The 279,292-nt window shown below is 41.2% G+C and overlaps 9 protein-coding genes and 1 long non-coding RNA gene across 14 annotated transcripts; 7 read left to right on the plus strand and 3 right to left on the minus strand.

The window, feature by feature from the left end:
• The first annotated feature begins 15,203 nt into the window (after nucleotides 1-15,203).
• Nucleotides 15,204-15,735, plus strand: LOC132993513 (actin, alpha skeletal muscle). The gene is made up of 2 exons (XM_061063391.1): nucleotides 15,204-15,406; nucleotides 15,490-15,735. The coding sequence occupies exons 1-2, from the start codon at nucleotides 15,227-15,229 to the stop codon at nucleotides 15,631-15,633; spliced, it is 324 nt and encodes a 107-aa protein (XP_060919374.1). The 5' UTR covers nucleotides 15,204-15,226; the 3' UTR covers nucleotides 15,634-15,735.
• A 7,512-nt stretch (nucleotides 15,736-23,247) lies between these two features.
• On the plus strand, nucleotides 23,248-30,530 carry arhgap11a (Rho GTPase activating protein 11A). 3 transcript variants are annotated; one of them, XM_061062415.1, is made up of 12 exons: nucleotides 23,251-23,770; nucleotides 24,479-24,546; nucleotides 24,654-24,750; nucleotides 24,853-25,109; nucleotides 25,290-25,453; nucleotides 25,547-25,687; nucleotides 25,939-26,013; nucleotides 26,426-26,599; nucleotides 26,697-26,826; nucleotides 26,956-27,064; nucleotides 28,298-28,412; nucleotides 28,497-30,530. In XM_061062415.1, the coding sequence occupies exons 1-12, from the start codon at nucleotides 23,642-23,644 to the stop codon at nucleotides 29,930-29,932; spliced, it is 2,895 nt and encodes a 964-aa protein (XP_060918398.1). In that variant the 5' UTR covers nucleotides 23,251-23,641; the 3' UTR covers nucleotides 29,933-30,530. The 3 variants fall into 3 exon arrangements, with proteins under 3 accessions (XP_060918400.1, XP_060918398.1, XP_060918399.1); XM_061062417.1 differs by lacking the exon at nucleotides 26,426-26,599 and having other exon boundaries at nucleotides 23,248-23,770; XM_061062416.1 differs by lacking the exon at nucleotides 25,939-26,013 and having other exon boundaries at nucleotides 23,257-23,770.
• Nucleotides 30,531-32,144: 1,614 nt separating this feature from the next.
• grem1b (gremlin 1b) lies at nucleotides 32,145-34,112 on the plus strand. Its single transcript, XM_061062418.1, has 2 exons — nucleotides 32,145-32,418; nucleotides 32,814-34,112. Exon 2 carries the CDS (start codon nucleotides 32,815-32,817, stop codon nucleotides 33,361-33,363), a length of 549 nt encoding a protein of 182 aa, XP_060918401.1. The 5' UTR covers nucleotides 32,145-32,418; nucleotide 32,814; the 3' UTR covers nucleotides 33,364-34,112.
• Nucleotides 34,113-35,332: 1,220 nt separating this feature from the next.
• On the minus strand, nucleotides 35,333-88,541 carry LOC132992804 (formin-1-like). Of its 2 annotated transcripts, XM_061062306.1 has the most exons (19): nucleotides 88,443-88,541; nucleotides 85,937-87,572; nucleotides 79,197-79,363; nucleotides 74,147-74,267; nucleotides 72,196-72,257; nucleotides 70,103-70,845; nucleotides 67,323-67,464; nucleotides 62,305-62,392; nucleotides 57,990-58,051; nucleotides 57,687-57,775; nucleotides 56,320-56,449; nucleotides 56,082-56,228; nucleotides 55,900-55,959; nucleotides 55,699-55,819; nucleotides 48,764-48,856; nucleotides 43,794-43,845; nucleotides 38,872-39,021; nucleotides 37,306-37,387; nucleotides 35,333-37,219 (listed from the first exon to the last, which is right to left on the minus strand). In XM_061062306.1, the coding sequence occupies exons 2-19, from the start codon at nucleotides 87,462-87,464 to the stop codon at nucleotides 37,175-37,177; spliced, it is 3,882 nt and encodes a 1,293-aa protein (XP_060918289.1). In that variant the 5' UTR covers nucleotides 87,465-87,572; nucleotides 88,443-88,541; the 3' UTR covers nucleotides 35,333-37,174. The 2 variants fall into 2 exon arrangements, with proteins under 2 accessions (XP_060918289.1, XP_060918288.1); XM_061062305.1 differs by lacking the exons at nucleotides 79,197-79,363; nucleotides 85,937-87,572; nucleotides 88,443-88,541 and adding an exon at nucleotides 74,379-76,979.
• Nucleotides 49,922-61,848, plus strand: LOC132992805 (uncharacterized). 2 transcript variants are annotated; one of them, XR_009676383.1, is made up of 5 exons: nucleotides 49,924-50,441; nucleotides 53,259-53,329; nucleotides 55,718-55,858; nucleotides 56,327-56,468; nucleotides 60,522-61,848. It is a non-coding gene; the product is annotated as an uncharacterized LOC132992805 (long non-coding RNA). The 2 variants fall into 2 exon arrangements; XR_009676384.1 differs by lacking the exon at nucleotides 60,522-61,848 and having other exon boundaries at nucleotides 49,922-50,441; nucleotides 56,327-57,276.
• A 1,734-nt stretch (nucleotides 88,542-90,275) lies between the features above and the next one.
• Nucleotides 90,276-200,345, plus strand: LOC132993077 (ryanodine receptor 3-like). Its single transcript, XM_061062727.1, has 107 exons — nucleotides 90,276-91,175; nucleotides 112,536-112,655; nucleotides 117,509-117,613; nucleotides 118,316-118,336; nucleotides 121,607-121,621; nucleotides 122,147-122,221; nucleotides 122,346-122,424; nucleotides 122,952-123,064; nucleotides 124,125-124,224; nucleotides 124,461-124,554; nucleotides 125,408-125,482; nucleotides 125,999-126,155; nucleotides 126,784-126,948; nucleotides 128,127-128,248; nucleotides 129,195-129,375; nucleotides 130,338-130,473; nucleotides 131,681-131,776; nucleotides 132,080-132,198; nucleotides 134,528-134,661; nucleotides 135,274-135,515; nucleotides 135,791-135,983; nucleotides 138,291-138,507; nucleotides 138,603-138,707; nucleotides 138,954-138,956; nucleotides 140,691-140,794; nucleotides 142,228-142,311; nucleotides 142,527-142,686; nucleotides 144,689-144,836; nucleotides 145,117-145,319; nucleotides 145,563-145,737; nucleotides 146,092-146,300; nucleotides 146,395-146,594; nucleotides 146,887-146,953; nucleotides 147,035-147,195; nucleotides 147,862-148,027; nucleotides 148,405-148,491; nucleotides 148,886-149,112; nucleotides 150,408-151,215; nucleotides 151,498-151,698; nucleotides 154,077-154,179; nucleotides 154,749-154,880; nucleotides 161,214-161,487; nucleotides 161,608-161,722; nucleotides 162,355-162,487; nucleotides 163,353-163,456; nucleotides 164,023-164,158; nucleotides 164,388-164,553; nucleotides 164,694-164,802; nucleotides 164,880-165,000; nucleotides 165,553-165,722; nucleotides 167,128-167,348; nucleotides 167,663-167,753; nucleotides 168,429-168,569; nucleotides 169,144-169,307; nucleotides 169,469-169,547; nucleotides 170,065-170,154; nucleotides 170,265-170,408; nucleotides 171,211-171,273; nucleotides 171,434-171,509; nucleotides 171,871-171,994; nucleotides 172,106-172,221; nucleotides 172,311-172,378; nucleotides 172,483-172,604; nucleotides 172,761-172,810; nucleotides 173,688-173,748; nucleotides 174,630-174,868; nucleotides 175,387-175,468; nucleotides 175,559-175,689; nucleotides 175,983-176,306; nucleotides 176,698-176,938; nucleotides 177,071-177,158; nucleotides 177,261-177,353; nucleotides 177,791-177,805; nucleotides 179,721-179,891; nucleotides 180,038-180,097; nucleotides 180,200-180,334; nucleotides 180,916-181,028; nucleotides 182,978-183,074; nucleotides 184,080-184,189; nucleotides 184,351-184,402; nucleotides 184,485-184,541; nucleotides 184,640-184,739; nucleotides 184,821-184,900; nucleotides 184,984-185,060; nucleotides 186,422-186,495; nucleotides 187,235-187,252; nucleotides 187,914-187,994; nucleotides 188,139-188,227; nucleotides 188,323-188,451; nucleotides 188,586-188,690; nucleotides 189,905-189,986; nucleotides 190,119-191,431; nucleotides 191,584-191,642; nucleotides 193,380-193,554; nucleotides 193,672-193,758; nucleotides 193,848-194,042; nucleotides 194,844-194,974; nucleotides 195,072-195,114; nucleotides 195,233-195,360; nucleotides 195,459-195,519; nucleotides 195,656-195,802; nucleotides 197,031-197,165; nucleotides 197,260-197,416; nucleotides 197,532-197,596; nucleotides 198,168-198,268; nucleotides 198,989-199,040; nucleotides 199,273-200,345. The coding sequence occupies exons 1-107, from the start codon at nucleotides 91,128-91,130 to the stop codon at nucleotides 199,366-199,368; spliced, it is 14,676 nt and encodes a 4,891-aa protein (XP_060918710.1). The 5' UTR covers nucleotides 90,276-91,127; the 3' UTR covers nucleotides 199,369-200,345.
• Nucleotides 200,346-231,244: 30,899 nt separating this feature from the next.
• On the plus strand, nucleotides 231,245-239,459 carry chrm5a (cholinergic receptor, muscarinic 5a). Its single transcript, XM_061063561.1, has 2 exons — nucleotides 231,245-231,451; nucleotides 237,756-239,459. Exon 2 carries the CDS (start codon nucleotides 237,826-237,828, stop codon nucleotides 239,404-239,406), a length of 1,581 nt encoding a protein of 526 aa, XP_060919544.1. The 5' UTR covers nucleotides 231,245-231,451; nucleotides 237,756-237,825; the 3' UTR covers nucleotides 239,407-239,459.
• Nucleotides 239,460-239,635: 176 nt separating this feature from the next.
• zgc:194887 (uncharacterized protein LOC571819 homolog) lies at nucleotides 239,636-242,626 on the minus strand. The gene is made up of 3 exons (XM_061063564.1): nucleotides 242,464-242,626; nucleotides 242,180-242,340; nucleotides 239,636-241,494 (listed from the first exon to the last, which is right to left on the minus strand). The coding sequence occupies exons 2-3, from the start codon at nucleotides 242,322-242,324 to the stop codon at nucleotides 240,800-240,802; spliced, it is 840 nt and encodes a 279-aa protein (XP_060919547.1). The 5' UTR covers nucleotides 242,325-242,340; nucleotides 242,464-242,626; the 3' UTR covers nucleotides 239,636-240,799.
• A 338-nt stretch (nucleotides 242,627-242,964) lies between these two features.
• Nucleotides 242,965-245,150, minus strand: LOC132993629 (KATNB1-like protein 1). Its single transcript, XM_061063563.1, has 9 exons — nucleotides 245,019-245,150; nucleotides 244,864-244,901; nucleotides 244,505-244,775; nucleotides 244,275-244,390; nucleotides 244,137-244,187; nucleotides 243,967-244,056; nucleotides 243,771-243,866; nucleotides 243,506-243,599; nucleotides 242,965-243,409 (listed from the first exon to the last, which is right to left on the minus strand). The coding sequence occupies exons 1-9, from the start codon at nucleotides 245,124-245,126 to the stop codon at nucleotides 243,377-243,379; spliced, it is 897 nt and encodes a 298-aa protein (XP_060919546.1). The 5' UTR covers nucleotides 245,127-245,150; the 3' UTR covers nucleotides 242,965-243,376.
• A 1,871-nt stretch (nucleotides 245,151-247,021) lies between these two features.
• On the plus strand, nucleotides 247,022-258,013 carry acp7 (acid phosphatase 7, tartrate resistant (putative)). Its single transcript, XM_061063562.1, has 12 exons — nucleotides 247,022-247,258; nucleotides 247,362-247,544; nucleotides 248,679-248,704; nucleotides 249,524-249,621; nucleotides 254,617-254,679; nucleotides 255,514-255,628; nucleotides 255,808-255,921; nucleotides 256,484-256,550; nucleotides 256,915-256,982; nucleotides 257,064-257,135; nucleotides 257,506-257,643; nucleotides 257,733-258,013. Exons 1-12 carry the CDS (start codon nucleotides 247,072-247,074, stop codon nucleotides 257,796-257,798), a joined length of 1,197 nt encoding a protein of 398 aa, XP_060919545.1. The 5' UTR covers nucleotides 247,022-247,071; the 3' UTR covers nucleotides 257,799-258,013.
• Nucleotides 258,014-279,292: the final 21,279 nt, after the last annotated feature.

Raw genomic sequence — 279,292 nt, forward strand, 5'->3', positions numbered from 1 at the left:
TTGTCATACCAAAGTTTCAGGATCGCCTGATCGCCGAGCCCAAGTATGGGGAAAAGTCAGCCCTTGAGGACTTCAATGTCAAAGCGTGCTTAGGAGACTCCCTCTCAGACAGCTTCGCTGGTGCTCTTAAGGTCCCACGCAACAAATGTGAGAGTGCAGAAAAACTGACCGATCTGGTTGAGAGTGAAGTTTCACAGAAGGTAAACTCTTTCCTGTCTGTGGCTGCCAACTGCCCAGTTTGGCCAGATGATCCTGCCGTTTATGTCAACGGCTCCATGTCCAACATCTCATCTCTTAAACGCATGTTGATTCATGCAACTAACTGTCTGAAGAAGTTCACAAGTAGGCTAAACTTTCAGTTCCTCAGAACATGTATGGGGTCAAAAAGCGCTGAGATTTTCATCAACAGAAGCTGTGAATCAAAAGTATATTCTCTGGCAAGAGAGCGATGTGAATCATCTCAGAGCATAAAATTAAAGATCTCTGTAGCCTCAGCGGTCCAATCTGTGGGTGAGATCCTGCAAAAATGGTCAGATCAGACATCAGACACTGAAGTGGTTGAAAATGCTAAACCATCTCCTGACACCTCACTTGATGCTCATTTTGCAGCGGCTGATATTGTCAATCAAATTATCTGTGATTTGCAGGATCCTACACACAGTGGTGTGAATATGGGATCAATACACGACACGGTGAGAACCTTCTTTTCTCCAAAGGCCACACCTACAGAAGACACCAGTAATAAGAATGAAAAAGTTAGCAAAGTAAAATTCCACAAAGTTGTCTCAAACCAGGTAGAACAAATGATGGGAGAACTTCAGAACTCATTTAAGAAACAGCAAGGAAACTTTGTGGTTAGTCTTCAAAAGGTTGCAGAGTTTGCCAAAAGGTCTGCCAATTGCCTGAGGAATTGTAAACCTAGTGACGGGTTACCAGGATTTATTCCAGAACGCAGTACCGAGCTTAAAGTCCGCGTTCAGACCCAGAACACAGCAATGTTCCTTGTGAGAAAGAATCGTTCTTCACTAGATCAGGTGGACGTTACAGAAGAGGTCGAGAGCTTGTTTGCAAAGATAAACTCGCCACGGATATCTGCAGCACAGGCAAAGAAAATACTGGAAGACATCATGTCCAGTAATGAGATCAAGACATTTTCAAAGGAGCTGACTGATAAGATGTATGATCACATGATTTCCAGCCACACATATCTGCTTCCCCTGCCCCAATTGGGAAAATGTCTCTCTGACTCTGTCATTTCCAAGAAATGGAAGGATGGCGATCATTTCCAAACTTCTCCTGAAGTCCTGTATGCCATGACAGAGGATTTAGTGAGGAAATTCTTGCAGAAGGTCCTAATCTGGTTGCAGAAGGAGCCAACCGCTAATACCAAACACAACGAGACATTGTCCGGCGCCCTAACAGACATCGAAAACCTGATCCCAGCACTGCTGAACCAACCGGAAGAAGAGAGCTACTTGCAGACCAAAGTACCAAGTCAGCTGTCCTCTGGAGACATTGAGTCAGAGTACTCACCCTCGTGCCAGAGTTATTCACTTATCCTGCGTCATATTGATAGTTACCTTTTGACCAAACGCAAAAAATGGGTGGTTTCAGAATCATCGACACCCTTGGAGTCTTCACAGATATCTTTGGGTCGTCTATCGTCGTCCAACAATTATCCGACAAGCTCTGAAAAGTTGACAAGTACAGTCCTTTCAGTGCCATCCGTCACAACAGCTCCTGAATGCATAAGAAAGACCAATAGCCTCACCACTGCTCTGATGGTGAAGCTCCAGTCCAAAGCCCCAAAGAAATCCAGAACGGCCCTTCAGATGGAAAACATCAATACCGTCATCATGCGTCTGTCTGACAAAATATGGGACAAGATCGACTTCTCCGCTATTGGCCAAATCAAGGATAACAAGCAATTCAACAAGTCTTTGTTAAAATACCTAAAAAAAGAGTTTGGCTCTCCAAAAGAAACACTGAAGGCAGCGTTATCAGACGAAACAGCTTTTGACGATGCTGTCCTGAAATATCTGAAAATCCATCTGGAAGCCCTAAATGCCCCAAAGCAGAATGCAGTGTACAGGGTTTTTGCAGCAATAGGAACAGCTATCATGAAACCTTTCACCATGTGCATGAGCGCTGAAATCTAAAATGATCCTCCTTTTTCAACCCCACAGTCCCCTGACCACCAAATCAGGAATCCAAACCTTGCTCCTTGCTGTGTAATTTCTCATCGTTATTTTGACAGTCGATGCCTTCCACTTAGGTGTGGCGGTAAACGCCACATGTAAATTGAATGCAGTCGAAACCAACTCAAAATGATGGCTAGGAGAAAGATCCACAACGTTACCACTGAACTCAGCTGCTCACTGGTGACACTGTGGCTTCACAGCAAAGGTCAGGGTTTATTTCCGCTTTTGACTTTCCATCATCCCCCATTGGGTTTACTCCACGTGCTCTGGTTTCCCCAACCATTTGAATCTGAATAAAAAAAAAATAATAATAATAATAATAATATTACTGCTATTTCTTTCAACTGTAAGGTGTTAACAAATGTAGGCATATAAGTGAAATGTGTAATCTTCAAATCATTTGAACCAAATTGATGTGTCAATAGAGTATGGATGTTTTGTCTGATAGAATTAACCAGATTACATGAAGTTTAACTCTGCACAAGCAGCTCAGTCGGTCTTAAATAGGTATTCTTCAAAATTGCCTAATCTTTAACTCAATACAATTCTCAGTCATATTACAGTATGTGTGTGAAACAAATAGACTACAATGCCATAAAGATTCTGCGTAATACGCGTAAATGTTCATCTTTAGTGTGAGGAAAAGCTTGAGATTTAGTCTCAGATTTTATTTGGAACTCTACACTGAATAAACGTGTTTTTTCTCCTATACTTTGGTATTTTAGAGCAGTTGTTCAAGGGCTCTAGGCCTGTGCTGCAGCCATAAAAAAGATAACAATCAACATCATTAACTTAAAACATAAAACGATGAACAATATTTAGTCATTTCCAGAAATAAATTAAGTATATAAATAACATCAGGTTCTTAAAATACCAGTGCAAACACATAAAGAAAGATTATATTCTATAGCCTATCTGTCTTATTTGCCACTATTTCAAAGTTCTAAACTAGGATAAATGACTGAACCTGTGCACCAAATGGTAAATGTGAAAGCTCCTAATTATCGTGGTTAGTTTGTAGAACAAACAATCAATGCAGCCTCCTTTTTCTTTGTACATTGTTCGCTGCTTGTATCATATTCTATAATATATCCTAGCTCTGTGTTGAACCAAAAATTCTCCAAATAACCAAAGATTGTTTATCTTCCCTGACATGCAGCAGATGAGCTGATAACAGTAAAGATAGGATTAACTCTAAATAAAAAGGTGAATACTGACTTCATGTTGCTTTGTGTAATATGTGTATCCCTTCTTCTTTGAGGTAATGGTTGAGTTGACATGAGTTGTGTGAGTGTACTCAGAGAAACATAGGAAACGGTTGTGATGGAGAACACGATTTTCATTGTTTTTCTAATTAGCTATTCTTTTGACTTTGTTTCCATTCAGTTGGCTGCAGGTCTGCTCTTGTACTGGCTCTCTGGTGAAAAAGCCAGCTGTGTGATGTGGTTATGAGTGTTGGAGTGTTGGAGATCAGGAGTCACAAGCGATAGAGGAAAAACAACAAATTGTTGTGTTGACACTTTAAATACGTTAGGAGTTTTCTGACCCTAAAGAGAGTTTAAACATTATTATGTACTTTTCTCTAGAAGCTTTTTACACCAAAACAAATGTAGAAATCCATTAAAAACGTGTAAAGGGGCCTTTCGGTCTGTTAAGTTATTTAACAGCTGCTTGATTCTACTGCTTTAGGGCTTTTACTTTGATAGTTTATTATATCTTACCAAAGGCATAATAATAATAATCAGCACACTATCTTCAACCATTCCTCCGTACGTCTTGGACATAAGTCTGAGGGTAAAACTGACTCCTGGGTCAATGTCAACATCACATACTTTTATGTCCGCACCTCTGTGAACAATAGTTTGCTGAACCATGAATGAAGATTAAACATGTCTCCACTTAGTGGTTGAACAGAGAAGTAAACAGCAACCTATAAGGAATAAATGAGACCATTGTGTTTTATTGTTTGGGCCCTTCAGGATATATCTTTGTTTTGAAGGAAAACAATAAACTTTTTATAAAAAGGATCAATTAAAAAAGTGATATGCCTGTAAACAGTACAGCTCTTACATGCAACAAAACATTTTTTCAGATGAGGTCACTCTTCATGGCATTTTAAAACTAAAAAAAAACTATTTATAACAAATGATTAAAAGATCAATAAACAGTGCTATTTTGATTAACTGAGTAACAACACATTTGTAAAATATTCAACCTTAAAATGTAAAGACTATGACTGCAACACATTGCAACTGTTTATTTATTGGTCTAAGAGTCCATGAACATTGGCCCCATATTTAGAAAAAAAAATCTTTAAGGCCTGATGAAGGTGCCTGACCTGTGGAAGACCTCCTGCATCGTCTCAATTCCAAAGACAGGTCGTCCCAGCGCTCTCACTGATGTAGTGACGGGCAGCACAGGAGTACCTCAAGGAACTGTTCTGGTGCCTTTTCTCTTCACTCTCTTCACATCAGACTTCAGGTTTAACTCTGGTTCCTGCCACCTCCAAAAGTTTTCCGACGACTCCTCCATTGTTGGGTGCATCACGGATGATGACGAGAAGGGGTATAGAGGACTGTTAGAGAGCTTCGTCACATGGTGCGAAAGCAACCACCTGAAGCTCAACATCAGCAAAACAAAGGAGGTGGTAGTGGACTACCGGAAGAAGAAGAGGCCCCCTGCCCCAGTCATCGTCCAGGGGGAGGAAGTGGAGAGGGTGGACTCATACAAGTACCTTGGGGTCCACATCAACAATAAACTGGACTGGTCTCACAACTCTGACGCCCTCTTCAGGAAGGGACAGAGCAGGATGTTCTTCCTGAGGAGACTCGGATCGTTCAGTGTCTGCAACAGACTCCTGAAGACCTTCTACCAGTCTGTGGTGACCAGTGCCCTCTTCTTTGCTGTAGCGTGCTGGTGGGGTGGCATCAAGACTGGTGAGGCAAACAGGCTGAACAAGCTGGTGAGGAAGGCCCGCTCTGTAGTGGGTCTTGATCTGGACACTTTGGAGACAGTGGGTGAGAGGAGGATGAAGGACAAAATCTTATCCATCCTGGATAACTCCTCTCACCCTCTACATAGTGAGCTGTGGCAGATGGGCAGCTCCTTCAGCCAATGCCTCATCCCCCCCAGGTGCAAAACAAAGCGCTTCAGGTGCTCCTTTGTGCCCACTGCCATAAGACTGTACAACAGCAGACTATGACAACAATAACAGTCCGTCCTTGACACTAAACTTCACCCCCATAAAACACTACCCACATGACCTGCTTCATTATTATCATTGTATTATTATTATTATTATTTAGCATCAATATATGTATACATATATACTGTACATTCTATATATTTTTATTATATTATTATACTAGTCCATATTATATAACATTTCATTATATTACACTATATTGTTCATATTGCACTATATTATATTATATTATACCACATTATATTATATAACTGCACTCTGCATTACTGTGGTACAACACTGCCTCTCTTCTCTGCTGTTTACATTACTTGCTGCTATTTATCATACCAAGTCACTTTAAATACTTGTCACTTTATCTTGTCATTCTCTGCAAATACTGTCTCAATTCTCAATTCCCCCCAGTTAACTTCATCATTCATTTTGTACTGTATATACCCTCTGTTTTTATTTTTATTTTTCTTTATCTGATCTATTCTGTTTGATGTATAGTTTTAAGCTTTCTTGTCTGTGCTGCTGTAACGCCCGAATTTCCCCTCTGGGGATCAATAAAGTACTATCCTATCCTATCCTATCCTAAGACAAACCTAAAGGTTTTTGCTTGTTGCTTAATAGGTATGGAGTCTGCTGGTATTCATGAGACTGCCTTCAACAGCATCATGAAGTGTGACATTGACATCCGTAAGGACTTGTACGCCAACAATGTGCTGTCTGGTGGTACCACCATGTACCCTGGTATTGCTGACCGTATGCAGAAGGAGATCACAGCTCTGGCCCCCAGCACAATGAAGATCAAGGTGAGAGAACTGGAAATGTTAAGAGTCTGCTAGGACAGTGAATTAGCATTCAGTAATAACTTCAATATTTATTTGTTTTCTAGATCATCGCTCCCCCTGAGAGGAAGTACTCCGTCTGGATTGGTGGCTCCATCCTGGCCTCCCTGTCCACCTTCCAGCAGATGTGGATCAGCAAGCAGGAGTATGATGAGGCTGGCCCCTCCATTGTCCACAGGAAATGTTTCTAAACACATAACCAACCTCTTTTTGTCCACAAATTTGTACGTTGTTGTCTTCTGTATATATATGTGTATGTTCTGTTTTAATAAAGATAAGCCCTTATGAGATTATCCTCTGTATTGTTTTTGTGATTTACAGAAAATTAGCAATATTAGTAGGAAGTATAGGGGCTGTAAAATGAGAATACAACTAAGTTACCTGATCAAATAGTCCTTTTAGATGAATACTTCCAGGAAAAAGAGAGCGAGAGAGAAAAAAGATACTTTTTCTTGCCCAGATTACTCGGTTCACAACGTGCAATCAATAGTCCTTATACTCATAAAGAGCAATCACATCAACGTGTTAGCAGCTGTCGTTAACAATGCAATTCTTTGTGCATCCAATAAACAATGACCACTTGCATCAAATGGAGGAATGTATATTTGGGCAATGTCAGATAATTTGTAACTTTATACACTTCAACATATTTACATGTTTCAAAGATTGAAAACTTTCAAATTAAAAGGGCCTTATCTTACTTTCTATCCTTGTGAAGTCTTGACACATGCTACCATTCTTTTAAAATTCAAATACGCAAAATAATGAACAAAATGTGTGTACATACTGTGAAATGTGTGCATGACAGATACAGCATATAGGTGACCAAATAGCCTACATACCTTTATGTTGCCACCTTTGTAATCCATCATTTGTTGAATCATGCATGTAAGTTGTCTCCACCTAGTGGTTGAAGAGAGAAAATGAAGATCCAATTTTATTTGAGAAACTGAACAAGTGCTGCCATTGAGTTAGCATATTTCTGCCTCTGGGCTTGTAGTCTTCCTTGTAAAGTAGAAAATATACAGTGATAAGCCTTAAATGGTGGGCAGGCTTCATAAGGTCTTGTCACTTTGCAGATGAGATCAGCCTATGCACCTCCTTTTTAAAGGCCAAAACAGGGGACACTTATAGTGGCAGTCACCTGTTTGTTTTCTGTGTAACTCATTGTCAATAAACAGTCTTGCTTTGATTTATTGTTTCACAGCATTTCAGTTAAACACCATTGCAACATGGGTCAAAGATTCTGTGAACATTGACCCTTGCCATTTTTTATTATCTTCCAGGCCCAAACAGCCCATCATCCTGGTTAAGAGTGAGCTTATTAAACAAGCTGAATTCTGTTTTGCAAGTCATTGTCAAATGTTTGCAGATGCCATGAAGAAAGGCATACAAATGCAAGAGAATAATATAGAGGCTAGGCATTTTTGAAGTGCTTGCACTGCAGCTATGTCAGAGTTTAGAGTTAAAGGGTTTTGAACTCAGTCATAGCCCAGCAGAATTGACCTGTGAAGTGGAGCACAGAGGAATGATTGCAATGAGACCAGACCTAGCCCTGCACTGTGTGGAGTGGAGACCACCTTCCCCTTTGTTTATGCACAATAAGAGTACTGGAAGGTATACAATCATAGATATCATGTATCAAATGGGTCCAATATTTTCCACTGTCATTGAAAAGATTTCCTCTTCATACTCCAATCAGATATCATCTGGGATGAAGGATGACTGAGGCAAATCATTTCCTTGAAAAATGCCATCAGGTACACCTACACAGACAAAACATTTTCTGTTAAAAGACCGTAAAGACTGAATATGAAGCTTTAAGCACATAGTTGCTTAAAGCTTCATAATTAAGGAATGTACATGGTTTAAAAAAGAGATTAAAATTCAAACCCTTTTTTCTTATTTACGTCAGACCCTGTCTCGATTATTTGCACAAAAGTAAGCTATAGCCTATTATTAGGACATTTTAGGCCTATCCTGACGTGTTTTCTTATTCCTAACATTAAACTTTTCTGCAAAGACATAGACAGGCCTAATATGTGTACTATAGTTGAACAATAGACTTTCATAGCGTTTCCGTCATATTTCTACCGTAGAAATAAAACAAATATGTTTTTTTCGCTGGTCTGAAGTACCAGTAGGCCTATAAAAGTATATAACTCTTGTAGTGTATCTTCCGACCGCCTGCTTCCCTTCATCCGCGGGTTATCGTAAACGGCGCACTACATTACGTGAGGGCATTGCTATCTAGCTCTTTAATCTAATAATTAGAATAAAAAAAAACATGCATTGCAATTATTCTGATGATAGCTAATTTTATAGCGAAAAAATAAACAAACAAAACGTCTTGTGGGGTTTGATCATTCTCTCTGGCCAGGCATAATCTTTGGACAAAAACACCAACAATGATGACTAAAAAAATTAAAAAATAAATAATCAGATTCCCTCGTGTATAACAAAACGTGTGCATGTGCGCATGCGCGAATTTAGAGTTGTTTATTATAGCGACGTGATCTGTGTTCGTGCGTGCGTGCGTACGCGCGTGCGTGCTCACGGTTGGGTGATGGAATGTTTACAAATAATTTTCAAAGGTTTAAATTCCTTTGATGTTAACATGCCACATGACGTCACAGAAATAGAAATTACCTTTCAGATTGACTGGTGAATTGAAAAGCAGTCAGAAGCAGCAGTGAGGATCTACACAGCAGCAAGCAACAGAAAGTTTGATATCCAAGAATCCTTGTGAAGAATTTGTGCAAAATCAACCAATCTAGTATCAAGATGGAAAACACTGTCCTGATCACATCGGAATCTCTTCAGCCCCTGGTTGACAAGTATTTTGAGAAAATTACAGCAGCACAATGGAGCATGTTAGCTGCAGGGACTTGGGATTCATCCACAGAAGCTACACTGGCTGACATGTTAATTGAAATTGTACAGACACTGTCTGCCGATGTCCTGCGGCTTGTCATACCAAAGTTTCAGGATCGCCTGATCGCCGAGCCCAAGTATGGGGAAAAGTCAGCTCTTGAGGACTTCAATGTCAAAGCGTGCTTAGGAGACTCCCTTTCAGACAGCTTCGCTGGTGCTCTTAAGGTCCCACGCAACAAATGTGAGAGTGCAGAAAAACTGACCGATCTGGTTGAGAGTGAAGTTTCACAGAAGGTAAAATCTTTTCTGTCTGTGGCTGCCAACTGCCCAGTTTGGCCAGATGATCCTGCCGTTTATGTCAACGGCTCCATGTCCAACATCTCATCTCTTAAACGCATGTTGATTCATGCAACTAACTGTCTGAAGAAGTTCACAAGTAGGCTAAACTTTCAGTTCCTCGGAACATGTATGGGGTCAAAAAGCGCTGAGATTTTCATCAACAGAAGCTGTGAATCAAAAGTATATTCTCTGGCAAGAGAGCGATGTGAATCATCTCAGAGCATAAAATCAAAGATCTCTGTAGCCTCAGCGGTCCAATCTGTGGGTGAGATCCTGCAAAAATGGTCAGATCAGACATCAGACACTGAAGTGGTTGAAAATGCTAAACCATCTCCTGACACCTCACTTGAGGCTCATTTTGCAGCGGCTGATATTGTCAATCAAATGATCTGTGATTTGCAGGATCCTACACACAGTGGTGTGAATATGGGATCAATACACGACATGGTGAGAACCTTCTTTTCTCCAAAGGCCACACCTACAGAAGACACCAGTAATAAGAATGAAAAAGTTAGCAAAGTAAAATTCCACAAAGTTGTCTCAAACCAGGTAGAACACATGATGGGAGAACTTCAGAAGTCATTTAAGAAACAGCAAGGAAACTTTGTGGTTAGTCTTCAAAAGGTTGCAGAGTTTGCCAAAAGGTCTGCCAATTGCCTGAGGAATTGTAAACCTAGTGACGGGTTACCAGGATTTATTCCAGAACGCAGTACCGAGCTTAAAGTCCGCGTTCAGACCCAGAACACAGCAATGTTCCCTGTGAGAAAGAATCGTTCTTCTCCGCTAGATCAGGTGGACGTTACAGAAGAGGTCGAGAGCTTGTTTGCAAAGATAAACTCGCCACGGATATCTGCAGCACAGGCAAAGAAAACACTGGAAGACATCATGTCCAGTAATGAGATCAAGACATTTTCAAAGGAGCTGACTGATAAGATGTATGATCACATGATTTCCAGCCACACATATCTGCTTCCCCTGCCCCAATTGGGAAAATGTCTCTCTGACTCTGTCATTTCCAAGAAACGGAAGGATGGCGATCATTTCCAAACTTCTCCTGAAGTCCTGTATGCCATGACAGAGGATTTAGTGAGGAAATTCTTGCAGAAGGTCCTAATCTGGTTGCAGAAGGAGCCAACCGCTAATACCAAACACAACGAGACATTGTCCGGCGCCCTAACAGACATCGAAAACCTGATCCCAGCACTGCTGAACCAACCGGAAGAAGAGAGCTACTTGCAGACCAAAGTACCAAGTCAGCTGTCCTCTGGAGACATTGAGTCAGAGTACTCACCCTCGTGCCAGAGTTATTCACTTATCCTGCGTCATATTGATAGTTACCTTTTGACCAAACGCAACAAATGGGTGGTTTCAGAATCATCGACACCCTTGGAGTCTTCACAGATATCTTTGGGTCTTCTATCGTCGTCCAACAATTATCCGACAAGCTCTGAAAAGTCGACAAGTACAGTCCTTTCAGTGCCATCCGTCACAACAACTCCTGAATGCATAAGAAAGACCAATAGCCTCACCACTGCTCTGATGGTGAAGCTCCAGTCCAAAGCCCCAAAGAAATCCAGAACGGCCCTTCAGATGGAAAATATCAATACCGTCATCAAGCGTCTGTCTGACAAAATATGTGACGAGATCGACTTCTCCGCTATCGGCCAAATCAAGGATAACAAGCAATTCAACAAGTCTTTGTTAAAAGACCTAAAAAAAGAGTTCGGCTCTCCAAAAGAAACACTGAAGGCAGCGTTATCAGACGAAACAGCTTTTGACGATGCTGTCCTGAAATATCTGAAAATCCATCTGGAAGCCCTAAATGCCCCAAAGCAGAATGCAGTGTACAGGGTTTTTGCAGCAATAGGAACAGCTATCATGAAACCTTTTACCATGTGCATGAGCGCTGAGGACTCAAATGATCCTCCTTTTTCAACCCCACAGTCCCCTGACCACCAAATCAGGAATCCAAACCTTGCTCCTTGCTGTGTAATTTCTCATCGTTATTTTGACAGTCGATGCCTTCCACTTAGGTGTGGCGGTAAACGCCACATGTAAATTGAATGCAGTCGAAACCAACTCAAAATGATGGCTAGGAGAAAGATCCACAACGTTACCACTGAACTCAGCTGCTCACTGGTGACACTGTGGCTTCACAGCAAAGGTCAGGGTTTATTTCCGCTTTTGACTTTCCATCATCCCCCATTGGGTTTACTCCAGGTGCTCTGGTTTCCCCAACCATTTGAATCTGAATAAAAAAAAAAAATAATAATAATAATAATATTACTGCTATTTCTTTCAACTGTAAGGTGTTAACAAATGTAGGCATATAAGTGAAATGTGTAATCTTCAAATCATTTGAACCAAATTGATGTGTCAATAGAGTATGGATGTTTTGTCTGATAGAATTAACCAGATTACATGAAGTTTAACTCTGCACAAGCAGCTCAGTCGGTCTTAAATAGGTATTCTTCAAAATTGCCTAACCTTTAACTCAATACAATTCTCAGTCATATTACAGTATGTGTGTGAAACAAATAGACTACAATGCCATAAAGATTCTGCGTAATACGCGTAAATGTTCATCTTTAGTGTGAGGAAAAGCTTGAGATTTAGTCTCAGATTTTATTTGGAACTCTACACTGAATAAACGTGTTTTTTCTCCTATACTTTGGTATTTTAGAGCAGTTGTTCAAGGGCTCTAGGCCTGTGCTGCAGCCATAAAAAAGATAACAATCAACATCATTAACTTAAAACATAAAACGATGAACAATATTTAGTCATTTCCAGAAATAAATTAAGTATATAAATAACATCAGGTTCTTAAAATACCAGTGCAAACATATAAAGAAAGATTATATTCTATAGCCTATCTGTCTTATTTGCCACTATTTCAAAGTTCTAAACTAGGATAAATGACTGAACCTGTGCACCAAATGGTAAATGTGAAAGCTCCTAATTATCGTGGTTAGTTTGTAGAACAAACAGTCAATGCAGCCTCCTTTTTCTTTGTACATTGTTCGCTGCTTGTATCATATTCTATAATATATCCTAGCTCTGTGTTGAACCGAAAATTCTCCAAATAACCAAAGATTGTTTATCTTCCCTGACATGCAGCAGATGAGCTGATAACAGTAAAGATAGGATTAACTCTAAATAAAAAGGTGAATACTGACTTCATGTTGCTTTGTGTAATATGTGTATCCCTTCTTCTTTGAGGTAATGGTTGAGTTGACATGAGTTGTGTGAGTGTACTCAGAGAAACATAGGAAACGGTTGTGATGGAGAACACGATTTTCATTGTTTTTCTAATTAGCTATTCTTTTGACTTTGTTTCCATTCAGTTGGCTGCAGGTCTGCTCTTGTACTGGCTCTCTGGTGAAAAAGCCAGCTGTGTGATGTGGTTATGAGTGTTGGAGTGTTGGAGATCAGGAGTCACAAGTGATAGAGGAAAAACAACAAATTGTTGTGTTGACACTTTAAATACGTTAGGAGTTTTCTGACCCTAAAGAGAGTTTAAACATTATTATGTACTTTTCTCTAGAAGCTTTTTACACCAAAACAGATGTAGAAATCCATTAAAAACCTGTAAAGGGGCCTTTCGGTCTGTTAAGTTATTTAACAGCTGCTTGATTCTACTGCTTTAGGGCTTTTACTTTGATAGTTTATTATATCTTACCAAAGGCATAATAATAATAATCAGCACACTATCTTCAACCATTCCTCCGTACGTCTTGGACATAAGTCTGAGGGTAAAACTGACTCCTGGGTCAATGTCAACATCACATACTTTTATGTCCGCACCTCTGTGAACAATAGTTTGCTGAACCATGAATGAAGATTAAACATGTCTCCACTTAGTGGTTGAACAGAGAAGTAAACAGCAACCTATAAGGAATAAATGAGACCATTGTGTTTTATTGTTTGGGCCCTTCAGGATATATCTTTGTTTTGAAGGAAAACAATAAACTTTTTATAAAAAGGATCAATTAAAAAAGTGATATGCCTGTAAACAGTACAGCTCTTACATGCAACAAAACATTTTTTCAGATGAGGTCACTCTTCATGGCATTTTAAAACTAAAAAAAAACTATTTATAACAAATGATTAAAAGATCAATAAACAGTGCTATTTTGATTAACTGAGTAACAACACATTTGTAAAATATTCAACCTTAAAATGTAAAGACTATGACTGCAACACATTGCAACTGTTTATTTATTGGTCTAAGAGTCCATGAACATTGGCCCCATATTTAGAAAAAAAAATCTTTAAGGCCTGATGAAGGTGCCTGACCTGTGGAAGACCTCCTGCATCGTCTCAATTCCAAAGACAGGTCGTCCCAGCGCTCTCACTGATGTAGTGACGGGCAGCACAGGAGTACCTCAAGGAACTGTTCTGGTGCCTTTTCTCTTCACTCTCTTCACATCAGACTTCAGGTTTAACTCTGGTTCCTGCCACCTCCAAAAGTTTTCCGACGACTCCTCCATTGTTGGGTGCATCACGGATGATGACGAGAAGGGGTATAGAGGACTGTTAGAGAGCTTCGTCACATGGTGCGAAAGCAACCACCTGAAGCTCAACATCAGCAAAACAAAGGAGGTGGTAGTGGACTACCGGAAGAAGAAGAGGCCCCCTGCCCCAGTCATCGTCCAGGGGGAGGAAGTGGAGAGGGTGGACTCATACAAGTACCTTGGGGTCCACATCAACAATAAACTGGACTGGTCTCACAACTCTGACGCCCTCTTCAGGAAGGGACAGAGCAGGATGTTCTTCCTGAGGAGACTCGGATCGTTCAGTGTCTGCAACAGACTCCTGAAGACCTTCTACCAGTCTGTGGTGACCAGTGCCCTCTTCTTTGCTGTGGCGTGCTGGTGGGGTGGCATCAAGACTGGTGAGGCAAACAGGCTGAACAAGCTGGTGAGGAAGGCCCGCTCTGTAGTGGGTCTTGATCTGGACACTTTGGAGACAGTGGGTGAGAGGAGGATGAAGGACAAAATCTTATCCATCCTGGATAACTCCTCTCACCCTCTACATAGTGAGCTGTGGCAGATGGGCAGCTCCTTCAGCCAATGCCTCATCCCCCCCAGGTGCAAAACAAAGCGCTTCAGGTGCTCCTTTGTGCCCACTGCCATAAGACTGTACAACAGCAGACTATGACAACAATAACAGTCTGTCCTTGACACTAAACTTCACCCCCATAAAACACTACCCACATGACCTGCTTCATTATTATCATTGTATTATTATTATTATTATTTAGCATCAATATATATATACATATATACTGTACATTCTATATATTTTTATTATATTATTGTACTAGTCCATATTATATAACATTTCATTATATTACACTATATTGTTCATATTGCACTATATTATATTATACCACATTATATTATATAACTGCACTCTGCATTACTGTGGTACAACACTACCTCTCTTCTCTGCTGTTTACATTACTTGCTGCTATTTATCATACCAAGTCACTTTAAATACTTGTCACTTTATCTTGTCATTCTCTGCAAATACTGTCTCAATTCTCAATTCCCCCCAGTTAACTTCATCATTCATTTTGTACTGTATATACCCTCTGTTTTTATTTTTATTTTTCTTTATCTGATCTATTCTGTTTAATGTATAGTTTTGAGCTTTCTTGTCTGTGCTGCTGTAACGCCCGAATTTCCCCTCTGGGGATCAATAAAGTACTATCCTATCCTATCCTATCCTATCCTAAGACAAAACTAAAGGTTTTTGCTTGTTGCTTAATAGGTATGGAGTCTGCTGGTATTCATGAGACTGCCTACAACAGCATCATGAAGTGTGACATTGACATCCGTAAGGACTTGTACGCCAACAATGTGCTGTCTGGTGGTACCACCATGTACCCTGGTATTGCTGACCGTATGCAGAAGGAGATCACAGCTCTGGCCCCCAGCACAATGAAGATCAAGGTGAGAGAATTGGAAATGTTAAGAGTCTGCTAGGACAGTGAATTAGCATTCAGTAATAACTTCAATATTTATTTGTTTTCTAGATCATCGCTCCCCCTGAGAGGAAGTACTCCGTCTGGATTGGTGGCTCCATCCTGGCCTCCCTGTCCACCTTCCAGCAGATGTGGATCAGCAAGCAGGAGTATGATGAGGCTGGCCCCTCCATTGTCCACAGGAAATGTTTCTAAACACATAACCAACCTCTTTTTGTCCACAAATTTGTACGTTGTTGTCTTCTGTATATATATGTGTATGTTCTGTTTTAATAAAGACAAGCCCTTATGAGATTATCCTCTGTATTGTTTTTGTGATTTACAGAAAATTAGCAATATTAGTAGGAAGTATAGGGGCTGTAAAATGAGAATAAAACTAAGTTACCTGATCAAATAGTCCTTTTAGATGAATACTTCCAGGAAAAAGAGAGCGAGAGAGAAAAAAGATACTTTTTCTTGCCCAGATTACTCGGTTCACAACGTGCAATCAATAGTCCTTATACTCATAAAGAGCAATCACATCAACGTGTTAGCATGTAGGCTACCTCCAGCTGTCGTTAACAATGCAATTCTTTGTGCATCCAATAAACAATGACCACTTGCATCAAATGGAGGAATGTATATTTGGGCAATGTCAGATAATTTGTAACTTTATACACTTCAACATATTTACATGTTTCAAAGATTGAAAACTTTCAAATTAAAATGGCCTTATCTTACTTTCTATCCTTGTGAAGTCTTGACACATGCTACCATTCTTTTAAAATTCAAATACGCAAAATAATGAACAAAATGTGTGTACATACTGTGAAATGTGTGCATGACAGATACAGCATATAGGTGACCAAATAGCCTACATACCTTTATGTTGCCACCTTTGTAATCCATCATTTGTTGAATCATGCATGTAAGTTGTCTCCACCTAGTGGTTGAAGAGAGAAAATGAAGATCCAATTTTATTTGAGAAACTGAACAAGTGCTGCCATTGAGTTAGCATATTTCTGCCTCTGGGCTTGTAGTCTTCCTTGTAAAGTAGAAAATATACAGTGATAAGCCTTAAACGGTGGGCAGGCTTCATAAGGTCTTGTCACTTTGCAAATGAGATCAGCCTATGCACCTCCTTTTTAAAGGCCAAAACAGGGGACACTTATAGTGGCAGTCACCTGTTTGTTTTCTGTGTAACTCATTGTCAATAAACAGTCTTGCTTTGATTTATTGTTTCACAGCATTAGCAGTAACACCATTGCAACATGGGTCAAAGATTCTGTGAACATTGACCCTTGCCATTTTTTATTATCTTTCAGGCCCAAACAGCCCATCATCCTGGTTAAGAGTGAGCTTATTAAACAAGCTGAATTCTGTTTTGCAAGTCATTGTCAAATGTTTGCAGATGCCATGAAGAAAGGCATACAAATGCAAGAGAATAATATAGAGGCTAGGCATTTTTGAAGTGCTTGCACTGCAGCTATGTCAGAGTTTAGAGTTAAAGGGTTTTGAACTCAGTCATAGCCCAGCAGAATTGACCTGTGAAGTGGAGCACAGAGGAATGATTGCAATGAGACCAGACCTAGCCCTGCACTGTGTGGAGTGGAGACCACCTTCCCCTTTGTTTATGCACAATAAGAGTACTGGAAGGTATACAATCACAGATATCATGTATCAAATGGGTCCAATATTTTCCACTGTCATTGAAAAGATTTCCTCTTCATACTCCAATCAGATATCATCTGGGATGAAGGATGACTGAGGCAAATCATTTCCTTGAAAAATGCCATCAGGTACACCTACACAGACAAAACATTTTCTGTTAAAAGACCGTAAAGACTCAATATGAAGCTTTAAGCACATAGTTGCTTAAAGCTTCATAATTAAGGAATGCACATGGTTTAAAAAAGAGATTAAAATTCAAACCCTTTTTTCTTATTTACGTCAGACCCTGTCTCGATTATTTGCACAAAAGTAAGCTATAGCCTATTATTAGGACATTTTAGGCCTATCCTGACGTGTTTTCTTATTCCTAACATTAAACTTTTCTGCAAAGACATAGACAGGCCTAATATGTGTACTATAGTTGAACAATAGACTTTCATAGCGTTTCCGTCATATTTCTACCGTAGAAATAAAACAAATATGTTTTTTTCGCTGGTCTGAAGTACCAGTAGGCCTATAAAAGTATATAACTCTTGTAGTGTATCTTCCGACCGCCTGCTTCCCTTCATCCGCGGGTTATCGTAAACGGCGCACTACATTACGTGAGGGCATTGCTATCTAGCTCTTTAATCTAATAATTAGAATAAAAAAAAACATGCATTGCAATTATTCTGATGATAGCTAATTTTATAGCGAAAAAATAAACAAACAAAACGTCTTGTGGGGTTTGATCATTCTCTCTGGCCAGGCATAATCTTTGGACAAAAACACCAACAATGATGACTAAAAAAATTAAAAAATAAATAATCAGATTCCCTCGTGTATAACAAAACGTGTGCATGTGCGCATGCGCGAATTTAGAGTTGTTTATTATAGCGACGTGATCTGTGTTCGTGCGTGCGTGCGTACGCGCGTGCGTGCTCACGGTTGGGTGATGGAATGTTTACAAATCATTTTCAAAGGTTTAAATTCCTTTGATGTTAACATGCCACATGACGTCACAGAAATAGAAATTACCTTTCAGATTGACTGGTGAATTGAAAAGCAGTCAGAAGCAGCAGTGAGGATCTACACAGCAGCAAGCAACAGAAAGTTTGATATCCAAGAATCCTTGTGAAGAATTTGTGCAAAATCAACCAATCTAGTATCAAGATGGAAAACACTGTCCTGATCACATCGGAATCTCTTCAGCCCCTGGTTGACAAGTATTTTGAGAAAATTACAGCAGCACAATGGAGCATGTTAGCTGCAGGGACTTGGGATTCATCCACAGAAGCTACACTGGCTGACATGTTAATTGAAATTGTACAGACACTGTCTGCCGATGTCCTGCGGCTTGTCATACCAAAGTTTCAGGATCGCCTGATCGCCGAGCCCAAGTATGGGGAAAAGTCAGCTCTTGAGGACTTCAATGTCAAAGCGTGCTTAGGAGACTCCCTTTCAGACAGCTTCGCTGGTGCTCTTAAGGTCCCACGCAACAAATGTGAGAGTGCAGAAAAACTGACCGATCTGGTTGAGAGTGAAGTTTCACAGAAGGTAAAATCTTTTCTGTCTGTGGCTGCCAACTGCCCAGTTTGGCCAGATGATCCTGCCGTTTATGTCAACGGCTCCATGTCCAACATCTCATCTCTTAAACGCATGTTGATTCATGCAACTAACTGTCTGAAGAAGTTCACAAGTAGGCTAAACTTTCAGTTCCTCGGAACATGTATGGGGTCAAAAAGCGCTGAGATTTTCATCAACAGAAGCTGTGAATCAAAAGTATATTCTCTGGCAAGAGAGCGATGTGAATCATCTCAGAGCATAAAATCAAAGATCTCTGTAGCCTCAGCGGTCCAATCTGTGGGTGAGATCCTGCAAAAATGGTCAGATCAGACATCAGACACTGAAGTGGTTGAAAATGCTAAACCATCTCCTGACACCTCACTTGAGGCTCATTTTGCAGCGGCTGATATTGTCAATCAAATGATCTGTGATTTGCAGGATCCTACACACAGTGGTGTGAATATGGGATCAATACACGACATGGTGAGAACCTTCTTTTCTCCAAAGGCCACACCTACAGAAGACACCAGTAATAAGAATGAAAAAGTTAGCAAAGTAAAATTCCACAAAGTTGTCTCAAACCAGGTAGAACACATGATGGGAGAACTTCAGAAGTCATTTAAGAAACAGCAAGGAAACTTTGTGGTTAGTCTTCAAAAGGTTGCAGAGTTTGCCAAAAGGTCTGCCAATTGCCTGAGGAATTGTAAACCTAGTGACGGGTTACCAGGATTTATTCCAGAACGCAGTACCGAGCTTAAAGTCCGCGTTCAGACCCAGAACACAGCAATGTTCCCTGTGAGAAAGAATCGTTCTTCTCCGCTAGATCAGGTGGACGTTACAGAAGAGGTCGAGAGCTTGTTTGCAAAGATAAACTCGCCACGGATATCTGCAGCACAGGCAAAGAAAACACTGGAAGACATCATGTCCAGTAATGAGATCAAGACATTTTCAAAGGAGCTGACTGATAAGATGTATGATCACATGATTTCCAGCCACACATATCTGCTTCCCCTGCCCCAATTGGGAAAATGTCTCTCTGACTCTGTCATTTCCAAGAAACGGAAGGATGGCGATCATTTCCAAACTTCTCCTGAAGTCCTGTATGCCATGACAGAGGATTTAGTGAGGAAATTCTTGCAGAAGGTCCTAATCTGGTTGCAGAAGGAGCCAACCGCTAATACCAAACACAACGAGACATTGTCCGGCGCCCTAACAGACATCGAAAACCTGATCCCAGCACTGCTGAACCAACCGGAAGAAGAGAGCTACTTGCAGACCAAAGTACCAAGTCAGCTGTCCTCTGGAGACATTGAGTCAGAGTACTCACCCTCGTGCCAGAGTTATTCACTTATCCTGCGTCATATTGATAGTTACCTTTTGACCAAAAGCAACAAATGGGTGGTTTCAGAATCATCGACACCCTTGGAGTCTTCACAGATATCTTTGGGTCTTCTATCGTCGTCCAACAATTATCCGACAAGCTCTGAAAAGTCGACAAGTACAGTCCTTTCAGTGCCATCCGTCACAACAACTCCTGAATGCATAAGAAAGACCAATAGCCTCACCACTGCTCTGATGGTGAAGCTCCAGTCCAAAGCCCCAAAGAAATCCAGAACGGCCCTTCAGATGGAAAATATCAATACCGTCATCAAGCGTCTGTCTGACAAAATATGTGACGAGATCGACTTCTCCGCTATCGGCCAAATCAAGGATAACAAGCAATTCAACAAGTCTTTGTTAAAAGACCTAAAAAAAGAGTTCGGCTCTCCAAAAGAAACACTGAAGGCAGCGTTATCAGACGAAACAGCTTTTGACGATGCTGTCCTGAAATATCTGAAAATCCATCTGGAAGCCCTAAATGCCCCAAAGCAGAATGCAGTGTACAGGGTTTTTGCAGCAATAGGAACAGCTATCATGAAACCTTTTACCATGTGCATGAGCGCTGAGGACTCAAATGATCCTCCTTTTTCAACCCCACAGTCCCCTGACCACCAAATCAGGAATCCAAACCTTGCTCCTTGCTGTGTAATTTCTCATCGTTATTTTGACAGTCGATGCCTTCCACTTAGGTGTGGCGGTAAACGCCACATGTAAATTGAATGCAGTCGAAACCAACTCAAAATGATGGCTAGGAGAAAGATCCACAACGTTACCACTGAACTCAGCTGCTCACTGGTGACACTGTGGCTTCACAGCAAAGGTCAGGGTTTATTTCCGCTTTTGACTTTCCATCATCCCCCATTGGGTTTACTCCAGGTGCTCTGGTTTCCCCAACCATTTGAATCTGAATAAAAAAAAATAATAATAATAATAATAATATTACTGCTATTTCTTTCAACTGTAAGGTGTTAACAAATGTAGGCATATAAGTGAAATGTGTAATCTTCAAATCATTTGAACCAAATTGATGTGTCAATAGAGTATGGATGTTTTGTCTGATAGAATTAACCAGATTACATGAAGTTTAACTCTGCACAAGCAGCTCAGTCGGTCTTAAATAGGTATTCTTCAAAATTGCCTAACCTTTAACTCAATACAATTCTCAGTCATATTACAGTATGTGTGTGAAACAAATAGACTACAATGCCATAAAGATTCTGCGTAATACGCGTAAATGTTCATCTTTAGTGTGAGGAAAAGCTTGAGATTTAGTCTCAGATTTTATTTGGAACTCTACACTGAATAAACGTGTTTTTTCTCCTATACTTTGGTATTTTAGAGCAGTTGTTCAAGGGCTCTAGGCCTGTGCTGCAGCCATAAAAAAGATAACAATCAACATCATTAACTTAAAACATAAAACGATGAACAATATTTAGTCATTTCCAGAAATAAATTAAGTATATAAATAACATCAGGTTCTTAAAATACCAGTGCAAACATATAAAGAAAGATTATATTCTATAGCCTATCTGTCTTATTTGCCACTATTTCAAAGTTCTAAACTAGGATAAATGACTGAACCTGTGCACCAAATGGTAAATGTGAAAGCTCCTAATTATCGTGGTTAGTTTGTAGAACAAACAGTCAATGCAGCCTCCTTTTTCTTTGTACATTGTTCGCTGCTTGTATCATATTCTATAATATATCCTAGCTCTGTGTTGAACCGAAAATTCTCCAAATAACCAAAGATTGTTTATCTTCCCTGACATGCAGCAGATGAGCTGATAACAGTAAAGATAGGATTAACTCTAAATAAAAAGGTGAATACTGACTTCATGTTGCTTTGTGTAATATGTGTATCCCTTCTTCTTTGAGGTAATGGTTGAGTTGACATGAGTTGTGTGAGTGTACTCAGAGAAACATAGGAAACGGTTGTGATGGAGAACACGATTTTCATTGTTTTTCTAATTAGCTATTCTTTTGACTTTGTTTCCATTCAGTTGGCTGCAGGTCTGCTCTTGTACTGGCTCTCTGGTGAAAAAGCCAGCTGTGTGATGTGGTTATGAGTGTTGGAGTGTTGGAGATCAGGAGTCACAAGTGATAGAGGAAAAACAACAAATTGTTGTGTTGACACTTTAAATACGTTAGGAGTTTTCTGACCCTAAAGAGAGTTTAAACATTATTATGTACTTTTCTCTAGAAGCTTTTTACACCAAAACAGATGTAGAAATCCATTAAAAACCTGTAAAGGGGCCTTTCGGTCTGTTAAGTTATTTAACAGCTGCTTGATTCTACTGCTTTAGGGCTTTTACTTTGATAGTTTATTATATCTTACCAAAGGCATAATAATAATAATCAGCACACTATCTTCAACCATTCCTCCGTACGTCTTGGACATAAGTCTGAGGGTAAAACTGACTCCTGGGTCAATGTCAACATCACATACTTTTATGTACGCACCTCTGTGAACAATAGTTTGCTGAACCATGAATGAAGATTAAACATGTCTCCACTTAGTGGTTGAACAGAGAAGTAAACAGCAACCTATAAGGAATAAATGAGACCATTGTGTTTTATTGTTTGGGCCCTTCAGGATATATCTTTGTTTTGAAGGAAAACAATAAACTTTTTATAAAAAGGATCAATTAAAAAAGTGATATGCCTGTAAACAGTACAGCTCTTACATGCAACAAAACATTTTTTCAGATGAGGTCACTCTTCATGGTATTTTAAAACTAAAAAAAAACTATTTATAACAAATGATTAAAAGATCAATAAACAGTGTTATTTTGATTAACTGAGTAACAACACATTTGTAAAATGTTCAACCTTAAAATGTAAAGATTATGATTGCAACACATTGCAACTGTTTATTTATTGGTCTAAGAGTCCATGAACATTGGCCCCATATTTAGAAAAAAAAATCTACTACTATTCTATTCCTGTTTTTCTAGAGATCTTGTGAGCCCAAAGAGGCAAAATGGGGCAATAAAAAATCCCGACAACGTTATTTTTTACAGTCTATGGTTCAAACTATTAGCTTGCTGTTGTTATTTTTGTAGTACAGTTGTAGTTCTGTACGTGCGTTTTCCATTTGAACGGTGCGTTTGGTTTCCTTTTAGAGCCAACCCGATTGACAGAAACTGTTGTGAGAAGAGACCGCCCCGCCCAGCGAGGCTTCACTGGGAACTAAAACACACACCCTATGAAATCCTATTCGAATGGTATCCAGCCAATCAGAGCGCAGAGCGTCGGGAGCGCCGCTGTTTGAATGCTCTGCGGAAACAGTCACAACTCAACTGAATCGACAAGTTGACCACGGTACAATGCAGTTAGCTACCTGACGAATGAAAAGGAGAATGAAAATCACCGCTGTAGACGAGGCTAGCGGTAAATGAAAGTAGTTTTTTTTTCCGCGTAAAGCATTTCTTTCCATATTTGTATTGTTTCTAAACTAACGTGGCTCGCTCACGCCACTTAGTTAACTGCATTGCATCTACAGCTAACCAGTCCATAGCATCCCACGATGGATACGAGTCGTTAACTTGCAGCTCTTACTGCTGAGGCTCCAGACAGTAGATATAGGACGACTGATTGATCAAAGTTGTTCCAAGAAGAAAAGAACAAAATGAAAGTCATGGAGAAGAATGTGATGCGTCTGGTGGCTGTGCAACATCTCCGCTCAGCGTTTGGGATAAAGACAAAGAACTGGAACAAAAACAAGGCAGCCAGCTGGAGGACGACAGCCAGCACCTCGGTAAGTCAACACATAAACAAAACTTACATTTCAAATCATGTGTTTGTCATTTGTAGTGACTCTGAAACACCGGATTTGACTGTCTGTTATGGCAAACAACGATGCAACATTTTCAGTATCACCCTTGAGTATACTATTGTTAAATGTCCTGAATGAAATTTGCATATTACTGAAAGCTTGCCCCCACTGATGAAACCCATTTGTTAGCAGGCTGTTGTCACTTATGTCAGTCACTGCTGATGCTTTGTTTGGCTGCTCTACGGATTATTCGCACCATAAATGTCTTTACCAGCAACAGAAAGAGAAGTCTGAAGAGACACAAAAGCGCAATGTTTTCTCATACATCTTTTTGGCACATTGTTGCTGCAATATTTTTTTGTTGCTATAAAACATTGTCGGTGCGGCAGCTTAATCTCTATCATATGCTGAAGAGGTATGTTGCAAGAGATCCTGTGACTTCTCACTTCTCAATGGAGCTTTGAACTTGAGTTCTGACTCAAACTGACTTCCGCATTTGTGCTGAGCAAAGTACCACAAACTTAACCCAGACTGTTTAAACATTGAAGTATTTTTCCTAAACTGAAAAACAAAGTTATTTAGATTCAGAAAAATGTGAAAAAATTCTGGATTGCTGATATTATTCAGCCTTTTCTTTGTCGCTGAGTTGATTTCTATTTTTTTTTTTTGTCCTGATGATTGTTTCTCCAGACAAAGGTTTTTGGTGTGTCCCTGGAGAGCTTACCGTACTATAATATGGAATGCGGGCGCGTACCAAGGCAAGTAGACGTGCTTATTTATGTAATACAACTTAAGCTATAGGTGTTTCTTTCCTCCCATCTTTTATTATTTCCTAACAGTTCCTTCTTTTTTTTTTTTTTTTTAGCTTTCTGGTCGATGCATGCATGAAGCTGCAGGCACATGTCGACACAGAGGGCCTGTTCAGAAAGTCGGGCTCTGTCATTCGTTTGAAAGCACTCAGGGTGAGTGATGGTCGATGTTGACCTTGTATTCATTGGGTGACCTTGACCCAGAGAAAGGTCTAACACAGTGGAGCATTGCTTTTGTTTTGTTTTTCTGTCCAGGCTAAACTGGACATGGGTGAGGAGTACCTTTCCTCTGCTCTTCCCTGTGACGTGGCCGGGCTGGTGAAGCAGTTTTTTCGGGAGCTGCCAGAGCCGGTGCTGCCCACAGAGCTGCAGGAGGCCTTTCTGAAGGCCCAGCAGCTCCCCACCGAGGAGGAGAGGACCTCCGCCACCATGCTGCTGTCATGCGTACTGCCTGATAAAAACTTGAGCGTGCTGCGTCACTTTTTTGACTTCCTCAACAATGTGTCCAAGAGGTGCCCACATTTAGTTTACATTACACAGATACATGTTTCAAATTGAACCCCCGTTTTTACTCTTGATCCTTTTCCATCATCCATCTTCTAGTATAGATGATTTTTAAAAGTCTATACTACTAGACTATTTTTTTTCCTTAAAAAATTCCTGCCTCTTCAATTTTCTTGGCTTGCTTGCAGGTGTGCAGAGAATAAGATGGACAGCAGTAACCTGTCTGTAATCTTGGCTCCCAACCTCCTTCACTTCGGAGAAAGTACAGAGAAGATGAACACCAACACCGAGAAACGACTGAAGCTCGAGGCAGCCATCGTGCAGTGCTTCATTGAGAACGCCCACAGCTTTGGTAGGACTTCAGGGCTCCTGCCTGCTGGTAATTTGTATTTCCATACAAACTGTTTCCTTTAAATGATGAGCAAATGTTTTGTGTTTGTCACAGGTGTGTTACCACAGTTCCTCCAAGAGAAAATTCCAGCCATGCTGGGCTGTGAGTCGGGGGTTCAGTCCCCTACCCATGAGGGTCTTGAGGAGCTGGACTTGAACTCAGGGATGAAGAAGAGACGCAGGCGCAGCTTCGGAGGTAAACCTTCATATCATACATTTAATTACGCAGGGATCGCTGCATTGCCAGAAGATTTCTATAATTTCCTAAATTCAACATATTCTAGCAAAACAAAAATAGTGCAACAATACAAAAATGTTAAATGAGCATTAGACCTATAAATCCAATGTAGCCCTTTATGGATCAAACTGTAAATGAATCATATGATGTATAAAAAGTTTTAGTCGGTAAATCTTGTTGATCTTATATTATATTGTCTCATATTACAGATATGGTCAATGGGGCTCTGAATAAGATAAAAACTAATAGAACACCCACACATGCCTCCCAGTCAGACAGTCTTGGTAGGTACTGGGCTCAGATGAGATGAAGTCGAGCATCCTATAGCATGGGGATACTGTAGTAATCCATCTGCTGTGCTTAAATGACAAGCTTCCTGTTCCTCACATAAAAATCAAACTTTATTCTATGACATATTTAATCTTCTGCTTTGTTTCAAATGGAATACATTCATACATGCCCTGATTATGAATAATTGGTCATTTGAATGAAGTCTATTCATGCCTGGTTGAAATGCCTGTACTGGCTGTTTTTCTCTGCCTGTCTCATTTGCATGGGTTTTCTTCAACACATTTCCGTCAGCCTTGCTCTTTATTCTCAGTGCCTTGGCTTGCAATCATCTTTATAATGCTTTTAAATACAGAGAAAAAAGCAAATCCTATTTGGTGATCTGAATTCTTTTGTGATTTTTGCCAGTCTTTTCCTCTGCTACTCCTGTGATCGCAACGCCAACCTCAAAGCGAAAGCTTCCTTCGGAGTCTGGTCACTCTTTTGGATTCTCAAACAAGAAACGTAGATCAATCAAAAAGAACCTTGGGATAGATTTACTTCCCAATACTTTGTTCAGCGGGACTTCTACTCCTGGATCAGGTATTGATGATTGTTTGATCAATGGGTCGTCGATTCATTCCATACACACAAAGCTGTGTGTCTAACTTCTCTTCTTCCCACTTTTTGCGTGTTGTAGCTTACAGCGCCTCTGGGGTCTTGGACACTTCCCACAATGCCCTGTCACCAGCAGGGAGGTCAAGAAGGCAGTCGGCTACTTCTGTCAGGAGGAAGAGTCGACGGCTGAGCAACAGACATGCTGTTCACAGGTACACGCCCTCTTTGTCCTGCAGTTATACTTTAGTAATCATTTGTATACACTGTGCAGCATAATGAGAAACCTGTAAAACAATGGCCTCAGTGCTACATGCTGAATGTTTTTATGTATATCCTTTCAGAGTGGAATCAGGGACGACTGGCTGCTTTTCTCCTAAAGTCGACAAAAAAGAAGCACCGCGCAAATCTCTGCGTCTGCGTTTCAGCCTGGGGAAGAGCAGCAAGGAGGCTGTAAGTGTGGTCGCCCGTTAAGACTTCAATATCCATGTATCTGGTTCACAGATAAACAACGCTGTTTATAATCTCCGGACATATTTAGATATATATATATATATATATTGCAGTTAAATGTATTAAAACTCTAGTAACATATTTGCACATGGGTTGTGTAGTTGTTGCACACTCGCACTTTTTTATTGGGTAACTTTTCTATGTTTGCTTTTAGTAGCTAACACATTTAATCTAACGCATGCACAGCTTTCAAAATGAGTCTTATTGTCTACGTAGCTCCATGACATTTGTAACGCTACAATGAAAAAATGTGTTTATTCAAGTTTGATACAAAGTCACAGGAACTTTCTAGTGTTGGGTTTCAGTGGTTTAAAACCACTTTTTTTTTTTCAACACGTTATAAGAAATACAGTCTTTATATCATGTAAGTCATGTTTGCACGCTGACTCAGAAACCTTCGCGTTGTTATTTTTTGCAGAACCAGTTCGATTTTCTGCATTTTTTTTCACATCCATCCCTGTGTGTTTGGGTGTCAGCCGCTGTTCAGGTTCAATTTCTTCTCAGAAATTGGTGGTGTTTCTTTTTGATGTGTGGTTCCAGAATAGAGAGCCGTGTATGACACTAGATCACTGACATCATTAAATACGCCTGGGAGCTATCGTGGATAATTCTGAGGCTCCTTATCAACAGGAAAAACTCCCCTTGCTCTTGCTTTCAGGAGTGGGCAGACACTGTTTTAAAAAAATGTAGTTAAACAACCACAAAATCAACTTCTCTGCTTGATGAGTACGACACATTTAGTCTCATATTGTGAGTTTCTCGCAAGAAAAATAAACGCAGCGGATGCAGTGTGCAAGGTGTCTGTGCGTAACATATAGAATCTGATCATGCATCAGAAAAAAATGACTGTGAAGAACTCAGGTGTCTTTGTAACCTGTTTGGGGTACGCTGAATGAGCTCTTCTAAAGGGGTATGGTGCTCTATATGTACATTCTTGACTTAATAAAAAGTTGTTGACAAACAAAATGGAAGGATTTGTTTCTTCTGAGTGATTTGGATCGTCCTCTGAAGAACTAACAACAACAATCATGAAATTAACACATTAATGAAACATACTGGGTAACATCTGTGGGGTCCTTTTTTTTTTTAACAAAATAATATCCAAACACTTAATCCTCCTCTAAGCCTTTTATTTTTCCATCTTTCATTTCTCATTTCATGCTGGTGATAAAGGGGTCTGAGTCCATTGGCTGGCGACTTGCCACTCAGGAGAGCACCGCCAGTTTCTGTTTCACCAAAGAGACGGAATTCAGTCCCTCTGTGCTGCCAAGGAAAGCTGAATCCAAAAGTAAGTGGATAAAACACAATATTTTTTAGTGTCATGTAACATAATAATCTGAGTTGTAAGACCAATATCTGACTTATTTTATAGGCTCAAAGTTCATCAGCAAGTCTGAAGACAACCTGCTGACCCCTCAATGTGACTCAGGAGCCCTCGGTACCTCGTGGAGTGGAGAGACCCCTGTGGGTGGAGGGTCCTTCACAGACACCCCCATGAACATGTGCCTTAAGAGCACCTACAAGTCTGAGCCAGCCATTGTTATATCAAAGCCGCCGGTGGTGGCCAGCCTTCCCAAGAAGCTTTGCTGCGCTTCCAGCGCTGAGAGTCTGGAGAGTGAGAGGTCCATCACTGAAGAGCCAACTCAAAGCGGCCCCACCCTGCTGAAAATAAAGAAGTCTGGCAGTGACCTCCTGGCTGTGGCACAGGAGCCCTGCACAATACAACCACAAGACTGCATCGTAGTCCCTCCACCAGAGAGTCCTTCAGTCAACGTGGACACAAAAGGGTATTTGTTTCAAGCTCAGCAGAGCCATCTGGGAAACGATCAGAACATCACCTTCGGTCATTTTGAAATTGCGGCATTATCCCCTTTGCATATAGACAGTGTCATTTTTGAGTCTGGTGCATTCAGTCCAGCTGCTAATGCTGCTAAAGAGTCTCCTTGTGCTGCTCCAATCAGCAGCCACAACAACTCTATGGTGGGAGAAAGTGATGGAGAGTTGGAGCAGGTGAACTGCAGCAGGTTGATCGACGCTCTGGACATCCACAGCCCCGCTCTCTTTAAACTGGGCGTCTCCTCCGGGCTACAGTCCACGCCATACAAGCGGGATCTGGACCTACCAGAAGAGTTTGGTACACCTAAACTTGGTACTACGGTCAGTTGCAGTGCGGTACATGAAGAAAATGAATCTTGCCATGAGATTGGTGCAGAATTCCAAAACCAGCAGGCCCTATCGCCCCGCAGCCTGGAGACTGAAAAGCGTCGTGTGGCAGATCACATCCAGCACTTCAACAAGCTCACTCTCCATTCTCCCAGAGGACCAAAGGGCATTCACACCCGTTCACCGCTCAAGTTCACGCGCACCCCAGTGCGCCAGACTGTCCGCAGGATGAACTCTCTGCTGGGAGAGGGAAGGAGGCCCTCGAGAAAAACAGAGCTCACCATCAACCAGGGCGCTCAGGTGGTGAAGGCAGTGAGCCTGGAGAGTGGCCTCTCCCCTCACCCTCAGCTCAAGCTCCTACAGCGAGAGGCGCAGGTGGGACTGCCCAAAAAGAAACCGCCTCCAGTCCCACCCAAGAAGCCAAGCACCCTGGCCCGTAAAGCTAAGGCTTGCGCTCTGGGCGATGTGACCAACAAGGTCCAAGCCAAGACCAAAGTGGACTCATCTGTCCCCGGTCCACCAGCAGCTCAGAAGCCTCTGGTGCAGCAGCTAGCAGAGAAGGACATGAACCATTACAGAGGATCACCCAGAAACCCTCTGAACCAGGCCTGCCTGCTGCCTGCCACCAAGCCTGTAGATTTATAGCTCCCAATCTTTGATTTCTCTTCAACTGGCAGGTCCATGTCTGCCCGGACTACATGACTTTAAACGTTCCCTCCTACATCATCCACATGTTCAGGGGTTTAATTTATTTGTAGCTACGCTAGATGCTGTTTGTGTTGCGTTAGGACATAATGGGAGATGTTCATATGCCTTATATTTGTTTTACTTTAGTAAAACAAGTTTACAAAAATCAACACTGCAGCCTATAAGATGATGTTAGACTGTAGAGTGCAGGCAGAATGATCTGAAATGTGAATGACAGTGTGACTGGAAATGCTTAGATTAAGACTTAGGCTTTTATTTATGCTTTTTTTCTATCTAATCCTTAGTTTTTTTTTTTTTAAAGGAAACGTTTACTTAAGTTTTTTTTATTGCAGAATATTCTCAAACTGTTTCTTGCCATGATAAGAAAATATGAAAAAAAAATGCACCTTTATTTGGATTTAATGGAAAAGAAAGAAAGCCCAGCAGTATTGGTCACCTAATGTGTCTATTGTAATCCATTCATTTGAAGACAACAACCAGTGAAAGTGCTTTGCTATGCCAGCTGCTTCAGACAAATAAAATCAAATGGCATGTACCTGTACTTGTGTCTTCGGCCAGGTTCCTCTCGTCTGGATATAGTAGTTCTAGTTGGAGCCACAAGGGGGAGCCCTACATTCACTGCTTTGACCACACCTGACTGAAATCCTCAAACAAGTATTTGTTCTGTCAGAGAAAATGAAATTGGAATGACTGTTCAGTCTGATTTCATTCATATCCACATCACATGTTAACGGGTTTGCAGCAGTTATTATTTCAAAAACAAAATTCACAACATGTATAGAGGGAGCTCTATAGACGTTATTTTGCCCAGTGTATTTGAACAGGGAGCAATGAACTGGTACTAGAAAGTTTCAGTGCATTGAGTCAGATAGCCTTAAATTATTGAGGATGACAAAACGAAGTGAAATTCCTTCATGTAAAAAAATCTTCAGAGTAGACATGGAGGGGGTGAAGGTCAGAATCCTTCCTGGAGATTTATTCTCCTCAGTCCATTGCATTGGGAGGCTCTCAGGATTTCATGGTGATAGAGGATGTTTTAGACGTGGGTGAAAGGTGAAAATTCCCCCTTCGCTTTATCTGCTAACTGTAATTCACTGCGGGGACAGCAGCGCGGTGTGTATTTCTATCGGTTTGCTTCTCCTCCACCAGACGCTGCGTAATGACGCAGGAGTGAGCCGAGGCCATGTGCTCAACAGATGAGTTCACAGTGTGACGGTAGGCCACAATTGTTCCTGAATAAACATTAGAATGAAAAAGTTAACTGAAAATCCAGGACCAGACTATTCTCTAATGACCTTAAACAACAACACTGAACAAACGCTGGAGTTTGGTACGTTTTAAAAATGCGTCATCAATCAAATAGTAAGACACATTTTGACGTGCACGGTGTTGATGATGGTCACTCAAACCTAACACGATCTTTTTAGACTGTTTGATTCAGCAAGAACATTCCGGTGTGTCATTGTATGATTTATATTTGGACCTAAATCGATCAACAAAAAGCGATGCTCACTTATTTATTTATTTTGAAACATAAAGAGTTAATTTAAATGAACAAATCACATAACAGATACATGGTTATTTGATAACCTTCCAACGCAAGAGTTGCTCTAAATAATGGCTATAAATATCAGTTATCATCTATAAAAAGCTTTCGTTAAATAGAAGCATGTATTTCTTTTATTAAATCACAGGACTAATAAGACTTCATTTGTCATGATTAAATGCACTTTTACAACCATTTAAAGTTATTCACTGGTTTTCAATTAAAGTTATTAACTGCAGTAAGGACAACTACAGATCACTGCGTTCACATTCTCAATACAGTTTTCATGAAGGGACGAAATATTGTTTCAGTCTACTTTATGTGTTAAGGGGTAACATGTGGGCTGTACTGTGTAACACTCTTATACTTATGTTCATTGTTTGCGTGAGGGTTGTGACCGCCTTTTTCACTATTCTTAGGTATAATTTATAACAAAAATGTCATCTTCCTGCTTCTTTTGAGAAAACTGTTTGACATTTTTCCATGTTCGCAAAAACTTCAGGCCTATCCGCCACCTCCTCCTCTTCCTCCTCCTCCTCTCTGCTCCTCGGTTGTCTGTTTTCTTGAAGTGGGTTCAGGGAAGTGTTGAGGGGGGCGGATAGTTTTGATTTTCTCCAAATCTCGCTTAGCCAATAATGTAGAGGGAACTGTTGTGCACATCTCAGCTGGCAGGCATTTAAAAGGGAGACAGTCCGGCGCTGGAGCAATTTGTATTAAACCCCCTGGCCCCTGTCTATGGAGCGCTTTTTCTCCCACCCATCAGCAGTCCCGCCAGCGTACAGTCGACAGCAGTAGGTGCTGATCACCTCGGAGGGTGCCAAAGAGGACTGACACGATCAGATCGGATCATCGCACTTGAGGCAGTGGTGGTTCGCAGGTGAGTCAATTGTCTTGAGCACAAATGTGTGAGATTTATACTTTTAATTGTCTATAGAAAAAAAAGCATAATTTTGATCTACGGGTTTGAATGTGACTACGCAGATGGTTAAATAAAGATAAGGAAATGCATGCTTTGGCTTTTGCTAAAACGTTGTCGTTCCTATGCGTAATAAACAGTCTCTTCAAGTTTTGGGGGAAAGTCACTTTTATTACAAATCTAATTTAGATGAAGGTGGTTTTTTTTGCTCTATATAATTGTTTTGCACGCATGTCCTCAAAAGTTATTTATATATCTGTGCGTTTTTACGCAGCGTAAAAGCTTTGACAGCTGTGCGTCACCCGTCCACAGTGGAAACGGTATAAATGATGAATTATTCTCTTCCTCTCTCTCAGGATGGCGAGCTCGACGCGTATCCTCTGCGGTATGGTTTTCATCATCGGGTTGCTTTCCTCTCCCGTGGATTCCAAAAGAAACCGAGGTTCACAAGGCGCCATCCCTCATCCTGACAAAAACAACCCAAACGAATCGGAGCAGCAACCGCAGCCTCCACAGGCAGGCTCCGGGTCTCGGCAGAGGCAGGGCTCATCCTCACCGGCCGACGAGGTGTTGGAGTCCAGCCAAGAAGCTTTGCATGTGACGGAGCGCCAGTATTTGAAACGGGACTGGTGCAAGACGCAACCCCTCAAGCAGACCATCCACGAGGAGGGCTGCGTCAGCCGCACCATCATCAACCGCTTCTGTTACGGACAGTGCAACTCGTTCTACATCCCCCGGCACATCCGCAGGGAGGAGGGAGCCTTCCAGTCTTGCTCGTTCTGTAAGCCAAAGCGTTTCACCACCATGACTTTTACATTGAACTGTCCGGACCAGCAGCCTCCCACCAAGAAGAAACGCATCCAGCGCGTCAAACAGTGCCGCTGTATATCCATAGACCTGGACTAGAGACGCACAGAAATGTGATGCGTGTGTTTCAAATCGTGCGTACTTCATGGACCGGATCGTGGTAGAAAAAAGAAAGGCTGTCATACAGCCAAGAGCACGTGCCCGTCTCCATAGGAGGACGCATCTATTAGCGCATCTATAGGCTGTAAGGATTCTCCTCTTGCACAATGTGTAAACAACTAGGGACATAACACTTCTGAATCGATGTTGAACTGCAACGAACATGTTTCTCCCCACCACTTTGCAAAGTTTGAAAACAAGCATCATTGCACGTGAACGCTGACTTGGAATGGGCACGTTTTACGCACGGCTTCCTCACCCCAAGAGGAGTGCATAACCTGTCCTGGGTTATTTCATAAATACTGTTCAGAACGCCTAATGTAACAGGAACTCATTGCTGTCCTTGGTTGTATTTTTGTGTGTATATTTCTTAGTCTAACTGAAGGTTTCCACTGTGTGGAATTTGAAGACGACAGGCGTTATTTGAAAATAGTAAATTTGATTTTATTTCCATATTACAGAAGTCGTTTGAGGTTAATTAATTTCCTCTGATTTCAAAAGTGTTTTCGTAAGATTTGTTTGAGGCTTCTTGTTTGTAGTTAGAATGAAGAATGTACAGTGATGGTTTTTACAGTGTTAAGATTAAATAGATGTAAAATGTACAGCCAACGTTGATGTAACCGGTCTGATTTTCCCTTTCATTAAATTATCCTTAGAGACATAAAATAAACGGATGTTGGAATATTGGACCAATCTCGTGTTACTTTTCACCTGATAAAAAGTAAGGAGTGTAGAAACATGTTCAAGCATCATCTGCTGCTCTCATCTTAGATCTTTGAGGAAAAAACGTGGAGTACGTTTTATGAGTAAAGATCCGCTCACCAGTACCAGTAATCAGTGTAGTGGTGCCTAACAATGGGAATACACTCTTAATTTTTCACCATAATATTTTTTAAGTGGCCCGTCCAGAGGACAAACAGCCTCTGTTATAAACAGTGTCATGTAAGACAACTCCTACAAATGTCATTTGTGTGTAACCTACTAGCCAATTAGAGACGGAGTAGAGAGAGTCATCCCTTCAGCATCAGGGGAACAAACTGCAGCATGCTGCTTAAAATTGTCAATCAATGACTGGTGTAAATCAAAGGAGATTAAGAAGTGTGTATACCCTATTCTGTATACCCATGCACTATACACCACAGTAATACCATTTAAATCGATATTGTAAGAAAAGATCGCACTTTTTGTCGGGGCATTTTCTGCCTAAACGGAAACACTTACTTTAATAAAAACGTCGCAAAAATTTAATATTTTTGTTTATTAGAAAAGACCCAGTTCTCATCTTGATGACATCACGTTTTATCTATGCAGGCTACCCCAATCTGTATGACTCTTTCGGTGTTGAACAAATAAGCTGAACTGGAGGCGACACAGGTGTCACAAGCCAACAGTAAGAACAACACGTATTTTCACGTTTTTTTTTAATCCGAATCACTTGATAATGTATTATTACTCCTGTAGTAAACATAAACGCACCATTTAATGCTATTTGAGTTGGCTTTTTCAAGAATACTTTTCATATGTAAATCATGACGCAACATTCCTACTGTGAAGTAAACATTTTTTAAAACACCAACAGACTAAACCCTTTAATCTATTGCCCTTTGAATTTGACATTCCTCAAATCTCAGCCCTATGAATCTAAGTTCAGATAATATTCTATAATCACATATTCTTCCTGTAAGGATACATTTCTTTCTTCCTGGAACAAGTTTTAAATATCTTCAAATGAGGTTTGATTGAAGAACTCTCACCCTGACTCACGGTTTATTGAAAACCTTCTGTGAATTATGACTCACCACCTCCTTTAAGGTTTTTCACATAAATATCGCATCTGCTTGCTGCAGCCGTGAGCTTATAAAAGCTGCCAAATAAAAGTGTTGACAGATGAAACTGCAGAGACGAGGGCCCAGTTTGTTCAGCATCCAGTTTATTGTTGAAATTTAAAACAATTCCATAACATCACAGAGCACCTACATGAGAGCTACTGAAGGTTACATGAACCGACACACATACAGTAGAGGCTACAGCAGGTCCTCATCACCTCTTTTTTTCCTTACATTTCTCAAACCATCTGAAGTAAAACATAGCAGTTTAAAGTTATGAAATATTTAGATTTGTTTTAATACAAAATAAATGGCACACGTGAAGGACTTTTGAGGGTTAAAAAAAGGAATTCAAGGTGCAGTTTTGTGGAAACTCTGATAATGGAAGTTTTTCTGAGGTATAACAGCTCACATGGCTTCAGGTGATATGCTTCAATGTTCTCAATACACAAAATACAACCCTCATCTCTCCAAAAATAACAGCAAATGAATGCAAATAACTCTTTATCTTTGCGAAAATATATCTTTCATTTGACTTCTCTAACAGGCAGCTTCTCAGTCAATCACAACACATAAAAATACAGCCTCAAAGGGAACAAAGTTGATGTATTTGGCTTAAAATATTTCTCATTTCATAAATAGACTTTTCTTGAGTGTGGTCACACCATTCATATGCATTAGATTTACATAGCTTAATAAATGTTTTAAGAAATAAAACACAAAATCAAAGCATGAAGCAAAACAATCCATTAAACATTACAAGAAACCAAACCCTTGCATAGGAAGAGAGGTGCAAAAAAGTGCAAGACATGAAATTAAAACGCAGTTAGCAATACTAGGGTAGTGTGGCTTCTAGCGAGCTAGCTACGACAAACAGCTTCTGCAAGCAGTAAAGTGCTTAGAAGTGTGCACGACACAGTGTGATGTGCAGCACTCGGTAAAGGATTAACACGTTTCTATAATGCATATTTAATATTGAGGGTGAGTGTGTGCAGGGCCAAAGTCCTGTCGTGTTCTTCTGATGTTTCCTAAGTACATGTTCGTGTGACGGCCGAGGCTCGCTGCCAGGTCCTGCTCCTCTCTGGCCGACACACAGGAGAGAGGTCAGTGTGGTGCACTGCTACACAAAACGGTACAAAAAAACCCCCCTCTACATTCCGATTGTTTCACACATTTAGACACGTCTTCATCTGTGCTGAAGCAGATCATTTATCATACGCTGCGTGGTCCCTGCTGATACTACGACATGACATATTTACAAGACTTTTAATGAGCCATGGTGAATGAAAAGCTTTCCTGCTACAGCAAAGGACACTGGGAACGGATTTCTTTTTTTTACCACTTCCAGAAAAAGTTTTATATGATTTCTTAACTTCTCAACACATTGAATATGTAAGAGCATTGTCATTCTGCTCTCTGATGTTACTTTAACAGTCCAGATAAAAAGGTGCATCTGCTCTTGCAGATCCAGAAAAAAAAAAACCCTTGTGGATGTGTCAGCTGGCACGGCTGGGAATCCCACTGACCCTTTTAGACCTTTCACAAGCCGGCCACTCAGAGGTCACGCTGCGCTGGATGAATGAGATCAACCTTTGGCCTCTCAGACTCTCATCACTGCGGCGGTGTCAGCCATGCATCCTCTCTGCAGGCCCGACGTCTGTCTGTGCAGCAGGCAGGAAAAGCTGGACGAGTGTGGGGAGAGTAGGGTGGGGATGGTTGGAGGTTAGTAGGGCAGCGATATGGCAGTGGGAGTAGGAAGCGTCGAGGTTTTGTAGTAAGTCTGTACAGGGCCAAAAACAGGGAAGGCCCAAAGTTGTTGAGGCAGGTGTTAAATACAGGAGAGATCAGGCCTGAACACTTTCCGGTCTTGTTCTTCAACATTTCTCCCACCACCACTCATCTCTTCTTCTGCTGAGTCATTTCATTCAGCTCGAGGAGACACCGGCCTCCTTCTGCCGCAGCCTCTCTTTCTGTTAGGAAGAACAAGGGAACGTTTATTGATTTCAATGCAGACAATAAAAGAGCATTTTTCTGCCCCGCATACTTCAATTCTTACCAGACTGTTGGCGTTGATTTTCTTGGTTTCGACTGTCTTCTCAGCCGTTATCTTCTTGATGTTTTCTTGAGCTTCCTTCAACCTATGGAGAGAGAGAGAGAGAGAGAGAGAGAGAGAGAGAGAGAGAGAGCGAGAGAGAGAGAAAGACCCTTTAAAACTAAAAGTGCACACAGAGCTCTGGAGCTAAATCATGAAAATAGTACTTGGGCAACTCGTAAAAACAATGTAAAGTCAGAAGCCTCTCATCACTGTGACCTTCTGAAGTTGTTTGTAAGAGCATGACATTTAAGTATCTCCCTGGGGCACCTTGTGTCATGGAGCCATGTAGAGTTTTAAACACACACATATATACACACACATGCACACACACGGATCCTCTGAGGAGTTTGCGGTCAGTGAAACCCCTGTAAGTGAGAGGCAGTAGAGAATGACAGTGGGTTGATGAGATAATGAGGCAGCCTTTAAAAAACACTTGGCTTTTATGAGTGAGCAAACACTATTTAAAATAAAGTTAATTGTACATAAGCACAATCAGCTGGGAGTAATGTGAGGCACGATTACCTAGTAAACAATTAAGAAAGAGCACATGGATCCGAGGAGGAAGGAGGCTTTGTTACACAACATCTGCGGAGCGTAAAGGACGATGAAGGCACCACACTATATTTAAATCTTCGGCTGGACAGTCATGAGCAGCTTCTCTTGTGGCTTCTCTCTCATAGGGTGTTGTCTCCTGCCCTCTAGGCTGCATGTCCAGCATCATTACAGTGTTTATCTGTTCTCCCATAATGCACTGCCTTTATCGGGCCACAGGCCCCTGGTCCGCTGGCTAGTAAAGCCAGGCATCGGCCAGGAGGGTCTACGCTCCTTCAGTGGAATGCCCCCTCCCCAACATGACGCCTCAGGTCAGAGGAAACGTCATAAATTCAGGCCCCAGACCCTTAGACGGAGAGCCTCAGCCTCAGCTACTCCTCCTTTGTCTCCTCTTTGAAGGCCTCCCTCTCTGCTTACCTCCTACACAACATCTGCATATCACTCTTGCAAAATGAGTGCTGATTTGACACAATGTCCAGAGGTTGTTAAAAATCTAAAGTGAAAAAGATTATAGGTCTAACCAAATAGTGAAATGGCTAGACCTTTGTGTTGCAGAGTGTTGGTCCATCTTCAACATCTCTACATCAGTCATGTTTTTATGGCCATCACTTAAAGGGACACGCTAGCAAGTTAACATCGTGCTACCTTAAGTTGGAGGGCAAACCAGAGAAACGGTTGAATTCTGTGCATTGGAGGCAAAAACATCTCGACTCTAAAGTCCTTTATTTAGGTCAAGCTGTGAAAGTACTGGATCATCCCACAATGCAACTCAGCATCACAAATATGTTCCTTTTTTTTTTTAAAGAAGGCTCAAAAGTCTAACCTCAGAGGGTTGACATCATAAAAGGTTTATTTTTCTGACTTAAAGAGGACAACATTTAAACTTGTTGGAGGGTTCAGTAGTTGTCCTCCCGACATGTAAACTAATCTTTGCTTTTCTTTAACATGGAAACCAACAAATGGACTCTAACCCACCTCTCCTTGGAGATGTTCTTGCTCTGTCGTACCCAGGCGTTCTTGAAGTCGTTGCAGAACTCGTACCACAGCATGAAGATGTAAGTCGGGACCACTTCTTTCTCCCCAGACTTTGGCTTAACCCCAAAGTAGCTCACTGTGTCCTGGAAACTGTATTTGGAAACAGAGCAGTGGCACAAACAGTGTTGTCTTATCACACATAAACACTTATAAATGTCAGACATAAACAATAGAGTGCTTCAAGGAACTGTGGTAGAGTTACAAGTGAAAGTTATAAACAGAGAGGTCAAACGGTACGAGGGAGCTCAGGTGTGCATGCACGCAAAAAATTCAGACAGATACAGGGTGCAATCAGTCCGGTACGGGCTGACAAAACACTGAGAAGATGATGGATGTAGAGTGAAACAGAGGAGGGAGAAACAGAGCTGGAGGGAGAGTGTCCACCCTGCTGGGGCACGGGGGAGAGCCAGTAGCGGCGGCTCCATTAGCACATTGACCTCCACAGGCTGCAGGGGAAGACTGCCAGAGGAGATGGAGACAGCCAAGAACAGGCTGCTGCTGCTCCAGACACACACACACACACACACACACACACACACACACACACACACACACACACACACACACATAAAATAAAAAGATAAAAATCTGTTATACGCTGCTGCTAGAGTCTTCACCAAAACCAAGAATATGGATCAAATCAGTCCAGTTCTGAGGTCTTTACACTGGCTCCCAGTCCGTTAGAGAATAGACTTTAAAATCCTGCTGCTGGTTTATAAAGCACTTAAAAGGCCAAAATACATTAGTGACCTCCTGATTAATTAGGAACCATCCAGACCGCTCAGGTCGTCTGGGACAGGTCTGCTCTCTGTCCCCAGAGTCAGAACCAAACACGGAGAAGCAGCGTTCAGTTTCTATGCTCCTTATATCTGGAACAAACTCCCAGAAAACTGCAGGTCTGCTGAAACTCTTAGCTCTTTTAAATCCAGGTTGAAGACTCACCTGTTTACAGCTGCCTTTCATTAAACAGCTTTAATAAGATTTTAAATTTTAACTCTGCACTGTAACCTTAACTCTTTTTATATTTTTACTTCATTTATTTCAATTAATTTCATTTGAATTATTTTATTTTATTTGAACATATGTTCAGATTTAATCATTTCAGTGATTTTTAAATGTTCTATTTTAATGTTTCTTTTCTTTCCTCTGTCATGATGCTTTTGATGTCTCGTGTGAAGCACTTTGAATTGCCTTGTTGTTGAAATGTGCTACATAATTAAACTTGCCTTGCCTATACGTAGGTGAATGAAGTGGATTTTCCTTTATCCTTTAATGGTTGGACTTACTGTGTTGTAGGCCAGCTTGTCCGCCTAGTTCAATTGCATGACTTTCCGTAGCACACACAAGGCATGAAACGCAGACTGCTCCTTCAGATTCCCTTTCTAACGCAAACATGAAAGACATTTTCTAGCCCTGCCTGTCAAGAGGTTGACAAAAGGGCTCTATGATTCAAGAGATGCTCCTTGTCCCATTGACACCTAGATATGCTCTGACCTCCAGATGCTAGGTGGCTTTCGGCGACGCTAATCTAAGACATGTTCGCGGGTAAGGAATCGGAACAATGTGCTGCCCAGACGGCCCCGCTGAAAGCTGAAAACAAAGAGGGCTCCTACGTGAGCCTGCTTCACATTTCCCAGTGATGCGTCATTTCGTTGTAGATCATTCTGTACGCTACAAAAGAAATCAGAGGCTCTTGGATGTTTAGACTGACCAAGCAGACCTTTGCTGCAGCTGGCCTGGTCTGGCATGATGAACAGGGTCTCTTCTCTATCAGCTCCTCTCCTGACCCTGGGTCATCATGTCAAAGAATACACAAATCAATCATCGGTGCTTTTCCTTTTTTTTACCCTCCTGAGCATACGCAACAAAGCAGATACACAAAGATTTACTCAAAACAGATGCAAACACACTCCCACATGTGAGCGTACCTCTACAAAACATAAACACAATCAAGGCAGACCTTTGTTCATTCGCAAGTGCAGAAGAATTCAGCTTGTGCACACATGCAAACAAACACACACTTCTGTAATCCACAGTACGATACCATCGCTGCGAGGGTTTACTCTCAGCACCCACAGCCGGAATTCCTCCCTGACATCTACAAAAATAAGAACCATTACAAAACCATGAGCAGCAGTGAGAATCAGGGAAATATCTGGACAGGCAACTCTGCATTCTTAGTAGTCCAAAGATTACACAAGTGAACGCTGTGCTGTTGGCTGTTGTTCAGAAGAGGCACTAAGTTGTCGCACAATACCCGAGCAGAATAATAAACCAACTGGCATCTCTGAAACCAAAATTGCATGGTGACTGTGGAGGCCAAATGAAATTGAGCATGATGTGGGAGAAGAAAACTTAATGAGCCGGAACTGAGGACAGAACCAGAAAACCTCGTTAGGACCCGAACATGAAGAAGACAAATTGGGACTGCATGTTGAAGAAAAGGCATCAGCAGGGGGCCATAATGTGAGAATGACACTTTCACAGAAAGTACAAAACAACCACAAATGAAGGTGATGGAGATGAATTCATACAGCATGTCTCAAGGTGCGTTTAAGAGTGAGCGAGAGTTTAATCAAACTGTGCACCACATTCTGTCCTCTAGTGTTGTGAAGCCCTTTTCTAGTAATCTGAATACTCGACGCACACCACATTCTGTCAGAGGCTGCTATGTTAACTGTTCATCAGTATTAACTAATCCATTCATACACAATCCCACACTGTTGGCGTAGCAGCAGGCGGGGTTTGGGGTTCAGTGTCTTGCCCAATTGACACTTTAACATGTGACAGCAGGAGCTGGGGATCGAATCCCCGACCTTACGGTTAAGAAAAGAGCGACTCCACCACTGAGCTACAGCCGCGCCTTATCCTGAACAAATGTGTTTAAAAATGAATTAAATGATTGTTGGATGTTTTTGTGATTTCGCCGGCATAGGTTTTATATATTTCAATACTGAAACAAGGCCGAGGGTCTACAGCTATTCTGAGCTAATGCCAGCATGACAACATGCAGACAACTATGATTCTAAACTACTTGGCAGATTACATAGTTACCATCCGAGTTTGCATGTCAACATGCTAGCAGAAGCTTAGCAGAAGCTAATCACACCTAATGTCATTCCTTTGCAGATATAGATCACACATTAAATTCCAGAAAAAAATGATGATATTGACCCTATTATGATGAAGTGAAATAATAGGTCATCAAAGATATTAGAATTAACCTTAAAGGTAGCTTAAATATTCATACAAAAATTCAAAGGTAATCCTTTCATTTGTTGATGTTAAGGGCTAATTGCTATATATATATATATATATATATATGATGCTAATGCCAAAATGATGATCAGAGTATATAAATAAAAAATCTTGTACTTAAATGCGGAGCTAAAACAATTAGTGTACTGTATAAATTGTTCTGTTAAAAAACAATAAAACAGCAACTATGTTTATAATCCTTCATCACACATCTTCGACCTCTTTTGAGACTTTTTGTCCCATAAAATAACTGTTCATTTTAAATTTTGAAGGTCAATAAATTCAATGTGAAATACTTGCTATATTAATAGATAATGAAAATAATCATTAAAGTTGCCGTTGTTATTGCCCCTAGCTCCCTGACTCAAGTCCATGTCCTGATGGGGATTCACGAGACCCGCTGCTAACTGGTTGTCAACTTCAACTCGACTGCGCTGAAACCCACTGACTCCTCATGTGACGGATGTATCAGGTAACACTACAGTCGGATGTGTTGTCTATTTCCTTTATTAATACCTAGTCATAATGTTGCCACCTCTGCTGCTGCTGTTTGTGAGGATCCCTCATCCAGCACAGATGTGAGAGCCCACCCAGGGCCCGGTGAGCCCGCTGACGCCCATATTCATCAACAGCGTGTCACTTTTACGAGGTGACTCTGTGGGAACCTGGGGAAAAAGTGACCCCCCCTCCCCTCCCCTCCTAACTTCTGCTTTACCTAGCGCCAGTCGGCCAGCCCCCTCTTTAGATGAAATTAAAGGAAAACTTCATTAAAGGCAAAGGTGCTGTCAGCTGCTGGGACCTTTTGATCAATATTCCACCTCAAGTTCAACGCCTTCATTACAGTTGTGTCACTCAGGCACAAGAGGCGGCACACACACACACACGCACACTTCACACAGGTCCAGGTCAGCACACACAGATATCACTCTGTAGTGAGGGAGGGTGTGAGGGGCCAGGACTGAGCGGAACAGTTGCAAATGTGCCTTTGAGTTTCCTTTGGCTTAAAAATAGCACCATGAATCAGAAGAGTTTGGAAGCACTCGCTGACTTATAGTTCTGTCCGAAGCGATCGACTTGTTAATTGTTTATATTTTCCATTTCCCTTTCGCTTTCTCTTTTATGTGCTTTCATGGTTCCAGAGTTAGAATATAAAGCAAACAGTTCTTGCTCTCTATCCAAACAAGGCAAAAAAAAAATCATCCATTTGCTTTGTTTTTCTGTCGCAACATCTTTTTCCAATCTGAAATGTGCCAGATATCATTTCGCTCGGACAGCGTGTCTCACACCTATAAATCAGATGCCTCTCAGAAAACTCTTGGGAGTCTTCTGCACAAAACATGGCAGATAAGAATGATAGGAAATGCAGGGGAGGAAGTGCTGGGCGTTCAGGCTTAAAAATAAAGTCTGCTGGATGTTGAGTGTGTTTTGAAATCCTTCTGGTGAACTTTGGTGACTTGTTTATTTGTGTTCAAGACAAATTATGGAAAGTCCTACAATTAGAACATCTGTATAAATACCTGAGATATTGCATATCTTTTCCAAAAAATATATTTCTTTCATGATTTAATACACTTGGGCTTCGGATTGATAAGTTAGTCTCTTACCGTTTCTGTGCCTCATTGAGTCGGTCCTCTTTAGCTGAATGATCCCCTTGAGCTGAAAAAAATAGAGAATGTTGGATTAGCTTGACAGGAATCATCTCTGGACTTTTGGTGACTTCGAAAACAGCTTTCAGATTGAGAGGACTGGTCCAAGGTGAACTGTGGAGTCCTGATGGGGGCGCTCTGCTCATTACACACACTCAAGAGTTGTCGGTAAAGAGAAGAGAAGAAGAAAGGGCCGTGGCTTGAGATGTCATGATAGCGAGTTATCCAAGTGACAGTTAAGCACATTGTAAAGTTTGACATGCCTCTGTGCGTTGACGCATGAGAGTGTGAGCCTGTGACGCCTAGTCTCAGGGTGGGGAGCAGTGGTCTGTTTGTGTGTGTGTGTGTGTGTGTGTGTGTAGAGACATACATGTGCATGTTCTAAGCAGAGCTGAAGCATGGGTGCAGGGTTGAGCATGTAAGCTTGGGAACTGGAGGCTCCTGTGGACTCCTGCCATGTAAAAGTGTCTAAATGCAAGGCAGATGTGTGCGGCTGGCCAGACCGAGGTGCAAGAATTTATCTAGGGCCAGAGAGAGCCTGTGATCTCAGATTTATTGCATTTTTCCAGATTCATCCTTTTTTTTACAATGATGGGGGACCTTTCCTACTTGAAGATTTAAGAGCCTGAAGTCTCCAAAAAATTGTTCAAAGAAAGGTTTGGGGGTCTTCTGGGATAGGGGTGCGCTTAAGCCTCCACACAACCACCCTGCTTACTTTTACTCCTTTTTTTCACATGTATGTGAGCAAGGAGGTAAACCTAATGAAGGGAGGTTGTGGCTATGTCTGGGGTATATGGAGGAGGGGGGACGAGGAGAGGGGCCGTGACCAATGGTGTTAGTCTCAGTGGGGGTCAGGCTGGCGCCTGAGGTACCCCTCTGGTGCGACTGTGCAGAGGTGGCACTGGAGCCGAGAGGCCGAGGGAGAGAGAGAGAGAGAGAGAGAGAGAGAGAGAGGATGTGTGAAGTTCTCTTCCTCAGTCCCCGTGTAAACATGAAACCAGTAGTCGCTAACTAGAAAGTTATGAGATGTGCATGCTGAGAGGGATAATAAATTAGGGCTTTAAAACTCTGACACACTTTTACAAAACGCCGCTTTACCTAGCAGCTAGATAACGAAGAGATTGAACACGCTCTAGGACGGTCTCTAAGTCTCTAAAAAACATCCCCCTCTGTTTCCCAGCACTATGTCTAATTTGTTTGAACACATCTCAAATTTTCATCAAAAACAGGTTCCTTGGTGAGTTATTTGCGGATTCTACTCGATCTACGTAATTTACGGTCAGCTGGACAAGTGGAAGTTTGGTTATTGGGGTGTGACTCACTGACAACAAAGAGCGTGAGGATGTGATGATACATGTGCATATACTAAGAGAGCCAGATGATTAAATAAGGGGGGGATTGTTTTTAATGAGATGTGGCTCGTATTCAACGGGAACATCTGTCCGTCAGGGTATCCCCAGAGGTTTCAAAGAGATAATTAAAAAGAGAAACTTAAAGGAAGTCGATTGGATGTCCTCAACACAGTCGGAGACAAAGGGATGTTTTTGTTTTCTAGCTTCACCTTAGATACTAGGGTCTTTATGTAGAGAGACATATACAAATGTATATGCAGTAAACTCAGTGAGCTTGATCAGATAATGCTATGTAAAACATCACTTCTGCATGTTTAATATGAACAGCTTAAAAAACTGTGGAGCAGTAATAAACGCAGAAACAGCCTTACAAGAAAACTGATCTCTTGGTTTTTGGAGGTATCCCGTTTGATCGAGGGAGAGATCACACAGGCAAGTTTAAGAGGCAGAGTGCAGGGCGTTTGGGTTCACCTGCAGGCCCTGCTGTGAGCCTCCCTGTAGGCCTGCTTACGGGTCGGTGCTACTTAGAAACAGAAAGTCCCAGAACAACGTGTATACCACTGATATACTTTGATCCTCTTGCAAGAGGATGTGATGATGCATTTCTCAATAACCCTTACATTTGGATATCTAATATCATGTGTTGAACACATGAGTCTGTGGTCAGCCTCCGGAACATTTACCTGGGTGAGAAATTCACGCATTTGCTGATGAGTCAGAGTTTAAAAGCCTCAGCTGTCTGCGAAGTGAGATCTGTTGCTTTGTTTTGCCGTCTGAAGTCATGGAATCATCACGAACGATGATTACACACCGCTCCTCCCTGACGCACAGGCAACAGCTCAAGGAATTCTGTTTATTAAAAGAAAGGTTTACAAGTATTCCATTGGAACGTTTATGTTCAAGATGTGCCGTCGGAAACCCAAGTCCATTTTGAAGCCAGTGGCAGCTACAGCGGCTTTTTGCTTTCAAATACTCTGCGTGCAGAAGCCTTTCTTCGGCTTTGCTCAGCATCACAGAGGTAGATAAGTTAGATAAAATAACAAAAACAACGCTGTGGCATGTTTCCAGTTTAAGAATACCAACACAGACTGGGTATGCAATAATAAACAGCTTTTCAGGAATTGTTCCGCAAACATGGAATCCCCACAAATGTTCACTCTGAACCGCAAACATATGGCTACGATTTCCATGTGAGATACCTCAGCTGACTCTTTTATGATGGAGCGAGTCTGTTGTTTAAGCTCTCTGCAAGAAATGCAGGCTGAAGTCCTTTAATGACGTCTAGTTGTTGTGTGATAGGGACATGTTGGATTTGGAAAAACATGACTTGATGCTGATTAACACTTGGTACAAGTCGTGTCACAACACTTGTCACTTGCCTTTGCTGAATTAAGCCATGCAGATAGTTTCAGTTATATGAGCCATACGATTAATCAGCAAGCTGATAATATTGGCCAATATTATCTTATTAAGTGACTATTGGTATCGGCTAATTTTAATCGCAGATATGCTCCGATATTACTTCATTCACCAGTCAAAAAGCATTCCATTTGACTTTCATTTTATTGAACTATCAGTCAAAAAAAGATATTGGCAGATTGATTTTTTCTCTCTTCCTTAATATCGATATCGGCCCCCAATAATCCCACATCGGTCGGGCCCTAGTCTCCAGTTAAGTTTAAAAGTTTCCACAATTTTAAAACTTGCACCTTCTTGCAATGTGCCAGTCAACAAAGTACATAAATCTGAGATTACAACAATATGACTACACCATGTTTCATTAGTTTACTGCCCTTTTTTTCATGCTTTATTTGTGTAGCTACATATTTCTGTAGCATCTTCAAACATGAATGAGGATATTGTCAGTACGTAACATGTTACCGCTGCATTACTAGTGTTGAATTTAAAGAGGGTTGGACATATTAAGACATAAAGGCTTGCTTCTACAAAAAAGAAAAGAGAGTTTATGCAAATGTATCCCCTGAATTTGAGACAAATCTTTGGTCGGAGCTGTCCTTCAGTGTTGTGGTTTGAGGACAGAATCTGTGGTGCTCACAGCTTCGACTACAACTGGCAGTGAATTCCTTGGTCTATGTTTTAGGTTATATCTTCTCTGTCTCTCTCTCTCTCCATATTCATGCCATCATCCCTGGTTTTGACTGTTTCATGAGTAAACTAACCACAAACTAATTTACACTAAAGTAAGTAGACAGATTTGGTTGTGTACAATTGCATCAGTTTTTAGAGTCAGTAGATTTTTTTCAAGTAGCGTGGACTTTGTTTCTAGAAAGAAGGCCTGCTTTTGATTTGTGTCAAACTTAACCTTTGCACAAAACAGTGTGTGCTCTACTTTCATTGAGGCCTCTTTCAGAGCAAAAGAAAACGAGCTGCAATAAAAAAGTAATTGTATAAAATTGCAACTTAATTTAAAGGTGAAAGGATGGTGACACATGACAGGTATATATCTGTAAATGCCTTTGTTCTCATCATATCAGGCAAACAAATCCTTCAACAGATTCTTTACAAAATACAAGAGGTCTAATGCTCGGTAATAATCAGTGAAAACCTTCAGGACTTTCTAAACCAGTCATATGACAGGTTTCTGTGTCACATTCAAGGTTTGTCCTTGCACTATTGAAACGACAGCATTGTGTATGATAAGGCTTTGGTTTAATGTTGATAAAACTTTCATGTATACGTGTACATACAAAGTAACCTCATCGAAGTCCCAGCAGAAAAAGGCATTGATGGTTTGAAGGAAGCGAGATATGGAAGGAGCTGGTGCATGAAGTCTATAATGATCGGAGAAAAGGATGGGATGAAAATGATCAGTGTGTGTCAGAGAAACTCTGCTCCCGTCCCGGTGGTCCCCAGGCCTGATCCACTGAGGCCGGCCAGTCTTTACAAGGCCGCAGCCAGAGATGTCCCGCCAGCTTTATGGAAGGTGAGAGTACATGGATACCATGTAAGAGGCAATGCGATCCTTTCTACAGGCCTGTAGACTCCTGTCCTCATGCTGTCTTATGGTGTACCAAGACGCCCTCTCCCAGCAAGAACAAAAACATGCACACACACACACACACACACTGATAGGCAGATTCTGCACCACCCAGCTGACTGTATGACATGGCAAAAAACATAATTATACCTTCCTCTTTTATTTTAAGGTCCCATGCTGGGCATAAGGGCGAAAACGGGGCATTTCTTTGCTCTGTAAGCCTGGTTTCATGACTATCTCTTTGGCTGTAAACCGTCCGTCCAAAATACTGTTTCATCTTTGAAGACAAGAATTTTCTTGAGGGTCCTTTTAGTGCTTCACATGCTGCACAGACCAGCTGGAGAGTGGGACGGAGGGCAAACATTGGCGGGACCCATGATTTTGTGGATCAGTGGTTTCAGATTAAATAAATTCATGGCTCCTCTTGACTGCCATAAATCAAATGATCTCACGTGGAGATATTTCGGGATTAACAGGAAAATAAAGGCATTTTTTATCATAAACGTTGCAGCATGTTCAATCGCATTTCAGTTTTTGAACATTATGCACATAAAAAGTGGAATCTTAACTTGACTCACCAGTAGAGATAAATCTTTCCATCTTCAGCTTGAATGGCTCCAAGTGTTTCACTGAAGCGTTGGAACACACCTGTTGTAGGTCTTTCTCACAAGCTGGTACAAGACAACAGAGAACAGAGGAGAATGATCAATCGTAATGCAGGATTGTCTCTTGTTGATGGGAAATTAGGTTAAAAAACAAATCAGGAGAATGTAATTTTCAAGTCAAATAACAATATAAAACAATGAAAAACTAATTCATTGCCTGTAACAGTTAAAAACTGAGAAGAAATGTTTGTTAAAATGGGGCAATGGGAATCACAAAATTACAGTCCGTTGCTGTTTTTGCACGGCCCTGCACCCATGTGATGTGCGTATAACTACCTCCTTCTTCTGAGATATGTTTTAAGAAATACCTAAAATATCAAACGTTTTATTTTATTTCCCCTGAAAGCATAAACACTTCGTAGCAAATACTATTTTGTTAGCATTATACTACAGAAGAGTATTTTTTTCAGTCCTAAATATAAAAAATTAGGATAAGGGTCACATTACAGGGTTATACATTTTTCTCATAACAAGGTGTTTTTACGTAGTAATGTGATCACTTACATAGTTATAACATAAAACTTTTCATGTTACAACATAATGACTGATATTGTTTAAACATGCATCTCTTTTTTGGCTGATGAAAATGATGTGTGAGGAAATATAGAAAGATTGTAAAATGCACGGCTCTGAGTCTGTACAGAAAGAAGAATGAGTGTGATGCTCTGGAGGTCGTCTTCTCGTCTCTCATTGGTCGCCTGGACGGGCATGAATGACTCCATACAAGCTACACCATCTCAACAATGTAAGTTTCATGTTATAACATGAAAAGTTCTACGTCATAATGAGATAAATGATTACGTTATAAAGTGGTACGTTTCATGTTATAAGAATATAAGTTATAACAAGAAATGTTTCTGGCATGGCAGCATTAGGCTTCCATATAAAACATACAGTCTACTTTTTCTACGTCACCGTGTTAATTTACACTCATAAAAAACAGGCCTCAGACATGCTCCCTTTGTCAAATAAAAAGACAGCAGTTTGGTTAAAACTAAACTGCAAACAAGGATTAAATAGGAAAACTTTTTCAACTTGAAACTTGATTTAAAAAGTTATAGTTAAATTGAGTTATTAAATCTTTTTCCCCATACACTTCTTCTTTGTATTGATCCCATTTGTGATAAATAACCTTTAGTTTACAAATGAGTAATACATTTGTTTTGTCCTACATGTTGTTACTATTTCTGAAGTCTTAATAATACACATGTGAGTGCAGCAGATGTGTCTTTGCTGTTTGTGGATTTGTTTTCTGCTCGGCGCTAAATGACCCAACTCACACGAGCTCAGAGGAAACCATGGTGATTGATCGTGTTCCAGCCGAACCTTCCCCATTTCCTCTCAACTGTAACCTGGGTTAATATACACACAGACGCCTGCTAGAAGAACTTTGGCACATTGCTCCAACCTGTAAGTCATTAATGGGTGCAATAAATACCTTGACTTGCTTATGACTGCATAGCTAAATAGTTCTGCAACACGACAAGAGCATTAACAGCTCTGGCCGCAGACTCATTCACTGCGAGGCTGCTTTTGGTTCGGAGTTTGACTCTCCTATGTTTGCATGCGGAGCAACGGCACCTGCAACTCGGTAAACTCAAGTCTATTACATCGCTTATTTATTGGCTGTGTTAATAAATCCGACAGGAAACACGTCGTCTGAGCATTCAAATTGAGGTGTAACTACGTGCAGCCTCACTGTCTGGATAACATCACTCTTTTAAAAAATGAGAGTAGAGAGAGCCGGCAGTTATCAAAATAAAAAACAGAGATCAGCAACCAAACATGATGACCGAAATATCCTGTTTGGACAAAACCGCGTTTCCTCGCCAGAAATCCCCCAACTCAAAACGACCCATTAAAAAACAGTGTTCAAAACAGCGAGTCTACAATTTAGAGGCGGCTCTCTCCTAAATGTGGTCCAGACAGCAAAGGCCACAAGGAGGAAGCCCACAACACACAGCAGCTGTAAAGAATAAAAACCAAAAGCTCCAGTTTGAGACATTGTCTTACAGCGATAATACTGGTGTTTTTTTTTTAAAGGGAGGATTCTCCTACAAGTGAAGACAGACACCATGTATCAGGTTAGATGATGACTTTCTGAGTGAATCACCAATGTCTAACATCAACTTAAAATGTATGTTAATGCAGGGAAAGAGGAAGCTGAAGTAATGCTTTAATGGACTTTATTTTTGAACATTTGATTTTCTCAATAACAGATATTTTGAGTTTTCAAAATAAAGTATTTAATTAAAATTGTAGTGTTTAAAGCCTTGCTCAAGATTCTGCCTTGATGGGCTGCATACACACAGAGTTAATAAAAGAAACACTAATTGTGTCCTATTCTGGATACAGAATCTATTTGTTTGTATTTTTTTAAATTTAGATAATGCATGTTATTTTGATTGAATCACCTGTTATTCCTAGCAAAGATTTTGTTAAAATGATGCATGCATACACCCGTGATGTATCTCTGAAAGCCCAAACTGTGATTGTAGATATCACGAGTGATATTATTACCCCAAGTCAAATTGATTTTAGTGAGTAGAGAAACCTTTAACGTTCACGTGTATTTTCTTTTGTGATGTCTCTTTGGCAGAACATTTTTGAAATGATGAGAAATTAAAACCCGAAAACCTTTTTTTATTTATGTAGATTAACATGAATTAACATAACGGCTACTATTGTAGAAAAAGCAGAAATAAATGACAGAACTCATACTTGCAGTGTAGTTACATGTTTGTGTTTTGTAAATGGTAGCAGAAATAGTGACATGCTGAATTGGTGTGATGACTTGTGAGATGATCTGCAATAGAAAAATACACTGAAAAAGTAAGAGGCAGTACTGATTATAAAGATGATGTTGAGAGATGCTTTATATATGTTTTAGGCAACAGGAACCAAATATGCAGATCTAGAGTTTATGCTTAAAAAAAGTTTTATAATGTTTTTTGTTAAAGTTAAAAGTTTAGCAAAAACAATCAAATTAATCAATGAATATTTAAGAAGCGAAATGAGCCAGCAAAGATTTACATATATGAACTAGCAAGCTAGGATCTAGAGAGGATGCTGTAGTGTTATAGAAATATATTGATTGAATCAGTTTTCAGTGGTTGTTACATCTGAAATCAAGTACAAGTATCTATTTTATATATATATATATATATATATATATATATATATATATTATACCGTATCACTTAACTTGTTAAATGTGACAATAGACTACTTTCTGTTTGTGATCATCAGAAGGAAAACTGACAGAACAAAAGCGCATCAAGTGTTTTTTTTCCAGGCACATAATTGCGACCCCCTGAAAACGGCTAATTTCGAGTCCCTACCAACCAGTTGAGAACCGCTGCACTAGAGACTGACAGCTTCATGATAGGAGCCACTGCACCGTTCTTTTAAGTCCTTTTTTTTACAAGGGAACTTTGGATGAAATTACAGCTAGCTGACTTAGTATCTTTGGAACTGGGCCTCTAAAAACCTGAACATGTTTTTCTTTTTTCATAAAGACTATGTCAAACCAACAGGGATAATTGAGGCTTTCCTGAGCAAGATTTGAGCTTCTGAAAACACAACAAAATACGAGCATATATTCTGGGGTTCTGGAGCAACACTTCTAAACATGCATTTACTGTATTTCTCCAGAGAGGAATCATTTTCCAATCCATCATATCTGAATGTGTCACAGTGGACTATCTATTGTGGATTATGAGGTAACATGACAGTGAGCTGCGGGCGGAGGGGAGTAAACGAAGAAGAAAAACAAACAAGAAAGACAGAATTGTTCTCCAGCGTTTGCCCTGTGTGGTTGACTAAATGGGAGACTTTGATGTTAGTGTGTACTTGTGATTTTAACCGCAGTAAGCAAGAGCCCCCACAGCAGCTACCAGGAAATCACAGCACGCCAAGACAATACGCAACTTTTGAGGATTAGCTAAAAAAAAAAAAAAAAAGAAAGAAAAGAAAGCTAAAGCAGTAGATGGGAGAGCCTGAGCAGCACCACAAGATGAGGAAAGTAGCTGTTTGATGAATGTTTCTGTCTCCACGCCTCGCCACCTCCTGTCTCTGTAGCTCTGAATCATTATTAAAGGCAAGATTTAGGAAGCAAACTAGTAGACAGAGAACCACATGAAGATACGACGGTGACTTCATTGTTGTTTCACAGTTGCCAGCAGAACTACATATTCCAACTAGAAATAGTTCAGTTATTAACATCACATCTTGTTATATTCCAGTTTGACAAATATCTGTATGTCAAAAAGAAAAGGCATTCCTGGAAGAACTATTGTTTTCTTTAGTAATCATTTATCAGAGGTTAAACCAGTGCAGTGCTATGGTTCTGGCACATTCTAATAATTTATACCTGGAAAAGTAAATTCTCTCTCTGATCCCCAATTAGGTCCAAACCCAGCAGACTGTCAGACTTCCAGCTCAGGTCTCCGGGAAGTCAAGTCTTCTATCCCCCCTTTGGTGAGGCCAGCCAGGAGACTACTTCAATATGGAAAGGAAAGACGCTCTCTCCCATTTCCACTCCTCATATATCAACCCAAATCCATCAAACTATAGCCTTCTTCTAAATATCTGCTAGAGAATACGGTGCTGTCAGGTTAAAACATCAATAATACGAGTTGGAGTATTAACCCTTCTTCAAATGTGGGTACAGAGCATCAAAATCACATGTTCTGCTTTATGAGAGAGGGCTAATCCTAAGATAAGAAACAGCTAAAGTAGTTGAATAGAAGCTAAATATGTGAAGACTCTTGTTTTGTAAAAGTAACTCTTCATCATGTTAAACATTCAGGAGGATTACTTTCGTCTTGGTTCTACTTCAGCACTCTGACTTCACACATGGCGTTACGAGTGTAACCCCCGTCGTAAAGCAGGGCTCAGGCTAAAGGCCCTGCCTGAATGTGACATTAAATGCCATTTAAAGTCAAGACACTGTCTGATTTGCCACAGTGATGAATGCCAAACCTGGGCCAGGCCTTCAGTGGAACACTAAATTCCTCTGAGCAGCAAATGAGCTCTGACTATTTCTTTTTATTTGATCCTATTTCATTTGGTAGCGTCCGCACCTCTCTGTCAGGTCCAATATTTGGACAGTTAAAATGATCTTTATGTAGGTACTACCACCGGTCTGATCTGGAGGTTCAACCTTAAGTTTGAAAAAGCAGCTCAAAGATCTGGTTATGCAGGTTTTTTTTAAGATACTTTCAGGTTAGGATGCTGGAGTTCAAAGCGAGGATTATTAACAGAATAAAATATACTCTGCTTCACATGAGCCCTACAGTGGGTTTAACTCCTCGTGGCCTCTCCACTCATCTCTCTCACTCTGAGAGGAGCACAGAGAGAGGTCATCACCTTCTCCCCAAACAGGAAGCTCCATCAAAAGAGGATCATGTTTCTGCACAAGCCAGTGAAGGAGAGGGCAGCCAAGAGGACGGGGACTCTCTCCTGAGCATCGTTGACTCTACACACACACATACACACACACACACACACACACACACACACACACACACACACACTCGCAGCAGAGTCAGGGATGACATTATGTGTGCAAACACAATCCTGTGTCAATTTAAATACGATTCATGAAAATTTTCATGAAGAGAAAGTCAAAGGTTGATTTACACATACTGATTTTGTCCCAGGACAAGGTTAAGCTAGGAGAGGTGAGTTTTTGACTGTTAGCACAAAGTCTCCTGACATTTGACCTAAGCCTGGAGGGCAAGACAACGCAGCCGGCACCTCAGGATCAGGTGAGGGCCAAGCAGGCTTCTTGTTCCAGTCAAACAGAGCGTGAAAAGTGCGAGTCATTCTGAGCCTCTCTGTGACACAATTCACATTGTGGATGGAAGAGATCTGTGTTAGCTTTATAATTAAGACCACTTGCTTTCTTTAGGCAGGTTTATAATAGCCAGGTATAAATATTTATTCCTGGCGTCTGCAGAGGATAAAAATGGTGGGAGTCAGAGGTGGAGCTCGCCAAACATCCAGAATCCAACACTCGCTCTGTGATGCTTTTACCCCCGAGGACTTCTGTGCCAGACTGCGCTGCAACGGAGATCAAATACGAGGGCCCTTATGTTGCATTTATTGTCTTCAGGTCTTCCATTTTTCCTAATAAATGAGTGACAGCTTGAGGTGGGTCTGGGTACTTTAGTAGACTCTTTGTATTTTTCCCTCGGGTCAGAGAGTAGAGGGCTTTAACAGCGATCTAAAAAACGTAGGGGAAACTTGCAGAGCATATCTAATTGCTTTCATATGCCATATTATTGGTTGATTTAAATAACCACAGACACAAGGGGGCACAGGGTGCATCGCCTTTAACCTCTGCATGGCCCTGGCCAAGACTGACTGGCTGGCTGGCGTGGTTACTGAGTGGATCGGCGCCCACAACACTTTGAGCACATAACACCAAAATCAGGTTTTCTTCCGGCAATTATCCCCCTGATGCTTCCTCAGTGAGCTGGAGTTGGCTTTTTGGACGCTACCCTAGTTGCTGTAGAGTCCATTAGAGCAATTTAGATGCTTCTTTTGCTCGCTGTTCTGTCACTGGTGTTAAAACAGGAAAGCTTTAGGTGTTAAGATGACAGGGAAGTGAAGATGCAATGTCTGGAAACTGGGAAATGATGCCTCAGGCGTGCCTGGTTCTGGAATACACCCCAAAACCTCTCTCGGCATTTACATTTAAACTGCCCTGGTGAAAGATAGCCATGCACACCATAACAGTGACTGCTTTGCAATGCAACAGAGATGAAGATGTACTGCAGTGTGCAGTAAAAACCCTAATAACCGATATCTAAATGACTATTCTACAAAAGGTAATGTCTTACTGGTCAAATCTTTCTTCAGCTTCCTGATGTCCTTGGCGAGGTCTTCGAACTTCACCTGTGCAGCCTGGAAGAATTCCTGAGGCTCCGGCAGAGGAAACACACTCTTATCTGTGCCAGCATCCTGGAACACATAGACGTATACGAGTGTTGAGTAAGTAATGTGAGTGCTACATTTGGATAATCTGATTGATGGTATCTTACCTTGTCAAAATTACGCAGGTAGTATAGAACAACGTAATCCACCAGATTCATACGATTGTCCTGAGGAGGAAATAAATGACTATAAAGATCAGGCTTTACATTGCTTACTGATATATCAATATGATTTGACTGTATGGGTTTACTTTGCTAATATTTATGTAAAATTTGAAGTTATGCATTACCCTGCTCTTGACATCCTTTAGTTTTGGGAGAATTTCCAGTCCAAAGCCATCGGCCTGACCTCTTGTCCTGTTCCCTCCGTTCATGTAGTTCCCAAAGGCCAGAACAAGACCCATCACATCCCGCAAACTATCACACTCTAACAGCTCCTGAAACACAGATACACACTTGTATTAGTAAGATTTATTTTGGCTTATTAACACTTTTCTGAAGCAGTGCTGGTTGACATGGTACTCTTACTTTGCAGACATGCGTGATGATGTCCACTTTGCGGCCGATGGAGGCGATGATATCGAGGAACACTGACTGAAATATGATGCAGCGTGATCGGCCTGCAAAGTCGGGAATCTGGGAGAGCTCATAAAGAAACCTGGAAACAAAAAAAAAAGGTGGGGGGGGGGGGGGGGTATGTTATGACAGAATTAAACAAAATGTCTTACAGGAAGTACTATTCTGGGGTCTTGGCAGGCTCTGGTCCTCTAAGCAGGCAGGCTGAGTCAGTGTCGCTGTTCACAAGCGCACAGGCAGCTGATAGTCATGAGCGGCGCTGCTCTGCTGGGTTTGAAGGGTCCATGGGGTCAGGTGGAGGGAGAGCAGCGAGCGGCGCACACAGATTGATCAAAGGTAGCTCTGGCCTGATGCGGGAAGACTTATGTAAACAGTGCTGTGTCAGAGGGGAGCAGAGCAGTAACATCCTGTGTGATTAGGCCCTTCTGATGGAAGGAGACACTGAGTAGGGATGACTCTGGCAGCCGTAGTGACAGCTCTGGTCAAACATGGAAACAGGAAGGCCAGGCTGAGCGGCACCACTGGGTCCGAGCCTCGTTAACTGGCCTGGACTACTTAACCCTGACAGGAACTACTGAAACAATGCCCATGAATGCAATTTATGTCCGAGATTGGTGGATTACTTTATGAAAAATAAAGACTTTGAGGGATCAGAGAGACACCTGAATGTGCAAATGTTGGCCATATTCCCTTTTTTTTGTTTTACGGTGTGATTAATTTCACCAATAATTCTAAGAAAAAAAGTAACATTTTTAGGTCATAAATAAAACATAAATGGGTCATAAGTTAAGTCAAAGTAAACAAAAAATTAATTAATCTGGTTTTATTTCACGTTGTTTTACATTTACTGACTGGTTGTGACATCACATAAACCCCTGTCAACCAATTTAATTTAGCTTTATTAATGGTTTGGAAATCAAACAAATACAACTCACCATAACTTTCTGATTATTTTAATTTCATTTCAAACCTTTATTTAAGCCTTCGAAAATCATTGCGGTTTCCCTCATTTGCAATGATGTCCAGATACAAATCAAAACAAACAAAAAGGGCACAAATAAAACAAAAAAGACAGGTCAGGATGATTCTCAGTAGAACCAATCACACACTGTGGTAAAGTGATTTGTGATCATTGTCTTAATATGTCCAAGAGAAACAAGAGTGTCAATCTTGACAGAGTGTTGTAAAATATTCCACATTTTTGGAGCAAAAAAGTTAAAAGCGGATTTTCCAAGTTCAGAGTAAAACTAAGTATATCAGTAATAGGTTTTTCATGATTTTTTAATGTGTATGAGAAAATGTTTTACTATAAAACTCACTGTTCAGGTTTGTCCAGCAGTTTGACGTCTTCTTCTTTGGAGCTTTCATAATGTTTTGTTATCTTGGCCAACTCATCACTGGTGGCCCTCTAGAAAAGACAGAACATGAACAAAAAAAGAAGATAGAAGTTCATTAATGCAACTGAATTTAATCAGACGGTATATGTTCAAGTGAAGGATGCTGCTCAATAACAAAAATGATGTGCATCAACGTACAATAGTTCAACTTATTTGTAGTCATATTTTTCAGACATTAACATTATATCATTTCTGTCTCCTTGAGTGCTTCTTACAACAACTTACATTTTCATACAAAGCCTCAATGGTTTCCAAGTCCACCACGGAGTTGTCCAAAGTGAGAACGGCTGCAATGGTAAAGAAATTCATTAGAAGTATTCAGTTTAATAAATGCACGAGATCTTGGCCAAAGCATTCTGCCTTTAATTTTGTCCAACTTAAAGGAGCACTATGTAACTCTGTCACCTAATGTTTAAAATGGGTACTGCAGTCCAAATTCAAAACATTGGAGAGAGCTGCACTTCAATGTTTCTTTAATGTCTGATGATATATTAAGGTAAAATTTATGATTTATTGTAGTAGATATCTTACAGATTGGACCTATCATATGTCATAGGGTTAGGGTTATATGACCTAACATATGGGGTTATATGTGAGGCAAACCATGATTATGGAACACTATTTATTGTTAAAAACTACGACAAAACCAGGAAAAAAGAGCAATGTTTCCTCGTGTCTCTATGCTTCTACATTCAATATACCCATTTTTGGACATATGGCAATTATAGACCCAGAGAAGGCAGCAGCCTTTCTGGATCTGGTTTACAGTTTCTACGATACATGGTAGAGTTACAACAGGCATTTGTGAATGCAGCAATGAAATGTGTTCACTGACAATGTTTTTTTTGGAAGTGTTTCTGATCCCATGTATCATACCTGTTTTTAATACAGGGCAGTCTGAGAGTCCAAAAATCCTAGGCCCTCAACTAGAATCACTACAGCTGCTAATAATGATTTTTAGAATGATGCACCAATTAAAGATGTAGGTGAATAAAAGTGTAGGGGAAATTGGATTTTCTTGAACTTTTTCGTCTACAAGACTAACAGAGTAAATCTGAAAGTGCAAAGGGAGGGCAGAAGTGTAGAGGACAGCACTGTGACTCCTGTTCTGTGTCTGAGAGGTGTCACAAGTTTATGGCTTCTGTGTAGGAGGAGGGGAAGAGGAAAAGATGGGAGGGAAGGCTCCAGAATGCTCGATAAGCTGACAGTTGTCTGGTTGGTGCAGACAACCACAGAAAGTATGCACACATCATTTATTGTTCTACAATCATTGACTCAATGTGATGAAAATAAAAATAAAAATTTGTCACCAATACCAAGCAGCACACTTTCTGTTTCGATTTCAGCTTCAAGTACCAAAAACTGTCCAGAACTAACAATTGGCAGCAAATACTTCAAGGCCAACTCTACAACTTTTGAAAAACAGTCACCGTGGTCACAAGTGAAAATTATGAAACCACCCAATATTGAACACTTGTAGTGTATTAAAAATATAGTACAAAATTGAAACAGTCACAAACTGACATCCTTTTGTATGTAGTTACACACCTTAAAAAACGTGAGGGTTGCTTTCATTTGGCAACATTACATCACTGAAATCATGTCGCTTCCTGAAATTAAAGTATTCAAGCTATGTTGGGTAACTTTTTCCAAATGCCAGCCGCCTCAGCCACAAGTTGCAATTTCAAGATGACTGTTAATGATAAAATGTAACTTTACAGTAGCAGAAGGGGGAAAAAGTAACTTAAGCAATATTACACACAATGCTAAACCTTGTAACTTGCAATAGCTCTACATAGCCGCCTTACACGTTAACATTAAATCAAAACTTGAAAGGTCCCAGATATGACCCCAGGTGATATTTATGTGATTACAATAAATGCTATACTGTAGTGTAACAGAGGAAGAAGTAAAAGGCACTGAAAAATCCAGTCTAAGTAAGCATTAGCTTCCTAACATAAACAATTTCAATATAACTGGTTAACGTTGCAAAAGTTGCACTTACTTACTAGCACAAGAGCTAAGCTAAAAACTAAAAGCACACATAAAGAAAAAATATCTAAGAAAGTTCAAAAGTAGACACTAGCAAACATAAAAACAGCCCTCTAGTATACAGATTTTAAAGGGGAATTTGGCAACATGCCAACGAGAAAAGTCTCAAACCACCTTCCATAGCGTTTGAAAAACTACAAATTCTAGCAAAGGTTTGCTAAGTCTGGCTATTAACACATTAGCTACCTAGCATACAAACATGAAAGCGCAACTTTTGCTGAATGACAGCCTGATGGCCATAAATGACAACTATGCGATAAATGCAATCAGTAAAATGTAGTTCAGCTGTTCGACAAGCAGAAAAAAGTCACAAACCAACTTCAATGATGTTAAACATACTGTTAAATCTATTTCAAGTTGCTTAATTTAGATAAAATGACATTACTTCATAGCAAAACCTTATATCGAAATTCGGCATATTTGGCAAAGGAACAACTATCGTCATAATCTGTTCAATTCATACTTATTTATTTGGATCAATTCATGTATGTTAGGCCGCTTTTAACACTGAGGCATTCTTTTTTTATTTTTAGAATTGCTTCAGGTAGAATAAAATGTTTAGAGAAATGTGGCATAGCGGTACCAGTACCATGTGTCATGAATTGTTGGCAAAGGTAAAATTAACAGTCTAAAAAACACAGCCCAAGTCTTCAATCACTAACTGCTCCTAGCTAACAAGTTAATACTTTGCACTCTGTTTCCCAGCTGTTCCTGTTGCAGAGAAGCTGTCAATGTGGTCCTGATGTCTGGATCAGAGAGATCGCTGGAGGTCCATTTCCTACATCTTATTAGAGTGGATTATTCAGTCCCTCAGCCATGCAGCCGTCAATCACACACCAAAGGGGGGCCTGCTCCAGTGTGCACAAGAGCACTCTGATCCGAGGGGAGCCGGATATCTCTCCACACCAACAGATCAAAGCAGGCCTGTCAACCGCCTCACACCCTCTCCTTACACTTTTCACTCATCGGCTTTAGTGTGGAAGGGCATGTGTGGTGTGTGAACAAGCTCATATGTGTGTGTTTGTAGTTGGTGTGTGGGGGAGAGCCTCCCTTTGCCCTTGAACCATGGTGGCCCTTGAGGTCCCCCAGTCACTCCTTCGGGTGCATTTTACCCCCCCTCTGCCTTAAGTAGAGTGCTACCTTCTCTGCTCCCCTCCTTCCCTCCCTAGTAGCTCTAATTACATTACATGTCCCATGTCCTTTTAATTTGGCAACAAAGGGGAGGCAAGCAGGCGAGGCCAAGGACCAGAGCCCTTAGAAGTGCTTATTAAGGTGCTGTCCTTCATTGTCAGATTCAAATTGTTAATTTCACTTCCCATTAAGGCACGAGGAGGCAACCTCACACTGAGAGTAAGCTGGCCTTTTTAACCAAACCTGCTCTACAAGCTCACACTGGAACGGAGAGAAAATGAATTAAAAGGGAAAAAAATAAAAACTGGTGCTTTGTGCTGTGGCTTGTGCATGAGGCGGTTTTATGTGGCAGTGCAGTGTCTGCTAACTGTGGAAGGTGGTTTTGTACATGCTCAGATCATTAGTGGGGTGTCAGTCCCATTAGGCTTGTGGAAACCGTCACTGGCTACAATAAACAGATCTGCTGGCCGCATGCTCAGACTAGCAGGCGGCAGGAACTCTCCGCCACAGTCCCAGCACAGGACCAATTCCTGGCCTATCTACTCTGTCCCCAACACACACATTACGTGTTTACATACACAATGTGGCTGGATTTTCCACAGAAGCAAGCAAGCATGTAATCAATTTATGTGGCTCTTCAAATAAAGGAGATTGCAATTTATTGTATTTTTAGCGGTGCAAAAAGGATTTTTGGGCAAGGGCAGCAGTAGCTCAGTCTGTTGGGACTTGGAAGGAAGTATGGAAATCGCTCTAGTGCAGTTCCCGAGCACTGCCAATGTGCTCTTAAGCAAGGCACCAAACCCTCAACTGCTCGGGGGTGCACTCTTTTGTGTGCACCCCCCTCACTCTGACATCTCTTCATAAGTTCATGTCCATAGGATAATGTTTGTGCATTAGTGTAGGTTTAAAGGTAAAAACTGATTTTCAGCCCAGGGATGAATAAAGTATCTTCTTCTTTCTTCATGTGACAGAAAAAACTGAAAGGCTGCTTTCATCCCAGTGTTGAACTCTCATTATCAGACAATTCAAGATATTTTCTTTCCCACCACAGTAATGGAAAATAATCCACTTTTCCACTTGAGACACAAATGAAAAAAATAGTGTGTCTTGTTACAAATTATAAGCTGTCAAGAAGAAGGACATTATTCTCAGCTGCAGGGCTCATTATCTCATCTTCTGAAAAGAACTCCATCTGCATTTCGTCAGAAGTCATTCACAAATTCTTGCCAAATGGGAGTGTACATTCGGTCTGTAATATGAATATGAGCTCCTTCCTTGACAGAGATTTAAATAATATCACAGCTTTCAAAAACATAAGATAACATATCGTCAATGAAAAAACTTTTTTTTTTTTTACCGTGCTGAATGTCCTTCAACTCAAGATGCAGGCTGGATATCAGGATGCCGACAGCTTGGGAACGCTTCCCATCCAGCAGCTTGATTAACTGAATAACACAGAAAACAAATACGTTCTTATATCAGAAGATGAATATTTAGTAGGATTAGTGGGAGCTACATAATGTGTATTTAATTAAGGGTTATTGCCCTATCTTAAATTAATTTATACTAATATATATTATTGTGTTAATCTGAGTATGACACCTTATTAGACTATTAGAACTTCATCAACACATTGACCAAATTTGGGGAATTTTTGGTTCAAATATTGACTTAAATTATTCTTAATCATTTCGCAAACATAGACACGTTCTGTATGTTTGATCTACAGAAACCCCACGTGTACATACATCCATACATTTTATTTACTCAAGCAACAAATCATTTCTTGTTGTTTTGTCAAGGTCTCGACTTACTGATCTTGTATTACCAGAGTTGCAAAAGCACAAAACAAACAGAATTAGTCCTAACTTACATCTTTAGTGTGGGTAACAGCAGCATGACATGTCAGGTTTCTTGCCTATCACAGTGTCCAGATAACTGTTTTTGTTTTATTGAAAGATAATGAGATATTTTGATGCATTATAAAGGAAAGATCAGCTTTGTTATCTCTGAATAACTAGAAAAATAAGTCGAGATCTTGAGAAAACAACTGAAATCAACTCATTATGAGGGGAAAACCAGCATTGTTATCTTTAAATAACAAGATAAATGAGATCTTGAGAAAACAGTTTTACATTTTATCACCGAAAAATAAAGACCATAAAATGTACGGGTTCATGTCTGTTAAAGGCTTTCATTATGCTCCACAATATACCTTGACTTTTCATACTTTGAGTTATTATCAATTCTGTTTTTTAATCAATGACACTAAACGAGTTAAGGAAAATGGTGAATAAAAAATACATTTCTGTGATGAGATGATGAGAGGCCAGGTAAAACTTCCTGCTGTGTAGGAGATGAACCGCCTGGAGCCCCTGTTACTCTATGTAGCAGTCTATGTAGCAGAGATTGACCCAGTTCATCAACACAAGTTGTCACAACCCCTCAACATAATCCAAAAAGATAGAGAAACACACTTTGTCTAATTCATTTCTATAAGGGAGCAAAGTCAAGTTAGAGAGGGTACACCTCTGGTTTACTAAGCACACGTGTGTGATATAATCAAAAATATCAAGTCGTAGTGAAAGTACAAAGGCAAAAGTGGCACCATAAAAGGACAGTCTAGAAGAGCAAGGCAAAGAGAAGCAGGGCTTTTTTTATAACAAACTATAAATTCACAGGATTTTTATTTGTACCTACACATGGTCACAATTACTTATGACTGAATTAGCCATAAAGCCAGAGAGAGTTTTGGCAAGGTAAAGCCCCGCTCTAAAAGTTAATGTGTCAGGCTTCTTCATTAGGTATTATGGCGTTGTCGGCTACTCGGCTGTCCAGTGGGAGCTGGAGAGCAGAAGCCTTAGAAGTGGGTATTGCATTACAGGGCGTTAGTGGGTGCCATGCTGCTTCCAGCTCTATTACCTGGATCGCTGGGGATCTCCCTCTCTAAGGAGTTGTGTAGCAGGCTTTCCCCAACACCTCTAATTAACCATTTTGGACGGGCCACTCTAAAAGCAGCCCAGGAACCCTTTCCCTGCTTACAATTAGCTTAAATAGTTACATTAATGAGAGAAGACAACTGATGCTGGAGGCTGGGTAGCAAACAGCTTGGGTTAGATGCTGATGCTGAGACAGTTGGGCATCAATAGCTACAACTCCCTCTAGTGGACAAAATGAAATTACATGTACAGCAAGGCGTTTGGAATGCTTAGAAGAGGGAGGAGGAGAAAAAGAGTGAAGTGAGCCGCCAAAGAAAAATAAACAGAATGATGGAGGGAGGCAATGTGAGCTGAAGCAGGTGGTTGATGTTCGGCGAGTAGGGCAAGGCAACTTCAGGTTTTGATAGTTTACACCATCAGCCGGCAGGGCAGCCAGCCTGCTCTACATCCACTGTCTGTCTTACTATCTGTCTGGAATCCCCCAGCCAGATTTGAAAAAAGAAAAAAAACTGAATCAAGACTTTTCATCATTAATCACCCACTTTACACCCATCAACCCCAGTCTCACCCAGCCGTGTTATTCTTACACCCACTCTCCGACGTCAGAGCTAGAGCGCCAAATATGTCTTTAATAAACGCTTTGTGATTGCTCACGAGTTATTCCCATAAACCGATAAAAGCAGCTGTTTGTTTAAGGAGATCTGCAATTCACATTTGATTTATGTGGAAAGAGGAAATTGCCATTTTTGTGTTTACCGATGTGCATATTTATACTTTCGGCTGCATTGATTTCTTCATCCTCAGCCGTCTCTTCCTCGCCTCTAATCTGTCAATAAAGAATGCACGGACATGCACACTGTCTCCAATCGCTCCTGCTCACTCCTATGGGTGCTCCGTCATCATTGCTTCCTCCATCCAGCGGATTGGAGTGGAGCCACATGCCTGCAATTACCCCCCTGGTACAGTCCAGTCGGGTCTGCTCTCTTCAATGTCATCTTCTCTTCTTTGATATGCTAATCCACACAGCGAAAAGGCTCCAGAGTAAACAAGAGCTTTGATTTTTCTATGGTACACATGATAGAGATTAGCCCACTCATGTAGGCATTGTTGCATCCCCAGAGTTTCAACTTTTGGCGTGTGTAGTAGTTGGAAAGTGGCTCATATGCATAATGTACACACACATTCCTTTCCCTCAGACTCATCTCCTCTCCCCACACAGAGAAGCCACCACCACCACCCCCACTTGCTCCCCCGGGCTGTGGTGTTAGCATGATCTGGCAACACTTTTTGAGCAAGTGCATAATGACTTAGGAGGACATGCCGTCATCACACACATGCATTCAGGACACACAGACGCACATACACAAAACACGCGGCAAAGTAAACAGACGAATGAAACCCACTTCTGTCACACAGACGCATAAACAGATTGAATGGCATCTTTATTGCAGAACCCTGCTCTGTCAGAGACAAGAGACAGGTTGTCTGCAATCTGCACGAGAGTCCACTTGTCTTGTGAGTCACAAGGTGGTACAGGGACCACTGAGGGGTCAGATTCTGCAGATTGAGTGGCCATGTAGAGGCCACAGGAATAGATTGATCAAACGTCTTAGAATAACATTAGGATTGCTTAAAAAAAAAAAAAAGGTGAATTGACGTTAAATCTGTAAGGACTTTCATGGGTTGTGGACTGGAAGGTTGCAGATTCAAGTTGCGGTTCGGACCACGCTTGGAATTTGGGACTGGTTGCTGGAGAGGTGCCAGTTTTGCTTCCAAAGTGGCCTTGAGCAAGCACCAAACCCTGGACTGTTCGCCATTTAATCACAGGGCTGACATATAGAGACAGACGACTGGGCACACTCACGTTTACACCTACGGGCAATTAAAGAGTCACCAATTAACCTAACGAACCGGAGTACCTGGAGAGAACCCACGCATACACAGAACATGCAAACTCCACACAGAGAGGCCCTGTCCGACGGGGATTTGAACCTAGAACCTCCCAGCTGTGAGGCAACAGTGCTAATCACTGCCCCACCGATCCCCTACACATCCTCTCCACTCCACACCTGCACCACCCCCCCCATAGATAGTACACCTTCATGATCCCTTCCTACCTAATAAGTCTCGTCTAGTTTTCCTCCCAGCTCTGATCCCTTCCTCAAAACCTCTCAAAGAAATCTGTTTCTTGTATTTGTCGTTTTGCTTTTATTATTCCCAGCCTTTTCACCAGCTGAACTTCTTGGAAGCGATCATCATCTAGTGATTCAGATGATTCCTCTCCTAAATGTTTCCTCCCCTCTTTAACTCGCAGTATAAACTTCCAAGAAAAAAAAAAGGATTAGGTAAACATAATTATTATATTTTGACAACCTTTCTAGGCAGTGGGACTTCCAAAGGAGCAGAAAACAATCATACTTTTGGTTTTCACTAAGAGATGGATTGTGAATGCTCTTCCTGCCTCTAAACACAGACTTTCTTATTGTTACGAGTACAGTTTTACGTGAAGTGCTGGAGACTACATGTCTTTATATAGTTTTCAATGCTTGAAAAACACCTAAATTGACGCAATAGCTTTTTTTCCCTCCTCTGGTATGAAGTTGTTTCAGCATTTTTTCCATCAGTATATCTTCCATGCTGACGTAAGCAAAGACAGGAGACAGTTGGAAGGATTAGTGTCTGGATGTGGCCGTCTGAGTTGGATCAAATATTGGACGCTTTGCTGCTTTCAAGTGACCAGACTGAATAGAGAGATCTAAGGATGGAGCTCTCTCTCACACACAGGCACACACATACGCACACACATTGTGGGCCTCTGGAGTAGAGTGGAGCCTTAACCAATTGATCAGAATAGGGGAGCTGTATGGATTTAGAAGGGACAGTCTCAGGCAGCGGCCGATGTTTAACTGCTCGGACGCCAGAGTGAGCACCACGAGGCAGCCAGGATGCTGACGCGGCACTGGCTGAGGCAGAGGTGCAGAATTGCAGCACTTGACAAGACACCAAGACACCAACAAGTGTGTCTTTGGGGGTAGATCAATCTGGCAAAGAAGACCATCTTTGTTGATCTTCCCTTTAAAATTTAACTTTGAGGCTTGCACAAATAAATAAATAAAAGCATTATTTAGAATCCACACCTTCGTCACAATCCTGGCTTGCATTAAAGGGAGTGAACTGATGAACTTATAGCCTGTGTTAAGCCCACAATGCAAGACATAGCCACTGTTATCTGCAGAGAAGATCTAATGAGATTTGCAATTTACACCTTCACATTTCACCTTTTGTTCTTTGATTCACACTTGAGGATCCCAGGAGACAAGCATGCTTTTTTAAAGAGTGTGATAAAAAAATAAAAATCTGAATACAGGGCCCTGAGGTGCCTCAGATACCCAATTAATGACAAAGTGAGAGAAAAAAAGACCTAAGGTGACTTTACCTTTTTGGTTTTGGCCTTTTTCTCGTAGGTGTCTGAAAGGGGCTTCTTCTTGGGCTGTTGTGTTGCTTTGGAGAAAAGTTCCTCAAACTCATTAGTGCTGACAATGTTTGGCTCCTCCAGAGAACCCCACAGTGTGTTGTTGCTGGAAAAAAAAGAAGAGAATATATTATTTGCTAATTGATTCATGCAGTTCTAACGTGAATTAAAATGTGGGGTTGTATGCTGCTTAATACTTGATCTAAGAATCATTAACAATGGCGCACAAAGTAGAGTAAGTAATCATGGGGTCTATTTGTGGAAGCTGATTTGATCGCTATTCAACCCACTTTTATCACCGTCTTGCAAAAGCTTGGCAGGAACGGCTGGATTCCCAACTTTGAAAAGTTTATGAGCCAAGTGATAAAAATAACAAAACTTAAGGACAAGCTTGTTCCTCCAATAAAGAAACATTTCCAACATACGAACCAGAATATGGGAGGCGATGTTGTGTTTTAGAAGTTGCTGAGTAACATGGAAAAATACAAACAGAGGCAGATTTTTAGAACAAGATGTGTCTAAAGTCAAGAGGATGATCAGGAGCTCAAACACTTTCCTGTTCACTAAAACCTAAAACATCTGTCTCTGCTTTTCTTCCCTTATTCCGCTAATCAAATGGACATTAACAACATATTCAACAGGCTTACTGGCAGAAATAACTTACTATACAGAACGATAACATCTGTAATACACTGCATGCGTCTGCTTACTGGCTTCCTCCATCTTTCACACATCTCAGCTGTTTTCTCAGGTCAGAGTTTACTGATTTGACACCTCATCTTTGAGCTCATTAAACTGGCAGGTCAATCACAAATCAAGGCCAACTTACAAAGGGCCCCCAAAAACTGGATGCAAAACACTAAAACAAAAGCTCCCTGGCATATAGAAGCAAACACATACAAAATCATTCATAAAAAGCTGAGTTGGGGTCAATAAGTACGGTAACATTTGTCTCCTCTGCAGTGGTGAGACGATTTTCTGGAGCAGTAAAGACGCTTTCTGTTGAAGACATAATGATACCGTCTCTAAAAAAGCCTTTCATTTGAACTTTTTTATCCCCCAAAGACTAAGGGGAAAAAGTCCAATGATGAGCCTCTGACTCCTCGAAACACAACTGTGCAGGAATTCAGCTTGGAAAAGAAAATTACACTCAAACCCCAAGACACATTTCCATGCAAGACAAGTTTGTAATTGAGCAGATCATGGCAATAATTGAATCAGAATCCTCCTTAAAGCTCTGCTCCCTGCCTCTTCAGGAAAAAAAATTGTCGCACATGCTGCCAACTGTGCTTGGTGTTTTAGATTGTGTTGAGACACCTGGCATCATTTCAAACCTTACACCGTTCCCCCCCCCCCTCATAACTCCGAACCTCATGTCATTAACAGCGATCACACAGCTGATCCAGCCACAGTTAAACATCTGACCCATTTAATGCCCTTTAACTTGGCCCTTTACCGTTTAATTTATCCCTTAATAAATTGCTTTAAAAGTGCCGTCAGTCCTGCAGCACTGGCCAGGACCAGCGAGTGCAAACTACAACTTCAGCTCCCCCCTCTAATCCAGCCATGGAAATACAAGGCCATAAAAATAGAAGCCTGCTACTAAGAGGCAACAACCGCAGCCACTGGAAATGGGCCGGATAATCCACTTACAATTACAGAGGATCTGGTTCAGCAGCAATATCTATATGTCATAGTTTTCCCAGCTACACTAAGAACCCATTAGAACAGGCCAATGAAGCTTTAAACTTCTTCAGCAGTGGGATAACAGATTCCACTCTTGCAACTTTATATATTGAATCTTTGAGTATTGCCCTGTGACACCTGTGATGTGCAAGGAAATTGATCAATATTGCAAAGAGGATGCAATACTGGTTGGGCATATTTTAAACAGCAAATATGTTTGTGACATATCATCTTGACTGTATCGAAAATAATGCTGAATTGCTATACATTTTTCTGCAGTAACTTCCGATTGGGAAGAATTTAGAAGATGTCTGAGGCTGAATGACATAGTCATGTCCTTGGTACTTAATTACAATTGAATGATAATAACCTGAGTGATAGTTAACACATTGATTTAGAAAACAAATCTAGGTACAAATCCCTTGATTTTTTTTTTATTGCACAAATGCAAACTGAGCAAATAAAATCTACTAGTCAGCACCCTCTAGTGGATAGATACAGCTGTATACATGTATCTTTAAATAAGATTTTGTATATATATATATATATATTTATTAATTAATATGTTTCAGTCTAGCTATAGTCCTTAAAGTAGTTCACTTTAATAATAAATAAATGGTGACTCTGGGTACACTAGTCATGAGCTTTCTGAAGTCTTGGTTGAAATTAGGTCAGGGTGAAGAAATACAGATGTGAGAAACCACTGTGATTTGTATGTGTGATTAATAATTAGTGCATCATAAAATAAAATACACGTTTATTTCAACTTGGGTCTTATTTTTTTCGTTTTGACCATGATCTTGTCAAGTGGTTGAACAAGTCAACAGTTTCACCAGAATATCTAAATGTTGTCCCTCAATGCAAAGGAAAAATGTGTGCACAAAATTAAAGAAAGTCCAATGTGAACCAGCAAAACAGCCTTGGACAGTTACTGGTCAGGTCTGGAGTCTGTATGAATCTTCAGACTGCAGATCTGTGATTATAAAATTATTGAGACTGACTGAAACGATGAACAAAACGGTGGAAATAAGACCCAGGTTGTAATTTAGAGCACATACTTATTGTCCTGTATTTGTATCCTGTTCCAGTACAGAGGCTTCATGGGACACGCCGGCTCAATGGCAGTTTTCCGCGGGGCCGCCTCAACCTTCTGGCCGAAACCAAAGAACCCCATAGGGGGAGGCGGTGGCGCTCCAAAGCCTGGTGGAGGAGGAGGAGGAGGAGGAGGGGGACCTGCACCAGGTAGGCCAGGAGGGGGAGGTGGAGGAGGTGGGGGTGGCGGACCACCTCCAGGCAGTGGAGGTGGTGGTGGTGGGGGTGGTGCTCCCATGCTGCCTGGCAGAGGGGGAGGGGGAGGTGGTGGTGGAGGTCCTGAGAGGCCCGGCAGGGGAGGAGCAGGAGGTGGTGGTGGAGGTCCAGAGAAGCCAGGTGGGGGAGGAGGAGGCGGAGGAGGTGGTGGTGGTGCGGCAGGCCCTGGGGCAGTTTCAGATTTTTTATTTAGTCCGACAGAATCCAGGTTGAGTTTTTTCGGGATGTTCTGGCCGGGGCTTTGACCGAGCCCACCAGGGTCACCCTCAGGACTCTTGATGAAGGTCTCCCTGTCCGTCTGGATCCCCACGGTGCGGCAGGTCTTTGGAATGGGCTCGTTTACAGCGGACACAGCAGCATCAGAGACTCCACCTCGGTCCTGGCTCGCCATTAATGACCTTTCTTGCTGCATCTTGGCGATAATTCCCTCCAGTTGGGTCATTGAGATGGCATTCTCACCACGCAGCTCAAAGATCTTGAGCTCAAAGTCGGACTGAAAGAAAAAGGTGGTAGATAATGTATTTCCTCGAATGAAGATGGATTAATGTGTGTAATTAATTATTATCTTGTTTCCATCATACCCTTAAATTTTTCCAGAATCTGAGGTTCATTTCAGACAAGTACAGTAACAATATTCAAGGCTCAGTTTTCCTTTGACATTTCAAACGATCCAAACAAAGTGAAGTATTGATTTGAGACATAAAGAACAATGTTTTGTAATCAGTCTTACACATGTTCCTGGTTAGCTTGTGTCAGTGCACAAATAGAATAAGGCACGTTCCCACCCTTTCTTGTGGGCCGACTGCGGTACATGTTTCTCCGTGTCAGCATCAGTCCGTTAAAGGGCAACGTCAAATTAAAGGCTTAAAGCAGACTGGCTGAGAAACCAATTCTGAGGTCAGACTTCAAGGAAACAGTCCATAAAGCAATTTATCTGTGGTGCAAATCATAAAACATGACCGGAGCAATGCTCCATTGGTTATCATGGGTAAAAAAAGAGAAGTTAAATCCAAGTCTCTGCTTGTGATGAATGAAACGCTGACAGCTTTAATAGATTTTTGGGTAAGTCATCATGTAGGAGATAACAGACACATCCATCACAAAACTGTGTGCCTGTGGCAAGAACTATACATTTGGGAGTAATAAAACTGTGCAAAATCCATAGTTCAAGTTGGAATGTAAAACTACTTCTTCAGCTTTGTAAAGTTTTAACAGGCGCCTGAATCTAAAATAGGAGTTTTTCTATGTTTTTGTTTGTTTTTATTATAAATAATCATGTTTATAGAAAAGCCATTTTGTACTGTAGTGATTGATGTCAGATAAAAGTATTCAAGTAATTTCCATTTCTGTTTACTTCCTGAGTGCGCAGAGCTAGGTGTGCCTCATCTGAGTAGTGTAGTCCGTCTGTTTATTAAGCAGATGATTTACTTCTAGTTTGGTCTGGTTTAAGCTTTCTTTCCATTATAGAAATGTCTTTATTAAAAAGCACTGTTTCAGAATAGACATGAATAAGTGGAAGGTAAAGGAGGAAATATGAAAATGATTTTATTAATAACTTGATTGGCAGGTAAACAAACGCTGCACATTCAATAGACAGTGTTTTGAGAATACCAGGTAACTTTGAAACCTTGCATTTCCCTCCCAGTGCTTTAAGTAAATGTTGATAAAGGGTTACTGTTTCTCATTGTGGTCTTGCTGCATTTGAACATTTCATGCTGACTTAGTGCCATCTTGTGTTCAGGAGAGTAAACTGCCATGACACAAAAAGATATTCCTCAATTACCTGACCTAATTTATTTGTGTGTTTAATGATAACCTCTGTTTACAGCTTTTGAGGACTTACGTGCATCCTCTCCAGATCCTCCTTGCACTCCCTCTTTAGCTGCAAGAGGGCAGCCTGGTGTTCTGAAAGACGATAGAACAAGGAAACACATTGTGATTTATTAAACAAACACTGGAGTGAACACACAATAATCAGCTCATTGCTGTGTCCTATTATTGATCGATGAAGAGAGAGAGTTATGTTTTCTTGAGATATAGGCTATAAAGGTTAGCACATTAAATCACTACTAAACTAGTTTGAAAGAGAAGAGAAACCCCAACAAGATGTCTGGCTGTTTGTGGTAAACTCTTGGGTGGGTCGCGTTCACTCTGAAGGGAACATATTTACAACTCAGCCAACCAGTTTGACATCATACTGGCTGCTGAAATGACAGCCAAAACATTTCCTCAAATCAAAACACAAATCAAATTGCCGTTTAGTTTTCACTGATACTATGAAGGCAGAGAAGTTAAAACACGGCCACCATGTGATTTATGTGAGAACATGTACAATGCAGACTGTTAACACAAGCTACACGACTACATTTCCAGTAGTGATTATTTTTTACTATAGGATGTTAATCTCTCCTATCCAGAATAACATCTTTTCCATTTGGAGCTGCACAATGTTTTTTACCTGCTGTCAAACCTTCATTTTAACTTATCTGAGGATTTGACTGTGGAGCTCATTTTAACATTTACTTCTAACTACAATTAAGACTAAAATCAAGACCCTGAAGATGATCCAGTTTCGACTGATGCACTACCATCAATAATTAAAGTTTCCTAGTTTATATCAGTCACTATTTAAATCATCATTACTATGTATGTCATTGACAACATTACATTATTGCTAGATTTGACTAATATTAATAGCTTTCTATGTCTCCCTTAGTTCTTACTTCCTCAGCTCACACAGTCACAGCACATGGCTGTTCAACACAGCCTCTGCTTGAAGTTTTTCCTTGACACTGTTGCCTAAAGTGGCCAAGTGCTCATGGTGGATTAATGTTGGGTCTTTTCAAATAATAAAACAAAAAGTACTACCTACTTGCTCTTTTTGTAAAATGTCCTCAGATAATGTTTGTTATTATTTGGCACTACATAAATAAACATTGATTAATTCATTCATTGCAATAAAAGGTATTCTACATAAGCAATAATATATCTCAGTCAAAGCTTAGATTTATGCACATCTCAAAAATCAATCACAGTAATTGAAACTAATAAAGTGAGCACTGAGAGGTCTGTATTTTTTCGGGCTAATCTTGGGCCATAGTAGTGTGAATACATGACTGCATGTAAACATGTGTTGGTTTATCCATGTGGCTCACAGTCTGGACCTTTGCTCTGGTTCTTTGATTCTAAGCACTACTTTCTCAGACAAGAGCACAAATCGCTGAGATAATCCGCACATGGTCGCTTTAATCTATTCTCTAACAGCTGTTTCACTTCTCTGTCCCTTCCCTGCACTGAGAACATAAAAGGAAAGCTTTTTACTTTCTAATGTAACACTCAAGTGACCGCTTGTGTGTGCTTTTGACCTCTCTTTGTCTCATTACACTTTTCGAATACAAGGTGGGCGAACATGGCATGCTGCCCACAGTGTTTTGATTTCATAAAGTGTTTTTTTTCCTGAGCTAACACCCACACATGCTAACCTGTGGCGAAACAACACAGTGACTGGATCAAATGGATTTAAAGGATGTCTTACACATTACTGCTGATACTTAACTAGCTCTGCAGGATCTGTCTAGAAGTCTCTAGATTATTTCTGGGTTTTGGTTTTCAAAAAATGAGATCTATTCGATGATATCAATCCAATGAGACGACAACAGTAGCTTTTATCCTCAAACAGATCAGAGTGAGGTGCGTCCGTTTAGGTTTGACTCGTGTTTTCTCTTTCAGCATACTTAATCTTAGATCTTAACACAGACAACAGTGACCTAAGCAACATGCTTGAGATTTCTTACCTGCCTCCGTGTATTTGAGTCCCACCTTCTCTTCCTCATCTTTGGCCTTGGGTGGGGGCCAAACGGCCTGCAGACGTCCAGGAGTCCGGTCCTCACTGTCTGTAGGCGACACAACCTCCGTCTGTGGGGGAGAAAACACATGCAAAAAAATGTTTATTTCAGAACACAGTATCATAATAATAAAGTCAAAAGGCAGACTTAAAGTGTGGTGTGAACATGTAAAGTTTCATACATTAGCTTCTGTAGGAGGTCTGACTTCCTTGGTAGGAGATTTGGAGGTTCTTTCAAAAATAGACCTCAGACTTTCCTTATCACTCTTGATTTTCTTTTTCACTGCCTCAAGATCCACCTCCTCTGCTTTCTCCTTTTTGACAGCTTTGGGACCAAACATGTTCCTGAAGGTTTCATATGCCAGGTCTGAGGTTTTCTTTACATCTGGTGGGGAAGTGGGAGTTTGTGGGCTCTGACATTTCTCTCCCTCAACATCTTCTACCTTCTCGGGCACCTTTTTGCTGGGTTCAGGATCAGCATCCTGCCTGTTATTTGACTTTTTAGTGTCAGTGTGGTTGTTTCCTGAGCGCAGGTGACTGAGCTGCGCCATCACTGTGCTTTTAGTGTTCAAAACAGGTTTTGGGTCAGTGGTTTTTTTGGCCAGGGTGGCACTTTTTTGCTCCGGGAAGAGCTTGGTTTTATTTACAGTGTTCTTCAGGCTAAGAAGGGCTAGATCGGCATCCTTCTCGCTCTGCTTGATCTCGGACATCGTCTCCCTTTCTTCTCCTACTGCTCCTTTCTTCAGCACCCGCAACCCACTGAAGAGAGCTGGCATCTGGAAGGCAGGGGATGAAGAAAGAACCGCTTCCCTGGAGGGGGATGAGGTGGAGGAGGAGAAGGAGGAGGAGGAAGGGGACACAGATGAAGATGGAGATGGCTTGTGCGTTTCTGGAGTCTTTGGATCCGTTTTGCGTGGAGAGGAAGGACTGGCACTTTTCTTGATGTCACCTGGAGAATCATCAGATGCGGAAGAGAGTTTCTCTGTGGGTTTTTTAATTTCAGCCGAGTCAGACTGCTCCTTTGGGGTGAGGGGAGATTTGACTGAAAGTTCAGGAGTCTTAGGGCTTGAGGGAACAGAGGAGGACACTTGGCTGGAGTTAGATTCCTTAGTTTCCTTCTTAGCCTCACACATTTTCTCTTGCTCCCTCTCCTTTTGTTCAATATCTACATCTCCCTTCTCTTTTGAAGATGAGGCTGGGGCTGCATTATTTGTGGGAACGATGGAAAGAACAGGCAGTGAACAATCTATGCTAGCATGCTCCTCACTCTTATCTGTACCTTTATTGTCTCCAGTATTCTCTCCAGCTGCAGATGTTTCTACACCAACAGGGGTGGTGCTCTCATTCTTCTCCTCAGTTTCTTGTTTAGCGTTGTCTTTGGTACTCTTCTTCTCTTCAGTATCCTGGCTGGAGTTTTTTGTGGTGCTCTCCTTTGTCTCTTCACTTTTCAGTTTGGAACCTGAAGACACTTCCCTGGAGTAACTTTTATTGAAGAACGTGTTTGCATATAAAATATCCTCAACGCGTGATCTTTCCTTAAGTTTGTGTGTTCTAAACACGGGGATATGGTACTCTTCGCTCTCTTCATCTTTTTCTCCACCACCATGGTCTGATGTATCATTGTCCTCTGACAGACTAGTCCTGCGGTGTGCCCCCTCCTCATCCTCTGTGTCACTGTACGTTTCCACCCTTGTGACCTGGACCAGATCTAGGTCAGCCGAGGCTCCAGCTACTGGTTTAACTCCGACACAAGACTCCTTACTGGTTTCTGCTGAATCTGCGCACTCCCCTGCCTCACAGGAAGCACCCGCTTTATCCTGAGGCTCACTTTTAGTAGTTTGATCGTCTTCTGGAAGACGGTCCTTCTCATCTGGCAGGTCCTTAAATGCCACCAGGACAGCTGGGTCTGTGTCTTCAGATTTTGTGATACCGAAGAAACTGCCAAAGACATCCAAAAGACTAGTGGGCTGCTTCACCGGGGCCTCTGAGTTACTGTTTGTGCAGTCCATTTTGCTGTTACAAATGTGACACCAACTAAGAGGAAGATGAGGAAAACTAAAACAGGTAGCAGCTCTAGAAAACTGTCCAGTGAAAAAAATCACGCAACGATTCGCCCCCCACCTCCAGGCTGCTTGTATTCCACCTCTACTGCCGGCAGAGAACAAAAGGCCTTTTGTAAGGAAAAATCTCCCAAGCTCCTCTTACCTTCTCCAGGAGGGCACCAAATATAACAACACTATCCTGTATTCCTGTTTAGTCTCACACTCAAAGTTTGGATTTGGAGGACTTTCATAGTATCACACAGAGACACAGACTGTACAGTATGTTGTCAGTAGTGCAGTTAAGTCTCTTGCTTTCTAAGAGAGCAATATTCCCATGACGCTGCGAGTGAGCTGCTCAGTGGCTGGAAGCATGTCCCGCTGTAATCTCCCTGGGAGAGCAGAGTTCACCTGCCTCACAGAAGAATTTCCAACAGTTCCCACAAGTTGAGCATTTATAGCGATGAAGTTTCAAGTTATCCTGTGCTGGTTTCACAGAGTGGAGTCCATAGGTAAGCAGATCTTCTAGATTATGTCTGTCTTCCTTCACTTGTATCTCAGGTTGAAGAAAATTCCTTTGGCTCATGTAGTGTCGGGAAAAAAAACCCTCAGGTTGGAAAATAAATGTGTCTCACTGGTCTACCCGGTCTGGGGACGCCTCCCTTCAGGTCCCTCCCTTCCTGGGAGGAGGCCTGCAGAGCAAGGCACCGCAGGTGTCTGATTACCTTTGCTCACTTCTGGAAAATAGCCGCTGAGGTAACAGTGCAAACACACAGAGTCAGTCTATGGTCAGGTGGAGAGCTGCAGTGGCCCATTAGCCCAGCTAAAGAAGTACAGGGCTTAAGACATGGTGATTAGTCCGCCTGTACATAGTCACTCTGGCTAACATGCTAACAATAGATTAGCAGCTCATGATTACTCAGACAAAACAGGGCTTCAGTTACACAACAATTTTAGCTTTTGAAACTCTTACCTCATGTAGTATCTTTATGTGGTAGGTGCTGGCATTTTTTATGAAAAAATTGAGGTGAGGTTTTGAGGACACTTTTCTTTTAGAGTTTAAGTTTTTCTTATGTTTCCAAGCTAAACTTACCAAGCTAACACCATGGACTGTATATCAGTCAAAAGGCTAACACAAACAATGTGGAAAGAGTTAGCATGAGAAAGATATTAGAGAAACAAAAGGGATAGCTTCTTTGTTGTTAGAAGTTACAACTACCATTTTTTATGAAAAGTTTAAAAACAGCTCCCAGCTAACAAACTAAACAAGCTAACACAAGAAATGTAATCCATGTAAATAAAGAACTAATCTGTCAAAAATATAAAAAAAAACAAGATGAACAGGAAAAGTGAATTACTTCTCTGGTGTTACAACTTTTCTTTTAAAAAGAGTATCCTTAATTTAACCTGCTCTTACCTTTGATTTTGTTAAAAGTAATAGTTGTAAAAAACACAGCAGTCTTCAGAGTGTGGTTGCCCTTAGCAACCTCAGGGCACACATTCCTGACTGGAGCACCAAAAGGACACGCTTCTACTTAAATTAAAGTGTGCTTTTATAAGGTTTTTAAGTCCCGTTTCATGTCTTATCTAAGGTATAGTATATGTTGGAAATGTTGTTTTGTCTGTGATAAATACATAACAAATATTTCATAAGGAAATCGTCCTAATAGAAAATCACATGATGCTACATGAAGTACAATTGGGATACAATTGAAGACCAAAAAAAAAAAAAACTATTAAAAAAAAGAAGGTATTTCCCAGGATAGGTGATTATTTTAGCCCTGTTCCACAAATAGGAATGGGGCTTGTGTGGATGAGGAATTAAGTTATGTAATAGGAGTGGCTTTTCATGTAGGGACAGTCCCCCTCAGGGTTTATACTACAAAGAGGGAACCACTGATGGAGAAAGAGTGACGTGAGCGTAAATCTGACAAATATGAGATTACAATTCTGTAGTGTTTATACAATCTACAACATAAAAACAAGTGATTATATTTCTATTCTAGTCATCATCCAAAAGCTACCTTGGTATATTGAGCTGTTACAGCAAACTTAGAGAACACTATGATCATTATAGCTGTGTCTTTTTCTAATAAGAAAATGGATAATGATTAATATGGAGCCATGCTACACCCAAGTATGTGAGACGGCTGTCATGTTTACAACAAACAAGAGTGTCTTATTCTGTCTAGCATGGCCTTGGTACTGGTATGTTAGCTTATAATACTTAGAGTCAGGGCAGCTACTGTGTCTTCGAGAACAATGCATTGCTTGCATTGATAAACAACCCGCCTTAAACCACACCTAAGTAATTTGCTTCATCTGGCACAGGAATGAACGCCTCTGTCAGACAGCGTGATGGAATCCTGACTGATTTAGAAACAGTTTTTTAAACAGCTTTCTGTTGGATGATTTAAAAATACACAATGTCAGTTCTTTAACTGTTGTGCTTTTTTTTAGCATTAAATAAAAAACGTATAGACAACTGGAAACAAACATTGCATTGTTTGCTGCTGGCTTGTTACTATGAGGAAGGAAAACATACAATGGGATTATATTGGTCACATGCGCTGCAGGAAAACAACATTATCACAATAACAAAGCAAATCGCTAATCACTCATAATAACCTACAAATTTGAAACAAGGTTAAAAAAATGTTCTCACTATGCAACAAAAGAAAAGAGAGGGAGAGATTTCATTGTGTTTGCTCGGAATGAAAGAGGGTTGAGTGGAATGATCTCAGTCAGTTTTGGCTTAACACCCCACCCTGCAGATAATAATCCATGACCTGTTAATCTGTTTTCTAAGAATGCATGATCAGGTGGTTTAACGGTCAAGTGAAGAAAAATGTGAGAGGGAGAAAAAAAAAGGAGAGATAGACTGCTCTTAGTGTGACAACATGCATTAGAGCTCATTTGAAACTTCAAGTGTTTGTGCTTTTCATAGTTAAGGCTCCTCACCGTGCCCTCCAGCTTTGGTATGTAGGGTGTGTCCCCAATGATGTCATCCTCAGGTGGTGTGATGCGCAGGAAATCCAGGTGATCTGGGCGAGGAATGTGTGAGATGGGCTCCTGAGAATCGTCGCCATCCAGCATCCAAATGTCATCCGGACGCAGGAGGGAATCTTCTACAGAAACATAAACACACACACACACACACACACAACCACAGGGTAATTATTCAAAGCTCTATGTTGAGCAAAGGAATCATTGATGGAAAAAATAACAGTATAAAAAGGTGTGACAAGGAGAAATCAGTTAGATACAATGAGGTTAATTGTTTTTTCTGTTTTATCTGCACAATTAAATAAAGAATGATGAGGTAGAAAGCAGACATCAGAATCTTTTAACATCAAACAGACAGAAAGGGAGAGACCCTTGTTTGCTGCAGGCCTCAGGACGCAGCTATTTTTAACTGCACTTAACCATCCCAGCTCCCATCATCAACACCAGCAGAGAGCCACACTGATCCAGTGAAGAAAGCAACTGCAGAGAACTGGCCTAAAAAGCAAATACCACTAGCTATTATTGATTTGCATTCAAGAAATGTGCACTATGGTGTGTTGCTCAACAATAACACTACACTACACTGAGGGAGGTTTGCAGACTGGTGTGTATTTAGCCATCAATCAAAATACAGTACTTTACCTTTTATATATCTCTTCCCAAGGCACTCACACAAAGCATGCTCAGTGAGCTGTAAGAATGAAAACTGCTTAGAATATATCACTAATACACAAGTATTACAAAGAAACCCTCCCCCTCTGTGCTGGTCTTGAAGCACTAAGCAAGGGAGGTTTTATCCTGTGCTTTTCAGAGCGTCAGGCCTTTAATATTTACTGCTCAGTGACACACTGCAGACACAGCCTTCCTCATGTGCACGGTGGTGAACAAATCACATGGTATTAACTTCACGAATAAGGAAAGAGGTTCTGCTGCCAACAAAAGAGAAAGGGGAATTTGAAATTCCTGTCACATGCACAAAAACATGATATATCATGCTGTATCAAGAGATCCAGCCATGAAGAAAGGGAGAGAAAAACCTACAAAAGAGATAAAAGGGAGAGATGTGAAAGACTAGGGGGGGGGGGGGGGAGAAAAGGAAGTAGCGAAAGAGGAGACAACATAGTGGGACTGGGGGGGTTGAATCTTGAAGCTTGTGACCTCATTTTCCTCCAGCTGTAAGTCAAGACCTTGACTTGTTTTAGGTGTATTATCAGCTGGTAACACAAGAAAACAAATCATGTTCAATAATCTGCTAAAGTATCCCATAACCTTCCTGTTGTCAATATATTATCAGAGAGCGAGCAGTTTAACCGTAATGCTTCCGAAAAGCCACTTCTGAGGACTTGGAAGTCCCCTTGTACAGCCTCAGCCAAATGCTTTAAATTCAGTTATGAAAACACACACACACACACACACACACAAATTAACTGGGAGAGCATCAGTCACATTCAGACATTAGGAGACAGCAGTATTGCCTGCAGTCCCTCCAGTTATCTCTGGCTTGGACAGCAGAAAAAAATAAAAGAGATTAGATTAATAACTTTTCATTATCATAATGTTTCACTGCATGGCTCTGCAGCGAGAACTGCTGACTGGTAGCTGGGCAACTTCCAATTGCAAAGTAAAGCCAAGTTCAGGAAGAGAGAAAGAAATCATGCTTGTGCACTTTTGCCAACGCTAACAGGACTGACAGTTAACTATTGACTTTATTATGCCCAATTTGACCCACACTGCCCCCATTTGGAAAGGCAAGAAAATGCACCTCTGTCTACACACACCAGTGAATCTCTCTGTTCTGCTGTATACTCTTAATAAGACAAAGTTAAGTTACAGAAACACTGCAATGTTACGACAGTAAACACATATGGAGGAGCAAGTTTTGAATGCATTATGAAAATGGCACTAGACACACACAGTGAGCTTAACGTCTCTAGCCCTGGGGAGAACTTTGTGTTTAATACATTTAATCTTCTTCCCTGCTACTCTAAAAGCCCCGACTAAATCACAGTGACCTTCCATAATGGAGGGGACACCAGCTGCTGATGGGATTGTATTTAATGCAATGCTAATTTAATAACGGCAACCTAAGACAACAGCAGTCCATCATACAAAAATATTATTCTCCAGTGTTTTCATAGTATGGACTGTTGTGTTATGGAGGCTGCAGACATCCACAGTGCATACAGGTGTTTCCTTAGAGAGCAAACCAGCAGGTGTTGAGTGACATGCAGTAATCTGACAGTGAAAAATCACAGAGTGCGAGTGAGCAGCTGTCAGTCGGCACACGTTTCTCTGTGCTAACGTTAGCATTACTGTTTCAACAGTGGAGTATCTGTGTTCTGGGCAGCTCAGGAACCAACTAATGTCCTATTATCCTGGCGGGTGGGGGTTGTGACTGGAGATGGATTAATCCACCTGTCACTTTGTCTGCTGCTCATCAATCATCCAGTGGCCAGAGAAGGCAGTGGAGGCAATGCAAACACAACTCTGAAAGTCATTCTCCAAACCCATACAAACTAAGGTGGACTTATAAGTATGTTTTGCATTTCTTCCATTTATTATCATTTGTTTATTCTTCTTTGCATAAAATATTTTATCTTGTTAATTGAAACAAATTCAGACGTTTGTTTGCGATGCGTTTGTTGCAAACGCTCACATGCAAAATTGTAATTAATTGTGCAGCCCTATTTTGTCGATATTATTAAAGCTATTTTAGAATTAAATATGTTCTGGAAAACATTGAAATAACTTAACTTATGGGTGTGTACTAGTTCTGTGTTCAATGAAATGCTTCCTGTTGGTCCTTCCCCCCCATGACACACAGGAAGTACAATCTCGTGTGGTTACTGTTTCTTCAAATTCAGCGTTATTGGACATTGAAAACGCCAATCAATAGCTAAGATAATTTTCCTACTTCCAACTTTTATAAGAAACACATAGCCTAATTATATGCTAAATGAAATTAGAGTCTGTTGGATGCTTATTGGGAACCTTAAAGGCAGCAGCTACCAAACCAGATCATTTCCTGTATATAATAAAAGAATCAATGCAGGCCAGACGGTGCAGACATATCAGTTAGCAATACAGAGCTTTTATAAATAATCTCTTTTCTAACTCCCCCCCATGCTAAAACCTCCCCCTTATTCCCACAGTCCCTCAAATAGCTTTGCACAGTATGCCATATTTTAGCCGTTACAAATCTATGACCCCATCATTCAAAGTATAAAAACTGGGCCATGTGGCGTTTTTAATATTTCTGGCATCCTCCAACCCCCTCCATCACTTGAGCCAGGATGGAGGATCATAGACTTTTACATAAATCTAAAAAAAAAAAAACAGGAATAATAAATTACCCAGTCACTTAAGCCCTTGTCAATGCTGTTTCTCCACCCTGGCTTGTTGGCTGCATGGCTGTCAGGCTGGCTGATGGACCTACTGGTTTAGCTGTCAGTGGGACAGCTCATGTAAGAGGCAGCTACAAGTGGAAGCTCAGGGAAGAGTGCTGCGGTGCTTTGAGGGACACAGCTGTAATGTAGCTTGACATGAAGCCCACAGATTCATCATTAGTCATTTGAAATGCGGTTCTGGAGGCTGATGGGTTTATACGGAGCTAAGAGAAGAGGGCTTTCTTTGAGAATGGCAGATGATTGACTGGCAGAGAGGAAATTTGGTTAAGTTTAGTCCACGTTTGCATGTTGCATGTTTTAAATGGTTAAACATTGAGGAGAGGCCTCTAACTAGAAGCCGCTCATACTAAAAAAGAATGACTTGGAACATAGCTAACATTCTCCACAGTGTTCGCATTGCAGTCATTTATTAAAGAAAACAAGTAACTTGTTATACAAGACGGACCTTTGTGCTCCGTTTCTCTGTATGCAGAGTGAAGCTAAGAGCAAGACAGTGAGACAGACTGAAGCGCTCTTCGTCTGCTTTTGGCAAACTTCTCTTCATTATCTGAATAGAGCTGGCCCTTGTCCTCACCCTGCTCAACAATGTTGCATAGCAGGGCACTTTGTGTTGAATGACAGCTAGTAGGGAGAGCTGGGTGAAGCGGTCTTTCTCAGCACTGATCAATTTCATATGACCTCAGTGAAACCTATTGGGTAATCGTATTATGGTACCGCCTGCCATATGTCCGTCAATAAAATAAGCAAGCGACTGAGAGAAACGGGATAAATGGAGGGAAAGACACTCAAGGATTTTTGAAAAGGTTTTATATTTTTATACTGCTGCAGATTAAACGATAAAATGTGGAAATGGACACATTTTAGTGATAGTTATTAACCAATACTGCTGGTCACTTTACCTCTACGGAGCTTCTTGATGCTAATTTTAATTTTTTTTAGCTCTTAATTACAAAAATGTTTGCTTCAATTTCACTGTTCTTAAAAAAAAAAGAGCTGAAGAGCCAAATATTTCCTAGAGCAGGTACACAACTAAAAGGATATTAAATATATACGTACATTTACCAGGTGTAAAGGGTTGACTCTGAACAAATGCTAATGTTTCTGTGTCCCTTCTACATGTGTAATTAGGCAACTGTTAGCTAACACGTTTCCTGTTTCTGCTTGAATATGTAGTTATATGTCATTGTCTTTGTAGCTGGTTTTTGCTAGCCAAAAAATGATGTACAGTACACAAGTTTAAAGTTTCCTGTGTAGTTTCAAAATTGTGTTTGGTTTGCTGATAGATATCAAGATAGCGTAAGACATAGATGCTAAAATCTAACATGAAGAGACACCGGCAGGTAATTAGCGTCACATACACACTCCAGCGAGGTTACACAGACTGCGATGAAAGAGCATTAGCACATGAAGCAAAAAAGATAATTTGTTACTTTAAAAAGACCAACCCTTTCTGCATAATAATCATGCTCATTAATAAGCACTAAGCTTCAGTAAGATTAAAAAAAAAAAACATGAATCACAATTACTACAGCATTCGCAAAGCATGAAGGACAGAGCTTCACAATGACCCACTTAGCCCTTTCGGCTGGACCCTGTGATGTTCATTTATCTGCGTTAGCATCTGAAGTGTACTCAATTATCAAGCAACACAAGGGCGATGTAGAAGCAGATCAGATTCAGCCAAATCGATAAAAGGCTTTTTTTTTAGATTAAAGGTTTAAGCCTTCGCTGTGAAGGTTGCGCAGCATGAAACATCTGGTTTGAATGATGTAAGCAACAATTTCAGTCTTACTTCTACGGTCAGGGCTTTGTCCAGGGGGATTATGGATCATAATATCACACTATTACATCCATCAAGGGCTTGTTATATTTCCTCAGGCCTATACTTAAAAAATACATATAAATATATTATTCAATAAAAGAGATGCGATCTTGTGTGTGTGTCAGTGTTACTGACTGCATCCTTGTGTGTGAGGACAATGTCAGTTTCATTTCAATGAGAAATGTTCAAAATCGTCTCTCAACGTGAGTGAGGCCGAGCCATACATCCCCCTGATCACTGTTAGCTTAGCTCCACACAGCGCAGCTCTCCTTCTCTCTGTAGCTGATGCTGAGCTCAGCATTGCCAACTGAATTGAATGAGCTGGTAGTTCTCTGGGATGTTACAAATTACAGACTCTGTAGCATACCAACAAAATGCACTTTAGCTCTTACCGTGGGGGTAAAACTGTCCAAACTGACATTTAAAAAAAAAGGTCCAAGATTATCCAGAGTAGGTTAGCAAATGAGAAAATCAATGTTTTCTGTTACAGATTGAAGTAAAGATTTGGTTGCTGACAGGGATGATTAACAACCTTACAAAGTAAGCTAATGCAATAATGTTGAGGCCTCCTAAAATTAATTAAACCACTAACACAAACTTGGATTCTGCAGTTTTCAGTGATTCTAGTAAATGGGTAAACATTTCTAGCCAGGAGTAAATCTTCTATTACTGATTAAAGAGCAAAAGGTCACGTTTGGCTACAGTTTGCGTTGTACGCGTGTCAAACCATTTATTCTATCAGCATCAGCAAGAGATAGAGATTAAGCAAAAGAGGAAAAGATTTCTGCAAAAAAAAAAAAAAAAAAAATGGAAAGTCTAATCCTTTTTCTGCAACCCTTGTCCCTGCTTGGTCACTGATCCTTTTGTCGGTTTCCTGTGAACTGGACTGGATGTGGGTTTTTAAAGGGAGGGGCAGCAGATCCCTGAGGTCCAAATTGGCAATGCTTCAGTTAACAGGGTGCTCACGAGAACCCTGATCAGGTCGAACTCCGTGTCAGCTCTGAGCCTTTGATCTGGGACACTCCAGATAATCTCTGCTTTCCCAGCAGCACCGAGAGAGTTAAAACAAATCATCAGTGAAACTATTCTCTGGACCCTGCTTGCCCCCTTGTGCAACTCTGTTGGGTAGTTTTTAATTTGAGGTTGCACGTGTTCACCAGTTCCAGTAGTCCAAGAAAAGGACTTAATAGAGAGACATTTTATTTTTTGGCCCCACTAGTTTATAAAACCCTTCGAGGAAAATGTTTGACAGTTACATGCCCGCCAGAAAATAGCTTGAACATTTCAAAAGCAACCCGAGGCAGTAAGTCACACACAGAAACAGTCTCTCAGGCAACCCTTTTCAGCTCTGTATTTGAGCATCAGCACTGCCAGATGAAGCGCACATTATGACAAGCGTTTCACACTACGAAGATGATAAAAGCTCCGGTGTTCAAAGGGGAGCGTCGTAAGATCTAATAGCTCACCTGTTGTTGTGGAGTTGCTGGAGGAGTTCCACTTGGAGACGCTGGGCCGCCTGCTGAGGTTCAGATCCAGACGGGTGATGGTGCGCTTGTTGCCATTCTTGTCGATGACCTCGGTGAAGAGTTTAGGGTCGTCTGTGTTACTTGAGCTGTCTTGTTCTTGGTCCACATCCGAGAGCAGTACGATGCGATGGTTGAGCTGTGGGCTCGCCTGTTTGGAGGACAGAGGGGACAGGACCGGGGACATGCTGTGGAGGCTGTTGGAGGCAGGGAAAGAGGTGTTGAAGACCCCGGCGAGAGATGGTGAAGTGAGGCTCTTGGGGTGGGATTTGGCTTGGGGGTATGGCTCGTTTGTGTGGGATAGGGGCAATTGTAGCCCCTCAGAAAGTTTTCGGCCCGTCTTATTTTGTCCTTTCCACTTTGCATGTTCCTGCTGGCAGCTACTAGGCCCTGGCTTTAGCATGGACGGCCCTACTATGTCAGGGCTTTTGTGGCTAACATGTTGCACTTTCCCATCGACATCCTGCACTTTGGCCACCACCCTGAGCCCTGCGTTACACTTGTTCATTGCCTTCAGAGGCGGCGCATTCTCACATAATGTTTCATCTAAAGAATCAAAAGTCTTAATTGGCCGAAGGTTGCTGCCGCTTTCCCGTCGGGTCAGACCCTCCGTCAGGTTGCAAAAGGACCACTCGTAACCCAGCTCGCCATCGTACTCTGAGAAGTCAGTGCAGAAATCCATGTCAGGATCAAAACCCCGGTTGTCCTCCATGAAGTCCCAACCCTCGTGACCGATCTGGAAGGGTTCCTCCATGGGCAGGATGGGGTTACTGACTGCGCTGACATAAGAGCCGGTGACTAAGCTGTCAGAGACGTGAACTGAGTAAGGGGCACCAGGGGTCTCCTTCACGACTGACGCTGAAGATTTAGACACACCAGTTTGAGCTGGAATCTCATTTGATGAAGTCTTACTTGATACTTTCTTCTTCATCTTGCTGTGCAGAAAATCCTCAGCGCTGTCATGCTTTTTACCTCCCAACTTCTTCAGCTTTTTGCTCTTAGGCGCAGCTTTCTTCTGCTCTGGAGGCCCAGCGCGAGGATAGTTGGTGCTGCTGAGGACCTGACCTCCAAGGTGGACCTCCTGACCCTCCATGTAATCCTGGAGTTTCCCATCCTGGTTACCCATCCTGACTTTATTGGCACAAACCCTGCACAGTGATAAGAAATCTGCAAGCAACTGATGGTGCTCAGCCGCCAGCCAGCAGAGCTCCGCGACTGCTTCCTTTGTTGCCTGCTGGGAGTTGAGGAGTTTGCCCGAGGAGTCGGAAGACTGGCCTCTTTGTTCGGACACGGCAAGATCCTCCTTTCTCCAGTCATGGTCATTAGCGAACCTTTCTGAATGAGGGGCGCGGCTCTTATACTTCTTTCCCGGAGACCGCCTCTTGGGGAAATACAGGCTGATGTGGCTTAGCTCACGGATGGGTGCATATAGGAGCAACACAGTGTGTGTGCCCTCCATGATGGGTGCCATGTTAATCACTGAAGCACTCTGAGAAAGTGGACGGTACCCAGATTGAGTGACTGGACTTGGACTGCAGAGGAGGATCTCTGGCTATTCATCACCTGGCCTTTCCCGACGCTGTCAGGGAGAAAGTAGAACACATTGTAAATATGATGAATTGTCCATAACATGCTAGCCCTACTAGTGACTTTTTGGCACTTTGAAGACAGTTTACAGTTGTACTAGTAACACATGAGATTAATTATAATCTTACAATTTTAAACATACAAAATATAGTCCCTCAAATCATTGCAGGCTAATTTCAAAGCTAGTACTGATGCTTAATTCTAACTGCTCCTTCCCTTGCAAAGGCCACTCCATATTTCACAGCCAAACCTTATAGTAATACAAAACTCAATAAATTCAACACTGCATGGATTTAACTTATTATTCTACTTTCTAACCATCCAAACCATACATTTGAATCGTCCTCCTCTTCGACATTGCTGTATAACCAGATGAAACATTTCACAAACGTAATTCATCGACATTTCTAAGCTGCCGCATAAAACCTGAGTGTGTCAAATAAGGTGACGACACATGCAGAGCCCAAATGCAGTCGATGCCATCTGATACATATAAGCAGAGCAGGGCACATACTTCATGTCTTTCAGTGGTTTCCCCTGACATTTCTGAACTGTTTACATCATAACATAATCCTGCTATGGGTTGGTGTCACCTTGCATCGAGACACGAATGAAATTATCACAAAGCGTGTGAACGGCAGCATAAAACAAACACTATGCTGTGCTTTCTGCAGCACACTTACAACTTAAATTAGTAAACATTTAGCTTGGTTTCTGGGACATTTAAATGACGTGACTCCAAAACTCCGCAGTAGCCTCACTATTAGATTCAGTAAATCGAAGCTGAGTTTGTTTCAGTCAAACACACCTGCAGCAGGCGAAAAGCCAAGCAGCAGTTCCTGAAAGATAAACAGTCACTTACCCGATTTAGTGGCATGGATAATATTTCTTCACATCTCTCCTCTGCAACCAGCCAGTGTTCACCGCGGCTTCGTCGGGGTTTTGCCGCCATGAATGACGGGAATTTGGACCAATAAAGATGCTCAGCGCTGGCTCGCCGCGCTTTGATTGGTTCCCGATCATTCATCCACATCCCACAATTTGAGTCAGTGCAGCTGCAGCTTTCAGGTAGACCATGTGATCCTTTGGCAGTGTGACTGACTTCGCTGAAGAAGAGTAACACACTGCGGCTTCAGTGGAGATAATTTGATGTTGTAGCAGTGACCAGCAGTAAACAGGCTAACACAAGCATACCGTCAAAAGCAGAAAATGTTTTGTATTTGAAAGCACCTGCTCTTAGAAGTCCGAGGAGGAGCCATATCTTACGAACCGGAGACACCTAGTGGCTTACATTTGCATCACACTCACACTTGTATTAAACTACAACTAATTTAGAGAAAAAAAAACTTCCTAAGAGATTATATACTCTAACAAAGGGCGTTTTATTTTCAGTGACTTGCAGAATATTTGATATTTTAGTGATATTTTATTAAATGTATAAGAAAATAAGGGAAATCGTATTAGAATAAAAATGTACAGATACAATATAAATATAAATATATTTTGTACCAAAATGTCGTTGCCAGTGTACCCATAAAACAACCCATACAGCCTAACCATCATCAAACTTCACTACATAAAACGGGCCATTGTATGAATGTTTATTTTATTTTTTTCATTTTTTTATTTTTACAGTTTAAAGTTACAGGGACAATGCACATTCATAACATTCCTGTAATGTACCAGTTTAGCCATCAGGACTATTTTGAACTGCAGCCCCTGGGCAGGTGAGTGACAGAACAAGACACACAAGGTACATTAAAACAGAGCCACAATACTGCACACTTATCAGGGCACGTATAGGACACTTTAAAGCAGGGACAGCAAAAGTCTACATTAAAAAAAATAGACTGAAACGGAGAAACATATTGTACATCCAGAAGCACATAAGTCACAAGCAGGACAACAAGTTACTTTCACATGACGTCACCCACGTCTATTACCACAAGGATATAACTATTTAAAATATAACCCATCTGATTGTGTTAATGAATTGAAAGAAATATTTTAGTTGAATTTATCAATGGCTACTGAAATATGCATGATATCATTAGGCTGCTTGTTTCAACAGGCTGCTAATAGGGCAATAAAGAACGAAGGGGGGTGGGTCATTTGTCATCATTAATGAAAGAAGACCGAGGGACTAAATTGAGAAGAAGTGGGCGGGAGGGAAAAGGAGAAGAGCAGGATGACGTGTTATAAAAAGGCTAATTGAAAGAAGGAAACATGTACTGTGAAGAGGACAGCTCACGTCGTCGACGCTAGAGGGCGCCATAGCATCATTATTATGTAGCATATGTCTTTATTTTAATTCAGTCGCTGGGATGAGTGGGCTTCATTATGACGGGGCTGAGTCAACTGTGATTCAACGTTGGATAACCAGGGACCAGACTGATCACTGTCACTATATTCAGTCCTCAGGAAAAAAAAGTGAAGTGATTTGATATTAGTCATCTACTTTTTATAGAGTTTCATATGACATGAAATTATTAATGAATGACCATTCATCCAATCATGTTATAAATAGTGACATGTTTGCCTACACGTCATTTTTTCAGGCGGTTTCATATAGAATGAGGATTTCGTATAGAGATCAAGTTAAGTCAGCAAACACAGAGATATTTCGCATGACATAAACGTTAAGTTAAATCACTACAAATGCTTTGTGAAGACGGTGTTTAGACGATGTTTTAGACTTACTGTAGGCTGATTTTAGGGGTTTCGCTCTCTGTACATCAACAGTGTGAGTAGCCTAACTAATTCACTATAGGCCTATAAACGTATTGATAATAATGTAAAGCTATCTCTTCATTTGTTTAAATGTTAGTAATGTCATTAGTAATGTTAGTATATGCAGCAGGCTATTTCAAGTCATCACACACACACACACACACACACACACACACACACACACACACACACACACACACACACACACACACACGCACTAGCCTACATAGTGGGGTGCTGGCCATGGTGCTGAATTGCTGCTGAAACAGTGAATAGGCTATCTATCCTACATAAGCTTGTCCCTGGCTACAGATTGACTCTGACGGTTACTTTCACAAATTAGCATGTTCACTGAACAGTGGTAGATATTGGTGAATTGAGAAGGGATGCAGCAACAACAACAAAAAGAAAATAAAAAAACAGAGAGACATACACGTTTTGTAGTGCCTTTTTTTTTTTTTTTTTGGCCATCTGCATTTATCACACTTGCGTTTAAATATTCGCGCTTTCTCGGTTGTATTCAATAGGTCTGCCTGTGACGTCGAAGATAAAGATCCCGCTGCTGTATCTTGGCTATACGACGTGGCTTCTCCCCGTTTCCCCACCGCCTCACCGTCCCCAGTCGCTTTCAGCACACCGATGCTGACACACACTCCTCCTCCGGGCGGCGAGCAGGGCATGAGCACAGGGGCTTGAGTGACACATGCTGCGGTAGTCTACCCCGCTGAATGGCCGTGGATTAGCCATATATGCTAATATCGATAGGAGAGAGGAGCCAGCGGAGGCTTGCCGAGTCTGAACAGGCTCCTTTGCAGCCATGGCTGAAGGTGGAGAAGGAGAGGATGAAATCCAGTTCCTCAGGACTGTGAGTACATTTCCTGCCGCTTGTAGTTGAAGCGCTGCTCTGGTGGCTGTGGAGACATGTGAAGCTTTCTTTTCCACGGTATACCTTGTATGTGGGATTACGACGGTCGCTTATGACTTGGTTTGATTCAAACAGGTCATTTCATTCCGTAGCCTTTGATAACCCTCTGCATTCCTGCAGATCTTTCAGGCGGTGATAGTGCTCTATTGTTTTGCGCATGGCTCACTGACAGCTATTGTCTCTTCTGCAGTCTCTGTCTCCAGAAGTTGACAGCACTTTATCCATTGCAATGACAAACTTACACAAGCCCCTTACGGCACCTTTGTGTTCATAATTGTCGGTTTCAGTTTCGACAGAGCTTAAGAGTCAAAACACTGTGATTTAACGTGCTCAATAAGTCACAGAATGAAAAGTCAGGCATCATAGCAAATCTCTTTTAGGAGAAAGAACGAGATGTGAGTCGTTATGCAGCATATTGTTTAATATATTCAAACGTGGTAGCCTGGCAGTGAAGGCTGCCAGTCCAGACAGTCACCCCAGGGTGCCTGTGCAGCAGCAAAGGTCTCTGCAAATGAACTGAGAACCACATTTTGTAGTAAATACAATATCGCTGCAACCAAACAGAATTAGTAATAAGTCGTACTTGTTGAACAAAAGCCAATATACGGCAAACACACTGTAATGTATTAAAGGGACTGTAATTTAGGATTAAACTTGATGTACAATCTTTTCTATTCTTGGCTCCAGTACTGCACTACAGTGGAAATGATTAAAATGTAATTCTTAAGCTGAAAAACAATGTCTGGGATTGGAAATGTCTCAAAGTTGTTGCACAGAGAGAAACACTTTCCACTTTTGACAAAGATGCATGATGACATGATCTGTTCATATATGGATAAGTGCATTGAGAGGCATGGCATGTCTGAAAAGGCACATTGCATCGAGGGTGGATGAAAGAGCAGCAGAGTGTTGGAGGTCCTTCAGACAGACCCCGAGACAGTAGGTGTTGGGTTGCACATTTCACTGGCACAGCTGCGTGTGGTTTCTCTTTATTAAGCTGCTCACAGATGCACAACCTGGCGATTACTTTGAGGTAAACGGAGTAGGGATGTTTTCTAGTAAACCACAGTAGTTTTGATATTTTTCCCCTTAAATGTCGATATCATTTGGTTGGTGCTAGTTGAGGACTTTTAAACCTAAATAATGTACAAATGAACTTGTCTTTGTGATCTAGTATTCATTTACAGCTTTCATAGAAACAGTGTTAACATGTCAATAGTGAGCCAAGCATTCAAATGCAGCTTTGTTACTCTAACTTAAGTTGTCAGAGGGGCATGAACAACACACAGCAAGTGAAGGGTTCTCGACTAAGCCTGTTTTTTTTTTTTTTCCATAATACAGAAAGGCTTACCTTTCCCCAGTCTTTTTCACAATGTCCCCTCCTCTCACTCAGAAATAGCTAATGTCTCCTCCCCATTTCCAGCCAACCTTTTAACCACAGCACAACCAGTAGAGGTCACGGCATCAGCATCCCCGCCACTCCAGAAAAGAGCTGACATTTCAGCACGGCTTGTCTATTCTTTTTCTTCTGGGCTCGAACTTAAATGCCAGCAATTCCCAATCAGGGTCTTTAGAGACAAGCTCACAAGAGTTGTGGATTTTGTTGTATTTGCCTGCTTGTCTGTTCTGGTCTCTTTTTGTTGGTCAGATTTTCCCCTCCCCAGATGTAACACAGCGAGTAGAAATGAATGACATTGACGAATAGGAAACTGCTGTTGCTTTAAAGAGGGCTTAGCAGCTTGTTGCATCCCTTCACACAGGGAAGCAGCTGATAGGGTGGATGGTGTTTGGATGGCGGCGCAGTGAGCGAGCTGGCTGTTTATGAAGGTAAAAGTGTGTGTGTGCGTGAGTGTGTGTGTGTGTGTGTGTGTGTGTGTGTGTGTGTGTGTGTGTGTGTGTTGAATGCAAATGCGGAGCTGTAGCTGTGTGGTGCAGTCAGGCTGCACCAGACGTGCCACAGCAGAGCACAGTGCAGAAATTATTCATCAGGCCAAGCGAGGCACAGCTGAACCATTCAGTGAAGAGGAGCAGCAGAACAGATACACACAAGTATGAACATGCACACACATATAGGCCTACATTTACTTACACGACTAAAGTCACTTCTGCAGAAACAAAAGCTCCGTTGGACACACATATGCTTCTTTGAACACACTCATGCATACACGGCTGCTCTGAACCTGTGACGTTGGGATAAGAAAAAACTGATAGTTGACATTCTGCTAGCTTAGATTAATGCTACACTCTTAAAAGGCATTGTAATGTTTGTTTGCTATGGTCACATGATAATTTAGCTGCAATAATTTCTTCTTTGTTGCTGCTCTAAAGCAGAAGCTGTTGACTTCCTGGTGGTATATATAGCTCTTATTTTTGCTTGTCTACTGGATAAGAAAGAAGCTAATAAGTGTAGTATCTCAAGGATGTGTTCAGTGGCACACTCTGATGGTACATTTTGGGTGATGTGACATTTCCAGTGTCGGTACCAGAATCTGCACGACTCCACATCAAAGTTGCTTTCTGAAAGAGCAGTAGTTGGGAAAACAGTCTGCTAGGATATGTAGCGGCAATGTTTCTTACAGATGCCCAAAAGTAGCCTGTTATTAAAGCCAGGGAGCTTGATAAAGCAGTTCACAAGCTGCCTTTTCTCTAACAACGCAAAGTAATTTCCCTGGAGTGAGAGTAGAAATTACCCCTGCCGGACTGCTGCCTATAAACCTCAACTCAGTGGGAGGAAAAAGGAAGGGAGGAGAGCGAGGATAGCTCAGCCGCGGGTAATTTGATGGTACAGGGAGGGGAACGGTGCTGATGGTGAGTCGGGAGACTCAAAGAAAAGCCTCCCTAAAACTGCAGTTTAATATCAGAGGGGGCAAAGTGTCAGTGCAGAGAGTTTAATAAGACTGCATATTCTGCAGGAACTTCATTCAGCCTGTTTGGAAATCGGATCTGTCCTTAGATGTTCAAGCATCGCTCGCTTCATTATAAGAGGTATACTGAATAGAATATCAGCTTATGGTGACCTAGCTCAAGCTGCTCATCATGTAAAACTGTGCTTTGTGTCATCAGAGCAGAATGAGAGAATGTAGACAAGATAGAGGAATAATACACTTTAGTTGTTGTTATCCCTGTTCAGTTTGTTTTATACTTTATACTTGAGGAACACCTATTGGTTGAAACATGCTACAGAGCAGCATGTTATGTGAGCATCCATGTGCACAGCTTCTCTGCTGCGAAGTTCCCTGCCAGGCGCGTATCAAATTCTGGTGATCTAATATCAGTTCGAGTGGGTGTAGCGACTTTGAAAAGGCCAGACTGGGTCTTTGATTAATGCACAGTGGCAGGCGGCTTGTTTATGTGAAAGGCGCCGGACACACTTTACATCCAGGCGAGAAGTGCTGGTTCAACAACACAAAAGAAAACGCATAGAGTCGAACCAGCTGATGAAGAAAAAAATAACCATAAGGAGTAAAATGACTACCATAAAGCACTGAAGTGTGCTGTGTGCTGGTGTCATCAGTGCCAGAGCTCGCTGCCTCCTCACCCACTCGTCCTCTTTGAACACGCTGCTGGGTTGTTCCTTTGTTGCTCTGCGTTTCTCCTGACTTCTGTTGTCACAATCAGCTCTCCTCTTCCGGATTTTCACTTTTATCTCCCTCTTTTATCTTTCTTCAGATGCATGTTATTCAATTGTGCAAATATGTGTATATGTTTGCTGTACTGTATGTTTTCTGGAGGCTGTGAGTAGGGCCCGACCGATATTGGATTTTTGGGGCCGATACCGATATTGTGAAGGAAAATAAATCTGATACCGATATATCTTTCTTTGATCTGTTTTCGATCTGTAGAGAGATGTATAGACATTTATTCCGTTAAATGCTCAAATGTGGATCAAATACCTGTGAAAAAAGATTGAAAATTAAGACAAGATGGTCACTGAACTGGAGAGTAACTGCACATGTAACCATGGTACATCAACGCTTGATACTCTGGAGAGTGATAATGCTTGATGAAATCCATGTAGCACACTCTGCTGGTGACAGAGAACTGCTAGTGTATAACAATGATGCTCAAATGAAATGCTATTTGACTGGTAAATAAATCTAGAAATATTGGTGCATACCTGCAATAAAATTGGCCGTTACCGATAGTCACTGGATAAGATGATGTCGGTCGATATTATCGGCTGGATGATTATTCGGTCGGGCTCTAACTTTGAGGGTGCAACTAACTGCTTCTCCACAATCGCCCAGAGTCAGCCAAAGGTGTCCAGTGTTCAGTCTGGGATATATTGTCCTGACTATGAAACTCTATGGAAGCATCTTGAAGGAGAGTTTTCCAGGTTACTGCTGACCTTTCCATGCACATTCCAACAGAATAATTATTCTTTTTCTTCCTTATGTCTAACTTGTTTACTTTTATGTAAGCGTTACAAGTACGCCAAACTCACTTCATACCCCCCCTCCTCAGAACTCTGTCACTTGCCCTGTGTATAATTATCTGAGATTACCATGAAATTATTCCCACTGATGGGAGTTCACTCCAGCACTTCATCACATTCCTCTTGACACTAAGGAGGGGAGCTTTAATGTCATTATGATGAGGTTCTGCTGTCATTTCATGGTTGGATTCAAAAAGGAATGGCTCAGTTTCTTAAGCAACCAAACGTCATTTGTTGAGAATAACGGTTTAGATTCACCCTGAAATGACAAATAATTTCATTAAACAGGGAAACTTCTTCTTTTCCCTCACACTGTTACTTGGAACATTGCTTCGTCTAGTGTTTTTTGGCATTCCTTTTTTACCAGCTGTTACTGAGATTTAGAAAAATAAAGCTGCGACTGGTCGCTTGACTTTCCTCATATCTGTTTGATTTATTTAATTTAGAATTTCTTCCTTGGCTGAGTTTGAAAACGATTTGATTTGGAATCTTTTCCTGGACGGGGTGTATTTAAACTCCTCAAACTGCAAAGTTAAATCATGTCTAAAGCACAGTATTGATCTTGGCTCTACCTCCACACCGCACACACACACATATATACTTCCACAATATAAACGGCTGCACTATTGATTCCCTCATATCTTTTATTATTAGCTTAATCTCATTCATACTTCCCAATATTGCACTTGCACAAAAGTAAGTCTGAACGAGCTTCAATGTGCAGTGATGTTCTTAAGCAGGAGGCTGTTTCTCTGTGTAGCATGATGAAGATGGACAGATGAGATAGGCCTGTGAGTTAGAGGGAATTAAAACCCGGCCGGCCGGCCCACGGACAACCCAGTGCAAAGCTGCTGTAATGAGCTATTGATCGCGCCACCAAATGAAGAAATTTCCTCAGTAATGTCAGTGGCATGCAGTAAGCGGGTCTGATTGATCTGTAGTTTCAAAGCATGAATATTTAATCAGGCAGGGTAGGATGCTTCCACCTAAAGAAGACGATGTTGTTGTTTTCTTTTTGATTTTCAACATGTTTGACTTTTATGTTTTGAACTATAGAAACAACGGGTAGCAAGTATATGAAAGGAATGACCAATGAGGCGTCTTTTCTCTTGTGCTTACTGACAGTTTGAAGTGGACATAGAGTATGCTAAGAAGGATGTACTCAGAGTTTTGGTGAATATTGTAAGTTTCGGCTGCAACAAGTTTTTTTTTCTGTTGACAAATGTCTTTAATATTCCAGAAATCCCAAAATGTTATTGCACATAGTGGTTAGTCCGCGTCCCATGGGTTCGAATCCAGCCTGTGACTCCTTTCCCGCGTGTCATTCCCCACTCTCTCTATGATTTCTGACTCCAATGTCCTATCTCTAAAAATAAAGGCATGAAAGGCCCTGAAAAAACCTTAAAAAAAAGACATACTTACCTTAACAACATCCCTAATATCTCAATCAACTTACTAATGTAAAAACCAATCAGCGAATCGTCACCAACATATACTGAACAAATACACCTTAACTAAAAGAGAGACGCTGGTGGAGGCGCTGGTTCAAATCGGATCCGTGACTCCTTTCCGTCCGTCGTGTCACTCCCCACTCTCTATCCCTCTCTCTTATTTATTTAACCAGGTAATTAACCCTTTGAGATCAAGATCTCTTTTACAAGTGTCACCTGGCCAAGAGGGCAGCAGCACGCATTATAATAAACATTATATGATTAGGAAACAGTTTACAAACAATAAGTTAAGAGAAAACAACAATTACAATGTGCAAATTGGTTTGCAGATAAGGTGCAGAGTAATGATGACAGATTACAATTCAAAAACTCTCTCCCGGTTTTAAGACTCTATAGTTATACTGACTCAAAATAAAGCCCACAAATAAATCTTTAAAATAATGAGAGAGAGAGAGACATCGAAGATAAGCTGATCTCAATTATCTCTGGGTACATTTGTTGACAATGGGTCTATAAGAAAATCCTTAACAAACGCACAAAACAACAAATTATTCACCTTTTCTATATATGGTAAAATAAAAATGTCCACTCAATAACTATGGATATGGGCAACTATATAAAGGCCGGATAAAATTCAAGACACTTTTATTAAGAGGACAGTATTATTGAAGAGAATAAAATCATCAGTGTATATGCAGAGTACACTGTCTTACTGTATTTGACACATCTACTGTATCAAAGTATCAGTGAGTTTAACTTACATTTTTTCCTGTGTTTAATAAATAACTACCAAAACCAAAAAAAAAAATTCACTGCAGGGAACTGATGAATTGTTCATGTCTAAATTAAATTAGTGATTTCACTTCTCAAAACCCTATGCATCACTTCTCCACAAATGTTCACACTTCTTTCCAACACAAACGTTTAAGAATTACATTTTTGCATTTTCTCAAAAACATTCAATCTTGACTATTATATCTGTTTAACTGCTTCCTGTATTTATTCTTTTATTCAATTCAAATCAAACCTGCCTCCTTGATCCCCTCATTGTTATCTTTGTTTGTATTAAGTCTGTTGTTATTCACAGCAGGGACCACATAGCCACGTAGCCAGAACAATCTTTTGTTGGTACGTTTCACTTTTACTCAGAGACTAAATGATTTTTCTTTCTTATATTAACAAAGAGCGCATATGTTATTGACTTCTTTCTGTAGCTTCTTTTGTGCTATGACCAGCTCCTGATATCCACGGCTGGCTGCATTGGACCTACAACAATGCAGGGCAATTAATCCTGCAAACTCCACTGACTGCCAACAGAAAACATGCAAACATGAGATTCCTACTACATCTGTTCCTACCTTTTGCTTCTCTTTTTAACTTATTTTCTCAGTCTGTTGGCATTTTATCAGATATATGCAAGTTGTTAGCTTGAATTCACAGTAACCTACTTGACTTTTGTCTCCGCCTGTTAGCCGTAGGTGTCCTGCAGAACATTGGCACTGCGTCTGTGTGGGTTAAAAGCTTTGGTGCTTTTTTTTTTTTTCATCACCATTGACATCTTACAATCTTGTTTAACTATAACCCACAAAATAGTTAGACACCATATGGCTCAGTGAACACTTGCAACAAAGACACTGCAGGGCTCCAATATTCCAGAAATGTATTTCACCAGGGTCGATGGTTGAACAGTAAGTGAACACTTTAAGTTGCCAAATAGTTTTTTTCTCACCAGCAGCCACCGTTAGCCTTGATAGAACTCTCTGCCTCTCTTTCATATCGCTTCTTGGCTGTAAATGTCGACTGAATAACCCAAGACTGTATTTGTTGAATCTTTTTGTGGTTATTCATTAGTCACAGCAGGTTGTAGAACAAGCAGTAGCCTACATTTCATTATGTTTTATTCACTTAGTTTTATCACTAAAATGATCCTATTTAATTCCAAAATAACGCAGAGTCCCACTTTTTTTTAATGCTTTTAGTGTTTTTTTTTGTATAGCCTAGCTTAAGTAACCCCTGCTAGCTCTAGTTACTTATTCAGCAGACAAAGGAAAAGTGACAATATGTGTTTTGTTATAAACTCCTGAAGAATAAAAATTAGAGCATCTCCCTAAATGTTTGAGAGATACTAGTTTTTCTACAATCAGGAATGTGGTTGCCCTATAGCAGAAGTTGATAAAATAGAGAAAACAAAGCTACTTGAAAGACTTCTGAGTTTTCTTAATTGATCAGATAAAATACCACAGGCTTGTTTCTTAGTGAGACCATCAGTGTTTTCAGGCTTTCTCAGTTTTATCTTCTTTTTTTTTTCAGTTATTTGAAGATAAGTTGTGAAAGTGTCAGTAAGGCTGCACTGGATTAATTACCTCACTTTCCTTGATGTCACCGCTAGCTAGCACATTACCCAAAACAAACCAGAGATTCACAGTCTCTTTTCTAATTAGCCACTTGTGTGGCACCAAATTCATCCAGCGAGGGACGTTTGGCTCATTTTGAGTCTAATCTGAATCTGTAGCCTTGGCTTTAGAGTGAGCAGGGTTTAGTGAAGATGAATTTAAATAACGTATTTGATGTAAATGATCCTCTTTTAGTGGAAGTTACATCATTTGACACATGTAAGCAGCAAGGGTGGCTGTTAGGCAAAGAATAGGTATTATATCTAGTTCATGTCTAAAACTTTCAGAAACCATTTTCTCTATACATGTGCATCTGTTACCACAGAAACCAATTGATTCCAGCATATTACCATGGATAACAACCATTAAAAGCCTCACTACTTCACTGTTTGTGAATCATTCTCCTCCTACATGAAGCAGCTCTGGCATCTGCCGTAATTATGTCCAATGTTCTGTCTCCCCGCTGTGAACCTAATAAGCCATTTAGAGGAGTGTTCACTGTTGCAGTCGTCTGCTGTTGTGCTTCACTTTATAGGAGAAAGTTGAGTGCCCCTCCTCCGAGTTTACAGAGTTTAAAATAAAACCTTGACAGTCATCTGAAGCTGCAATGCCGGATCATTATGCCGCGGCCAAGGGTTCTCCCAGTGCAACCAGTGCATGTTTGTGAAGAATCAAATGGACTTTACTGAAGGTGTGTAATGGTGTAATTTGCAGGATGCTACAACAATTGCTGTGCTCGGATGAATCTACGATGTTACCCCCCCCCCAGGCTGACGCCATAGTCTCGGCCTCTGATATGGTGGCGTTTCCCACCTCATAAAAGATTCATACCCCTTTAACAATCTCTGCGTCGCACCACACCAGCACAGACGAGGCGATATCCCCCTTTTTATTGAGCCTTGTTGCTGCAGAGTCAACGATGTGTGATATAAAAAAGTATACTATCCTGCCTTGCCAGCAAGCAGGTTTAGAGATCCATGGAGGCTGTAAGGATCCTCCGAACAGCAAACACATTTCTCTCATAAGGGCTCGACATATTTGCACTTTTATTTCCTTTTTTTCTTCTTTAATCTGGGATTCTGCAGTGTTTCTGAGGAGAGGCAGAGTCTGTAGGTAGGTCTATAGCGCTGCAGGTGAGGGAACGCTGAGATACAGAGGAGCATTTTTTTTTTTAATACCCTTACTAGGCCGACTACCTCTGCAGCATTGCTGACTTAGTTTTCCTCAGGCCCGCGCACATTACCTCCTAACTTTATCGGAGAAGTGTTTCTTTGGCAGTATAGCTGACAAGCTGACACTTCAGAAGTCCCCCACCAAGCTGTTAATGGCCTCCTCCTGTAATGTATGACAAATAAGGGAGCTGCAAGTTGATATATGGAGCAGGAAAAAATTGCTCTACTAGCGGCTGTCTAATGACTAACAACCTGGAGGAGTTGAGGTGTCTGTTTTAAGCACCCTACAGCTGTATTCATACAGCTTTGCATGACATGTTGCTGGCAGTGACATGTATTTCCCTAAATTTGGAAATTTTCACTAAAACAGATTATTGCAGCATCCTTTTTACTTCCATCTGACTTTCTTTCCGAGTGTCAGCTGTGCTTTGGCATTGGCACCAAAACCCCTCAACTGGGCGTCATCACCAGTCCCTGAACAAATAGAGTTTGTCATGGGGGAGTGTCTCAGCTGCAGTTCAATCTTCCACTTCTTCTGTTACCGCAGGGTGTCGCCCAGTGAAGCTTTACTCATGAGCATGTGGATGAGCACTCCGCAGAATTTTAGTTAGGTCAGGTCATGAAGGACAAAGGATATTTTTATCTTTGAGAAGCTGACACTGTGATCACGTAAGGAAGAGATACCGTAATATGAACACTTCTGAGTCGGGTTGATAAAATAGTTTGACATTATATGACTCTGCCCAGAGTAAGATAAGGAGGTCACAACTGCTCTCATAAATAAAAACACAGAAGAAGCTCGCAAAATAATGCTTCACATGTATCTTAGCATAAGGAATTAGCTTCTTAGCAGGAAACAGTTACTCTTTAAAACAGTAAAAAGAGCCTCTTCCAAAAAGCTCTAAAGCTCACTATTTAGAATGTAACATCTTCCCTTCTTTAAATAGAATAAATCCTTCGCAACATCTGTTTCATAGGACAGATGGAAAAGGCAAGTAATATGTCCATCAAAAACTTCAAGGTAAACTCCCTCACACTGTCTGAGTTTTTGATGAACATCTTTCCTTCTGACACTTCATAAATGTGCACATTGCTAGTCTCCCTTTTTCTCTCAGCCATCCTGAAGACTACATCGTTTCACTCGACAAGTTCAGTCACCTGCTGGTGTTGTAGACCATGACGTCTCCAAGACCTGCAAGACCTGTGCCTTGGGGCTGGCGTCCTTGGACACCCACAACTAGTGTTTCTGTTGCCTCGGCTGACACCACCAGGCCATCAAAGACTCCTGCCCTGCCTGTGTCGCGACACCAACACTGGTTCACAGAGGGCCCGGCTTCCTCTCCACTGACCTGGTTCTATAGAAGAAGGCTGTATTCACTGTTCATTGACAAGCCACCAAGAAGCATTGTTGGAGCCCGGGGCTGATAGACCCGCTTGTCCAGTACCAGTTGTCTCGCGATCGTATCCATCCTTTCAACCCAAGGTCTGGTGGTTGGGGCTTGGTAATCCATTGGTAATCCATTTCATTTCATCAAGTTCAGAGTCTGACTCTGTACTTGATGAACCAGCTGAGTTCGTTGAGGGACAAGTTTGTTTATGCCCCAAAAAACGGTCCGAGCCTGGGAACCTTGGTTGTCAGTACCCAGGTTTTTGGGCATAGGGGTGTATTAATTTAGCTAGCCAATCATGGGCCCAGCTGGGAGTACATTCATCCCTAACAGCTTTCCCTTCTCATGTTAACTCAAAGCCTGGGCGTAACACACTGGACGAACTTCACTTCTATGGGTCTGTGTTTAGCCCTCTGACTGCATGCCCAGCTGCCCTCCTCTTTCAGACACATTGCAGAAATCCAAAAAGGAGACGGGGAATGTTTGCATGGGGGTTTTATAGGGACCTCGGGTGCATGGTAAATACCACATGATTGAGTGGAGAGTGAAAAATCAGGTACTGAGGCAGTGCCTGTATGGGCAAACAAATAGCTAAGCTCTTCGGAGGGCTAAGAACCGTCCAGTGTCTGTAGTATTCTTAAAACAAGGCTAGCAATCATCTCATCGAATTCTTAACATAAATGCAAATAAGTGTTTTTTTTCCCAAAAACTTTTAATTCAAATTATTGACGTGTGGACTGTACTTTGATATGAAGCATATTACATGATGCTGGCCCTTGAGAAACACTCATACGCTTGATATAGTAGGTCACATACACAGTACTTCCACTTTCTTGACCTGAAAGCAAAGTGCATTTCCATTTCCTCACCACTTCCGTCTTTTTCCAGCACCACAGTATTAAAACGGTGAGTCAGAATTCATGCTTGGCCTCCTGGACGCAGGCTGGTTACAAATGCACCTGTTAGCGCCGCTCTCCTTTTGGATCTCCAGGAAAGCTCGTCTTCCTCTAAAAATACAACACATGCTGCAATAAATGAAAAGTCTCAACTCCCTCAGCGGAGGAGTCTTCTGTGAGGAGAGGAAGCAGAGGGAAGGAGAGGTGTTATAGCCTGTGAATGTTCTTGCCCTGGCTATAGTGCTGTCCCATTTTGCCCCCAAGCATCTTCCGTGCCGTCATGTAGTCAGGGGAAAATGCACTCCAATTTCTTCCACACTCTTTGTATTGCATCATCACAAAACAGCCAAGACATTACCGAGCTGTTTCATTGCCAGCTTTTTCCTTATTTATTTATTTTTTTTTCAGTACAGCATTGACAGAAAGCAAGGAAGTGATGAAAATGCTTACTTAGCCTTTCACACTAAAACCACCGCTTGGGAGGAGATGCAGTGCTGCAAGGTGCAATGAAACACTTTACAGCCTCTCTCCTCCCGTACTGAAGCATGCAGACAGACGTTACACCTCCAGACATGGGAGGGGGTTTGATGTCACTTAGTAACACTTGGTTTATGAACTTTCCCCTTATATGACCCATGGCAGCCCTCATTCTTGATGGACCATAACTGTGACTTTTTCCTCATATCAGCGCTGTGATATACTCTTACATTTCAAAACTTACAGCAGCAACAAACATTCCGAACCGTTTAAGGTGTATTAATTTCCCTCAACAGGCTATTTGCTTCGCAGTGATGGCCGTACCTGTCCAATCTCTGAGATGGATTACCTCGGTCCATATGGCCGCTGCTGTTTCCAGCTGTATATGGAGACTGTATGGTGATTGGGTAATTAGATTGCCTGCAGTGATTAGACGGTCTAGGTCTGAAGCGAAATATGTGCCAGATGAGGGTGCCACACACACACACGCACACACACACACACACACACACACACACACACACAGAACCTGAGAGGATCAAAAATGGATGGGGGGACTATTGAACCACCACGGATTAGATTATCTTCAGATGCCGTTGTTGTATTTTCTTGTTTGTTTATGCTTAGAAAGACCACTGAGCATTAACAGAGCTTAAAGCCAATTTCATAAGCTGAAATAGAAAGATAAGATACAAGTTAAGCTGACGTGTTATTCCGTATATGTCTTATTTCTGGATGCAAAAATCTGCACACTAAAAATTGCTGTAGATCTTTGTGAATTTAAAAGGACCGGTTCAGAAGCTTCTTGCTGATGTAGTCCTGTAATATCTCACGAGACGCTGCAGAGAGATTTATTCATATTAACTGCACTGACTGGAGCTGATATGGCAAATTCGAAGTTTAAAATTAATTGAAATATGTGTCACGATTCTCCAAACAACATACTGCATCGCAGCCAGTGCAGTCCACAATACGGCTGCTTTCATTATGTGCCAGGGCTGGCCACAGACACTGTTCAATAACAAGCTGTAAAGCTGTCATCCTCAGCACCCTTGGGAAAGCCTTTAAAGAGGCTGAAATTTAAGCGTATGTCAAATATCATTTATGGTGTCACTCTGACCCAGGGATTTTAATGATGTGAGTGAGTGTGTGTGTGTGTGTGTGTGTGTGTGTGTGTGTGTGTGTGTGTGTGTGTGTGTGTGTGAGAGAGAGGTCTTCATACTCTCTGTAGCTCCATTTGCCTTTCTTTCTGTCCCTCTCTCTGTCTGTATCACTCTGTCTGTGCTCCGAGGGGGCAGCACGTTCAGCACTGTGCCCCGAGACGCGCATTAGCACTCCCATTTACGCAGCAACACTGAGTCATGAGAGACAAGCCCGGCTCCTCTAATCCAACTAGTTTTTTTTTGTTTTTTTTTTGTTTGTTCCTCTTCCGTCTTTGCCCGGTGTCACAGCACAATGTGAGAGAGGGCTAAAGCTACCAGTCTCTGAATCACTGGAACAGCAAGCTAGCAGAAAGCATGTGTAATCTCCACCAGTATATTCTGAAGCAAGCATCTCTCACGCTTCAATGATTTCTCTGCTACTGGAGAAGAGAGTAAAGATGGAAAATGGACGCACGTGTCACAGAATTATTGTCACGCAAATAGTTTCATTCCAACCATAAAGTGACTGGATTTGAGCCTTGTTGTCAGACACAGTATAACAGATAATCCATTTATCAATCATATAAAAACAAGATAAGGTAATACCATTACAATTTAAGAATTGTCATTGCTGGTAAAGACATTAAAAGTGTAAATAAGCTGCTAACATCTGAAGAGCCCTTCTCCAGCTGCTACAACAATTAATAATGTTAGCTGTACCTCCATTATCATTATTATGAATATTAAAGTGACTCTTAGAGCTTCTCTACCTCTATAATAAACATAATCAGTCCTTCCTGTTTCATCTTCATTACGGTTGCTAACGTTAATATTAGACTGATCAGTCTATCATCACTTAGTTGTTACTGCTAACATGACACATACTCTTACCACTATTACTGACATTGTAAATGGACTTATAGCGCTTTTCTAGTCTTCTGACTACTCAAAGTGCTTTTTACAATGCATGTCACACCTATCCATTCTCACCCATTCACACACTGATGGCAGAGGCTGCTTTGTAAAGTGACCACAAGAAGGAACTAATCCCATTCATACAGTTGGATCAGACTGCCGTCCTCTCAAATAACTGCCTGAAGGGTTTTCTAATAGTCCTGGGAAACTCCTTGTCTTGTACCTGTACCTGCGCTGTGTGAGTGTGCGTCCTGGAGAAAGTTTCGGTGGGAGGGAGAAAGCTTTTAGGGGGTGCAAACACTGCATTTTGTTCTGCGTTGCCCGACCAGCTGTATCAATCTGTTCAGAACAAAGTGTGTGTGTGTGAGCCAGCCTGTGTACAGTGCTGACTGGCAGCAGCAGGCCCCTGGTGATGATGGAGACTCATTACACAGAACACTGTAGAAAGGTGTCACACAGGGACAAAGGCAAGTGGAGGCAAGTACTCTGTGGGGGGAAATCGGCTTTGTTTGTGGCTCTTTTCCATTGACACTCTGCATACTTCTTTCATTTCCGTTTTCCTCTCCTCGAAACTCTTCCCCTCTTCTCCTGCCTGTGTTGCTATACCCTTCAACTTTCTCCCAGAGGGCCTTTCGGTGCCACCCTCGGATCAATTCTGCTGTTGAATCACCTGTTTTTTTGGCACGGGATCAAGCTGAAGAAGACCGAGCAAATCTGACCTCAAAGAGCAATGCAGAGAACAGAGAGCTGCAGCAGCTGCAGGAGCCCAGTCTGGATTTTATCGCCACAAGTCTTTGCTCTGATCGGGTACACTTAGCAATGGCAATTTCATCTTAACGGGAGGTGTAATTGCCTTTTCTCTTATGAGCTCCCTAAGGTTTTTACCCACCCTTTGTACATACACAGACAATTGGTAGTTTGAGTCAATGCTCTTTTTGTAATTAGATACAAGCTTTATCACATTCTAAAGAGATGATATGTTTTATTTTTTCATGGATGCATCACTTAATTTGCCAGAATCTTGAGGGAAATTATATTATTAATTATTGATGGAACTATTTGTCACATTATTCCTAATCCCAATTTGTTTGTGCTTGTCTCTGTCGCATTGATGCCTTAATCTTAATGTATGGTAAATATCTCACATGAAAGATGAGCCATGATTAAGTCGCGGGCATAGACCTCTCGGTGCAACATGGTGCAAGCTGTGGAAATTCAAGCCTTTTGGGAGGCTTGGGCGCAACGCATGAAATACTGAAGCAATTCACTTGCCAGCCCACCCCAACTGGCAGGGCTCACAAACATTATGTTTCTCCTGCACAGAGGTACTTCACTCTCTCTGCTCCTGCTTCTTTTTTTGTGTGTCTGTAAGACATTTTGTGACTCAAGCTTTACAGTAGTTATTGTAGAGCCTCAAGGATGAACTTATGAACACATTGACAAAGCACTGCAGCTCTGCAAAGTGAGCGATAAGGTGGAAGAGTCTCTTTTCCACGAGGGGACGGCACCCACTGCACTGCACTACACTTCACTACCTGCTGAAATGATGTAAACATCTGTTTACAGCTTTTCAACTCGGGCTTAGATACTCCAGGCTCCTGAAAGCTTTTTGGATCAGGTCGCTTCTATTTTATTCCAGTACTTAAGAGTGAGCTCGCAGCAGAATATCATAAAGTTAGACTGTGTTAAATCTGGGAATTCTCATCTTTGTTGTCTGGGAGCATAGAATCAAAAATAATATGCAGAAATGTACTCACACTAGAGGAGAGGAAAGCAGGTGCTCTTTTAATTGCAAATCTAAAAGGGCCATTATGCTTTTTATATTTGTTCACAAGCCATTACGACCCATTACCTGACTCTTAACTGTGTAATCTCTCCTTACTATCATCAATAATAATTCATTGTGTTGTCTGTGGTTAAGTGCAGCACATGTCTGCGATACTACAAGGTCAGAGCTGAAGGTCAGTGCTGGCAGGTCCCGGCTGTTTAAACATGTCATTCATATGAGCCATAAGGTAGTCCAGAGCAGTGATTGGCTCCCTGCAGCCAGAAGAGGACCTTTCGGTACGCCTACCTGTCACTATGCAAAAAAATTCAACCACTGTCATTATTCCCCTGTGCATCAGGAGCAGCCTGATTGGCTGACCCAAGAAAATAAGCTGTGATGTCAGCATGGCCCGCTCATTGATATGCCTCAGTGTTACTCCCACAAGTCTCGCAGGAGTTTCATGCTATTGTTGTGCACACAGAGGCACGTATACACACACATAAATACACAGTGGAGATGACAAATGCATGGATTTACACAGAACAAAGCAGTGAGGGAGCATGAGAGAGGGAGTATTATGATGAAGTGGAATTCAATCCCAAGGTGCCCTTGGAGACTCAGCTCACTTCCCGCAATACTTAGGAACAGTTGAATGAATTATTGGTGTCTTTGAATCTATAGAGAACTAAAGCAGTGATGTCATAGTCACACTAGCTGATGGGTTAGGTTTAGGGTTTCTGATTCCTCAGAGGATGTCTACAGAAAGTGTTTTATTATCTACTGTTTTACCAGATGGTATAATTCTATTAAAGGTTAAAATGTCTTAATTGTTGTAAAGATGGCAATTAAAAAAAAAAACAGAACACATGTTCAGTTTTCCCAGAGGATGAATTGCAGTCACATATGATCCACTGAATTTTCCTCTGGTGCCATTTGGGTTCCATCTAATTTTCCATTTTGATGAAAAAATGTAATAACATCAGCTGCTCAGTTTTAAGCACAAGGTTATAAGAAACATTCTTATCATGCTTACAAGCTAAACTTACATGGATGTGAAAAATAAGATTACATATGCTAAACATTAGCATGTTAGCAAGACCTTTTAATGTTATGAATGAGAGCATGGACAGCGTGCCCAATGCAACCTTACTGCGCTGCCAGCACAGATTACTTCTGTTTTGAGCATTGTCTTTATAAGGTGGCATGTATTAAAAGCAACATTTGCTAAATTAAACAACGATTAGTGCTCTCCTCTGTGTTAACTTTCAAACTTTTAATTGTAGGACTAAAAAGTTCTCTGCACAGCACTTTAATTTTTCTCGACCTTTCAAATCTCGCCTTAGGCATCTTTGCAAAGAGTCAGCCAAAAGTCACAGAATTCCCTAAAGTCTGATGTTTTCTTCAGGTTTCGTAAACTGAGCCTCCCTAAATAGAGCAGAGCATTCCTCTTTCCCTCCAGTCTGGCCGACATGGCTTAGTGCTTTGCTTTATGAATGATTGATACCAGAGAGTGCCTCCTCCTCCTCCTCTGTAGCAGTCACATGCGATAGGGGATGAGTGAGTAAGAGAGGTAGGGAATAGAGAGCGAGATTCAACGTCACATTCTTACCTCAGCACAGGGGTAAGGCAAGGTAAGACAGAGGTAGACAGAGACAGAGACATGGGAGTTAGCCTGTCTGATTAAAGTCACGACCACGTGCGAGACTGTGTGTGTGTGTGTGTGTGTGTGTGTGTGTGTGTGTGTGTGTGTGTGTGTGTGTGCAACCCACCTGTGAGTCAATGTGAGCATCTTGGCACCCAGACAGACATGAATGCGCTATATGGATCGATGCTGTCCTTATATGGCCTAAAGTCAACCCTCTGCCCGCTCACTAAACAGGGAGACTGATTTCATGTTCCAGCACGGCCAAGTGTTGATTCAAGAGCTATTCATTTCAATCTGCATCTGAGTTGAATAACCTTTTCATATCGATCCAAGACTGTTAGCATTATCCAAAGTCTTTCCTATAACAGTTCCATGAATGGTACAATTCATTCCAGCAGTCAGTACTGTCTCAATTAGTAAATTCCTACTTTACAAACAGTCCAAATTAATGACATATTGTTGATGGAGCGTATTTATTATTGATAATATACATAAGGGGTTAGCGACTTAAACATTTAACCAAGCATGTTTTTGTTATAGTCCCAATTATATGACTACGTCTTTAACAGGACTTTATGATGAATGAATGTTACTGATATTCAAACAAAGTGCATGCTTAAAGCTAACAAGCTAGTTGCTTATGCTAAATCTTAGCCTAGCTTAGCTGAAGTGTCATGTCTTCATGTTGACGATTCTCTCTCAGGCAACTGTGTTTTATTTTTTTCTGTAAAAATGATCTTTCTCCTGAACTTGTTTAAGGTTGTAACTAGCTATTCGCTGGTTGGTTTGTACTTTTTATCTTTCTATTTTAGGTCTTTGTTCGCTGAAATCTAGGTGGAATCTGCATGTCTATAGATTTGAGGTGGTATGTCCAGTCGATGGCTAGCACCCCCAAGTATAACTTCAGTTTATGAAAAGCAAACAGCTTCCACATAATCAAATTCAGTCTACTTTTTTAGATTTTGTCAAAATGTTTTTTTCCAATCTATTTCCCCGTAACTAAACTAAACAATATCCTGAATTCTGTACCCATGACGTCATAATTCAAACGATGGCTGAGACAAAGAGATTTTCATTATTACACCCTGTGGGTGTCATGTCATCAAGACCATTGTGTGTGTGTCAGATTTTCAGGTTGGACTTGTCAGGATTTAATCATCATGCACTTCCAATTTACTGTTAACATATCGACCAACGCTGACGCATTTATATTTGTTTTATTATTATTTTATTTTATTTTATTATTAAAGCTTATTTCCAAATACTGTGGCAGAGTTTTTTATTTTTTACTAGAGTACTAAATACAACTCAGAAGTTGTCCACAATGCTATACAAAAGATGGGAACAATGGTATTTGAATTAAGTTGCCCCTTATTCTGAAAAGTACAACATATAACCTCAAACAATCATCACTGCAATGCATTAATAAAACACAATGTACGTCCTTACCTAAACATTGCCTGACAGTTGTACATGAATAAATAATCCAAGGGAAACTAACCGGTTTGAAACTGTTCCTGAACTATTTGATCTTTTAGTAAGTCTTATTGGCACTGTCATGATGTTCAGGTCAATACACTCCTTATACATTGTAATTATTTTCATATGACACAAACATCTTTTGTGATATGAGCCCTGTATCTTCATAAACACAACATCACAATGTACTCAGCTTCTGAATCTCGCCCTGGACTACATCTGAAGCACACGTGAGCAACAACTGGAAAATGAAAATGTGTCATGCCTGTGTTTGTGCGCCCTGAGGCCTGTCATATTGACTTTCACGCAGTGCTTCTAAACACAGGAATGTAACTAAAAGCTTTATACTTACAGCATATGCACTCAGAGACACACAGAGACTACACATCTTAATTCCCCTCTCTCTCTCTCTCTCTCTCTCCCTCTCTCTATCTTGTGCATGATGCTGCACTGTAATGGAGTGCTTAACTGTTACTACTACTACACTGCTGCACTCTGCTCTCAGCACATTCCCCCCCGTACATTAAATAATGCAGCTGGCCATTGTGCAGGAGCCCCCTGCATTCCGTAGCAGCCCATATCAGCAGATTTCCGATGCTCTGCTATCACAGAGAGTAACTATGACCAATTCAGCATTTACAGGGCCAACACTATAAACACAATCATCCCATTTACACAACAGCAGCATCAGATGTTTGTTTTCAGCCGGTTTGCTCCCAGAACAACGCTTATTGGGGAAATTGCTCTCTGTCACACCAGCTTTTACTGATGAATACAAAGTCTACAATGGAAACTATACAAAAACAAACAGAAATCAGGTCTAATTTGAAATTGTTCTGTAATTAAGGAAATATTATAACCACCTTTACAGTAGGCATTTATGCTGATGCAAGCAATGCTAATACACTGTCTTCACATGATGGACTTGTCAGAGACCTGAATCTGAGTTCTTCAATACATTTGTCCAGAAATATGACAAAAATATAGACAAATGTACTCAAAAATATGCACACTTAATTCTTACATACTGTAATTACCAATGCAGCATCAAAGCCATGCTGTGCCTCCTTCACATATATGAGTGCATCAAATCTTCTTTAAATGTGTAACGCTTCAATCAACGGACTCATTTGTGCTGAGCAAACAGTCTAATGGAGATTGGTTTGATTCAAAGGCATCAGCCGTTTGATCATCACATTTAGAGCGATAAACTCCCAATTAGATGAGCAGAGAGAAAAAAACTGGTCAAATTAAAGTTATTAAGATCAACTGTTTGGGGTATTTGTAAATGATGTCATGTTTATAGTTGAGTGTGCATGTTACTGGAATATTACACAAGACAGCTTTTTTTTTTAAAAGATTTATTTTTGGGCTTTTTGTGCCTTTAATTGATAGATAGAACAGTGGATAGAGTTGGAAATCAGGGAGAGAGAGAGTGGAATGACATGCGGGAAAGAGGCCACAGGTGGGAAGTGAGCCCGGGCCGCCCGCTTGAGACGACAGCCTCCATACATGGGGCGCGCGCACTAACCACTGTGCCACCAGCGCCCCCACAAGACAGCTTTTTGAGCCTCTGATTAAAATTTCATGTGATCAACTATGTCTTGCCTAGGGGGAAGTCAGACAGTCAAATGACTTTCATTTCTTCTTCTCTTCAGTGTCGGGTGGCAACGAGCGTTCAAGGCACATTAGTGCCCCCCTTTCCCAATGTTTGGGTGATGTAATTACAGGTTAAATCTGTCAAATTTTAACGAACATTTGTTGTATTTATATTGAGAAAAATTGCATTTGATATTTATCATGATTGTTTAATCGCAGAGGCCTTGTTCTACAGTTCCCTTCTTGTATTTTGAATTTTGCCCGAATAAAAAGTAGAAGTGACCACTACAGCGACAAACACTGGCTCTAGCGCAGTTAGCTGTGTTGTTCATCTTAAAGCATGCTCATCTTTGTCCTGTTCCTCTATCACAGTAAGAGAATGACCTCTTGTGTCACAGAGCCTCCCCAGCTCAGAGTACTACAGAAGGCATGTGTGAGGTTGAATAGGTGCTCTCTCGGGAACTGATCCTTAAAATCTGATCCTTAAAACCACGTTCACATGCATAGACACACAAACTAAAATCCGCTTTGTCTTGACAGGATGATGAAGTGGTGCTCCAGTGCGTGGCTTGCATCCAGAAGGAGAACCGCAAGTTCTGCCTGGCTGCCGAGGGGCTCGGAAACCGCCTGTGTAACCTGGAGCCCACGTCTGAGGCAAAGGTAGGAACAAGGACTTCCTCTTTGGACTGCTCTCCGATTCTGAAAAAACCTCCAGTTTACCACTGGGATGCATTCAATTTGTGTTGGATGTTTCCTTCATCATCATCTACTTCATTTGATATAGTGTGTGTTTAACTCTGTTCAGACACACACAGGCACATCCAGACTTTAACTTAATGAACAAATGTTTGAAGATGCAATGCAGAAAAGTGAAGCATATAAAAGGATGCGTTCACCAAGGCAAGAGCTCCATGGAAACCAGTCGCACATTTACTTCACCCTTGTTTAGGTCCAACAAATTCAGAGAAGCCGAGCGGAGATGCAAAGAGATGCAGCTCAGCCCGCCATCAAAGCAGGAACAGCATCTCATATCCACGCACTCTCCTTGATGAGCTTTCCTTTCTGTAGCTCGGGGGACCACGTCGCATCTATGTGGGCCTGCAGTCAGATGATAATTCCCTTAAATTATGCCTCTGGACCGTTTGATGGATTGTTTCATAAACTGCGCCAGTGTCGGCTTTAATTGCCTACAGCTTTATAGCAGCTGAGCAACACTGTTGTACTTGCTGACACATTTGCTGGTTTGTGCAACTAAGTGCAAAGTTTTAATTACAAGAGTTGAGTCTAATGTATTTGTTTGCCTTTGTAATCAGCAGGCTGCCACCTTATTACGTTTTTGTTCAACAAATAATGTAAATTACTAAGCAAATCCTCAGGCTTTTTTTTTTTTTTAAACATGTTGCTCAACAAGGGATCGAGCTACAAGGCAGAAATATCTCAATGATGATTGGCTGTTTGAGATAATTCTAGGAATCCTGATTAATTCTCACCTCACACTGGCCCCTGATGCACAGCTGCTTACCTTGCATTACTGTTTCCAAACACAGACAGCCTGTTAACTGCACGCCTAATTGGCTTTTTCCACATTGATTGTCTCTTAATAATAATCCATTAGTATCGTCCGAGATTAATTTCTCACAAGCTTAGGACACCAGGCTTTTACAGCGTGAGCACTTAAGATGCATAAGGACGATTTTCAGCGGATCAAAGGGACAATACGAGATGGCAGGAAGAGAAACATTTTTCAAACCTTCACCTTGAAATGTAGTAACTTCTCTCAACTCTTCTGCCCCCTCCTGCCCTCACAAAGAGTGTGAATGTGTTGGGGGGGTTATTGTGTGCAGAGCGGGTTGAAGCTTTCACTCCATATTGGATGGTAATTACAGCTGACAGGTGTGATGGATGTTCACCCTATCTGGCACTTTGTCCAAATTGCCTGCCATTTTTTTTTTTTTTATAGAAAATAGGCAACACCCCACCTTTGGGATCAATGACAGGGAGGTGAGAAAACCAAAGGTGGCAACTTGGAACTGGGTCTGGATGCTTCCTTTCATTTGGTGAACTAGTTTAGGGAAGGGGCAAAGATCCAAGACGACAGGTTGAGGTTGATTTAAAGTGTGCACTGTTTAAATGGCAGCAATCAATCAGCCAATGAGAAGCCGGATGACAGTGAAGTGCAACCGGCATATTTCGCCTGTCAGCAACTGAATTTTAAGACCACTGGAGAAAATAATGTAGATGTAATGTAGATTTATTGTTTTGCAAAACCATCTCTGGTCGATTGCTCTTTTCAAAATAGCCTGTATGCTTCCTTTCCTTAACCATTCAGTAAACAAGTACAGCAGCCCCGTCAATTAACCTGGAAATAAATGGCAGAATACGAGGTCACGTCCTGTGATGAATTAGCCTTAGCCCTTTTCAACCCAACTCCCTGCAGACTGAAACAAATATGTGATCTACCCTCTCCCACCATCTAGCTACGCTCTTCCCCTCATTACCCTATTGGTCATAAAGCAAACGTCAGGGCATGTCCAAGCCACCGTAAAGCTGTCTCCGTGCTCCGCCTTGTGAGAAGACATCCTGACAGGGCCGGACACTCATCATCCCCTCCGGGTCTTCTAGACCTTCATTTCACTGTCTTTCCCTCTAATGGACGTCGACTTTCCACTCACTGCTGCGGACCTACGCCTGGAGAGAGAGCAAAGGTCAGCTGTTAGTCACCCGGAGGGATGAGGGCGGGGCTGAATCGCCTCCCAGCAGACTACTTTATTATGATTTCTCTATCGTTTACATTCCCAGAGATGAGGATTACTAGGGCAGAGACATCTCGAACTGTGTCCTGACAATTTCATAATGTATCGATTCAACGAGAAGGCTGTGATCACTTTGGCATTTTCTAAAGTGATGACAACTTCATTGTTTAAGTCTCAAACTTTAACAGTGAAACAAATTATTTCAACATTGTATTCAGACACACTGACTCATTTTCTTAAAAGTCACATATTATAAAGCTTTTCAACAAGTTTAAACAAGTCTCAACAAGTTGTGTTTACAAGCTGCAACGAGCAATGCCACTGACTCAACATTTAAGTAAAAGTAAAATCACTAAATTAAAAAAACTATTTAAAAAAGTAGAAGCACACAACTAAGCTACTCAATCACAGTAATGTGAGTAAATGTAATTTGTAACTTTCCACCTCTGGAATATCAGATAACTGGCAGATATGCAGAGCTGCATCTTGTCCAAATGTCATCCAACTATTTTTTACACAGGGAACAGATTTACCAAACTAATCCTTTTAGTGCATTTATTGGAGTGTTGAATGTTTAATGTTGTGAAATCAATGCAACAATTATGATAAAAAATAAAAAACCTTCCCTCACAATCAAACAACTCATTTAAGATTCTTTGTAAATGATTTCCCCTTTGTGGAGAGTGTCTTCATTCTGCAGCTCAAACAGTCTTTAAACTCTGGCTTTGGATGACCAAACACTGGCATGTGTCTCTTTAAATCCAATCATGTCTGTTTGTTTTCTCTTTGGAACTGGGTACTTCAACATGGCTTAGATTTTAATGATCAGATTGCTATGGCTGTGCACAGGAGTTGTATTTTTAGTCTTACATTTGTTGTGACTTTACCCTGAAACTGGGTTGTGTAAAGTTTGCAAATGAGGTTAGATATATGTGACTGAACCACTTTAGTAGGAGTTGAGACTTAACAAGGAGGCCAGGGAGAGTGTAAAAGTATGGTATAATTAATCTTGTTGCCGCACTCCACAATGTCTCCGTCCCTGACTTCCTCATTCTGTCAGCCAATCACCTCGATCCTCTGCTGTCCCATCCAGTGCTGCCCTGGTTCAGGATGCGATTTGGCATCTCCTTCGTTTGCCAACTCATGTTCTGTCCAAGACCTGTCTTATCTGAGCATAAACTGACCTGAGAGCACTTAATCCCTTTTTTAAGTACCTTTTAATGAATATCAGGTTTCTTGATTAAGACAAACTTAATGCATGTGAGGCAGAAATGCTGCATTAAGCAGATTTTATGGGCATCTAATCAGAATATCCCTGTAGATTCAGGATGCAGTTTTCATTTGGCTGTATGTAGATGTTTTGCTTATGGAGCAAAAAAGTTCTTTAAGTGCTTTATCAAAATCAGTATTGAAGGGAGACAGGACAGGGGACTATAATAACAATTTAATAATTGTTATGGACGGAGAAGGGTACTGCTGCTGCTTTTACAGTACAGCCGTCTTAACTTTTGAGCTCACACTATATGAGGACTAATACAGGACACAGTGTTCTGTTGATGTAGCCGCCTATACCTTGTGTTATTTTACATCAGCACTGACAGGTGAAGTCTATCATTCCACAGACTTTAAGAACAGATGAACAAAATGGGAACAAACATGGACTGTAAATATGAATGGACAAAGCCTGAGGGACGTCACCCATCAGTACACTGTAGACAAGGTCATTTCGTTGCGAGCCTCCAATAAAGTTTAAGTCAGTAATTAGGATGCTTTTTTAAAATCATCATCAGCATAACATCAAGAGCTTCATCATCACTACTGTCATCATCATCTTCATCATCATCATCATCATCATCATCATCATCATCATCATCATCGTCATCGTCTTCATCATCATCTTCATCATCATCATCATCATCATCATCATCATCAGTCTCATCTATATCATTAAGTGTGGAGGTGTTCACAAAGAGCTGGGTCATCCAGAATTCATAGAACCGTAGTTACATACGTAACTCTCGTTTGGTAACTCATTCCATCACCAAATGACAACAGGAGGGGAAATGTCTTAACAAATAGGGTCCTGTTGTGGAGGCAGCAGCAGGCAGGCCGCTTGCATTGACTGGCACAGAGTCTGACTGCAGCCAGTGTTTTTCCACCAATCATAATCATTTTTTTTTACTTGATGCTATCAGTAAGAACAGTTTTGGTTGAGGCTCCCCACTCTCATAAGCAACCTTTCATTAAGCAACAGGAAGCTGTTTTCAGCTTTGAGAAAACCATGATACTAACTCTGAATAGTAGACAAACAAAGCTTTCACCTACCTGAGTGGAGCTGTTAATGACCAGAAGTATTTTTTCAAGGGTTAGTGGAGACAAAAAAACAGAACAAGAAAGTGAATATAATAGTGTGCCTGTTACAGTTGCTCCTGTTCTTTTCTTATTTCTGGTACGTGTTTAAGAACAACTGTAGCAACAGAATTTCCCCCTTAATAAAGTATTTCTGATTTCTGATTTGTATTTCTGTGTCTGTGGGAATGAGCTGTCGTTGAGGTATTCTTCACTTTGTAATTTAGCTTAGCATCCAGGTTTTTAGAGGGCGTAAACATCCGTTTTAAGCCACTGGAAAACTTTTCAAATGACAAGGCATGTGAGAGGAATGAATAGGAAATACAACGACTGTATGTGAAGTGAGTGAAATTACTTTTGTGATAAATGTGAACTGTGATAACTTTTCAACCGCTTTTTATGTGTTTGCAGTTTGTTCCTCCCGACCTGTGTATCTGCACCTTTGTACTGGAGCAGTCTCTGTCAGTGCGAGCCCTGCAGGAGATGCTGGCTAAGAGTGGACAGAACAGTGAAGGGGTGAGTGATATTAGCAAACACACCCACACACACACGCACACACACACACACACACACACACACACACACGCTGACAATCCATACTTCAGCTCCTCATACGCCATCCCTGAGTCGTGTACTGTTTGTCTCTTTCCAGTAGATGTTCAGAAGAAGAGGCTGTTAAACAGTTAATTATAATGAATGCAGTCAGCTCAGTTGAATACTCTTAACTTGTTCAGTCACTATTAAGAGATTAATGGGCAAATAGGCCCATTACAGTGGCCTGGGGACCCAGACTGCAGAGAGGTCCAGGCTTCCATGAATATTAATGAGGATGCCCGGCATTACTGCAGCTTTTCCTCAAGTGCTGCGTGCACTTTTGCCCATTTGATTAACACCAAACAAGAAAATGGCATCATTTAGCTACATATTTTATTTTTGCATATATATAGTGTGAGCTCATATTTTTGCACTCTTCAAACAAAGGGATCACCTAGGCACATTTCTTTTTTTGTTGTAGAAATAAAATCAAGTCTCTACTGGAGGGAATTTGCATATGTCTAAGCAATACAATGTGGCTGACATTTTCTTCTGTTCCAGTTTCTGTTGTCTTCTTGCAAGTGTGTTTGCTTCTCTTTCTCATTGCTGCTATACAGATGTGTAATCTCTCCCAACCTTTATCTTCTATTTTTTTGTGTATAATCTCCATCTTCTGCATGATAGACTCGCGGCCTGGATCGATTGGTATGTTTACCACTCACATCATTCCCCTCTGTCCTCCGTAATGCATGACTCAGTAGATAAGTCACAACACACAATTTGCTCTCTTATTCTCCCCTCCATTTGGTTTATTCAGCTTCTCGTCGGTGTCACTCATCTCTCAACATTTGTCTTTACATTTATTCAGAATCCATCCATTGAAATACAATAACTGATGATCATATGGAATTTTTTTTGTGTGTGCACTGGGTGAGAAGATTGTGTCTGAGCTCCTATTGTGCTGGCGGAGACAAATGTGGTTTTGTAAAGACTTCCCAATAACGTTCTCAGTGAACATCAGCTCTCACACATTCCGCTACTAAAGAACTAGAGCAGCACCGATTCTGGATTAGCATCAGATTAGCATTAGCCCTGTCCTTGGGGGCATTCAGATGTACGTTCATTGCAGTGTCATTTTCTTAAAGCAACTCCCCACGTGGGTTGAGCTCTCATTTGTCACAGTATCGTCTTGTACTCACCCAACCTTAACTGAATTTAATAAACAGCTGAGGCCCAGATTTCTGCTGGGAGACAAAACAGGATCTTAAGTGATTTTTGTTATGTGGCAAATGACGGTGAAAATGTCCATAAATCTTGAGTTCTTGAGGCTCATATTCGCTGACTTGACTCCAGAGATTAGATGATGTTTCAGGGCGAGAGTTTTGAGGCTACAGTGGACTGTCTCTGCACCAGAATTTAAGAGCATTGGTTCCACTGTGCCTGTGGGGAGAGTAAAACGCTGGCTGGCTGTCAGGGAATTTTGAGCAGAGAAACAGAGAAAGAGGGTGCTCATAACATTAAACGCTAAATTAAAGCTCAAATGGATGTTTTTAACTGCTAGTACATCCTCATTCTTCCTGCATCAGCACCTTTTTAAAAACCTTAGCATGACACTAACATTCCAACTGAAGTTAAATCAGTGATCATGCATATCTTTAAAACAAAGGGATAAAAAGATACCCCTGCCTTTTTTTTTGCCGGACATCACCTGTCGTTGAACAATGTACGAATATGGACTGCACTGCTAACAACAGTTTTCAGGCTAGCTAGTTAGCCCCCGCACACTGAACACTAAATAAACTTACTTTCAAATGTCACTTCAGCACAAGTTTGTCTCTTATTCCCATGCCAGAGCGCAACCTGCCGGCTGCTGTCAATCAAAAGCAGGTATTGACACGCCCCTCCAACAGCTGATCCCTGAAGACCCTTTTCTCCCTTTTCATAATATAAAAGATAAAAAGATAAAATAAAAACTTTATGATCCCAACATATATTCAAGGCTAGAATTGCTTCAAAATGTTAGTGAGGCAAAATACACAACTACACAACCGATGATTAAATAGAAGTGAAATATAGATCATAAAATGTTAAGGGCTTTAATGCATAGAAAAAGTCAAAGTGGTGATTACATTGATGTTAGTATAAGCAAGTTAATAAAATAATGCAAATTGCAACTGGCAATGTACAAAGAAGACCTAATGTTAAGATTTATTTTTGGGGTGTTTATGCCTTTATTGAGCTGTATTGAGGACAGTGGAGCTGGAGAGAGTGGGCACTGACATGCGAAAAAGGAGACACAGGTCGGATTTGAACCTGGGCCGCCCCCCTTGGAGGACTATAGCCTCCGTGGGGCTAAACACTGCCCCACCAGCACCCCTAAACCTACTGTTACATGGTGACAATGATGAAAACAATCAATTAAATATCTTCGCATTCATGAAGAAGCATTTTCCAGCATAAAGTGATGATTCATAATCTTTTTACTTGACTTTTATTTTGTCAGGTGGTTTTTAGATTTCAGCTTGAAGAGTTACTCATTCCAGGAATGTCTTTTTTAACCTTTAATACTTTCTGCAATTGCATCAAATACCCCAGGGTGGTTTAAAATGCCTTCTTGAATTGGGTTAGGGTTATTTCCACTGTATTTTCTCTGCACTCTCATTTATCTGTTTTCGATATTGTCCAGCTATTCATCATCCCTCGCCTGCGCTGAAATGTCACTAAAGGAAGCGCCATTAAAGGGGAAATGGAGGTTGAATTCGTCTCGGCTGAGGCTCTGAAATCAATACTTCTTTGAACAGATGGGCTTATCAATAGACAGTGGCTGGAGCAAATTGGTGATGCGGGCTGCTTTAGGCGGAAGGCTCGGAGACACTGAGGGGACCGACGAGGCTGCAAAGAAAAGCTTGTAAATGCCACGCCACAATTAGCTCTGCATCCACCCGCAGTAACTCTAGAGAATTGGCTGACATAACACCTTAAAGGCACTGACCTGTTTGACTGTGTGGGTTCACCGGTCAAAATGGCAAATAATGAGATCAGTCAGTCAAAAAAGAGCGAGCCGATCTGATGACGCCGGGCATGCTTTTGTTTGTTTTCATACGTTCCACCGCCTCTTTTTTATATGTTCTTAGTGTTATCTTGCAGTGGCTCACACATATAATCTGCTGCAGGGCACACACACACACCAGGCGGCTGCATCCAGCTAAATGTCATATGATCTGACACTTGTGGTCAACAGCTGGACAGGAGAAACAGTTCAGTACTCTTATACCTCCTTGATGCGGTAGTCTCTTTTTTTGTGCTTCAATGAGCTGAGGATAATACAGTTTTACTTTCTTCAATTGCTTAAGGTGTATTTTTGCTGATATAAGCCACTATTTAGCACCACAGCTGTATCTGTATAACTCACCACCCAGCCGCAGGATAAGGAAGTGAACGGAAGGCTTGGGTTTATCGCTTGTGGAGATTGCAGCTGGATGTGCCTCGCTGCATTAAGCTCAGTGCCTCAGCCAGCATATAGCAGTAGCCAGGAGCACAGAAGAAGCCCAGAAGCCAGTGCTGCAGTCTGCACGACACAACTGCATCAAATCACAGGCCAGCAATCGTCCCAGTAGCACATGGAGGGGTGGGGGGTGGGGAGCCAGGAGGAGGAGGAGCCAGGAAGAAGGAACGAAAGAGAGGGCTTTGCATGGTAGGATGTTTTCAAGAAACACTGCCATGATTCATGTATGTCTCTTATAGGCAGAGACCGCCAGTCTCAACAAAGATGTAGCTACAGAACGTTAATGTCCTGCAGTTTGAAGTATCAGTGTAATGGTCATTTTTGTATTTGCTAGCGTTGTTTGAGTAATTATTTTTTTGATGGACATCATATAGATCCATTAAAAGAAGGCAAAGGAAAGAAGAAAAGGCTATGGAAAACAATGATTCTTTCCGAATAATTACCCTTTTTCTTACCTTAATGCTTCCTAGAGGCTCATAAGAAAGGTGAGTAACATTGGGGTTGCTTGCCATAGAAAAAAACACAAAAACCTTTTATACACCTTGCATCTCTACAGTACCTGTAGAGATCTGTTCCCCTTCTGCATCTTAACCCCAGAACCACATAAGCAGTGGAGTCATTTCCTGCTAATGTGCCAACATTCGCATTGGAGACTGATAGTAGTTGTGCATCCTTCCCACATTCCTCCAGTAGGAGTGCCGGAAAGATGAGCTCGTATCCTTGTCGCTTATGGATACAGAAGCCAGAATCACCATCTCCTGTAGCGAGTCAGATTGCATGTCTTCATCCAGGAAACAGGGTGACAAAAAAGCCCTCCCCAGGAGACGTGTTCCCTCGAGCTTTGGGGTTACATCAGCGGCGAGGAGGTCGCGGCTGAGGTCAACGTTGACTGCGAGAGGTCGCCTGTAGATTGAAGTCATTGGAAAGAGGCCGCTGGGGCTGTCAGGAGATCAGGCAGACATGTAACTGTGTGTTTTTGTGCTTTCTCTGTGTGTGAACTTTCTGTGCAGGCGGCGCAGAGCGGCGGGCACAAGACTCTACTGTACGGACATGCCATCCTCCTGCGGCACTCCTTCAGCTCTATGGTAAGAGACACAATCGCAAACAAAGACAAAATCCACTGTCAGCAATTAAAAGCACGTGATGGAAGCTTTCTCCAAGAGGTCTATGTGTGTGACAGCTCTGCATCTGTGTGTGTGTTGACCACAGTACCTGGCCTGTTTGAAGACGTCGAGGTCACAGACAGATAAGCTGTCCTTTGATGTCGGCCTGCAGGAGGATTCAACAGGTACAGAAAAAAAACCTTTGACACAGTTTGCTTTCATCCGTCTCGTTTGCTCTGTCTTTCCCTGTCTGTCTGTGTTTTTGTTCCCTCTGTCTCTCGCTGCTGTCTCAAAACGCTTCTTCTCTTATCTCTTTCTTCGTCCGCTGTATTTATTTATGAGCAAAATTTCCATCTTTTTTTTCCCCCAGCTTTGCATTTAATAATCCCTGTGGAGTGATGTAGACACTCAGTGTGGGTTCTTTTATCAACGCTGATCATCTCTGTGCTGCATATTTAATAGTTATGTTTGGTTATTCTGCAACCTTGGTCTTTTTCTTATTTGCTTCTTTAATTTCCATCACGCAGCAGAAGATTGTTGCCATGGTGCATCCACACTTGTTTTTACTTCTGCCTCCTCTGCCTCTTTATTGCTACAAATAGTGGGTCGCAGCAGTGTAGCGCACGCTGTCAGGCTGTGAACACTTCATTAGTTTGCTCGAATTAAGGCATGGAGACGGCATGTTTATGTGTGTGTTTTGGGTTCTTTGAAGGTGAGGCCTGTTGGTGGACCATCCACCCGGCCTCGAAGCAGAGATCGGAAGGAGAGAAGGTGCGGATTGGTGACGACCTCATCCTGGTCAGCTTGTCCTCTGAGCGATACCTTGTAAGTTTAATGTTTGGAATTTGATCCTTGAAGCTGCTGTGTGAATGTGAATGTGAATGTGTGTGTGTGCAAATACAGAGGTCTTAGTAAAGAGAGCATCAACTCTGCTTCTCCTGATGTGACAAAATTTCAGATTATCCCAATCCGGTTACCACATGCTGCGCTCTCTACGTGACCTCTCTCCTGCAGGAGGCTTAGCGTTAAAAGTGACATGCTCTTCCCTCTTGGATGACTTCATCTCTACGAACAATTACATTACGCAAAATTCGATCTGCTCAAGAAATGACATCCTTACAATGATAATAATTTTGTTGCTGTCACAGCCTCATAGCATTTTGCCATGTTAACCCTGAGAAACATGTCCGCAGTGATCCATGAAGTTATGTGACAGCAGCCAGGTGGTCTTTAAACCCCCCCCCCCCCAACCCCTGGATGAATGGCCACAGCCAGATGACCGCTATCCCCTCACAGTGACCACCACAGTCAGCAACACAGTGGTATCTGGGGACAGCACCTAAAGGCTGTTTTTCAGAGTCTGACACACAGAAGCTGTGTGAAACATAGCCACACACATACACACATCAGTGCCCCTCCAGACGGTATAAATCCCCCAGACTCTGTAGGCAGCTGTCAGTTTTATGATTCCCTCAACACTCAGTGAAAAACTGACTTCTCCAGTATCACAGTGACAGTCTCCAACCTCGACTGCACCGTCTGAAAAGTCACATTATATCAAATGATGAATGTTTGTTTGTTATTAATCAGAAATTCAGATTCATTGATTCTCCAATTGAACGCGCATTTGTTTTAGCTCTCTGGTTATCCTCTGGAAATTTGTTTACAAATAGAAAACATTTATCCAAATCTTTCTCTGACATGTTCATTGCAATTTATTCTGGTAGAGTAGAAGGAAAAAGTTAGCTAGTGAAGCTGCTTACTTCTAATGACAAAAATCAAAATCACCTTTTCCTACCAGTGGTCTCGCAGCCCTTATAGTGCGATCGGTGTGGGTGTACAAAATGAGTGAATTCTCTGTGCAATCTTTCCTTCTTTCCCGCAGCATTTATCGATCTCCAATGGCAACATCCAGGTGGATGCTTCCTTCATGCAAACCCTGTGGAATGTCCATCCCATCTGCTCCGGTAGCAACATTGAAGAAGGTAAATACTCAAAACCCAAAACCCCAGAATGCATAACTTTGGTGCAATTTTTTTAGAAAGAAAGAAAACAACGCAGTAACAAAAGAGCAGGAGTTGGCGGTCAAAGAATGAGAATTGGTTTTAGGTTGCAGTTTTCCTGTATTACTCAAGAAAAGAAGTTCACGCACAGCCGAGGCAAAAGCAGCAGCAAAATTGAAACATAACATCTGAATCTTCTGTCCCTTCTCTTCCTACAGGCTACCTGTTGGGTGGTCATGTGATGCGGTTGTTCCACGGGCATGATGAGGTAGTAGCTATCCCGGGATCCGACCAGAGTGCAGAGCAGCAGAGGTGCGAAAACACAGCGAGTGTCGAGCAAAATATTCAAACTACACTGCAGCATCACAGGACATACTTGAGGCGGTGTTGTGTGGCACATGAGAAACTAACTGACCTGTGAGTTAGCTCCCACCTGAAGTCATAAAGAATTCCTCCGATCGATGTGACACCTTGGCTCTCCAGGGAGTCAAAATGGCTGCTGTGTTATTTTTAACTCCAGTGTAGCAGCGTGGCGCCAACACAGCTAAGACCTGCCGTGGAAAAATGGCACACACAGGAGTGAAGTGGGTCAATACAGCGGGCAAGGTCCATTCACACTCAGCCATGTGCCAGGAGATGTGTCTTCCTCCTTGGCACAAACACACGTACACACATGGTGTCTATTTTTAGAACAGAGCACAGCCGACGTAGGGGTGGGATTTATTTCCAGCTTTTCCTCCTACTGTTGTCCTTGAAATTCAGCGGATGGAGGGTGATTTTTTTTTTAGAGGTCTATAATTTGTCTGAGGCAGATCAAACACACTCCAAGCTGTCAGCAGGGGGAAGATGAGCGATTTCTTTTATCATTGGACCCAGTCACCCATATCTCTGATAGACAGTGTAGCTGTGGGTTATCAGGGCGCACATGTCTCCGTTTGAACGATGCGACGCTGTAGTCGGCAGAGTAAATACAAATCCCAAGCTTCAGTTTGTGTGTGTGTGTTGTCTGAGTCTGCCGCCCTCCCAGAGAATATCAGCGCGAAGGATGAGAGTGAAGAGGTGCTGTTCTCCTCAGCCAGGATGAATGACCTTGACAGCATCTGTCTCGGCTAGACATTTAAAGCACCCACAGTCAGAACGCCCACTCATTCTTTTTTCTTTTCAGGATAGTCAACTATGAGACAGGTAAAGCCGGCGCCAAGGCCAGGTCCTTGTGGAGGCTGGAACCACTCCGAATCAGGTGGGTTGTGTTTCAGACAATCAGCTCCAGTCTTTTCTGCTCCTTACTTCCTTCTATTATTTCCAATCCACCTGTTTCTTTGTATTCTGTTCTTCTATCGCTTTCTATTTCTCCTCTTTGCTTCATTCATCCTCTCCTTTCATATGCACTATGGCCCCTCCGTCTCTTTACTCATTCCCTCCCTCCTTCTTTGTCTTTGGGGCTTTTTCCCAGCCCCACAGGGATGCAGCCTTTTCAGTGTTTTCTATTTCACTCGTGTCAATTGTGATGTTTTGTCACATCTTCTGTGTGTTTGACCCTGGTTTGTTTTTTTGACTCCTCTGAACAGAAACAAAGTGCATAATTAGAGAGATGCACTCGGCTAATTATTCCACTGCATGGCACAGGGATAAATGACATCTGGCAGCAATTTTTAGATCGAGTCATTAGCAGATATTAAGGCTTCCAGGCCTCATAGAAGGAAACGTTTTTCTCCATGTTTGCTCCATTCTAACGTGTGATATCTGACCTTGACAGCTGGAGCGGGAGCCACATCCGCTGGGGGCAACCCTTTAGGCTGCGGCACCTGACCACAGGTCACTACTTGGCCCTGACGGAGGACAGGGGGTTGGTGCTGCAGGACAGGGAGCGGTCGGACACCGTTGCCACAGCCTTCTGCTTCAGAGCCTCCAAGGTTAGCTACAAACACTGATATACGAAGGCGACTAAATGGATGCTCCCGGCTCCCTGCTGGTCTTCAAGGTGACCTGTGTCACATGGGATAATACCACACACAGTCATTAAGCACTGCTGGAAGGCGTTCACATAGGACCACCTTTAAACCTTTACAAATGAAGCGCCCACACTCCCCTCGAACTGGAAAATCACCATTTGCTCAAGGACAATGGAAATTACAAGAATTATTGACGCAGTGAAAGCAACACCACCATCGAGGTTAATTTAGCTGAACGTTCAGACTCTGACTGAAGCCACCATTTAGCCTTACTATACATAACAGAGTTTCTAGATATGGTCAGTGATTGTAAGCCAGTTAGTGACCCTTCCAATGTGGATTTAAAGCTTTTATTATTCAATATAAATGAGGTCATTTATCAGTGCAGAGGGTTGATCTTAAGAGCTAAACAAATACAATCATCTCAGTGTGATGGATGGAGCCATGTATAGAAAAGCATCTGACATTTGGTTGTGCGGTTGATTAAGAACAAATCTGCATTAATGTGCACATGCTTTCATAGCGCATACTAATGTGTGTCACACTGACAGCTTTGACGTCTTCATTTTCTTCTCCTTCCTCCGTGCAGGAGAAGCTGGAGCAGAGCCCCAAGCGGGACATCGAGGGCATGGGGGTGGCCGAGATTAAATACGGGGACTCGCTCTGCTTTATCATGCACGTGGCCACGGGGCTGTGGCTCTCCTACCAGGCACCCGATGTCAAATCTGCCCGTCTGGGTCCCCTCAAGAGACGAGTGAGTGCAGACAAACACAAGCACACACACACACACACACACACACACACACACACACACACACACACACACACACACACACACACACACAGTTTTATCTTCAGACGACATCATATAGAGAAACAGGTAAATGTAATAAATGACAGATATTCCTCGGAACAGTTAATTACTTTGAGGGTAATGAGTTGATTGCGTTAAGATGATTGTCTATTAGTTTGTATCTCTTTCTCCACTAAATATAAACCTAGTCCCTGGGCTACTGAAGTGATAGACGTGTGTGTGTGTGAGTGTGGAGATGTGTCCTGCATGTTAACACAGCCAGATAGCCTGTAGAGTGAGCACCAGTGTTCCAGACATTGTTTCTTATTTTCACCTGGCTGCAAAACAAGTTTCCCCTCTGGGAAGAACAAAGTTGAAGTTGAAAGTTGATTGTGGCTTGATGAAAGCTCATGTACAGCGGATGAGAAGGGCAGGCGAGCTTCAATGACACAAAAAAACCCCAACATTTCCTTAAAAAGCAGGCTGCAAATTCAGGAATGATGTAAACTTTAAAAACATGTGCAAAAGTCAAAGGGGCGCTGGTGGCGCAGTGGTTAGTGCATGCGCCCTATATATGGAGGCTATAGTCTTCCAAGCGGGCGGCCCAGGTTCAAATCCAGCCTGTGGCTCCTTTCCCGCATGTCATTCCCCATTCTTTCTCCGTGATTTCTCACTCTGTCCACTGTCCTATTTCTCAATTAAAGGCACAAAAAGCCCAAAAATAAATCTTAAAAAATGTCACGCAAAGCCTCAAACAAATGCATTAACAGCAATCGTGCAGAAAATGACATGTCAAAAAACACACACATAGCCATTTGTAGCATTTGCAGCGCGTTTGCTCTTAATGTGGTTGTCTTGGCTTTTGCATCACGTTTATTCATTTACATGGTATTTCCATAATTTTATCTGTTTTTAGACTTTTGCCTGTGTTTCCAAATTTACATGGTATCTGAATTTGTAGCGTCTTCCTCTTCTTAAGAAAAAAGTTGCGTTGGTTACCCCTCTGTCGACCACTGTACTTATGATCTCTCCATGAAACGTTGCTTCTTCTTTCTTTTTTATTTTCTCCGTTTTCTTCTCTTTTAAAAAGAACATCCAAAGTTTATGTCTCACTGTCTTTCCCTTCCTGTCCTCTCAAGGCGTGCCTGCACTCTGAAGGTCACATGGACGACGGCTTGACCCTGCAGCGCTGTCAACACGAGGAATCCCGCGCCGCACGAATCATCCGCAACACCACATTACTCTTTAACAGCTTCATCAGGTTTGCAAAAATACATCAGTACTAATACTGCCATTCCTCAATAAGGAGGCAAAAATAAATGACATGATCGCTCAAATAACCCAATTAAACGGAATTAGCGTCCATGTTTGTCTTGAGCACTTTTAAAGGGCAATCCAAGAGTTATGTAAGAGCTACAATGATGTTTTTAGAGCATAATTAATAGCAATGATAAAACAAAAGAGTCCCTAAATGCACCATATCAACAAATTAGAGATGAAGCTGAACATTTTAAAGCCTTGTGGACTGTCACATGGTTCACACAATCGTGATGTAACGTCCCTCCGGATTGAGAGCGTACTCAGCAGAGAGTTCAGCTTCCGGGCTGTGAGTTTTGACTGAATGGGGTGCCAAAGCCCCAGACAGCTCACTCAGTGATCCACTCATGCGTTTCCAAAACAGCAAACATTGCGCTCTCATGGCTACGCAAGGCCAGCTTTAAAAAAAAAATAAAAATAAAAAAATAAAAATAAAACGTAGGTGGATGCATCCACTACCCTTATTTATTATCAAACGGCTTGCTGTCCCTCTGGGTCGGGCTCTGGGCCAACCACACTGGGCACATGTGAGAGTCTGTCTGCCTCCCCTGCGGCTGTGACAACACACATCTCCCCCCCGCATCCCTCCCATGCTTACGACAGGAGCTATTTTTAGCGCTCCAGCGGAAATCGGCACTTCAGCATGGATGAACCTGTGGGCTAAACATTATGTTAGTCATCACAGCCTCTCCTTAAGTCTGCTCAGCTGCCCTATTAGAGAATCTTCACCAGGTGGTTGTTGCGTTTGTGATGAATGGGAGTCATTTGAAACTAAAATGAACCAGAGCGTCACAAAATGAACCAGGACTGCTTTCTTTCTGAATGAGGATTTTTTTTTTTTTTTTTTGGTATTAACTGTGCTGTCTCTGCCTCCCCCCCCCCCACCACAGAGACCTGGATTGTTTGGGTGTTAAGAATAGAGCACTGGTTGCGCTGCCTGTCGAGGAGGTGCTCCAAACCCTCAATGACCTCATCGCGTATTTCCAGCTCCCTGATGCTGAGTTGGAGCACGAAGAGAGGCAGATCAAGCTGCGCTCCCTCAAGAATCGACAGAACCTTTTCAAACAAGAAGTGAGTTTCACCAAAGACGGAGGCAAATGAAGCATTTTAATAATTTTAATAAAAGCTGCTCTGCCAGTGCTGCATAACTCCACCCCCACCCCACACTCAATCCGAGTAAAGTTTCGACTTGTGATTGGGGGCAATTTTAGTAAGTGACTTCACGTATGAGAGAGCAGAGAGCTGTGGAAATTTTTTTGCAGAAGACAAAGTATAAAGGCTAAAGGAATTGATTCTTTGTGGTGTGTTTCAATGCCATCTTGTGTTTGGAGGCATTGCCTTTTGAGGCGTCAGCAGTTTTGGTGTTATAAGTTTCCCCGAGGCTGGCACCAGTGCACTGAAGCTTTCTGCGAAGCCTCTGGGACCTAAAATTGCTTTCATCAATTACAAAATGTCACTTGCCTCACTGAGTGAGCCTTTGATGTCAACTATTAGAAGTCCTCTTTACTGCAACAGGCTGCAGCAATGTGCACGGTCATACAAGCCAACCTACATGAGTGTAAATGAACTCAAGCAAAAACAAGTGTGTATCTGGTGGTGAAAATATGCATTCTTCATCTTTCCATCTTTCATTTTATTAACCTGGCTTTCTATGTTATTATACCCAAATAGCCCATATCTGTCCCGCCTCTAATATATTTCATGCAGAAGGTCAATTTGTCACTGCAGGCAGCTGACTCAGGAGTTTTCCCGGCATTATAAATCATCAGCAATTTCTGTTTTGTCTCTTAGCGCTCTCTATTTAGCATATCAGTTCACCATAGATATTCCTCCATAGAATACATCACCGTGACACAAGCACCACAGGGCCGTGTTCAGGACTGTCTCCTTACTGAAGTCTTTGGAAAGAGTTTACCAGATTAAGTTGTCAAACTAATTTGAGCTTGTTATGAATGTGTTTGAAGGTGAATTTGCTAATATAGCGGTATGGAGTTAAATTGAGTTGCTGAGTTGTATCATCGGGTATTTCTTAGGGCATGCTGATTCTGGTGTCCAACTGCATCGACCGCCTGAACGTCTACAACAGTGCTGCACACTTTGGCGAGTGTGCCGGATCAGAGGCAGGAGCGGCCTGGAAAGACATCCTGAACCTGCTGTACGAGCTGCTGGGTAAGACGCTGTTTCAACACACACTCACACGGACACACATGTTGATGAACACACACACACACGCACACACACACACACACACTTTTACAGTGTAATCCTAAAACATAGAGGAATGTTTCTGTTTGAAAATGAAATGGGGGTTGAAATTTAACGAGACATGAAGTAGCTCATCATTAAGAGCTGAATTCTAAAGTTGCAAGATTTCAGACAGCTTTACATGTAAACAGAAACACACCACAAAAAGCACAATTAATACAACCACTAATACACACACTTGATCCCCTCCCTGCCTTTCACACACAAACACACACATTTTTGGCTGTTTCCTATTGGGCAGATGTCTTTTTTTTTTCCGGGCAGATGACTGTCACTTCTCATCACTCCATGTTTTTTTTCTTTTTTTTTTTACTTGAGCTGTGCTTATTGCTCTTCATGCTCCTAAAGCATAGTGTCATCATTCCTCCCTTTGCAATATCATTTTAACCTTTCGCTCGGCTACCATATGCTCTGTCAGATATGAACACATCTCACTGAGAGGATCTGTCAAGGAGAATGTATACTTTTTTTTTTTTTTTTTTGTTAACTTTCCCTCTCTGTCTGCAATCCTGCTGCCCTCTCCTCTCTGCTGTATCTGCTGAATAAAATGTTTGTTGTGATGTAAGAGATTGCATTCGGGAGCTGAAAATTGTGCGATTTTCTTCCTGTCATACTCCATATGTAAAGGTTATCTCTCATTCTACCCCCTCCCATTGAAGCCCCTCTGCCCTCCAAGTTTCTCCTTCACACTCTCTTATTTACACTGATTTCACCTCCTGGCTTATATTAGCGTTCCACACACGTCTCTCTCTCCTCCCTCGTTCCCGCCTCCACCCACCTGCTCCTGCTCCTGCGCAGCGCTAAGTGGATTTAGGATTCCTCCCTCCTTTCATCCCCGTCTTGTCGCTGTTTTTTGACCCTGTCTTTTTTTCTTTTTTTTTTGCTAGGACATATGTGGGTGTGTTTATGTCTTTGCTCATCCCCTCCTTCAATCTTTAGGCATCTTTTGAATTAATATGAATCAGTGTGTCCAGGCAGAACCTCTTTCCTCACTTTGCTACATGTGTGCACATAAGGTGTATTTGACATTTTGTACCTGAGGGGATCCATCGCACCATTCTGAACAAAACAGATTATTATTATTAACACTGTTTTTTTCTCTGATCTGCAGCTGCGTTGATAAGAGGGAACAGAAATAACTGCACCCAGTTTTCTAACAACTTGGACTGGCTGGTTAGCAAGCTGGAGAGACTGGAGTCTTCTTCAGGTGTGCTCATTATCATCCTCACACATATACACATATAAAACAATCTCTCCGTCAAAGAGACATTTAGGTCCTTTAATGGCTTTCCTCAACAGTCTATGATCTGTAAAAGATGCAAAAAGACAACTGTGCTTGCTTTAACATTGTATGTATCAAATGTACAGTATGGTAACCATTCTAGCAGCAGCACTCTCTGTTGATCTGTACAGGACTGGATGTCTCTTTGACGAGTGTCCCCAGTGTGCGCGTCTTTTTTTTTTTTTTTTTCTCTTCGATGGGTGTTAACTAATTTATGAATCTGTGCAGGCATCCTGGAAGTTCTGCACTGCATTTTAATTGAGAGCCCCGAGGCCCTGAACATCATCCAGAGAGGACACATCAAGTCAATCATATCGCTGCTCTACAAGCATGGACGCAACCACAAGGTGAGCAGCCAGGATACCTGAGCTCATGAGTGGCACTATCTGTACTTTGATATAAGATAATGACTCATATGGGCTCCTTTTTGTGTTTGAAAGAAATTCACATGCAAGGAAAAAATGACGAGTCAAAGGGCGGACGGTCCATGATATCTGTGAAAAGAAACCATGCAGTAAACATTAAGTGCAATGAGCGTAGACTTCAAAACAGTCATAAACCAAACAAAAACTTTTTTTTTCACACATTTTTGATGACATCATATAAAGGTACACACTTATACACTTGGATACTCATACAAATGGGGCGGGGGGGGGGGGGGTCTCCACAAATGATCCAGAGGAACCTACCAGGGCGAGCTCAGGACCTCTTAGCAATGTATGTGGTTAGTAACTTACATGGGTGGGACATAGGATGAAAAAACAAAACAATCCTATATTAATATCTAATACAAATGCTGTTGAAATTAGTCCTAATGTTACATAAACGGGGCCCCAAGATTCTCCCCAATAATTTTGACATTTTAATGATTAGTGTTCAATTTCTCCTTGTGTTAAAAAAACCAAACAATTCATGCAGCCAGTTTCTGAAGCACAGTGGAGTTTGTCTTTCACACTTCGAGAATATGTTTTAGCTAGTATTATGCCCAACAACAGAGCGGTTTGAATGTGTGAAGGGAGAAGTGAAGAGTCCTCTCAGGATCCAAAAAGAGCCATGTGTCTGTCAGAAGAGACAGTTCTTTGAAACAACCCAGAAACAAAAGAAAAAGAGGATTGACCAGAACTGACAGTCCCAAAATACATGCACCTAATGTCAATATCATTTGATTTACAATGATGACAAATTAGACACACAGAGGGGTAACATTAATGTAAAAGACTTAAGGATAATGAAAAGTTGAACCACTTTCATCTGAAATAACCGATGTCTGCTATTTATTGAACAACCATGTATATGAGAGAGTGGAGTCCTCCATCGTTTATCAGGCAACACAGCATTGATTTGCCTTTCCCAAGCCTTCTTCATACAGTTGATCGATACAGAATCCCCTTCATCTGAAAAATACATCATTCTGAAGGTACATTTGATACATATTTGCTGACTTGCTGAGTAGAAGATAAAAATGTATATATCCTTAACATGTTCATAAGTTACATCCATAGCTGGAGCCAGAAGCCAATTAGCTTAGCATAAATCATGGTAAGAGAGGGAAACTGTTTGCCCGGCTCCGTATGTAACAAAACTTTCTAAAAGTACTTGCTGCAATTTTTGTGAAAACTTCCAGGAGTCTCCACTAGTTGCCTGGCAACAGCATCTGGCTAAGTGGCTCCTGTTTGAATGGCAATTTGTCATTTATCCACTTTGGTTTTTATAAGGATTGAGCTATTAAAGATATTAAAATGTGTTTAGCGAGCTTTAGAGATATTGGTAGGTTGATTTTTTTCAAATTATTTTGGGAGCATTTCTTTGGTTTATGCTAACGTAAGCTAAACAGTGGCTACCTCTATGTGAGTATCACTTTTCTCAGTTAACTATAGACATGAACGTACATAGCCTAAGTGTTAGAGATGCACAAAAAATAACAAAAGAAACATATATTCAAGCAGAAACACCCCCACAGCAATCTGGAAGTGAAAGGAACTCAACTGAAAGTGTCTCATTCTGTTGCAGTCATCTCCAGCTCTCTTCTCATTAGGCTCACCAAAATGCTTCACTGGGTGCACATTCATTTCCATAACAGTTCCCTTTGGGCTTCTTTGTCAACACTTCCTCTGTTGAGCTACTAATTCATCGTGTTTACCTTCTACCAGCATACAAACTTCCTTCTTTGACAAAAAAAAGGGGTTCCTGCGGGTTTGGCTACAGTGTTGTCCCCATCATGAATCAATCAGTTTAACAGTGAAAGCAGATTAGGAGTGGGCAGTCAGCTGGACCAGGTCATAAATCAGCCTGAATGTATCATTTGCTATGGAAGCAGGAGAAAAAAGGGCCGACCATAAAGCACGGCTCCTCTGGAATGTCACCTTTGGCAAAGCTTCCTGGCCCATTTAATTCCGCTGCTTTTTGGAGCATCAAAGGGGTTTTATTGGACATATTTTGCCCCCAATAAGCATCTTTGTGTAATTATGCAGTGATTGCATGAAAGAGTCTGTCCCTCGAGCATCAACCTAGACAAAGATAATAAGTCATTACTGGAAGGTATGTGGATCCATATTCAGGGTTTAATAGGGACAATGAGGTGGATGTGTAATCAGTTGTTGGAGACTTGTCATCACATCTCGTTTTCTACATGTAGTTTCTAGTTTTCACCGCTGTCACCTTCTCTTTCTCCTTTAGATTCTGGATGTGCTCTGCTCGCTCTGTGTGTGTAACGGTGTAGCTGTGAGAACCAATCAGAACCTGATCTGTGATCACTTGCTACCAAAGAGAGACCTACTGCTGCAAACCCAGCTGGTCAACGATGTCCAGAGGTCAGAAAGACCCTCATTAGACTCTCAGGACATTTTATGTTTTTTTTTCACATTAATGCTCTTGTGAGGAACGTACTTGTTGAGTCAAATTCCTTGTGGACAAAACAGTAAAGCTTATCCCTCTGCTGATCATATCCTGGACATGTGTTAGTCGTGTTTACTGACAAAATAACTCATGCTGATGTCTTTAAAAAACTATGATTTCTTTCTGTGAAAATTATAAATAATTCGGCAAGGAGAAACATCATCCTGCTTTTGTCCACAACAGTTGTCAAAATTGACCTAGCCCATAAGTACTATGCTAGCTAACATTAGCTATGTCAGCTAGTTAGCTGTTAGCTTATTAATACATTCTAAGTGATTTTGATAATAATTTAATGTAGTTATTTGTAAATCTTTTCTAAAAACTAGTCTTGGTTGTAACTTAAAAGCAGCTACTGTAGCAGTAACATACCTCAGAGTGCCATCAGCTCCTCTGTAGAAAAGTGTGCATGGTACATAGGTCTACATGTCCTAAGAGCAGAGAATAAACAAATCACAACTGAATATAAGAATATCTGACATCTTCATATGAATGATAACTAATGATTTCATGTCCTACTTCGTTGTTAGTATGAGACCCAACATCTTCCTGGGGGTGAGCGAGGGCTCGGCTCAGTATAAGAAGTGGTACTTTGAGCTTATGATCGACCAGGTGGACCACTTTGTAACCAGCGAGCCGACGCACCTGAGAGTGGGCTGGGCCAACACTAAAGGCTATGCTCCCTACCCCGGAGGAGGAGAAGGGTGGGGGGGCAACGGAGTGGGCGATGACCTCTACTCGTTTGGTTTTGATGGGCTACACCTCTGGTCAGGTTAGTTTGAGGAGAAAAAAAAAAAGTCAGTGTTTGTGTGTGTTACCTGGCTCATTTCATATTAAGCTAATGTAATAAAGATAAGTGGTAACCCTGGGCTATAGCCAGGTTGTGTCTAGACAGAATCAGCACCCAGCAGGCACCAGCTCCTTGCCCAGAATGTGTGTGTTTGTGTGTACAAATTTGTGTTTTCGATCCTATGTGTTAGAGAAATTATCTCCTCACTCACAGGCTCATATTTCACAGAGCTCTATGTGTGTGTTTTTCTGGCTTAGGTCGTGTCCCACGGACTGTTGCGTCCATGAACCAGCACGTCCTGACTTCCGAGGACGTGGTGAGCTGTTGTCTGGACCTTGGAGCTCCCAGCATCTCTTTCAGGATTAACGGACAGCCGGTCCAGGGCATGTTTGAAAACTTCAACCCAGACGGGCTCTTCTTCCCCGTCGTCAGCTTCTCCGCAGGGGTCAAGTGAGTGTTGATTTGTTACTACTCTGTGTTGTCTGAGAGAAAATTCCTTCGTGTTGTATGAGCGAGCACAGAAAGATGAGACAGCCATATTTAATAAACACACATATATGCTGAACACCTACACAAACACGGTCGGCATGAAATCAATCTAATCCGCCTCCTCATTCTGGTCCAAATTCATTTATCCTCAAGGCCCTGGGATTGGACACAGGTGAAATAGGCTGGCTTTTTACTTTGCTCTGTTGCCATGGTGACCGCAGATAGTGTGATTGACAAGACTTCAAAATGGAATTTCAAGCTCCAGCAGCTTTTCCATGATTTCATGATTGACTCCGACTTTGTAGAGCAAAGCTGCGTTTTGCATTAACAGCTTTTACTTTTTGAAGCCCAGAGACACTCGACGCAGGAGTCTGATTTTATTCAGTCATGTTTGCTCTTTGAAAGTGTATTCAGCCTTCATTTCCTGATGAGAATGAATTCTCGAAAAGCACTGTCATACCTGATGGGCTATGAGAACTGTAGTGGGAGCTGGGAGCAATAAGTGATTCAAGAAATGTTATTTTTTAAAGGAGTCAGGGTGAACTCAAAAGTGTGAAAGCAACGTGTAATTTTCTATCAAATATATTCTTCTGTAGCTGTGAGAACTGAGGCAAGCTAAATGCTAATGTGCCCACAATAACAATGCTAATGGACTGATGCTAACCATGTATATTGTTTGATTGTTTCTCAGGCTAGTGTAGCAAATTTATATTTGCAGGAGGTTGTTGAAAGTTATTAGTATAATCTACCGATCAGACCATGAGCCAATAAACTTTTTCCTTTTTCACCGTGTCCTAACAGCACACAAGCTTTATATATAGCGCCACATCGCGCATGATCGTATGCTGGCTGTCCACACAACATCCGTTAAATATATAATTCTTATCTCTGTGAATTTTAGTTGTTGACTCAAAAGCCAACACTCAGAGGCTTGGCATTAGTCGGCTCGCGGTGCACCATAAAAAAAGGTTTTCTCTGGTAGGCTATTGCTGACACAAGTCAAAGCAGGGCAGGGTCGAGGGGGAAAAAGGTAGCACCGCTTAGAGCTGCTTCGAGCTAGTTCACTTGCTAGCAGTTGGGACACTCCAATAGGAAACAATAGAATCAGGCTGATTTGTCGCTGACACTCGTTCTAATCACAAATGCTGTTAGGACAGGCTGTTATAAGAGTCTTTTGGAACTGAAACATATGATACAGGCTTATCAAAAGAGTCTATATAAACTCTCTGAATTCCAAAAACCTTTGATTTCCAAGGTGTTGGAATGAGTATATAAAACTGCTTAGCGTTAAGTCCCTATTTCTTAAAGGGATAGTTTTTTTTTTTAAAGTGGAGTACTGTTAGCGTAGTAGCCACAAGAGTGGCCAGTCAGCTCTAAAAGTGTGGCATTTTCCAATTAAAACAGTCTTTCATGTAAATGGCTGAGAAATGTTGGTGAATAGTTGCACTTTAAGCTTTCCATACACTTCTTCTGTTCTTAAAGTTCCCCTGCAGTGCCATCTCTGTCCCTGTAAATTCCGCCTTTCACTCAGAGGATGTGTTAACCGTGATTCTTCTATGGTACAGATGTGGAGTCCAGATGCTTCTTTCTAAAATTCAAGAGTTGAAATTAAAAATATATTTCATTATTTTATCATAAGCTTTGTTGTAAGTAGTCCAGAAAATGTAAAATACCTAAACCCAAGATACAAGACGGGTACTGTGTGTTTAATCATGTCATTCAGTTAACAATATGCAATCAAACAGAGTGACCCCGTGTGAAGACTGTCATTTGGGTTTCGACACCTCACAGCTTGTTCTCGAATCTGACCCACTGAACAGGGTGAACATCCCAGTGGATTTAAACTTGCCAGAAGATGACAGCCACACACATCTTGACTTCTCAATAATTGAGGGCTGCAGTCAGAACAGGCCCGTGTTGCGTCATCACTACTACTTGAGCAGCTATTTTGGGCTGCCTCAGGAGAGCCTCTTCACAGTGATGGCCTGAGACGGGTTTTTTTTATTTTATTTCAGTCTCAGAACTAAACTTGTCCCTGTTAGTGCAGAGGCTGGAACTGATTGAAGAGGCGGAAAAGCAAGTTACTCTTGGCTGCATGGATGCTTTCAAATTGACTGTCTGCTTCACTCATTAATAACTGTCTGATTATCACTCATGATCAAATAAACTGTTTATATTTACACACACTTAATTAACCTTTTCTCCAAGGTCTTATGTGCTTAGAATAACATTATAAGCCAACTCATAATCAACACTTTGTCTGTTCAGAGTGCGTTTCCTGTTGGGCGGTCGGCATGGCGACTTTAAGTTCCTGCCTCCATCCAGTTACGCTCCTTGTTACGAAGCTCTGCTGCCCAAAGAGAAGATGAAGGTGGAGCCAGTGAAGGAGTACAAAAGGGATGTGAATGGAGTCAGAGATCTGCTGGGTACCGCACAGTTTTTATCGCAGGCGTCCTTCATCCCAACACCTGTTGAAACCAGCCAGGTAAACAAACAGGAGGAGAATAGAGAGCTGACTCCTAACACTACTGTAGGTTGTTGATAACCTTCTGACTGACTTTTTCATGCCTGCTTCCTCAGATTGTTATGCCACATCATTTAGAAAAAGTCAGAGACAAGCTGGCTGAAAACATCCATGAACTGTGGGGCATGAATAAAATTGAGCTTGGCTGGTCGTACGGCAAGGTGAGAAATGTGCTCAATTTCTCTTTCCTTATTAGACGATACAAAAAAAATAAATCAAAAAGCATAATCCATACATTTTGCCATTTTTGTAGAGAGATAAACATCGTAGTTAACACACTGTGTGAAGAGATCTGAGTTAAAAGCAGCTTGAAATGCGTTAGTTGTTAGCAGTATTCAAATTTAACCATCCAAAGCCTGTACGTCATCTTGCTTTCTCTTTTATAATTTGCGGTTCACACCAAAAAGAGGGTAAGTGGAAAGAACACTCTCATTTCTCCATGTTTGAAGCTTTTCATGCCATTCAATTAGATGCTTCATTCTAGGCTGTTTGTAGGTAGCGGAGTCATTGTGTCTGTGTCTTTGATATATGTCATGAATTACAAAGTATTGTTTCGTTAAAGGGCAGAGCAGCGTGTTTGAGCAATAAAAGTGTGGCAATAAACCAGGTGGAAAGCATGCGTTTTAATAGTCTGCGTTTAGTTTTTTCTGCTTTTAAAGGACATTTAACTGAGCCATTTTTTAAAGAACTCCAGTAGTAGCCTGACATTTTGGGGAAAAAGCTTGCTGATTTTCTTTCAGAGAGTTCTAAGAGAAGATCATTAACACTCTCTTAGCTTAGCTTCGTTTACCTCAGAGACTTGAAGCAGTGAAAAATAGCTATCCTGGCCCTTTTCATAGGTTGAAAATATCATATTATATTGCGATAATCATTTATGTTGTGATAATTATTGTTATTGTTTTATCCCCCAGGCCTACTCACACATATAAATCTTTCATCTGTATGTTTTATTTACATAGAATTTCCCCCGGAGATAAAGTATATCTGATTCAGATTACACCTTCTGTTATATGTTAAGAAACACGGCTCATTAGACCTTTTTTTCCCCCTTGCAAACATCTGGTTTATTGCACGCTGCATTAGCTAAAGGATGACACAAACATGACTGTTTTGCCCTTAAAGGAACAGATTACATAGCAAACACTTTGGAACGCAGCTCTTATGTCTATAATACAAACATTTGTATCTAAGATTTTACGACTGCAAACTGCTGAACTTTATGCCGAGCCGTAATTTTAATTGTTTAAAAGTTTTCCCTGATTGAACTCAGGGAGTCAAAGGCTCTTTCACTGTGTCATATTTAGCCGCTGGGTACATTTTCAGACAGCAGCTCGTTTTGTGCTGTTTTTATTGTTATTTATTGTTATCAATTACAGCAGCATTCAAAGTAGGTGTCATTTAGGAAAAAAAAGGATAAGCACAGCAATATTTGTTCTGGATAAGTCGATGCATAAAAATATCTTTTTTATTTATTTGCTGTGTGTTCCACAAATGTAAATCCGTATGACGAGGAACTGCCAGAGAAATAGATTTCCTGTAGAGTTCTTGTACTATTCACAAAAGAGCTGGCTTGTGTTCATTGAACCTACACACACAACACACACAACACACACACACACACACACACACACACACACACACACACACACACACACACACACACACACACACACACACACACACACACACACACACACACACACAGCTGCATATCAGTACACAGCCCCTGCATGTTTTCTTGGTAAACATCCCCCATTGCCATGCCGCCCTCCCCTGAGCAGCATAGCCAAAGGGATTATTTGGCCTAAGGTGCAGCCTCGAGAGAGGAGTCACACCTCTCACTTGGTATTCCTGTTGTGCACCTTTCCGTCTCACCCAAGAAAACATGCTCCCTTTTTCCTCTTTCATAACATGTTCACTAGAGTAGACTGTCTTATCACTGCAGCCTGTATTTACAGCACACCCCCCCCCCCCCCTCGATGGGGCACAATGACACTGATTTACAAGGCTGTGTATTTCATACTGCATTATATTTAGTCAACTTTCCCACTTTGCATACAGTATAACACTGTTGTGGAGCAAAGTTGCGGGCAACAAAGGAAAGTTGAAATATTGTTCCTGTGGCTCTTCTTTCTTCTTTCTAGATAAGGGATGATAATAAGCGGCAGCACCCCTGCCTGGTCGATTTCTCCAAGCTGCCAGAAACTGAAAAGAACTACAACCTGCAGATGTCAACAGAAACTCTTAAGTAGGTTTCAGTGCTTTGGGATTATTTTCTCCACGATGCTGTAGTTTTTTGAAAAGAAGAAGAAAGGGAGCTTGTGTGACTGAGCCCAGAGGAGACACAGACGGATTCACTACAAAGAAAATTGACAAGAAAAGATTGGTTTTGTTGTGTTTGTTGTAGCCTATAAGAGCATTAGTAAGGCCCATATGTTTTACTTACACAGAAGAACAGTAAGAACTAACATGTGAACCCACAGTATGGTTGATACAGATATAATGATATTAGTATACTTTATATCACCGCATATTTCTGTATCGTTCAGTGCATTTGTTGTGAAAAGCATCAGTTAAAATTACTAATGCATGAGTCCAAAGCTGGAAAATTTAAATATGAATGCACTATCAATCCATTATCTATACCTCTTTTCCCATTTGGGGTTGTGAGGGGGAGCCGATCCCCGCTGTCACTGGGCTAGAGGCGGGGTACACCCTGGACTGGTCGCCAGTCAATCACAGGGCTGACTCGAGAAAGACAACCAGCAACACTCATATTCACACCTACTGGAATTTAGAATCACCAATTAACCTAAGGAGCATGTCTGTGGGAGGAGGGCGGAGTACCCGGAGAGAACCCATGCATGCACGGGGAGGCGAACATGAGAACCGTTCAGTCGGCCTTACACATATCTCTTTTTATCGGCATTAGCGGTAATTAGTAATCAGTAAAACGTTTATTATGAAAATACATAAAATAATTAACCAGATAGTTTTAACCTCCTTAAACAAGATGTACATTTCTGTTGCCGAAGCCAAGCAGTAAAAAAGGTTCCCTTCCTCACCTTTGAGTTTGAATCAGTGAAAATGTTGTTGAAATCTAATCCCAAAAGAGGACACACCAAAAGCTCCTGTCTAAATAAAGGAGTACAAACTTGTGAAGAAAAGACATGCCCCTGAGTTCTTGGTTAACAATTTTCCTTTTCATATGCTGCTCAAACCAAGTTCATTTCTTCTTCTCGTCAGAACTCATCACAATGTTCTCTTGTTTATTAAAAAGTCTTTATAATGGCTTTACGTCACTGCTTTGTTTAAATGGTAGAGGACAGAGTGGAGGTCTGCTGTGATTAATCTTGATGGGAGGGTGTAACAGAAACATCTGTGTGACGCTGATGTCTCTCTGAGTGACATCAATCTTGTTTTTTTTCTGCCACTTTGTCCTCTCAGAAGGTGTGAAAAAAATGTGTCAAAGGCACTTCACAGCCGACGTTTTCCTCTGGATATTCTTGGCCTGGTTTCTCCTAATGGATCAGGACATGCACAATTTAACCTAGCACTGCTCCATTTGAACACACAAAAACCCTTCTGTTACATGTACTGTCCAATCAACTATAATGACACTGTGAGGAAGACATGCTGTCTATTTTTTATACTCATTTGTGTGTTGTTTTCCTCGTACAGGACCCTGCTGGCACTGGGATGTCGGGTAGTTCAGGTCAATCCAAATGCTGAGAGCTCCCTCAAAAAAATCAAACTCCCCAAAAAGTAAGTGTGCATGCAGACGTTTCATTAGAACAAACATACTAGTTTAAAAGTAGTTAATTTCACACTGTTTGTTGGAAAGCTGTCTGATGGAAATCCAGTCTTAACAAACAGGATGTACAGTAAAGAGTTATATTAAGCTACAGATCTACATTACTGGTAGATTAACCCTTTACTTCTTGCATAACAGAAATAACTTTTTTTCTCTTTATCTGAAGCTTCATGATGTCCAATGGTTACAAGCCGTGTCCTCTGGACCTGTCTGATATCAAACTGACTCCCAGTCAGGAGCTGCTGGTGGACAAACTGGCAGAGAATGCACACAATGTGTGGGCCAAGGACCGCATCAAACAGGGCTGGACCTATGGCATTCAGCAGGTAGACAGAATGTGTTCATGTATGGTATGCTGGGCGTAAAACAATTAATTTGTTGCAAAAAAAACTCCAAAAGTGCCTGGCATTCTTAACTTAACTTCTCAAAAAAAAATTAGGCAAAAAAACGTAGTTTTTCTATGATACAGAGAAAAAGAAGCGATGTGTTCTTTCTTTGTTTCCAACTTTCCTCTTGTATTTTTCATATGCTCACTTTCTCCTTCATGCTTCATTAATGCACCTCCTCATACAGTCGATACTCTTCCTGTGCACATGTGGCAGTGACAGTTTGTTTGGCCTGACATTTCTTAGCTATATGCCTTCAGTCAATATGCAGCAAGACGTTCTGCACTAAAGGGCAACACGACAAAGAACATATTGTACGGAACACACTGGATACACAATGTCTCTTTACATCAGTTGAAAGAACAAGTTGTAAAACTGCGCACTCTGACTGTTATATATATATATATCGGTACTGATGCCTTGTCTGTGCATTATGAGATTAATCCTGTAAAGACGGGACAAGTCATAGATAGTCGAGAGGTGGATAGATTTATAAAAGAATGGATGTTTTTATGGTTTTTGTTTTCGAGACATTGATGGAAGAACTTTGATGCATCCTGCAAAATTGTAACAAATCTTCCTTCATAAAGTGAGTCGAGGCTTATTTATTTGGCCCAGTTTTGCTTAAATTGTGTAGGGGACATTTTTATATAAATGTTGATCTGTGAACATATGTATGGGTCGAGATAAGCAAAGGTAAAAGTTGTGAACATAGACTATAAAACAGGGACGTTGTCTCTGTGATGTCACCCGTTTGTTTGTAAAGAGGGGTTATGAAGCCCAATGATGTGGATTCCAACCAATCGAGCAGTCAAGCAGGTGGAGTTGAGGAGGGCTGAATGAATATCTTTGTTGCTGATTTAAACCCATCTAGCTTGTCTGGCTAGCTAAAAAAAACCCACCAACATAGCTAACAGTTTGAGTTCAGTAACGGCCACCATCATTGCAAACAACAGCTACATGTATGAGAGTGGAAAAGATGTTCAAGGGAAGCGCAGCAAAATCTATGGCTGACTTGCAACGTGTTGACAAAATGGCTCTTACTACAGACTTGTGGAATGCTCTCACCACAAAGTGATATGTAACAATCACTTTTCATTTCATTCAGTCCATGGATTTGAACACCACTGTCCTATCTCTGGTCAATTAGACAAAATGATATGTTTGATTGTGTTTTGTTTGATAATAAATGATGCTTCAGTTATTGAAGTCGATATCTCTGTGAATGCTTCATCAAAAGTGTGCGTCTGTAACGCCTCCTCATCAGGTGGCTAAAGTAAGGACTGTGGTTAGCTATTTCACTCATGGACCGGCTGTCTTTTGCACTTCAGCTTTGGCTTAATATTTCAACAGGGGAGGTTGCCTTCTTTGTTGTGAAATCACCAATTGATTAAGTAAACTTTTTTTCTATTTGTCCTTGCACTGCAGTTTAAAACATTACACATAAAGTTACACCTGGACGCAGTGTGCACAAGTACACACTTGCAGAGCATGAGGTGTAGTTGATAACATGAGCTCTACAGGTAACCGACCAGCATTTTGGGACAATGCCACATGGTTGTGAATTATGCCTCGTAGAAATGTCAGGGGAAGCTGTTATGTCAAACCAAATTAACAGCCTTTGATCTCACATAACCAGCACACGATTTCAAATTAAGCTCCACAAATGAGCTTAAGTGGTATTAATAAGTATACTGCTACGGGAAATGACACAGTGACGATGGAGGAAGTAATAGTCAGCCTTAGTCCAATAGAATTTAAATAGCCAATTAACATCTCAATTACAGAGACCGACAGCACAGTTATTACAAACACAACAGTTCCGCATTGAAATGGCTTGATTAAGCCGGCTTACAATTTAGAGAAAACCGGAGATGGTTTCAGCATGTTTACTGCAAAGGGGCTTCATAAAATGTTCTCTGGCCGCCTCTCCTCCCTGCAGGATCTAAAAAGTAAACGTAACCCTCGTCTGGTTCCCTACGTGCTACTCGACGAGAGGACCAAGAAGTCAAACAGGGACAGCCTGCGGGAGGCTATTCGCACTCTGATTGGCTACGGATATAACATTGAGCCCTCGGACCAGGAAGGTGGTGAGTACGAAACGCACGGACATTAAAAATTATAGAGATAATAATTTAATATTTGTTACAAAAAAATGGGGGAAACACTTCTTGAAAAGTGTGACATATTTTAATGAAGAAAAGGGATTCTGTACTAAACCTCCCTGTAGGCAGCTGTGCAGAGGAATGATGGTATTAAGTGATTGTATTCAATCTCGCCCCAGTGACTTTTTGTCTTGTTGGAGGGGTTTTAATGGTTTTGATCAACAGTCTACATACTGATGTGTTTGCTGTCCCTTCCATCCATTAGGACAAGTGGTCGAGCGGCTCAGCATTGACAAGATCCGCTTTTTCAGAGTGGAGAGGACATATGCCGTGAAGACCGGGAAATGGTACTTTGAATTTGAGGCCGTGACTGGGGGGGACATGAGAGTGGGCTGGGCCAGGCCTGGATGTAAGCCGGATGTGGAGCTCGGCACGGATGAGCTTGCTTTTGTGTTTGATGGATACAGGGTAAGCTGTTTACCAAACCTTAAATCTAGATTTATTTTTCAACTCAATGTGAGTGTGCTGTTTACCCTTTACCTTTCTGTATGAATGAGGTTCTTAAAACAGATGAAAGTGTTTTGGAAAGATTTCAGGAAAAGTATCGTATCAAGACAAAAGATTACGAGATCAACATGAGTTTTTTTTTCTCCAAATAATGCATTTTATGAGCTGCTCTTTATTTCATCATTGTACATGTTCTAAATACAGGGTCACTGTCTGAACATGGGCAGCCGTTTGTTCGGGCGGTGCTGGCATGCAGGCGACGTGGTGGGCTGTATGATCAACATGGAGGACAAGTCTATGATCTTCACCCTAAACGGAGAGATCCTCATCACCACCAAGGGATCTGAACTCTGCTTTACAGACTTTGAAACCGAAGATGGTGAGAAAGCGTTCAGTGTGCAAATGTAGATACATCATTTTGTGCTAACAGAGCCAGATGCTTAGGGTCAGGGAGTGTGACACTGATAAGGTGATTGTAGAAAGAGTTGTTGGTCACTCATCCTTTAATAAAGTCTTCACAGACAGAGCAGGGAGCAGTAACCCAGAATGACCACACTGGAGATATAAGCGAAAAATAAGTGGCCCCCTGTAACAAAATCACCCTTATTAAATGTGACACTCGTAGATTGGCTTTTTGAAAAAGCTGGATTGATTCCCCTCCCCCCAGTCCTGCTGTGTGTGCACTCTAAGAGCCTTCTTATTCACTCCTTCTCTTAATCTGGTTGTCCTTCAGGCTTCATTCCAGTGTGCAGCCTCGGGCTCGCTCAGGTGGGGCGTATGAATCTGGGGAAAGATGCCAGCACCTTTAAGTACTACACAATGTGCGGCCTCCAGGAAGGGTTCGAACCGTTCGCTGTCAACATGAACCGAGAGGTCACCATGTGGTTCAGCAAGCGTCTGCCTACTTTTGTCAACGTGCCAAAGGACCACAACCACATAGCAGTAAGAACAAAAGCAGAGAAATTATTTGTTGCTAAAAAAAAAATTCTCAAAGTCGGACATTGCTTTGAGGCAAAGATTTTCCTCTGATTTGCAGGTGACCAGGATCGATGGAACTGTCGACAGCCCTCCATGTCTAAAAGTCACCCACAAGTCTTTTGGCACCCAGAACAGTAACGCAGATATGGTGTTCTGTCGTCTAAGCATGCCTGTAGAGTTCCACTCTGTCTTCAAAACAAATCCTGTTGTGGATATGAACGGAGTCCACGAGGAAGATACACTTAAAGTCAAACACAGGTACTCACATCCTCAGAATTATAAATTAAAGCCACATGGACAGCAACTGCTTCCTTATCATAATATCCACCATGTGTATTAGCTGTTCCCATATTGGATAATTGACGTTGAATTTCAGTTTCATTTAGCAATACAAATATATTTTTAATAATGATAATGCAGGTCAAGATGTTCGGTTGTTCAGATGCTTTATTTTGGCTTTGGTCTAAACTCATCCAGTCAAGCTGAAAAATGTATGAACATTTTGTATGTACTTGATCACCTGTTGACCCTATCATGTGTTACCTCATAGATATCCTTTGAGATCTGTCAGACACAGTGAGGAAAGCAGACGAGTGGACTATGGCAGCATCACTATGGTAATAAATAACTGTTTTTTTAAAGTAGCATTTGGGTGCAGCACCTTCAGTATTTGTTAACTTTTGCATGTGTTATTACAGTACTACCACTCGGTAAGGGTCTTTGCTGGTCAAGACCCTGCTGGCGTGTGGGTAGGATGGGTTACCCCCGACTACCATTACTTCAGCAACAACTTCAACCTCAGTAAAAACCGAACAGTCACTGTAACCCTGGGGGACGAGCGAGGACGAGTCCATGAGAGGTGAGTATTTAACCATTTTCATGCAGCGGCCATTTTCCTTTGATGTAATGTTACAAGTTGGAAACTTGAATGCTGCTATAGCCGACTGTCACACTACTAATGTAGGCGTATGGTTATAGGTTTTATAAACTTACATTATCTGACAAAACATTTGTCCTCTTACTGCTTCTGAATTAGTAAGGAAATGTCAAAAATGTCATTTGAGATTGTAAAACTGATTAGCTGCTGTCAAACAGCTAACAAAGCATTTCCTAACATTAGCATTGCCTAATGTTAGCCTTAGCTAGAAGTTAGCTGGAAGCTAACATTGCTCTTTGGTTGTGTAACACAATACAATAAGAGACACATACATTTGTAGTGTTAATAGGAATAATACATTTCTAGTTAACTCATTAGCTTTAAGGTGGTTGAGTGCTAGCTGTTTTGTTCATTTTCATCATTCTCCAGTTGCTTCTCAGTTTCTAATTTTTTAAGAAGCAGTGAAAGGATGATAGTTTGTCTGAGTGGCTTATTTGCACAATTTACAACAGGGTTAGTACATTTATAGAGTGTTAAAACCCTCTCCTTTAATGTGAAAGTTATGCTTTTGAAAGCTAGATGCAGCCTTTATTTCAATCAAAATGTATGTTAAGACAAGATGAATCACTGTATTTCACTCTCTGACAGTGTGAGGAGGAGTAACTGCTACATGGTGTGGGGTGGTGATGTGACAAATGCTGCTCACGCCTCAAGTCGCACCAACGTGGACCTGGAGATCGGCTGTCTGATAGACCTGGCCACTGGCATGCTGACGTTCACTGTCAACGGGAAGGAGATATCCACGTCCTATCAGGTACAGAATTACCTAAGGGTTTAACACAGAAAATCCATCTTCCCTTCTGCATATTTTCCTGAACAGGAGTTGTGACGTCTGAATTGTTGAACGTCAGACTTTCCTCTTTAAAGATTTACTCTGAGAGCTAAATCTGACAGAACCTTTGAAAGGTTATAATCTTCTTATGTTCTCCCTCACTGAAACTCTGTGACGCTTCACCCAGTGCTTAGTCATCCTGCCAGCTGACACCCTCCAATGATCATGCACACACACTATAGGCACACGATAAGCACTGTGGTGGAGTTTCATGATGCATCATTAAGCTGCTTTCCGCAAGTCATGCTTTCTCACTGCTCCTCAAGCTTTGATGTGTACTTCTTTTTTTTCTGCTCCAGGTGGAACCAAACACCAAGCTATTCCCTGCCGTGTTTGTGCAGCCAACAAGCCCTAACCTCTTCCAATTTGAGTTGGCTAAAATAAAGGTAGAGTCCTCTTATTGTCTGGTTACAGCAACCCTGTTCGTAGTATGACGTCTGCAATGCAATAACAATAACATCCTGCAAACGCACACAATAATGGTTAGAGGAAATGCAATTTTTGCCGCTCACAGCATGCTATTTTTCATTTGAATCTTTCCACAGTAGCTTATTTTAAACTTACACTGTGTTCAATGATCCAGCCCTCACACAGGATTATGTAGCAAACCCTCCAGCTACATCTGCAAGGCTAATATTTAAGCATTCTAGTATCATCTGTTCATGCTACTCAAAATGACTGTCTCTTTAAGAGTAGGAAAAGGTGCGTCTTTGACCCTGTAACAAAATGTAAGAGTGTGGAGGCAAAATTGTAATATCCATCTGTGTGTGACCTCTCCAGATCGCCATGCCTTTGTCGTCAGCCATCTTTAAGAGTGAGCATAAGAACCCCGTGCCTCAGTGTCCGCCCCGTCTAGATGTCCAGACCATCAACGCCGTGCTGTGGAGCCGCATGCCGAACACCTTCCTCAAAGTGGAAACAGCCAGAGTCAGCGAGAGGCACGGCTGGATGGTGCAGTGTGTGGAGCCCCTGCAGATGTTGGCTGTGCATATACCTGAGGAGAACAGGTACTTTACATGGCTTTCTGGGCTTATATGATCCATCTATCATCTATTCAGTGGCTCTAAGCTGATTTTAAACACAACACTTTAAGGAAAAACAAGTTAGATTGCTTTCTTGCCTCACAAGAAACACCATCAGGAGGTTATGAGCTTAATTGAAATAGTAAAATGGACTTCACCTACATTGTGTTTGTAATCTTCAGAACACTCAAAGCTCATTATACTATATGTCACATCCAACATTGACACACATTCTGATGACAGAGGCTGCTATGCACAGTGCCAATTCACCAATTATGATCTAACTAACCTCATTCATACCATAGACTACACACACACAATATGACTTCAGTAGAGGTGTCTTGACTAAACACTTTGACCCGTAGATGTAGAAGCTGGGATCGAACCGGCAACCTTTCAATTAGAAGACGATACGCTCTACAACTGTTACGGTTCGGTGTGTAAAACAAGGGAGGTGGACCCAAGTGCAGAAACCAAAAATTATTTATTTAAACAAAAAGGAAAAACTAAAACTATCTATCAAAAAATGTCCAAACTGAGAAAATCCAAAAATTGACAAGCACTGAGAAACACTAGGAAACACTGACACTCTAACATACGACAAACAACACCAGCAACTTACAACAATGAACTGACATGGAAGGGAAGACAAAGGTGAGACTAACAAGACACAGGTGAGGACAATCAGGGCAATCACACTGGGAAACACACAGAGGCAGGAATACAAGAAACACTGAGGACAAACTAAATCATGAAACACACAAGGGAAAAACCAGCAACACTAGGGAACATTAACACACAAGGGAAACAAGCAACACTGGGATAAAACCAAATCATGACAACAACTATGCTACAGCCACCCAGTGTAGTGTAGTAGCGCCCAGAAAAATCTTTAAACTTCATTCATGCATCATTGAAATACTCTAGTCACTTACAAATCATTGCATCTTATAGACTTTTTAAGGAAATGCCAATTCAAATTATTCAATTCTATAAACATGTAAGATATTTCAGCTAATAGTATTGCATATTTATTTAAAAACATATGGGCTTCTTTCCCTGCAACTGTTCCACGTTAACACTGCTTAGTTTTGCAAAAAAAATCTAGGAATTTCTTTCACTTCTCTTTACCTCTTCATATGTCTATCTAAAATCATATTCCTACACTCTAAAAAACAAATACAAGCACAACCTGTCTTTTTTACACGTTATACATCCTGCATGGTTTTTAAGCATCTAGAGTGGAATTTGCTAAACCTCTCTCACGTCTCCTTCCCTAGGTGTGTCGACATCATGGAGCTGTCCGAGCAGGAGGACATGAAGAAGTTCCACTACCACACCCTGAAGCTCTACTGCGCCCTCTGCGCTCTGGGAAACACCCGCGTAGCCCATGCCCTCTGCAGCCACCTCGACCAATCGCAGCTGCTATACACCATCGACAATCAGTACCTATCTGGGATGTTACGCGAGGGCTTCTACAGCGTCCTGATCAGCACTCACCTGGAGACGGCCAAAGAGGCGCGGCTCATGATGAAAGATGAGTTCATCATCCCTGTCACGCCTGAGACGCGATCCATTCGGCTTTTTTCGGACGCTTCCAAGAAGCACCTCCCGCCAGGGGTGGGGCTAAGTACCTCCCTCAAACCCCGCCTCAACTTTGCCCCACCCTGTTTCATCAGCACCAAACAGGAACAGCATCTCTATAGTCCGCAAATCCCACTAGACGCTCTGAAGGAGAAAGCGATCATAATGTTGACGGAGGCCGTTCAGGGTGGGGGGCACCATATCCGAGACCCTGTAGGAGGAGGTGTGGAGTACCAGTTTGTGCCAATCCTGAAACTCATCAGCACTTTGCTGACTATGGGCGTGTTGGGCAGTGAGGACGTCCATAAAATCTTGCTGCTGATTGACCCAAATGTTTTCAGAGAGACACGTGAGGTGGGGCCCACAGGGGCCACGGACAAAGAAGGACTCACAGGGGCGGAGGAGAAGGCAGTGGAGGCTGGAGAGGAGGAAGCAGCCAAAGAGGCAAAACAACCAATGAAAGGGCTGCTAGAGAAGAGGCTACCTGAGCCTGTTAAAAGACAGGTAACTGTGAGCACTTACAGTATGTACCGACTGGATCCATCTGTGTGTAAACCACAGAAGGTGAATGTAGAATCAATGAACATTTCTCAACTGATCTGATGCTAAAGACCTTTTCAGAAATCAGTCACATATAAAATGGTTGCGTCACATATTAAACGCCTGATCGCCTTTTTAAAATGTCTCTATAATGAGCCGGACATCGTGAAGCCATACGGCTGCTAGTCTCATCACTGAGATTTTAAAGTATCTGTCTTTTGATTCTTTCCCCCGTCTGCTCCCCAGATGTGCGAGCTGCTTCACTATTTCTGCGACTGTGAGCTGAAGCACCGTATCGAGGCCATAGTGTCCTTCTCCGACAACTTCGTCTCCAAGCTGCAGTACAACCAGAAGTTCCGTTACAACGAGCTAATGCTGGCCCTCAACATGTCTGCTGCTGTCACCGCAAAGAAGACCAAAGAGTTCAGATCGCCCCCTCAAGAACAGGTGAGACGAGGCTGCAGTCACTGCAGGGCTGCTGGGAAGGATATCAGAAAGGTCAGAAACATTGTGTATCCTGATGAGCTCGTTGATTGTTGTGCCAGCCACTGAAATCTACCATTGTGTACCTATTTCCAGTACCTTACCCAGTCATGGTATAAGCATTTTCTCAAAACCTTGTTTACACTTTTCAGCGCTCATTAATATATTGACCTTTAACACCCTAAAAAAATGCTATCGTTACTGTCACTACATTTATTGAAATACTGTTCTGTACCGCATCATATGTAAACATTTAAATCAAGCAACAAATGTATGAGTCATCTAAAAGTACTTTTTTATTTTGTTTAGGAAATACCGTATTGGTCCAAACATAAGACGAGAGAGCCCAGCCCAGACACAAATACTTTAAGAAGTGCAAAGGAAAACAACTTTATTTGTAAATAATGATAATAAAAAAAATACTGAAAAAATAGCTAGGTTGGTGATTTACACAAATAACATTTTCCAAAATCATTTTTATTCAGTTGTCACATATGAGCATTTAGCACAGAATGGCTGTACATCTGGACAGCATTGATGGGGGGGGGGGGGGGGCGTCATCCATTGAAAATATGTCAAGAAATACATAAAGACATGATGCTTCTTATATAAGGTAAGGTTATACATCAAGTTAATTGTGCTTTAAACTCTAACTTAATTTTAATGCCTCTCAAATTACCTTAATTTGCTATCCTTCCTTCCCTGCAGTTCTCATATCCACACACATGCACGTCTCCTCTCTTTAATAGGCTAAACACATAAACACTGCAGCGTGGCAGTTTCACTCAATATTCTGTTGCACAATATTCCTTGCATTTTAACGAGAGACTTAACAGCGGGCGTCTTTCTCTCTCTGACTGCCTAGACCAGCACAGCATGTGTCTGCATGGTAGAGAGCGAGTGCTGATCGTCCACTAGTTAATCGATCTTAGATGCTGCATTGATAATCATTATCTTCATATTGGTATCATAACTGCGCCTCAGTTGTCAGTTAACTTGACCTATAGCATGCTTTGCTCCAACGGATCCCCGTGTCTCTCCCTGGTAAAGCAGCTGTGAGTGACGGCTGGCCTCATTCTTGATCGGTATACACAGACACACATACTTTACAGTTAAGTGGTGCAGTTGTGAAATTGTAGTGACATAGACCCTGAATATAATACAATCTCACTTTTCTTTAGGTGTATTTCAAGGAAAAAAAACCTGTCTTTTATTCAGGCCAATACAGTAAATAAAAGAGGAAATCAAGCTTTGAACATATTTTAATTTAGGTAACATACACAAATGGATCTTGAAATTGGCTTTCTTGTTAAAAAAAATTGTAAACTCATTACTGTTTTCACACTTGAAAGCCCTTCACGTTCAAACAGGTGATTTCCCTTGTTTTGGAGGATTACAAGTACTCAGGTTGGGGGGGGGGTTAATGTTTGTGAAGATGGAGAATAGGTATTATTTTACGTTTTTGAAGATTAGCTACAGACAAAGCACCATTTGAAAACCAGTTAAAATAAAACTCCCCACAGGTTTAATATTGATTTGACACAGATTGTTGTGGGTCACATTGAAATACCTTTTTTCACTCACTTACATCGCAGCTGTGACATCTTAACCCGGCAGCTTCACAACATCTCACACCTCCGTTCATGCAACTCTGAGTAACTCTCATATGTCTTGCATGTGACCTCGCTGATTCTCATGTTACTTAAAATAAAATGCAAATCATCCATGGTGGAAAATGCCAGGAAGCGAATCTATTAGCAGTGATGAATCACAAAATATATTACATGTGACCACACAGAGAGCCTTCAGGCTCAATGCTTCAAATGATGCATGTAACTAGATCATTCATTGGGAGATGTTATATAACTTCAGTCATTTCCCACATACATGGCCAGTTTCTCTCCTCAGCCTCAGGTTCCCTTTTTTAAGCTTCTGTGTTGCTGAATTTTCCTGGTTTTGGTTTCAGAGTGAACGAGAGCATGTCCTTATCCCGGAAAGCACTCGTTCTGTCTGAATGTGAGTTGTTCAAAGCTTCAAGGCCGAGTCATCCTTCTTGTCTTTGGTGTCATTGCTCCAGTGAGAGTGCACGCTCAACCACACACACATACAGTGTCCCTTAAGGGTCACAGCAGGAGATGGAGTTCAGCGCTTCACTGCTACTTTAATGACTTGTCAGAACGTCTTTCAGCCTGTGAGCACTGAGGCAGAATTAAGCTGTTTTTTTTACTCCAATAATCCTGCAATTGGATCACATCAAGCTGAGATCGCTATTAAACTAAAGATGGACGTAATTACCAGGAACAGGTTTAGTGTCTGATTTCAAATGTTTTATTTCATTTTAGATCAACATGCTGCTGACATTCAGTACAGGCGAGGACTGTCCGTGTCCCACAGCCATCCAGGAGGAACTGTACGACTTCCACACCCAGCTGCAGCTCCACTGTGGTGAGATGAAGGAACTACATCTTAATAATGAACATGCATAATCATATCAAACTTGATCCAATTATCTTATAGTGCTGAATGTGCAGTATGTAACGGATATTGTGGCAGATATCAAATGGCAAATATAGAGAAAATTAAATATTTATTAATTTTGTCTTTTCAAACCGTTCTGTAAACATCGCTAACAGTAATTGCTCTGAATGGTGTCTTTCTTTCCCCCTTTTCTGCACAGCAGTTACAGTTCACTGCCTCTCAGATTGCTCTGACATCTTGATGCTATGATAAATAATTGAATCGCCCAATTGTCTGAGGTACAACAGATCTAATGGCAGTTTCAGCCGCGCCACAAAGCCCCGACCTGTCATGGCCCCCCCGCCACACAGAGAGCAGTAACACGCAGCTTTAAATTGCAAAGGAATTGCGGATAGTGTACCCTTCCACACTGCACACTTTATATACATGACGTGACTGCTAACCCCACAGGGAGCCCCGCTCAGCAGAGGTATGGCTTTAATAAGCTTTGATATCAATGTTTATATAGTATGTCTATCTGTTTTTGTACTGTATAGGAATCCCTATGGAGGAAGACGAGGACGAGCAAGCTACATCCATCAGAGGGCGCCTCTTAATGCTAGTGAACAAGATCAAAGGCCAGGCTCACAAGGCAGAGGAGCCCACAGAGAAGGAGCAAGCTGCACCATGTGAGAAAGTCACTGTTTATTATAATTCAACTTATTATTCTTATCATATCTACGAGTAGTGAACGGGCTTATAAATCCTGGGTCTGGGACAGCTCATATTTAGATGCTATTTTCTGATTGACACGAGGATGTAGATGAAACTTACATTATCACGTTTAATTTCAAATCTATCCATTAGTTAGTTTTGCTCGCTTCAATTGAGTTCAATGTTCCCTTATTTAATTAGCTGTTTAAGTGGCTGTTCTATGATGTCAGCTCACATAACTAAGGCTTGTTGATCTATTTCTGTGTTTGGTCAACGGCTTTCCTTGCCACTTTAAGCAGCCAGATCTTATCATCATCATCATGTGGAAGTTTTCATTTAATTGTGCAGAAAAACAACAACAATGTAAGAACACCTGTAAAATGTTGTTGAACTTAGTTGAACTCTGCACAAACAGCCACCATGAGTGAGACAACAGGAGCTGTGCTCTCCAAAGCCAGGTTCAGGAAAGCCTGTCTGTCTGTCCTGTCACTCGAAATGACGACTGAGCAGTTTGATTCCTGAAAACTGAGCTATCATCATTCCAGAGATATAAACCTTCATCAAAGGAAAGATGGTAATGGTCATAATGGATTATGTCTTACACAGTACATGAAGATATCTAGTGTAATTGTTAACTGACAGTATTTAACGTTTATTTTGTTCTACATGCCAACGTTAATTTTTGGGCCTTTATTGGATAGGACAGCTGAAGAGAGACATGAAATGTTAGGAGGAGAGAGTGGGGATGACATGCAGCAAAGGCCGAAGGTGGGATCTTAACCCACAGCCGCTTGGACGAGGATTTTAGACTCAGTGAATGGGGTCGTGACATAAACCGCTTGGTTAATCGGCGCTCCAACGCTGAAGTTTCAACAGTTATTTTCACTTATTTTGAAAAACAGAAGAATGCTAAGAAAAATCAACTGCACATTTACAGGAATTTATTACAGTGTAGGTTCATTTTAAGAAAAACTGTTTATCCAATATGCCCTTGTTACCATAGCAACATACTGACAACACAAGAGCAGTTAAAACTCTGTCAGAGATTTAGGCCCAACTCTTTTTTTCTTTATAAGGTTCTACCTCGAGGTCAAAATGTCTAAACTTCCAAAATAATCGCCCTTTAGCAATACGTTAAGTTTCTTTCTATACGCCTTGTACAACATTTAATACTTTGCATGAAGTAGCAAATGTTGCTTTTGCACGTTATCTCTTTATGTATTACTACATTCTGCTTGTTTACGGTCTCTTCACCTCGTTTTGTACAAGCTCTCTATTCGTGTTTCTCTCTTAAAGAGATAATTAGAAAACAGGCGGCCCCGCTTTTGCACCTCTAGCATCCTCAGGCTCGCGTCTATTTGTCTGCTCATGTCATGTGGACTGTGTCACCGGGTGGCAGTCATTTCCATTTCAATTTCTTTTCAATTCTATTATGGTAATATATGGAGCCGGGTGGCGGAGAGGCTCTAGAGTGGAGAGCGTCTTCCGTCAGCCGCTATGGGAGATGAGGAAAAAAAGAGACGAGAGAAAAAAAAAAATGGTTATAAAACCAAACTGATTAAACTCATAGACACATACCTGCACAGCACAAAATGATGAGCACACACAAACAAAACTAAAACCATTGCATTCACAGCAATCACTGACTGGGGTGTAACAATAGTGTAAATCAATCAATCAATCAGTCAATTTTTATTTGTATAGCGTCAACTCATAACAAGTGTTATCTCGAGACACTTTACAAGAAGCAGGTAAAATACCTTACTCTTTGTCTGTTAACATTACAAAAGAGCAGGTAAAAGACCTTACTCATTGTTATGTTACAAAAAGCAGGTAAAAGACCTTACTTATTGCTATGTTACAAAGATCCGGCCTATCCATCATGAGCACTTTAGCAAAGCAGCAAAAGTTACAGTGGTAAGAAAAAACTGCCTTATTAAAAGGCAGAAATCTTCGGCCGGATCCCCGGCTCATGACGAAACAGTCTTCACAGGCCTAGACTGCGCCGGGCTTGGAAAGGGATAGGGGGAGAGATGGGATAAGATGCAGGAAGAGGGATAGAGAGCAAGGGGGTGGGGGGAGGTAGACCGTCCTAAATGAAGAACAAGTTGTGTCTTTTTTCATTCTCTTGTAACATTCTGTGTAAGAGAACGCCAATCAAGCTGCGGATTGCAAGTTATTACTTTACTGGTTTAAAATATATTTTCTTGGTTCTGTTTGCTTTCAGTTTAGGCGGCAGTGTGTTATGTGACTCTGCGTCTCACTGTTTGATGTTTTCAGTTTTCTTTCTAAGCGTACGTCTCCATATATGGCTGCAATTTTTCACTTACTGTAGGTATGATTGAAAATGTTCCTCTTCTGGCAATAACACAATACTCATATGTCTTCCTTCATCAGTATTCTATTCCTTTTGATCAATCTCAGTAGCAACACTGGCAGCAAAACCGTGGTCTAATCCCCCATGGACAGAACTGGGCTGAAATATTTGTCGGGGAATGCAGGTGCAGAAAGGCAATCCTCCTGCTGGGATTCGTTGTGACCCTGATGTGGAGCATATAAGACACCACAGGAGCGAGGCTGGATGAAAAAAGAGGAGTATGTATTATATAGTGCTCTGGGTGGTGGCGGTGGTGGTGGTGGTGCCACTGGTCCCTGCAGGGTGATGTGTGAATGCTGATTGATTAGAAGGCTGGTTGGTGGTGGCAGCTGCAGTTCAGGGGAGCATCACATTGACTTCTGAAACAGCTGCAAGTGTTGGAAAGCAAGGGGAACGAGTTGAACGATAGAATCTAAACCGCCAAATTCTTTTATCTGCTAAAAAATATTTCTGTTTCTATAAAGACCTTGGTGCTAGTGCTTTTGGGAGCCATAGTTGTTTGTCTTTTTTTCCAGAGGAAGGGTGTTTTCCTTTCTATGACTTTGGCATAGCAGTTTAAAATTCAGCCTCAGTGTTTCACATTCAACAACAACAAACACGTATAATCTTAGATGTCGTTCACCATTTAGGATGTACATGCTAGCATGCTAACTAATGCTAATTAGCACTTAACACAACGTACAGCTGAGAAGCAAATATTTGGTCATAACCAGAAGTATTGGACATATAAAAATGATAAAACAGATGGATCAGCTCGATATAGAGTTTACTGTTTACTGATAGTAAGGGAGAAATTAAATCGTGTAAAAAATGTCGTGGAAGAGCATGAAAAGAGAAACTTCAGTTTGGACCAAAGTTGTGGCCTGACATTCCTATCCTTATATTAAAGCCATTATGTGTGAGTTTACTTGCTTGTGTTAGTTTTGGCTCAGTATCTGTTGCAGAGTTGAAAAGAGGAGGGTTTTCAAGGATGCAGGAGAGTCACTTGAGGGTCAATGGCATGATGTATCCTGCACCATTACTCCAGCTGTAATTTCTTCCCCCATCATCCCTCTCTCAGTGAAACGCTGGAGATGCTAAAAGGCCTGTGTCTCAGTTATTATTTCACAGGAAGAAGTAAAAGGAAGGGAGGAAAGAATCCTCTTCTCCTGTGATGAATCATTTATCCACCAGCAGCATTTCATGCTCAGAGGTGATGAAATATGTGTGAGACAGCAGAGTGGGAACTGTCATATTAGAATAATTCAGCTCCCAGTCAATGAAGCTGTGGACCGGTCAGATTTGAGGGGGGGGGGGGGGGATAGCGCGGGGGAGAGCATTGGAAGGGTGTGTTCAAGAGTGGAACTGACAGAAAGGGAACAAAGAAGTGTGTTTGATAGTGTGACAGAATGAGAGTCAGGTGAAGCCTCTTGGCTGAGAGGAAGAAGTGTTGTTTCTCATTTTGGAACAAGCTGACACTCGTGCCCTTTCTCCGACGCCCACGCAACTCTGCACGAGGGAAAGATCGGTTACGGTTGACTGTGACACTCTGCTGCCTCCCTTCCACCTCTCACACAAAAAAAAAATGCTGCATGGATTGACAGCCTGGTGTCATATAGTCTTTGGAAAACCAACAGATCCAATCGCTGAACAGACACGAGGGTCTTAAAAATGCAATCAGCTAATTGCAATTCTTGTAAGGAAATCAATTGCACATAAATGGCTCCATCTTTTATGCTTCTGAGTTGTTTAATTGATGTCTTTCTCTCCTTTGTGCATTCAGACCCCAAAGAACAGACTCACAAATAACTCACATCCTATTGATCCAGATTTAATGAAGCCTTCAGGGTACCCTTCCCACGAGCTGTCCAAACAAATGTCTCAAATCAAACCACAGAAGAAGAATACTGTACAGAACAGTTAATACTGTGTCCACTCCCCTTCACTAATTTGTTACATAACAGGACTTTCTTTTCTGATCTGCTGAAAATATGTGTCTTTTATGAATGAACCTGCATGCTGTGTTTTCTCTTACATAGAGAAGAACTCTTTGTTGAATCACAGCTTTTTACCTCTGTAATAGCTTGGGCGTGTTAAGGTGGTGGAAAGCATAAAAGCATTAAACCAACTGAAGAGTTTGAAGGAGCTGTCTGTCTTTTTTGTGTGCCCAAGGTTCTGTTTGCATCACTGAGCCACTTAGAAATCAGAAATGCTCAGAAAGACTCAGAAATGCATCTTTTGAACTGAAGAAAAATTAAAGCACCCAGTCAACTGTTGTCCCATTTTAACATCAATCTAATAGACATGTCTGTGTGTGTGTGTGTGTGTGTGTGTGTGTGTGTGTGTGTGTGTGAGGTGTGAGGTGTGAGGTGTGAGGTGTGTATGTATGTTCAGGGGCGTCGCCAGGAACTCTGGGCCCCATGAAAAGATCTCACATAGGGCCCCTACCATGGCCCAAACTAAACCCAGAGCATTTCTACAATTTCTACACTTTAATTCTTCTTACACTGCATTATAATTTGTCTCACCTGACGTTCAAAATGTTGTTTTTTGGGCAGAAGTAGCGGTCTCAGTTTTAATGCTAGCGCGACAACATTGATATCATATGAACTACGCTGAATCTGTTGATATCAAATATGTTACTGTAGCTCGCTGGGAAAGACTCTAAATATAGCTCCAAAGTGGACTCTTTTTAACCACGATGTAATATTTTTTATAAAATAAGGTCGTATGAAATCGTATCTATGAAGGGGATTAATAAGATATATTTATACATAAAACACAGATATGATCCAAACGATATTCTTGGCTGAATTCCTCTAACGACTGGTTTAATCTGCAGCCTGCCACATCTCTCACTCTTGACTCGACTGACCGCTGAAAGATCAATCCAGTCGAGAGGTGGTGGGAGGACTAAACCATTCTGCGCATTCAGAAGGGGGGGAGAGGGCCTTTTAGAGAGACTTCACATTTTTTCCAGAAAGAAATTCTGCATGTTTGTTTGTTTATTCAGACAATTATCTTATTGCGTTGATAACTTATAAGAGAAAAAAAGCGAAATAAGAAATACATTTTTATTTCAGGCCCATGAAGTGGGGAGGGGGGCCCATGAAGGGCCCATGAAGGGCCCCCCTCCCCACTAGGGGAGGGGGGCCCTTCATGATATGGTGGGGAAAGAGAATGGGAAGTGTTATGGGTGAAAGGAGCCACAGGTCAGATTCGAACCTGGGCCGCTCGCTTTGAGGATGCTGCCCTCTGTACGTGGGGAGTGCGCACTAACCACTAGGCTACAGGCGCCCCAAAGCCCAACATTTTTACACTAAAACCCATCTTTATTATTTGTGTTTCTGTGATAGAGAAGGTTCTGTGGTACCTTCCCTACTTCGTACATGTGCAGATGAACCATGCACGCTGGCTCAACACTTTTACAAGCAACATTAGGAATTCTAATAAATGTGTTATTGAAGAAAGGTCAGATCTCACATTGAGACCTAATTTAATATTACAATCTGTAATAATAATGTACCCTGTTCAAACATCAAAATCAATACAACATAAAAGCTGATGTGTTCATTTCCAGGGTTAAAGCACAGATGTTGTATTAAACAGAAAGTGTGTGACAATTTGCAGTTCGAGAAGTTTTCCTTTGTTTTATTTTTGAATTAGTGTTTAGTAGTATTTAGTTTCAGTCACTTTTTGGTAAAAAAAAAATTGAAGACAAGCTCAGATATAACTTTTTTAATTCCAAAAAAAATTGAGAGTCGGGTTGTTTAAATGAGAATAAAAATGAAGAGCACCAACAGATCATCAAGTATAAGAGTGATATAAAATATAAAGTGTATAAGGGTTCAACTTAAAGTGATTAATAGAATATTTAGTAAGTAAAAAAGGCATTTTATTAAAGGACATCATTGAGTTATCTTTAACAATCTTTAACGACCTGTCTTGACAGCCAACCTGAAGGAGCTGATCTCCCAGACGATGGTGAGCTGGGCCCAGGAGTGTCTCATCCAGGACCCTGAGCTGGTCCGTAAGATGTTCAGCCTGCTGAGGCGGCAGTACGACAGCATCGGGGAACTGCTCCGCGCAATGAGGAAGACTTACACCATCAGCGCCGTCTCGGTCCAAGACACCATCAACCTCCTGGCCTCCCTCGGCCAGATCCGATCTCTGCTGTCTGTGCGTATGGGGAAAGAGGAGGAGAAGCTCATGATTGATGGGCTTGGGTAGGTTGTGTTTGAAATGTTTGAGTTATCGTCTAAACTTTTTTAGACGATAAAAAAGAACTTTTAAAAATCATATATTTTTCAGGTTTCATGCATGTTTTTTTTCCCCCTCCTTTACAGCGACATCATGAACAACAAAGTGTTCTACCAGCATCCCAACCTAATGAGAATACTGGGCATGCATGAGACCGTCATGGAGGTCATGGTCAATGTGCTCGGAGGAGACAAATCCCAGGTTTAACAACTTCTAACCTCTGTATATGTACTATTTTTTATTAAGGCTTCTAAAGAGGCACCCTCGAGGTTTACTGCTCCACCTCAACAGAAGTAATGTTGCTCATTTAAAAAGTTTGTGTTTCAGTCCAGTTTTGCTTGTTATCAATTGTGTGTGAATTCTGGGCGCAGGGTGAGCATGCGTTAATGAAGACGTGGTCCCAGTAGGTGGGCTTTCTCGTCAGGCTGACAGCAGTGGAGTCTGGGAGGGAGGGCAGGAAGGGCAGTCTGTGGTTGGCTGGTTGGCTGCTAGTGTGTGAAGGTGCCAGGCCTTTTAGACGTTAATTAGACACCACACATACCGGGAGCTTCACAGAAACAAGACAGCAGGAAGTCATTACAATAATCACGTTACCCCAGAAAATGACTCCAGAATTATTTTTTTTTACTGATACTTTTTGTTTTGTTTTAGAGTGACAATTTTGAAATACATGTCCACACATACAGACAAGTCAAATAAATGTATGTGTCCTCGTTAACGCTTTTCAAAATGTGAAGCAGTTTTAGCTGTGTTTTTGCTCAAATCGTACTGTTTTAAAATCCAACTAGAAAAAGATATTTGACCCGACTTGGTCTGTGTATGCCCTTCCACAGGAAATCGCCTTTCCCAAGATGGTGGCCAGCTGCTGTCGCTTCCTGTGTTACTTCTGCCGGATCAGCCGCCAGAACCAGAAGGCCATGTTCGACCACCTCAGCTACCTGCTGGAGAACAGCAGTGTGGGCCTGGGTGGGTACACATCTCTGTCTCTCTTGTAGATCGTGTAGATACCAACTTTCCCATAATCCACCATGAGAAGTCATAACAAAAAGTCTCAGGAAATGTTCTAAATAGAGCAGGTCTAGACTGTAATCTGTGTGATGTTATTTATAAAGACCAGACATGAATGCTGCATACATGTAAAAGAATCTGAAAGGCTAGTTGATAAAACTAGACAGTATTCTTGTTCATATGTCTCACACTTTCTACTTTTCCATCATAGGACTTAGTCTGAGCCTCTGAGCTCACATAGAGGAGGCGTGCATGTGTGTGTGTGTGTATGTGTGTGTGTGCGCGTGTGTGTGTGTGTGTAACTGTTAGTCTGAGTGCTGAAAATCTATCTGCGAGAGCGACTCATCTCTCGTTCTGTTAGAAGACGGCAGTGCCACAGTCTCAGAGAGCACCCTGCTGGGGCGAGAGAGTGTCTCTACAGGGTGCATACACTCAAATCGTATACATGCACACACACACACACACACACACACACACACACACACACACACACACACACACACACACACACATACACACACCTCACAGACTGCTCATTAAACAGGTGACAACAAGTTATGTGAACCCTTAATATAAGTCCTATAAATAAAGTACATCAATATATCCTGTATTAATAAATAAATAAAGGCTCTGTGAGAGTGTTTGGGGGGAAATGTTACACTGATGTTGAGCCGCTATTGGCAGATCGGCTGATATTCCTAACTTTAGAGGAGTGGAAACACCGCCCCCTGCTGTCTATGCATCATTGTTCAGATTTGTGAAGACGCAGGCTATATCAAATAGAGCTAAATATTTGTCTCTATATCTGTGCTTTGTTTTGTAGCGTCACCAGCTATGAGGGGCTCAACTCCGTTGGATGTGGCTGCGTCCTCCGTGATGGATAACAACGGCCTGGCTCTGGCTCTGGAAGAACCTGATCTGGACAAGGTGAACCTTCATACTACTGCAGTATGGCAGAAAGTAACTCTGCAAAGTTTTAGATGTTGACAGCACCACGCTGAGATTGCTTCATTGTCAGTGTATTAACCTTCTGTATTCAGTGCTGGGGCTTAGACTAAGCAGCAAGATAACTGGGAATCAAATGTGCAGCATTTCTTACCTGACAGACCGTATACACTGAGTCTATCAAATATGATCCTAGCAGACCGGCTGCACCCTCTTTGGTCTGAGTATGAACTCTTGACCTCAGGGCGCAGGTACAGAATGCCCAGGATGAGGACTAAAAGAGACTTCCTCTTTACCGTGCAGCATTCAGCTGCTTAATAAACTCTGATTATACTGAACGTGACATTCTACTGAACCTGCTACTTGACACCCTTACATGTGATCAAGCGAGGCGTTTTGTTCATGTTTTTATGTAAATATTATTTAAATGGCACAGCTGTTGATGTCTTTTGACTCTTTTATGTTATCATGCTCTTGACAGACAAATTCCCCTAGAGGCAATAAAGACTTCATTAATTCATCATGTTGTCTTTGTGCCGTCCCTGTAGGTGGTCACCTACCTCGCTGGCTGCGGTCTCCAGAGTTGTCCAATGCTCCTGGCTAAAGGTTATCCAGACATCGGCTGGAACCCGATAGAAGGGGAGCGTTACCTTTCCTTCTTGCGGTTCGCTGTCTTTGTCAATGGTACGACCACAATAACCATCTGCTCACCCTCTCTTTCTGTCTCCCCACTTCTTTCCATATATCTCCAATTGAGTTTCAAAGAGCTTTATTCAGATGCTTAGGAAATGTTTAAGTTGTGCCTGATGCTGTAGGGACAGTGATGCGTTTACTTTAAATCAGAGTGTGTGTGTTGTATGTTCTGCTTTATCTTCTATGCCTAAACTTACTAGATTCTGTATTTGTGTTGAAGGTGAGAGTGTGGAGGAGAACTCCAGCGTTGTAGTCAAGCTGCTTATCAGACGTCCGGAGTGTTTTGGACCCGCTCTGAGGGGAGAAGGAGGAAACGGTCTCCTGGCCGCCATGAAGGAAGCCATCAAGATCTCTGAGACACCGGCGTTGGACCTGCCGGGATCTGTGCATGGAATCAGCTCGGACGTGTAAGCCTTTTAAGATCAAGCAAAGCTTATCAAATCAATGCAGAGGACTTACCCCTAAGATTAGCTTTCTATCCCCCCCCTCGCCTTCAGTGTTTGCTCTTCACTCTTGCTCCTGTTAGGTCTGCTGATGGTGACGACGAGGAGGAGGTGGTGCACATGGGAAACGCCATCATGTCCTTCTACTCTGCGCTCATCGATCTGCTGGGACGATGTGCCCCAGAGATGCATGTAAGTGTGAAGGAGCAGTGACTTTTTAAAAAACTTTTTGGGGATAAATCTTTACACTCTGTTTTTCTCCACCTCAGCTCATCAACAAGGGCAAAGGTGAAGCCCTCCGTATCCGTGCCATTCTGCGCTCTCTGGTGCCTACAGAAGACCTCGTGGGAATTATCAGCATACCTCTCAAAATGCCCGTCACCAACAAAGGTCAGGACGCTCACAGTTAAAAACACATTATCAGCATTCTGTACAAATCCCCTTTACACTTCCGTGCTTTTCATCTGCATCCTACTACAGGATGAGCGGCTCATGTGAAAGTACAATGGTTACCAAAGTCTGTACAATTAGTTCAAGGCAGAAAGTTATTGATTATATTTCACCACTCATGCCTTTTTAATCAGCACAGCGCTTTACTGCACACCCCCATAGCTCTGAGTAAGCCAAATCATTTCTATAGCAAGCTATCATGCTCTATTGATTGATCGGCGTAAGCATGGCAAGGCTCACCTCTTAAATTTGCTGCCCTGAGCACTGCTGCACAGGCTCTGTCAGGAGGCCAAGAGTGAAGACGACGAGCTCCAGCACCAGAAAACTCGCATCTGCGTGCTGCTGTACGCTGCCTAATGAATACACACGAGTCCCCTAATCCGAAAAGACTTTTCATTATTTACTGTAGCCTGTTCCCCGAGCATATTGCCGCTCCACATCTGTGTGGTTTACTCTGTCGTGTTGTGCCTTCCCTTGCCTAATCCGTCTCAGACGGGTCAGTTACAGAGCCAGACATGTCGGCCGGCTTCTGTCCGGATCACAAGGCCCCCATGGTGCTCTTCTTGGACAGGGTGTATGGTATAGAGGACCAGTGCTTTCTGCTTCACCTGCTCGAGGTGGGCTTCCTTCCTGACCTGAGGGCAGCTACATCCCTGGACACGGTAGGTAACACCGACAACAATGCAAGCAAGAAGTGATGAATGGACAGCCTCTGTAACATTAACTTCATCAGGGTTTTTTCAGGATCAATAGTATCGGGCAACCTTTTACACTAATGAGGTTTAAAAGAGGTGCTTCTTATTAAGTCTAGTTAGTTTCTCCTTGGATAATTGATGTAATACTTTTAACTATTATTATCAATTAAAGGTTTGTGGAGTTATAAGTGGATGAAGACAAGTGGAGCAACATGAACATGGCTCCCTCAACTATATGCTTTCAAGTACATAGGGTCAAAGCTTGGGCCTAATAGTGTCTATGAAATCTTTTGTATACATAACGCATTTCACTATATGGCATTTATATGTTTATATATAAACGAATGTGTTCATGTATTACTCATCACATACTATATTAAAAGTTAATTTGAAATACAGCAACAAGGGAACAAATTGATGTATTGGACTTATTCGACAGCTAACATTTGCTAGCATTAGCCATCATACGCTAGCTATATTGCACCATATAAGGCAGCAATTGCAAAACCACAAGCAACATTAAACTTTTCTTTTGTAAGAGTCCTTAAAAATACATTTATTTCACCACTGTCACATATTGTTTTTCTTTTGAACTTTTTTAATGTATTAATGCGCTATTTTAAACATATTATAGTAGATATCAAATATATCCTATCTAAATATATCGTTGAGTAATGTCTTTTAAAAAAAAAAGAGTGAAGTTAAAGTCCCTCTGGGTTTTGTTTTTCTCAGCCCCGTGTTCACACTGATGGAACAACACCTCCATGAGCTTAATTATGTGTTACTCAGAGGCTTTTTTAATCGAACCACTCCCTCTTTAACAGTTATTCCTGCAACCACTTTGGGAAAGAGAGGCAGCCACTACCACTCAGTGACAGGGCGCTGTTTGTCGAGGCATTATGATGCTTTATGGTGCTATCGTAAGAGAACAACTGAAGGAGACCCAACAGACTGTTCAAACCAAACAAAATACTTAGTTTGGTCTAAAATCATCTTTGAGCTGCATATCAGAATGGATATCAGTCCTACAAACAGCTGCACTCGGTCAAATCATCAAGAGAGGGGTGGGAGAGGAGGGGAGGCGGGGCGCTGAAGGACAGAAGAGGTTTGGCCAAGCGAAAGTTTAGTTTTGGTCTTAGACTGGTGCTAAAGTGAGAATGCCTTTAAATGTCTTATTATTGCCTGATGCCTTTCTTTCTGTTTTTCAGATTTTTCATTTTAACACATCTAGTATTTTAATGTCCTATTTTTGTGACTTGTTACTTTTATACTCCGAATCTTTTGAATGTTTTGTTTTAACTTAACGTAAAGCACTCTGATTGTACTAAATATAGACGTCTCTGTATAAAGAAACTTGACTTTCTTCCTACAGGAGGGTCTGTGCACCACAGAGACGGCCCTTGCCATGAACCGCTACATCGGCTCAGCCTTACTTCCCCTGCTCACCCGCTGCGCTCCTCTCTTTGCTGGCACGGAGCACTATGCCACCCTCATCGACTCAACGCTGCACACCATCTACCGCCTGTCAAAGGGCCGCTCACTCACCAAGGCCCAGAGAGATGCTATAGAGGAGTGCCTGCTGGCTGTTTGCAAGTGAGACACATCTAAAATGATCTATCTGTAGAGTCAAAAGTGTTTTTCTGTTGTTTTTAGACAATTAATAATCAGTTTAACTCTCAGTTTGAAGGAACAGAAGAGATCAACCACACATTTTATCTGCCTTTAAATCAAACTCAAACAGTGCAAGGCCTGAAGAATTCCTTCTAAATTACTGAGACAAAATGTGTCAGATTGTGAAGATGTCCTGGTTTTAGACAGCCCAGGGCAGCAGAGCTCTTATCTCTCTCTCTCTCTCTCTCTCTCTCTCTCTCTCTCTCTCTCTCTCTCTCTCTAACCTTTGTCTGCAGGCACCTTCGCCCCTCCATGCTGCAGCAGCTCTTGCGCCGCCTCGTCTTTGATGTGCCCTTGCTTTCTGATTACTGCAAGATGCCTCTGAGGGTGGGCGACATTTCTTTACTTTGCTCACTATTTTAAAGCCCATTGTGACTGTTGCTCTCCTTCTTGTTTCACCCTGTTTTTCTTTGAAACATAAGCAAACTGAAGTTGTGTCCTCCTCGTGTTGGCTGCTTTGTAGCCCTGCTTTACCTTTATTCAGTCGACTGTCAGCTCTGTGGAAAGATAACAACAACTTATTTCCACCAACTCTATTGTACCTTTAAAGTAGTGGTGTTCACCTTTCACTCTCAGTCTTACACACATACCCTCTCCAAAGTGCACATTCTAATACACCCAGGGTGTTAATCATCGGGTGTGGAGGTAGTGGGCAGCTACAGGAGGGAAAACAAGGGGGGTGAAGTATTGGAGTGTGTGATTACAGGCTTGTTGGCTCCACTACTCTACTCCATCCATCTGGCCACAAGAGAGAAAATACTGCAGATGTAATAGATTGTGATCAGTCTGTGAAATTGCAGACACTTGTTCTATACTCTCATGTGCACATTTGAATTTCATTTGATCCAAGCGTGGGTAGATGATTTCCTTTGAGGTGTTATTCCTGCATGTTCCAGTGCCGATCACGTAAAAACATAGACAACTATCTTGTTTTCTCATTTCTGTTTTATTTGTCACAATCTTCCTTCTTGACTTTTTGCTCTGTGTGTGCATGTCATCCAGCTGCTAACCAACCACTATGAGCAGAACTGGAAGTACTACTGCCTCCCATCAGGCTGGGGCAGCTACGGCACAGCATCCGAAGATGAACTGCAGCTCACCAAGAAAATCTTCTGGGGAGTGTTTGATTCTCTGTCCCAGAGGGTGAGGAAAGATTTTCTATCAGGGTGCTTCTTCTCTGCAAGACTTCATAATTTTTCTAAGCAACAGTCATTTATTGTGTACATGGCAAAAGACTGACATCTCCTTCTTCTTTAAAAAGCCATTTGTTGTTTTAGCACAACACCATTCTAGAGTGATAAACTGTTGAATAAAGTCACCTCATTCATCACAGTCTAGATTAACATGTTTGTATGTGAGGGACTCATAGCCCCAGTTTCATGAGATGTGTTCCAGATGCAGATGGCTGCACTCAGCACATCTCGCTAAATGCACACTCATGAAAAGAGGCTGTGCAAAAGGGCTGGCCCGAAAACATCAATATCTTGACAGCCATCATTGATCCGAAGCTTCTTGCAATTGGGTTCCTTAGCTTTTAGAATAATTCTTCATTAACTCTGCCTCCCCCCTGCTGAAGGAGCTGTATAGCTCTATTTAAGTACCACTTTAAAAGAGCTAACCACATTACATGTATTCTTTAAATAATGTTTCACAAGCAACATAAAATAAAGAGCCGGCCTTTGCTTTAACCTCTTGATTTCTTCCTCTGGCCGTGCAGAAATATGACGCAGAGCTTTTCAAGATGGCCATGCCTTGCCTTAGTGCCATAGCTGGAGCTTTGCCCCCGGACTACGTGGACGCCTCTATCAGTACCGCTTTGGAGAAGCCTGTTTCTGTAGACGCTCAGGGCAACTTTGACCCCAAACCCATCAATACTGCTAAGTAAGCCAAGTTGGAGACAGACATCGATAAGAATTTTTGGTTTCAGCCTGACTGATTGTATCATACGTTGTGATTATATGCACAGTGTGTGACTTTACAAGACTTAGAGTTAACATACATTTGCGTACACGAGCTGACTCCTTTTTCTTGTCCTCTTCCAGCATTGCTCTTCCAGAGAAGCTTGAGTACTTTGCCAACAGATACGCAGAGCATTCCCATGAGAAGTGGTCAGCAGAGAAGGTAATGCCAAATAGAAAACCTTTGGAAAAAATGGATAGAGAAGTGCTCAGTATTCGACCAGGAACAAGTCTCGAGTGCAGTAAGAAAATGAGGAGAATACAGTTACTGCATGCAAAATCAGTGAGAAAGTATTTCAGCCATATGTAAGTGGAAAAACAAATTCAAATCAGTGCCTCTATTTTGTTTAATTTCCTTTTTTTCCTTTGATTATGTTTTCTAATAGCAATTTCTGTAGGGGATACTCTGGGTACGCTGACAATAATTGTGCCAGTCTCTGTGTAGCAGGCCCCTGTGTTCTTTTTCTTGCCAACTGCCTGGTCTGAATTGTTGCATTCGTCAGAAAAAGTTAACAAAAGCTGAGGACAGCAGGAACTGAATGTACTGTGGCTCCCTAACGTGTGATGCACAGTTAATCTCTTAACCAGTCTTTCGAGTGATAAATCACATCCTCCGGGGACTGTGACGGCAATGGAGATTCCTTTGACCCATGTGCGTCCCTCTGTGCTTTGCGCCTCAGGTGCTGCTGGGATGGAAATATGGAGATTGTGTGGATGAGAAGGCGAAGATTCACCCTCAGCTCAGGACCTACAAAGCCCTAACAGAGAAGGTACAAAATGTTGAATATGAGATTTGTTAAGAAGATTCAAACTGATGAAATATCATGAATATTGAGAGTGTGGGCTTTCTTTCCCCCCACTTTCTGTCTGTGGGCTTCAGGAGAAAGAGATTTACAGATGGCCTATTAGAGAGTCCCTGAAGAGTATGCTGGCAATGGGCTGGAGCATCGACAGGACCAAGGATTGTGAAAGCATGTCTCTGAGGGAGACGGAGAAAATGAGGAAGATCTCTCAGTCTTCGCAGGTGAAGTACTGAGAATATGACAAATAAACACAAACTATGCAGGATCTCCAAAAAGGGAAGGGGATATTATGAGAAGAATGGAAAAATATGCCAATTATCCTAACAATGTTGTTTGTCTCTGGAATTACAATTAACGCATGACCTGATATTTTGAATGCCTGAAAATATAATCCTAATCCTTTATGAGTAATATAATCATTAAGGTGTTTCTTTTTTAGTCTATTTTAGCAATCCCCTCAAATATGATTTGAACAAGCTAATCATCTAGGCCAACAGGGACTTTAAACTTTCATGGTTTGGAGTGAATGAGGAAAATTTCTTAACACAGCCAGTAAGATAAAATGCAAACTGAAAACTTACAGGCACATTTATTTAAGATAAGGCAGGCAAGGCAGGAAGATAGCTATCAAAGGCAGGTCAAACAAAGAAACTTCAAAAACACAATTTAAACAAAGCCAGCAGTCCTGTATGAGTGAAGAAGATTCATCATCTATATTGGCTCATTATAACATTGAACAGTTGTGTTAATAATTCTTGGAGATCTGGTGGAAAACTGGAGACTGATAAAGAGAGTGAGAAGTGAATAGGCTATATGCATCTTCAGATATTCCGATCTAGTTGTATTTTCCAGTGGACACTAAGCTAATTTTAGTTGCTAATCTCATAGCACAATAGACCCAAAGCCTCAAGACATCGATTAATCCTTTAACAAATGCTGTTAAAGCTGAAATCTTGTTTAATCGAAGTGTTCTTTTAAGCCGTTTATATTCTGACTGTAAATCTGCATCTTCTTAAACTCTAGGCAAACGGCTTCAATCCCAGCCCAATAGACACAACCAACGTGATTCTATCCAGAGAGCTGCAGGTGAGCGACCTTACATATTATGTTTTGCTGTGCTTTGTACACATCAAACAATCTATCAGTCTGAACATGAGATGAAAAGCAATTATTTCTGAATGTGAATGAGTAACGTGGGTGGGAAATGCTCCACACTGAGGTGTACTGTTATTTCTTTTGTTCCAAGGGGATGGTGGAGGTGTTATCTGAAAATTATCATAACATCTGGGCCAAGAAGAAAAAGAGTGACCTTGGAAGCAGAGGTGATTTCATCATAAAGTCAATCATAGAAGCATATATTACAGTACACACATACCTGCCAAACAGAAAGGAATTAGACCGTGTGCCTGAGTGTGTGTGTGTGTGTGTGTGTGTGTGTGTGTGTGTGTGTGTGTGTGTGTGTGTGTGTGTGTGTGTGTGTGTGTGTGTGTGTGTGTGTGTGTGTGTGTGTGTGTGTGTGTGTGTGCTTAGGTGGATGAAGATTGCCATTTGGTTGTTTCTGTATTTGTCTAAGAGCGAGTGCATGTTTCTGCCTTGCTCATCTGGACTAAATTTGTTAATTTAAGCAGAATGTCCACTTAATGTGAACCATCTGCCCTAAAACAGGTCTATGTTTGGTTTCAGGTGGGGGGACACACCCTCTGTTGGTGCCTTATGAAACACTGACAGCCAAGGAAAAGGCACGCGATCGAGAGAAGGCTCAGGACCTTTTCCGCTTCCTGCAGATTAATGGCTATATCATCACAAGGTCAGTCATTTTAGAATCCCCCTCAAACGCTATCATGTGGATTTCTTCAGAAACCAATGATTTCTAACGTGATTTATTGCAAATATCTTACACTCCTTTTTTCTTTTGCAGAGGTTTGAAGGACTTGGAGCAGGATTCCTCATCCATGGAGAAGAGGTTTGCTTATAAGTTTCTCAAGAAGCTGCTCAAGTATGTTGACTCAGCTCAGGAGTTCATTGCTCACCTGGGTAAGTTCATATTACATAAAACCTGACTGCTAGAACTTCAGGAAGTATTGTTTCTTTCTATTAAATATGTCATTTCCATATCAATCCAGAGGCCATGGCCGCTAGTGGAAAAACAGACAGGTCCCCTCATGAACAAGAAATCAAGTTTTTTGCCAAAGTAAGTATCTATGTAATTACAACTATTGTCCACACAGATAGGTCTTTTATATTAAATGTCTACTTATATGATCTGGTCTTGTCTTTTGTGATATCTTCCCTCAGGTTCTTCTTCCGCTCATTGATCAGTACTTTAAGAACCACTCCCTCTACTTCCTCTCCTCCCCCAATAAAAACCTGAGCAGTAGCGGCTACGCCTCCAACAAGGAGAAGGAGATGGTAACCAGGTACAAAATGAAGCAATTCTTTACGCTACAACAATAAAGCATGAGAAACACAATTCTTCACCATCTTTCTTTAAAATCTTAACTCTTGATGATCTTCTCTCCACATAGTTTAACTAATTTTAACTTTCCTCCCTTTTCTGTCCTTCACACCTCCAGCCTTTTTTGTAAACTGGCAGCTCTTGTCAGACATAGGATTTCTCTCTTTGGTAAGCTGGTTGCCTTGACTGGTCAGCAGTGTGTGTGTGTGTGTGTGTGTGTGTGTGTGTGTGTGTGTGTGTGTGTGTGTGTGTGTGTGTGTGTGTGTGTGTGTGTGTGTGTGTGTGTGTGTGTGTGTGTGTGTGTGTGTGTGTGTGTGTGTGACAGTGTGTGGTGAAAAAAGTGAGTGAGGTTTTATCATGTCTAAAAAGTGATTCTCTTGGTTTCTAGCTCTTTGCTCTATTTTTCATTCATATCAATACTACTACTAAGGGTAGCATGCTCGTAACCGCATACTGCAGTACTAATCTGTAACACTTTTTCTGTCACGTGTTAAACAAACAAGATGTATTACATTAACCAGTGAGCTAAACAGTATGTAGGCTGTTCTTTTTTCCTACTTTGCAGAGAGCTATGATTTGCTTTTTGACCAGCTTTCCGCTCTAAATGCTTTTTCTAAATTCACCCACACATGGTGTAGCTTTATATTCATTTGTCAGAAATAAGGATGGTGTCAATCGTCTCAGCAACATGCAATGAACAGTCTTCCTTTTCACCACAATAATGAGCTTTTAAAAAAAACAAAGATTCTCAAGCCATGCCATGGAAGAGATGATGGATTATTTAGATTTGAGGCTTTATTCAATCAAATCAACCACCGAGTTCAATATTTAAACGCTTGTGTCATAACCACAGTGCATATAATACATCACAGTGCGGCCGTGAACTAGATACAGATCCTCTAACCTTATCAAATAGAGCAGAAATCCATTAAACCCTGTTTGTTTAGAGTTTGTGTGGTATTCTAAATACACAGACATAGCATGGTAGACTGTGTGTGTGTGTGTGTTTGCATCATACTGATGGCTGATGATTGTGTTCTTATAGGGAGTGACTCCACTACTATCGTCAGCTGTCTGCATATTCTGGCTCACACCCTGGACACCAGGTGAGGACATTTTAGGCAACAGTGGAGACTCAAAAGGAACTTTTGAGTCTCCTCCTTGAAAAACAAAATTGAAATAAAAATCACCATTAAAGTTGTTTGAATGTAAACAACAGCCCTGTAGATGGATTATTATTGAGCCTAAACAATAACTGTTTGAGAAACCAGTGAAGTTGTCCCCACGTAAACCATGAGTTATAATCTAACCTCTGACGCCCAAGAGGAGGGCATTTGCTAAATAAAGGGCATTTTATTTCTAACAGTAAGTACTTGGCTGTCTTTCTGGAGGCACTGGCATTAAGGAAGAGAATCTTGTGGCATTTAAATGAGCAAATTAAATTTCATGTGCCACATGTTGCCTAAAGCTTATTGTGTTCTAACGAGAAAATGTTCTGTTTGTAAATGCAGCGCTCACATAATGAGGCTCAATCTGCACTTGTGTTGAAGAGCTGCAGCTGATGCCCACATGCTCTGTCTTTTATTTCTCCTTCCTGTGGGACAGATCAAGGAGCGACAAGGACTAATTTATTCAGCAATGTTATGAACTGTGAAATGCTGAAAATGAACGGACTAATCAAATTAATGCAGTGTGCTGTTTCAGAGTAATATTGGCAAGCTCACCTTAGATTGAAATATCCACCTGATTCATTAAATCAAATCATCTATGTTTCAGTGTAAGGGAGGTCAAGGTTGATACTCATGCCTCATATTTCATGACTAAAAACCTTCTCTGACTGTGAGAATTAGGTAATTGCATATTTGAGCGTGTCCTGCCTTGGGTAAACAGTGTTGTCCTTTGCGTACTAAGGGGTATCCAGAGCTTTATTTTAGCCCTGCCCTCGCACATTGCCAGTCGTTTATCACGCTCTCTTTCCCTCCACCAGGACGGTGATGAAGTCTGGCTCCGAGCCCGTGAGGGTGGGGCTCAGGACGTTCTTTGAGAACGCAGCCGAGGACTTGGAGAAGACGTTTGAGAACCTGAAGCTGGGGAAGTTCACTCACTCTCGCTCGCAGATGAAAGGGGTGTCGCAGAACATCAACTACACCACCGTAGCGCTGCTCCCCATTTTAACAGCTCTGTTTGAGCACATCACTCAACACCACTTTGGAGTCGACCTGCTTTGTGAGTCCTGACAGCACAGGAATGATCAAAATGTTGTGCAAGAGGAGTCTTAAGAACTGCAGTCAAGTGTCTGTGTTAAGTCTGATGTAATGCAGCGATGACATGCTTTATATCCTGGAACATTTGTATTGCTTACCCTCACAAAAGTATATTAAAGTTCCCCCATATAAATATGAGTTAGCAAATTAACAAGGGACATTTACACAGGCCTTCACAATGCAGAGTTCATCTCAGTGGAGACAGAATAATATGTTAAAGTAAGCTATGTTTAAAATTTGGTTTCATTTAGAAATAGCTTCAAAACCTGCTTTAAGTAAAATCAGCTTTTTTCATGCTAACAAGCTAAAGTATAATGCTGAACAACATGTTGCACAAAAACGTGACATCAGTCAAACGTCAACATCTGTAAGCGTAGTAGCAGGCGTGTTAACATTTAGCTCAGAAGTGCAGAACCAATAACATGCTTTTATTATTATACTGCAATTTGTCTTGTTATCATTTTCTTTCTTTCTTTCCAGTGGATGATGTCCAGGTGTCCTGCTATCGAATCCTCACCAGTCTCTATGCACTGGGCACTGGGAAAAACATCTATGTGGAAAGGTATCTCAACTACATCTTTGTGTTGATTTCGACTCATATTGATATTAAAAGCATCTTTTTAGGACCTCACATCTTCTCCTCGTCCCTCAGACAGCTCCCAGCTCTCGGCCATTGTCTGGCCACCCTGGCTGGAGCCATGCCTGTGGCCTTCCTGGAGCCGCTGTTAAACACGTACAACCCCTTCTCTGTCTTTAACACAAAGAGTGCCAGAGAGCGAGCCAGTGAGTCATATGTAATTATTCTAAAATAGACGAGGTCATTACCAGGGGCGGACCAGAGTGTCAAATCAAAAAGCTATTTTTATGGATAAAGCAAGTGTCTGACTTTTAAAATCATCTCATTATTTTGAGATGTTCTTTATGTTTGACAGCTCAAATAATCTGATGTGTATTTTGTTCCTTTCATACTTTTTGCACATTATGTTTGTATATTTGAGTGACCCTCCTCTTTAGAATAAAACTTTAATTTGATTATGTAAATAATGTTGTAATGTGAATCCCCTGTGGGGTCTCAGTCCTAGGCATACCAGACTCAGTGGTAGAGATGTGTCCCGGCATGCCGCGGCTGGACGGTCTGATGAAGGACATCAACGACATGGCTGAGTCTGGAGCAAGGTACACCGAGATGCCTCACGTCATCGAGGTGGTGCTGCCCATGCTGTGTAACTACCTTTCTTACTGGTGGGAGAGGGGACCGGAGAACCAGCCGGCCAGCGGGGGCAGCATCTGCTGCACCACTGTCACCTCAGAGCACCTCAGCCTCATCCTGGGCAACATCCTCAAGATCCTCAACAACAACCTGGGCATCGACGAAGCCTCCTGGATGAAGAGGATTGCAGGTGTGTAAATACAATGGAGATTAACATCATGAGGCCACGCATGATTGCCTTCCTTTTTCCTTATCTCTATTATTATAATTACATGTATTTTTTATGTTTTAAAGCCTACCACTTTTTATTTTATTCTATTTACACTAGAACAGAAAAAAATATATATATTTCAAGTAATCGTTACTCGCCTATACGTTTTATAGCTCCTGCTGTGAGGAGTTTTGAGCTGATAATGAAACAGACTGAAATTGATACTGATGCCTCCATATGAGCTACTGAAGAAAACACAACCATAAGAGAGCACACTGATTGTTTCTATAGGGCTTTGAAATGACTGTCTTTAAGTTCATGTGATCGTCTGTTACAGAGTGACATTTTCTCTCTCTTTCACCGTTTTAAGTGTACGTGCAACCTATCATCAGCAAGGCCCGTGCAGACCTGCTGAAGAGCCACTTCCTGCCGACGCTGGAGAAGCTGAAGAAGAAGACGGTGAAGGTGGTGTCTGAGGAAGAGCTGCTGAAAGCCGACAGTAAAGGAGACACGCAGGAGGCGGAGCTGCTCATCCTGGACGAGTTCGCTGTACTCTGCAGGGACCTGTACGCCTTTTACCCCATGCTCATCCGCTATGTGGATAACAACAGGTTAGCTCACTGACAGCTGCATGATGAAGTTGTTTTTTTTAAAAGGGGTTATTTAGGAATAGTTCAGGTGGATGTTAGTGCTTGCAGATAAGATAGAGAGGATGAATAAATCTATGTCTTCTTCTTCTGCAGGTCCAGGTGGCTGAAAGAACCAGATGCTGACTCCAATGAGCTCTTCAGGATGGTCGCTGAGATTTTTATACTCTGGTGCAAGTCACATGTAAGTTGTCTCATATTCAGCGCCAAAACAAACAGCAGCCCTTTAAGTAATCCAACACTGATGAAACATAAATATCTTCCATTGACATTTGTCTTTCTTCAGAACTTCAAAAGAGAGGAGCAGAACTTTGTGGTCCAGAATGAAATCAACAACCTCTCCTTCTTGACCGGAGATAATAAAACCAAGATGGCTAAGGTAGGTTTTGTGTTCTCAACTACTTCAAGTTCTTGCTAGGACAGCAGATTCAAAGTCTTTCAGGCATTTTAAGGATGCATTCGACCTTTAAAACATGTGCCAATGTTTATATGACAAAGCTGAAAAGGATCCAGAATAAGCAGGATCGTGTCTGACCTTGACTTATGATTGTGTGTGTGAACTTACGCATGCATGATTTAACAGTACATTACAAAAAACTAACACTCATCCCTCAGTAAAGTAATATTCCTCCATACATGCATTAAGGGGGTCAGAACATTAATTTCTTGTCTGCCTGGTGAGCTGTTTGAAGGCAAACAAATGCTTTTCATTGACGTTCACGTCCATGCGAGGACTGCGTGCCTCCATTAACCGCGCCTTCATCTTTTTCCTCTATCTCCCTTTTCTCTTTCTGTCCTTCTCCCTGTCTCAAACAGTCCTTTAAGGAAAAGGTAGAGTGATGCAGTGCATGAGCCGTTTACCTGCCAGCTTATTGGCTTAGATGCTGCAGTCGCCGTGCAGAAAAGCCAATAGCTTGTGCTGCTGTGCTGAGTCTATAGTGTAGTTAAATATATAAATCATGTCCCTTATTATTTGTGGTCTCCATTCATCATGTGTGACATGGTTATTTTCATCATTCCTCATTCCCTCATGGGCAGAGCTCATCTGGAGTAATGAAGCCCCGCCCCTTCTGTTGAGCATCATGTCATCACATGTGACTGGTGTGTTTGCTGTTGATGAATTGTGTGTGTTTTTTCTTTGTGTGTTTGACCAAAAGTTTCCTGAGGCTATTTCATGTGATGTCGTGGTTGATGTGTGATAACTGTGTGTGTACATGTGTGTCTGTGTCTATGCATTAATATGGAAATGATGTTTTCAAATTGACTCAAAGGTGCAGGCTTCTCTTTATGCTACCATCAGCATCAGTTCTGCTAGATTTTCTGCTGAGGAGTGAAGCTTTGTAATGCTTCAGAGTTAGTCTGGTCACAGTTTCTGTCAGGGCTGAAGAATATGTAAATCAGTCACCTCCAGATAAAACTGAAGTGAAGGTATTCCTTAAATAGAACAACCCCAGTTTCTACAAAGTTGGATCATTCGGTAAAACGTAAATAAAAACAGAATGTGATCATTTGCAAATCATTAAAAAAAAACAAATTCAATTAAAAGCAACTCAGAGACAACAAATCAAATGTTTAAATGTAATTGATTTTGGAAAATGATATGCCCATTTTGAATTTGAGGCCAGTAGCACGTTTCAGAAAAGTATGTATTTAAATGTAGTTCTCATTTGAGGTATTTTTGATCCATAATGCTCCAAACATTTTCAATGGCTGACAGGTTGGAACTGCAGGAAGGTCAGTTTATCACCCCGACTCTTTCCCTACAGAGCCACGCTGTTGTAATACATGCAGAATGTAGTCTGGCATTGTCTTGCTGAAATTAGCCTGCACTTTCCTGAAAATAAGAAGTTGTCTTATTGGCAGCACATGTTGCTCCAAAACCTGTATCTGTGGATCAGCATTAATGGTGCATTTACACTAATGTGCACTAATGCATCCCATACCATCACAGGTGCTGCCTTTTGAATTTTCCGCTTACAATAATCCGGGTGGTCCCTCTCCTCTTTAGCCCAGAGAATGTGGATTACAGAATTTCCAAACAGAAAGAGTTTTGACTCTTGAGACTTCTGAACCATTTAACCTTGAGCCTGGACCCAGAGAAGGCAGCGTTTCAGCATCTGATTTAAAAAAGGTTTCCTCTTTGCATGGTAGAGTTTCAGCTAGTATTTGTGAATGCAGCGATGAACTGTGTTTGCAGACGATGATTTTTTTAATTGTTCCTCAGTCCATGCACAGTGGGGTCCCCTACAGAGTCTGTTTTAATGTCGTATGAAGTCCAAAAGATCAGAATCACCCAATATTGGTTATTGATCTTGTCCCCTGCAAACAGAGATTTCTTCAGATTCTTGGAGTCGTTTAATTATATTATTTAATGTTAACGATGAAATCCCCAAAAGTCTTTGCAATTTTATATTGCAATACCTTATTTCTGAAGAGTTGCACTATTTGCACAGCCTGCAAAGACTCAGCCTTTCTGATTAGTATATCTAATCCTGATGCTAATCTGCTGCCAGTTAACCTTATGAAGCGTGTTGTTGACCTCAAATTTAAAGAGAGCATATAATTTTCTAAAATCAAAGAATATTTCAGACATGTTGTCTTTGTACACAATGTCCCAACCGTGTGATTGGGGTTGTATGTTTTTCGCTAAAATACCAGCTAATAAGCTAATTAATTATCTTACGCTGCCCGATCTTTTTTATTCACCACTTTGTGTTATTTAAGATTAACCCTGTAATTCTTTTAGTCTGGAGGACAAGACCAGGAAAGGAGACACAAAAAAAGACGTGGTGAGTTCTACTCCATTCAGACCTCGCTGATCGTGGCCGCTCTGAAGAAGATGCTTCCTATCGGCCTCAACATGTGTACCCCAGGAGACCAAGAGCTCATCTCCCTGGCCAAGACGCGCTACCTTCTGGTGAGACAACTTCTATATGACCATGCACCAGCGACACATTATACATTGGTCATATGAGATCAAACATGATCCTTTTCCCTTCAACATGAAAACAATAACAGTTCCCTGTAATAGATTATCTTTACTATTCCTTCTTTGTTCAACAGAGAGACACAGATGAAGAGGTCAAAGACCACATTCGGCAGAATATGCATCTTCGAGTAAAGGTGAATATGTCCAAATCAATATGAAGTTATTATACCCGTCCCCTCCCACTTTTGTGTACTGTTTGTTGTTTTCTAACATCCTCCTGTGTAACTCTCCCTCAGTCAGAGGACCCCGCTGTGAGGTGGCAGCTGAACCTGTACAAGGACATAGCGATGAGGATCGAGGGGCCTCCAGATCCTGACAGGGTCGTGGACCGGATCCAGAGGATCTCTGCTGCTGTCTTCAACCTGGAGCAGGTCTCTGCTCGAGCATTCATACTCACCCAAACATATCGTGATGTGAAAATGACTCACTTGTGTAAAGCATGGAGAACATGACTCGGTTAATTGTGTTTGTGTGTTCTGATGAAAAGCTCCCTAGGGAAAATGGTGCTATAATAAGATAAGATAAGATTGATTCCCCATTGGGGGTAAATAATGACATCATCAAATACACAGCTAATGGTACTTAAGGTTAGTTTGCTAATTATACATAGTTTGATTTATTTTAGGGTCCTTAGAGAACTTTTGCTTCCACAGGTCCTGATCATCTGTTTAGGATGTGGATTCATCGTAGCACTTAATGATTAACCATATATTGTAAAATCAAGAAAAATCCACACTTTCTACTTATAATTTTTTTGTAATCTGTCTGATTCAGTCACTGCTTTTCCTCTCAGTAAAGTTGATGATGAATCACCAAAATACCAAACTCCAGCACTGAGGAAAAATCTGATGCTAGTTGATGTTTATTCCCTTTAGTTACCTTGTAGAAAATGCTGATCGACTGTTCTGATTAATCATGTTTTCTTTACACTTATTTCTTCGACACCCATTAGGTTGAACAGCCACTGAGATCAAAGAAATGTGTATGGCAGAAGCTGCTGTCCAAACAGAGGAAGCGAGCGGTTGTCGCCTGTTTCCGCATGGCTCCACTTTATAACCTACCAAGGTATGACTATTGACCTCACACCTACAGCGTCTGCTTCTTTCCTGCTCTGATTTTAGACTCAAATCATTCCTTTTAATCCTGATTCAAAGATGACAGTTGCATTGGTAGGTCCCAGTGGAAGGCAAACAGTACAGCAAGTGTTGCGATATCACCTCTAATGGACAAATACCACCACATGTAGTCTTTCTCACCCAGGACTCTCATTTTTCTTTCTCTGTGGGTTCTGACCCTGCATTAATGCACAGCCTCCCTCCCTGCGTTTGTAAGGACAAATGTCTGGCCTGCAGCTGTTATCAAGGAGTAGAAAAAGGGACACTGGCAATTTCATGCCCTGCTGCTCTGTAACTCAATCACAAGTAGTCAGGCAGAGAGCTACAGTAGGGAAGAAAACAATTATGAGGACCAACCTGTGGGTGGCCATCTTCAGTCCCGCCCGCCTGACAGCATGACTCATTTATTCAGAGTTGTTGGCAGTGAAATATGACAGAACATAGCTTCTAATTGTTAGACCATATTTACAATGCAGACACACTTTTATGCTTCTTGTTTGGAGTGATTGATCTGATTTACTGGTTGGATGTCAAACTTCTGGATAATGTCGACTCTCCCCCCCCCTGAGTTGTACGCATTCAGACATCATCTTTTCTCTTTTGTCTCTCTGTTCAGCCTTTTGTTCTCCTCTCAGTGTCACACTCTATTGTACCTCATTCCCTCAGGCACAAAAATAATAATTACTTCCTGAAAGCCTACCGACATATTTGGCTGGAGATAATGCATGAGAACACAGGCTATGACAGTCTGCTCTCCATGCTGACGGTAATGTAGTGCTGATCCAATACTGCTACTGTATGACCTTGCATTACATACCTTACTTAACTACCCATCGCTTTTCCTACTGCCACGGTTTGTGCTGCAGGTTTGACTCCCCTTCTGATGTGCATGCTGTTTATTGTTTTTACTGGTCCTGATTTAAGAAATGCTTTACATTACATACTGGTAAAGAGCAGGATGCAGAGATGCATTAACTGTTGTGTCTGTAAGCTAAATGTGAAGTAAACAGAGAAACAGTCTTGCGTAGCACAAATGCTGGAAGCAGGTGGTAAAAGCTAGCCTTGAATATGTACTTAAAGCGTCTGTAAGGGGAGCTTCGGTACTGTATGTGTCAATGTTAGCCCCCCGTGGACAGAGCAGTACCTTTGATCTCTTTGCTGATCATCTCCTGTACATGTCTAAGAAGTGTTGTCTGATGAAACATCTCCTCCTGCTTCCTTTTAACAGTTAAATGTTCCTCTGCCCATGAATCTGTGCCTCAGAAAATGTAAACAATGGCCGCTCTGAGGCCTGTTATTGAAGGCATCCTCTGACACCTAGCGCTGGCAGCTGCATTTAGAGACGATAAAACACAACTAAACAGAAAATAACTTCGGTCTCATTTGCTTTCATTGGTCACAAAGAGGCATCAATAATAATTTCAGTCTGTTTCCCGATCAACTAAAAACTCTTCATAGACGCTTTTAACAAAAGTTTAAAGAGCAAAAGATTTGTGCAAAGCTAAGCTAATTGTTTGTGGAGTTGTAATACGGAAACAGACTTTAGAGTGGTATTCATCTTCTCATGTATATTTTGTCTTGGAAAGATTCTTTTTGTTTTAACTTAAATGAAAAAGAAAATCCCCTTCATTGTTGTTAATGTGCAGATATATGAAAGAAACTCAATAATCTAGCTTTAAACTGCTATTTCTGCCTGCTGATCTCTCCTAGATCAACAGTTCATCAAAGAGCATCTCGTCCCCTGTCTTTATAAATAACATGACAGTTTTCTCTAAGGTGACCAGTTGGACATGCCCAGCACCCTAAGCTAACCAGTACTAACCTCCTCCAAAGGGGACGTCTCCTTCCTTTGCCCTGCTTCTCTCTAACCCCGCCTAATCTCCTCTCAACCTTCCTCAGGCATCGCTCTATTAACCTCTTCCTCCTGGCCTATCAGAGAATATGGATAGAAACAGAGGAATACTCTTTTGAGGAGAAGCTAGTGCAGGACCTTGCAGTAAGTACTTGTGCCGCCCCACCGCGTTCCCTCTCGTAGTCCTTCTCCTTTTTATGTCTCAGTGTTCAAAGTGCTTGAAATCGGTCCACCAGATACCACTTTGTCACACTTAGTCATCCATAAGCTGTCCCCAAACCGGACGCCCATTTATAGCAAGCATGACATCACCAGTGATGTCATGGCCAGCTGATGTTTTTTCAACCACTGCGTCCCTTCTAAGACAAACATCATCAGCTGTGATGCTTGGACTTAGAAAAGACATTTCTGAAAGATGCTGTATCTTTCAGGAATTAAAAAAAACAAAACACTTTCATTGTGCTTTTTGAGGAAGAAGTAGACATTTCTTTCTCCACAACTTCACAGAAGTGCAAATAATATTTAGCACTTTGTTCCTCATTACAGCACCATTTGCATAGAGAGAATGGATAGAAAAAAAGCCTCAAGTATTTAATAGAGATAATGGATAGTACCATGGAGACATGCTGGATCTGGACGTGCCGTACTGTGCCAACTGCTGCTGCTTTTTGTATTCAATAATGAACATTCAAATTGAATGAATAAGAGTTATGGTAATCTAATATTCTTTTAGACATTTTAGGAATCACATCTGATTCCAAAGTATTTCTAATCTAATCTAAGAATGTGACAGATGAAGAACTTTATGATCCAACCAACCAAGAGACAAACCCTTCAGAACCGTGTCTGTTACCATGGACGGTTTATCATAGGAAGTCTATGATAAAGTGAAAAGTGGGGCTAATGGAGAGTCACGCTTAACTTCAATCTCATCAATTTAACCCTGCTGATCATCATCCTCGGTGTGTGTGTGTTTGTGCCTGCCATCAAGTCTGTGATTGTGCTTGTTTATCGTCTGCATGCCATCAGTGTACCGTACTACTGTGTTGTTGTTTTTTGATTGTACCTGATTAGGTAAGTAGACACATATATTCGATGCCATATAGGCTGCGTACAAGCCTGAGACTTACTTTGTGTGGGATTATTCAGAAAACGCAGCCTAAAGTGGAGGAAGAGGAGGAGGAGGAGATCAGAAAGCAGCCAGACCCTCTTCACCAGCTCATTCTGCATTTCAGCCATAACGCTCTGACCGAGTGCAGGTAAACACACATGTCCACCTGGCACACACACACGTTGCTCCATCTGTGCTATAGAACAGTTTTGGCCTGCTCTTTAGCTAATAAAGAGAAGCGAATGATGTGATGTGATTGTGTATTCTGTAAGGTTTTAACATCAGATATGTATTTTCCTTTCTTGTTAGTTCTTTAGAAGAGGATCCCTTGTATATTGCATATGCAGATATGATGGCAAAGGTACCTAATTCTCTTCTTTGCTCAATTTTAAACAGTTCAACAAACGCTTTGCAGGTTTCACAATCTCTCCTCTCTCTCTTAGAGCTGTGCTGAAGGTGAAGAAGAAGAAGAGGAAGAAGGAAAAGAGAAAACATTTGAGGTGTACTATTGATTTCTCAGGAATAATCTTTTTCTATTTCTGTTTGTTTTGGATTTATATTGATGTGTGATTGCTACTGTGTTATTGATTTTGTACAGGAAAAGGAAATGGAGAAGCAAAAAATGCTGTACCAGCAGGCGAGGCTTCATGATCGAGGAGCAGCAGAGATGGTGCTTCAGATGATCAGTGCCAGCAAAGGTGGGAAAAGACAAGTTCACCCTCTTGCCGTCTTATAGCTGCCATCTAGTGTCTACATGATGTATGATTTGTGATCATCAGGTCGACTTGCTGCTATGGTGACTTTCACCCTCAAGCTAGGAATCTCTATCCTCAACGGGGGAAACATACTGGTCCAGCAGGTATGCACACAGTAGATTGCAGGTAGAATATGTGTCATTCAAAGGAACAGCCCTTTGTTGATGGTACTTTTATCTTGACACAGAAAATGCTGGACTACCTGAAGGAAAAAAGAGATGTTGGCTTTTTTAAAAGTTTGTCTGGACTGATGATGTCGTGCAGGTAACAAATCTTCAAATAATTATTACACACAAAATGGAAAGCATACTTTGTGTTTTATTTCTCAACTTCAACTTATAGGGTGTGGCTCCATCTTGCACACACACAAACTGCAGAGCTGGAAACATATCTGACGCATGCTTCATAAAAAACTCCAGTCCAGGCTCTTCATTTCAATACTTTACTGAAAGTTTTTCTTGTCATTACAGATACAAAAAAATATTAAAAACTACAAATAAACTAAGTCCACACGTAGGCGTATTTTCTAGAACCGGTGCTTTTTGGCCTTTTGTACACACGCAAACATTCCTACAGGTCACTGAAAACACATCTTTTGGAAAAGTCTTTCCAAGGTGAAGATTTTCAGAAACTCTGTTTAAGGTGTTTCTGTGTTGACGGGGAAAACTGAGTTTGGGGCTTGTAATGTCACACTGTGCTTCCGGTTTCTCCTCCATTTTGACGTCATTGTGCGACGCTGACACTATGTTGTCGGGCAGAGGCGCCTAAATGGACAACTTTGTAAAATGGAACGGTCATTGGTTGTAGAGGAATGCCGAGAAAATGTAAGCGTGTCAATGACATCGATTTTGACTTGGCATGCTCATGACAGTCATAACAGTGCGTTTTCATGTGGATGTTTTTAAAAACTGAGCGTGTGTGGATGGGATTAGTTTTTTTAAACAGAGGAGGAAAACCTCTGTTTAAAAAAATACCCACTTACGTGTGAACCGGGCCTTAATGTAAAGCACAGTCAGAGACCAGTGTGCTACCGCAGCTCCACAGCCTCCAATCAAACAAACAAGCCAGCACTGGGAGCATGCTGTAAGCTTCAACCAATCAGCAGCCAGGGTTGACTGCAATCTTAATTGCCTTCGATTAAGCATGCTGCACTAGCGTGAGGGGATCAAACACTGAAGAACACATAATATATCTACTACACTCTCATGTTTTAATAGCTCTAACATAGGCCAACTATGCAAATTGTGCACTGCACTGTCAGTTCACCAGTCACAGAAAGAACTTACCAAGCCTGCAACAATAGTTGTACAATGACTTATGGTTCCATTTAGATTTTGTCAACAACCTAGATGTCATTGGTCAGGGAAGCCTCAGTGAAATGATACTATTGTTTGCATTATAAGAAAGGTTGGATGTTTTGTATTTGGAGTTTGACCTATATATAAGGGACTAAAATCTGAATATGATTACATTATTCAACCTAATACTATCCTGTTCAGTGCACCAACTTAAAGGAAACACAATACTGAAATGATGGAGTAGCCCTCTGACATCCATATTACAGAAATACTGAATATAGAAATTCATTAAATCATATTTCAGTCTTCTTCTTTTATTCCCTACAGCGTCCTGGACTTGAATGCCTTTGAAAGGCAAAATAAAGCTGAAGGTCTGGGGATGGTAACTGAAGAAGGATCAAGTAAGTGAAGAAGATACATGTACAAATGGTAAACAGAGTTCTACCGTCCTGACTGTGAGCTGAAGTGCCACACATGTGGCTCATCGCCTTTTAATAATATCAATGAGGCTTGGTGTTGAACTCTCCGTGTGTCTCATACAGGCCCATGACGTTATGTGTCTTCAGTCAGACTCTTTAGTAGCTGATAGACAAATTAAACAGTAGTAGCTTAATCCAAACATCTCTGCTCTTTAGTTTGCTGTCGTACACACCCATTCTCCATGTCATGTGTGTCTTGTGTGTCATGTTGTATGTCACCATCAGGCAGGTGAACCTGTGCTACTGTATGTCTAAGTCCTGTCTGGGCCTTGTCTGCCACTAAAAACGACATCTACATACATGAAAATCTGCTTTAATTTTGACCCGATGGGTAGCATACAGTATACAAATATTATTTCCTCATACATATTCCAGCTCATTTTCACCTCATAAAGCTCAGGCATAAGTGATGGTAACTGTTACACTGATATTTAGTGATTCAAACACCTGCCTACAGAGCAGACTGTCCCTACAAACCTCGTTAAACGTACCGCATGTCTGTCGCAAATCAGTGTATGTAAAGATACTCCTATAGCGCTATCATTCTCTCCTGTTCCTACTTCTTCTGATTGAATATAAATGTCTTCTCCTTTGCTTATGTCTGCTTTTGTTTTGTTTGTTTGTTTTCTTCTGATCATGTTTTTTATGTCATCGGTCGCAGTCAACGTGAGTGAGCAGGGTAAATACATGGTTTAGATTCTACTCATCCTATGCAATGCCGACATCTTGATTGCTCTCCGTTAAACTCCTCCCTCCCTCCCTCCCTCCCTCTCCTTATTTCCTTCCAATCCTCCTTCCCCCGAACCCCTCCTCCTCCCCTCACCCTGAATGCAAAACAACCACCTTCTTTGTACCTTGGACTGAAGGAACGCATGCATGCTCCTCTGACATCCGGATAGATTGTTCAGTCCAGGGTTGGATGCCCGAAAACTGACTCAAATCTCTCCACTTTTTCCTTCCTTTTTTTTATAAGAAGCCATTGCTTGTCATTTACTAACTTTTATTATACTAACAAACTTTAATTTATAAGAAATAAATCTCCTAAAGCTTTGATTGTCAGACACAACAAAGCTTTGCTGGTGTTAAACAACAAAGCTCCGTTTTATTCCGACTATAAACCCTGTTTTTAATCTATGAAATGATGCACTATATTCCCCGTCCTTGTGTTCTGAACCCCCGAGTATAGTGCACATTATTTAATGGCATTTGACAACTAGGCAGCAGCTTTATGAGGAAGTGAAAGCTATGCAAGCCCTGATGCCTGAACTGACGTAAAAAATAATGAGTTTCCGACCTTCTTATGGCCGAATGGGACGGTTAATCTCCTTTTCTGTCCCCAGGTTCCAAAGTGCTGCAGAATGATGAGTTCACTAAGGATCTCTTTAGGTTTCTGCAGCTTCTCTGTGAGGGCCACAACAACGGTAGGTGGACACTTTTTCATCATGTAAAGTTGAAGAAGATGCTACCTTGCGCTGCATGTGTCCAAATGATGTTTTAAAATAGACCCTGTGAGGGGAAAAGATTCCACTACCTCCAGTTATTTACTTTTTTGTCATCTGTTTTAGATTTCCAGAACTTTCTGAGGACTCAAACAGGAAACACAACTACAGTCAACATCATTATTAGTACTGTAGACTACCTGCTAAGACTTCAGGTATGATACTGTTACAGATAGATCTAGGATAATGTCTTGTCTTTGTTGTGTTTATGTTGTTTAATGAAGCATGTTTTTTTGTTTACTTCTATAAGGAATCCATCAGCGACTTTTACTGGTACTACTCTGGTAAGGATGTAATAGACGAAGCCGGACAGAGGAATTTCTCCAGAGCACTCGCAGTGGCCAAGCAGGTCTTCAACTCTTTAACTGAGTATATACAGGTAACTCCATCACAACACACTGCACCGCTACAAGAACACATTAAACCCTGAGTTAAAGAGTCTAACTCTGATGTTTCTGTGATTATCCCTCTCCTCTCTCTCTCTCTCTGCCTCTTCCACGCTGTGTGATGCAGGGTCCATGTATTGGGAACCAGCAGAGTCTGGCTCACAGCAGGCTGTGGGACGCAGTGGTGGGTTTCCTGCATGTTTTTGCCAACATGCAGATGAAGTTGTCCCAGGTTTGTACTTTCGTCTGCAGTAAACTAGTATCATTGTTTTGTATTTGCTTTCGAGGTTTAGCCATTTCGTTCCACTTTGTGTATGACTAAATTACATCACAGAGGTCGTTATTGTCAGCTACATGACTGCTGGCAGTCTTTACAAATAAAACACATGATCTTCTTATCAATACGATACAGTATAAAATATTTAGGTACACATCAGTGTTTAAGTTGTTTAAAATTTGCTCCTTTGAGATGAACTACAAAATATGATTTCTGAAAAATGATCATCTGGCATTCGTGCCTTATCAGACAGTTTTACATTAAAGTTAGAGAGAGGTATAGAGGACAGAGTGAGGTTTAACTGCAGAGATGCCAATTTAAAATCAGGGGAATGTATTGTTGGTGATGCCTTACAGCAAGGTGTTTCATCTGTAGAAGCTCCCATATGTCTGTTGCTGACACATCAAAACATCTTTAATTATCCAATAAATTAAAATACATGTCAAAGGCCGCACTACGTGAAGATTAGGTGACATAGAAAAAATGCAATACTCCAATTTGAATTGTGTCTGCAATCATTTTAAAAGTAGTGATGCCACTTTTAAATCACTTACTGCGTGTGACTCTTCTTAGTCCTCTGTCTCTGTCAGCCAGCTGCTCCTTTAATATAAGTTTGGCCACTAGAGGTCTCTCCAGGCTCAAGGATATCCTCAGGCTGCTGCAGTACAATTACATTTGTCATTCCACCCAGCTACATGATGCATGGCTCAATCTGTGATATTTTTCTCTTTCCCCAAGATTCCAGTATATGGATAAAATCCAACCACCTAACCTTATCTCAAGGTCATCAGAAAGAGCCGGCTCTGACAGTAGAGGGATGAAGAAAGCACAGGTGGAGGGCTTTGAATGTAGCACATCAAAGTTGGCCTCAGATTTATTGCATGCCGAATACAGATTCCATAGAGACCCTAAATGAGTCAGACTGACCCTGCCATCTGCTCCCAGACAGAAGAATAGCATTAACCCTGGTGCTGATGGATGGATGTTATCTAGACGGCCCTTCTGGGCCTCAGCAGGACCATTGTGGGTCCCAGCAAAGTGAGGCAGCCTTGATCCCACGAGGATATTAGACAGGGTTGTTGTACCCTTACAGGGAGGCTAACAACAGTCTGTGTGATATAGTGAAGTGTGAGTCACAAGGTTTCCCCCTTTTTGTTTCCCACTAACAGGACTCCAGTCAGATTGAGTTATTGAAGGAGCTGCTGGACCTGCAGAAGGACATGATCGTCATGATGCTCTCTCTACTTGAAGGTTTACTTTTTGAACATCTACATAATGCTCTTTCATTAAACACTTTTCTTCACACAGATTTGCTGACTTGAATGTTGTGAAGAGTTTCTTATTGTGAGTATGAACCTTACCCTGACCTTTTTGACATTGCAGGTAATGTTGTCAATGGTACCATTGGCAAACAAATGGTGGACACCCTGGTGGAATCTTCCAGCAACGTGGAGATGATCCTGAAATTCTTCGACATGTTCCTCAAGTTGAAGGACCTGACGACCTCAGACAGCTTTAGGGAATATGACCCGGAGAGCAAAGGGGTCATCTCTAAGAAAGATTTCCAAAAGTCCATGGAGAACCAGAAACAGTACTCGCAGTCTGAGATCGAGTTTCTTCTTTCCTGTGCGGAGGCCGATGAGAACGACATGTTTAACTACGAGCAGTTTGTGGAGAGATTTCACGAGCCCGCCAAAGACATCGGCTTTAATGTCGCTGTGCTGCTGACCAATCTGTCTGAGCACATGCCTCATGATGCTCGCCTCTCAACGTTTCTCGACCTGGCCGAGAGCGTCCTCAGCTACTTCGAGCCTTTTTTGGGTCGCATCGAGATCATGGGCGGAGCCAAGCGCATAGAGAGAGTCTACTTCGAGATCAGCGAGTCCAGTCGTACCCAGTGGGAGAAGCCTCAAGTGAAGGAGTCAAAGCGGCAGTTCATCTTTGATGTGGTCAATGAAGGCGGGGAGAGCGAGAAGATGGAACTGTTTGTAAACTTCTGTGAGGACACCATCTTCGAGATGCAGCTCGCCTCGCAGATTTCAGAGCCGGACCCAGTGGAGCGTCCGGAGGAAGATGAGGACGACAACCAGAGTGTGGCTTTAAACCAGGAAGAGGAAGAGGAGGAGATCGTGATGTTGGAGTCCTCCTCGGCCTTTACGATCGCCTGCATCTCAATGAGAAAAAGTCTCAGCCACTTCCGCCAGATGCTGACTCTGAAGAGCATGAGGCGGCAGTACAGGAAATTCAGAAAGATGAGTGTTCGGGAGCTGGTGCGAGGCTTCTTCTCTTTCTTCTGGATGATCATCACAGGCCTCTTCCACTTTGTCTATAGCCTTGTTTGGGGTTTCTTCCATATCTTGTGGACCACCATGTTCGGAGGCGGCCTTGTTGAAGGGGCTAAAAACATAAAGGTGACAGACATTTTAGGGAACATGCCAGACCCCACCCAGTTTGGGATCCATGGGGATGTGTTAGAGATGGAGAAGATGGAGGCGAACGAGGGGTCAGCTTTGGCAGAGATGGGTCAGATGGCTCAGGGGGATGCAGCAGAGGGGGACCTGATGGCTGAGCTGCTGAACATACAGCCCAAGAAAGAGGGGAAGCATGGGGCGGAGCCAGGTTTGGGGGATGTGTCTGAGGTGGTGGTGGGGGACGCTCCGTCCATTGCAAGTGCCGTGAAACAGAAGAAGGCACAGGTCAATGTTTATAGCAACTCCTATTTCCTAGCATGTCTAAGCTAATAGAGATTGAGGACACATTAGTATTCTCAATGACTGAAACACATGTTTTTACATTACAAGATAGAAAGTGTTCAAATAACTAATCAAAGATTTTATTTTTGTTTTAGATTGCTGCAAAAAAGAGTGCATCACCTGGAGACTACAAATCTGACTCTGAGAAGGGAGAGTGAGTGTTTCTATTAAATTATTGTCCTTCCAAATGCAACTGTTATTTACATTTTTTTTATTTAGCTTTTTTTAAATCCTGATTGAAATTGAACTTTTTACTTTGTTCTTGTGAGACACGCACACACACACACACACACACACACACACACACACACACACACACACACACACACACACACACACACACACACACACACACACGAGCCTGAAATATACTCTAATACAAACAGGACTTAGAGATATGCAACAATAGAGAGATGTCACAGCGAGGGGGCAGCACAGGGACTGTCACCATGCTGGGCAATAAAACAAGTTCTATTTCAATTACACTTTTTTTTCAAGAAGATCATAGAGATTAAATTGTAAATGTACTTGAGCTTGTATAGACCTTTTCTAGTCTTCTGACTACTCAAAGCACTTTTACAACACAGGTCACACCTACCCATTCACACACTGATGGTAGAGGCTGCTGTGTAAAGTGTTCAATAGTATTATCTAATCCCATTCATACATACACATACTACGCTGACTCAGCAGTGGAAGCATTTTGGGGTTCAGTGTCTTGCCCAAGGACACTTACTGGAGCTGGGGGATCGAACCTACGACCGTCTTTTTAATTTTTTTTATCTAACCTTTATTTAACCAGGAAAAGTCTCATTGAGATTAAGAATCTCTTTTACTGTCCAAGACAGCTCATCTGGTTAAGAGATGACCGACTCTACCATTGAGCCACAGATTAAACGATAATTTGCCCACAGATTTTGTTGTGCTTGGTAAATGTTTCAAAGTGTTTGTTGTTATATTTTGGCCACAAAAGTACATCAACACTAGCTATAAACAACATAGTTCATTTATTTGTACTTATTGATTATCATGATATATTATAAAACATTTATATTATTTTCACTTATTCCACATGTTTAATAATCGTGATCTCAATATCCATTAAAATAATTGTGATTATGATTTTTGCCATTAGCACGCAGCCCTACTCCGCAGTACTCAGTAGGAAAACTGGCACCTCTCCACTTACCAGTCCCAAATTACACACTTGGTCCGTACGGGGATCTGTGACCCTTATTGCAAAAAAGCGTCCAATTCACAAACACTGGTGCTAATAGCCACACGCAGTTAGAGTGGAGCAAAAACTGTACGTTGGATCCAGGTGATAACTGGGCCGCAGTAAGAGAGATGTCAGGTTCTTTGTCAAGATGCACGTTTTTTTTGTGCGCGCGTTGTGTTCGAGTTTGCTCTTATTAGCTCCATTCAGAGATGAAGCTTTGTTTTAAACAGTAAAACTTCTATTACTGTTTCCAAGTCTGGTATCACAAATAACTTGAAAAGTGACCCTTCCCCTAAAATCCCACAAAAATATGCTCTGTCAGCATGAGAGTGCAGACTCACACAGAGCAGCTTCTTCTCCACATTCAGACGTTAAACAAGAGAAACTGCACAAACTCTTGAATATCATTTGTACTACAGGCATTTTGAATCAGAAGTTGAGATGGAGCAGATAGTGGGAGCAAGTTTTGGAGCCATTAACAGCCGCAATCCATTCTTAGGGAGAGTTGTCCTAAGCTACTGTCGACCCTGTGAAATTGTCTGAATTGATTTTGTGAGGCAAAGATTTGATCTTTTTCTGTGCTTTTGTTCACTCCATTGGTCAAATAGATATTGTATTTGAATATGTAATTGTGCAGCAGTGAGTATATTTTGTCACCAATGATTGTTACAGTTCAGAGGACGGTGAGAAGAAGGACCACGATAAAGCCAAAGATGAAGTCCCTTCCCAGTCCTCGTTGGAGGCGAAAAAGGCGCCGAAGAAGAGGCTGGGCATGAAGAAAGAACCCCCAGAAGCCTTCACGGCCAGCTTCTTAGCTGGCTTGGAGATCTATCAGACTAAGATGCTGGTCAGATATTTCCCTCACAGCTTTCTTAGAAATTTAAACCATCATCTTGAGCATGTTTAGAGAGTAGAAATCAGGTGTTTGTGTATACTCACCTTTAAACATTTTGTCCCCCCATAGAATTACCTGGCCAGAAACTTCTACAACCTCCGCTTCCTGGCTCTCTTTGTTGCTTTTGCTATCAATTTCATTCTGCTCTTCTACAAAGTAAGCTTGAAGTGAAAACATTGTAATATATATGAGGATTGAACATACAGTAATTGTGAGTTACCCTTAAATATTTAATTGCCTTTCAGGTGACAGGGGATTACTCAGACGATGAAGACCCTTGGAACGGTCGTGGTAAAACTGGGGAAGAGGAAGATGAGGGTGCACTGGAGTATTTTGTGCTGCAGGAGAGCACAGGCTACATGGCCCCAACACTTCGCTGCCTGGCTATTCTGCACACAATCATATCTTTCCTGTGTGTAGTGGGATACTACTACCTTAAGGTAAGGAAAGGACTCCCGTGCTGCTGCTTTCTGCCTGTTTTGTTTGTTTTGAAACGGCTGAATGTTTGGCAGCACTGTGAGTCCAAGACCAATGTCCCCAAGGAGACAATAAAGTGTATCATATGGTTTCTTAGCAACTAACAAAAAACACAATGATTTTTCTTAAAGGCAGAATATGCGATTTTTCACACTTAAATGTAGAAGAAATAAAAGTAAAAGTATATCCTCTGAAAATAACTCTGTGAGTCATGACTGTCTACAATGAGTGTAACACCCGAGTCCCACTGTCTGTGATGCTTTCCGAGCTTTCAGAGTCCTGTCTTCAGTTTGTTTACATCGTCAGGACGGCCGGCCAGCTCATCCCCCGGCGTATAAAAGTTGTTTAATTGAGGGACTAGAGAAAAGTAGAATAACATACTGTACTCACTGCTTAACTGTGTTTCTAGATCACGCTTATTTCGGGTAAATTTACATGCAGTGTGAAGATACGAGCATAATAAAGTTCGCTAGCATTAGCATGCTAACACAACAATGCAGCGCGAGTTGTTTTGGTTTCATGCTGGTGCTCAAGGGGCGAGATCTGCTGGATCAAAGAATCACATACGCCGCCTTTAAAATGACACAATTTTGGTCTTTAATTGAAAATGTTATAGTAATAGCCAAAATTAACTTGGAGTCACATGTCAAACATCCACAAATGAGAAAAAATACATTGTATACAGCCACAGTCATACACTTCCTGTGTACGTTACCGCTATGTTATTTGTTAGCGCTCAAGCTGAATTCTCTTCTGTCTCCAAGGTGCCACTGGTGGTGTTCAAACGTGAGAAGGAGATAGCCAGGAAGTTAGAGTTTGCCGGCCTTTACATCACAGAGCAGCCGTCGGACGATGATATCAAAGGACAGTGGGACAGACTGGTCATCAATACTCCGTGAGTCAGCTACACTACAGTTCTTTAAAGCCAAAATCTTGTACAAATGAAGATTTATTGCTCATTTCTAATTCTTTGTTTTTTACTTTTCCCCCAGTTCCTTCCCAAACAACTACTGGGATAAATTTGTAAAACGCAAAGTAAGTGGCTTAGCTCATTTATGTGTAATCTGTTACGCTACTACTGTTTGTTTAAACAACCCAATCTATCGCCGTAACCTCTATGTCTCCTCTGTTTCTGCTTTGCTGCAATCTGTAGGTGATTAAAAAGTATGGCGACCTGTATGGAGCAGAGAGGATAGCAGAGCTGCTTGGGTTGGATAAAAGTGCCCTGGATTTCAACCCTACAGAGGAAACTGTGGCCAAGGAGGCTTCACTGGTGTCATGGTGAGAGAGCGGACAGGCTGAACGCCTCACAGAGGGAAAAAAAAAAAGAGGTCAAACAGAAAAAATCAACTTCTCTCTCTCTCTCTTTTTTTTTCCAGGTTGAGCTCAATCGATACAAAGTACCATGTGTGGAAACTGGGAGTGGTGTTTACAGACAATGTGAGTTTGAGTACAGGTCGGGATGATTAATAGCTCTGTCGGCTCAGTGAATGACTTGATGTATGGATTGATGCGTGAAGGGGTTGATTGATGATATTGTGACTATGACAGACACATTCCTTTGTTTCCTTCACAGTCATTCCTGTACCTGGTGTGGTACACCACCATGTCTATTCTAGGCCACTACAACAACTTCTTCTTCGCCGCTCATCTTCTGGATATCGCCATGGGCTTCAAGACCCTCCGGACCATCCTCTCCTCTGTCACACATAACGGCAAACAGGTGAGAAGTTGATGAGGGTGCAGTCTCTCTTTCAGGCAGCAGGGGTCACTGCAGAGTCAGGGGGTTGGGTTACTCATCAATCCTGTTTACTCCCTGTTGTGACACCACAAGCCAGTTTCATCACATTTTCCATTTTCCTGTTCCACTGATGGCATCCTGGGTTTTTATTCGTGTGGAGCCTATCATGAAATCTGCCAAAAATGGTGGCAAAAAGTTTGTATAAATAATTTACATGTTGACAGAAACTAAAAACTGAACAGAAGTATGTAGGCTGAAGGCTGCTTTCTGCATGTTACAGAGAGAACACAAAGCAGTACAGCCTTCTGTCTTACATTTACCACCACCATCGGACTGCGTCGTCCCCACAACCACCGCCGTCCTCATTCATGCACGGCCTGCCCCGACCTCCACCTCAACGGCAAGGAAGTGTGGACAACAGGAACGCGAATACAAAGGAGAAATCCTTCCTGCATATTATCCCATATGCTCTTTTGTAAAGCGTCTCGAGATATTACTTGTTATGAATTGGCACTTTACAAATAATGATTGATTGCTTAAACCATGCTGTCATTGATCGTGGATTTTAAAATGATTCTTAGTTAAGCAAGATCATCGTGTTAGATCAAGTCCTGTATGCTTAAAACTCAACATTTGCATCTCTCTCCCTGAAACTGTAACAACTAGAGAGACAGAGAAGTTTGACAAGGAGGAAGTGAGGATGCATGAATTGGAATTAAGATGCACCCAGTATCATTTGACATTTTTCCACTGAGGTCAGACGGTTCAGTTGCCTCATTTAAATCCCAACTCTGACTGTCAGATCTCTCATGGCAGCTGACCAGAGGCACAAATGAAAATTGAATGTCACATTGATCTCCATGGGTGGAAGTGTACCTAAATGGCATGGCCGCAAGGAATCGGCGACACCTGCCACACTCGGTTGCCTGCAGGCGGATCAATCACGCAGCGGTCTAAATGCAATGTCGCTGTTCATGTTCACATAGTTAATCAACTGTAAACTGTAAAAAACGGGTAACTACGCTGACATTCTCTCCATTTATTATCTTCCTTTATGTTTATTGTGCTTTGATAGTTTTTTGTGTGTGTAGAAAACAAAAGACAACTTGCAGCTTTGCCCTTGCTGTGTCTTCTGTTTGATTCCCCAAAAGCATAAACAGATGGGAAGTTTGTAAAGACACCCTCCTGACTGCTGTCTGTGTCTCTGCAGCTGGTGTTGACAGTGGGCCTGCTGGCGGTTGTGGTCTACCTCTACACTGTGGTGGCCTTCAACTTCTTCAGGAAGTTCTACAACAAGAGCGGGGACGAGGACGAGCCCGATATGAAGTGTGACGACATGATGACTGTGAGTGTTACTTGCCTGTATTTCCAAACACACCAGTACTCTGACTTTTAATGTTCATGCAATCACCTCCCCCCCCACACTGTGTGTTTTGCAGTGTTACCTCTTCCACATGTACGTCGGGGTGAGGGCAGGCGGGGGAATTGGGGATGAGATCGAGGACCCAGCCGGTGACCCCTATGAGCTGTACCGCATCCTGTTTGACATCACCTTCTTCTTCTTCGTCATCGTCATCCTCCTGGCCATCATCCAGGGTAAAACTCCGGATGAACTCACACGTCACAGATTCAAAGACACAGAGGTTTCTAACGAGTCTTTTGACTGCACAGTACACATGTAGTGATCAGAGAAATTCCTTTGTGGCTACAGGTTTGATCATCGATGCTTTTGGCGAGCTGAGAGACCAGCAGGAACAAGTCAAAGAGGACATGGAGGTGAGTGTGGATACAATTCTAGTTTATACTGTCAGACCTGTAGGGCAGTGAAGGGTCATGACTGGGAACAAATCATCACTCAGAGGAAATAAATACATAAATATGTCTTGCATTTCCATATTATCCTAGGCAGTCTTGAATATTTTACAGAAAGTGAACTCCTCAGCTTGAATATTCCTGTTAGAAAAGGTTGCCTCAGGACATCTTGAGTGAGTGAAGGCATGTGGCCTACTTTTGTTTTTTGGAGCGCTCCATCTCTCTTCAGTTTTGTAAGCATCAGTCAGGCCAAAAGAAGGTTAGTGCACACACGCTAGGTCAGTTTGTAATAGAAATATTTAGTTCAAAATATGATAAATCCAACCCGAACTCCCAGAGAATGAGAAGAAAATGCTGGGAGAAATATGGGGAGTTAATAATGTCCTGATTTAAACTCAACCAGATATCATGAGGTTTAATTTGTCAGAGAGCTCAGGCGACATCAAACTGTTTACATGTATACGAGGATAGTATGAAGAACGATGAAGACAGAGAGAGCATGTTGTCTACTTATGATTCCATTTTCTGTCCGCAGACCAAATGTTTCATATGTGGGATTGGCAATGACTACTTTGACACAACACCTCACGGCTTTGAGACTCACACCTTACAAGAGCACAATTTGGCAAACTACCTGTAAGTATCAAGTGTTTTTTTTTTTTTTTTTAATCATCTTAAAATGCAAATGTCTTCTGGTTATTGTCACCCCCATGTGTTGCCTCTGCTCTGTAATTTAACCACATGATTGATAGATGTAGCACATTACCGCAGCATCAGGGCCAAAGTCGCTAATTGCCGCAGTGATCCAGAACACTAGCTCCCTTCAGGTATTCTTCCCATCTGTCTCTGTGTTTCCCTGCACTCTCCGCTCGTCCGCTGTTTCTCCATAGAGCCCGGGACAATAGCAAGTCTCAGTCCATTTGCGCTCACAGTCAGCTGGCCGGAGGATATGAGAGCGACCTCATTATGTTGCTTCATTACTATTTAATGCCATGAACTTTATTGGAAAATAGGTTTTGATAGCGTGCTCTCATACAGTATTCATCACCATTTGGCATGCTGTGATGTCCACAGAGATACAACGGCCCATTGCCATTTAAACTTGATTTGGGGAACATCAGGTGATTTTGTGACAGAGATGGGGTGGTGTTACTTTGTTTGCATCAGAAGCTGTTTCCTAGCAACCCCGAAATGTGACATTTCCAGTTTATAAAGTGTTAAAAAAGTTGAATGTGACTCAGCCAAGCCTTTTTTTCTGTCAACCCTGTTGAGAGTTGTGAGATTTTCAGGTAGGACAAAGCAAAAGCTTGTCACAGCTTTCCGTCTGACATTTTTGTTTTTGTCTTTTTTCTGAAGGTTTTTCCTGATGTACCTTATCAACAAAGATGAGACAGAGCACACCGGCCAGGTACAGCATACATAAATCTACATTAGTATCCTTTCTCTGAGGAATCAAAAACAACCAAAACAATTCTAATCCTGTCATTGTCAGAGATATTGTGCGTCTCTGCTGGGACAGAATAATATTAAAGGGAAGTATGTCATTTTACTGAGAATAAGAATATGACTCTACCAGCATTACCACAGAACCAGAACCATCTGTAGAGCAACTGACTGATCTGACATGTATCTGTCTCCAGGAGTCATATGTGTGGAAGATGTACCAGGAGCGCTGCTGGGATTTTTTCCCAGCTGGTGACTGCTTCCGCAAACAGTATGAAGACCAGCTTGGATAGAGCAGATGCTTCACCTTTATCCATACTGAGGAGACGGATGGAACACGACAACATTTAGTCCTACACAGAGCTGCTGGACTACAACACCAAAAGAGTCATCTGTTCAAGTTGTTTTGGACTGGCCTAAGGAAGGACGAAACTACTTTTTTATAAATTAAAAAAAAAAAAAAAAAAAGAGAAAGTTCTTTTTTATGTGGATACAGTGCCAGTCTATGAAAAAAACGACCAATACCTGGACATTTTGTTTCTTTTAAGTTTTGGGACTCGTTTTTTGACAGCGCGTTGCCATCTACTCCACATAACCCCAAATCATTGCACAACTTTTTTTTTGGTCTTTTTTGAAACACTGGGTTGTGTGGGGTTATGGGACAATGTGTCCGTCATATTATGCACAAGAACCCAACTTCAATATTTTGAGAATGTTTAACTCGAGACTTAATGCCAAAAGAATGAGGAGGAGTACAGCAGATTTACATACAAAAATATGATGAGAGGTTGTTGTTTTTTCAGATGTTGTATCCTAAAAATACTAAGATGATTTACAGTGAAGTGACAGAAAGGTTTATTATGTAGGATTTAAAAAAAAAAAAAAAAGCCTAAATTGGTCCATGAAGTGCCTTACAGAACTGTATCTACATTACAATGGAGCTATGCAAAACTTTAGTTTTTTCTTTATTGTAGGTAAGTACAGTCAATTTCCTGGAGCAGTAGCTGTCCAGATACGTAGTTTGTGGCAGAACTTTTTTATTTGAATATGGAAGAACAGCATTGGTTTGATTTGATTGATATTTCAGCTGAATGCAGCATAATTGCAACTGTTCAAGGTACCAAGTGTAAAAATGATACCGCAGACTTGACTGAAAACCTTCCAACAAAAAGACAAATTAAATTGCTATTGTATGGCCATTTGTATGTAGTAGCTTTGCTGATCCGTGCATTTCTTTTGATGGGAAAAAATAAAGAAAACAATGCAAGAATTATTCCTGGTTTTTGTGACGGATTTGTAACGTCCGATATTCTAAAGAAGCTCCAAAAATGTTTTAATTTTACTACAAAACTTTTACTCCAAAAGCTAAGAAACTTTTTGTAATTTATGTCCAAAATCAGCAAGATGCAGCACCTGTCTTGTCGGCTACTCTTAATCCTTTCAAAATAAGATACCTACTGTGTGCAAACAGCCCTTGGCCATTTGTCTCAACCAAACCTCAAAGCAGTATCATAACTGTGACCATCCAGCAGCTTTGAGGTGGTGGCTGAGAAGAGGAGCACTTAGGGTTGGTCAGAGAGGTAAGACCGGACCTCAGCAGGCTGCCTGATGGGGAGTTTTAGCCCTGTTACCCATGGTGCCACCTGTCAGCTCACATCATGTCACTACACATCAGGCACCACGCAGTGCTGCAGCCGGCTGCTGAAAGCCACTCTGCCTCCTTAACCCGCTCCTGAAACAGCACCAGCACGATGCCGTCATTTTATACGACCAACACAACGAGGAAATTGTAGTTTTTAAATTAAAGAGTGACATGTTGACATCAAATAATGGATATTAACTTCACAATTAAAAGGTTGAATATACCCCTAGTTGTTTTATAAAGCTGATGCTGTCACAGTTTAGTAAAGTAAATATTTAGTAGATCTTGTTTTGAGTGCACTGAAGCAAAAGGAATATCAGAAGAAACTCATCTCAAATTTCACACTTTATATTCCATAATCTCACAAGCAGAGGGGGTCCTGCGTGTTTTGCACATTATGTGGCCATTACTGCAATGAGAGAACAGGTGTGAAATTACTGATACAATTATTCTCAATAATCTGATATAATGAAAGCTGTGGGAAGCCGTTCTCGACATAAAATATCAACAACTAAGCCATTAAATAACTGGAGACAAATTACACCTATTAAATTCCTGTTTCCATTTCCCCCGTTATGCCTGGCCGAGGCATAATAAGGTTGAGTCTTTTATTTTCTTCTTAAATTACCTGTGTGGTGGGCATTTTTGCACATCCTTACTAATGTTACAGCAAATATCAAAGCTGGCCTTTTCATGGTTTCGATTGTAATGTTTTTTAATTTAATTGGGTCTAAAAAAAAAAAAAAAAGTGTAAATTTAATGCACAGAAAATGAATGCATAATCTTGTTTTGTGTTGTGAAGGCAGAACTGTCTAATCTGAAATTTGTTTAGCTGCTTCATCATGTTGTATCATAAATATATAACAAAATTAAGATCCTCATCTATCTACTTTCATTGAAGCCGTTTGAAATGCCATGAGTTGTATGAAATAATTAACCGTGCTCACTAAATCCAATGCTAGGATGTAGCTAACTTAATGGAGCTCTAGACTTGATGAAGTGGAAAACAGCTGCCCTATCTCCTGTCAAATGTTTTAGAGGCTGTGATCTCACATGAACCTCTACTTCTCCTTCGTTGTCATCCAACTGACATTCAGTTTATTCAATCTCCACCCAGCTGTTGTGTTGTACTTTTCTTTCCCGGTGCCTGTGAGATAACGTCATGAATATGTTTAAAGTTCCCAGTGCTGCCGTACTGAAAATATACGAGGCCTCGCTGCCAGGCTCTTCACATTTTTGGCTGGCTGATCTTCCATAATTCTGATTTGATTGGCAGGTAGAGCCTGGCAGCAGAGCTGAGGGTGTGTCGGTCAGGTGCTGAATGGTGCTGAAGTGATGGCCACCTCAGTCATGCTGATGTGATTTGTTGCTCTGAAACCACAAACAATGTTTGGTTGTGGATATTGTGTTGACATACATTTTGCCTTCTCTGCAATTATTGAACGTACAGAAGGCAAAATTATCGTACTAAATATGATAGTTATGGTACATCTGGCAACATTAACCAACTCGCACAATCTTTCCTCAAAAAGTTCAGCCATTTTCCAAAATCAGCTTCTTTGCTGTGTTTTGCTGGTATGGCTTTAATTGTTGGCTACAAACTGACCCGCGATTTCCAGGGGTATTGCATTGCGTCGCTTGGTTAATATCTGTAAGCTTCCGGAAAATGTGCAGAAATACGGACGAAATGAACGCAGAGTATGGACAGAAGGCTCCGTTCCATGTCTGTATGTGTAACAGATGTAACAGGACGGTGGAGGGGTGCATTTACTGAGCAGCTTAATTCTCACTTTGTCTCCAGAGGCTTGATCTCCAAAACACAGCAATGATAAAACACACATAGCCAGAGGCATAAGGTGGAATGACACAAACAAGGGGACGTTTCACACTTCACCCAAACACTCTTCAGGTGGATGACAGTTTGTAAAGGAGTATACCACTCTAAAACTTCATCAACATTAGTGTTTCGTTTAGTTTCAGTAAACAGCTGTGCTTTAAAATGACTATTACATTCAACTTGGGTTGCTGATTTGGAGATATTAGCCCCCTATCTGTGTTGCATTTAGGTGCCAGTGTAATCTTGCTAATTCTAAAAGATTGGCTCGGTTAATTGCCTAACACCTGTTCTCCTCTTTCTTTGATTCACACAAATAGACTGTTGCTGATGTAATGCAGCTTTAGTATCTGGCCGCCTGTCATCCTGGACCCCGTATGGTGCATGGTGCTGTGGAGTGACAGATACGGTGAGAAGGAAAAAAAAAAAGAGAGAGCAGCTTGAGTCACAATTTGTGCTGTCACCTGCAGCTGGCAACCTGCAGAGAAACCTCCAACTGGTGACAAGAGTCTGCATATGGTTCTGTTGATGCATCCTGTCAGGGTTTGAGCCTATTACAAAACATCACACAACAAACAACACCTCGACTGCTAAACCACGTACAGAACTTTCAATTGATAACCTGTCTCTGTGTGGCATGAAAGAACAACACTGTGTCATCCACATAAAAGATGATGTTCAGATTAATAATCGACTCATAATAAAAGTCAAATCTAACAAGTTAAGAAGCAAATATAGCAAGAAAGATGAAAAAACAAACCCAATTTATGTTCAGTTTACGGCAGCTCTTTCCTGAGCATTGGACCTATTTATGTACCTGTATAACACAACAGAGAAGGTTTCTCAGTTTTTGTAGCCTGTGCCATTATAGAAGTTAAGCAAGAGATAAGTAGTGTGCAAATGCTCTGAGGAGGCATGTGGAGCCTCTTAAGAGAAACAAGCAGGTGGGTTGGTGAACCAGTACCACTTACTGTATATAAAAATGGATGTTGCATCTCCATTTCTAACACTGAAGCCAAAATAATCCTACAACAGGTGCTGATGCACGTGTATAGCACTATTGACGTCAGTTAAAGCCAACACAACGCAGTAGTAGAGATCTGACTGGTGAAGCTGCAAAAACTGACGCCACACTCCAAAAAAAAAAAAAACATATTTTTTTGTTGATTTGAAGTAGGCCCTCATGCTTATCGGAAGTCTAATGACTCCTATGTTTAGTTTGTTTGCAATTTGTCTTGATGTGCCTTATCTACTGCTGCTAATCTGGTGAAGAACACTGCAGGGGCCGCATTTATTAGTACGTCACATCCACTCACCTTTGCATCAAATAGGTAATAAAAAACGAATGTTCTGACAAACAACACTTCTTCATAAATCTTCGTAATAATAACTTGAAATCCTGACAGATTCCTGTTTTGAGAAAAATACATTTGAGGTGTATTTTAGTTTTCAAAGTTTAACCCATGTCAGATATGTTAACTTGAAGGGGGCGGTGTTTGAGACTAACATGTAGCCAGTCAGTAGGAGGAGCTCCTAACCTTTTGACTTCACTTTGAGGAAGTTGTATTTAAGTCCATCTTTTTCTACAGTCTACGGGTAGAACACAGACTAAAACGTATAATAAATATTTGCAGCTCAACATTTCAAGCTGTAGGCATCACTGAGGAACTGTTGGTAATATCGAATATTTCAATTCACAAAGACTCTTATTGAGCGTCTCGTCAGGAGTTATTCAAAATGTTTAATTCATGTTGAGCTAATCTAACAAGTGATTACAGTTTCTACACCGAAATTGTTCAATTTCATTGTACAAAATCATTTTTAAACATTCAACGTTGTGATGTTCATGTCCTTTCTGTAAAAAGAGGCTTAATCTGTGCTGGAAAAACCATGAGCAGATGGAAACATGGAGGTGAGATTAACTCTGAAAAAAAAATGGGAGAGTACTTTTACCTACAGTGTGTAAAACTAGTGGCTTTATGAGTGTGGTGGCGAGTGTGTGTTTTGTGTCTGTGCGTTTATATTCAGTAAGAACTACGGTAAAATAAAAGCCTCTGTCCTCAGTTCACATACTGCACTGCTGGCATTGAATTCTCTGACAGATGTGTTCCCCCCTGAAGCCCATTCTACAGTACATCAGTGGAGTTTATGTGCAGTTTAAAAAGTGTGCATGTGTGCGTGCGTGTGTGTGAGAGAGAGAGTTAAAGCAAGAATACTGACAATTATGGCAAAAAGCAAACTATTAGTGTGATTTTAGAAAGCCCACAGCTGCTGTGACAGACAGAGATAAAATATTAAAACCATTAAGTTAGTGTTCCCTGACCCCCTTCTTTTTTTTTTAAACCTTTAAATTGTGTCATCTGTTTTTAAACCCATAACACCTGACTGAACTAGATTGCTGCCTAAAGGGAAATTGTCATGATTTGGTCTGGTTTAGTTTTGTATTTTGGGTATTTTGAGTGTTTCGATTTTCTTGTTTTAATTTCTCATTCTTCCCTTGTGTTGCTGAGTTGTCATTTTCTGTCCTGTTGTCTGTCCTCGTGTTGCTTGTTTCCCTTGTGTGTTCATGTTTCCTAGTCTTAAGTGTTTCCTGTTTTATTTTGTGATTTCATATCCTTGTGTCTCTCTATGTTCTAGTGTGTTTTGTTACATTCTTGAGTTCTCTGTGAGTCTTCCGGGTTTCCTGACTGATATTGTAGTTGTCCGCAGTGTTTCTTGTCTTTAATTCCTGCCTCTTTGTCTTTCCCTCCAGTGTTGATTGCCCTGATTGTCTTCACCTGTGTCGTTAGTCTCACCTGTGTCTGATTACCCCGTGTCTCTTTAGTCTCAGTCTTCCTTCCCACTTGTTGTCATGACAGCAATTGGATAAGATATCAGTTAAATTGAGAGTTGTTTCTTGTCACTTACCTTCATTACAGTCAGATCTTATGTCCTTCCTTATGTGTACACTACAGTCCCCTTTATAGTATAGTTTGAATGACATGTCAACCACAATGTGTTGTGTCTTCAGTGTCTGAGAGCTTCCTCTAGCAATGAGATGACGGAATTGATAGATTCAGGTTTTGTGATTTGACAAAGTCTTCGGGCGTAAAAAAACTAAAAAACTCTGACAGTTGGTGAAGTTTCTTTTGTTGTTTTTCTAGGACACAATGCTGGACTGGGGCGCTGTTATTGTGCTAGTGAAAGCACGAGTGGGAAACCCTTCACTCATTTTTATCTCAAAGAGGAAAGTCTGCCAAATCCTTTCTAATTCATCTTCATCAGATAGTTGCAGATGACCCTAAAAGATCAAACTTTTTTTTAACACGCTTGAACATCCCTTTGAATGTTGTTACTGCCAAAACAATGTTCTACAAGGAAATGACACCACACACTTTCTTGTCATACAGAAATCCTTATCCATACAATCCAATATCTATTAACAGCATCCCTGAACATCATCTTTGGTGTAATGGGCTCTCTTTTTCTTAGATTTCTGCAGTGAACTATAGGTCTTAAGTTCATGTGCAGGGGATCTATTACATGTCCAAGGTCAGACTAAGCCACTTTAGCCCGAGGTTGTTGAGTAACTGAATGCTGCAGGGCCAGAAGTGCAGACAGACAGTGATGTGAGGTGAGCGGTGCTGAGCGAGGGCTAAAGAGACAGGCTGCTTCCTACTCCACGGGTGTTCTATTGCGCTGATACGGCAGGGGACAAGTCAAGTGCATTTCCCGTTCTGACACAGGGCCAAACATACCTGGAGAGGACAGAGGAGAAAAGGAGTGCACTAGAACGACTTTTGTGACAGAATTTGTAAAGTCTGTATCGTGGGCCTTAGATCTAAAGGTGTTCATTTTGGTAAATTACTTTTTTTTTGGTCTGTTGGGTTTCTTAAATGGGAAAGTTTGGATTCTTTGAAGTTGGGTTTTATGAGGAACTTGTCAGTTGGCAAGAGCAGCATCCACAGAAGATGTCAGTCAGCTCAGCACCTTAATTAAGAAACCAGTTGGACCATGTAATTTAGCAAATCAATAAAAAATCAACCTAGAAATAACAGTGAAAAAAATTGAAATTTACCAAACGCTTGAGTTTGCTGTCAGCAAAACAATATTTTGACAAATTAATTTGAAAAACCAGGAAAGCTGAATGGAAACTTGTCTTTAAAATAAGTTTATACCTAGCATTGTTTTAAAATGACACAAATCATGGTCTGCTGGATGTTTTCACCTCTTCTAATACTAATGAGGAGAAAAACTGAGCTGGAATAACAAACTATTCAGCCATTAATGTGCTGTATTGGCATAACAATCGTGAAGCATCTGTTGCTTAAAATGACCTCGAACTGGGATGCAGTAATATTAGAATCCACAATTTAACTATCAGTATGTTTGGCAAAAACCAAGTTGACTCGTTCACTAGAGACCAAGTGAGCTGCAGGGAAAATGAATGTGGTGCACCAAAGAAGTGCTAAAACAAAATGGTTTACTAACGGCAATGTCAAGCATTGAAAAAAAAACTCTATTTATAGTGTACACTTTTGTAGTTTATTCTGAAACATAGCTGAATTACATGGTAAAGGTACATTTTCTAATAGAGAATTTTGTTAATAAAATATAATTTAATTGTTTTCCTTATATTGTTGCTCAACATTTAGAACATAAAGCTGCTCAAAAACAACACATAAACATACTGTATATTTCTTTTCATTGTCACTTGATCAGTGTCGCCTAATCTGTTATTGTTGACTCCAAAAACCATCTGTAACATTTAAACCTGCATGGCTATGCTGGACTGTCACCAACTGACTAGTTTATCCAGCATGGACATGCTTTATCTCCGTTTTTAATGTACAGATGGTAGCAGAATCATTTTCACTCAGCGAGAAAGTAAAACAATGTTTCCCAAAATGTCAACCTAAAATAAATATATTTTCCATGACCCTGATACTAAACAAGATAAGATGCAAAGAAATGGCGGCTTAAACCCTCGAACATTCTAATTTGAGCTCAAAGAAGAGAATAAACAAGTCAGTGTTGGAAACATAACAAGCATATCATCTTATTTTGTCTAATTTCCCCTCACACCAAGTCAATCTGGTGTTTTTCCAGTGAAGATAATTTCATGCAACACAGGAAACAATTGAAAAGTTAAATGTTTTGTTCTGATTAGGAACAAGGAAACATGCTAGTCATCCTCTGTGTGGCACACAAACACATGGGTGGCTTTAATCAAGGTAATCTGATACAGTGACTGTACAGTAATTAGGCTTTTTTTCTGATCATTCAAAGTGCTGTAAGCTTCCTGAATAGTTTTTCAAAGCAGGACACAACCACGGAGGATCACACAATTTGATCACACTTAGATCTAGCAGACCTCGTAGACTAGTGACAAAAAAACAAAAACAAAATCTGCTTAATATGCATAAGCAAAGGTATACAAAGACATTCTGGCTTGCTCTTCCCATCTCTGAATAATAAATGCTGTGATCACTGAAGAGTAATAATGGTGTTGACACTGATGCTGACTAATGCAAGTCACAAAAGGACACAGAGGTAGGTCCTCTCAAAAGCTTTTCTAGGAACTCCCTTCATTCTTCTGAATAGTTTTGAATTTCCTCTTCATGGCCCATTTACTCCTCCTTGGATGTTAGCCACAGTCAGCCTGTCATTTGGAGAATCTGGACAGTGAGTGTCTTGAACCACTGAAATAGTCTCTGTGGACCTTCTGTCTCAGGCTGTAAATCTGTGCATAGCAGAGGATAAAAAAAATGTCTGCCCTCTGGCTACTACTTCTTATAATGGTGGAACAGGTAATGGAGAGAGCAGAACAAGTTGTCTTTTTCTTTTCCATATATACATTTAAATCATCCCCAAGGGTAGGGCCAAACAGGAAGACATCTTTAACATCACAGCGCTCAATTGTTTACAGGGGCAATCACACTGAAATGCTATCTTACCTTTAACTGTGTACTTTTGGTGCATATACCTAAACAAAGTATGAAAGTTTAATTGAAAGCAGATAAAGGGGTTCGATTTTGGTTAGCATAAGCCAGGGATATTCAACTCTATTGTTCAGGGGGCCAAATTTTCAGAAAGCTAAGGACCATGATAAGCAAGCCCACCACAGCAGTACATCGCGCGAAAGCCGTTTTTCCCCATCAACAACACAAGCTTGTGATAGGCTGCGAGCACAGGACCAAAGATGTTCTATTAAACAGGATCGCTGTGCTGTTTTTAAAACTTTACTGTGACAACAATGACAGTTGAAGCTGCAGTTGCTACAAATGCAGTCAGAAAATTCACAGTCGTATGGAAAAACGAGAGTTACGTATGTAACTACGGTTCTATGAATTCTGGATGACCGCCAGAGGCTGGATTATATCTGTCTCGTGCACGCGCAGGTCGAGTATTTAATATCAACAAAGTCACATGTGACCTGGGATGACGCCTGATGTAGCTTAAATAGCCCGCATCATCACGTGAGACGCCCCTACAGAATCTTCTCGCCAAGATTCCGAGTGACGGAGAGTAACCGTAGTTACATACGTAACTCTCGTTCTATTTCATTTTTCCTGACCGCCAGAGGCACTCATCATGTGCCATCGGATGTATGCAGCGGCGCCATGCATGAACTGCAAACATGGGACCCGAACATGTCGGACATGGTCACCTATCTGGGTAGTGTTACTCAGGAGTGAAAACACTCAGTGGCAACAAACACCCACAAATCAAATCAACTCCCTTTCCGTTTAGCTATGGGGAGCGCTTACAGATGCACTGCTTAACAAACAATTAAGCTGTTCTCTCTTTTCTTTTTCAATATTTCTCTTTTTATTTTATTTTATCATTTACCCACAAGTGAAAACCGTATGATGGGGAGCCCTCGCTCTTTTACACAAACAAAAAATGTCATGCCTCGACAAGCGAAACCACTTACAGAGCAGTCGACTACAATCAGCTGTCAAACACAGTGATACCATCAGCCTCACGGTGAAAGCACAGACACTTCTCACCTTGGAAAAAACAACCAAAGAAACCCGAAGCCAGGCTCTTCTCAAAATGAAATCACTGTACAGCTAATGAAGGGATAATACTTACCTCAGCAGTCCAACTTCAAGCTATCATTAGCCAGTCCGTAATGCGCTTAGAGCCCCAGCGAAAACACCGGTCAGACAGCTCGGTACGGTGAAACAATGTAGCCGTTGTGACTAATCGCAGCCCTTGGAGGACGAAATTCCGTAGCTCCAACCGTGGTTACAGGGCTCCAAGCAAAATGTTTTTCTGCTTCCTTCTGTAAACAACCTGCATCGCGGATACCTGCAAGAAGATAGAAGGGGCGCGGGCTATTTAAGCTACGTCAGGTGTCATGCAGGTCACATGTGACTTTGTTGATATTAAATACTCGACCTGCGCGTGCACGAGACAGATATAATCCAGTGTTAAGAAGTGAAATAGAACACTATCATGCACTCAGTGCGCGTATAAGTTAAGTTATTGCACCAAGTAAGTTCTGTATATAATTGCACATAAGTACAAGAGGATATTATAATATGATATATATTATCATATGAAAATATTGCAGGAGTGGTTGGAGTGAACTGTGTTCAGCTTGTGTGCATGTTTTGTGATCTATTGGAAGCAGGCTTGGTTGAACAGTATGACAGCAGCAGCAATGAAGGACATGTGGTATCTCTCCTTCACACTGTGGGCGACAAAGCCTGTAGCTGAAGTTAGCTGCTCAGTGCTGTTACAGTACCATGCAGGAGGTGGGGAACATTCTCCGTCAGAGATGAAAGTTTTGCCATCATCCTCCTGTCACCATAAGCTAGCTGCAAAGATGTGTCACTAAAAACTGAAGTGCTGGTGCTAAATGTTGGGTAAGGGGATCACCAAAGTCCCAGGTGATCTTTTGGCTCAGATGTTACAAAAGTCTTTCCCAGTTTAACTAATGGTTGATGTGTTTAGCCTGCTTTGCATTACAGTTGTGAACTGACAGCCCCGCTACTTTTTTTTTTCTGGCTACGAGCTAACAGTGCAACAATGACAATTAGACTGTCACTGTAAACTACAATGTTTATGAGAGTCAGCAAAACTTGATCAAATTTATTTGGTCAGATAAGCAATAAGAAGCCAAAACCTGAAAACCTTTTGAAGCTACATCATGAGGCATGACTAGGTGTATGGCCCTCTGCAAAGGGCTCTAATAAACAGGCTGGTATCTACGGCAGCCAGGAGCCAGGTTTTGCCCTGCTGCAAAAATTCAAAATGCACTGATTTTACCGGACGGTTAGTGCTGCTTACTGTCTGAAAGCATGTTTACTAACCAACATGAAAATCTGTAAAAAATATTTCAGAGAGTTGTTGCAGCTCTGGAAATCCAGAGGCACTTTCATTGAGTGATGTCTGAGTAGAGACTGTTGTATGTGGCACCATGAACATGGAGTGGTACAGCTACAGCACTTGACACAAGTAGCCCTGTATATCTTTATTGCCCTGAGGTTAATAAAGATGCGTGTGATTGTATAATTGTGCTCTAGACAGCACTGAAAAAGGAAAACAGATACAATGATTTCATTTGATCCTGTGTGGAAGCCTCCAGTGCGTTCCTTGGGTAATTTCGATGTGACACCAGCTTATAAAAGCAATTTACTGTTGTTTTTCACTCCGCTTTATTAAATTCTGTGCCCCAGGACTTGACTGTAAGCTTAGACAGCTTTAGGTTATTGTGCAATAAAAACAATGCAGGCAGTTGTCAGCCCAGTCCAAAGCCATCTTTTAGTGTTTGTTGTTATCGGAAATGGTTTTTATGTTACAACGATTAACTCTGGAAAGAGATAAGTGGAACGATACATTTTTTTGATTAAAGATACCCTCATAACTTTTATCTACATTGTAAATGGTTTCATTTGGGTTTCTGATCCGCATTGTTATAAAAAGACAAACAGGAAGCTGCAATAGTTATTAGAGATGGGCCTCTACATCGCTGCAGTTGATGAAAGACTGCAGTGATTTAGCTTATAATGACAGCTTTTTTTGGTCTGCTGCAGCTCCTGATTTTGACATCCTGTCTCCTCGACCTGTACATGGAGTGAGACATGAAGTGTGCGAATGAGTGCCCTTTCATCCAGATTGCTGAAAACAATCAGCTTGCCATTTGTGACCCCATGAAGGACGATTTCAATTATTATTTTTTGTCATTTGTCGAACTGTTGGTACACAAAAACTAAATATAACTTTGATGCACTGTTTGAGCATCCTATTCTGATGATTACCCCCAAGAACCAGCGTATACATGTACTAGCATCAACTGGGTTTCATCACAGACACAAAATATCTACTACACCTGAGACTTTCACCCAAAGAACACACTCATTTGGTACACATAGTTCACACCTTGTTTCTCACACCAGTATCTTCAGGCTCAGTGAAGTGTTCAGTGTTCCCAACAGTACAAGCAGCTCCACAAGAGACGTGTAATGGCAAGGCTTTTGGCAAAAACAAACTTTTTTTTTTAATGAATGTATTAGACTTCAGTGGGACTACAGGAACCACCGACCTGACAGGCAAGAACGGTTTCCTACCACTCTAAGCTATGAAGAAGTTCTTAGTTACCACCTATGTGTTACATCAATTTCTTTTTTTAATTTTTTAAATGAAAGATGGAAGAACATACTGGGGAACAGAAAACGTAATGCAGCCGTTTAATTACGTCCACGGAGATCGTAGTGGTCTCGTGTATACAGTCTATGCACCGTGCAACAGTAATAGTATACAAACGTCACTCCCCCTCCTATTGGCTTGAGCCAAATTCTCCGGAGAATATGCTGAGGGGTTCTCACATTAGCCAACTTGGACCTGCTGCGGAAAAAATACTAGGGGTCTGGCAGGAGAAACTCCGGGTGAAGTCCAAGCGAAAAATTTGGCTGTTTGCGTTCACATATACAGCTCCTCCGGGAGGTTTTCAGGAGATTTCTGCAAGTGTGAAAGCCGTGTAACAGTGATGCTGTTACTAACTAGCTAATTTTAGCTAAATAACACTCACTGATGTTTGATAGGTTGACCATACGTGCTAATTTAACCATGAACGTGTCGTTCTCAAGCTCCTTGTCTTGAGTCCCCACAAATAGCAACAGAACACTAATATGTTCGGATTTTGAACAGTCCCTGTCCCGGTCTGAACCAACCAAAATAATACACCATGCTTGCAACACTGATTTGTCTATATGTCAGTCATTGTTGTTGCCAAGGCTGTTACAACATCACTAATGCACTACGAGTCAAGGATCAATACTGATTTGTTTGTACGTGTCTCAATCAATCTCAGGGTTGCAGCTGTTGCTTAGCTAGCCTAGCTTATCATACTAACAGGCTTATTATTCAGAACTACAGTAGACCCATTCTAGAGGACTCCAAGGACTCCTTTTTATTCTGAGGGTTTCATTAGGAGCTTTAGAAATACCCTTTTTTAAAGGGTTTCACTTATTAACTTTTCATCTCCATAGGTTATACAAACAATCCGATTGTATTTAACAGATATCAAAACCTTATTGAATCCCATGTAACATATATTGTATATGTTGTATAATTAGAGATTATACATTAAAATGTAGAGAAACGCTTCGATTTTAGTATGCATAGTTTTTTGCAGTACATTTGTCATCTGAGTAAAATTGACCAATTGTGTCTCAGCGGGCTTTGGTGTATGCAGGAAAAGATTAGTCTATGTAGACAGCAGAGCAGGGTAGGGGTAGGGGTAGGGTTAGGGTTAGGTAATAACCTGAGGATGTTTTATTTATCTCTATACACAGATAACTGTATGCAAGTGCAGCTAACACTCCATCAATTTGACGAATTTGATCGACGCTGTGTTGCAAAAGCCAATCAGCATTTACATTCCCAGTTAAAATAAGACCTATATCACAAAGAGATGAAGGGAGGCTCCTCCGGGGGATGTAATGAACGAAAGAAACTGCAGGGTTTATTTTTCAGACGTATACCTGGAGAGACCAATTTCACTTAGCTTTTTTCTGAACACGTGCAAAAGGGAAGTCTTTTATCGCCAACTGTTGACTACACAGAAATGCCAGAAAATGTCACTGTCACTCTCAGAGGCTTTGTCATTGTCAGACAATGGGTTCCGAGATTGTGCGTATCGTGTTCATCAATTGTATTTTAACCAATCTATTGACAATGTTTAAATAGAGCTGAACTCAATGAAACAATATATTTAAAACTCTTGGAACATTAATGGAAAAGGAAGGGATAAGCCAACAGATTTGAGCTGTAAACAGGTACAAAAAAACATTGGTTGAGTGGACTGGAATCAGCAACATCAGGAATAGGACCCAAGCCAGAAACATCAGGCTGATTTCAGCAGGTGAAACAGTTTTCTCAGCATTGTGGCATCAATCCAAAGTCTTCTTACGACACCAGATGAGTCATAAGTCACCAGCAAACAACAAAGTACTGCAAGGTCAAATGAAAGTAACTGGACCTGTGAAGTTAATTTCTATCAAACTCTGCAAATAAATACTGCCTTTGAAATTGTTCATCTTCCTCCTTAGAAGTCCCCAGCGAAACCCAAGTGTTGTGGAAGAAGATATTAGACTCAGCTAGGCCTTTTCATTTAGAATTTTCATTTCCTTCTTGCTTTTGGTAGGTTTTTTTTTTTTACCCAAAATGTAATTGTCTCTGGTCTAATGGGGCTGTAAAAGTCTACCAAGAGCCATTTTTCTTCTAATGCTTGGGAGCAGTGATTGAATTTCATGAAGTTGTGGTGTGTAAAACTGTGTGTAACAATCAATTTGTGTTTAATATTTATTGGGCTTAGATATTTTAAAGCCATGCCAAGCTGACAATATAACACAACTCAATGAAAAACAAAGGCAGAACTTGTTGTGCATACCGTAGGACAAACAGCCAGTCATAAACTGTAGATGTGAAACCTTAATGTAAACTACTTCTGACAAGTCTGACCAAGCTTGTTACACTTGTAAGTTATTACGCAACACCATGCAAGAGCTTCAGAAGATCAAGACTGTGAAAGTTATCTAAAGTAGCTACCTTGTCTTTAATTTCTTGTCACTCCCCTGAAGAGCTCAGTGCAACTTGGACCAATTAGCATGCAGCTCCACAGGAAAGTGAAGCTCATCAATAAACCATGGCACATTATTTAGGATGCAAATGAAAGATTGATGAGTCAGTCTCCTGAAAAGACAAGTGCAGCACTTCAAAACCATCAAAGTGAACTTCATGAATTAGCCTTAAATCCTCCTCAAACTTTGGAAGAGATGTCACTTTTAATATTTCCTCTATGGCCCCTCTGTATGAGGCCACACTTCAGACAGCAGATCCGTCAGGAGATCGAAGCAGTCGGGGAGGCCATCTGTGTTTATTTTCCATTAAGACTGATTCTCTCATCTCTCTTCGAGGATACACTTTATCTTATATGTGTCAATTAATTATTCAAGGGCCCATCTCACTGATGAACAACAAGTAACCTTTTATACTGTACTTAATGGTTTATATATGCTAGCATGCTAATACACGATAGAGCTCCTGACTCGTACTTGCCAAACTCATTAGCATATGATACAAAATAGTTAAGCTAAAAAAAAAACTATGAAAAGTCTTCCTTCAAGCCAAACACAGCGTGCTTTACTCAAATGAGGAATTCACCAGAGCTTTTTAATGCCAAATTCATGTGGCTGTGTGTGTGTATGTGGGTTCAAGTAATTTGCCTGCCTGATAAATTCCCTGCATGGAAGATGAGGGACCTCATGATGGGCCGTGGCTGTTCGCCCAAAACAAACACCTTACCAGAGAGTTGGGGGTGTTTCTGGGTAATCAGCCCACAGCTATAAGAACTCCTGACAGACATCTCACCAAATTAGCATTCGGCACCTTGCCTACAGCTTTGGGCAACAAATGCTATTTTTCATGTTGTGCAAATTTCATCAACAACAAGCAGGGTGAGGCTAAGTATAGATCAAAGATCCCGAGTCCAGACGTGGCCTCGAAAAAAACAGAAAAAAAAACAGTCATGCAGACGCTCAGTTTTGGGTTATTGTGTTGACACAAAAAAATCTGCAACTTTTTAATATGCCTAAGAACACAGACAGGACTGTGTATTCTGTGATTCATTAAATCAGTAAATAAAAGACAGTATTCTTGTATCAAGTTGAAAGTGCCTCAGTCATGATATTTTTAGGGTGCTTTAAAGACAATCTTAGTGCATGTGGTTGAAGCAGATTCTGACAGGCTTCTGTCACATTGTCAGCCTTCCAAAGAATGTGTGAAAATGCAGCCTGTCTCTCTATCTGGTGTTGGTTAAGGTTTTCAAAGCTAACAGTCAGATATGTTCCTTAAGACCTGGCTTAAACCAAAACAGAGCTATATATAAAGAATGTGAAAAGTAGTGTACAGTCGATGGTCACTAACCAAGCATTAGCATACTGTATATACCATCATGCATTGTTGTCTTCTCTGATACATGAGGAGCGTCACCTGGGCGCTGGTAGCTCCTCACCCACATTTCATTCTCCACTCTCTTTCTCTCTCCTCGATTTCTGATTCAATCCACTGTCCTATCTCTAAAATGAAAGCATTTAACCCCAAGCTGTTATTTACTGCTACTATTGATTCCAGGCTGGCGTTTTAGTTGTGAGACGATTATTGACGGCTGGCAAGACAGCAAGTAGCATCTAAAATATTGTTTTTTTCTATTGGGACAATGAGTTCAATATTTAGTCCACTACAGAGAACTCCCTCTGAGGGGGTTAGGAGAAGGGAATAGGTAAAAGTTTGTGATTTTGGACACCGTTTTTCAACCCGGCTCCTTGCGTTTCGTTTCTTTGTGGCTGTACTTGTTTTTGCACCTTTTGCTGGACATTGTTGTTTTTTTCCTCTGGATATTTTCTACAATGTTACCCTTGCACTCTGATTGGTAGGCGTTTTGTTTTTCGCCTTTCTGTTGAATCACATTCTGAGTCTGGGTCCTCACTCTTTGTGAGATTACCTCACTTGATCTTTCTATACTGTTGACCCTCAACTGATGTGCACTTGTATGACGGATTGTCTGTAAAAGCATCTGTAAGTAAGTTAGTTCCTGGCTGCACTGCATTACCTCGAGATGGAAACAGAACTTGGCGTATGAATCTCTGTGACAAACGATCTGTCTAAACATTCAAGTCAATACAACTTGTATTTTTTAAAATGCTCCGCTGTAAGGTACAAAATGCAATTTGTTATAAATGGATAAAGCAGGTCCACTCTTATGATCTGAGGGGACGAGGGCAGGAGAAGAAAGAAAAAGGAAGGAGTAAGTTGCCCCACAGTGCAAACTCATATGTGCCTCAATACAACCTCTATCCAGTCTGTTGTTTATTATTCTTTTCCCTGACTTGAAATCCCCACGCTTTATAATTTCTTCCTTTTCTGCACTCATTAGGCTGCTCTTTAATTCTCATTTTATGTTCATAAGAAACAGGCAGGGAGAAAAAAAAAGAGGAACATAAAAGAGGAACACAGGATTGAAAAAACATGCATAATTCTTTTATAATAAGCTTCTGAATGAAACATTATTTCTAGCTGAATAAATTCTTGCTAATTAAATAATTGGGCTGTTAATTAGGGTGTATGTATAAAGAGCTTGGGGGAACAAATCTGTCTCAAAACACACTGATATTTACATTTCACAATTTATTCACAATTAAAACAGCCAATTCATGGAAACATGCAGAACAGGTGATTAAATACTGTGAGTCTGAACTAAACAGCTTGTGAAGCGTACGGATTTGATTCTGCTGATGATATTTCCCTCCCTTCTGACTGTGCTGTTTTTAAACTGTCCCCAGGTGAATTTCAAGTGAGGCCACAGTCTTGGCATGATGTGGAGGAACCTTTCTTTCCAGCTTACTGTGAAGGCGACATATTGCCAAACACAATGAGATTTAAGTCACAACACAGGCTGTGCAGAAAGTCCCAAAACAGCTGCCTTTTGTTCCACAATGTACCAAACATTTCCACTCACTCAATGAGGACAACAAACTAAATTCTCAGCTTTCATCTCAAACTTTCAGTCTGAAGGGGACGACAAAGAATGTGCCTACAAAGCTGGTTTTGGCCAAACTTATGTGTACGTACAATTCTGTGTCCCTTGGGTGCCATTAGAGGAAGCGACTAGGTTGGCCTCCAGTCCCAGTGAGGGGCTAAGCTGCTGTAATTTGTGGCTTCAGAAGAGTGAGTAGAGTTAGTCCCACCATGTGGCTGTGTCAGGGCCTCGCACAGCTCTGATAATGAGGCAGGTTTGCCTCATTAAAAGCCATGAGGCTGGCTCACAAAAGAGCCTGACATCAAAAGCCTCCACACGGCCTATAGTTCGCCTCTGCACACATGCTTTGGACCACAGCACTAATGCCACAATATTAAAGTCACACAAAAGAGCCCTCCTCCTCCTCTGCTCCTTCTTGCTGTCGTCTGGCACCTCAAGGCAGCGGAATGTCCGCTTCTGGAAATAATTCATCGTTCTTTCATATATATATATTTTTTTTTTTAAAGGACAAATAGAAGAACAGAAATGGGCTTTTAGCTGTGTGGAGACCACTGAAAGGACTGCGGTTTATAAAAAAGGCGTGTAGATTCAGGGAAGGCAATATCAATTAGTTGGTCTGCCAATTTGGTCCAGACTGAAACAAATTCAGCAACTATTGGTGGAATTGCAATAAAATTTGTCACACACATATTTTACATCTGAGGACAGTTTTGTGAACTCCAGACTTTTCATCTATTTTCATCATCAGGTCAGGGGTTAACTAAGACAGTCAACATGGCAAAGATGACAAAGAAAACTTTAGTATGGCAACATTCCAGTTAGAGAAAAAAATAATGCTTGATATAAACCCCAAAAAGTCACGATTTAAGGTTGAGGTGATACATCTTTTGCTATTTTAAAGGCATCAAAGTGAATGAAACCAGAATGAACACATAAACAAAGCTCTACATTAGGATTTTGACTAAGTTGTCCATTAAAGTTTAAACTCAAAGACTAAACGTGTCCTCATTGCTAGTGTTTCAGATGTTTTCTCCTTGTGTGCATTGTTATCCGGTGTGTGTGTGTGTGTGTGTGTGTGTGTGTGTGTGTGTGTGTGTGTGTGTGTGTGTGTGTGTGTGTGTGTGTGTGTGTGTGTGTGTGTGTGTGTGTGTGTGTGTGCGTGTTGTGTTGGGCGTGACACTCAATTAGTTTTCTGCTGCCAATCTGATTGCCCTCCTGGGACAATCCACTTATAAGCTCCTGTGGTGTAAACCGCGGTGCTACACTTAAAACAAGTCTTCCCATGTAGTACTGTGCTGCAGCCACATTTACTCATGCTGTGGGTTTTATTTCATAAGTTGTTGACAAATTCTCAATGCGCCTGTGTCTCAGGTTCATCATTCATCAAAGATCCAAGTCCGCCTGCTTCATTTAGCCGAGCTCCTGCTGCTGCACAGCTCCGCCATAAATGAGGCGACGCCTGCGAGCTAGTTCAGACAACTCGAGCTGCACTGATTTCACACTCGCCACCCGTCATTATCCTCAATCACCTGTTAACACCTCCTTATGATTGGAGGTCTATTTAAGCTGCAAGATTTCCGGTCCCTCCCTCTGTTCTTTCATTGCCAGCTCTGACCTGCACCTGTCCTGCACATTTGCTCAGCCCCACCTTCACCCCATCACCCACCTACCTGTAGGCTCTGACTGTTTTTTGTAAAAGATATCCTAACTCTTCCTTCAACCTCACCATCTTAGCTGTTACCTTCTGTTTTCTGCTGTTGGGTCCAAGAAATTTGCACCTCATGAGTAACAAACACCAACCAAGCACAAATGCTATGTTCATGTTATCTGCTGTTTCAATTTTAGACTGAAGCTTTGCATTGACGCACCCCTCTTTTCTGCACTGCAAAGGTATAACCCAATGACCCATGTCCTCATATTTATGACACTAGAAACACAAATTCAGACTATTTCAGATTTGGTAAAGATTTGTGCTGCGTTTGGAAATCAGGCTGCAGTCATTAGCATTAACATGTAGCTCAAAGAACGGCCATACTTGTTCAGCTATAGGGTGTTCCATTAAATGAATGAATTGTTTTATTTTTGTATTTATTTCTTTATCTAGTCAGTAACATGAATTATTCAATTTTACTGAAAGTCAACCAAAATAAAACAGCACAGTCCAATAACATCATCAAGTGAACATGAACAACACCAAAATGACAACAGTCCAGAAGATAAGTAACGAATATACAGACAAAAAAAAAAGTAAATCACAACGCCATAAACTCAAAAACACAAATTCAAACAAAACAACCTCATCTTCCATGACTGCAGAGTCTTGTTTACTCCTTCTGCTGTGGGTCATGGCATCTTAAAATCATGTTTCTTCCCTCACGCTGGTAAATGATCAACTAATTATTAATACAACAAGGGCTATGCCTTCAGGGGCTGCTGAGGGTTTAATATGTAGACCAGAGGGATTGAACCACCAACCGTCTGATTGTAGAGCAATGCATTTTGGCTCTGATTCACAGTATATGTATTTATAACCCATTGTAAAAATAACATACTATAGAATGAACCCAAGGCCTCAAGCACTGACATTTATTTACAATGATTTTTAATTTCTTGCCTAAAAATAATCTGTTGCATTAAAATAATAATAAAAAAACTCAATAATGTCAAAAAACTCATTACAAAGCCAGATGACAGAACTAAACCCCCCATTGAAAAATCACCTTTGTTAACCAGAGCTACCAATGATTCCAATGCAGTTACATTTCTAAATATCATAATTATGCTCCATGAAATGCCTTGGACAAAGTCACGTTTAAGAGGTATTTTTCACATACGCATGCACATGAATATGCAAGAACAACAATAATACATCATAATAAATCTAACGATAATTATATTATTTTTATACAAATTGACCTGAAGCAAAGATTGATGTAGGCATTCAGTGATTAAATATTTTGTCCTCTTGTCCCTCCTCCACAGGCATTTTGTCATTGAGCTGTATGGAGTCACAGGGGATTGATGGCGTGTGAGTGCGGCAGTAGCGAGATGAGATGTGCTCTGACAGCTCTGCTCCAACACTGCTGGACAACAAATATGTGCAGCCAGAGAGCATATGTACAGAAAAGAGGGACAGGCAGACGTTTGGGCTGTGTTTTATGGGCTCGAGTGTATATGTGTCTGTCATCTTTCGTATCTGTGTATGGTTGTGACAGATTTCTACATGTTTAACATGTGAATATGTTGGACCATCTAGCAGGTTCATCAAGACTTGGGGAGTTGTGCATGTTAGAGATTTGACTGCATACTTCAGCACTGCCTGCACTCTTAAGCATGTAACCATCAACACATTGCTCCCTAGATGCTTCAGCATGGACAGAGGTTAAGCCTTAGTGGTTCCATCACCGGAAAATTCAAAGCTTGTGGACCTCAGGCCATCAGGAGGGAAATGGGCTCTTGGTGCAGATAAGCAGATGCACTTTGCTCAGGCATGAAATGCTTTCCAGGGAATGTGGACAGAGATATGAAGAGAGGCAGAGAGATGCAGAACTAAAGCGACAGAACCAAGGAAAGGAGGCGGGAAAAGTGAATGAGTCACCATGCAGGACACAAACATATTCTTTTGTTCTCGTGGCCATGAGTCACAGTCATTAATGTACAATGTAGTTTAACAATTTGTTTTTCTATTTTCAGACTGTGTGATGTGATTTTTGCCCTGATACAGCTCGCGTTTTGTCCATTGAAGCTGTTTTCTTTTTTTGAGAGATGCCACTCAATTTATCAAGATTAATCTTGATGTGAAAATGTGAGGTCTGGGGAGCCAAAGAGTGTGACGAGACCATTTAGCAGAGCAGTGCAATGATAAGCCTTCTGTGAATTGGGCATTCAGCACAGGCATTCAGAGTTGTCCCATGACTGCTGCTGATGCTTAATATCCACCTAAATGTCAGAGCTTGGCATCAGCATCAGGTTTTTCTTTTCTTCTGTTTTTTTATATCAGGTTTACGTGTAAAAAATAATTTCTCATTGGTTAACTTAAACTGAGGTTTGCTTTATGAAAGTATAGACACTGATTTTTTTATATTATTTATCATTCCAGCATGGGCCTGAAAAGCAGGTGCTGTTTTAAAATGTAATCCTCAGTTTGGCCAAACAAATAGAATTTTTCTAAAATATATATTTCACAACATATGTAGAACATTTCCACTAAAATGCAGTAAGTGTATGGGTATGGAGCAAAAGCTGGTATGGAATGAGAAGAATCATGTAACAGGGAGAAAGTAATGAGAGGAAATACAAAGGAACAAAGTGGATAACAAGAAGAACTGGAGCCAACAGGCCCTATTCTAAAGTAACTGTATGGATGAAGCATACAATATCAATCAAGCCATGTTTCAAGTAAATACCCAAAAGGGTATTGTATGGCAACAACACAGTAAACAAAGGAAATGAACAATCTTCCACGATGTTCAATACTTATTTACTCAGAGTGATGAATATTTTACAGTGAAAGAGCCTCTTATTAAAATGATCTGACCGTCAATTTCAAACAATTGAAACTGCCGCAAAAAGCAATCTCAGAATCAATTCCACTGCAGTGACTTTAAATAAAAATTTGAATAAGGTTGCATTTTTTCATTTAAATGGCTTCGAGCATCCCGAAGCTCTTGGCTGTTTGCATGCTTGTTGTTGTTGTGGGATGTTTGCTGATTGCTAAAACACTAATGGATGGGAAATAAATGTGTCCTAAATGAAAACTCTATTTAAGAGTGATGTCCAGGGATAAAGGTAAGGAGAAATGTGTTGATCTCTTGGCACCCTGAGGTCTGATTAATTCCCATTGATTACAAATGACAATGATGAATGGAGAATCCCATTAGTTCTTGCAGTGCAGTTAAGTATCAGCTGACTCTTTGATTACCTATCACATTGAACACTTCCCAATCATGTTAAATCATGATAATGAGATAGTTCCTTGCAATCTGAAGAGCTCAGTCTGTCACTCCGGTCATTTTATTTCTGCTGTTTGTTGCTTTATGTGTTATACTCTGCAGGGACTGGTTTTTCTCCTCCATTTTATTACCATACCTCGTCAGGACATTAATCATTTCATTTATATGTAAGCCGTAGCTCTATTATATATGTCCATTGGGTTTTGTTCTTCATATAACCCTTATAGGGGGTTGACAATGCAATTTATTATACGTGCACTGTGTATAACAGAAGAAGCTATGTCCTCAAAGAAATGGGTCTCACCATCATTTTATTCTCACTATTTCATGGTAATCAACGAGTATTTAAAAAACGAACTGGAAATTGTAAATTTGTAATCTTAGAAACTTGTTTTGTAGTTAAAAAAATCATTTATTAAGTTCAACATGGCTTTACAACAGTGAAGTGAAGTCCATGCCATTTTTAGTATCTGGATAAACTACCATGCCAATCAAACGTTCAAATATTGGTGGTATTTTACTTTTTCTTGTCTTTCTGAACTGCAATCAGTGGTTTACATTATGTTTTTTACTTAAATGATATTTCTTCACTTTTATATCTGTCATCATGCCTTAACTCTGTCATGCTCTGGCAACACATGTCAAATGTCATGACAATAAAGGCTTCTGAAGTGAATCAAATTGTGTGATGTGAAGCACTGTCTGAGGGTTTGCTTTTGCATGAAAGACAAAGGATGGTGGGTGTTTTCATGAGTGGGACAACTAAATATACCGAACAAACAAGCCTTCATTCAAATGAGAGAACAGTGTGAGGCTTTAATGAATGTTCAAAAATACTGAAAAGGCAGTTGGTAGTTTATCTGACAAATGGAGGCCTCTAAAAAATAGAATATTAATGTTTGTAGACACAAACTACAGCACAAACATAAATGGTTATGGCATTTCACAATTCCTTATATTGTAAAATGTCTATTAACAATGTAGTTTATGGAACCTCCTGCCCAGGTATCTTTTGACTTTCAAACTTTGTCTCATACAGGTCAGTGAGACATCTGTTTGTCATGCACTTCCTGTCTGCCCTGTCAGATTGTGTGAACAGGTAAGAGCTGTCCCTCTGATGCTCCTTCTTTCAAGTCAAGTGTGGCGTCAAAACAAGAATAATTACAGGTGAATGAAGCAACACCTCTGATTTGTTTCTCTTCACTCTCTTCCAAATGTAACACAAGTTAAACAAACCTTACAACTCTGTAAAACAAGGGCTATACTTGCAGATGTTTTCTTGTGAATGACTGACAATGCACACAAAGAGTGATCTTTCAGTACGAAATAGAAAATAGGCCTGTGGGTCAACAGCCTTGTTAGAGGCAGAAAACTCTGTCAGTTGTTCAAACCCACATTTTTTAACTGGGTCATGCTGTTTTGGTCGAGGAGCTAATAGTGTCGTTTGGACCCTGAACACATTTTGGAGTGTGAATGTTTAAATGAAAGCATTTTATCTCTGAGAAAGCAGAGACTGCTGTGTGCAAACTTCTCTCTGTTCAACATTAGTTGAACAAAAGTCTTTGACTTCAACAATGTTGCAAATGTGGTGCTTTGATGTTCTGTGCGTGCTGCACTTCAGAGCCAGGATGGGCTCTCTCTTCCAAGCAATAATTTATATAATTTTAACCAGGGACATTTGTTCGACAATTTTGTCATTGCTTTGAGTGCAACTACTTTTTGAAGTCCACATGCAGGCTTTTGATTCAATTGTAAGACTGGAGCACAGATACCAGCAAAAATCTCCAGAACACAAGGGAAAAGTTGTTCGTTTATTAACCAGGTAAGACAAAATAAAACAATTGTTGGCAGAGATTGTGGGTATATTTCTGACCAACAGATCAAAGTCTGCAAAAGATTAGCTGAAATAGACTGGTACCACTCCCATGTGCCTTTTCAAGATGGCGCTGGAGCCAGAAAGCTGTTAGCTTAGCTAAGGACTGCCATCAGGGGAACAGCTAGCAATGTTTGAGTAATAATAGCTGTAATAAGACTGATACCACTCCCATGTGTTAGTATTTTGTGTTGTTAACATGATCATTCTCAGTTTCCCTTTCCCTAAATCACACCACACATTTTCCTTTGTTAAAGTAAATCAGACTTTATTCCAGTTATGACAGTTTCTAAGTTGCTACTGTATGGAGCGACAGTGCAGAAGATTTTATATTTCTTGTTGTTGATTGAAGATGTGAACTAACATGATGGAACAATTTCATTGCTGTTTGGAAGGTTGGACATTACAACACTGGCTTCTGTTTCTCACTGTGGCCTTTCCAATCTTTCACCTCAGAGAGAGGCAGATGGAGGCATCCAGCAGGTGGGCCTGAATTACAGTAATTAAAAAGACACAGACAGGCCCGCAGAGCCGCCCGAAATAAGAGCAGGCTGGTTCTCTGAACAGAATATCAGTCACAGAGAGCAAGGGATCAGGTTTTGAACGCAATTCATCATTTATCTTTTTGTCTGGGGTCTTACTGGGGCAAGCTTTGTTAGAAATCTGTTTAATTTGTGTCCCTCTTCAAGACTCTCAGTGACACTGGCTGATCTCATTGAAGCCTTCATGTTCTTTTTGTGAACCGATAACTCAGAAAGATGGTAACTGAAGGGGGGGTGGACTACTTGCAGAAATACGCAGGATCTGCATCATTGTGCACTAGTGCATTCCCATATCACACACCTGCATAAGCAAGAAAAAAAGGAGACACAGTGACGCCATTAATGGAAGACGTCCTCTTACTTATTACTTTCTCTTTGGATAAAAAGAGATTCTGTGGGTGTGGGTTGGCATTTTTATTACTTCCTTATCTTTGCTCTTCTATTTACTTATTTGCTGTGCATCAATCGGCATGATGCCACCCAAATACCTTTCCCTGTTATATGATTTTTGGTCAGGTATTCCCTAATGGCTTGAAATCTGGATATGAGTATGTAATTGGTCCAGCAGTTTCAGGATTGATGCAGTTTGTACAGTAGGCTACGTTTACATGTAGTTGAAGCCAGACTTTACAAATGCATGTAAACATGTTGGTCCTACTGAAAACATAACAAGTCGAATTTCTTTTAGCTAATGCAGTTGGGGATTGATTTCGTCTTGCATGTATACGCCTTAATGGAACCTTAACTGGACTAGGCTTTCTGCAATAGCTCCACAGTTCTTGTGCCAGGCTTTGACCTGGGTGTCTATCAGCATAAATACGTAACAGAGCAAAAGTCGCGTTGTCATCTGCCTTCAGATATTACCATAAGCTAAAGGATTAGTGTGACGCATTTGTACCAAAAGTAAAGCATAGAATATTCAGCAAATGTACCGAGAAAAAAGTGTTCTCACATTTAGGCTTACAACCGTTTGCTAACTTGTTAGCTAGGTCAACTGGAAGTAGGTCCAACAGTTACTAGCTGAAAAGTAGCATATCGCTTCCTACAGTAGTGGAGTCGGACATGCTTCCGTCAAGAAATGGATTCTTCCTCGAGCTTGTCGGACAAGAACAGTAGTCCAATTAAATGACCTTATCGAGCAATACAGCAGCTCGACTTAACTGTGCTTGTAGACGTACTGAGCGTGCAATGTGCACACTTCTGTTCTTTTTAGTGTTATGTCAGATGGGAATGTGTTATTATATTGAGTTTTTTAATGCTTTGTTCAAAGATCCAGAATGAGCATATCAAAAGCTCTGAAGCTCACTAATCAATGTGTTTCCTCTTAAAGTCAAACACACAACCAGTAAAGAAACAACATTGGAAAAAATACCTACAGTATGTAGAGAATCAAAAAATGTCATGTTGATAATACTCTAATAATGACTCATTCTTGTTTGTGTCCAGAAAAGAAAGGTGCTTATTATTAGTAATAATAATATTCTTGTGCAAATGTATCATCACTCCACAAAATCAGAATACTATAGTATTCATGAAGACGACACAAATCTACAGACTAACAATGGTGGGTCGCTTCCATCAGTGTATATCTTTGTTTGGGTTTAGCTACAGTTTGCCTCCAGAAACTTTTACCATTTTTGTTATGAAAACAAAGGGATGGGTTCATAATGCCACAGGTTAACTCGGTTAGAAAAACTGCATTTTTTGGTTGTTTTGTTCATGGTGTAAAAGCAACACTACAGTACATACCTCACTGGAGCACTTTACAGAGCAGGCGTTTAACAGCTTTGAAATGCATAGCAGTGTCATTATGAACCTCAGAGGGCCGTAAAAGCAGAGTTTTTGATAAATACAGGCGCATGAGAGCGGCACTTCAATTTAAAATCATGTGAAAATAGAAGCAAATCATGGTACATTTGGCTATCCAGAACTGGTAGTGTAAGTATTCAGCCTTTTTCCAAGCTGGCATTTGTCCCCTGCGGTGAGGTAATCATTACATTTATGGGCTGCTATATCTAATATAACTCAACCCTTTTATACACATGCTTACACAGGTGATAGTGCAGGTCATCCCAGCTCACGTTCAGACAAGGTCACGGTTGTTGACGCAGGCGTGTGCGACGAGTCGGTGTTGGATGTCCTGAAAAGGAGTGCAAACCACAGGTCCACAATAACAGCTCAATCAGAGCACCCTGGCACCTAATCTCCTCTGTCAGGCCGACATTAAAGTTGCATTTACAGAGGGAGAGCTCATGTGCCATCCGGCCTCAGCTCATTGGTAAATAACGAAGCTGGGAGTTGGCTCATTTACTCTTTGTCATTGACCTGAATGCTGCAGCTAATTTCAGCTAACACTTATGTATTAATGACTCTACAAATAGCTCCCATTCAGATGTTTAGATCAAATATTGGATACCTTCTTAATTCTTAAATACCAAAGAATCACCAAGACATTTTTAACAAGATTTTCAATCAATTTGCTCAAAATATAAAGTTGCTGTGTTTCCTGCCATCTAAGAGCTCAGAAGAAAAACAAACAAACAGCCTTTGTTTTTACACAGCGATAAAAGCGAGCTCCACAGCAGGGGGGGGACTTGTAAATCCTAGCAGTTCAAGGTATTGGAAAATCATTAAGTCAAACAGGAGTTGTTGTTCAGGTCTGGACGGAGAGAGCTAGAAAAAAAAAATAGCAGACTAACATTTGTTGCACATCAAAGGACATAAGAGGAGTCGATTCTTTCAGCCAGCGTGGAGAGACACGCACACCAGGGATCAACTAGATTAAAGGGGCTCTAAAGTGAGCCATTGATCGTGTCAGCCAGGATATACTGCAGGACATTTATCGTTAATAATGATCAGGGCTTATCTACAATTTAGCGACTAAGAAATCAAGAATCAGCCGTTTAAATTAAGTTAATTTAACAGACACAGCCCAAGCAAAAACACGTTTATATTAACACAAATGAAACTGTATCAGAACAGCTCTTTTCTCCTCAGCATATGGGCGCACAATTGGGTCAGGAGATAAGCAAGCTCCCTGGTAACTGTGGACAGATGCAATCCATATCTGGCTGTGTTGATGTCCTATACCCCATCTTGTCTCTCACACAGGCGTGCAGTGATCAGACAGTGACCTGTGGAAAAAAACTGTCACGCCTTTAGGATGCAGATGAGTAGAGACGAGGATTGCCTCGGTGCTTTCCTGACATCTGCTCTCATTTGCTTTTATTAGAAGCATTGTGAGTATTTTTTTTCAAAGAGGGTGAGTTAAAACCAAAGGATATTTGAAGGTTCTAGGTTCAGTAGGTTTATTGGTTACACATTAGTTTTTGACCTTAGAGGTAAAAGGGCATACATTTAATTTCTGTGACTGATCTATTATCTGTTTCCAACTGCAAAGTTAATTACTAAGGTTAATAATGCATACGTTTGTCACTAAGACTTTTGTAATTTAATCAATAAGACATGTCCTGCAAATAGAATCAATAGGAACAAGCTTGTAAGACAAGAGCACATTGGTGTTGCACGCCTGCTCGTGCAGTGTGCGTGTTAATGTGCAGTATTGCATGAAAAAATATGACCACGCTCTAAACTTTGTGTCGGTCAGCGAATCAGCCATAATGATGAGCCAGGTGTCTGTCCTCTGGCCCTCTGCCCGGAAATCAGCATTAGATTAGAGTGTCAGGCTGTGAGGGGATACACAGCGCTCTGTGGAGCAGACGTAGCAGGATATTCATGAAACACATCAATCATGTCATCGGCATATACAGGTCTGACCTAGTAGCGAAATCATTTCAGCGTGAGAGCTGCATTATGACAAATGTCAGAGTGAAGTATAGGAGGGTGTGTCACTAAGAAGCGTCATCTGCTGCACGGGGAAGAGTGCAGCTCTTTATTCTGCGTGTGTCAACACAGAGGTCCTGTCAACAACCCCGTCTTATTTTCATTGCAAATCCAGATTATTATATCATCTGTTGTTTTTTTTTATCTAGATGACTAACTTCCGCTGGCCCAAAATGCTGCTGTATGTTCACAGAGAAGAATAAGAAAAGATCATTCTCTAATAGTAATTTCTCTGAAGTGGCCTAGAGTCAAATCTAGACTAGAATTTAAAACCATTTTTTAATAAAAACCGCTTGGCACCAAATATTGGAGAGAAAAAACCCTCATAATAACCCATTACCGCTGTAGTAAATTCTACACAAACATTTCAACAAATCTACATTTTTCACATCAATTATCTCAACATGCCTGGAAAAATAATTATAATAAAAGATGCATGAAATATAAATAATTTATGAAACAAACTTATTTGGGGGGTCTTGTTTCCCAGATTGTTCCTGATTTCAAAAGTGGCTTCCAGTACCTTTAGGGCAGTGTTTCTCAACTGGTGGGTCGGGACCCAAAAGTCTGTTCTGTCACATTTTTTAGTGTCTGAGGTCTGAAGTGCACACGTTTTTATTAAACAAATCTGACTGGTTGAAAAATATTAGAAATTTCTAATTAAGAAGTTTGAGGTGGCTCCTGAGGCTAAAAGTCCCTAAAGTTTAGGGCTCTTGACCAGGAGGTTGAAAACCACTTTATAAAACTACACAGTTGAATAGACTTCAACAGAACACAACAGGAAAAACTTGTTGAAAAACCGACATTTTGCATGCAAAGAGCAGAGACTTGTCTTTGACTTTAAATGTTTGTCTTTTAAACACGAAATGTTTCATTAACCTTAGGTGGCATATTCAAAAAGAACCTTCAAACTCGCTTAAAACACAACAATAATAAAACCAAAGAAGAAGAACATTAAAGGAGGGCATCAGGTTCTTAGTATAGTGAATATTGGCGGGGGTGTTCAATTGGAATATAAAAGTAAGGCTGACTTAAAAAAAAAACCATACTGATTAAGATATTTGACGCCTACTGGGACAAATTATTTTTATAAAAAAAAATCTTCACTAAGGTGATTCTGTACCTTTGTCCTGAAGGCAGAAGCTGAATGTGGTGATGACTGAGGTCCTTCAAAAATAATCCCACTAAGACGTTAGACTGCCTTGCCATGATGGTGGGATATAATCCCCTGCAATGAATGAGTACCACGTCAGCAGACATTTTTGTCTAGTGACCTTGTGAATATGAGCCAGTTCAATACATTAAATGAGGAAAAATAGCCACATTATACTCTACAGTAACGAGTATTATGTTTGGACAGCGTCTGGATTTATTAATGGTTCTCTATGGTGATTTGTTGGGAACTCATGGGACAGATCAGAAGCCCATCATCTGGATTAAAGCATATAAAGTCTTTACGAGCATCCAGGACAGTCGCATAATGCCAAGGGAATAATTCCCCAATCAGCACAATGACATGCATACACACACACACACACACACACACACACACACACACACACACACACACACACACACACACACACACACACACACACACACACACACACACACAAAGGTCTGAATGAAAAACATCTGTCACTTCAGTAGTCTGCTTATCTGCTCCAGCCATGTCAGTGCTCTGCCATGTGAGCACAAAGGCAGCTGTGGTGTTTTATGTTTCTTCAGATGAGTTTCCTGATAACCGCACAGCTTCAGCCTCAACGCTGATCAAACACGGAGAGAGCCTGGACAGCTGATAACCCTGCTGTCAATGCCTCTTCTTGCTTTTTGAGGCACAATAGAAGACAATTAATAGTGTATCTGACTCATAAAAAAGAAGGATTTACAACACACACTGCCTCCAGCCTCCCCACCTTCCAAAAATGAATCCCTTGAAGCCATCCAGGCCACCTCCTCTCCGTAATCCCCCCCTCCCTCCTCCTCGCTCCTCCCTCCCTCACACACACACACTCTGAGGTCTGAACTGCATGCTCACTGTCCCGAAACATGATGAACCATTCAGCCCTATGGGAATTTCTCCTCCCAGCAAGCTCGCGTCAGCTACATCTGTGTCTGCCAGCCAGAGTGGATGCAGCAGCAGCAGTGTGGAGGTGGCAGTGACTTCACTTTGGCTCATTCCGCTTCAACTTAACTGAGAGGCAGCACAGTTCATTCAGCCCTAGCTCGCACTGGGAGGAAAAGTTCTCTCTTCTCCTCTTCCTTTTCCCTTTGATTCTACTTATCTATGAACGACTGAGGAAAGGATGCTCTTGGAACTTAAGGATACTTTTTTCATCTGGAGACACGAAGGCTGCGTTGAATGGATGAGGGGTACGTGATGCTGCCTTTGGGGATGATCGAAGCCTTCTCCTTCTTCTTCTACTTCTTCTTCTTCTTCTTCATCTCTCCATCCTGTTTTTACTCTGGCACGCGAGGGTCAAGTCAGCAGGATTTCTCATCCACCTCAATCCTCCCTCTGACTGGGCTGCAATCCTGTTCCTCAGCACCGCACTTGACCTGAAGGCAAAACAAAGGGATTAACGATGAACTTTGTTCCCACCAGGAGACGCAGTTCGTCTTTGCACAGAAGAAAATGAGATCCGAAAAAAAGTCAATTGTGAGTAATTTGTCATTATTACGTCAACAAATTGTTTTGCATTCCTCGAAGAATTATAAGTGATTAAATGTGCACTTTTTGATTGATGCTAAAAGGCGTGACCTGGATTCAAGGGGAAATAGCATCATGTGTGCACAAGTGCATGTCTGAGAGGTCCCTGCATGTATTTTTAATGTAGCCTTTTACCTTAATGAATGCAACGGAGGAGGTTTCTCCCACGGAGATGCATGTGCATCTGTTCTAGAAGACTAGCTGTATGGAAAAGTGCCATACATTAGACTGGATAAGCATTTATTAAGTCACGCATGTGGTAGAATTTAAAGCCTAGTTGTTATTGTGGAATGAATAGGGAGAAAATGTTAAACATGCTTCTTAACAAAGTGGCATATTGATTTATTGCTCTCTATTCTCTGTCTCTGTGAGTCTTCATTTTAGAATGAATGTCTGCTGCTAAACTTTCATCCATATTCCAAATATTTCTATGAACACTCTTATCTTTTCAGAAGCAGACCTTATTCTATACCTCGGTCCAATTTTCCATCACCAGCATCCACACATTCTTCTTTAAGTCTTGTCTGTGGAATATCTGATGACACTATTCAAAAAGCAAAGTTGTATCATGATGTCAATTGCATCTTACTAAAATGGAGAAGTCATTTCCCCCTCTAAATTTCCTCCAATCAATATGTTTTTTTCAGAAGCTGAGGCACAAGGGCTCTTATTCTTCCTTTTCCCCTCCTCTCAATGATTAAGTAGAAATGACAAAACAAGGAAGGATCAAGCAGTGAACCGTGATTTTAACGAGTCCACCCAGTCCCCACAGATCTTGTGAGGTGTTGCAACAATTGTGTGAAGGTGCTGGCGCTCATAAACCCCGGAAACAGAGTTCCCATAAGACATTAATGGTCTGGTGGGTTAGGAAAAATCCTGACCACACTGTAGAGGAGACTTGACTGTTTTTAATGCAGCATTTTTAACGTTAAGCGACATTCTTGTGACTTTGCTATAGTGGGGGTTTGGGAGTTGCCCAGCAGTAATGTACTAACCTCTCATTTTGCTCTTATCATATATCCAAAAAGGATTTATGTTATACATATTAAAAAACTGATATCAAGGCTTCATGTGTTTTGTGCAAACTTGAGCATATTTATTTAGCTTTCCCCATCAACAGGAAAATAAAATTCAACCAGCATGGAGGCCATTGAAATCTCCACCTGTGTTTCTGCAGACATCCATAACATCAGCATGGAGTCAAATGGGGATGTTCTGAGTTTAGAACAAACATCAGACAACCTACAAGCACGAAACTATGAAAACTCTTCATGCAAGAACACAGATGAGTTTGAAGCAGTATCATTATCCAAATGATGAGTTTTTAATGAAATGTTTCTCGTAAAAAAAAAAAAAAAACTACTGGAGACTTCAAGAATGATTGTTTTGTTCTCTTGAGCAGCTACACAAACTACTTGGGTGTTCATAAGCCGATCATAATATTAATGTAATGATTATATTCACCAATTTGAAAATAGATTAAAATCAGTTCACAGAGAAAGAACAGAAACAGATAGAATAGACAAAGAATTATAGTATAAATATAAATGATATCATACATGGATTTGGTTGTATTCCAAATTTGGCCACCAACAGATGACACATAAATATTTCATGCATGTTTTGGATTCAGGTCTTTCACGTCAAATACGCGATACACAGAATGATTCAATTGTCTCTTAAGCCTTTCTTAAAATCATCACATATGCAGGAATCAGATCCCCATGGGTCAGTGGTCTGATAGGACGCTCGAACCATTGTGCCAAAAAGCTCAGGGCTAATTTGCATATCATACATACTCACCAAGCACCCACACACACACACCTACACACACAGACGCATACACACACACCTACACACACAGACGCATACACACACAGACGCATACACACACACCTACACACACAGACGCATACACACACACCTACTCCTACACACACACACACACACACACACACACAGACGCATACACACACACCTACTCCTACACACACACACACACACACACACACACAAACACACACACAGTGTCCTTTGCATCCTTTGATTTGACTGTTTTGCTTGTGCTCTCTCTGCTTCTTCTTCTTCTTCTGTTGGTCTCTCTCATCTTCTCTTCTTCTTTGTCCCACAAATGCCACACTCACACACACACTTCGCTATTCGCTTTCACGTTTCTGCTGTGCAGAGCAGATGTGCGGCAACCAAAGGAGAGTGCAGAAAAAGGTTACGTATGACTGGGAGGCCTTGTTGGGGGGAAGGGGGGGGAGGCAGGGTATCAGTGTATGGAGCTGCTGCACAGAAGCTCTGATGGCAAGAGGACCTGCAGGAAGCCGCTCGGCAACATGTCCGCCTCTACACTCAGTGTGGACGACTCAGGACAGATTTGAGCTACCTGGTCTCTCCTCACACACATCTTATAATCCCTGAATCAATGAACGTTACTTACACATGCACAACTAACCCAATAATTCAGGAGGCAGTTGGATACTCTAAGGATGTTTATGTAGTGATTGATTTTATTCATTTTTGTGGTTGAAGAGAAAGAAAGATCTCTTAGCACCATAAATTGACACTGAAAGTACTGATGTTATATTTTAATTTTTGCACTATGTTTAACAGGTTATAAATACAGGCAGACCACAAATTCTGCAGCTTCCTATTTTTATCTCGTCTTTGTGACCCGACAGCGTCATGTAGCCTAGCTCTTCCCCACCATGCGTCACATTTTATACCAAAACTGCAAGTCCAGAAACAGAGGCCACAGTGGACCATATTCACTATTTATAGTGATGCAGGCTCGTGTTTACCCCACACGCTAAGTTCTGAGTGTACCAGTAAAACACTTCCTGCTTCGATTTAGAAGCTATTAGCAGGCTTGACTTGCTCCACCGGTTGAGGTCAGAGGTAGAACAAGTCCATACTGTGTGTGTATTTGTGTGTGTCTAGCAGCACAACAGTCATTGGTGAGTCAGGAATAATTCATTTCTTAAACATCATTTCCGTCATCATTATTTAATGTGGGGGGGGGGGGGGGGGGGGGGTGTTGCGGTGTCAGCTAAGATTATCATTGATAGTTCAGCAATCCACTTTTTGTTCTGAAAATAAAAAAAACAACACTGAAAAATGTATTGAGCCTGGGGCGGAGATTCTTAGTAAAAAAATGTTGCCACTTTTTCTCTTATTAGATAGGACAGCTGAAGAGGGGACAAGAAAACGTCTGGTGGAGAGAGGGGAGATGATATACAGTAAAGAGCCAAACCTTCACCACTGGGATGAGGAACCTCTATACTTGGGGCGCATGCTCTAACCACTTAGCTAAACTGACACCCCTTGCCTGGTGTTTTTGGTTAATTCCAATTTCACTGGCTCTATAGAGAGTCTGTCTACAGTTACTATCAAAGAGCATGACAAGATACTAACACTAAAATATTATGAGACTACATGTAGCCAGGCTGTTCTTCAGCAACAGAAGTGCTTGAAGCTACAAGCTAACAGCAATACTCTGACATGCTAACAGTTATAATGCTAAGAGGTAAGCGTTATCAGGAGAATGTTTAGCATGTTGTTAGCCTAAAGTCTTTGCTAACACTCATTATTAATAATAATAAACAGATTTTTTTCTGGTTAAAATGGGTTTACACAGCTAACATGATGTTTTTAGGATTTAAACCAAGTGGCAATGTCCAGGGCTGGGAAATGAAGCCAATGCAGAAGTAGAAAAAATAAAACTGCAGTTCCTCTCATGTCCATTTAGAAACAGCTCCAGTCAGCAACGACCACTAATAGAAAATCAATCTGCTAAGTTTTATTATTTGCCAGCTAATTAATTAATTAATAGGGTGTGGACTGTTAACCATTGAAGCTTTGCTGAATATTTTAACCTTTGGCCAAAACCAAGATGGCAACATCCAAATGCTGAACTTGAGGCCTCACAAAAGGGCAGTCAACAAACCTATGGCTGATTTCACAGAAGCCGATTTCCAATTTTTATACAGACTATGATTTAAAAAATGGAAGTTAATCTTATAAGCAAGCTAAAAGTCGCTAAGGCCTACCAGTAACCACAATACATAAAATATGCTGGAGCTGATGCGAATCGTTTTAAAGACGTTTGCTTATAAACCAATATTCTTAATGATGATGGTGTTATAAAACGAGTCAGTGGATCGTCAATGTAATTTCATGTCACTTTTAGTGGGTTTTGGTGACAATCTGTCCATTAGTAGTTGAAATTGTTTACATACCAGCCACACCATTTCTACAGACACACCTCTAGCAAATGGTGCACAACAAGGAGAAAAACATACGCATAAAAAGCAGAGTGATATTGTTACTTATCATGAGGGTTCATTCTCAGGTTAAGAATAATATAATATAAAAGGTTTGTGTACACCTGAAAATTGTAGAACATTCTGAGGACAGATTAGCATCTCTTAAGCTTAATGGTGGAATGATGTGAGGATTTGAGTGATGTGATATGAAATGTCGCTATATAACAAGATAAGGGGCAATCCAAGTCATGCAGGGGGACCCCCTCAGTGACAAGAATGTTATTTGTGTGGGCCTCAGGCTGCCGCTGGCACTCCCGCTTACCTTCCACTCTCAAAGGAATGCCAATGAGAGGGGAAGTCATTTCTCAACAATGGAGTGCAGACTGTCCAAAGTATTTCATTGTTGGCAGAAGTTACATTGAAACATATTAGGAGGAGAAGTAAAAATAGAGAAGGGAGCAGAATACAATACACTACAAATAAGGCAGTTTGGGATATATGTATCAATTAATGCAGCACTTGAAAAAAAATCTGGTTTTAGCTTTTTAAGCCAACTTTATTCCTGTCTAATTCTCTAAAGAGTATGCAGAATTAATACATCATAAGGCTATAACCGAGCCAGAATTGCATTTTGTAACCTGCAGTTTTCTGTTTGATATCCCGCCATCTAAAACTGTTTCTCTGCCCATGAGTGCCAACATCTCCACACCCATTTTCCAGCAGTGGCTGAGAGCCTGAACGTTCAAAAGCTTCAAGTCCACATGGGGGATTTTCTCTTTGGAGGTGATTCGCCTAAAAGATAATTGTTTAACAGTTTTCTCCTTGATCATGGATTTTTTACGCCAGTTCTGAAGTCATTCATTACGTTTAAGAATTATTCAGGAAAATGTTACCATTTGGAGCTAGGGGAGTTCGTACAAATCAGTTGTGACTTGGCACTGAAATTCTCTAATGTTAAACTGAGTGAGTGGCACGGCTGAAAATACCAATGGCGTCATGCCCAGTTGGCTTGGTTGATTCCTGAGAGAAGAGTGTAGTCTCTGAAAAGAGTGACACTTGTTATCTTAACTGTAAGTATGGAACAGTCTATGTGATACGCCTAATAGTCAGGTGCAGTACAGTCAGAATAGATACAAAATAGTACTTTGTTTCCCCGGTGTACTCATTCATCCATCCAGGTACTAAGCAATACCTCGGGGGAAATTGAAGGCTGCTTCAATAAATTTCTATCAAAACCTTCGAGGCAAGAAAAAGACCACATGGCACTGTCATGGATTTGTAGGTCATGAAAGGCAAAGCAGTAATTTCCTGAAGGCTTGTTTGGAGAAAGCTATTGATTGATGCAGCATTTAGAGATGAAAATGTGCATGCACACCACTGCTCTAACCCTGAGAGTGAGGGCGCCATGTGTAAAGGAGGGTTTGTGTTGCCCTCTGCTGGTAAAGGGCATGTAGTTCCATATGGTATTGATTAAATCTTAGAAATACTATTACTGACTTATTCTCCATAACAACAGTGCTAAAATATTTTAAGTTAAATAGAAAATGAAGCTCTGAATTTTGAATCACCGGGGAAATTTCAGAGGCCGTTCATGCAAGTATGTTAAGCACCCCTCAATGCACTGATTGCTACCTATTGAATTTATTCCGCAAAAATGCTACACTGGAACTTCACATAGTATCTTCAATTAATCACACTTTCACTCACTGAAAAGAACAAACTCCTGAAGTCATACACACTATAGATATGATGCTTTAATAACCTTAAATTACTCATATCATCATCATCATCATCATCATCATCATTGTCAACATAATAATTCTTTGTTTGTGAGAGGATTTTTTCACCTCCTCTGTAGTTTTAAGCCAAGTATACTGTAAATGTCTAATGCTCAACATGCTATATTAATGCCATCTAGTGGAAATGAATGGGATTCTTATGAAGCGATACAATTATAACATTTTCTTTCTTTTGCCTTCCAGGAGGTCTTCCAAAAAATGACAATTCCTGACACTTTCATTGTGGTTGGATGCTTATAAACACAAGAAGACCATGGATGGAGAGGGCATACTGAACTCCTCTGTGAATACAAGTACGATGGATATCCATCTGGTCACTCACAGTCTCTGGGAGGTGATCACCATAGCAACTGTTTCTGCTATTGTCAGCCTCATAACCATAGTGGGGAATGTTTTGGTGATGCTCTCCTTTAAAGTGAACAGTCAGCTTAAGACTGTTAATAACTACTACCTGCTGAGTCTGGCAGCTGCTGACCTCATCATAGGTGTGTTCTCCATGAACCTGTACACCTCTTATATCCTGATGGGATACTGGGCCTTAGGAAACCTCGCCTGTGACCTGTGGTTGGCACTGGACTATGTTGCCAGTAACGCCTCTGTCATGAACTTATTGGTGATCAGTTTTGACAGATATTTCTCGATCACTAGACCTCTGACCTACAGGGTCAAACGGACTCCCAAACGGGCCGGGATCATGATCGGCTTGGCATGGCTGGTATCTCTTGTTCTGTGGGCCCCGCCTATTCTCTGCTGGCAGTACTTTGTAGGAAAAAGGACCGTTCCCGAGAGGCAATGTCAGATCCAGTTTTTCTCTGAGCCTGTGATAACTTTTGGGACAGCCATTGCTGCCTTTTATATCCCTGTCTCAGTCATGACAATCCTCTACTGTCGGATCTACAAGGAGACAGAGAAAAGGACCAAAGATCTGGCAGAGCTGCAGGGGATTACCTTTCCAACTGACCCAGGGGTCACCCAGCCTCAGAAGACCGTTATCAGATCCTGTTTTAGCTGCAAATTAAGGTCAGCTTCAAATGACAGGACTCAAGCCTCTTGGTCATCTTCTAGCAGAAGCAATGCAGCAAAATCAGTAGCCACCACTAACGATGAGTGGTCCAAAGCTGGTCAGCTGACAACCTTCAACAGTTACGCCTCCTCTGAGGATGATGAAAGGCCCGTCTCTCCAGGTGGATTCCAGACCTCCTTCAGGAACCAGGCCTGTGAGACCATCAAGGGTGGGGTGGGCTGTGAGAGCGAGCAGCTCAGCAGCTATGAAGAGGACAGCTTCTTCCAAACACCGCCCAAAAGCAACTCTCAGAAAAGCAGCAAGGGTGTGTCTTACAAGTTCAAGCCTGTGTCCAAAGACGCTCATGTGGAGAACAATAGCAAGAACGGAGACACCAAAATTGCATCTTCGACATTTTCCTCTGCTGAATCCATGAGCGCTCCATCCACTTCATCCACATCTAAGCCCATCGATGGCTCTTTGAAGAACCAGATCACCAAGAGGAAGAGGATGGTGCTGATTAAGGAGAGGAAGGCGGCTCAGACTCTAAGCGCCATCTTGCTGGCCTTCATCCTGACATGGACGCCGTATAACATCATGGTGCTTATTTCCACGTTCTGCTCGGACTGCATACCAGTCTCGCTCTGGCACCTGGGCTACTGGCTGTGCTACGTCAACAGCACCGTCAACCCCATGTGCTACGCCCTCTGTAACAAGACTTTCCAGAAGACCTTCCGCATGCTCTTACTCTGCCAGTGGAAGAAGAAAAGGATCGAGGAGAAGCTGTACTGGTACGGACAAAACCCTGTGGTCGGCGCTAAACTTACATGAACTATTTATGTTGAGATGATGTATGACTGTGGCTGTTTGTATTAATTACTTGATAAAACATACTAATGGGGCTGGTACAGTTTAAAGTGTTGCTCATTAATCAGTAGGTCTGCTAGTTTTGGCTAAATACAGCTCAAACTTTGGTAATGGAAGAACATAATGAAACCATCCCAATCTACTGAAATCAGTGATATTGATAATAAACTCTAAGATATTATTGACACACAGATCATTTTTAATTGCACAGTTTATTCAACTTAAACAGTCTGGTATCAAAAGAACATGAAAAATTCCTTCAAAATAATAATTTAAACTTTATTTGAGTTCTAAAAACACAACAAAATGCCAGTGTCCCTGAAGTTAATGCTCTTACATCCAAAAAAAAAAAAAAAAAAACATTTCATTTTGTAGGTACCGTATTGTGTTTGTATTGGAAATGCACTTTTTTGAATTGCTATTTTCTTTGGAAGGGCTCATGAGTGTCGTCCTGATGTCAGAATCTGCTTGCTAAGTCAAGATTGTAACTTGATGATAATCAAAGCCTTCTCATCTGTGCCAGTGCCATGTGTCAGAGGAATGAATATAGACTCAGCTTTATTGTTCTCACATTACATGTTCTGAATTAAATATTTGATATCCTGCAAAATCTCGGTGGCATAACGTAAAATAATTTCACAAAAATGTATAAATAACCCCCACACTGAAACTAATTCAATCTCAACCTGTGCAGTCCAACCCTACAAAGGCTTTTTAGTCCTTTTAAATTAGCTACAATACAAACTTGCAAAAAAATGTCAGTGTTTACAATGGGAATGGCAAACACTTTTGATTATAATCTGTTTATTATTCTTCATCCTCAGGATATTTTCTTTTTTTTTTACGAGCTTTGAGTTACAGTATTTGTTTTTCTCTCATTTATTGTAGCTAAATTATCTGATTTTGATGGCATTTCTGGACAAATTGTTGTGTACTGTGGCAAAAAAATGCTGTTTGTGAAATGTTCTGTAAGCATATGATGAGAGGTGAAATATAAAAGGTGTTTTACATGTGTCATAAGCTAAAATGTCATAAAGCACATTTTTGTAACTGTGATAAACCAGAATTCTGCACTTGTGATTTGGGTAATGAAAAGATGCTTTGCTTAATATATTGTGAAGATGGAAACGAAGCTTGAGCTAAACCATTGTGCATTTTTATACTGTGTTCAGAGCTTGTGACTTATGTTTTGTTTGTGTCAGTACTTTGTGATCATGTCCATGCATTTCTGAATAAAATGTGGTGAATTGAATGTTCATGTGCAAAGAAAACCTTTCAAAAATATCGAAAAACATTCACACTCGATAGCCTTCATACCCGGTGTGATGCAGCATCATATATCCTGTGAGTGTCTTCCTCACAGTTCATCTTTCTTACAGTCTTCACTGTGAATCAGTTTAACTGTGTCTGAAGGTCTCACCATCATCCAAGCATACTTGCACAGTCGCTCCTTGTTGCAGTCTTTTTGCCAGTAGATGACATTTCTGCGATTGAGGTTGGCACCAGCACAGGCGTCGTACCACCAACCTCCTCCTGGAACCCCCTGAAACTCCAGCTTTGCACAATTTTGGAAATAGTTGTCATTGTCTCTGTCTTTAGTGGTGAATCTTTGGTTGTCATGCAGGTAGTTCTCTGTGTCCAGGGTCAGAGCATCTACAGCTGTGCCCTGAAACAACCCCAGCCTTAGTCTGTACCCTGATGATTCATCCTCAACCAGAACCGGGTCATACTCCCCCAGCTTGGTGATGGCGTCTCGGTCAACTAGTTTTACTCCCAGTTTATAGCGTCCGGGGCCATTGGTGAGCTGATAAAGGTATTCATTTCCAAGCCAGTGATCGCCAGTTACGTCCCCAAAACCCTGCTTGTACTCAGCCCAGGTTCGATCGAAATTCACACTGCTGTTGACGGTGATGTGCTGCACCACAGTCCAGCCCCCCTCCTGCATGGCACAGTAAGCCACAATGGAGGAATCGCCTGGTTGGATCAGGTACACGCCATCTCTGGCCTTACCTGAAGACGTCATGAGCATTTCATAGCAGTCTCTGGGCAGCACTGTTGGGCAAATAAAAATATCCCTCATAAGCATGTATTAAAAGCTAATATAGCTGGCAGCCGCCAAAACTAGCAAAGAATGGCAGTGGGTTACAGGGAAACTTTCAAACTCTAAGTTTCAAGCACTACAATGGGGACTGTATATATATCTTCTGACATGTATGTATGTTTCATTATACAAATACAACAACATTTTGATTGAATTAAGAGATAGCACAAACACTGCAAATAGTGGGAATATTTCAACTGCTAAAAGCGCCTGCACATTATACTTTAATCCATAGGAAAATGTGATACAATGACAGGGGGGTTCTGTTACACTATGACCAGGCTCGGCGCAGTTACTTCCTCCAAGACAGCTTTTACCCTCTTCAGTCTTTGTGCTAAGCAAAGCTAACAGGCCTGTAGCATCATATTCGCTGTACAGATGTGGTATCAATCTTTTGATCTAATTCTTGGCAAGAAACACAATGGATGCTCCTAAAATCTTGAACTATTTCTTTTGAACCATTCTGCATAATTCCCATCATTAGTCATTTATGTGACAAAGCTACTCTGTGCTAAACATTAATGTCATGAATTTGTCATTAGATTGATGACAACTGTTCACCAGCACTGTTTATCAATGTTTTACAGGTAAACCTGGTTAAACAAAAGTCAAACTGAAAGTGAAAGTCTACATTACCTCTCATTCCGGGGTTCAAGACCAAGTTATGCTGATCTGGGGGGATGAGATTTAGATTCTCAGCTTGGAGATGCTTCATGTCGACTCCAGCCACACTAAGAAGCAGCATGGCCCCCACTGGCAGCCAGTATCTCAAACTCTTCATCCTTTTCTTCACTCAGCTTTCAAATCAATAGTTTCTCGTTACTGATACAGTACTGCAAATGTCTTACTGAATTAGGAGAACTTAGTGAAAAACACTTGAGAAGAGGAAGGAATGTAAAATGTAATATCAGTGTGCTTACCTTCAGATCATTTACCAGTACATAAATCTTTGCTGTATTAGTCTTCACTGACTGAATGCAAACAGTGCTTTCGACAGCAGAGTTCACAATAAGAGTTTACCGAAATCCTCGCACAACGCCTGCCAGCCTGCCCAGTCACAACTGGACTTCAGCCTTGGGTTCACATCACAATGACATCAATCCTCCACTTATCTGTGTCAAGTGAGATAAAGCCACATGTAAACGGAGAGATATGAGCATTTTAAACCCATATCTTAGCTTGACTTAAATCCCTTCAGGACTGAATGAGGCTGAAGTCCAGGTGAGATTGCATTGTGCTAGAATGTGTTGATGGTGATCTGGTCGCTTTTTTTCCTTCCTGATATTTCATCCAACATTGGTTGAGTACAGTGTTGTGTTAGAGTACAGAACATACTGTTCTACTGCAGTGTGTGTTTTGCATAAATATCATCTCACACTAGAGAAGGTGGTTACACACCACACAAAAAAACCTACTACATACAATTTTAAATGATACATTTATTAATTACCAGTTTGAGAATTAATTGGAACAGACACACAACATGTCAAAGTCTTACTTTCTGTTTGACACTGAAACTCACAATGTGGTCATATTTACAACATCCTTCTGGTCAAATTAAATTACATTTACCACACATTAGAACTTCAATTGCACTTTTTCTAAACTTATTTTCAAGTTGCTCTGACAGACAATAAATACAAAAAGAAATGAAGAGTTTATAACTTCAATAAAGAAGTTTTACAGTCATCACATCAGGGCAGGTAGGAACTTTTAATAGGCATTTCTTGTATGGAAAAAACTGCATATTCAAAGTAATGTATTTCCACGAAGGATTTCCTTGAATCTGTGCTGTGCCAGCAGAGAACAAACACTTATCAGCCTCTTCTGTCATCAGGTGAGCTGGGACAGGAAGGAATCAATCACCTAAGGGGTAAGAATGACATTCACAAGATAAGGACATTTTGTATGAAAATTCAAAGCCAAGAGTGGAAATGATTTATTTATACATGTGACACTGACCTTTGCAATGTCTCCAGCAGTTCCTGGGACAGATTTCAGTGAAGGTTGCTGATGCCACAATTCCAATAATTGCTGATTAAAAAGCTGGAAATTTCTGTAATAGAGTAAGATAAAATGATGATAGTATAGCATTATTTTGTTTTTAGTGCGCAGAGTGTTTCGCTACTTAACTAGTATGACGCGTGTCAAATCAAAATGGATCAATCAAATGTTCTGCATAGAAATCTTACTCTAAGTACATTGTGATAAACAGTACAACACTCACTTATCTGAAGTCGACCCACTGTAGCCAGTTGCTCTAAGTTCCTCCCACCAGTTTATCAAAACTGAATTGATCCACTTTAAACCAACCGTAATATACCTGTGAGAATTCAAGACAGCCGTTAGACGTTTGCATTTCTGGACATGAATTATCCTGCATTTAACTGTCAGTTAAAGTTCATGACAGCAGGAATACTCACTCTTCATATGGATTGGTGAGGACTTTCTTTACTAATGGAAAGAGGTCAACACAACAGCCTATAGTGATCCTTGGAGAATCCTCCTCAATGCTGCAGACAAAAATTAGATTCTAAGTCATGTTTACTCCACCTGTAATCACTCAGACCTTTGGAACATTTTAGACACTCACCTTTTGCTTATCATTGGGAGAAAATCAACTAACACGCCGATGTCTTGGATTCTGTACAAAGGAAGTACATTTAAAATACTTTTGAATTCATGCAATCATGCTGTATGTCTCATTCTTAAGAGTACAGTGTGTACCTACCTCAGAATGTATGTCAGCAGCTCTCCAACATTTCTCTGCCACAGTGTTAAAGACACTTTAAGCCTCAGGTTTCTCCCAAAGAGCACATCAATCATTGTGCTGTGATCCTTTGTAAGCTGAAAAACATGGTCAGGTTCAGATATAATCTGCATATCAGTTACACTGTTACTGTTAAAAACTCAACAACACAAGAAACAGAAGTGAAGTCACAGCCGTGCAGTATGTCTGACCTCAGTGAGCATACAGTAGTCTGCTTGTTCAGAACCAGTTCTACCAGTCTTGTGGTTATTGTTGACACTGAGAGGAAACTCCCAAGGGTCCATGTCAAATATCTCCTGATGCATGTCCTGCATGCAGTTCATCTCATTCTCCTTGTTTGCAGCATCATAAGTCCTTCCGCTCCCCAGCTGCTTCCTCCGAGCCACCGACAGATGATAAGATTTCCTCTTACATGACACCACCCGCTTCAATCTGCCACTGCCAGAGCGACTCACTGGATTCCTGGGCAGGCAGAAAACATTCTGCTGAAAACTAAATCACACGATACACTCACACGCTGAAATATAGCCGCAAAACACGCATGACCTACCTCTTTTTGGGGAGCGCTTCATTTTTATTGTAGTCCTCCTGCATTTAAAAATAACATTTTGCATGGCGATAAATATCACAACTCTAAATAGAAAAAAAAGGTCCAGTATACAGAATTACATCAGTTTAAAATGATGTGTGTGTCCTGCTGCTCACATGTTTTGTGTTTCTTCCATTAGTATATGTCACTCTGTACGGGGTTTCATCACGTTGTGAGGCATGGTCAAGGTTTTGGTACTCTCCATCTTCACTGTTGGAGTCCATTATACCTAGGGAAACACACAAAACCTGTTTGCTTAGTTATAAATAATTGTGAGATGTCATTACATACATTAAAACACACAGCTCATCCCCATTCTAGTCAGGTCAGCAATTTAAAAATAATAAAGATAAAGATAAAGATAAACTTTATTGATCCCCGTGGGGGAAATTTGTGCAGCAGCTCCAGAAAACAGGGGATGGGAATATAATTATTAAAAATAAAAATAGAAGTTAAAATCAAATCAAACATATTTACATCAGTTAAATAATGAGTTGTATTTTAATTTATTGACAGAATTCATTCAGCAATTTGTTATGTGCTTAGAGAAGGCAAAACATGCTCAGCCAACAAAATACAAAAATAAAACAAACAAGCTTTTAGAAAAAAAAAGAACTCCCTGGCAAAACATACCAAAAACACAATTTCCCACAATCCACGTGGGCATTGTTGTTCTTTTACGCGACCAGGAAGTGTTTCCAAGGCGAACAGCTGAATAGTGAGTCTTTTTAGGAGCTAATTTTCATACAGTGTTACACTGTTGGACAGCCAGCTCTTAACTCAGACTGTAAGTGTTATTAGTTTAAAGATAAAGAAATAGTTCAACTTGGCGTAACGATATCCCCACGCTTTGTAGTTGTTCATAACAGAAGTACGAATTCGCCCTTTGGTGATGAATAGGAAAACATCCCCGGTCAAACCCAGTTCAATGTTGCGATCAGACAGTGGTGATGAAAATATAGACTACATGTTCCTTATGGCAACTCTTTAAATGCGTTACAAGAACGTGAAACCACTAACTTTAAACTCGTATGTGGTGTAGGCTACTCACCTTGTTTTGGTTTCCTGACAGAGTTTGAGTTTTCCTTTGATTCTTCAGCTCGACTACTAACAAACTGCCATGCAATTTTAACTGCGAGTCCCGCCCATTATTAGAGAATAAAGCCTCCTTTTTTATAACGCAGTTTGTGTGATGTGCACCCTCTAGCGACTCATTAAATATCAATGGTGCAAATTTCAAACCCAATCCTCGGTTGAAGAAGTTGTTTACACTCGTGGTTTTTAGTCAGCTGATCCCACCGCACCGTGTTCACACTAGAAAGACAGTTATCACAGCTGATAAATGATGAATCTGCTTGTACTGTTTTTATGGGTAGGCTGAAATGAATCTTTTGAGTCTTTTGCCTGCATGAGCCATGACCCTTATCCTGATCACTGCAGCTGTGTATGTTAGCACTTCATTGATCCTGGGGAGAGCTGTGGCTTGTGGGCTAATCCCCTGTGCTGTACTTGAGCTCACATCGACAGCAATAACTCCACCGAATGCACAAAGACAAACAACATCAGCTGCTTTTATTGACACATCATCTCTTTCCGTGCGGTTCTAGCTGACTCTTGATGTTTTACTTCTGCAGTTTCATCATTCGGGTTCACTGATGTAGACGTTCTCATCAGGGAACAAAACATGATCTGTGTGTGTGAGGCTTCCAGTGAGGGCTTATGTTAACAGGCGCTATAAGTTCAGGTAAGATATTTTAATCAAAAAAGTCAGTGTGATTATGAAGCTGAATAAATAACTGAAGGCATTGATGAATTATTAAGGTTTATTACATGCAACAGCTGACATGTTATATTTATATTTAGAGTTGTATTGAAACCTAGTCATTCAATTTCTTTCCATACAGTTAATATCACCCTTGTTCCTCAGAGGCTTTGCAGCATTTCTTTGACTTTATGGTGAAGGTTGTCATTTAATGAGTCGATGTCTTGATGAAATGAGTACTTCACTCAGCTTTCTGGTGTGTCTGACTATCTGCAAGGTCGAAGTCAGCCTCCTCATTTGCGTAGCTTCGATAAATGCACGAGTACGTGAATCCTATAATTCTGTCTGATCAATTTGCACCTCAACTCCAGTGAACAGTGGCTTCATTCACAGGAGAGCCGGGGTCTATGCTGGTGACCTGGACCACCTTTAATAAAACAGAGAGCAAGGTGGAGTACGGCCTTCTGGGGGGTCGGCTCTTTGAGACGACGGCCACAGGTGACGCTACTTTGTTTGTCGACTCTGGAGAGGAGAAGAGGAAGATGTTCATCCACAGAGTCACTCTCACAGGCCTCAAAGCTGCCTCTCCATACGGTGGGTGGAGATTTTACATCACTGACTTTGACCTTTGCCTTGTCGGAGTGTTTTCCCACACATACATCTTACAGAGTTTTTTTTCTCCTTCCCTTAACAACAGTCTACCACTGTGGGGGCAACGAGGGCTGGAGCGACGTGTTCTTCTTCACCGCTCTGAATGACAGCGCAAGTTTCAGCCCCAGGTTTGCTCTGTACGGTGACCTTGGCAATGAGAACCCTCAGTCTCTGGCTCGACTGCAGAAGGAGACGCAGCTGAGCATGTACGATGCTATCCTGCACATAGGTAACCCGCACACTACACTTGAATGATTAATATCAGTATTATTTGAACTGTTAAAGCAGTTGAGACAGACAGACGAGGTGTTCAGTTTTATCTGTTGTCTGAGGTCAAAGTCAACATTCAGCAGGACTTAGCTTAGAACAAATGATGTAAGCATTCATTTAAATGGTTTCCAACAGAAAAGTCTAATAAAGAAGTAATGTATCATACATCAGGTAGTAACTGTATTCAATATAACAGTACCCTTTCCTCCGTTGAGATTCTGGCTCTGGAGCATTACTGTATGGGTTTTGTGGCGGTCACTTGCTTGCACATTTAAGAGGTTGATATTTAAAGGAAAATGTTTATGTGTTGTACCAAAATGTGTTCCCCTAAAAATGTGCAGTAGTCTGCTTCTCTGTCTATTGTACCCTCTGTCTCACTTTCATGCCAGCGATTGAAGAAACAGACTTGTTTTTCTTCTTCTTTTCCTGGCTCGTCAAATGAATCGCTAAGTAAATCTATTAACGAGATCACAGAGCTGAAATACAACACTGTGTTCCTCATGAATCCAGATCAGACTTCTCAGTGAGACTAACAGTGGTCCACTGGTCACTATGATATCGTTTATACATAACATATTTAGAAATAAGATTCATTGTTTTCTTAATCACAGTTGGATGAGAAGTTTAATACCGTAAAGAGTCAGCAGCAGATTAGCTAAACTTAGTTTACCTGAGCATAAATACAAGAAGCCGAAGGAATCAGCCAGCCAATTAAAACCTTCAAAAATCATGTAGACATTTTGTTTTTTATGCTGATTTAAAAAAAAAAAACAAGATAAAACATTCTTGTTTAGTGAGGTTTATAGTTGAGGGTATCCAGAGGAGTTTACTTTTAGAAGGCGCAGATCTTATGTTAAGCTAATTATCAGTCCCCTGGTTCTACTTTCATATTTAACATTTAACATGAGGATGGAATCAATCTTCTCTCATCTCTCTACAAATAAAAGTGATCTGATGTTTAACTATCCCCTTAAGTGCATCCTCCCTGTACTGTAGGTAAAGCTGTGTTTGTTGACAGAATGATTTCATTAAAGGAGTATTGAAAACTTCTAATTCGATTCTAATTTGTGAATTCTGTACGTTTGTTTCCTAGGGGACTTTGCCTACGACATGCACAAGGTATTCATTTCTCTTCTGTCTCTTCAATATCGTGACCTCTGATCACACACAGTTTCAGTTCCATCATTGACATCCATTGTTCTTCATCAGTAACCTATTTGTCAGAAAGCCATTCCGATATTCTACTTATTCCTTAACGACACATGAGCCAATTTACCTTTCTCCAATTCTCCCATCTCTCTCACTGTGTATGATCTGTGAATACAAAGTCCCTCAGCTGTGGTTGAGACACACATCTCGTGTTTACTCACTCTGTGGATGCTTCAACCTGCTGCTAAAGATATGCGGTGATGTCACCACAGTATTTCTTGGAAAAAAAATTGCACCATTCATAACCCCAAATATGAAGTCCTGACATCAATGTTGCTCACCTTACAAACCTCCCAACTGTCATCACTCATATTAAGCAAACGTAACCCTGTCTTGGATGTTAATATTATTCTTTCTAGTTCATGAATACTTCATGTTCAAATATGGAAAAATGCGAAATGCAATCAGCAGACTACTAAAAAAAAAAAATGAATAACCATAATTCAGCCAAACTGGAATGTGTGAGCACATCCTGCGGCTTCACTGATAAACTAACTACAAAAACAGACAGAGGAAGGGAATGAATGACTGTGGCAGGTAGAATCCATCAGTGCAGTATGAACCAAAAGTGATCTTTTTAAGGGACAAAGCGTTTTGTTTTGAAGACTCATCTTTCTTTTTTCCTTCCTGACGCTGTGAGAGAAATAGACTCACATTCAAATGAATATGGCGTAATATTGTTCTCTGATCTTTGGCCTCGTGTAATGGCTGAATGTCCCTTTTTAACAGGACAATGCCAGGATTGGAGATGAGTTCATGAGGCAGGTCGAGTCCATAGCTGCCTACGTGCCCTACATGACCTGTCCAGGCAACCACGAAGCAACATAGTAGGTGTCATTGAATATATGCCCATCCATTTAGTGTGTATTGTCTTTAAAAATAAGCTCAGACACACATGATCTAAAGTACGTCTCTTTATTGTGACAGGGAAATTTAAACAGAGCCAGTGAGGTTGTCAAGATTTTAGATAGTTCTTCGATAGCATGTGTTTTAAAATTATATGATGTCCTGTTTTTTTTTTTAAGTTTCTGAAATATCTAATATCTGAAAGTACTGAACTTAAAAAAAAACCCACATATCTTCAGTGTTATTTTAACCTAAAGCTGCCGCAAGACATAGAAGCTCTCTCTGAGGTTTTCAATAACTTTTGGCTTTGAAGTTACGTTCATGTCTCTCACAATCTGACGGAAAGCAGAAGAGGTGACACTGTCTTGACTGTCTAAACACATTGGCAACGTTCCAGTCCCGAATCAGTGCCAATGTTCTGTTCAATTTAGACAGAGTGCAGGAGTTTGCCTGCCATTTTTGGTCATTTAAAAACAAGACAATTCTCTATTGGGTGATTAGGACTTCTAGTTTTGTCTCCTTGCTATAGAAACAGGTATTGCTTATGTTTGATTTTTTTCTAGAAACGTATCTAAGTTTCTGGTATCCTGACAATCCTAAGTAACCTTTGAATGCACATGGAAGCGTTCATGCTCCGAACAGGGGGGCACATAGCTGATGTGGTTTGGGGTAAAAACATTGTGGTGAGAGAGACGTGCAAGACTCCACATGACAAATGACTCTCAGGACTGGCTACTGTAAATGCAAAGTTTGTGTGCAGGATTTTTGAAGGAGAATAACCAACCCCCCCTCTCTCTGGTCTGCTGCCGCTCTTCCCTCATAAAGAACAAACTGTGGCCTGCAGAAAAACTCTTCATTGTACCATTTGAACAGATGGGAGCTGTTTTGGTTGCCAAAGGCTGGAGCGGTGTCAGAAACCACCAACATCTAAACAAGGCAGCGCTCTCCAAAACACACATTTATCTGACTGGGAATGATCAGCTTTCACTATCTGTTTCTCAGCTCACAGAGAGTCAGACGGTCCAGTGGTGAAGGGAAGTCTGTCTGAGTTTTCACTCATCTCCCCTGAATGTGTTGATCACACTTGAGTCAGAGAAACGTTCTGGACTGAACAACCTATTGAATAATTGTTGTTATTCAAGCCAAATGTCTAAACATGTCTTCTTGGATGTGGAGATTTTTTATCTTTTCTTGCAGGAATGTTAATTTATTACCTTTTAGCTATGGATTCTTATTCAGACAAAATATGCAACTGTGAATCTATGGCAGACAATTGTTCTCTATTTTGCAACAGTTCAAATATAAACAATGTTAATTTTTAAAACTGTAGAAAAACACAACAAAGCAGCCTTGCCACTTGGAGCTGCTGCGGCTCAGTTGGTGGAGTCAGTTCGATCCCCAGTTCCTGCAGCCACATGTCCGATGTGTCATTAGGCAAGACACTACCCCAAGGTTCTCCTGCTGCCTCGTCTGCGGCGTATGAATGCGTATGAATGTGATTAGTTAATACTGATTCTACAATTCTACAATTTATTTATCAGACGCTTGTATCCAAAGCGACGTAAATCAGAGAGAAAGTACAACACAAGCAAGGATCTAGAGCTGAGGAAACAATGTCAGTAAGTGCAAATTATCAGCTTTTACGTCCCATCGGACACACAGGTTGCTGACAGGCATTGCAAAGAGGCAAAGCACAACATCGACGGCTGTTCCTGAGAGTTCTAATCGCTATCAAAACCATCTTAAAATTGTCATTATCAGACAAAGCCATCGTCATTCTCATCATTAACATCATGAATAATATCAGTGAGGTCGTAGGTATTCATGAAAGAGCTAGGTCTTTAGCTTTTTCTTAAAGGTGCAAATGGACTCTGCCGATCGGATGGAGTTAGGAAGTTCGTTCCACCACTGGGGGGGCGATAAAGGAGAAGAGTCTAGTTAGAGTCTTAGTTGGGAAGGTTGGATTTGATGGACTGACGGACACTTTACATAGCAACCTCTGCCATCAGCGTGTGAATGGGTGGGTGTAACCTGTGGTGTAAAAGCGCTTTGAGTAGTTAAAAGACTAGAAAAGCGCTATACAAGCTCAGGGTTCGGATCCGACCTGTGGCTCCTTTCCGACGGCCAACAATCTCCTTGGTGTGTCAGGGCCTTTAGGGTACATTTTCAAGTTCAGCGTAATGGAATTGAGTTGAAGATGATTAAAGACTCTTATAATGTTGAGACAGCAAAACTTAAGTGACCTCAGATGCTTTTAGTACCACACATCAGCAACTTATGCGCTCCCTTTAATTCCAAGCACATTTGCTGGGTTCGGTTGTGTGTTTGTGCTTTGTAAAACCTTTTGGAGGTGCCTGATCTTGCAACATAATATTGACTTACTGCTCCGATAGCAGGGAGACGGTTCTCGCCTGGCCTTGCCATGTGTGATGTGACGTCTGTCTGGTTCTTATTAAGGAGCTGCTAACAGTAGTCTCTTTTTCTTGGCGCCGCATCCCGACATGAGAACTTGATATCGAGAACAAACTTGCTCGCTGTGTTACATAACCAGAAATCCAGCTCCTATACCTTAATTTGTGTTTTGCTCTGCGGTGTTTTGAAGAATCAAAATATTCCCAGCAGCTTGCTCCTCCTTTTCTCCCCCTCTCTCTCTCTCTCCATACTCCTCTGTTCCTCTCTTTCCGACCTCAAGAGCTCATGGGTAGAGAGAAAATTGAAACAGGGCAGACCACAAACGTTTTCAGTCAGCATTCCAGCGGGATGAGAACAGAGGATCCACAGAAGATGCTAAGGCCCCAATCAAGACTGTCTTTGTTCCCAGAAGCACAATAAGGTTCATCAGGCCCTCAGAGGGACCGGGATATAACCGTCGCTGCCTAAAACAATGTCCTGTGATGGCCGTCAGTGATATGTCTCCTGAAGACTACAACTGCTCCCTTTCATCCCTCTAACGGCCGGGATTAAGCTCATCAGATGATGAAAGGGGAGGCTTGATGAGACTTGTTGGGTCAGTTTAAGAACCAGGATGTCCACATTGAATTAGACAGCCACCAGATTTTTATCTCCACAACATTTTAACGAGAAACCAAAACACACACGCTTTGGGTTACAGAGGGTGACTCACACTCTAAGTAGGTCTCCCACAGTGAAGATTAATAATGCAAATAGAGGCTTATCATATTTGTAGCCAATCAGATTTCCCTCTCTCTGAACCAGAAAACAAAAGACTTAAAACTAAGTCTGCAGTTTTTTTGTTTTTTTTTACGGCAGCTATAAGCCTCTCCCTCAGGGCATGCCAAGTTACGTCACTCTGTTTGTATTACTAGAGAGAACGTGTATTATTTTACTGAATGAAAATATAATCGTTTATTTCTCTTAACTACATGGGACCTTCCCAGATCTCCCTGCATTTTTGCTAAATACTGGCCCCGGCCACAAGATGGCAGCGTGAACACATGTAAAGGACTGTTCCCGCTTCAGTTCCTCTACAGACACTTCTGTCTATTTTAGCTTTCTTTTTTGTGACTTGTAGGAAGTCTCAGCTTCTTATCAAAAAGGCTGATTCTGAATTGGGTGGATAGTATTAGGATAGACACTAAAAAGGATGGAAAGAGATGCTGAGTCAGATGGTTTTCTCCTTTAAACTGAAGGATCACAGCTCACGCTCAAGCCTTGCCCATTAAAACACTGACCTTAGTGTCCACTTCAACGTCTGCTCTCATTATTGAAGACTTGCTCAGCATGGCTGGAGGTCTCTTGGTTCCTCCAGCCATCCTCAGGTAAGCTCAGATCCTTACCTGAGCTTACCTGAGGATCTAGCTCAGGTAAGCTAGCTCAGGCTGAAATTAAAAACCGTGAAAAGAGACTGGCGGTTTGTCGTCAGGGAGAGAAGTCCATGAAGGAGTTCAGTACACATTGTAGTGGAGAGAATGTAAATAACGGTGCACTCTTGTATGTTTGTTTTTGAATGTTTCTTCTAAAAGAACTTGTTTGTGAATCTTTTGCTGGTCTTTAGTGGCATGGACTCGTGGTAGCAGTGAGGGAAAGGTTTAAGTCATGGATTGAGCATTTAAAGCATCCTACTTAGTCAGGATCAAGCACGAAGCACCACAACTCAGCGGTTAAATTATTGTGGAAGTCACATACGGTTTAATTCCTATAATGGATGCTACATTTCAAATTATGGTGCTCTTTAGGGACGATGTCATGGTTTTCAGAGGGGTATATTTACCGGCCTTTTTCCCCCCCTGATTGACGGATGCATCACGGCTCGCTCTCTCCATCTCAGCTCCACCCAAGCTTCCACACTGGGCCCTAAATTTGATCATCTGGCTCCAAAAAAAAAAATAAAAAAAAATGACCATGATCTTAAACTCAATGACATGCTATCATAAACTAGTAGAGGGATGTCACAGAGGCTGAGATCACGTTTTCAAGCCTTTAATTTTGAAGAGCTAGCCACTGATAGTCCAGCTACAGCAAAGTGTACGGTTTCTTTGAATTTCTAAAAATAGAGACATGTATTTAAAGTTTGACACAGATGTCAGCACAACAGTTTAATGGTCACGCTCAACCTCTAATATATATATTTGAGAGTTTTATTTAAGTGCGGCACAAAACAAAAAATAATTGCAGCAGAACGAGGCGGTCGTTTTGAAGAAGTGCTGGTTTCAAAGCAAAGCTGAGAATTCTCTCGAGAGGAATGATGTGCAGATTCCATGTTTGTTTTTGTGACAGCTCTGGCATAGGCACCACAAAGTAAGAAAGAGCACACCCTGAACCATCTGAACGGCACACTGCACAACACCTGTTTTTATCAGTTGCTGCACTTTGTGTTTTAAATGTAAGCGATGTGTTTAGTGTTTGAGACGAGTTGTGTCAAAATCAAGTTTATTTATCTTAAAGTCTGCGGTCTTCAAATAACTTGAATTGCATGATCAGTCCATTGAACCAGCTTTTATCTTTGTTGTTTGCAGTAACTTCTCCAACTACAGGAATCGGTTCAGCATGCCAGGCAAGACCGAGAGCCTGTGGTACAGGTGAGGAAAAGGAATTCAAAAAAAGGTGGACTTGCAGATCCTGGGAGAAGTAATACAGCCAGTTGTTGCATTAGTTAAGGTGGTCGTCGACTTGCTTAAATCGTGTGTCTACAGCAGATAGATCAAGAAGAGGATGCTGGAATCACACAGTGCAAGAGAAATAATTTATTTTCCAACAGAGGCCCCACGTGAAGTATCATATTTAGGTTTAGCAAGCCTGCTACTGTATTTCAGTCAGCATTAATGAGCTGCAAGAGGCCGCCCAGAGGAGTTGGCAGCAGAGGAGTGCAGAGTGCCCTTCTCTTAGTTTAGTTTGCCTCTCCTATCTCAGGGACCAGGGAGGACTACACAATGGGACTATACATCCTACTGGGTGACTCATAGCTCACTACAGACCTCCTCAGACAGAAAGATAAAACCAGACTAGATCATAGACCAGCTGCCCACTCCTCAGTCCCAGGGTCTAGACGCAGCCAGGCCTGCTGGCTGAGAGCCATGGCTCCATGTGCATGGTTATGAAAACTGGAGGAACAATCAAACCACAGGACTGCTTCTGGAAACTTTTTCAGTTTATAACATGCGCTACACATGTAGAGAACATGTGCTTTTCCATCAAGCCTGCATCAGAACATGAAAGCACACAAAGCAAAGAAAGAGTCTGTAAAGTGGATCTGGCATTGCATTCAACAGCAAAATGCCAGAGACAGACTTTTGGAGTACTTTTCACACTATCTTGAGTGAACAGCGAGGTCTGTTCTCGCTTAACTGCTCACTTTCAGCATGCTTCCTCCACTGGGTCAGGCTGTGTATCAATTTAACGATCTGTGTCCGCAGCTGGAACCTGGGGTCAGCGCACATCATCTCCCTCTCCACCGAGGTTTATTTCTATCTCCAGTTCGGCCTGGAGCTCCTCTTCAAGCAGTACGAGTGGTTGAGGAAAGACCTGGAGGTTAATGGCCGCACCGTTTGCATGTGTTGATGATGGCAAAGTGCTCTGGTTTTGTTCCCACACTCGCCTCTCTGCCTCTAACACAATGTTGATTTTCCAAAGTTGTTCCATTTTCCTTTTGCTCCACTTTGAATGCAATGATTTCTCTTTCTTTTCAAAATAAAATTGTCTAAACCCAGGAGGCCAACAAGCCGGAGAACCGTGCAGTACGTCCCTGGATCATCACCATGGGACACAGACCCATGTACTGCTCTGATGACGACCAGGACGACTGCACCACGTTTGACTCCTATGTATGTAAACCACTGAATCCTGTCAGTAAAGTCATACACTTCTTTACACAGATGTCCTAAGTTATGCATTGTGTATGCATATGTGTCTATTAAATGGGTTTATTTGATTCTGCTGAGCAAAATACATCAGACCATGAACATACAAACATTTTGCAAAAGATCACCAAAGTGTTTATTATTCATCTCATCGGTTTAAGGCAAAGAGTATCACATGTCTATGGTACAGCGTGTTTTGTGTAATCACAAAGTTTTTCGTAGCATTCATATTCTGTTATGTTGCCTGAAATTTCAATCACACCTGGTAGTAGACGTGTCACATTTACTGCAAGCTGGCCAGTCCTCATCATAGCCCGTAAGCACATTCAGTACAGCCTGCTGTCATAATCACTTTAATTTGGATTAAATAGTTTCCACTTAGACACTTTCTTGTCTCAGCACTTGGCACAGTTTGGACTGAGGCTGGCATGGGTGAAGTGGAGCCTTACCAGGTTGTATTTCAGGTAGCAGGTAAAGTTTCCAGTTCCAGTTCTTGCTGTTATTATTCCTCTCTGTTATATCTCAGGTCAGACGGGGAAGGAATGACACCAAACCAACAGCTCCGGGTCTAGAGGATCTATTCTACCGCTATGGTATTTACACACTCAATCGGTTAGGACAAACATAGCCTAAAAGTTACTGAGAGCAGAGCAATTCTAACATCCTTTATAAAAAAAACAAGCCTTTGATCCCAAGAGACCCATTTGTTAATGTTTGCCTTGTATTACATGTCTCACACTTCTGTTTGTTGCATTTAATTACTGAACTTGTTGTGGAACTTAGGAGGTTTTGGTTGCTCTGATGTGAAGATTTTATTCATTGCAGAGAAAAGCTCAGAATTAAACGGGCAATGGATCTGAGAAACAGGAGATTTCACAGCTAAATGTTTTAAATTGAGACGTTGAGCTGGTTATTTTTCTACTGAAGATGCCGATTATCATCAAATCTCTTTCACAGGGGTGGATGTGGAGCTGTGGGCGCATGAGCACACATACGAGAGGCTGTGGCCCGTCTACGGTGACAAGGTCAGCTCCTCGCCGTATTCTTATTTCTGTAGTCTTTGTTTTGGATCAGTGAGCGAGACTTGTCTGTTTTTTCTCTTGAAGGTGTTCAATGGGAGCAAAGAGCAGCCTTATGTGAACCCAAAAGCTCCCGTTCACATCATCACAGGCTCTGCTGTAAGTAATTTGACATCACTGCATCAGAATTTTTCCACCACTGTCAATGCATAGATTGACAGCAGCATCAACAAAAACAAAGTTGCATTGTTCGAAGTCCCTTCTGTGCAGCAGTTGGTATGCCACATGGTTCAGAGCCAGCTGTTTCTATGGTTAAGTCATTTTTGATGTGGTGGAGAGCAGTGCAGGACATGCCTCGTCACCCAACCGCAGAGGGTTTAGTCATCAGCATATCAAACTGCAGCCAGACTCACGCCGAGGCGCAGCCACAGTTGTAAATGTCACAGGGTTTTTGTGGATAGAGCTGGAGTGGGGGGCGGGTAGCTCATCAACAACAGATCTACTTTAAACCCCGCTAATTCCTCTGCAGGGCTGCAGAGAGAAGACCGACAGGTTCAACCCAAACCCCAAAGAGTGGAGCGCCTTCCGCAGCACAGACTACGGCTACACCCGCATGCACGTGGTCAACAGCACTCACCTGTACCTGGAGCAGGTCTCTGATGACCAGGTGAGCACACATGTACACATTTATAGCAAGTGGAGAGGGTTTATTTAAAGGCCCAAAAAAGTTAACATTGACTTCTTTGTGTGTTCCAGTATGGGAAAGTGATTGACAGCATTTGGGTGGTGAAGGAAAAGCACGGCTACTCTTCCTGGTTCTGAAGACTGCTATCATTTTTTTTTTTTTTTTTTTTTTTAAATCTACTAAGGAAATGCACTTTAAACCTAAAACAAGCAAACAAGGTATGCGCTAATGAATACAGTTACACATTTCATTCCTAATTCAGCATATTAAATTAGGACCGCTTTATGATGATGATCTACTGTAAATGAATTTGCTGTCAGGTGCTCTATTAAACAATGTTTTGTAGACAGAGTACCAGAAGTGAATACAGTTTTAATAAAGACTGATTTTCTATGGATCTCTGGCTGGTCCTTCCTCCAAAAATCCCCGTTCTTCATCACTGTAGTCCAACTACTTTTTTTTTTTTTAGTTTCACTTCTCATAGCGAGAATCTGGCAGACCCCAGGCCCCGTTCCCCTCAAAGCACATTTTTCATTTCAAAAACCTGGAGAATGCACTTGCACACATCAGATCCTCCCTTCTATCGCTCTTTCTAGATGACAGATTCTCCCTTGGCTAATCACATCAGGATATTGGAACCTCATTTCACTGTCCATCTGTGTGGCCTTCAGGGCCTTAAAACAAAAAGACACATGGATTTCTACGTCTGCATAAAAGGGCGGTTATGTAACTCAGGGATGCTTGTGGCTTGGGCACATGCAGAGTGAGAGGAGGCTAATTCCCCAGAAGGATGTTTATGCCATGACTCTCACCACTATGCTGGCGTTAATTCCTAATAACAGCATGCTGCCGCAGATGATTACTGGCAGACGAGCAACACGTATTAGCATGCGTCTGTGTTTTGAGTTTTCATTTAGCGCCAGAGTTTAATCATGTATCTGTATAATTATGTTGACACAAAATCCACTACATATACAAATCAATGAATCGTTAGCACTGCACACATGCGCTTTAACCTACAGCACGTTCCTTGGCAGACATTTTTATCAGAAGCACATGTAAACTGTGAGAGAATATATGTAATCACTGATGGAAACAGTGCAAAAAAAAACAAAAAACGTGCCATTTATCATCTGAATAAAAGATCACTTACGCTAAGAAGACAAAACATTAAAGCAGCTTTTCACTTGGTCAAGACATGTCATAATAGTCAGGCGTCAGGAGCATGTGTGTAAATCTATCCAAGGATTTGTTGAACTTCTCTCTGATGTCGGCGCCCCGCTGCGCTGCGGTGTCTGGCAGACAAAAGAGACACAAACGTACAACGATCGCACCTCGTACTCACATGCTCTTGGTGTGCTTGCCCACTGCTAGCTGCCACTCAAACACAGCCTTATGAATGTTAAAGTATCTCTGTAGAGAGAAGGCCCCGCACCACAGCGTGCCTAACCTTTGACATAGTCATGCTACACTTGAGTACAGTGTTGTGTCCAACTGAGTGAGACACAGGAAGAAGAGGTGATGTGAAGAGGTGCAGACTCGGGGGGGACTCTGCCAGACCATCGAGCAGATTGCATCATTGTATTTGTTTACAATTGTTAGCAACCACCTTTATAGTCCTATAAAGGTTGGTTGTTTTCCTGTTAGTCATCTATGTACAATGTATGATGCAAAAACCGATAGATGGAAAGTTCTTGCCTTGAGAAACGAGGATGTCATGCGGCGCGCACGTTCCTCATCATTTAGTTCATGTGAGTTTTCTTTAAATCCAGAAGAAAAAACATTGATCACAATCCAGGAAAAAGAAGGGCAGAGAGAAAATAACATGTCACATCAGATCGCATGCCTATTGCTGAAATATGATGTGCTTATTACTGCTTATGATAGAGGAACTGCAGGGTTTTTGGACGTGTGGTTGAAGGCCTTTGTTGACAGAAATGGAGTCGTGCTTTTAATAGGGGAGCAGATTTTATAGCACTTCCTTAACTGCTACATGTTAGCCAATTTATTTTTCTGAAAAAGCGGCTTTGGCGGGTCAGAAATCTGATTCATAAGCTTATTATGACAAAACTTACTTTGAAGAATTGTATTCAGACAGGAAGCAGACTGATAACTGTAAGATAACCTGTTTCTCACTGATTGTGTTCACCAGTTAGCTCAGTTGGAACTTGCTCTGTCCTTCCCAGTTGATGAACTAATAAAAAAGCATTTACTGTTTGGTGAGACCACTAAACTTTCTAAGACCTTGACATGACCACACAGCCTTCCCACTAGGTTAACCGCTTTGTAACAGGCTCATTTCTAACGACAAATCAACAGCTATTTATCCTTCCCTAGCTTACAGCTTAGTAGACCCTGACAGTAATGAACTCTTGGAAGATTAGGATGCAGATGTCTCTTTATCTCCACCAAACAGCCATGAAGCATCTTTATTTAGAATCATCTTTATTAGACTCTTAAGAATCCCCTTTGGTTAAAGTCTGCGGTCTACCAACGCTATTTATCTATTTTGTAGAGGTCCCTAGTTGTTCTAAGAAGTCAAAAAAACAAACTCCCTGAGGAGACAGTAGGCAGCTTCTGTGTGGTATTTTCTCTCCCCGGGTGATCAAGGGGCGGCACTTAATCACAGGGCTAAACTGTGGAGACTGGGAACATGTGTAATGAATTCAAGGCCCTCAGATGTTAGATCTCTGGGATTTTTCACCAATCCAGCAGCTCGGTGTTCTTCCAGACCCCAAAGCGCCACTATTAAGCGGCCTCAGACCACCACCTAAACAAACAAGCAGAGTACAGCCTGCCCCGGCACATCCCGGCAAACTTTATGCAGTAATTACACTCTCAACGTCAACACCACAGGGCTTCAGAATATGGCATCTAGAGGACCACAGTATGTGCTTGTGACTACACTATATTGCCACAGTAAATCTGAGGTAAACACGACAGTGCCACCACTGAAACATGCAGGGTTTTGTTTTTGTACTTTTGCACAAAGTGTGTGAGGGCAATGCAAAACACGTTTTTTCCATTAGAAACAACATAAACTGAGACAGATCAGACAGGGCGCTTGATGAAAGCAGAATATTATTTTTGGAGATATGGAAAGCGGACTGCCTGGGTCAAAATAACACTAAAAGTAAAGCTAGAGATCCTCATGGAAGAACCGCTATAGGGAGTCGAGCAGCATGTGCACTGTCTTCACGAAGCCCATAGGGATGTAAATCACATCAACATTACAGGGAGACACGTGTCTACTTTAAAAATCAGCACAGTTACAATCAATTACCATAAACACATGTACTGTAAGTTGTAACCAAAAGGCCCCAATACAGTTCAGGTCACCATGTGGGAGTGTCCACTGAACGTAGTCAACCCGCCATGCTAACTTTTAACCTCAGCTGAATTTAAGTCATGATCCCCAACCAGGATTACCTGCAGACCAGATCACCCTGCTGTAAGTAACTGAAAGATAGAGCAGTTCAACTAATTTAAGTAAAAGATTGATTTAATAGAAAAAGACCCCTCAGCTATCTGAGCTAAAAGGGTTGGTGCAGGGATTCAAGTCATTAACTCTGAGCCTCAACACTTGAGGGGCCTTGAGAGCTGTGTGATAACAGGGGTATACTACCACACAGGCTGCTGTTGGCAAGCAGAGTTGGGGTATGTCACTCGGTTCACAAAGTCCATGCTTGGGTCTGTTGAGTCCCAAAAAAAAAAGCCTCCTCCAGCAGCCTTCCTAATGTGGGAAGCTAAATTAGCTAAATCTGAAGTGTCCACAGTATGACGTCAGCCTTCTTGCTGGTGAATGAATGTAAAGAAAACCTTACTATACTGACATAAGCAAGGTAATGCAGAATACATTAATTATATTATACAATCAGTTGCTTTCATCAGGTCTTTTCTTTGTGGTATTCTTAAACTAGCAGAAACATGTTACCTATTATGGACTGGAACCACTCCTGAAGACATTTACACCTTTTCTCTAAGCCAGGCCACAAGGATCCAACTAATTGAACCCCCACTAATTCTCTCAGGACTGCGTCATGCCCGCCTGGTTGAGACAAATTGCACGGAAGAGCTGTCTGCTCTCACAGCGTGGCACTGCTGACAAAATGCTCTCACAGAACGCAGCATGCTTTTGAGAACAATGCCAGGCTCATTATTGGCTGTCCTGTGTCCTAAATGTTGCGCATGCCTGGCAGTCTGTCTGCGTACTTCAACTTGTGTCACACTTGGCTCCAAATATCAAGGATGCCTGCATTGTTGGAATTTCCCAAAAATATAATGTTCTTGTTGTTTCCTTGTTTGCTGTCTGATCCGCATAACTGTGCACATGCTGTGTTGAGGTGAATAGCCCACCTTTGTCTTTTTGGGTACAAAGCCATCCCTCTATCAACATTTGAGATCTGAGCTCTAGCAGAGGAATGGTCAGCAACTGGTTTACAGTACCTGTCCAGTGTTTTACTGGAATGGAAACTGAAGAACTCGCTGTGTTTTCTTTTAGACCATTTAGATAGGAATGAGGTGATAAACGGCACAAAACTCTAAACTCCTGCCTCCTTAAAAATGTCACAAAGAGAGCTTGAAGACTTGGTGAGTGTTCTAAACCTTCCATGCACGTGCAGAGGCTGTACTTCACACTCCTCACATTGGAAAACAAGTGCAGGGAAGGAAACCGCAAGTCCTTTTGAGCACGTTAAGCACTGCCTGCTTCTATCTGACACGACAATCACCCAGCAGAAAGCAAACCCAGCAGTGCCCACAGGAAATGATTTAGCCCCATAAGAGTGTTATGACAAGGGCATACCCCGACTCTCGACATAAGATGTCAACACCTAATCTCCCATGGGGTGTCTCATGCTGGATCTTTCTTAAGGAACTCGCAGGGCATCAAGAACTAATGGATCTTTCAGCACTCAGCAAAAAGAGACAGCAATGTCAAAGCACCTTCCGTAAGTCTGGAATTTATAAGTGTCCATTCATTGAAGTTTATGTATACAAAGACCTTCCTGGGTTCACATAGCAGCAGTGAGCAGTGCCCTATGCTGGCCCTGGCCTCGGCTAAAGAGAGGTCAAGAAGGTAAATGTATTTGTGTTTATCAGGAGGGGAGCTTTAAACTGAACCAGGGATTAAAAAAGAAAGCGATGACCGGCAGCATTAAAGATTTCAATGTCCTTAAATCCACATTTCAGTCGGAAAAGATCATCATCCCAGGGAGACGGTATCCAGTATTGTTTTTTTTAAAGACTATGATTATACGAGACTGTCATATGGACAGTAAAGTGGGTTTACATTTTTATGGAGGGATCCCAATGAATGGTTAATCTCCGGCGAAGAAAATAATGTTTATCTCTTTACCATTCTTTAGAGTGTACAAAAACACAGATGTCTCAAATCCCAGACAAGAAAATATTCAGAGAATCTATGCAGTACTAGCAGGTGATTTTGCCATTAAAGGTCATTTGTGTCCTTGGCCTAATGGTATGGTACAGTTTGACTCAGAAGGACAGCTTCGTTGCCAGCTTAGACCATAGACATTGACATCATCCGTTGGTCTCTGAAGCCAGTCAATGGCGGTCGCCACATAAGAAACGCAAAGAGGTGGAGTTGAGGCAGCCTTGTAGCTGTTGGCAAATAACTACAATGCACAATTCTGTCAGACAACTAGGCCATGCCCCTAATTAGCGATTAGAAAAAAAAAAGTTTTTTTGTACCATTTTTATTTCTGCTGTAAAATGGGAATTTTAGTATAGGCTCTAATGGGGATTCCTCTGTTTTTCCAACTAGCCTCGAGGTGACACTGAAAGAACTGCAGTCTTTTTTTGTACTTACAGCTTAATTGGATTGGATTGGATAACAAATATATCGTTTTGCCCTGCCAACAGCAACAGGCATGGCAGTGTTTGTCCATTGATTAATTCACCAATTTGGCCAAAAATAACACAAACTAAAAGTTCCTCACAATGACTATACAATATCTCAAAAATATTGGTTGAATGAAACTTTTGTACAAAGTTTCATTGACTTGAGGAGAGGAGATTGGGACGACTGACTTGGTGAGTTCCTGATCTCTCCTCCAGCGTTACTATCAGGTAATAATTTTTACTTCAACCAATCAGTGATTATAATTGTCTTTTATTTTGATTGACAACCAAATACCTGCAAAGGTTAAAGTACTCCTATCACCATCAGTTGTAATACGAAGTTAATTCTAACACAAAGTGTAAGCATGTTAATATGCTATACTTACATGTTGAGCACTGACATTACATTTTCTACCTGTTAGCAATATCTACATACTATGAATGTCAGCATGTAACCAACTAGTTTACCTGTTAACTCTGAGACATGAATCACAAATTATTTAAGGATTTGGATTTCTCAGTGAATCCACAGAAACAAATGTTCACCACACATTGACAGCATGTTACATTATTCTTAGGTGATAACAGAAACAGGTGGTTGTAGTTTTTGTACCCCTTTCATTGCAAGCAGCCGTAGAAGTGAAGAAAAAAAACAGATGACTTCCAGTGTTTGTTCTTCCTTACAGTAAGTATGTTTGACCACCCATTAAATGGACCAAGGCATGAATTTGGGCAGAGAGAAGCACGTCACGATGAGGCTGGGAAAAGGTTTTGTGTGGCCAGTGGCCTCCAGAGGAGTTTGTTTGAACAGGCGCAGACTGAAAGAGGTAATGAGCATGCTGACAGCAGTCATTCGAGATATCTAGGGAGGCCTGAGCGCTGTGGCTAACACACGAGTCCTGCAGCTGCAGAGAGAAAAGGAGAGTTGTTGTGGTCTCTGTCTCTTTATGTAAGCTCCAGAGAAAAGAGGTGCAAGATATTCATTTTTAAATCTGACTTCAATATTTGTTCTCCCACCAAACCTAAACCAACAGAATACAGGATATATAGTCCCATGGCGGCCTGCTGTGTTTTTATTGCCACCTCATACGTGTTCTGTCGTTTGCTCAAATGTCATCTCAATTCAACTTCAGCATGTGGACAGAGAACAGCTCTCGCTTAAAAGTAGGTTTGTGTTTTTGTAAGGTAGTGGTGAGTTTTGGATTGCATCCTAAATAATATTACACATATTTTGGATAAAATGTTGCTGAAGGAATTGATTCTCTGAAACCCATGTGCAATTTGCACGTGCTTAACACGTGCAGAGCAGCACAGGCCTCACACATGTAGAGAACACAGTAGCAGGAAAGGCGGTTCAGATGCACAGAAGCCACTTCTGAACATTTTGTTCAAGTAATTTCTGGAACTAAAAGAAATATCGGTTTCATAACTTAAAATAAGTTCAAACTTTTGCAATCTAGAGTAATGCCTCTTATTTAAATTCCCCCCCAAAAAAACATAATAAATTGATTATTGCAGACACTGTTTACTGTTTATATATTTCAGCTCATGATATTCTGGGTAACTGTTTTCTTTGACCCTTTCCCTGGCTTTAGCCCTGCAGAGGATACCACATGCATGTTGAATCTCCTCTGGACTTTGAGCCTCTTTATCTGATACAGACTCGGTCTGCTGCTACTTTTTGATCCCTCTAACTTGGCCCAGACCAGAGCAAAGGAGAGGCTCCATATATCAAACACTCTGAGGATCAGAATAAGCTGTACTGTGTACTATGTGTACTGGCTGACTCTGTATTATTACTAAAACAAATAATTGAATAAGAGAAGGTATTTTACAATTGTGTTGTCAGTCCAAAAGATTCTTGACAAGATAAGGAAAATGAAGATGTCTTTGTTCTTAATAAGCACAGTCATGGTTTATTACTGTGGGATGGTACTATTAAGCAGATAATGTTCAGGTTGTAACGTGTAGGTAGTAGGGGCGGCAGTAGCTCAGTCTGTAGGGACTTGGGCTGTGAACCGGAGGGTCTCTGGTTCAAGTCCCAGTGCGGACCAAGTCTGGTAGCTGGAGAGGCAGATCAGCGCCTGAGCACTGCCTAGGTGCCCTTGAGCAAGGCAAAGAACCCCCCCCCCCCCCCCACCATCATCAGCTCAGGAGTGCCTGTCATGGGCAGCTCCCTCACTCTAACATCTCTCCATTAGTGCATGTCCATAGGATCCTGTTTGTGCATGTGTGTAAGTGTAAAAACAGAAATGTCCCCTTGCGGGGATCAATAAAGTAAATCTTAATCTTAAAAGTATACTGACAGTCAGACTTTTTACTATATTTGCAAAACTTTAAAACGTATCCTTGCTGATCTGTATGAATTGTTTAAGTGCAGGATAAAAAAGACTCCTGCTCACTAACATCCAAAATCCAGTTTAAATTTAGTCTTCAATAATTCACAACAGAAATAATAATCACTAGTCGACAGTTCAATCCACTTCACACTCATCACACTCAGAGTATTGCAGTTGTGAAAATAGTCAAAATACAATTAACTGAAATTAACTTATTGCAGATTTGACTTGAGTAAAACACTGATGGGACTATGAAGGAGAAAGCATTAGTCTGCAAAATGTCAGCAAGATTCTGTTGGTAATTTAAGACTTCCCAGTCGTGACAATAAAGGCGATCCTCCACATTCCAGGCTACAGGAGTACAAGATTAAAAACACTTCTGGAGTAAGACACTGGCTCTCCTTTCCTGCTGTGGTGAGTGCTATCATCTCCGCATAGAAAACCGTAAAGGTAAACGTGATGAAACTTTGATCGTGAAGATCTGTTTTGTGTTGCTCCCAAATTCAGCAGTCTCCTAACAGTTTGACCCATGTTTTGGTCAAAAAATACCATCCCATGAGAAGTTTGAATAATATGATGTCTGTTTTGAGTTGTGGGCATCTGAAACAGGTTTTTCCTTAGCTGCCTTGAAGGATACGACTCATCATATTGGATCCACATGAAGACCAGACACGAAGAGGAGCAGTGAGGAGAGAGCACCTTCTTCAGACAGCATAACTCGAAACACACATTTTATGTGAGAGGGCCAGACAAACAGTCAGTAGATATTTTTTATTTATCTCACACAGACCGTCCATATCCTCTCAACCTCTAATTTTAGCTTTCTGTTGCTCTGAACTGAAGCTGGCATTAGGTCAGCAACAGGTTTCACATTAAGGTGATATAATCCTCCTTGTGTTTAGTTTAGAACTTCCTGTATTTGCTCTGTGTGTCCACATAATTTGTTTCCTCTGTGGTATGTAATCCATCATGAGCTGCAGTTCAGGGGCTGCATCCTTGGCGGGCGCATTTGAAGAAAGATTACGTCACAGCGACAGAGCGAATGCTCTCCAATTTTGGATTCTCCTTCAGATGCAATAAACGACAAATGCGTCCTCCTTTCCTCTGGCAACAAAGGATCCATCCGGCGCATCCTTCAAGGCCAAATATAACCCGATATACATCGTGCGATGCAACAAGGGCGGCGCTTAATGAAAGGGTAAGGGTGGGAGCAGCTGGTTCAGAAACATCTTCCTATATACCAGACTGTCTCATTTCAGTTCAGTCTGAGCTTTCTAGGAAAGGCTAGGTCCTTTAGAGTCTGGATCCTTCACAGGACGCTACCCCAGAATGGGACACAGCTCTAGAATAAGAGAACATAGTGTTCTGTACCTCTATAAACACTTTTAAAGGGTCAAAAACAAACAACAAAAAAAAGTAAATAGTCATTGCAAGTAGTCCTCAAAAAACCCCTGTTCAAAAAAATGCTTCAATAAGGATTCAATTTAGAAAGCTTTCATTTTCATAATTCCCTTGTACAACCTGTTCTTTTCAAGAAGATCATGTAATGGTCAATAACCTTTTGATTTGTCATTTGTGTGTAGGTGCATCTGCGATTTTTGATGTTACCAGTGTGTGGGCTCATCAGGGCACACTCCTGTCAAGTATACACATGTGGAGCGTCTTTCCACTCATGGCTTGGATTCCTCCCATTTCCACAGCTGTGACGGATCCAAACACCAGTCAGTCAGTCACCCCGCGCCTGTAGAGAGGCGTGATTCACTCCTTTGAGCTGCATGACTAAAAGACCTCTTCACTGCCTCCTCTTGTCCCCCTCTCACTCCAACTGTCCTCCCTGGAGACAAGCTTGCAATTCAACTTGCGTCCGAATTAGATGTACTCCCCCTAATGGCCCGCTGTGGGCTCATATACCGCATTTCTGCATAGCAACAGTTTGTGGACATACACTTTTAGGCATACACATGCAAAAATGGCAAACAGATGGCTGTAGAAGTGGGCTGATTTGCATGTTTTCCAAATGAAATGATTGATTTCCCTTTTCTACATATTGCCTCCATCTTCATCAATAATGAACCAAAAGAGGCCCTGAATCAATCTGATACAGGCACAACACTGTCAGCTCTGACGAGAATCAACATGTGCAGATTGTTGCCTTTGGAAAGTGAAGAATTGACTCTTTCATGAGGTGGCAGTCTGCAAAAAAAATCCATTAAATTGGTCCAACAATGAAGAAAAAACGACAAGTTACCACGTCCAGCTGAAGTATCATACTAAGACTGAGCCCATGCAAGAGGATCTACTGCCGGGTGTTAAATAGGACCAGATGATGAGGCGAAGGTGTTTTCAGCCATGGGGTTTCACGTGGTCATATTTTCTGGATGGGAAGAGAGGAGCGGAGCTGCAGCTGTTTAGGCTTGATCTACTGTCCTGAGATCTTATTTGTGTTCATATCGATTAAGATCAAGCAATAGGCAAGATCAACTCCACAGCTCGACCACTGACCTCAGTGGGCTTGCCACTGCAGCTGTTTGAAATGGGGTGTGAAGTGATCCCCTTGACAAAAACAGAACCAGGGTGAGATGAGGTTATAACAGAATAACCTCAGAACCCAGAGGCTGAGATTTAGCTCCAAGTGTTTCCAGTGTGACACTTTCCATCTAGAGGATGTTGTAAAAAGGCTTTCCTGTTCCTCTCTTCCTCAAACTAATTTCTTCACTTTCTCACCAGGACTGTGCAAAATAGAATCCAAGACTATCGTAAAAAAACAGTCTCTGAAGTCAAAGCAGAGGGAAAGTTTTGCTGGCTGGTGTACAGAGGCATGGTGTCATGTTGGCCGGAGAGCCAAACACTACAGAGGAGCTCACACACAGGGAGGGGTGTCCAGTCTCAGCGTGTCCCTCGAGACCTTAAAAATCCCCTCAAAAATAGGTTATAGCCCACATAACAATAAACTCTGTATTGGTAGTCAACATCCAACAATAATACATTAACTATTAGTAAGCATTGTTTATGTAGGTCTAGACACAATCAACCACCAGGAGTAAAAAAAATACACATAAGTGACTATTTGTATTAATGGAGCAATAACGTTTGAGAACATTCAGCATCACTGACAGCATGGCAAAGCTTTGAATTAATTCAGTAATAGACACAAATGTCTTTTTGAGGTCCTCTAAGGAGGTTTTGTTGTTTAACATCACTTAAATTGAGAGATGTAGCCATTGTTAAAGGTAGAGTCAGTAGAAATGTCCGTTGCAACTTGTAAACACAAGCCAACTACAGGGTTAACCCTTTGTTTTAGAATAAACTTTAACTGCGTGTCCTGTTTCTTCACATTATATGTTCTCTTCTTTGCCGCCACATCCACGTCCACCACATTCACCAACTGAATCGCGTCTAATCGCTGAATTGTATCCACTCCTAAGCTCACCTGCGTGCTGTCATTGGCTGGGGGAAACACACTAGCTCCCCACACAGAATGTAAAACAAAACATTAAAATACAGGCAGAGTACAGTGTATCTAAAGACAGTTACCACCACACATGTATAGAGGCCCATAAGTGATGAATGAGCTGCATTACTTAAGTATAAGTATATATATATATTTATTTTTAAAATGCCTTTAAAGTAAGTCTCAACATACTGTTGATTAGTTTGGGCCTGGATTGTTTTTGGTCCAATTAAAGAACTAAAGTAAAGAATGTAAGAGATTCTGCCATGAGTGTAACTGTCTAAATTATGTAGAATGATGGTTATATAATCTTCTTGACAAAATACAAAAATATTTGCCGGAAGTAGAATCATTGTCTTTCTAATTATTTAAGATATTTCTTTAAAGTTTGAATCCTTGACAGTGCTTCCAGGACTTTTCCAATCACCACCAAAAAAACATTTCCACCTATCAACATTTTTCTAACCAAAGGCTCTGTGAGCCATCGATGATCCCAGAGTGTTTGTTCAAGAACAACGTTATCACCTGACCCTCATCAGTGAATTTATACCAGTGCTGCACCTTAACATAAAAAGTAGAACAGCGTAAAAGTAACAAATAATGTGTTGATTCTTCTTTGTGCATTTGGATGGTAATGCACAGGGGCCTTGTAAAAATAATCTGATTTTAAAGACTGCAACAGTCACAAAAATAAATCCTGTGTGCTGAGATGTTATTCCTTAATGGCCTCTTAATACGAGACTACAATTTTTAGAGGTTGTTTAGCATCAAATATGATGCATGTTCAGCCTCACGTGGCTTATTGTTCTTCTATCCAGTAAATTAAAACTGTGGTTATTTACCTCAGATCACAAAATGTTCATAACGCCAACATTTTCACTGCAAATCTCTTTAATGTTAGCCTAACTGTTACCTCAACACAGAGGTTTTTTTTTACTTTTATCAATTGGTCATAAAAACACCAAACCGGCTGTGTGTAAATACCAAAGCTGTGTGAGAGCACGTGCCATACAGTGTGGTTAACCTCAGTCTTGCATGTCAGTGAGTAGTTCAGCAGCACCTGTGTTTTCATATTTGTTCTCAGTTTGCCTTTGCTGGAATAAAATGTCCTTTGAGTCTCCAGCTGCTACTCAGACCACACCTGGTCAACATTTCTGGTTATATAACTCAGATAGATTTAACCTTATTGCTTCAATTATACATGACAGCCAAAAGATTTTATCTCAAACATTGAAATGTTTTTAATTTTATTGGTTTTGTGCAGATTAAATTGTTCCTTGGGCTATTAGATTAAGGTGATGTTGGAAATGTGCCCAAGAAGTAGGCTCCTGTTGCAGAAATCAATTTGATAAAAAGATATCATTAGTTGAAACTGAAGGTGGAGCTTTCCTTGCTTGGAGGAGCAGATACAGCCAAAGTTGTCCTGGCACAGGAAACAGAGATTGCTATCTGATTGAGAAGTTTTAGTGTTAGTCTTTTACCTTACACTGTTTATGTCAGCTAGTTCTCAGACAGTAAGAGAAGTTACATTCTGCCTTTAAGTAAATAGTGCAACTGTCGGTAGACCATTGGCGGAGGCAAGAGCCAGCCGTCCAGATGTTAGCTAGCTAGCAAAACAAAAAAAAGCACTTTCCTTTTTAGCTGTCTGTGTCTAAGAGCCTATGTACCAACAATACAGATGTTAGCTTACTGACTAACTAGCAGAAAACAATGTGACTAGTTTTTCAGACTGACAGCTCACGTTTGCATTTGTTTAAAATATTTATTGAAGCAGCAGAACATAGTTTGTGTTTGGTGTCTCGGTTTCGACCTCATAGCAGTTTTCAGTTTTATTTTACATACAGAATTTTGAGGAGTGATGGGTTGATATGTTAAACCCCCAGTATTTTAACTGTCTTTATTAAAGAGCCAACATACCACCTAGGCCTATTGCTTCAGATGTTATCCGTGAGTTAGCTAGTGAAACAAATACCACTTCACCATTTTACCTCTATGTTAAGAAGCTGGTGTCATAATCAGAATCAGATTAATTGGCTTAGTATGTTGCTTACACATACACAGAATTTGACTTCAATACTCAATGTACAAAAGTATAACACTAAATATTGAAACAGACAAAAAAAAAAAACATGTTCAAGACTAAGTAAGACAATATTGCAGTTTTGAGGAGTTCAAAAGATGCCGAAACACACAAGATAATAAATCATGTAATTAAAATGAACAGATGTTAGCTGGGTGGCTTACTAGCAAAGCATAATGTGGCCATAGACAATTTGAGATACTACATTAAGGAGTCAATTTACCAACTGCACAGATGTTATCCATGTCCTAGCAAAACATTTGTGACTACTCTATCATGTAAGCCATAGTGCTAAAGAGCCAGTGCACCAACATACAGATGTTAGCTGTTAGCTTGCTCGTTATCTGTCATCACAGTCTATCTTCATGTTCCTCACCAGTGGTCACATTCCAACTCCCAAAAGTACTTTGCCTTTTCCTCCTCTACAGCAGATCTCTCCTCACTAACCAGTCTCATGCCAAACCTTTTCCTTTGTTTAATTGTCATTATTTCTATTAAAACTTCTGACAGATGTGTGTCTCCCTTTGGAGTTATCGGATCCACCTTTGTGCAAAACTACCTGCGTGTTTCCTGATCAACCTTTTGCCGACCTTCTCAAAAACCTTTTTTGTGTTGCACTACTATAGTTTAGCATCTGCCTATATTTGGTTCAATTTCCTTCTGCAAGTATAAAGACAAACGGCTGTGGAGATGTTAATATAAGGTGCACTTAATGCTGATGTTTTGTTTACAGCTTGCTGTACTGCTTTTGGTGTGAAAACAAAATCATGTGTCATCCCAAGTTCAGTCAAAGTTGAATCCAAAAGTAATACCAACCGCATGTGTAAGAATGAATCCCTTAAGAGAGAAAATTTTAAGTAATGAGACTTTCATGCTTTGATTTTGTTCCTTTTATTTTGGGGACCAATGCTTTCTCTTCGGACGAGAATGCTTTTGCTGTAACAGATTTATTTTTCCTGCTGGCAGTTAATTCTGCAAGTAAACCGTGCCCAATCATCCTTAAAGTTAATGTTTTGAATCATTGAGTATCTTCGCTTCAGGCAACTCTATTGAGCCCAAAAACAATGGTGCACTGTGCTCAGATGCTAAAACATCTTCTGCTTGCCAAATTCAACTAGATTTCCTTTCAAAGTTGAACAAGAGGCTCCAAGCAACAATTAATGTGTGATGTGGTTTTATCTCCCTTTCTCAAGAAGAAGAAACACACCCAGTTGTTTCCATCGCTCTTTTTTTTTCAAAAGCTGAGGAAAGATGAGGTGGAGAGATAAACTGTCGAAGAAGAAGTGAAGAAAGGGCCCCCGTTAGGTCCAAAAGTAGCCCACTCCACCTGGAAAGCAAAACAGGTGAGAGGATGGAGAGAGATCCACATGTCTCCAATAATTCAGGCTGTATTTTCCAGCAAGCTCCCGTGGATAAACATGAAACAGAATAGGCTGTCTGAGAGTGAGCTGTCAGTGGGCAGTGACAGATCCAGATCTCTTCTCCACCGCCTTCTGCATGGTCATAACAGAAGGGACAGGAGATTCCATAGAGACTCCTTAAATAAGCAGCACGCGGCAAGACACCTCCCTTCACAGTATAACGGGAAGGAAGATGAGATGGAGCGAGACAGAGACCTGCCTGTCCTGTCAGCCAGTGGAATGGGAAAACTAAACACCCTGGTTTAAACATTCAATGATGGATTCCACTCATCCGTAGTCAACAGCACTGACAAAAATGGAGACCTCCGCTTTTGTTTTTATGATTCATTCCAGTTCTCTGCTGTTGAAATAAAAAAGGACAAGTATTTGCTTTGAGTTCCAACTCTAAGTGTAAAAAGAGCCAAAATAAGGTTGACCACATGCATGTTGTCCTTCCTGAAAACAGAGTATAGCCTAAAGCTGCCTGCAAATGCCTAAAGCATCATGGCTGCAAAGGTATGGCATTGACGGTCGACGACTTTGACCCTGACTGGAGTGTATTATTGCTTATCATGGAAATTTGTGCAGACTTGAATGCTTTTCAGAGAATGTTGTTTTTCATTCAATACTTTGATGCTGTTAAAATACCTGCATATATATATTTATATATATGTATAGCTTTCAGCTTTATGTTGAGCTTAGTGCTAATTTGTATAATGTAAGTATGTCAACAAACAAAAACAAAGTTGGTGATGCTGAACATCATCCCTGGTATTTTGCCTGCAATGTGTTTCTTAGAGAAAGATTTAATACTGAAAAAAAATATTTTGTGATGATGAAATTGAAACTTTAGAACATCTGTTTTTTATTGTGAATACAAAAGATCTTTTGGTGGGATAATTTCCAAATTGGATTTCTGAAAATGACTTTCAGTTACTAAAGTCAAATAATGTCAAAATCAAAATCATGTAAAGATGCAATAATGTATGAAGGCCCTGGAATGGTCATGGAGGCTTATGCATCTAATGAGTGTGGGTTATTTTAAATTCCTGCTCTACTCTCGGGGCCTGTTCCCTGCTCATGTAGGTGGCCTCGGAAAGAAAAGTGTCACCTTTAACTGCTTCAATATCTATAGGGAAACAAACTCTTTAAAAGCAGCAGTAAAATACGTTTGCACAATCGTGCTTTCCAAGGCTGGACAATTTTTTTGATTTTTTTTTTACATGTTACCTACACATTGACATGCATGATCAAAGATCTAACCATCATAGATCTTATCAGGCCTTTTTGTCGGCAGTGAACATAACCATACAAGGGCAAAGGGGAAGTGATTTTGTCAGAGTGTAACGATTCAGCAGCTGGTCTCCTGTGGAATCCTGGGCGATACTGGGGATGACGGAGACCAGCTGCTGACTCAGTGACTCATTTTTACCTCAGCAGGGAGAAGGAGGGAAGGAGAGAAGGAAATGGCAGCGCAGCAGCTCTCACCCAGACAAAGAACAGGCACAGCCAGCTCCCAAAAAGAGATGGGCCACACAATCTAAAGTCTGCTAAATCAGTTTGTACCGGTCATATTAGCTTGGCACCGCAGTTGGATCGTGTTGCAATGTAATCATTTGGTTTATAAACAAGATATGGTGAAAATGTCATAGGAAAAATATTCATCTTTTGGTTATTTCAGTAATTACTGTGGGATAACTGGAAGCTGGAATTTGTTAGGGGTTTTTCGTGGAGCCTTTATTTTTGTGACTAAATGACAGCAACCTAAATATGTGTTCCCCCTTTGCTGTCCCTGTTTCCCTCCATACATTTTTGTGTGCAGGCCTGTGTTGTGTCTAGATATTGGCATTAGCAATAATTTAATATTCTTCTGATGGATGCAAATGGAGCAGTAGTTCCCAGTCCTGGCAGTCAGGATTTAGATTCATGGCCAGAAAGAAAAAAAGTTGCAAACTATTAGAGCAGATGTGAAATTACTCAGATCATAGAGAGACATTCATTTGTTAAATATTGTTCATAAAGTTCATAGAATAACTCTGCTTTGGGTAAAATAAATAGTCATATTTCTGTTTAAGTATACAAGCTGCTTTATGTAAAAAAGGAGTATACTTTTGTACTTTCCTACACAAGTTTGAAAGCTGGAAATACATAAAGCTAAAAAATTCTTACACAGGTATGTTTCCCTAGTCTGTCTACAAACCACCCAATTATGAGAAACCAATGAGAAGGTCCATCCTCCGTCTTTTGTCTGCTCCACTTTTCAGAAAATGTGTGCTCAAACTGACTGGTCACACAGCTCATTTGCTTTTAAAGCCATAGACACAGACACAGTTTGTTCTGAGCAGGGCTGAAATAGAGGGGTTTATAGGAATGCTAAAATACAGAGTGGATTTTTATCAAGAAACTTTACAGACATGTTTTGGGGAGCTCTGAGACTTATTTAAACTATAGCTGAAAAGGAGGATAACATGTGAACTTTAATCAACATTTTTATGTAATAGATATATCACCATGGAACCTGGCATGCACTCCTCAACCTTGTTGTGGTCATTGTGTGTGTGTTTATTTGTTTATAGAAAAGCTCAAATCCCACTTTATTATTCTTTTCATGCCTCCACGAAGCCTGACACGGTTATCAAACTAGTGTTAGCCGGTATGCGGATGTTTATTGGCAAGTGGGAAAAGAGGAGTGAGTTTTTAATTTGATAAAATCATCTAAATCACAACGCCAAATGAATGTTTTAGTTGCTCTGTATCTGCTAAATGTGACGGCTGTTCTGCTTGTTAATTGTCAGCCCCCAAGTAACCAAAAAAACAACTTTACCACTGCAGGCAGACTTTTTTGACTCGTCATAAAATGGAAAGAAGAGGATTTACTTATAACAATAATGATGGCTTTTTTCCACAAAATGTCCTAGTAAGCCGTTCCAGTGACAAAGCTTGGACAATACCAGGAAATGACTCTTTGAAATGGAATGCAGCCATCAGTGTTTTTAATTACATTTGTGCATTATGGGCTTAGACAAGTCAAAGGTCTCTACACTCTTTACTACTGCATTATTCTTGTCTTGGACTAAAGTAGTTTAGTTGATCTTTTATGCGATTACAGCAACAAAGGTGCTGGAGCTTGTGTTGTATAATGACAGATTTACCTCTGGCTTCTCAAAGGCAACTCAGTTCCCAATTTAGTGCGTGTCGTTGTTGACAGCAGCTGAACACAATCAACGGCTGGAACTCTGGCACATCTAAGAAAAGGCTAAACTCAAAAAACCCTCTGATGAACACACTGTTCAACACCACAAATTTAACACAGATTTCTCTTTTAACTCAGGGGAAAGAGCACATTTTTGAAGTACCAAACAAGCGAGTGTGTGCGTGGTCATCTTTGAAGATGAATTCAACTGATAACAGTCTTGACTTCCCGGCCCCTAAGCATCTTTACCCACCATAAATAACGTGACAGTTTGATTACACATACACGTCACATTTGACTGAACTCTTCCCACTTCTTGGGGTTAAATCCATCTGAACCACTCTGCCTTATTCATCATTAGACAATACAAAGAAATGTTCCTGCGGCTCAGTAGCATGTCTGGAGTTACAGCAGTGAATATGACTCCATTTGAGCAACAATCAATCAGAGCATTTTGTAAGCAAAAACCTCATGACATCAGCCATGACTGCACTGGAAAGAACCTCTGAAGATAAACAAGTTGCAGGCTCCAAATCCTCAAAGTCTCAGGGACGAACTCAACATGAAACTTCACATGACAACATACAGTTATAGCAGTTCCTCAGGGAAACCAATGCAAATTATTTTTAAAAAGTAGATGCAAAACGGACAAATAGACACACACACCAGCACAGATGTTAAAAACAGCTGAAAGGTGGAAATCATTTTCTCTAAGTACATACCATTTATGTCTGGAAGTGGGTTCTTCAGAGATGATGGGAAGCTCTGCAATGACACGCTAGCTTTGCCCTTATATGGAAGCTTATGTCCTTCTACTGTGTCCAGCTGAGGCTGAAAGCCACTGTCAAAGTCTCAGAAACAGCAGAGTTCAATTACATAACAGATCTGGCAGGGACAACACATGTATGATTAGGGATTAGACTTTGAGCCATGCAGGATTTGTCAATGGAGGTGGCTGGAATGTCTGGTATGGCTGGTGGTACCTCCGGCGTACAAAATCAGAACAGTCTGTTGTTTGTTAATCCAGCACAGGACAAACAGGCTGTTATTGTGGTCCAAATGGAGTTAATAAAACTACGTAACCATATCAAACAAATTAGGTTTTTTTTTAAGTAAACATGCCAACTGCGCGCTCAGACACTGACACCAACAATTAGTCAACAAAGACGTCACATCTTCTTCTCAGACGACGTTGAAATCAAACTTTTCCACTCTGTCTGTAATGTCCGAGAGGCCCTTTTGACTACAGATTATCTGATGTTGCGTTTACCGAAATCGATATGAGTCAGCCGTTGTTCAACAATCAAAACGGCTGGTTTTCATCATGTGTTATTTTGACGAGTGCTCGTCAGTGCATTACACCTGATTGACGAACGCCGGGCGGAAGAACATCTGGAGTGACAGGTCGACAGTCATTTATGATAAATCACGTCAAACCGAATGTGACGATTTCAAAAAATGACACATGACGATTCAAGACGTTGTTACTGTGCTTTTATAGAAAGTTTTATTGCTTAGTAACTGAGAAAAGAATGTGTGATATGTTTTTTCACTGCACAATTAAATTTCTTATCACACATCTGCAACATGTTAGCGATATGAGAACACAGCCAAAACGAGTAACACAGATTCCTTGTAACACTGCTAAGAGGCCTTTGGGAGTCTGTGCTGATAGGCATGAGTAAACATGGTTGCTATGAACTGAGGGAAACTGAAGAAACTCCTTAAAAAAACGTAGTAGCTGCTGTTCCAGCTATTCAGGTATCTATGTATTTATGGAGACATACATCAGATTCAGCTTCTTTACATTGACCTGCATTTATAGAATACCCACTAATATAATGCATTATGAACCAATAGCAAGACATGTAGACAAAATCTTACTTTTAAATTCACTTTAAACTAATTTAAAAAGAGAATATTACATGAAAGAACAATAGATGACATTAAAAAAGAAAAAAAAAGATGCAGAACAAAAAGCATGTTGCACTCCAATTCTGCTTGTGTATAACTAAAAGACAAAGTGCGCTGTCCAACAGTGACTGGACATGGAATATAATACAATCAATGACCAATACAAAGCCAGCGGTTCAAAGAAGTTATGGTAATTGCACTTTCCCGGTCAGGATGCAGTGTTTCACAGCGGCATGTTTCGGTAAAAACTTCTTTCCATCTTTCTTTTGGACATCACTCTGTTATTGGAATTTGCCAAAAGACGTGCGAATGATTGATGAAAGAGAGCATGCCATGGCCTTCTGTCATCATTTTAGTGATTACTGGAAGTGCAGTGACTTGATAAACACTGCTGTGTGTGTGAGGGATCAGTAAAAGTTTCATTTTTTTATTATCAGCATCATCAGGAGACGTATCATCACACTGATGCATATGGGAATGAATAGGTGAAAAAACTGAACTTGTTTGCTGAATATGATGATTATCCTAAAAATGATACTTCATTAACTTAAATGATCCAATATAGATACTAAGTTAACTATTTCAAATTCAAACACTTCCAAGCAGTAAATCATATTTTAGGATTTTCCTTTAAAATGACTAAAACCAGAATAAGACCAAATGTTGAATTGTACAGCTTTACTATACCAGCTGAGGCTTTGCAGTTTTCCTCAACTCTATTGAGTATTTTAGTTTCTTTTAGCTTATTGTTTTGATTCTCATCCATGACTTTATTCGATGACTTTCTCTCACATCTCTCCTATATGCATGTTTCCAATATAGCAGCAAAAAGCTGCTTAATCATCCTTTCACCTGCCCAGCACCAAGACAAAAGTTGCCTCTGCCTCAGTAACATAAAAGTAATGAACATCTATTATGGAGCTCAGCGTAAGTTCAAGCAGGAAGACTGGATATATTCTCTCACACATTCATTTCATTTTCTTCATTCAACATAACCACTCTCTTTCTCTTCCTTTTCCTCCGTCTCCCTGCTCTGGTGATCAGCTGATAATGGGCTTTTTCTTTTTAAGTTAAAATCCTACAAGATTCTGACACAAACTTTTTTAACCAATCATCCTGCTGTCCAATTTTAAAATCTGTTCTCTGTCTTCCGCAGTCAGTTTTTCATTTCATTGTGATTGCTGCGACCCTCCTCCTCCGCCCCAGTCACCTTTATTCCAGCTTAGCAGAGTTCAGATACAGCCTCAGAAACCCACTCCTCATCACATCTTGCATTCTTCTATCACCACCAGTGTCTAGACTCCATTGGAGTGCTGTCCCATCCTGCTGTGGGCCTCGCTACCCCTCTGAGTGCATTAAGTCATCATGACGGAGTCGAATCGCCGAAGACAT

The sequence above is a fragment of the Labrus mixtus genome, chromosome 18 (assembly GCF_963584025.1).
Source record: "Labrus mixtus chromosome 18, fLabMix1.1, whole genome shotgun sequence".
Lineage (NCBI taxonomy): Eukaryota > Metazoa > Chordata > Actinopteri > Labriformes > Labridae > Labrus > Labrus mixtus.

What these genes read in the sequence shown, in the direction of transcription:
- LOC132993629 (XM_061063563.1), bottom strand. Translation starts at nt 245,126, where the DNA reads ATGGACTCCAACAGTGAAGATGGAGAGTACCAAAACCTTGACCATGCC. An exon ending in GAAGCGCTCCCCAAAAAGAG is followed by an intron (nt 244,776 to 244,863) that starts GTAGGTCATGCG and finishes CTGCCTGCCCAG; the next exon opens with GAATCCAGTGAGTCGCTCTG. An exon ending in CTCCCAATGATAAGCAAAAG is followed by an intron (nt 244,057 to 244,136) that starts GTGAGTGTCTAA and finishes TTTTGTCTGCAG; the next exon opens with CATTGAGGAGGATTCTCCAA.
- LOC132993077 (XM_061062727.1), top strand. Translation starts at nt 91,128, where the DNA reads ATGGCTGAAGGTGGAGAAGGAGAGGATGAAATCCAGTTCCTCAGGACT. An exon ending in TGTCCTCTGAGCGATACCTT is followed by an intron (nt 123,065 to 124,124) that starts GTAAGTTTAATG and finishes TCTTTCCCGCAG; the next exon opens with CATTTATCGATCTCCAATGG. An exon ending in TCATTCTGCTCTTCTACAAA is followed by an intron (nt 193,759 to 193,847) that starts GTAAGCTTGAAG and finishes ATTGCCTTTCAG; the next exon opens with GTGACAGGGGATTACTCAGA.
- acp7 (XM_061063562.1), top strand. Translation starts at nt 247,072, where the DNA reads ATGCTGGTGACCTGGACCACCTTTAATAAAACAGAGAGCAAGGTGGAG. An exon ending in CAAAGCTGCCTCTCCATACG is followed by an intron (nt 247,259 to 247,361) that starts GTGGGTGGAGAT and finishes CCTTAACAACAG; the next exon opens with TCTACCACTGTGGGGGCAAC. An exon ending in GCACCACGTTTGACTCCTAT is followed by an intron (nt 255,922 to 256,483) that starts GTATGTAAACCA and finishes GTTATATCTCAG; the next exon opens with GTCAGACGGGGAAGGAATGA.
- LOC132993513 (XM_061063391.1), top strand. Translation starts at nt 15,227, where the DNA reads ATGGAGTCTGCTGGTATTCATGAGACTGCCTACAACAGCATCATGAAG. An exon ending in CCAGCACAATGAAGATCAAG is followed by an intron (nt 15,407 to 15,489) that starts GTGAGAGAATTG and finishes TTTGTTTTCTAG; the next exon opens with ATCATCGCTCCCCCTGAGAG.
- LOC132992804 (XM_061062305.1), bottom strand. Translation starts at nt 76,205, where the DNA reads ATGGACTGCACAAACAGTAACTCAGAGGCCCCGGTGAAGCAGCCCACT. An exon ending in GACCTCCTACAGAAGCTAAT is followed by an intron (nt 74,268 to 74,378) that starts GTATGAAACTTT and finishes TCTCCCCCACAG; the next exon opens with ACGGAGGTTGTGTCGCCTAC. An exon ending in AGGATCTGGAGAGGATGCAC is followed by an intron (nt 70,846 to 72,195) that starts GTAAGTCCTCAA and finishes TTTTTCTTTCAG; the next exon opens with TCCGACTTTGAGCTCAAGAT.
- chrm5a (XM_061063561.1), top strand. Translation starts at nt 237,826, where the DNA reads ATGGATGGAGAGGGCATACTGAACTCCTCTGTGAATACAAGTACGATG.
- arhgap11a (XM_061062415.1), top strand. Translation starts at nt 23,642, where the DNA reads ATGAAAGTCATGGAGAAGAATGTGATGCGTCTGGTGGCTGTGCAACAT. An exon ending in GGACGACAGCCAGCACCTCG is followed by an intron (nt 23,771 to 24,478) that starts GTAAGTCAACAC and finishes TTGTTTCTCCAG; the next exon opens with ACAAAGGTTTTTGGTGTGTC. An exon ending in CTCAACAATGTGTCCAAGAG is followed by an intron (nt 25,110 to 25,289) that starts GTGCCCACATTT and finishes GCTTGCTTGCAG; the next exon opens with GTGTGCAGAGAATAAGATGG.
- grem1b (XM_061062418.1), top strand. Translation starts at nt 32,815, where the DNA reads ATGGCGAGCTCGACGCGTATCCTCTGCGGTATGGTTTTCATCATCGGG.
- zgc:194887 (XM_061063564.1), bottom strand. Translation starts at nt 242,324, where the DNA reads ATGAAGAGTTTGAGATACTGGCTGCCAGTGGGGGCCATGCTGCTTCTT. An exon ending in CTTGAACCCCGGAATGAGAG is followed by an intron (nt 241,495 to 242,179) that starts GTAATGTAGACT and finishes TTTGCCCAACAG; the next exon opens with TGCTGCCCAGAGACTGCTAT.